Source organism: Mustela lutreola, chromosome 5, assembly GCF_030435805.1.
Source record: "Mustela lutreola isolate mMusLut2 chromosome 5, mMusLut2.pri, whole genome shotgun sequence".
In the NCBI taxonomy this organism is placed as follows: domain Eukaryota; kingdom Metazoa; phylum Chordata; class Mammalia; order Carnivora; family Mustelidae; genus Mustela; species Mustela lutreola.
The window spans coordinates 41185593-41469815 of NC_081294.1; the positions used below are offsets into that span (position 1 = coordinate 41185593).

The window sequence follows — 284223 nt, forward strand, 5'->3', positions numbered from 1 at the left end:
GTCAACTGTTGAGAGAGACACCCCTCATTTTGTGTCAATTACTGCCCTTTCTTTGCTTGCTTTACACTGTAATCCTAGGTCTGTGTGTTTATTTATGTATTGTCTCCTCCCTTGTGTTTCTGGCAGGCAAAGCTCCTGGCATGGATAGACACTGCATTCAAAGTTGTAGAATAAATGAATGAATGAATGAACTAGAAAACAGAAGAATACCTCAGTTGTTCCTCAAATAAATGTGTGCCCAAAAGTTTACACTTGCCCAAGTGATTTTGTTAAAACTACATAATCCAAAACTTTACTTTGATCCAAGAGCCTGATAATTAAGAGTTTATCTTCCCAGGTCTTTTTCGTAAGCATTACAGATACATGTATATGTGGTATCTCTATCTCTCTCCCACTTTGATTTAACTATTTTATATGATATGTATATTCTATATGGTCTCTATATTATATGATACATATGTACATTACCCCCCAAAAAATACTGATTATATTTTTCTGCGATTTTCTGATTTAACCACATGCCATGAATGTCTTTCCCTGCTACCACATGTAGGTCTGTCTTACGTTGTTAACAATTACATACTATTTTTCAAAAATAAAAATAAAAGTACTCACTCCTGGTGAGATACTCAAATAGTCGAGGGATGGCAAGCAGAAGCCATTGGATCACAAGTGCCTCTTCCCACCATTGCCACACCTCAGAGGCCAGAAGGATTTTGTGCCCAGATGAAGGCGAGTCAGGGGGTATTCCTGAATGGGCCGGGGGGCACAGGAGTGGGGTGGTGCGGGACAGGCTCCCGCAGAAGCAAGAAAAATGGGATGCAGCTGGATGGGCTGGAGAGGAAGGCAACTGGGAGGAAAAGCCGGGGAGACTAAGGCTGGGTTAGTCAGGGAGAGCACTGAGAGGGTCAGAAAATGGAGACAAGAGCTAGAAAGCACCCCCATCTGGGACCGGAAGTCAGGAGACAAGGGGGCTCTTGGAGCCGAAGAGAAGCATAAGGGAGGCAGCCCATTCACCCCTTGAAGAAGATGGAAAATCTGTCTCCCAATGGTTTTCCCACCTGGTTTTCCAACACCCAGGAGCATTTGCCTGTTTCCGAGTGAGACGTGTTTATCTCCCTTCTGGAGTCTCAAAGTTCAAAACAAACTTCCAAACAAAGGGACCCTCCGCTCTGCGGTTTTCAGCTTCATTCTCTTGCAAGGACAGAGCCAAGATTCTGCTTTCCTGATGACTTTCACAGCCAGTTCCACCGAACATCCCACCCCCAGCTTCCTTCTGCGTCTTTCCTGGCTGCCTCCAATTGTTGTGGACATCCTCATGGGTATAGTTTTTTTAGCTCCTTTTAACTATTTTCTTCCTATCTTTATAATTATGCAGGGAAAATAAGATAATTTTCCCAAAAGATGTAATTTGGGGCTTTTAGAGTGGACCAAAGTTCTCTCCCAAGAGCTGAATTCATCAGCATCAAGCTGTAGATATTATTACAAAGAACCTTAGATGAGAAGAAGCTATCTGTTAAGCTAGCTGCAGTTGGAAAATTCTGAGACATATTTTTATGGCCATCACCCTACGGAAAAACCCACCAGATTTACATAAATAGAAAATGACAAGACTGTCTCTGAGGGTAGGTGTAAGTGAGGGATGATATTAACAATCTGCACACATCATCTTCTTTTGCTAAGCCTTACACTAAGTATTTTAATACACACAATAATCCATGAGGCAGGTACCATATTATACCCATTCTACAGATGAAGAATTTGAGGCTCATAGAGTATCTCACCCAAGGTCACACAGACACTAACTGATGGAGCTGAGACTGAAAACCAGCCAGGCTGCAAATAGCTTCTGGGATCTTAACCAAGCCACCACTGGGTTTCCCTAATTCATGTTTTGCTAACTCAATTCTTGTCTACCACTCCTTCCCCAAGTAGGAGTTACACTCCAGGAGAGCAGATCCTTGTCTGTCCTGTTGTATCCCCAGCTGCCAGCACAGGACCTAGCCCAAAGTAGACCCTCATAAATGATTACTGAGTGAATGAATTAATGAATGAATTTTATGTTTTTATTGGACTATGTCCTGTAATCTGAAAAATTCTGAACACTGAGGTTTTGGGTGAGCTTAAATATGTTCATCCAACAGCCCTATTTCTTTTACCCATTTAACTTACTTGAGCTTTCTCCCAGAAGAAGAAATATCTCTTTCCAAGCATTAGAACCTAGCAAGTTACATGAAATGTAGGAATTGAGTAAGAAATCCCAATCTGAAAATGTAAAGAGAAAATGTAAATTTAAAGAGATCATTTGTTAATCACTTACAAAGCTGTTCTAGGCCCCTGCCTTTTTCAGTAGCCAAAGTGGTCTCTGAATCACCTGGGATACTTATTTAAAGGCAGAGCAAGGGCTCCTGGGTGGCTCAGTCGGTTAAGCATCTTCCTTCTGTTCAGGTCATGATCCCAGGGTCCTGGAATTGAGCCCCGCATTGGGCTTCCTGCTCAGCGGGGAGTCTGCTTCTCCCTCTCTCTCTGCTGCTGCTCCCCCTGCTCATGTGTGCTCTCTCTCTCACTCTATGTCAAATAAATAAATAAAGTGTTTAAGAAAAAAAAATGCAGAGCAAGAAAACCAAGAGCCTGGGAATCTACCTTGTGCAGTCATCTCCCTTGAAACAGAAACAAAACTTCAACGCCCACTGTGAGGAGGTGAAGGTTACTCCTGATCCACAAAAAAAAAAAAAAAAAAAAAACCCTAACAAGCTATCAAATTGTGTTTCAGAACCAGTGACCCTCCCCTGTATCAGAGGATTCCTGAAGCCTGTCACATTTAGGGGTCATGAGCCATAGCTATTTTTTGAACCCTGTATAAGGCAGAAACATTGTATTTATCTATAAGATATTCTTTCCCTGTTTTTAAGAAGGTGGTTACCTGCCATGGCCCTACCATACCACCTGTGCACTGAGTCACTCTCATATCTGCCACGACACACGGTGTGTCCAAAGGCAGGCAGCTGGGCCTCTGTGACCAACTGTTTCCCTGTCCGGACGTCAAGGGTGGGAGCGTTCACAACATTTTGATTCTACGCGTGCTCAAACCAGAGTCATTCTAAGGGCAGGGATCATGGAATCTCTCGGTCTTGGGTTGCTATACTCAGAAGTCATGCTTCTGTGACCGTGAATTAGGTTCCGAAGGAGAGAGGATAAGTAGTCAGGAGCCCCACCCCACTGAATTCATCGTGACCAAAAGATCAGAATATAGGTTTCTGTAATACATACCTACAAGAACTAATTACAAAAATAATAATACTTTGGACAAGAGTCAGTCAGCCGGACGAAAACTGGATGAACCAGTGAGGGTGAGTCATGAGGCCATACACCAGCCTTTGCCTCAGTTGGGGAAATAGCTCAAGGTGGGGATTCCTAGACTTTCCACTCTGAGGGCGACACGATACTAGATCCACAGAAGACCTGGGGCATTCTATCAGCAATTGTTTATTGATACCTACTGTGTGCAAGGCACTGTTCTAGGTATGGGGGGCCCTGTGGTGAACCCTACTGAGGAGACCCATACTTTCACTGAGCCAGCGTTCTAACTGGTTAAGGAAATGAGAAACGATTGTCCCCAGTGAAGCAATGATAAGGGGTATAAAGAGGGAGGTAACGATTCAAGTGAGGATGCTAAAGGAACCCCTAACGTCTCACCCACTTGGTCCAGCAGCCACCTTAGACACATGAGGAAAATGAGGCAGAGACAGCAATGACCTGCTCAAGACCAGAGTAAAGGGCCCTGTTCAAAAGTAGAGTTGGAAGAGAGAACTGGCTTCCTGCAAAGCCCATCCTTCCCTCACAGGCCCTCCCGCTGACGGCTTTATCTACCTAAAACTGTTTAGCCCAGAGACCCCAGCACCGAGGGAGGGGAAAGCAGCGCTCGAGCACCCTCTGGCCGGCCCCTGGGCACAAGGGACCCCTCCGTCCCGCCATCACACCCCAGGACCCCGGGAGAAGCCCGGCGGGGCGGGGCCTGGCCACGCGCCGGCGCGTCCAGCAGGTGGCGGCAGCGAGCGGCCGCGCCCCCCGCGCTGCCACCCCGCGAGCCCGCATCATGGATGTCGAGCTCTCCTATTTCGCTTTGCTCGCCTTGGAATTCGAGACTCCAGACGAGGACCAGGATTCATGAGCCGGTCGCAGGGGCCCAGGCAGGGGCCTCTGGCTCCCGACGCCGGCAGAGAGGTGGGTCCCGGGGGCGGTGGCTGCTCCCGAGGCCGGGCGGGGACGCGCTGCCCCCGCCCTGCCTCCCCGTGGTCCACACCCCCTTTGGGCTCCGGAGCCGCGGGGCTGGAGTAGTCGGGGGTGCGCTTGGGCCGGCGCTGCCAGCCCCGCTTCTGCCGGGCACCGGGGGCCGAGGGGCCGCGGGACCCGGTGCGCGTGTCCTCCCGCCGCCGCCGCCTTCTCCCTGCTCTCACCTGCGCCTGTTAGTCCACTTGCCTTCAAGGCCGGTGGCTGCAGCCCAGACTGCCGAGTGGACGGCAGAGGGAGAGAGAGCACCTGAGGATACAGAGCTGGCACTGGACTGCCTTTTCGCCCCCCAGGTGATGAGTGAGGTCGGAAGATCGCAAGATTTAAAAAGCAACCGGGTCCTCCGTATCGAATGAAAGACCCAGTGCAAAGGCATCACCATGAACACGAGCAGTAAGTGGGTCCTCCTCTCCTTTGCCATGGGAACAGGGTGGGGGCGGGAGGTGCAGGAGCCTGCGCTGGGGCTGCCTGGAAGGAGGAAGGAAGCCTGGCATCGGGGTGGACACATGGCCTCCAGACTCCTTCTTGGTCCTTTCTGTGCTCCCCAGAAGAGGGATGGGGGGGTCCGGCTTTTCATGACAATTTTGCTCATGTTTTATTGGCAACAACACTTGCCTCTGCAGGGAAGGCTGCTTGTCTCCTTCTAGCAATGTCTGGGAAGGCCTAGGAAGCACTAACGAACGTGGCCATTGTCTGACTGTGGGGGCTCTGAGGAGACCTCCCTGCACACAGCTGGAAAGCCGTGGACAGCCTGGCTTGTCCTGAAGCAGGGAGGAGGAGGCAGGCCAGCCCGGGCTGGTGGTGGGTGGGTGTGGGCAGGCAGTGGGCTGGAAGCGAGCAGTTTGATAAACAAATCATCAGGAAGCCACCTTTGGGTCTAGAGATTGTGAAATATCCTGATCTCATGCCTGCAGCCCCATGGGCCTGGGGCTGATTTCTCCACACACCTACAGGCTGTGTAGCCATCCTGAGAAGAAAGGAGAGGGACAAGCCCTTTGGCCAAGATCGCTAACAGGCCAGAGGCAGCAACTGCTGTGCAGAGACAGGACCAGACATTTTGCTGCTAGGCTGGGCCTTAGCTGCTGAGAAATGCAGGCAAAAATACAAGGAGGCCCCATTCGTTTCTCTTCAGTGTAGTCCCTTGGACCATGGGCACCCACTGTGACCACCACCCTGGAGAGGAGGTCTGGGTTCAAGTCTTCCCCCACCCCGCCCCCCTCTCCCGGCCTCCTCGTCAGCTCAGCTGGTCTGGGTCCTTTCAGTAGCAGGTGAGATGGTTGAAGCAGAGAACCCTAGGAACATTCCGTTCCCTGGGTCTGTGACTTTCCCATCACTCTCCTCTCTGGATCCCAGATTGCTGATCTGTAAAATGAGAACGGCTGGATCTAAATCTGTAAGTTTCTTCTTAAAAAGCTGGAGCTGAAAAGCAAGGCCAGAAAAATCAGCCCCTTCTGAGGCTGTGTCCAGACCAAAGCCACTGTTTCTTCAGCCTCCCTCCATTTCAAGGCTGTTGGCATGGAGGAGAGGAAAACAAAGCAAAGCCAGGGAGATGGAAATGAAATATATTTATTTACTATGTATTTGTATGACTCATCTCTCTGCTGTCTTCCTTTGTGTATTGCATAGCTCTGCTGAGCAAGGACGGCTGAACTCCCCCTGCCTCTTCCAGCCAGAGAATTTTGCCTCTTGGTTTTGACAGTCAGGAACAGTGCTTTGGCTTCATACCAGGCTCCAGAAAAAAGCCAAATTCCATAGACCTGGTCACCCAAGTGGGCGACATGTTTGCCTCTGACTGTTTTCAGAGAAGTAAAGATGTGAGCTGTCTGTCACTGTCTCTCACTGTCGCCAGGGGAAAGACATATTTATGGGAGTCCTTTCTCATCAAATGATAGGAGAGAAAGACGGCTCATCTATTTTTCAAGAAACTTAGAATTAAGTTCCCAAGCCGCTGGCCCTCTGCCCTTTTCTCTTGTCCCATTAGCAACACTGAATATTCCTGAAAAAAGGAAACAGCTTTTACTTTTTTTTTTTTTTTTTAAGAAATAACAACCAATAGAGTTGAATGCTGAGGACTAACAAAAATGTGATACCAGCTTCATATACTTTTTCTAAATAGGGAAAGTGTGTTTATTTTCTAGGAGTAGTGGAAAATAAACAGAGTAGAATGACGGGCAGCCACTGAGGGCCCTGTAAGAAGTGCCTCTCTATAAAAAAAAAAAAAAATTTAAATTTAAAAAAAAAAAAGTGCTTCTCTAAGGGCTACCCCAGGGAACACTTTGGCCACTCCAGCTCAGGGCTCAGGGGAGGGGCTCCATCATCCCTGCGGCCGCTCCAGCCCTGAGAGTCTGCGAGTAGAGAAGAGAAATCAGACTTCACATGAGTGAAGCCAAGGTCATAAGGTTACAGGCACTGGACATTGGCAGAAGCCCTTGAGGTGACCCGATGTCAACAAAAATGCTCTCTCCCCTTTGGAATGTAAATTCCTTACTTAACCCTTGTGCCTGAAACTGAACCTAAGAGATAGACTTACCCAGTTTTTCTCTCCCTTCCATGTTTTGGGTCCTCACCCTCTACCGGTCCCTGTGCCCAGCATCGCACCTGTATGATCTCCCCAACTGCTACCCTGACCCTGGGAGATGGCATGACTGCTCCAGTTTCATGGGGGATACCTTGTAGCTAATAACATTCACTAACGTCTTCAAGCCATGCGGTTAGCTTGGGGCTTATGAGAGGTGTTTGGACGCGTTGCGTTTTGACAGCGTGCGTCAGCATTCCTGATCGCTCGTTCGGATGGCCCCACTGAAGTGAGGTTAAAGTGGGATGAGAACAAAGGGCCGATCACTTCATCTGGGCAAGAGGAGTTCGAGGCCGAGGGCTTGGGGCAGCGGGTGAGAGCTGACAGAGCTCAGGCTCTGGGCTCAGCTGGTCCCAGGTTCTGGTCCTCGTGTTTTGCGTCTTAGCTGTGTGGTCTTCACCATGGTTGTCTCGCCTGCAAAGTGGAGATGATAGGACATACCTCATGTGGGATGGAGGGAAATAGTAACATGGCATTAACACGGCCAGAGTGTGGGGCCTGAGCCGTTCGCGGGCCTCGTATCAGCAATGGCGGTCAGGCCATTCTTGTCACCACCGTGGTCATTGTGGTGGTTGTCGTGGGCTCCGTGTCGTCAGCCAGCAGGTCCCTCAGCCTCTCTGATGTCACACCGCGGTCATGAATCGAGGCTACCAGAAGGTTTTTGAGGATTAAGTGGGATCAGGAGAAAATGCTTTGTACACGTATGTGAACTGTTTTTATTCATAAATGAGACACGCGTGGCTCAGATGGTAACACCGGGGGACCTTAGGGCTCTGTTAGCGATCTCTCAATGCACGTCTAGTGTCTTCCGAATCCCTTCCTCCAAAATCTAGCTGAGCTCCTGTACACTGCAGAGCAGGAATTTGAAAGAAGGGGTAATTCCGGGGAGGATGGAGTCAGGTGGTGGTACCGACGTGGCGGACTGCCCTTACCAGCCCTGCAGCCAGGGGGGCGTCCCCCTGAGGTACGCTGTGGCTTTCAGAGGCCCAGAGCTGAACAGCAGCCCATGCTCCAGGTTGGGGGGCCTCATGAGCACCATACACAGTTAGGCCAAGAACCATCCTCCTTTAGCTCATTGGCAGTTCCCGTCCTCTGATCCTTTCCTTGGTCTCTGTCATGGAAAGGTTACAGTTTTGGAGCGGACTGTTTTGCTAAAAAGAGCATCGAAGATTCCTAGCGCCCATGTCATGAGATAAGCAGACACCATCCTGGGGCTGTAAGAACCAGCGCTCGGGGGTATGGATTCCTGACTTCAAATGCAGGATCTGTGGTGGACTCTGTGATCTCAGACCAGACAGCTTACGTCGTTGAACCTGAACTTTATCATGTATAGGAGGCGAACAGTAATGCCAAAGGGCAGGGTTGTCAAGAGGTTGAGAGAAGTAACGTGAGAGGCTCGCTGGCCTCGGGTCCTGGGGGATGGAGTCGAATCTGAAGTTGAATTGGCCACGGAGCAAAGTTCTGGAATGACAGGATCGGAAGAACCAAACCCTCTGGTGGAAAATGAGCATGTTTTGCTGCTGTGGTAGCTAGCACTGACTAGGTCCTGTTCATAGGAAAGCCATAGCTTCCTGAAGGAAACCTCTGGGAAGATTATTAACCTGGTGTTGTATAGGGCATGGGTTGAAAAGTGCAAGACGGGAAGTTAGGATCCTAGCTGAGAGGCAATCACCCTAGTTCAGAAAAGTTCTGAGGGCCAGGATTTTGGTGGTGGTAAGAATAAAAGTCAGGGGAAAGAGCTTTTAGAAAATAAAATCTGCATGGCCTCAAAGCTGTTGGATTATAGAGGAGATTATAATATAATTAATGAGGAGGGAAGGTGTCTATTAGTTAGGGTCCTGGAAGGGAACACATGGGCAGTTTGAAGGTTAAATAGAAGTTAAAGTTAAATAGAGTTAAATAGAAAGAGTCTATGCGAGTGTGTGAGAAGGCTGTAGAGAAACAAACAAGAAGCCGGGATGGCCCAGTACTAGAAGGCTGGGAACTGCCTGACCGCCCTCTCCTCCCTTCCTTCATCTCCTACGATGCTCCCCATTGGCCCAATCCAACCAAGGACCAGAGGGCAGGGAATGCAGTTGATGGGCCCATAATATTCAGCCTCTCACAGTGCAGAGTACAGAAGGCAGTAGAGTGGGTGTGGAGACGCATGGGAGCTCAGAATTGAAGACGCCCAGCGTAAGGAGCGAGATGACCATCCTCTGCCAGGCCAGGAACTCCCAGAGTTCTTTACAAGAAGGATCCACTACAAACACTAACTTGGTAGGCTGCCCTCTAAAGCAATTTTACATTTGCAAAATTCAGATAAAATAGAGATGATTGGGCGCCTGGGTGGCTCAGTGGGTTAGGCCGCTGCCTTCGGCTCAGGTCATGATCTCAGGGTCCTGGGATCGAGTCCCGCATCGGGCTCTCTGCTCGTCAGGGAGCCTGCTTCCCTCTCTCTCTCTCTGCCTGCCTCTCCATCTACTTGTGATTTCTCTCTGTCGAATAAATAAATAAAATCTTTAAAAAAAAAAAAAATAGAGATGATTATATGCTTTATAAGGGTGGAGTTTTGCTTGTTTTTTTTTAAACCATGCTTCTCAAATGAATGAAGCAGTTGTCGACAAATGAATCTTGGAGGATAGGAGCAGGGTTGAGGAATAACATAAGGAACAATTTTAAAACCATCCGAAATGAGGGTGCCAGATGGCTGGGTCAGTTAAGCATCTGCCTTTGGCTTAGGTCATAATCCCAAGGTTCTGGGATGGAGACCCGCAGAGGGCTCCCTGCTCCACAGGGAGTCTGCTTCTCCTTTTTGCCTCTCCTCCCACTCATTGTCTCAATCTCTCTCTCTCAAATAAATGAATAAAAATCTGTAAAAAAAAAAAAAAATCCAAAATGAGTATAACACAGCTCTGAAAATCACAATGTGATTTCAAGAGTATTTGTAGTGCACAAAGGAAGTGATACCAATTCTGACCTCCAGCTTTCCTATCTGGCAAAGGCTTTATCTTGCTGAGATAACATCTGGCGTGGTGAATGGTCAGCCCCTGGCGGACCCCCAACAGTGGCCGGATACCAATTGTACTAGAACAGAAAACAACCCAAAGTGTGGAAGCACCTCTGACTTTTTGAATATTTCGCCAGTGAAATCTTTCTCCTTTAGTCCTCACGGGTACAGACTGGAACTTACCCTTTACTGGCTGTGTGTCCTTGAGCAAGTCGCTTACCTTCTCTGTACATCACTTCCTCCTCTGATCACAGGGGAGCTCATGATAGTTCCTGTCTCACAGAGCTATTGGAAAGAATACGTGAGCTAATAGCTCTGAATTGCTTTACAAGCCGCCGGGCCATGCAAATGTTTATAAAACAAATAAAAACAGCGTGTATCAGTTTGCTAGAGCTGCCATAACAAAGCAGCACAGATTGGGGGGCTTAAACCACAGAAGTGTATTGTCTCCCAGTTCTGGAGGCTGAAAGTCCAAAATCAGGGTGTTGGCAGGGTGGGGTCCTTCTGAGGGCCTTGGAAACAATCTTTTCTAGCCTCTGTCCTTGGTTGTGAATGGCCGTCTTCTACCTGTGTCCTTCCTTCTGTCTGTCTCTGTGTCCAAATTTCCCCTTTTGATAAGGACACCAGTCACGTTGGATTGGGGCCCATTCTAATGACCTCACTGTAACTTGCTTACCTTTATAAAGACCATTATCTCCAGACAAGTCACATTCTGGGGAACTGGGGGGTAAGGAGTCTAATATAGGAACACAATCCATAATGCAGTGTTTGTTACTTAAATGACTCATTAAGAAGATTTTTCTTTGGGTGGGTTTCCCCTGAATATCATCCACTCCCCAGGGCTCATGGAGGAGGCTGACCTCTGACCAGCGGGAATGGAGCCTCTCCTTGAGAACTGGAACCATAACGCTCACACGTAGGCGGTCCCCAAAAGGGAAGACCAGGGCAACTTAGTATTCCACACTCCGTCTGTCTGCAGCAAACGCAACTCCCACTCCACCCCCTCTCCAGGTCATTATGCACAACTGTAGCATCTCGGTGGTATAACAGAATTTATAGTCATGGTATTGGTTTTCAATTGACCTCGTTCCTGGGAATGTCCAACATGGGGAATAAGAATTGGATTGCTCATTTATTCACTCAACAAGTATTTACTGACCACCAACTCTGCACCAGGTGGGATGCTGGGGACATGGCAGTAAATCTAAAAGACAGTGGGGCTCTTGCCTTTGTGGGTCACACAGGCCCTGAAAGATGGGCCCCCTGGTGACTAGCATAATAGGACAGGTTTTATTTGCCCTACATGAGGTTTTCAGTCAATTTGAATTTTTAGCCAACAGTGAGAAATGGGGAAATTGAGATATAAAAATGAGAATTTCTAGCTTCTCTTAAAAAGCTGGACAGTGGGGGTACCTGGGTGGCCCAGTCTTTAAGCATGTGCCTTCAGCTCAGGTCATGATCTCAGGGTCCTGGGGTGGAGCCCTGCCTTGGGAACTCCCTGCTCAGCGGGGAGTCTGCTTCCCCCTCTCCCTCTGCCCGGACCCCTGCTCATCTCTCTCTCTCTCTCTCTCTCTCTCATAAATAAATAAATAAACAATCTTAAAAAGTGGGGGTTGGGCAGGGAAGATTTTGCATCCCAGCTCCCGTTTTCCTGCATGACGACAGCACTAGGACTGCCCGCTTTCCGTGGGGCATGTGCTGGTCTCCAGGCTGCCCACTTGCAACACTGTCCTCGTAAACTGCACAAGGACAGCTTTGTATTTTTATGTTCCCTTGCTGCTGGAGGCATTTTAATTTTTAACCCCCAGTCTAGTAGATGATCAATATAACGTCAAACATGGGGAAGAGTGTTTACCCCGAGATGCAGAAACTGCAACGTTATCTGCTCGTTTTTACTGGAGAAAGTTCTATCTAGACTTAGCCACTGATTAACAGCGCCATGCTATAAAAGTCCTCTTGAAGTGAGCAGAATCCTGCTGCATAAATAAGGATTTCCCCAGCTGACCCGTTCCCAGAAGGGTGATATCATATCCTGTCTGATACAGTTGGGCAAACATGCCTGCCCCCGTCTCCTAGAGGTCAGTTTTGTTTCCAGGGGAACCTAGTTGTAGGGGGTGGGGCATAGACCAAAGGAAGGCAATTCTGGATAACTGATCCCAGCCCAGGGTTACTTTTTCTAGACCAAAGGAAGCTACTGTGCCAGACTGAACTGTTCCAGGGATTGTTCTGACCTATGGGGCACACCTGGCCCATTTGAGGACAACTGGTCAGCGGCATTAGCTCTGGGTTGGAAAGGTCGGTGTATCCCAGCTAAGGAGTGATTCATGAAAGGTAATCACTGAACTTGACCCCAGACAGCATTGATCCCATTTGGCTCTTCAAGATTTCTCCTCTATCAGTATGAGGTTCTCCTCCTTGGGAAAGATAGGTACGAGTGAGTGGATAATGTCAACTTAATTTCCACAGCTGGGAGAAGATTTTTCTTCATTCCTCTGGAAGAAATAGAGAGGCAGATAATTCACAAAAAGCAAAGCACATTGCCTAGCCCACTGTAGGTGCTCAGAAGATATTTGATGAATCCATTTGGACGAAAAACCTGCTCTCTTTGTCTTTATGATAAAGGTCTCTCTACTGAGCTCTAGGTTCATCTTTCTGACCATCTGTTAAGTTGCCCACTTGGATATCCCAGGGTATTTCAAATCCAACCCATTCTCCCTAAAAGAAAAAAAGAGAAAAATGACTTCAACTCTATGGTCCCAGTTGATGGCTAGAAGAGTCACTGAAGGTAGTCATTAGAAAGTAGTCCTCGTCTCCTTCACGCTTTTGTGTTCAGTCTGTGTCCACCTCTGGTCACCCCCATGTCCCAACTGGACCTCTTCCACTCCTCTGTTCCCATTACTTCCCTTTGTTCATGACACCAGGCATGGCGGCCACTGGAGTAGAAGGTTGGGGGAGGGGAAACGTTGGTCTCAAGTTCAGTAGGAAGCAATGGAGCGATGCGGGTTGCTGGACAATGTAATTCTAGGTTGCGTGGACAGGCAAGGTCATAACATCGCTTCTCAGAACCCTGCTGAAGCTGCATCTAAAGTGTGGCATTCAGGCACCCTGGAGCGTGCCCAGGAAAGGGCAGCCAGAATAGTAGAGAAAGGGCATTAAAGGAGTAGTAGGGAGATGATGCAAGAGTCAGCCCCACACATTGGTTTTGTGTCCCCTAAAGAGTATGACCCCTTGACAATTTCACACAGCGCCGCTGGGATGTGCCCTGCCGCCCGGAAGTATCTAGCTTCTTTTCTATGTTTATCACCAGCCAGACAAGGGGTCTAGACAGACTGTACTTGGCAGTTCCCATTGCTCCTGGTGCTGTGGTTATGGCTGTGTGCTCCCGCAACCATCCCCACCCCCTCTCTTGGCAGAATTCCACTCTCTCCTGCCTGTATCACTTCCAGACCTTCTTCCTCGCATCTGCTTAATTTTGTGCAAAGCGCAGGTCTTTCTCCAAGGGCTGTTATCTCTTGCCCTCACCAGCACCAGCAGGGCCAATGAAACAAGTGCTTTGCGATAGTCTGTCTAATGACACAGTTGATCTATTTTAAGCACCTGAAGCACACTCCACCAAGTGAGAATCTTCCCACAGCAAGCTGCTCTCAGCCTGTAGGGGAAGAGGCAGCCCGAGGTCTTCTCCTGCTCTTTGAAATCTGGGGAAACAGCCCAGGGATCCGGACTCTGCCCATGCAAGGATGATCTAAGGCAACCGTAAAATTAGATATTTTTACGGTCAGCATGAGTTATTCTGGAAGGAGAATTGTCTGTGATGCCAGGATTATATGGGGCAAGCACCTCAATTGAAGAAAAATCCCTCCTTCAAGGGGACAGAGACAGAGCCTGGACCCATCACACATGGGGAGAAGGGACCTAGGGAGGCAGCATTTCAGGAACAAAAAGAAGCCCAATGCCCATCAGAGATTTCTTAGCCCCTGACCACTTTTTTAATCTCCTTCCTAATCAAGATATGTTCTTTTCCAGATACAGCCTGAGTGCAAATCTTTTATATATACAATTTAGTTAATCCTTGCAACAGTCCTCCCTGAGCCTTCCCTGTATTCTGTACCTAAGACAGGTCCCTGTGTTATGTTGGCTCTCGCCATCCTCCATGGAACTTACCACAGTCAGTAATTGCTTCATCTGTGAGCACGTTTCCTTTGTTTCTGTCTCTTACTGTCTTTTGACTGTAAACCACATGATGACCATATGACAAGCTTGTCTGTTTCATTCACTGCCCAGTCCTCCAAACTCATCACAGTGCTTGACCCAGAGGGACGAAGGCTTAAAATGGTTCACGTTTGTTGAGCATTTACTATGTACCAGACACAGTGTTAAGTTCTTTGCAGACACAAGCTCACTTAATCTTCATGAAGGTTGTGGGAGATAGGTAGTAATAGTACCCTCATTTTCTAAAGGAGGAAACTAAGGCTCCAGGACTAGGTCATTGGCCACAAAGTTAGTCAACACTTCTTATCATCTGGAAAAGGCAAATGAAAGCCACCATGATCTATCACCTCTCCCTTCTCAGAATGGCTAGGATCAAAAAGATAGGAGATAGCAAGTGTTGGCGAGGATGTGAAGGAAAAGGAACACTCATGCACTGTTGGTGGGAATGTGGATACGGGCAGCCACTGCGAAAAACAGTGTGGCGGTCCCTCAACAGTTAGAAATATCATCTGATCCAGTAATTCCAAAGAAAACAAAAACACCAATTTGAAAAGATCCATGAGCCCCTATGTGTATTGAAGCATGCTTTATAATAGCCAAGATGTGGAAGCAAACTAAGTGTCCACTGATAGATGAATGGATAACGAAGATATGGCATACACACACACACACACACATACACACACACATCTCTATATATGATGGCGTATTGCTCGGTCATAAAAAAGAATGTAATCTTGTCATTTGCAACAACATGGATCAACATACAGAGTATTATGTTAAATGAAACAAGTCAGACAGAGAAAGATAAATGCCATGTGGTTTCACTTATCTGTGGAATCTAAAAAACAAAAACAAACAACATTGAAAAAACAAAGACAAACAAACATTGAAAAAGCAGAAACAACCCCACAGATACCTCTGCTGGTTCCCAGAAAGGAGGGGGTTTGGGGGATGAGCGAAGTGGGTGAAGGGGAGTGGGAGGCGCTGGCTTCCCGTTATGCGATGGGTAGGTGACGGGGATGAAAGGCACAGCATGGGGAACATGGCCAATGACACGGTAACAACGGTGTGTGGGGACAGATGGGAGCTACCCTCGTGCTGCGTGCGTACAGTGTAAGGCATAGAGTTGTTGAGTCGCTATTGTACGCCTGAGACTGATGTAACAGTGTGTGTCAGCTACACTGTAGTTTAAAAAAAAAAAAGTAATGGAACCTTGAATGTATATGTGAATGGGTGGATTTAACGAGGAATATTTAATACTCCATTTTGCATGAAAGGGCACTGAGGTTCAAAGGCGAAGTCATCTGGCCACCCTCATACGAGCAGGAAGCTTCAGGCAGAAGTTCAAAACCATGTCCATGAGACTCTGAGCTCCTTTCACTCCTTCCTGCTCCCTTCTTTTTACCTTTTTTCCTCATTTTACACTGATGAACATCACAGTCCGTCTCCTGTTCGATGTCCCAGCACTGCTGTCCCCTTCACTGGGACCATGACACAAATCCGTGCTTTGGATTTGGCAGTGGACCAGGTGCCGTAGGACCGGAGTCACACCGGACAGAGAACGTGACCCCGGATTGCCTCCTTCTGGTGTGGCGGAGGAGTGGACACGAGATGTGGCTAAAATGCTGGAGAAGCCCATGAGTGTTGAGAGGGAAGGAGTGAAAGGGAAGCCAGGCCAAATTCCTCTGGAAGACCTGGGACCTTCTTTGTAGAGAGGACTTTGAGATGTGAATAAACTTTCGTTAGGCAGATCATAAGAGAAAGCTGGGGCATCCCAGATGGGCTTACTCAGTCCTTCTCCAGCAAGATTCCACAGTCCGCGTTGCACAACGCCTGCGTCCTGAGCCCTTGGCTAGAGTGAGGGTGAAATAAACAAATGCAGAGTATTCCGGGAAATATCAGGATGTCCAGTTGGTCTGTACTCTATAGAGCGTGACTAGGTGGCCAGTGAGGAAATATGGCTGGGCCGTTGGTGAGGATCAGATCTTGGAGAGTTTTAAAAGCTGTTCTGGAAGGTGTTTGTTACAGTCTATGGCCACTGAGAAGCTGTGAGAGGTTTTGAGCCAAGCAGTGATCCGACCAGAGCCGTGCATTATTTAGGACGATCTCCCTGGCAACACATACCTGATGGATGGGAGAGTCCAAGGACAGTGGGAGGCAGATTAAGGGCAGCGGTGTGGTGGGAGTGGCAGGGAGGGGAGGCACGGGGAGCAGGGAGGGTGGCACCGGTTCTATAGCCTGCGCTACGTTACTGTTCTTATACCCACAGGTGGACATGTTATCTGATTCTGATTTCTGGGACTGTGAACTGATACTTTGAAAACAAGGTTACTAACCAAATCGAGCTGCCTAGATAGTGTGTTCGATAAACCCTTGAGCTGTGGAGTCAGACAGCCTGGGTTCAAATTCCAGCCTGGCCACTCACTAGCTGTGCAGGTTTCAGTGCCTTGCTTTATCTCCAAAGTAGCATTTTTTTTCTCTCAAGATGGGAATATTGGGCAGTGGGTTAAAGCCTCTGCCTTTGGCTCAGGTCATGATCCCAGGGTCCTGGGATAGAGCTCCACATCGGACTCTCTGCTCAGCAAGGAGCCTGCTTCCTCCTCTCTCTGACTGCCTCTCTGCCTACTTGTGATCTCTGTCTGTCAAATAAATAAATAACATCTTTTTAAAAAGGGGGGGAGCGCCTGGGTGGCTCAGTGGGTTAAAGATGGGAATATTGGGGAAGCACTGAGTGAGGGAATGGATGTGTGATGCTGAATGCAGGGCCTGGCTCGTGAGAACACCCAGCAGTGGTTAATAACAGTATAGTAATGAAATACAAATACATTGACTGTGTTAGGGAAACTCCCTTTAAATAAGAAATTAATCAACACATAATTAATTGTGTTGTTACAACACAGTCACCTCTTGGTCATTCCATTGGGAAAGGGGAACGGAAGTATATATTGATATCCCATCATTCTGTTTAGCTGACATTTAAGGAGTACGTTCTTGTACGTCAGACTACATTCTAAACTGTCCATGGATTGTCTCTTTTCATCTTAGGCATGAGTCAGAAATAAAATTAATGTTGTAGAGGATAATCCTGACTGAGTAAGGAGCATGTCCTACTAGACCAGGGGTTGACACTTCTTCTGTAAAGGGCTGGGTGGTAAAAGATTTGGAGCTTTGTAGGTCCCACAGTCTCTGCAGCCTGAAAGGAGGCCCAGACAGTGTGTCATCAAATGGACAAGGCTTCAGCCCAGTCAAAACTGATTTACAAAAATAAAGATGGAGAATGATCTGACCCATGAGCCAGAGTTTGCTGCCCCCAATGCTACATGACCTCTACTGTCTCTTCCAGCTTTGACATTGCTCTCCAAAACGATGACACAGAAATGCCTAATCCTCAGTTAGTTCATCCTTTTAATTCCAAGAGGAATTTACTCCAAGTATGACAGACAAGATGCACTGGAAAGATAGACACAGAAAGGCCTGTACGCAGCTGTCTTCAGTCTTCATACTCCCTTCATACTCCTCTTCTCTATGGGCCACTAAACATCAGGCTGCCCAGGCTGCTCTGGGATCCGCTCAGTAATGGCTCTTGGGCTGCAGAGAATGACACTGGGGCAAGACACCCGGGTGATGTTCCATGTCCATGCTTCATGTCTAAAGCAGAGTCCCCTCCTGCTTTGCTCCCCATTCACATTTCCTACTCAAAGCCCACGTTCCCTTGTAATAAAATACAGCAGCTGATGGTCTGCTCAATTATCATCCCTTCTCTGATTCTTTCCCACCAATACCACGTAGTACTAAGAGACTGTCGTGTGTGGGGTTCTGCATCTCCCCCAAATGATCACCCATGACCTAGACTGGTTGGCCAGAGTTCTCATCTACTTTGGCCACAAGGATTGGTATCATGAGTTCCTGATATGAGACCCAAGAGAAGCCAACCAGAGTATTCCCTGAAATTGAATAAGGTGATGTTGGGAAGGAGAAGTGGTCATTTCATTGAGGTTGTGCAGCTGAGGAGATTCTGGGAGGGTCTAGGGATTCCAGTGGCCCTTCTTGTCCAATATGTGGAAGTAAGAAGCTGTCTGAAAAATAAAGAAAGTCATAGCTCTGACCCTGTAGCAAAGGCCCTGAATCTAGTCAAGACCTAAAGCCAGAGACTACCTACCATTCCCCCTCACAGACCCCGTCCTCACAAGAACCAACACATTTATTTTTTGCTCAAAGTAATTTCAGCTGGGTTTCCGTAAATTACAACCAAAAGGATCCTAACTAAGGCACCTCTTTTTTAACTGTTCTTCCCATTGGCAGCTACCCCCTACAATTATTCCCATCTGTCAAAATCCTAGTCATCTTTAGGCTACAAGACTCTTCCATTCCCCCTTCCTCTCATGTACTCTTGAAGTGATGTTACTCCCTCTTCTGAAGCCCCTGGCCCTTGATTTAAAAGGTCCTAAAGGTCATTTGCGCTAGGTCCACGTGGTTTATTTATGCGCATTTCCTAGCTTTCTTCTTAGATTATAAGCTCCTTGAGGACAGGAGCCATATGTCAGTAGGGTATATAGTATATTTGCTCCCTAACTACATGCCACAGACCAGTGGCGAGCCAGAGAAATCATGCCGGGGCTTGTAAACCCACGTGTGCTCTCAGCCTCGAATGCATAGCAGTCCGCCAAGTGCATGTGTTTGAGAAAATTCAATATGGCAAAAAGCAACTGTAACTATTACTTAACTGTGAGACTGATACAGAGAGGCTAGCAAATATTTCTGATATTAAGAACAAGTCCTCTGGGCTCCTGGGTGGCTCGGTCGGTTAAGCGTCTGGATGCATACGCGGATGGGCACGTATGTGAAAAACTTTTGAGTTTTACACTCAACATCTGTGCACTTCATGCAAGGCATGCCATGATAAAAAGTAAAACTAAAATAAAAGTAAAGGAGGGGCGCCTGGGTGGCTCCGTTGGTTGAGCGTCTGCCTTCGGTTCAGGTCATGATCCCAAGGTCCTGGGATCCAGCCCCGCATCACATCCAGGTCCCTGCTCAGCAGGACACCATCTTCTCCCTCTACCCCTCCCCCGTCATGCTTGCTCACTCCCTCTCTCTCTCTCTCTCTCAAATAAATAAAATCTTTTTTAGAATTAAAAAAATAAATAAAAGTAAAGGAATCCTCATATTTGACAAACTTGTCCATCACTCGTCAATATACAAACATTCATCTGTAATAGGTCAGGGACCTAAATAAATTGAATGCCAAAACTTTACAGCTTCCAGAAGAAAATAGAGGGGAATGAATATCTTATGACCTTGAGGTAGGCAATAACTTCTTATAGCAGTGAAAGCAGCCAAAATGGGCAAGCAATTCTAACAGACTCTTCACAAAAGAGCATATACACATGGTCAGTCAGCACACAAAACATGTTCAACATCATTACTCATCAAGGAACTGCAAATTAAAACCACCAATTGACACCCACTAAAATGGCTAAAATTCCTCATACCTTATTGGTGGGAATAGAAACTAGAACTGGGGAAAACTGTGACTTTCATAAAAACCCAACCTACGCCTACCTACCATTCAGCACCTCCACCCCCTGGGTATTCATGGGTGAGAGAGGAAGACATGTATCTGCAGAGAGGTTTGTGCAGGAATATTCCTGGCAGCTTGATTCGTACCATCCCAGAGCTGAAAACAACCCAAATGCTCATCTACAGGCAAATAGATAAGCAAATTGTGTTACATTTTACACAGTGGAATACTACGCACCAAAAAAAGTTAAAAAAAAAAAAAAAAAAAAACCAACAAGTGGTACAGGCCTCAGCACGAATGAATCTCAGAAGCCTTAGTCAAAAGCCGAGAAAAGGTAGCCAGGCATAAAAGAGCACATACTGTAGGATTCCATTATATGAACTTCAAGAACCTGCAAAACTAATCTGTGTGGGTAGAAATTATAATAGGGTTTGCCTCTGGTTGAGGGAAGAGTGACTGATTACAGATTATCAGAGGTGGTAGAAACCACCCTATCTTGATTGAGATGCTGTTTACACAGGTTTCTACGTTTGTCAAAACTCACTGTTTTTAAGATCCACATATTTCATTATTTATAATTCATACCCAATTTTCTATATATGCATATATATTTTATGCTCTATATTTCAGATATAAATAAATATGAGTATGTAATAGGTATATATGAGTATATAATAGGTATATAAATATATAGGTGTATAAATAAATAGATATAAATATAAATAGGTATATAAATATATAGGTGTATAATACTTATTATATATGTAAATATATAATTACATAAATACAACTTATACATATAAGTATATAGATAGCAAGAGGAGACCTTCTAAAAGATTCCTAAGCTTAGGAACAGAAGAACTGATGCCAAATCTCGGGTCTCCCACTAACTCTGTGATATCTGCTAGTGTCCTCATCAATTCAGTGGACCCATCCTATCAGGCTCGCTTACTTCAAAGAGCTGTTTCAACTATAATAACTTCTGGGAAATGTTTGGAAATCTTTTAATTGTGTATTTTAAGAGCCTTCTCTCATGTAGCCCTCTCCCTGGCCCTGATGTTCTAGCTACACTTGCCCCCTTGAACTTGCCTTGTGTTTTCTAGCCTCAGGACCTTTGCACATGCTGCTTCTCTACCCACATGGTTCTTCTCCCTGGTCTTCCATGGCTGTCTTCCTTGAATTCTTGCAGCATCATCAGAAATGTGTTATGTATCCCCATGCCGTACTCATTTCCTTCATTCTACTTGTCCTACTTTGTAGTTATTTGTTTATTTACTTACCATCTATCTTTCCCATACAAACTTTCCCATATCTTTCACATACAAACTTGGGGAGTTTGTGAACTCCCGATGAATAGGAAACATACTGGTTTTATTCACTGATGTATCCCGAGTCCTTAGCACGTAGAAATTACCCATCCACAGAAGATGACACAAACTTGTTGCCAAATAAATGACTATACCAACAAACATGAGCTTTAGTGTGCGGACTTTAAAATCTGTTTGTGCTGACTTGGGACTTGGAGCCAGCTCTTCCCTGGGGCTTGGTGGGTGCCAGAAGAGTGACACCAGAATAATGCTAGTGTCACTGTAGTGTGCTCATGTGGGAAAAGCTTTCTGTGTCAAAGAACTCGAGGAAACCTTAGGACATCTTGTCCTTAGGAAGGCTGAGACAGCCTCTCTTCTTAGTTATGCTTTATAGTCCATCTGTTGTGCTACAACTCAGGGTTCTGCACGCACCTTGTGTTCAGAAGAATCTGAACACAAATAAGCTAATGATCCAACATGCAGGGATTGTCCTCCAACTCTAAGAGGACAACGTGGAGTGTGTCCGCATCCCACACTCAGCACAGGGACCAGGAGAAAATGGAATGAATGCCTGTATCCATCTCCTTTTTTGGCACTTTTCAGACCTCTGGTTTTTCTCCTGGGTCTTTTAGGCCTAATCCCCTCGCTCTCTCTCCCACTAATAATCGAACCACTATCTTCTTTCAGTTTTCCAGATCAGAATGCCATTGCTGTTACTGAGACCATCTCTCTTCCTGGATTTAGCCCCAAGCTGAGCGGGACACCCCCCAAGCCCAGGGCACCTGAGCATCACGCATAGCTAATCTGCCTGTAGAAACTCTCTGCGACCTTCTGTTTTACAACTGGAATGCATTGGCTGGCCCAGATTATTTTGGCTTCTGTGATATCAGTGCTATGGGGAAATGCTTGTTAGCCAGTTACAAAGTCCACGTGAGTGTATGAACATAGAGAAAGCTCTGCTAAAAATGTAGGCATTTTGAAATCGGGAAGAAGTCCTCCCTCTGCCCCCCACCTACTTTCTCTGTAGCCAAAATTCTACTTTCTCTCTGCCTAAGTCCCTTGAAATCTGTATTCTTTTCAACAGATAATGTCAATAAGCCCTTTATGTGAGTGGGATTTGGGGCTTCTCTGTTTCTCATCTGAGAATCTGTCCTGTGCCAATGAGTTTGGGCCTCTGGCCCACATGTTAATTATTGTACCAGGGTTCCTGGAGTCGACTGGGGACAGAATGGCTTTTTGGCTAGAAGAGAGGTAGTCTGGTAGGATTTTTTTTTCCCCTTAAAGCATTAATCTAGCTTAGAGAGGCTGAGAGAGTGAAAATGCTTGTATGTTTCATTGATGTTTGCTCCTTCTTGTCTGAGCAACACATTTAACTGGGGTTTGAGAACCAAATGTGAATGAATCTCTAGGATTTCTTGAACTTATATTGATGATCATCATTTTTGCTGACGTTAATGCCAGGAAATTTTTAAAAAAGTATTATAAGATGCAAAAGGCGGGAAGGGAATCTAGCGGTGTGTGTGTGTGCGTGCGCGTGCTCCTGGGCATAAACACAGAAAAGAAACCTCACTGGACTAGGGTCAGAAGGCATGTGTAGAAGTCTGGGCACATCTCTCCAGTTCCCTAAGCCTCAAGTTTTTCATCCATAAAACAGGCTACATGACCCTCGCCTCTCCTAACTCCCATGTTGGGTGACTATCAAATGAAGCAGCGAATGAGAAAGCCTTTGAGTTAGCCTCTGTTTTGCTAGCTTCTTCCTTAGCTAGTCTTTGAAAGAGAAGCGAGCATATATTTGGCGTTTTTTTTATTATTATTATTGTTACTTTTGGTTGCTGGCCATGTTTCTTTTCATCATTAAAATTTAATACAATTCTGCACAGCAGTTGAGCACAAGGCAAATCGAGCTTTATTTGGGTTATAGGTAAATGGGGCAGGGTAAAAAGAGTCGGTCCATTGTGGGTCTAGTGTCCTTATGTACAACTGTCCTCATTGGAAATATTTCATCCCATTGTTAGACCACACATCCAATCGTGCATTTCGGTCTCTCATTCAGAAAGCACAGTCTCTGTAATTAAGTGATGATAAAAAGAGGACACAGGACAGTGAGCACAGGATAGAAGCTTTGCTCTTCTCTTTGTATCTGGAAGGACAGTGGGCAAGCCAGACCAAAAAGAAAGAGCGCTTTCATCATGCCCATGAAAGCAGGTGACTTGTTTTGGCCAACAGGCTCAGAATTTCACCCTTCAGCTCCTTTTACAATTCCCAGGTGAGTGGGTGACGCCCGGGTCTAGTTTGGGAAGGACATCCTGTGTCCATCTCTGTAGGCCTCACCTTTTACTGCACCCTCGCTTCAAGTTCTGACACTTTTCAGCTGCTCTTTGGACAATTTCTGCTGGTGACTAGGCTGACGAGGGCAGTGGGGCAAGAGTAGTGAAGACTTCTTCCTGCTGGAAGCCATCTGCCTCCAGACGCATTTTTCCAGGACCTGCCACCCGTTTGAATGTGGAAATGCCCCCTGGCATGTCCGTTTCCAACTGGAAAGTCTGGTGTGGAGAGAGCAGGATGCATTTGAGGAAAAGGAAAGCCAGCCAGGGTGGCTGTCAGGTGCTGCTGGAGGGGGCGAGGGGTCTGGGGTAAGATGGAAAGCTGGCAGGGACCAGGCCACACAGGGCCTTGCAGATCATGGCAAGGAGCCTGGCTTTATCCCAACAGCCAAGTGAAACCACTGAATGGCTTTAAATGCCATGGGTGGTGATGGGAGTCAAGGTTAAACATCGCCAGATTTGCATTTTGAAAACATCACTGTGGTTCCTGAGTAGAGAGTGAGTCAGGGAAAGGTCCAGTCTAGACCTACTAGCATCCTCCAGGCAAGAGATGTTAGGGCTCAGATGGTGCAAGGCATCTTCTCCTCCCAGGGCATTACATGGTCTTGATTCTCTGACAGCTTTTATACCCTTTAGACTATCTAAAATACTGCTTGCTTTGGAGCCTGAATTACTTTTCTAGGGCTACCATAACAAAACACTACACGTGAATGGCTTAAACAGAAGAAATTATTTTATGATAGTTCTGGAGGCTGGAAGTCTGAGATCAAGGGGTCATCAAGGTTAGTTTCTTCCGAGACCTCTCTCCTTGGCTTATCGATGACAGTCTTCTCCCTGTGTCTTCACTCAGTCTTCTCTTAGGCATGCTTACGTCCTGATCTCCTCTTCTTATAAGGACATCAAGTCATATTAGATGAGAGCTCACACTGATAATGTCATTTTTAACTTCATCATTTCTTTAAAGTCCCTGACTTCAGATACAGCCACATTCTGATACCCAATGTACTTTTATTTTGGGATTCCTTATAAAGGGTACTGAGATAAACTTTAGTGTTTCTAGTATTTGTCATTGTTTGCCCCCCTCCCAGGGCCTCCCACCCACACCCAGTAACCACATTGTGTATAAGAAGAGTTGTATAACCACTTGATGGATTCCATTTGGGTTTTGGTCTTCCACCAGAATATTGAACTTGACTATGTTGTGATTTCTGTTACAGTGTGGTTTAGCCACAGAAATTTCCTGTACTGGCTACAGGTTACTCCTTGGGAGCCAGTCTGTTGCATTTGCTTCTTTTGTGGGTTCCAGAAATACCTGTTGTAGGAAACAGCTGTCAAGTTTGTCCTGACCAGAAACGTAACTCCTCATCTCATTCCATGGGTCTGTCTAAACGTTTGTCCAGGGGACCCACAAGAATCCTCCAGACTGTAGCATTTCTCCTCAAGTAATTTCAAAGCTGCTGGGGGAAATAAAGCAAGCACAAAAGTGACGTGGTTATAGGGTAGAACATGGTCTGGGTCCGTGGTTCTCCCCACATCAGTAGCAGGAGCATCACGGGGAGATCTTGTTAGAAATGCAAATTCTCAGCCCCCAGCCCAGACCTATTCAATAGAAAATCCTGGGGGTGGGGCCCAGCAATCTGTTTTGACAAGACATTTAGGGATTCTGATGCAGGCTCAAGTTTGAGAACCACTGCTTAGTCATAAAAAGTACATGCCATGAGTTTTTAAAGAAGGGAGCTCATATTTAGAGGAGAGTGAGGGGAGAATCTGGAAATAGTTCTAAAAGTATGTTGCATACGAGATAGGCCTTGAGGAGTGGGTTGGATTTTTATATTTATATGTAGATGATCGTATTTACTACAATTGCCATCTGCATGTTTATGTATTTCTTTTACAAAAGTAATTAACAGCCTGGACTCTAACTGGAAAGATCTGCTAGCTGTCCCTTCCTTGCATTTTAACTGGCTCGCTTTGAATTGAAGCTTCCACCAACATATGCTCAGTTATAGAACTGGCAGTTACGATTGGAGGCATTTTGTTGGAGGATAATTTCCATTCCAAACATAGCTTGAATTGGAGGTGGAGATTCTACCTCTCTATCCTTGAGGTAAAATCAGGCCAAATGAGCCTTGAATCTCATAGTGGGTAGGGATCTTTTAAATCATCTAGTCTAAGACCCAGCCAGAGCGCCTCTGAGCTGGCCTAGAAAGATGGGCGGCATCAGGACACTGAGCACAGACACACACACTTCTGCTAGCCCGCTGAACAATTCTATATAGCAGGGCTGGGCAAATGAGGGCTCAAAAGTCAGCTCTGGCCCACTGCGTATCTTTGTAAATAAAGTATTATTGGAACACGGCCATGCCCATTCATTTACCTGTTGTCTCTGGCTTGCTTTTGCACTACAGTGGTGCAAAATTTTAATCCCCTTCTTAAGACTGTATCTGCAAGAACCCTTAGATTGCAAGTTCCAATTAGCTCAAGTTCAGCAGGAATCTGTTGGCTCCTGACCTTTGAGTGGCTGCTCACGAGATCCGAATGGACTGTGCTCTCTCTGTGAGCTGCTCCGGTCTGGTTGACTACACCCCCTATTGCCCCCCTGGTCAGCTTGACTCTCCTGCCAGTGCTGCCCATTTCCATTTCATTCCACCCAATCCATTCTCCTCTAAGTTCAGATCCTTTTCTTCTGGTGCAGCAGATCCTGCTACCGTAGTATGAGCACTAAACGTGGCACCAGAAGTCCTGAGTTCTGGTCCAAACTATGCTACTAAAAACAAAAACATGAGATAAGATGTCAAGATGCTGAAATGACTACCAGTGGGTAGGGTCAGGGGGATCGGGGAATGGCCCCTCCTTGAGATCGAGAAAAGATGTGTGGTAGGAAGGTCACGGAGGTCGTCTAGGTGAGAGAAGTTTATGGCTAGGATGGGGCTGGTAGAGATGGAGAGAAAAGGCTAAAGTGGGGAGCTCAGTAAGGGATCTATCTCTATGCCTTGATAATGGATGGACCATGTGAGTTTCAACAAACCCACGAATTTCAGGGTTCATCATGTGGAAGAATAGAGTCAGGTTTCAACAAATGACACCATCTGAAGCTGGCTCTGAGACCCCAAAGTGCATTCCTCAGAACACACTGGGAGAGAGAGGAAACCCCTTTGCTCATGTCTCTGCCCACACAACCACCACCGTTCATCTCTGCCTGGTGGGGGGTGGCTCTAATCACAGACCAGAAACAGCTCTTCCTAAAAGAAATGACAACTTGAGAAAAGAAAGGGGCTGAGTAAATTAAATGGATGTTTAATCTACTTGTATTAGGACATTATTTCATTGCCAGATGACTTAAACATTTGTGAAGATTGGCAAACACATCGGAAAAAATATACTTTGTAATGCTCAGAAGGATATTGGCATCAAGTCATCTGTGACAACACTTTTGATATGCACTACTATCAGATATCAAGATTTCTAAAATTCTCATCTTGATGCCAGAGAGTACATGTGTCTTCTAGTCATTAACCCAAGGGTTCTCAGCCTTTCATGAAGGAAAGACTCTTCAGAGGAGCTTGTTTTAAAATGTAAAGTCTGATTCAGCAGGTATGGGGGAAAGCCCAGGAATCTGCATTTTGACAATCCATAACAACCCCTCCCCCGGTGACTCTGAAGCAAGTGGTTAGCTGATCACTTTGAGAAACACTCAGACAGTAAAAAGCACCACCATGATGAAATTTGTTCCCATTTCACTTCCACCACTGACTTCCACTCTACAACCACCTTGTCTCACCCCACCTCTGCTCAGTTAACTTTTTCACCTCCAGAGTGGCTCCAGAAATTTTTTCCTGACTGCTTGGATGCTCCGTAGTATAGCCCTCTTGGCTACACAGAGTGTCCACAGCAATAAGTGACAGTGCCCCATCTAAAAGTAGCTTAAAGAGTGTAGCCATGTCTATTTCGTAGACTAGAAAAGCCAACGAGGAGCTGAACCAAGGCAGGTTGATTTGGAGGCTCAGCATCATCCTCAAGCACCTGGATTCTTTACAATTCCAGAATTCCTCAGAATCCATCATGGGCAGCAGGGCTGTGGTTCCAGCATCCAAAGTGAACAAAAACCTCCAAAGGCAGAGAAGAGCAAAAACAACCCTTCCCTTCTACCTGTCCTCCCTTTGTGTCTCCTTGGCAAGGAGTATATCACATGCCTTTGCCTAAGCCAGTCAGTTGGCAAAAGAATCTGTTTCCCCAATCAAGATTCCCTCCCCAGGTGAAGACTGGAAGACATGGCTGCTCAGGGAAGGTAAACAGAAGCAGGTTTCCTCCAGGAGAGAAAAGTTCTGTTAGCAGACAAAGAGAGGTATGGCTATGGAGCCAGCAACAGACTCCTCTTCCTCTCTTGGAGCGCTTTGCCTGCCATTTTCCAGGCTGGAGTGTGTCACATGAGGAGAGGGACCTGTCCACCTCATCTGTCCTTGTGTCTTCAGCTAGATGCTGTGAGTCGTGTTAGATCCATGAGGTCCAGCATGAAATGGTTCTGGAATGTGTTTAACTTAAATTGATAACAGATTATGATTTAAAAGGAAAACTGTGATTAATTAAGACATAAAGTAGTCAACTAAAAGTGACAAAATTACAACTCAAACTAACTCATATTTTTTTTAGAAAGGGACTGTGCTATATTTGTTCATATAATTTGGAAGTTCAAAAATGCCAGTGACTTCAGGCCCATATGGAGCCACAGACACAAGTGATGAGTTCAGCACCTGTTCATTCTCTTTTTCCATCTCTAGTAGGCTCTCCCAACATGGGAGTGGGGGGGGGGGGGGGTGGCCAAGATGGGCAAGATGGCAGCAGGAGCCCCAGACCACCTCCTCCCACCGTATCCACCCAGATGGCTCCTCCAAGAGCTCCTGTAGAAAAACCCCAGAGATGACATGGTCACGTGCCTGCCAAGCATGTGGAAGAGAATAGGGGTCCTCTGATTGGCCAGGCCCAGGCTGCTTTCCGAACCCGCGTTGGAAGAGGGTCAGCCCACCGGAACTCCACCGAGCGCGTGCCCCACGGGAAAAAGAAGTTGTGTTGCCAGAAGAAGCTGAGCAGATGCTGAGCAGGCAAAACAACAGATGTCCACTACACTTACGGATGGAAAAATCTGTTTGCAGGGCACTCTCCACGGGCCAAATGATAATTGAGAACTACTTGCTGATACACACAGAAAGCAAACATTTCCCCCTCATCCCCCAGATGAAACAGGTTCAGTTTTCAACCTGGGAACAATGGTTTATTTCCTGAAGGCAAAAAGCAGCTGTTGCCTGTTGATTTTGGGGTGGGGGGAGATCTTTATTTCTATAAAATCTTTTCTCTCCAGAGGAAGTGTAGTCTTCATCTTCCCTCCTAATTATCTGTTAGTCTTTTTATTCTCCTTCTTGGTTTTGTCTCACTTCTTGACTTCATCCCAGGTACCATGTGTTGACAGCCTACGGGCAAATACAAAATGGTGTCTCCTCCAGTTGTGTTCTTTGTCTTTCCTCCCCTTTTCCATTAGAAATAATTTGCTCGTGCCTGGGTGGCTCAGTCGGTTGAGGCAGGGACTCTTGATTTCCACTCAGGTCATAATCTCAGGGTCCCGGGATGGAGCCCCACCTTGGGCACTGCACTCAGTGGGGAGTCTGCTTGTGAATTCTCTCTCCCTCTCCCTCTGCCCCTCCCCCCACTAGTGTTTTTTTCTCTCTCTCTCTCATAAATGAATCTCTAAAAAAAAAAAAAAAAAAAAAAGAATTCTTAAAAATGTTACTCCGTTTTTGGACCTCTCTGATTCTCTTACCAAACTCTCCCTGAGACTGTAGCACTTAGGGACTATGTGTTACCACTATTCATTCATTTGGCAAGTATGAATGGAGCACTTATTAGTCCCAGGACTGGGTGGAACATTAAAAAGGTAATTAAAAGAAAATCTTCCCTCCTCCATCCTGGAATTTCCTTTGGAGTGGGAGGTGTATTTAGTTTAGTCTTACATTGCCACAATAGTTAGCTTCATTTTGTTATCATTACTGCTGCTACCATTATCATGATCATGTCATTACAACGGGCTCAGGCTTAGCACTTGCACTTCCTTGAAGAAAGGCATTATATCGGGGCACCTGGGTGGTTCAGTCGGTTAAGCATCTGCCTTTAGCTCAGGTGATGATCCCAGCATCCTGGGATGGAGCCCTGCATCAGGCTTTGTGCTCAGAGGGGAGTCTCCTTCTCCCTTTCCCTCTCCCCCGCTTATGCTCTGCCTCTCTCAAATAAATAAATAAAACGTGAAAAAGTAAAGAAAAGCACTATGTGTACACCACTTCTGTCCCATGCAGAATTTCTAAAAGGCAAATATATTATTCCCATTTTACAGATCGGGAAGCTAAGGCCAGTGACATGGCATTCAGCTCAATCTCATACAGCCTATGAGAGAAAATATGGATTTGAGCCCAGATTTGACAGGTTCCATAACTGGTTCTCTCTCCAGTTCCCAGAACCCACTCCATAAATTTCATGGATGGCAGTGAAAATTTGCTTTTGTTTTTCTGTGAGGGTTAAGGTTCTGATCCACAACCTTGGGTGTAGACTGAAGGATGTGGCCTTTGAGGGGCCTTGGGTCTTGTCATGAGGGGCCACTCTTCATCCTAATTCCTCTTGTGACATTGGCAGACATCTAGGAGGCTACAACCATTTGGCCCCAACCCTTTCATCCACAATTTCAAATGCATCTCTCTGACGGGCCGTGGGCCTTGGTCTCCTCAGTGGCAAAACTGTGAGGCTTTTTGTAGATGAGGATGTCTAATAGAGTTTTCTGCACTAATGAAAATGTTTTATTTCTGCGCTATCCAATATAATTGCCACTTGCCACATGCTGGCCGTCGAGGTCTTGAAATGTGGCTAGTGAGATTGAGACATGGGATTTTTAATTTTACTTAATTTTAATTTGAATAGCCACATATAAAGAATGACTACTGTATGGGGCAGGGCAAACCTAGAAGGATCTTTATCATTCTTTCCCCTTTTGATCTTATACGTATCATTGGGTTGCAGACAACATTTTTTAATGAAATGGCATGAGCTATTAAAGAGAATAGAAATAGAAAAAATATCAGGACACATCATGCCTACTAAAAAGAAGTTTTGTCTGGGAAACTTTTGTTTCACGTATTAGTGTCCTGGGTCATTCTGCAAAATTAGTTTCGCCTAGTGATTCATGGTCAAAAAACCTTGAAAACCTTTGCCTGTCCCTGAGTAATGTCACAGAGACCTTGAGAGTGACAGGCTTCTGTGGTGCTCCTTTATGCAGCCTGGGGCTCTGCAAGACCTCATTTTAGGAATATTCTATTCTTCCAGATCCTACAGGCATATGGTGAGCATGTGACTTCTCAGATGGTAATTGGACGTGACTTTGTGGTCATCTATCTGTCTGGATGCAGAAATCCCAAACTGGTGGCCCACGGGTAGAATATGCTCCCACAGACAAGCCTTTTGGGGACCTTAACGTGCCTTTGCAGGACAGAAATGCCCTGGGGCCCAGCAGCTTCCTCTTCCTTTAGGTGAGCCAGCCTCCTTAGTTTTGTCCCCTTGGATTGATTATACTAACATTACCTGCCTGGCCCCTGAAGGCATTTTGTGTCGCAACCTTGTTTAGTATGCATAGATTATTGGATCTGAAAGCAAAGTGAGAGATCCAAGAATGCAAGCCTTTTCCTTTGTAGGTAGGAAAACAGTGACCCAGGAATGGGGTGTGTCCTGCCTGAGGACTCCCACCTCCCTCTCTCAGGGAAGAGCCCAGGTTAACAGAAATCCTGGTAGGACAGAGGAGGGAAAGGAGGGGAGAAAGGGAAAAGGAAAGAGGGAGAGAGCAAGACAGAAGGAGGGAGGGAGGAGATGGGACACAGTGATACGATGTGAGCCATTCCGTCAGCCTGGGGAGAGGAGCACCTGACTGATAGCGCAGATTTCGGGTTGGGGGGTGCTCTTGGAGCAGTCATGCCTGCAGGTGAATGGACAGGGCAAAGGTCATCCAGGAGATTCCCTACAGAACATGGTGCAATGGAACAAGCACTCTGGACACCAAAGAGGGATCTCTGGGGGACCTCTGCCCTCTGAGTGCTGAGGCTGCTTGGAATGACTTTGAGAGTTTCCTAACTTGTGTCACTTGGCCGTCGTTCTGGCATCCTCTTAGGCAACCTGCCCAATCCGATCTGAAGCTAGAGCTTTTCCCTCCTAGTCCTGGTGTGGCCAGCATGGCAGGGACGCTGAGCAGGTTCAGCCCCTCTCTGCACCTCAGGGCTGTAAAGGTGTGCTTGTGTGGGAGAGGGAGCTGGGGGCCAGCTTGGAAAGAGAGGGTCATAAGTAGGTCTGTATCAGGCCCTCCACCTCTTCAATTATAGAAGCTTTATGGGCCCCAGGTGGGGACCATGACACCCGTGCCTTCAGGTGCCTGGCTGTGAGGGAGAGCAGTTGGCCGGGGGTGAGGCAGAAAGGAAGAAGTAGGAACCATGGTGTTCTGGAAGGCTCAGGAACAAACACCAGGCTGCCCAAGTAAAGCGTGTCTGGGAGCCCCATGCAGTGCAAGCATCTGCTGGTCTGGCGGCGGTCCCCAAATGCCCACCAGGTGACCGGATGTTTGCATTCTGTGCATGGTTTACGATGGAATCTGTACAACCTGGAGGCCATTTCAGCATTTCAAGGAAACGTTTGAAGCTTCCAAAAAAACCAAAAAGGAAAACGAAAAAGAAACCTCTAGATGAGATGTTTTCTGTGTGTCTTCCGCTAAAAACCCATAAGTCAAGGGGAGCCGGGGTGACAGCTGATGCTTCTTGCATTTCTCAATGGTGTCTCAGAGCCTGATGGCCTGCCAGCCTTGGGAAGCAAATATTGTATAAGTGTTCAAACCTCCGGCTCACAGGCCAAGGGACGGAGTCACTCAGAGCACAGACAATCACTGGCTTCCTGGAGTCCCTCTACTTCCAACATGGCATCCAGGACCTCAGAGGAAACCCAAATTGTGTTCCCAAAAAGCTGTAGAGATGCTGGAAAAGGTGTGTCAAGGCCCCAGTGCAAGGCAGCCCCATGCTGCCTGCTGGCGATGCTTGGGCAGGTCCCCCTCTTTCCCTCAGGATACACAGGGCAGAAGGAGGCCCAGCTGGAAATACCCCCTGGGAGGGAAAATCAAATCTCTTCTAGATCTACGGTGCCTGCCTCAACCCTAGCTCCAACCTTGACATGTGGTGGGACTTCAGGCAAATTAAGGAACCTCCCTGGGCCTCAGATTGCCCATAGATAGAAGAGGGATCCCATGGTATCTGTCTCCTGGGGCTGAGAGAATTCAGTGAGTTGGGAGGTATGAAGCCCAAGGGGCAGGGCACAAAGTAATTGCCCAATTTGTGTTCGTGTTGGGCTCCTCTTATAGCCCCTCAGTGTCCCTGACTGGGGACTTGGTAAAGGTAGTGAGGAAGAGAGTCAGCAGTGTGGCAAGAGACTTGGTGTTTGCTGACAGGAGGCAACCCCGGTGGGAAAAATGCCAGATTCACTAGGGAGTTTCCCCTTCTCCGTCAGGGCTCAACAGACCCTCAGTCATTCATACTGAGGTCTCTAGATTAGATTTTCAAAACTCATGGCCCCAGTGTAGCGAGATGATATTCTTGAAATATTAACTGGTATTTCCTTCAGCCGCCCTCTTCATCCTTCCCCCTCTATTCAGGGAGGGAGGCCTTAGGGCCAGGATGGGCAGCAGAAGGCAGAGACAAAAAGAGGTCGCTTCCTGGCTTTTGAGTTTCAAGTCTGTGCCCTCCAAACAGGAAGGATCCATTACAAAGCTAAATATTCTAGAGAAAGTATAAATTAGATAGGGCAGAAAGGGCTCCTTTACCCCCAGCTAACAAAACATGATTCCCTGGCCCAGAGGTGGGGAAGAGAATCTCAGGGAACGAAATGAGAACACAGATCTATTTGAGTCCTTAGAAAAGAGGCCCGTGCTGCCCCCGCTGGGCTGAGCCCTGGACCAGACCCCCCGGTGAAGAGGGGAACAGAGGTGCAGACTGCCTGCCACTTAGTTTCTGCTTATCTTGAAAGAGGAACCACGCTGACTTATAGAATTGAGGGCTTTTCTTATTTTGTTTTGTTTTTAATCGTACAGTGTTTTATTGACTTCAATCAGAAGTCTCTTCTTTTTTTTCTTATCTTTTTTTTTTTCTTTTTTTACAATCACAAGATGAACATAGAAATAAGGGGAAACCTAATTCTTTGACTCTGGATATGGGCCAGCTTTCTGAATTCACCAAATCAATAACAAGTATGCTGTTCCCATTTCAGTGAGGCACCACACTCTCACAGGAAGAATAACTTCCAGCCGCAGCTGCGGGTCAGGCCTCGCCCCTCCCTGCCCCTCCAGGGCCCTGGCTGTGCTAAGGGGCCCGGCTGGGTCTAGCAAGTCTGTCTGCTCGAGCCCTGCTGCCAGCCGCACTCCCTGACTGCGGAGCACGCTGCCGAGCCTGGCAGAGAAAGAGTCTGGGAAAGGGTTTCTGTGGCGGCGAAGGTTTGACAAGAGCGTCTTGGGGTCACAGGCTGTGTTACTGACGTTCCTGACCTGCTGACACCGGAAAGTGTGGCCAAGCCAGGCCACCTGGGCAGGAACCCGGGGATCCCCAGAGGGGTCCACCTCTGCCCGGCGCCAGCTGCCAGCACCTGCTGAGCTGCCCCTCCGGGGAGCCCCACACACACACCTGCCAGGCCGTCCGTCCTGAGCCACAGAAGTGGCTCCAGGTGGCCATCCCCTCACCCTGGGGGCAGCCATTACTGCTCCTTCATCCACAGACGCTCAGTCACTGCGCCCAGTTTCCTGGTCTGTACCCCACAAACATCATTCCTCAACCTGTGTGGAATTTATGTACCTATCTTAAGTCAGCCAGGTAATGGATGGATGATTACTGGGGAGGGATAGTAGATCCCTCGTAGCCTCCCCCAAGCCCATTCCCTCCCCAGAGGGAACCCCTCTTGGCCCTTCTGCGTGGCCGGCAATAGGGCTTCATGGTGAGAGCTGCCTAAGTTCAGGTCCTTCTGCCATTTACTAATGATATGGCTGTGGGTAAGTGACCTCAGCTCTTTGGGTCTCCGTTTCCCCATCTATAAAATAGGGATCATAATATCACCCCCCTCCCCGAATTATGAGAACTCAATGAGACAGCATATGTACACTGCTGAGCCCAGTTCCTGACAGAGTAGTCACTCCGCAAATACGCTCTCTTAACCTTCCGGACCTTTCCATGGGCATTAGACCCTGCTGTTTCTTCGTGCATGGCTTCATTCCGAGCTCCCTCCTCATTCTTCTGCATCTTGGACCTCGGAAGCATATTCTACTGTGAACTCCCTCCCCTACCTGTCTGTTCCCCTTGGGCCACGCTGCAGGTTGCGCTCTCTTTTATCCTGTTATCCTAGAACACCCTCAGACACTGACACGCGGCACGCCTAAGTTCTCTCCATCTCCCTCCGGGCCTCAGCCTTCTCATTTACTAAATGAAACCATGGGACTCATCTTACTCGCTCTTGTATTTACCCATCAAGTAGTTACTGAGCCTTTACAGACCTGGCACGGACAGTGCAGACAGGACACCGTGGTCCCTGCCCTCACGAGGCTCACAATCTCTGTATTAGGTGACCTCCCAGCCCAGGGAGCTCTGATGGGTTCCAGGGATTCGCACGATGAACATAGATGTCATGACACAATGAGATGATACATACGGGGCCCTTAGGGGTTACCAAAAGCAGCTCTCACGGTCTCCCTAGCAGAGCTTTCAGAAAACAAATCACCCATCTCTTCTAAGTATGCACACACAACTGACACGCCAACACATCCCCCTGGAAACAGCAGATGTGCCCAAAATACACCGCCCCAGGAAAACATAGATCATAGCCTCTGTTTCCCACAACAGGAAACACCCAATTCACACATTCCTCAGCAGGATACATCAAAAGCATGTCAGCCACCCACCTCTGCAGCCCACAGAAACCCATCAACAGAAAGCTCAGGGATGGGGGCAGAAAGAAGAGGTTGCTTTAAGAGGGGGAACCGGCTGCAGCTGGGGCTTCTCTTCCTGAGCGGCAGCAGGGAGGGACAACCAGAAAACCTTTGCCCAAGTTGGGCTGGCCCCAAAACGGATTTGACAATATTTGAGCCAAACCCGGGGCAAGTGGTAAGGGGCAATTCAGAAAGAATTCCTGCACTGAGTTGAGGTGGGGGTGCATGACTTCAGAGAGCCTTTAATATTAATTTTTGCTTACATTCGTTAAGCCCAAGCAGTGTCCCAAGCACTTTTATGTAACTGATGCGATTTAATACTCACAGCTGACCTGAGTTGTTCCCACTCTAGAGATGAGCAAACTGAGACAGGCGTCATCATGCACTTAACTTGTTCAAGGTCACACAGCCGGCAGGCAGCAGAGCTAGAATACCAACTCAGCCCCCTGACTCCAGCATCCGCACCCCGAACCCCTGCACCCGGTGCCTATCAACGCAGGGATCCCCTGTCACTGCCGCCTTTTCCCAGGAGACGGACGGGATCAGGGCTGCAGGCCCTGGTTCAACTCCAAAACCAAACTCAAGGTCATGTTGTAAAGGACCAGACTATTATCCACAGACCCCACCCTAACCTGTCAGGCAGACTGCTTTCTACCAGTGAAATGCCTGGATCCACAGTCGGGTCTCCTCCTCCGTGCTTAGGAAATACCTGTGAACACACTCAGGGTACTTTGGGCCCTAATGAAGCCGTGAGTTGCCGACGTGTGACAGCTGCGGCACCCAGCTGCTTCCCGGGGCCCGGGGCGGTTGTGAGCTCATTTTGGAGTTGGTTGATTCTCTCTACTTGATGTTGCACTGTTCAGGCAGAAGCCACACTGTTTCTATTACACTTCCAGCCATTTTTCACAGTGGTTTTGTTGTCTCCAAGACAACTTTGTCACTCTTTTAATTACGCCCCAGGACACCATAGGTGCTTCTACCTCCTAAAGACGAGTTTAAAGATGATGCGATTAGAATGGAGGCACGTCTCTTTCTACAAGGTCAGGCCACTCTCAGAGGGGGAAGGACCAACCGTGCAGGCACCACATCGGTGAGGGGAGCATAACTTAGGTCACGTTGTCTGTGAGAGGGGAAGCATGGCGTGACCGGCTCTTAAAAGAGAGTAATCTAATGGCAGCGCTGGGGAGTTGAAGAGTGAGACCGGATAATGGAGAGAAGGGAGTGTGTGGAGGGCGGAAGAGGCACAGAGAAGGACACACAGAGCCAGAACCAGCTTTTAATTGGAGGGGATTTCATAAATCATTTTGTCCCATCTCCTCAGTGACTACAGAGGGAGGGTGCGTCCAAGATGGTCAAAGCAGGTAACAGCGGAGAGAGAACCGGAACTCAGGCCGCCTGGGGCTCGTGGATGAGAAACTCCTGAGACAGGAACAACAGCCCCCCGGAGAGGAGGAGGAAAGCGGGTGCGGGAATTGGGTGATTGGGTGTCGAGCTTACTTCTAGCTCCTCTGACTCACGCGCTCTCTTTAACTTACCGGGAGGCCAGCTGCCCCTCCCCTTCTAATTTGTGGCTGTGCTCCCACACTTTTAAATTATCTCTGTCACACTTGGGAAGAGCTTTACTTGCAAATTTAGTTGTGGAATTAAGTTGTATTTTCTCTTAGAACTAAAGGTCTGCTGGGTGTCTATTTCAGACCCTTCACTTTCCTTTTTTTTAACCTGCACAAATAACATTTTTATTTTTATTTTTTTAATTTTATTTTTTCAGTGTTCCAAGATTCATTGTTTCTGCACCACACCCAGTGCTCCATGCAATATGAGTCCTCCATAATACCCACCACCAGGCTCACCTAACACCCCCCTCCTCCCCTCGAAAACCCTCAGTTTGTTTCTCAGAGTCCACAGACTCTCATGGTTCATCTCCCCCTCTGATTTCCCCCAATTCACTTTTCCTGTCCTTCTCCCAATGTCCTCCGTGTTATTCCTTACGGTCCACAAGTAAGCGAAACCCTATGATAATTGACTCTCTCTGCTTGACTTATTTTATTCAGCATAATCTCTTCCAGTCCTGTCCATGTTGATACAAAAGTTGGGTATTCATCCTTTCTGATGGAGGCATAATACTCCATTGTATATATGGACCACATCTTCTTCATCCATTTGTCCGTTGAAGGGCATCTTGGTTCTTTCCAGTTTGGTGACTGTGGCCATTGCTGCTATGAACATTGGGGTTCAGATGACCCTTCTTTTCATTGCATCTGTATCTTTGGGGTAAATACCCATTAGTGCAATTGCAACCAACCCTTCATTTTTCATCTCAAAGGTGCTGACTGGGCTGATTTTCTGTCTTAAGAAAGTATACTGATAGCCATTGCCAATTGACCTCTTTGCTTCTAGTCTTGGAAAAATTAAGATTGTTCAGTCTCGCAGTACCTGGAAAATTGTGACTTTTTAAAAAATTAATATTTATCGCATTGCTCGGAATCTTTTGTTTCTAGGTCAAATTCAGGATGGGTGAATGTGTGTGTAATTGGTTCGGATTGCAAGCTGCTTTTGAGTACAACTTTAAAACTCTTCAAGGATGAAAAGGAATAATTTAAGTCTGAGGTGGTATACCCGAATTAATTTGCACATGTTATTTTTATTTAAGTAGGGTTCCAGCAGAGTTCATTTCTTCTTTCCCCAGTCTCAGTGCCTGGTTTTCTCTTTATGGATTTATAAAGTTGAAATGTCCAGTAATGGTACCACTAGCCACATGTGGCTACTTAAATGTAAATTTATATTAATTAAAATGAGATAAAATTAAAAATTCAGTCCCTCAGTCACACTAGCCATTTTTCGAATGTTCAGCAGCCACATAGGGCTAGTAATTATTATTTTGGACAGTGTAAATATTGAACATTTCTGTACTCAGATATCTGTTGGACAGCACTCCTTACAGACTGGACATTGCCAATGTCCTTCCTATGTGCCCTTTCCTGGCCATGTTTTAGCAACATATCCCATGATCCAGGTCTCTAAACTTTATAACTTCATGGATTATTTCACAAGTCATCCGAGCTAAAGTCCTTTGAGGCTCATGTCTTCTCTAAAATGTTGCTGTCAAGGACAGGTAGTTCAAAATACAAGTACAAGTCAATCTGGAATTAGACATTAGTACATAAGACAAATGTTATAAATCATGTGACTAGCTTCTAGTTCTTTCTGAGATCAAAATTCGTGGAAATAATAACCAGCAGAAAATCAGCAATAAAATTCCAGTGCTTTGGGGGAGTGTGGGTAGAGATTGGTGGGAAGAAATGGCACCTTCCACACACACGGAGTATGGTTTGATTATGTCATTGACTTAATTACCCAAAGATACAAGATCTTGTTGGGAATGAGGTAGCTTTCAGGGCAAGAGCTGATATGGCACAGCTCAGCCTAACTTCCCCTGACCCCTAGAGCTCCTGTTGGCACTATCTAGAAAAGGAAAATCTTCACACGTCTGTAAACTCGAATCTTGCTACACTGCTGCCCTTTTATAATCACAGTTTACATCAGCAATCTGGAAGAACTCACACAAATGAGGCCTGCATTTCTATTTGTGGGACGATTTACAAACATCAGACGCTTGTGGGTTTCCAGCCATAGTCAGCAGCACCAAAAGAGCATCCTCATCCTGAGGAAAGCATCAGAGTTAGGGGTGGGGGGGTCATCACTAACTCTGCGCCCAGAAAACCCATTTTCCTAATCTGTCCCCTCCCCCAGATTTTACATCTTTTTATCTGAGTGGGTCAAAGACTGAGTCTTGGGGCATCTGGGTGGCTCAGTGGGTTAAGCCTCTGCCTTCAGCTCAGGCCATGATCCCAGGGTCCTGAGATCAAACCCCGAGTCGGGCTCTCTGCTCAGGGGGGAACCTGCTTCTCCCCCTGCCTCTCTGCCTACTTGTGATTTCTGTCTGTCAAATAAATAAATAAAATCTTCTGAAAAAAAAAAAAAAAAAAAAAAAGACTGAGTCTTGACTGAAAACCATGATCCCAAGTCAATTTCCCCCAGAAAATCAAATCAGGGGAAAATCTTATTGATCGTGGAAGTTGGTTCTCAAGCAATAAGGCAGGTTAAATTAGAAAAGGTAAATGAGAATTCGGGCAGTGATTCTGTGGGGGGGGCTTTTGGGTACTTTTCAGACTTCTCATTGCTGTCGGTGATGATTATCCTGTTAGTTCTTACTTGATTTTCAGACTCACAGTTTTGTTTCCCTCAACAACTGTTGAGGTACACTGTTCAGATACCTTTCTCGCGAACTGGTGGAAGAGGGGAGAGTGAAATATTTTCCAGGGGTGGTGTGCACAAAGCAAAGAAAGAAGAAGGGGAGATGGGATGAATGGTTATGGATCTTCTGGGGGTGGGGAAGGATTGCTCCGAGCTGTGGGGCAGGTATGACGGTCATGGTACCGGTGAACATTTGTGGAACACTTCATGCACTTTTTTAAATGCTTCGTGTGTATTAACCCATTTAGTGAATTAATTAATGATTTCGTTAACTAGCTAACTCACTACATTTTGTCTTAAATTTAAGACAGCAGAAAAGTTGAGTAAGGGGCAGGGACTCCTTGAGACAAAGATTCTGAGAAGGATATTATTCTCCCGCCTCAGACAGCAAAGTTGTCAGATGCAACACTTTCAGGGCTCAGTAACCAGCTTCTTGCCCTATAGCACAAGGAGGATTTGGGAGACCTGTAAGTGGAAGATAATTGAAAGTCCATGGTGCCTGGGTGGCCCAGTCAGTTAAGTGTCTGCCTTCGGCTCAAGTCATGATCTCAGGGTCTTGGGATCAAGTTCCATATCCTGCTTCTCCCTCTGCCCCTCATCCCACTCGTTCTCTCAATCTCTCTCTCTCTCCCAAATAAATAAAATCCTTAAAAAAAAAAAAAAGAAAGATAGATAGAAAAAGGAAATCCTGCTTTCCTGTTACTTGTCTTTAAAAGGAGGAAGGCAGCTAAGATCAGTTTTGGAGGCCATCTTTGAGAATCTGAAGAGAGCTGTAGCATAATGCACATAATACCAAATTTTATATTTAATTAGAAATATTAGATCCCAGGCATATCCATCCAGATACGCTGTAGTAACAAGGTCATGACAACAAAAATTACTCCCTGCTCACCATAGATGTTCGTCCTGGGTTAGTTTTGGATCTGCACTCTAGGGCTCAATCAGGGATCTGAGCTGATGCACCCGGCACACCATCTGGGATATCCCTGGTTGCTGGGTTATGGAAAAGGCAATATGGCAGATCACAAACTGGCTGGCTCCGGTTGAAAATGACACACATGATTTCCACTCACTTTTCATTGCCAAGCAAGACACCATGTGCCATCCTTCCTTGTGCCTAGAATAAATGATTCAAATTTCAGTGAACACCCATTAACCATGACCACACAAGGTCAAGAAGCCCCGAAGCAAGTATTTTGTAAATTCCTTTGCAGTTCAAGGTTCATGTGAGTCCAGATTAATTTATAATAAGCTTATTCAAAATTTAGTTAGTAAGCCTGCATGTCTAAATGGTAAACATCAATCCCCCTCCAATCAGGTGGTCATCTTTATAGTTAGGACAAGAGTGAGCTTTCTCCTAATAGAGTATGAGCAAAAGATTTGGGACTGTTGCTGCAACTTGGAGAATTGAGGAATTGAGAAGATCTCTCCCGATCTCCCCAGGGGCTTCTTACAAGAGAGAAGATCTGGTTCCTCATTGGCAAAGTTATCTCAGTAGCTTATACATAATGAGGTTGGACCTGAGAGCTGGCAGTATCCCTCCCAACCCTGAATTTTTTTATTCTAAGCAGGTGCCTACTAATATTAAATACCAGAGGCCAGATTTTAGAGTGGCCAAGCAAAGTATATCTCAGGGACAGGAGTTCTGGAAACATGGCCATGGAGAGTCTAGGCAAGATCATAGATCTATAAGGTAGTAGCTCTATTCAGTATCGTCAAGTGCCCAACCTCCGTGACCATAGGCCCTTCATAATCTCTACCAGATTTTTTTCTTAATTATATACTTTTGACATTTTCTCAGTGTTATGGAAAGTGCCACTCAGATGAGTCCTCTCACCAACCTCCTTCCAGCTAGAGTGCCACCCCTTTATGCCTCCTTTGTACAAAACCCATACTACCATTGACCACCCTCATTTTATAGATGTCAAAACTAGAGGCCCAGAGAGGGGAATGTCACTTGCTTTGCTCTAAGCCCGTTGGAGGTAGGGTCAGTCGCCCCTTTCTTTGAGACCCGTGTCAACTGCAAGAACCAAATTCTCTTGAGAAGTCTGGGACCTGAGAAGTCTGGCACCTTGAGAAGAAATTCTCTTGAGAAGTCCTGGTTTTGATCCAGAATCACCCAAGAACTGTTATTTCTGAATCATTTACCTTGAAATACTCTACTTCTTTTACTTTACTTTTAGTTCTTCTTTACTTTACTTTAGTACTTTACTTTGATTCTTCTATAAATTTGACCTCTATTATGGCAAGGAAAGCTTATGCTCACTCATAAGTCTTTGCCTGCTTAAGGAGATTCATGGACTCACATCTCCATGATGACTTAGCTTGGCATATGTGACCTGCTGATGTATTGAAGGTACTTGGCTAATTAACTGCACGTGTTCTGCTTTTTCTCCCAGTTAGGATTATGATAATGTCTTGTAACAGAGTTTGTAAAGGAGACAAGCCTTCTAGAAAGTGATCTCTTTGTTTCTTCCTACAGTTCCTTATCAACAGAATCCTTACAATCCCCGAGGCAGCTCCAATGTCATCCAGTGCTACCGCTGTGGAGACACCTGCAAAGGAGAAGTGGTCCGTGTCCACAACAACCACTTTCACATCAGATGCTTCACCTGCCAAGGTAGGAAGCCCAGGCTCCCAGCTCCCTTGTCAAATGGCAGGACATGCACGGGGGAGACAGAAAAAACACAGGCAGTTAAGCTACTTCTATAGCCCTAGAGAAACTCTCCTTGAGCCTTTATGAGAATTCTCCCTTGGGCAGTATGGAGGGAAGTGGGAGGGAAAATTCTAGACGTGGGGGAGGGAGGGAAGCTGGGGACCTCAGAATGGCAGTGCTGACCCAGAAGGAAAAAGGCAATCCTGCAAGTTTTACCTAAACATCTGGAAAGACTCCTGGCTCGTGCCTCTAAACCAATTTGAGAGTGAATGAAAGAGTGGGGCTCTGAGATGAGCCCCTCTTCTATGACCAGTCCTCAAACAGGGGAGAAGGTACATTATGACTTCACTGAGGTCTGTAATTTGGGAGCAGATGGATGTCGGGTTACCTCTTAAAAACTACAAGTTCCTAAACAAGCAGGATAACTAGCAGCAAGAAGAAAGTAGGACTCTGCTGAAAGAGCCCGGGAGCCCTCTGGCCTGGGCAGGGCAACCATCCCTCCGCCGTGGTCCCTGACAGATGCCTCTCCAGTGTCCACCTTGAACTCCTCATCCAGGCTTTCTCTTCCCCAGAGCAGCCATTTTGAGGTTGGATGGCCCCGTGGGTTTGGGAAATGTTTGAGCCCAAACCAGTAACTTGCACCTGCAGTTTCTAGATTTGTTCTCACGAAGTGTGATGAGTCCTTCATGTGTGCTGTTCCCTGGGGCTGGCGCTCACATATTTGCAGCCACGTCTCCCTGGCCCTGATGACCCTGTGGGTCCTCACCTTGAGCTTCATCTGAAATGATTCCAACTTGTATCATCTTGGAGTCTTCTTCCTTGATCCATTCTGGTCTGTCACTGTCATTCTTAAAGCATGGTGCCCAGAACAGACCACGGTTCTCAAAGTCTGGCAGACAGAGTAGGGACACTGTTTCTGTTAACACGATTGATGCTGAATTGACCTCCGGAGGAGTCGCTTCATGGCATTAACATATATTGGATTTAAGATCAATTGAAACCTCAGATCTTTTCATTTTAATAACTGTTTCCAACCTCAGTCTTATGTGTCTGAGATTGACTTCCCCTGCCACTGAGAAAAATTCTGGATTTCTTTCTCAGGATCTCAATAGACTCTGCATTGAGCAAATAAATGACATATTCATATGTCCTAATGTTTTTAGTGGAAGCATATATGGAATATATTTTAATTGATGTGATTTGAATTCCAGATTGAGGCTTGGCACACCACTTTAGTGTAAGCTGACTTGCAAAAGTGTCCTGGCGAGTGACCATTTCTACATCCCCAGAAGCTGGGGCAGGACAAAGGGTAAAAACAGTAAAATTGTTCTAAGGAGGCCTGAGCTAGGACTGTATGATCATATTCTTAAGAAATTCTATTAGTTACCCTTTGCTTAGACCAAAATTTAATAGTTTTAGGTAATTTTTTGTTTAGCTCATGATTCTCTGGGTTGGCAGGGCAGCTCTCCCAGGCTAAGCTGGCTCTCCTTGTCTCCACTCGCCTCATCATGATGCTATTGCTGGGTCAGCTGGCAGTGGTTTGCAGGCTGTCAGGCTGAGTGTCTGCATCTGGCTTCTCATCCTCCAGTAGCCTGGCTTGGACTCATTTGCATGGTGGTCTCAGAGTTCCAAGCATAACCAGGGAGCAAGCTTCGGAAAGCAAGACCTTTTTAAGCCTCAGCTTATGTCATACCTGCCAATGTCCCATTGGCCAAAATGAGTCAAGGGGCCGACCCAGGTTCAAGATCATGGAGAAATAAACCTTGCCCTTGGTGGGAGGATTTGCAGACTTCAAGGGTGTGAATACAGAGAAAGGAAGAATTTGGACATTTTGACAATCAACCACAAGGAGGTTGGAAAACATCTTTTCACGGAGATTTTAAGGGAAAAAAAATAGATTTACTTTTCTGACTGTTTTCAATGTCAACTTGCTTAGAAGTGAAAGAAATGAAAGAATTTTTTTTTCCAGCAGTAACAGTTATAGTTACCTTAAATAGCTTCATTTGAAAAAGTTAAAATCTCTATGACTATTTCTTACAGTTCTTTTACCATGCACTACTGTGCTGACATGAAATGAAAGAACCTGCAGAGGTAAAAAAAAAACAAAAGTAAAAGCAGAAATCCTCGTGTGCCTGCCAGCGCAAGATTTAATCCTGATGGTTTATGCTCAACCTTGGCAACCTTGAGCTTTTGCCTTGATGGCTGCATAGATGACGGAGACATAGGAAGTAGAGGCTAGAGCCTGGTCTAAGTAGGAATCTAATAGGAGACCTCTGAGTAAAGCTGAGATTTTCCCCTATGAAAATCTTACTTTCAATGTATGGATGGGTGAGAAATAAACTGGAGGAGGAGACCGCAAGGAACCTTTTCTGTACCAACTTTGGCACTGGGTAGAGCAGAATAAAACTTGTATCAAAATGTCTACCCATAATCCACCCTTAACATGGATTCACGTTCTATATTCATGCTATATATTTGGCATAAATATTTAAAAAGGTGAAACAGAATTTAAAAGAAAGTCATCTTATACTTGGCAAATGGCAGAAACAAGTGATATTCCTCTTTGGAGGAATTCAGCTTTACTCCAGGACTCAAAGAACTCCCACAGGTAACATTATTAGCCAGATGAGTAACTCACAGTCAAAAACACACAAATCATACTGGGGGTAGAACGCCACAAAAACAAAGAAGAGAAGAATCAGAACCTCAAAGACTTCATAAGTTGGCATTTTCTGACATTATATAATGACTACATACAATACATTTAAATAAGTAAGAAGAGCCATTTTAAAAAAAGAACAAGAACAGAAACATTATAGCAAGTAGCACAGCAGATTTGAAAAAGAAACAAAATTTTAGAAATAAAAATAAATAATATTTGAAATTTAAAAGTCAGTGTATGGATTATATAGCAGATTAGATGTTACTGAAGAAAGAATTAATGAACTGTAGGATTTAGCCAAGAAATAGATATATACATTTGGTTCAGAAATATAAGAAGGAGGTAAAAATAAAAGAGAAATTTATGCATGGAGAAAATAGTGGAAAGGTTTGACATATATTCAATCAGAGTTCTAGAGATATGTAATTGAATACATGAGTGGGAGGATATTTGGAGACATGACAGCTGTGAATGTTCTAGAACCACTCAAAGACACAAATCATTGGATCCAGAAACTTAATAAATCCCAGTAGAAAAATATAAAAGAACTCCACTTATATACATCATCAGAGTGAAACCGCAGATCACCAAAGACAAAAGACAATTTTAAGAACAGCCAGAGAGAAGAAATAGATCATCTGCCTATGAATGGTAAGTAGATTGACCGCTGACATGTTAGTAGCAACAAGGAAGCCAGAGACGAGTGGGGTAATAGCTGTATATACTAAAAGAAATAACTGTAAATTTAGAATTATGTGTTCAGCAAAAATATTTCTCAAGAACCAAACAAACCTATAGCTAACATCATATTTAATGGTGAAAGACTGCCTGCCTGCCTGCCTGCCTGCCTTCCTGTAAAGTCAAAAGTAGCAAAAGGATGTTTGCTCTTACTACTTCCATTCAACTCTGTACCATAGGCTTCTATTGGGTCAGTTACACAAGAAAATGAAGTGAAAGACATCCAGATTGAAAAAGTAAGAGGAAAGTTATTTCTATATGCACATGACATGATCTCATAAATAGCAAATCCTAAGGAATGCACTAAAAAGCTATTAGAAATAACAACTAAGTTCATCAGGGTTTGGGGATGAAATATCAATTGAATTTCTATACATTTACAATGAATGATCTGAAAATAAAATTAGAAATGATTTATTTGTAATAGCATCAAAAATAAAATACATAGGAATAAATTTAACAAAAGTATAAAATTTATACTCTGAAAAGAAATATTAAAGAAGATCTAAATAAATGAAATCTCGTGTTCATGGATCGGAAGTCTTAATATTGTCAAGATGGCAGTATTCTTCAGACTAACCCACAGATCTGATGCTCTCTTACTCAGCTCAGGTTTCCACAGTAAAATACTATAAGTTGAGTGGCTTAAACAGAAATTTATCTTGTCACAGTTCCAGAGGCCGGAAGTCCAAGATCAAGGTGCCAGCATGGTTGGGTTCTGGTGAGAGCTCCCTTCTTGGCTTGCAGATAGCCATCTTCTTTCTGTGCTCTCACATGTCAGAAAGAGAGAGAGAGAGATGGCAAGCTGGCTGGTGTCTCTTCTAAAAAGGGCACTAATCTCATAATAAGGGTCCCACCCTTATAACCTCATCTAAACCTAAGTATCTCTTCAAGGCTCCTACACAAATACCATGACACTGGGAGTTAGGGCTTCAAAATACAAATCTGGGGCAGAATAATATTCTGTTCATAGCGAATACAATGCCCATAAAAATCCCAGCTGACTTCCTTGAAGAAATTGACAAGCTGATTGTGAGATTAATATGGAATTGCAGAGGACATAGAATAGCCAAAACATTTCTGGGAAAAAAAAAAAAAAAAAGAACAAAGCTGGAGGACTCAAACTTCCCATTTTCAAAACTTACTACAAAGCTACAGTAGATAAGACAATATGGTATTAGCACATGAATAGACATATAGATCAATAGAATTGAGAGAGCAGAAATAAACCCTTAGGTTTATGGTCAGGTGATTGTCAGCAAAGCTACCAAGACAATTCTATGGGGAAACAAGAGTCTTCAACAAATGGTGCTAGGAAAACTGGACATACATATGCAAAAAAACAACCAAAAAACATGAAGTTGGACTCCTTCCTCACACCATACATAATAATTAGCTCAAAATAAGTAAAAAAACCTACCTGTAAGAGCAGAAACTATAAAACTTTCAGGAGAAAATACAAGAGTAAGTCTTTGTGACCTTGAGTTAGTCAAAGACTTCTTGGCGTGGATACCAGAAGTACAAACAACAGAAGACAAATAGATGAATTAGGTGTCATCAAAATTAAACACTTCCCTGTGCTTCAAATATACCATCAAGAATGTAAAAAGGCAACCCACTGAATGGGAAAGGAAATTTGCAAAACATACATCTGGTAAAGAACTTGTATCTAAACTATATAAAATATTCTTACAACTTACAAATAATCCGATTTTGAAATGGGCAAAGGATCCAAAGAGACTTTTCTCCAAAGAAGTTCTACACACGTCCAGCAAACACATGGGAAAAATGCTCGATATCATTAGCCATCTGAGAATGCACATCAAACCACAAGGAGGCACATGTCATACCCACAAGATCGGCCATCTTCAAAAAGACAGAATCCGGCAAGTGTTGTCAAGAATGTGGAGAAATTGGAACCCTCACCCGCTGCGGGTGGGAATGCAAAGTGCACAGCTGCTGTGGAAAACCGTCTTGCAGTTCCTCTAGGAGTTCAATGTAGAGTAACCCTATGACTTAACAATTTCAAAGTCATAAGATGTATGCTTAAGAGAAATGAAAACATATGTCCACGCAAACACTTGTGCATGACTGTTCACGGCACTATTATTCATCAAGTCAAAAATTGGAAACAAATCAAATATCCATCAACCAATGAACAGATAAATAAAATACAGTGGAATATTTTGTAGCAATACATCTGCATAGATGAACCCTGAAAACACAAATGGCCCATAAACATATAAGAAGATTCTCAATTTCATTAATAAGCAGGGAAGTGAAATTTAAAATCACAATAAGATGGGGAGCCTGGGTGACTCAGTCAGTTGAGCGGCTGACTCTTGATTTCAGCTTGGGTCACGGTCTCAGAGTCGTGAGATTGAGCCCCAAGTAGGGCTCGCACTAGGCATGGAGGCTGCTTGGGTTTCTCTCTTTCCCTCTCCCTCTTTCCCTACCTTCGCCCCCTGGCACCCTGCTTGTGCACATGCACACAAGTGTGCTCCCACTTGGAAGGAAGGAAGGAAGGAAAGGAGGGAGAGAGAGAGAGAAAGAAAAGAAGAAAAGGAAAGGGAAGGGGAGGGGAGGGGAGGGAGAAAAGAAAGAGTGTGTTTTTAAAAATTAATTAATTAATTACATAAAATCACAATAAGATGACATTTTACAGCCACTATGTCAACGCATATATTATCAGCTTCCAATGGTGATATGGATCGGTGGAAACTGCTGGTGGGAAAGCAAATGGGAAAAACTCTTTGGAAAACTACGAGGCTTCACCTCACAGGTACAAGAATGCCCAAAGCAGCATTTCCATAAAAGAAAAAAAAATTGCAAACAGCTCAAATGTCCTTCGGCAGTGGAGTAGATCGCTTGTGATACAGACCGTAGGATACAGCAGAAAAACCCAGTTACGGGCGTCGACCTGGACGCATCTCCAGCACATCATCCTCAAAGTACGAAGCAAGCGCAGAAGAATAAATGCAGTGGGGTTCCACGAACATAAAGTTCAAAAAAGGCAAAACTAAACAAGGCATTATTTGTGGATACATCAGAGGTGGTTAAAGTAGAAAGAAAAGCAAGAGAATAACAAACAACAGTTAGGGACAACATGGGGAAGGGAATGCTTTCGGGAGATGCAAACAGGCTTCCGAGGCACCGGGAATGTTCTGTTTCATCGAGTGGGAAGCGGGTAGCTGGGAGTGTATTTTATTCTTCTTCTTTAAACCGTGTTTGTATATTTACTCCTTTTTCTGTATGTATAATGTAGTTCACATTTAAACATTTAAATGTTAAATAGATCGCCCTCAGGAACCCTTCTAAAGCTTGGGTTTTGAAAACTCCATCTTGTTTGCAAAGTTGAAAACCAACAGAATCCTATGGGAAACCCGTGTACTCACAGGTCTCCGTGCGTTCTCAGTTTCTTCTTCATTTCACAAATGAGGCAGCTGAGCTTGAAAGAGGTAGGGTAACCTTTTCAAAGCCACACGGCACCTGAGTGGTAGAACAGAAACATGGACCCCGGTCCAGTGACCCGCAACACAGTCAGTCCATTTTCCCCTGAAATGCACTATGACTGTGGGCAAGGTCTCTTTCTGGGCATCTTTTAACAATGAGCACTCATTCTAGATTTTCTCAAAGTGATTCTAACTTCTCATATTCCGTCCCACTGTCAAACCCATTGATCTGCTTTTTTTTTTTTTTTTTCTCGTTAATAGACTTCACTTTTTTGATTCACAGAATAACGTCTGCCCTGAGTGTGTTCACTTCCGCAGCAGTTGCATGCTGCGGACCCTCTCCAAGGCCTTTCCTGTTATTTGGATGTCAGGCTCTGCTCAGCCTCAGACACATCTGTCGTGCTGTCCAGCTTGCCTTCCATCCCCGTGCTCCCCACTGTATTTCCAGGAACCCCCTGAGATTCTTATCAACCTTTACATCCTTTCTACCAAAAACTTCCTCCTGCAGCTCCTTGGGGGAAATGGAGGAACCGATTGTTCCAAGTTTTCTTACCGCCTCCTGGGTTTGTCCACTGGGAGAGGTGGCTCTAGGGGTGGAGCTGACGGGGGAAACAAAGGGGAGAAAAGAAGGAAAAAAACAGGAGCTGTTTCCAATGAGGTCGTAGGCCATGACCTCACTAATTCCACAGCCGTGAAGTCAATCGATCTGCCACCTGCACGCCCCAGAACGCCCTGTACTCTGGCCTGGCCTGCTCTTGAGGCATTGTTTGCTGTGATGAATTTTCACGAAGCCTGGTAGAAGATCAACCCTCCCGCCATCAACTACCACCACCCCCTGTGCGAATAGGCCCTGCTTCTCTGCAGGCAGGGGTGGGCTCCAGGGCCCGCCAGCCCCACCTCGTACTGAGTTTAAAATGTTTAGGACCCTGGTAGACCCCGAATGGAGCAATGCTTCTCCTAGACTCATGGCATGCTGGTGTCAGAAGAAAAGCTCAGGTCACTTTTTAATCCACCTTCTTCATTATACATGCATGTGAACAGGGACCAAGTTCATTGTCAGCCAGAGAGTTAGCGGCAGTGACAAACCCAGAGCCCAGGTGGTCCAGTTCACAGACTATCATGACTCCCACTGTGCTACACGGTCCTCCCAATGCTGTGACCTCTGGGGCTGCCCTCTGGCTCACTCATCCTGGCCCCATAGGCCTGCCTCTGGCCTGCAAGATGAACACACACTTGTGCCATGTGTCTCTCTTTAAACTGACTGCTTTTGCATGACAAGTTTCCCTATGAGCAAGGAGACAGTATTTGCTGGGATAGCCTCACCCAATCCAAGCCAGGTCCCCACAATTACAGGCTTGGAATTCTTATCTTATTGGTTTCCACACCATTGATCATGCCTCAGAAAGCTGATCCATGCTCACCAAGACCTCAGGAAACCAATGTATAAAATCAGAGTGCCCTTTTATTGATGGAGAGATGTCATTCTCTGTTATAGTAGTTTGCATTGCCCTGACCAGCTTCTTCTCTCCCAAAAGTCTACCTAGTAAGTCAAACTGTAAGTCACATAGTGAATACAGACTCAGAACAAGGGGGCTGGTCAAAGGGTTGGAATGGGCTCCCCAATGGCCTTCCCTTGATGGCTGGTCAGCCTCTTGTGGGCTGCCACCCCTGCTTTAGCCAGATCAATACATTCAGCAGTTCTGGTGGCCCTAAGAGCCATTTGATCTCTTGGAAGAAACTTTGCCTCTTTCTGTCTTTCCCATTAGGTGTGGATTTTGTAACTTAACCCTTGGAGGGAAATCTCACTTCCCACGTTTCTAAGTCCTTTGGAGGTAGGGAGTCCCACATGATTCGGTCGTTAAAGCACCTATAACTACCTCTACCTACTCCTCTGTTATCGGCCCTATGCATCTTTGTATTGTCCGCAAGGATATCCCATAAGACCTGGTGACATACGTTGTCTGTCTGTGCAAAAGCTAGCAATGCAATTAGTCATTTTTGCAACTGAGTGATGGGACATCCTTATAACCTTCTCTCTTCTTTTGGTTATGTCAGAGAGTTTCAAAATATTTTTTTAAGGTTTTAAAAAACTAGGAGAAAAACCATCCAGGGCTCCTCAATATCCCACAAAGCCTAAACTTCTTAAGCTGGACTCAGGCTCTCCTCCAACTGGCCTGTCAATGTCTTCCTGTTATTACTGCCCTTCACACCCTAAAAATACCATACCACCACACAGATATCACTTGCAACTTCCTGCTTGTGTGCTTTAGCTCATTTTCCACCTTCAGGGTTCAACTTAAGTGCCGCCTCCTCCAAGAAGCCTACCATGATCCCTCCCCCACAACTTTGCTCCCTTTTCCTCCCCACTCCTGGCACTTGCTACCCACTCCAGCCCATGGCCTGTTGTCCATGATGTATGTTCTATAAGGTCGTCTTTGGGCGTATACTGTTAGCTCTTCATGGTTCAGGGATTGTGTTTTATCATTCTTGCCTTGGAACAGACCAACTCTTTATGTCTATGGTGAGAGCAGATTATAAATTTCCAACCATTCATCCCATTTCCATCCTAAATTGTCTTCACCTTGCACATAATCATACACAGGGAAAGTACCCAGGGACATTTTTACTGATCTTATCCAATTCATGAGATAGTATGGCCTTGTGTGGGCCACGCAGCCCTAAACTTCCATCCATGCATGAGAGGGGGGTACGACGTCAGTGGTCTCATCTGAATCAGCTGGGGAGTGCACCAAAATGCAAATCCCTGGGGCCTTGCCCCCAGGGGGTCTGATTCAGGCCCAGGCATCAGCATCTTAGGGAGCCTGTGGTTGCTTCCAATGCAAAGGGTCTTCAGGACACACTTTAAGGAACACTAGCCCCCACAAGGTCCTATGTGCCACCATTTTGGGGCCACTTATGACCAAGTCACATGCCAGCCTTGTCCCCTGCGAGAACCTCATGCTGGTCAACCTTCCCTGGACTCACCCTGCCCTCGATCTTCTCCTTGTGCCCCGCAGTATGTGGCTGCGGCCTGGCCCAGTCGGGCTTCTTCTTCAAGAACCAGGAGTACATCTGCACCCAGGACTACCAGCAGCTCTACGGCACCCGCTGCGACAGCTGTAGGGACTTCATCACCGGCGAGGTCATCTCCGCCCTGGGCCGCACCTACCACCCCAAGTGTTTCGTGTGCAGCTTGTGCAGGTGAGCAGGTGGGGGAGGCCGGCCCCTCCACCTGGGCCCCGTGGCGATCTGGGGGCTCCCAGGGCTGGATGCTGGACACTTGGATTTCTAGACTGTCCTGGGCAGAAGGATGTGACAGCAGCCGCCGAATCCCGTCTGTCAAAGGTGATCTCCTGCGAAACACTAGTTTGCCTAGAGATCCAGACAGAGCGAGGACCTGAGCCCCCGCCCTCAGCCTCCCATTTCCCATCAGAAGTCCTCAGAGGAACTACCGAGTACCCTGAACCCATTCTGGAAATGGGGCAACTGGGCCAGCTCCTACCCCCTCAGCCACATGTAGTGTAGAGATATGTTTGTAGCCTTCCCCCATGACCCTGACAAGTGATGCCCTCTCTGTAAGCCTCAGCATTTTCATCAGTAAAACGGGCATCAAAACCACTGCCGCATTGTTGGCTTTTCTTGAAAAATGATGAGATGGTATTTGCAAAGACTGTAGCTCAGTAACGGGGATGTAATTGTGTCTGCTTTTGCTGTTCTTGTCATTATATGACAACCATCTAGCCTCTCAGGCAAGCTGGTAGGCGATGGGAAGTTCACCCTTCCCTCCCCCTCATGCCCTGGGCCCCGGTTCCTTGTTACCTCAGCAGACATGTGTGAAGGGTCTACCGTGTGCCAAGCACTGCATTAAGGAGATGCAAAAAATAAAGGAGGCCTCAGCCTTGCCCACAAATGCATTAAAATTTAATGGACTGTTCTGATTAAGTCATATGTAGAAACGTGGTTTGGAATAAATGTATGCTTTTTTTAATTAGGAAAGGAATTTATGGATTATTCTCCCCATAGAATAACTACCTGTTAGTTACCAGTTAGGGTTCCTGCTGAGACTAATGACACAGTGTACAAGAAAATAAAATCACCCAGTGGGATCCATTCATTCATCCATCTCCTAAAACCTGGGTGCTGGGTCCCAGAATCCCAGACCCACTCAAGGCTAGCACAGTAAGGTCCATATGTTGGGGTTTTTTTTGTTTTGGTTTTGGTTTTTTTTGAGGAATTTATTTAGTTATTTGACAGACAGAGAGAGAGAGGAAGGAGAAAGAGGCTCCCCACTGAGCAGGGAGCCCGATGTAGGACTCAATCCCAGGACCCCGAGATCATGACCTGAACCAAACGCAGTTGCTTAACCAACTGAGCCACCCAGGTCTCCCAGGTCCAGACAGTTTAGAGTGAAGTTTCTGTCAAGCCCCACACAGAGGCAGTGCCTCCCCCAGCATCATGCTGTGTCCTTTACCAGAAGTCAGTGTCTGGGCCTCGATGAGAACCCAGCTCCCCCAAATCACCCCAGCACTCCCTCCCATGCCCCACGTTGCAAATACAAGGGCAGGGGAGCCCCCGGAAGCCTATGTCCAGGGCTGCCCTCAAAGTCTGTGTAATGGGGTCTCCCAGACTTCATGCGTGAGAGCCCCTGAACAATGGACTCGACGTTGCCAGGGACTCGATGTACAGTTCATCTTTGTTAGTGAGGCAGGACACGGACAAGTTCAAGACCTCTGAACTCTGAAACCCAAACTGCACAATGGCAGAGGAGAGGAAGAGGTTATTGGTGGCTTTCTAAAGGTCCTGGCCAGTGAAAGGAAGACATTTTGGTGAATTTAGGAGTTGAATGAGTTCTTCTTGATATTGGGGGATAGAGGAGATTGGGATGGAAAAAGTCTTTCTGGGAAGAAGGGGAAACTCTGGGAGGAATTATTAACCAATTCGTTCACAGATGAGAAATGTGAGCTTCACGAAGTGTCACGATTGGCCTGGTGTTCGTCATACTAGTGGTCCAAGTGGGCCTCCAGTTCCAGTCGTGGTCCCAACTGAGTTGATTCAGCCAGTCTGGCACTGTGAACAGCACTTGAATTTACCTTGTCTAATAGAAGGCAGGCTGCGTGTGGTGCCAGCGAGCTTCGAACCCATCTTCTGTCAGCTCACCAATAGACATGGAATCCCTCAAAAGAAGAGGTGTTGAATTTCTCTTCTATCTCCCTTGCAGGAAGCCTTTCCCCATTGGAGACAAGGTGACCTTCAGCGGGAAGGAATGCGTGTGTCAAACATGCTCCCAGTCCATGACCAGCAGTAAGCCCATCAAGATCCGTGGACCAAGCCGTGAGTGCTCCCCCCAGGCACCTCCGTGTCTGCGGGCCATGCGTCCTAGGGCTCCCTGTCCCGGCTCCGGCATCCGTTCCTGCAGGCCTGGAGGGAAGTGGGGGAGGTTTCCACACTGGAGGACTCCTGAAGCCTGACCCAGTTGGCATTCAGCCCAGACTCACCAGCTTCCTTAAGCAGAAATGCAGGGAAAGCAGGCTGTTGACTAGAAACAGTGACAGCCTGTACCATGCTTGGCCACTTGGGTGGGGCTCTTCTGGGATGAGCTAGGCTCCCCATCTCATCTCCCTTCTGGATCTGTGTTCCTCAGGGCACCCGAACAGGGCTGAAGAAGCCACCAAGGGTTCTCAATTTCTATAAATGCCACTAAAAAGTATACACAGACACATCTTAAAAAGGAGAAATATGGGAGCAAACCACAAGGGATGGGCTAGTGTCTCTTAGAAAGTGTCCCAGGGAAACCTTCACTGCATAATGCTAAACATACAAATTTTTAGGCCCACTTTGGACTTCTTTTTTTTAATTTTCTTTAATCTTTTTTTTAAGATTTTATTTATTTACTTGACAGAGAGCAAGAGAGAGAGAGAGAGAGAGAGAGAGCATGAGCCGGGGCAGGGGGGCAGGGAGGGGCAGAGGGAAAAGCAGAAAAGCAGACTCCCTGCTGAGCAGGGAACCTGATGTGGGGCTCGCCCCCAGGCCTCTGAGATCATGACCTGAACTGAAGACAGACCTTAACCCACTGAGCCACCCAGGCAACCCCTCCGCACTTTGGACTTCTAAGAAAGGAACCTAGAAGTCTGCATTCTTAATAAGCTTCCTGGGTGATGCACATTTGCTGCTCCTAAGACTGAGAACCAGTGTTTAGAGATGAAGCGAACATCTATAACACCAAAGTGAATATAATATTTCATCACCAAACTGGAGATTTGGGGGAAAACTGAGGCTCAGGAGTACACTTCGGAACAGTCATTTGAATTCATGGAACATCCATTCCACTCAAGTGTATCTAGTGGTAAGATGTCTAAATCACTGGTCCCAGATGCCCTCGATGGGCTGCTGACAGCAGGTGCCCACCCACACAAGCCCCTGGATCCGGGGGCTTGCTGCAAGCCACACTGGGCTCAGGGGTTCTTTCCCATTACATGACAGCCCAACCGGCCCCACAGCAAAATCAATGAAAGTCCATTAACTGCCTGCATGCGGCCGCGGGCACCGAGAGAGTCAGCAGGCCGGGGCTGCATCCTTCCAAGGGGCTGAGACAGAACACCCTGAGTCAGCAGGGCTGGGCCCCAAGGGGCTCCATCAGAGCCTGCCATGGGAAACTGGGGAGAAAGACGATGGGAAGGCTTCCTCCTTCGCCATTCCTTCCTCCCAATCTAATCAGATCTGCTCGCAAAATACACAGAACACTTCCTTCGGTGTCCTTGGTGACATTCAAGAAGACTTTGCTGGTCTGAGCAGGTTCCCATCTCAAGGTGCCTGAGTGCACACACTGTTCTACTTCATGATTCCTTGAAAGCCTAGTGCAGGATGACAGCAGGGCTGGGATGGGGGGCCACGACCCTGTGACTGATGCTGTGAAGGCCCCCAGAGACCAGCAGGATGGCGTGTGAGGCAGTAGAGAGAGGCAGGCTGGGGCTGGGAGCCAGCTCTGTGGAAAGCAAATGTGTTAGTATCCAGGAGCCAGACTAGCATACGCCATGGTGTGTAATATGTTCTCTGAATATAAAGTGAGGATGCTGTGGACTTGGAGATTTAATCTGGAAAGCACACCAAAGAGAGAGTATGATTCCTGAATCTGTTACTTCTCTTGGCTCGTGCTGCGTTACTACACGCATCAGGGACCTCGGAGAGGTAGGACAGTTCCTTGGCTGAGTGTGGGAATCCTGTATGCGAGCGTGTCCTTGAGGAGAGGTGCTAAATGTCTCCACCATAATTCTGCAAGTCCAAAAACAGAGGAAGGTGAAGAAGAGTGAATAATGAGAAGCAAGTATGCATATAAGCAGTCTCCAGGTGGAGGGCCCAGGATCGTGGCTCATCTTGTTACTCACAAAGCAAAGACTGCAAAGTGTGGATCTATGGGGAATATGTTTCATGGAAGTGTTTTCTCCCGAAAGGTGGTCACCGTCCATGTTAAAGATAACTAGAGAGGTTGCTGGGAGGTGTGCTGAGTTCCCAAAGGAGAGACGGAACCAAAACCAGATTCAAAAGAGGACTGAGATGAAGAATGTATCATGGAAAAAGAAAAAAGAGGAAGAAAAAACCTGATGTATTTTTATCTATAGGGGTGTGACCTTTCACTCCTGGAGGGTGAATAAAGACGTTCTGGAACAGCAGGAGCAGTTATCTACTCAAAATAGATCAAGAAGAAGACTCGGGAACTATCAAGAGAAAAAATAACTTTTTATAAAAATAAATGTTTCCTCACCATCCTCACTAAGAGGAATCAACAGTGGGAACAATATCAGCTTCACGGTCACAACTGTCACCACCACCACCATCACCACTGTCACCATCACCAATGTCACCACCATCACTCCCAACACCAACACTACCATCACAGTTGTCACCACCACCACAACCATCAACATCACCACTGTCACCACCATCATTACCAACACCAACACCACCATCAACATCACAACTGTCAACACCACTACCACCATCCCCATCACCACCACCACCATCACAACTGTCACCACCATCACCACCAACACCAACACCACCATCATAATTGTCACCATCACTACCAACACCACCATTACCATCACAGCTGTCACCATCATCACCACCTCTACCATCACAACTGTCATCATCACCACCACCATCATCATCACAACTGTAATCACCATCACTACAAACCATCACCACTGTCACCATCACCATCACAACTGTCACTATCACCACCACCATCACCATCACAACTGTCACCACCATCACCACCACCACCATCACCATCACTCCCAACACCAACAGTACCATCACAATCAAGAGAAAAAATAACTTTTTATAAAAATAAGTGTTTCCTCACCATCCTCCATGGTGTCACGACCACCACCACCATCACCATTACATCTGTCACTGCCATTACCACCACCACCACCAATACCACCATCACCATCATCACCACTGCTAACACTGATTGACTATTACTATTGTCAGGCAATACATTAAGTTTTCTGTACATAATGTCTATACATAATATCTCATTATACTTCGATGAGGGAGAGAAAAGTAATTGTTTTATAGATGAGAAAACTGAGACCCAAAGAGTGTAAATGACTTTCCCAGAGTCACACAAATAGTAAGTAATGAAACCGGAATGTGGGACCAGGCATTCTGGCCATGGGGCCTCTTCCCTTCACACCCTGTACCAGAGATATGACTGGCTAACAGGGAAGGGTCATGTCTTCCTGGACTCATTATCTAAAGCAAGGAATGCTTTGACTTGCTATGACTCACAAAACCCACTCGTTTTCATTGATCTAGATGGAATGTATGACACAGTCAAGAAAAGCTAAAAATGACTGCCTGCAGTCTCTAGAGACCTCAGGAGACTGAGGGACTTGGGGGAACAGGTGGTGGACTCCCACTTTCTGCCAGCTGAAGGTTGTAATCTTGGAAGAGAGAGGAGCATATGAGGAGCGGACAGCTGGCTGCACAGCAACCACCTCGGGGCAGGGGGTCGCTCTCCTGACTGTGCCTGTTTGTTGTACCAGACTCACGGGCTCCCGACTGGCGCCTGAAGCTCCACCGGGGGTCAAGGCTCAGAGGAGGAGGAAGAAGAAGGAGAAAAGGGTCTTGATCAATCTGAGGACCCGAGGTATAACATGAAAAGGAAAACCACCTAGAGGAGGCATCCCAGAATCCTCAGGGAATCCACAGGCCTTTCCGGCAACAGGAAAATTCTCCTGGCCTCAGACCAGAGACAGGACCGAGCACAGAATATGGGTTAGAAACATAAGAACATCAAGTAAGGATGACAGCGACCATTCGTCGAGCTCGCGTGTTGAGTCCTTACAGGCCTGAAAGTAGCACATCTTCACACCAGTGCGGTAAGGGAGCCGGTCAGATGAGGAAGCCCGGGCTTTGAGGTCACACAACCAGTCCGTGAGGGGGCTGGGCTTGTGCCCTCAGGCCGCCTCTCACCATTCACTCTGTCCTCCTGGCCCAGCCTCTAACCACGCCCCCGCGCGGCCTCCTGAATTTTGACTCAAGGTACCGCGTCCATTGCAGACACATCACAGCAACTTAAGGAGATGGGACTCGGGACTAGAATGCGGCCACATAGGATGCGTATTCAAATGAGATCTATTGGAGAGGCGGGGCTTTGTGTTGTTGGCTCTAATACACCAAGTCCATGGAGTCAACAATGAAGTTGGTGGGAGAATGACCCCATCAAGCAAGGAAAAGTGAGGTGTAAGGAAGGAGGGAGAAGAGAGAAACTGCAGTTGTCTCTAAATATTTGAAGGCGATGTCAGGAGGCAAAGGAGGTAGTTCTTATTGCATAAAATAAGGGACATCAGAAAGAGTCAGGTCTCAGCTCCATATAAAGAAGGCAGTCATGGGGCCCCTGCGTGGCTCTGTCAGTTAAGGTCTGGCTCTTCTTTTCAGCTCAAGCCATGATTTCAGGGCTGTGAGCTCAAATCCCATACCCAGCATGGAACTTGCTTGGGATTCTCTCTCCCTTTCCCTCTAACCCTCCCCCACACCCACACATGCTCTCTCTCACTCTCTCTCTCTCTAAAAAAAAAAAAAAGGGCAGTCAGGACAAGAAATGACAAGTGTTGGTGAGGATGTGGATTGGTGCAGCTCGTGTGGGAAACAGTATGAAGGTTCCTAAAAAAAAAAAAACTAAAAGTAGGGGCGCCTGGGTGGCTCGGTGAGTTAAAGCCTCTGCCTTTGGCTCTGGTCAAGATCCCAGGGTCCTGGGATAGAGCCCCGCATTGGGCTCTCTGCTCAGTGGGGAGCCTGCTTCCCCCTCTCTCTCCCTCTGCCTGCCTCTCTGCCTACTTGTGATCTCTGTCTGTCAAATAAATAAATAAAATCTTAAAAAAAAAAAAGATATGTCATATAATCCAGTAATTCCACTGTTGGGCATTTTCCCAAAGAAAACAAAAATCCTAATTTAAAAAGACATAGGCACCCGTATGTTTATTGCAGTATTGTTTACAATAGCCAAGATATTGAAATGACCCAAATACCTATCAATTGATGAATGGATAAAGATGTGGCAGATATATACACTGGAATATTACTCAGTCAGGAATTATGCTAAGTGAAATAAGTCAGACAGAGAGAGAAAAATACTGCATGATTTCCCATATATGCAGAATCTCAAAAACAAAATAAATGAACAAACAAACCAAAAAAAAAAAAAAAAAAAAAACAGAAACAGGCCCACAAATACAGAGAACGGACTGATGGTTGCCAGAGGTGAAGGGGAGGAGGGATGGGCAAAAATGGGTGAAGGGGAGTGGGAGGCGCAGGCTTCCAGTTATGCGATGGGTAGGTGATGGGGATGAAAGGCACAGCATGGGGAACGTGGCCAGTGACACGGTAACAGTGGTGTCTGGGGGCAGATGGGAGCTACCCTTATGCTGAGTACAGTGTAAGGTGTAGAGTTTTGGAGTCACTATCGTATGCCTGAGACTGATGTAATAGTGTATGTCAGCGACACTTCAGTTAAAAAAAAAAGTCAAATAGGAAATTAAAAATGGAGTTACAAAACAAAACAAAAAAGAGTAAGCCTTTATAGGATACATATTTTTAAAAATGAAAATGAAAAAAAATAAAGAATGCACTTGTGACTATTTTGTCTGTCCAAAGACAAAGGAAGCTTCCTCCATAGGGGGTGAGCTTCCTACCCCTGGAGGCGGTTAAGCAGAGGACGGTGCCCGCCTGTCAAGAATGCTGTAGGTTCCTGCATTAGGTGGGACTGTGACTAAGGGTTCTGTGAACACTGTGCCCCTGTGGAATTATCTAAGTCTATCAAGGAGGCCCTGGACACAGGTTCAGTATGCAGGGTTCAGTCCTTGACCCCTGAGCCCTCAAGTTCTTCGGTGCTGAGCATGCACGAGTCATGTCTATAAAAGGAGAGGGGGTGCCTGATAATCTCTAAACGATTACATTCTAAAGGCTGCGATTATTGGGATGCAGGTGGGTAGACTTTTTCCGGAGGAGTGAGGAAGGAAAAGAAATCCCAAAGCTGTTCTCCCAGCCCCCATCTGAAGGCCTGGGGCTCAAAGCATTTTGCAATGGGAGCCCCTCCCGCCCAGCCTGTGCTAAGGGATGTTCAAAAGGTGCTAGGGAGGGGTGCCTGGGTGGCTCAGTGGTTAAACCACTACCTTTAGCCTGGGTCGTGATCCCAGGGTTCTAGGATCAAACCCTGCGTGGGAGAGCCTGCTTCTCCCTCTCCCTCTGCCTGTTGCTCTGCCTACTTGTACCCTTTCTCTGTCTGTCAAATAAATAATAAAGTGTTTTTTAAGAAAAGAAAGGCTAGGGAGCCAAGGGGCGGGAACCGTGGGAGCTGCCTCCTCCAAGCACTTCAGTGGGGCTCAGACCCTCCCCGCAGTCAGCTGGGCACACCCCCTTCCTCGATAGGCCCCTTCATCTTCTCTCCCAGGCCTGGCTCCCAGCTGGACACGAGGGCTTCTGGCCAGCCTCTCCCAACTTGATCTGCAGTTTCTCTTCTCCCCACCGCTCCGAAGTACGCATCTGTCTGGTGGTGCCAATAGAGAGGCTCGTCCTCTGGTAAACTTTGTCCCATGACCCTTACCCCCTCCAGAGTGGGCCTGCATTCCCAGCATCTCCCAAACACCTTGGATGCTGACTCCCTTTCCTGCCCCCGCAGACAGGGCTTGAGCAACAGGCAGAGGGCCAGCCGCCACGTTCTGGGGCCCTGGCGCACGTTCCAGGGTGATGAGGATGGGGAGTGAGAACAGCCCCTGGTCTTACCAGACTCTAACCCTTGGCGAAGGGAATGTTCCGCATACTATAAGCATGTTGGGGGAGGGGCAGGCACAGGAAACTCTGTCCTCCTGGGCCTACGAGGTCCTCTCCTTCATGCTCATCCAGCTCCTACTATGTGTTGAGCACAGCACAGAGAGTGCATTTACGCACAATACACAGACAGGGTCCTTGTCATGGAGCATCCGGTCCAAGAGCAGGAAAAAATTAGATACTGAGCTTATCCCCTGCAGCTGTGCTGCTCGACTTGACTCTGCTTGGAGACCTTCAGTAGGTCTGCAGGCTCCCAGGTGCTGCTGATGCGACCGGTGCCCAGGCCACAAACTAAGTGCACTTAGTTAGCTGTTTGAGGGCAGGCCAGACGCGGGACAGGGTCTCTCTGTGAGGGATGAAGAGCGGCCAGGATGACAGAGAGCTTTCTGGAGGAATCCTAGCATGTCTTTCTTTCTCCCTCACATCCAGTCCTCCTGTCCAGCAGCCCAGGCTCCGGGGTCCTTGCTTCCACCTGGTAGAGCTCGGGCAGGTGCCCGGGCCAAGCTGGGAGCTGCTATGGGAAGGCCAATTTTCAGGGAGGGGTTTCCATCCCCGGGACTGAGAGGACAGCAGAGGTCAGGGGCCCTGGGATGTTCTTCTCAGTGGCGTCCCCTTGTCTTTGCAGACTGCGCTGGGTGCAAGGAGGAGATCAAGCATGGCCAGTCACTCCTGGCGCTGGACAAGCAATGGCACGTCAGCTGCTTCAAGTGCCAGACCTGCAGCGTGATCCTTACCGGGGAGTACATCAGCAAGTGGGTGTCTCCCCCTCCCCCATCCCTGCCCGGCTTCCAGGACCCCTGCATTCCACCGGCCTGCCCCAGGGGACCTTCACCTGGATCTCCCGGGCCACCTCCTTCCACTTGGCCTCCAGCCACCACACTCCCACAGCCACAAAGAACAGCTCTCCAGCCTGCGGGCCCTTCCATGCCGCTTCCTCTCCCTGAGATGCTCTTCTTGCCGTGTTCGCTCCTCCCCTCCCTCTGGTCTCTGTCTGCAGCCATCCGCTTCCCCGGAGATCTCCTACGGTCCCCGCTGCCTCCGCTCCCCCAACCCCAGCCTTCCCGGGGTCTGTTCCCTTCACGCAGGCTCACACCGTTTGCAATCATACTCTCATCCATGTTAACTTCTGACAATGACGATAACCCTAGCTACCGTTCACCAAGGTTTTATGACGTACAAAGGATATGCTAATGGCCGTGGAAGGGTTATCACATTAAACCCCACAACTCCCCCCATGAGGCGTCTGCCCCCATTTCCCCATTTTAAAAACGATAAAAGCAGAGGCTTGAGGAAGTAAGTAACTTGCTCTGTGATGATATTTAATGTCATCCTCGCCTAGGCGGGGTGTGTCTTTTTTACTGCTGTTGCCTTTAGCACAATGCCCATCCCCTGGCCAACAATACAGTTGTTGAATGAATTGAATTGAGATGAGATACAGGGGACAAGGGAAGCTATCAGCAGAGAGGACCCCACCCCCAGGGGCCGCACTGGGTCCCACAGGAGGAGCCCCGCCCCACCCCCTTACCTCCAGACTCTAATGACCACATTCCCAAAATCAGGCACCGGAAAGAAGTTGATGGTCACAGCCCCTCACAGCGCTGATGTTGTCTGAGCCAGACACTGCTGGGGTACGGGCTGACCCACTGCCAGGATAGGGCAAGCACGTAAAACCGTAGCGTGTCTGGGTTTCTCCGTCAGGAGAGCTATTGTCTAACAAGGGAGATAAACTAGATACATAAAAAAATTACGGCACCAGGACTTAGGTGATGGGGAGCTCAAGAGTTTTGTTCTTTTAGACCCTTTGGATTATAAGCAACAGAAAACCCAGTTCAAACCCACTTAAGCAAAAATGAGTTTATTGGCTCAGAAATGGGAAGGCCAGAGGCCTGCTAACTTCCAGCACAGCTGAATTTAGGGGCTTAAAGATGTTACTGGTACTACGGCGGTCTCTCTCTCTCTCTCCCCCCTCCTACCCGCCCTCAGCTCTCCCTTCCTCTGTGTTGGATTTATTCTCAATAAGCCCTCTCCCAAGGGTATTAAAGAGGATCACCGGCATCTCAGGGCTTCATTCTACCAGCGTAGCAAGCCCAGCAGAGAGACAGAAGCCCCTTTCCCAAGGACCCTAGCAAGAGTCCTACGGTTGTCCCTGATGTGGCCACCCTTGGGTCATACTCCCATTCCTGACCAATCACTGGCCAGGAGGACGTGACTCCTAGAGCCAGAGAGTAGCCCTCTGTGACTCACAGTAACTGTGAGTGGAAGGGAAAACCAGGAGAGGCTATGGGCAGAAAGGGGACACTGCCAGACAGCACTGTCTGGGTCAGAGGTCCAAGTGACAGTCTCAGATTATTCTGAGAAAGAAAGGAGCACTTCTAACTAGCAAGGAGTGAAATCTGGAATCTGGGAGAGCTTCATGGAAGACAGCATTCTTTGAGCCAGACCTTGAAAACGAGGGTAAGATTTGAAAACACACAGAAGGAAAGCTTGTAGGCGGAATGCCCAGCCTGGGCAAGGGCGGGCTGGTGCCTGACACACCCATTGTGTCTGCCCGGAGCTCCGACGTGTGTGCAGGTGCACCATGGTCCCAGGCTGCAGAGGGGAGCTGAGGTCACGGCACTGAGAGCTTTGAAGGCCATGCTAGGAGGAGGTTGGCATCTCGCTCCGTGCCTGCCAATTAAGAAGTGCCCTTACTGAGTCTCCGGCCTGGAGTCCTTGAGTCTGTGAGCCTCAGCCAGAGGTGTGGGGTTCATGCAGAGCTCCTCTCAAGAAGGCCCAGCACTCCTAAGGCCTCTGCAGCCTGGCGCTGGGCTCCTCATCTGGCTGCTGGCGCGGTGGCAGGCACCAGAGAGACACCGCCTCCGGGTTTGATGCCTGGGTTAGCAGCCCGGCCTGGGTGATCTTGGCAAGGGACTTAACCCTTTGGAGTCTGTTTCCTCATTTATAAAAACAGGGATAGGAAGACCTACCTCACAGGCTGGTGCCAAGGCTGAGACAGAGACAGCAGCCTTATAAGTGTCTAGTGAATACGAATTGGACCATCTCCGTCTTTTTAGAATCAGGGCTATTTCAAATTCCCCAAGGTCTCCTGACCCCGGGTCCAAACAAGGCAGGATTGGCATGCATACACAAATTTTGCTGGCTCATTGTACCCACCTCCTGACCAATGACTTTCTCCCTGAGCCGAGTCACCCTCCCACACCCACGGAGGGCAGAGGATTGGCAGGGGTGGGAGGAGGCTTGTCTCGGGGGCCTTCAAACAACAGTCTGACCACTGGCCTTTGCAGGGCCCTCTCCTTCAGGAGAACACACGCTCCCTGCCTCTCGGGGTGGCCTCCAGCAATCCCATCATGGCAACAACTTAGAGATGAAACAAGGACATGTCTGTCCTTCGGGCGTCTCTGAGTCAGCCAGTTCTGTTACACCCAAAAGTGGGGGAAGCGTCCCTCTCTCTTCAGGGACGCGTTAGCACCACAGAACCGTGTCGTCAGATCCGGTCCTTAGAGTCAGGCAGGGCCCAGAGCTGGGGTGAGCTGTCTGATGCCCCCAGCTACCTCCACGTCCACCTTGAAGGCCCCTCTCTGCCATCGCGGGGGTCCTTCTGGCAGCCATTTGGTGTGTGGTCATGACAGGCCGGGCCCTGAGCCTGAGCGTGAGCCCCGGGGCATATGGCAGCCGTGTCCTTCAGGCCATATGACCACCTGGGGGCGGGGGAGGGGGGGAACAGAGTGCCTGGGTTTGAATCCAGCTTTAGGTCCTCTGAGTTGAGTTTTCTCATCAACACGATAGAGGGAGAGGGATAGTTCTGACCTCCCAGGGCCGTGACGATTCAATGAAATAATCTATGTAAAACCTCATCTGAGGGCCCGCCATACACCTGACCATCCATGTGAGTGGCTGTTAGTAGCAGGGGGCAGTGTAAGAATGACTCACAATAATCTTATTACTGCTTGATAAGCACATGGGAAGGGGTTAGGGTAGGTTCCTCTTATCTCCTGACCCGGAGCAGTCAGATGATTCACTACAGGCAAAATTTTTTTTTATCAGGTGAGGAGCCCTGAAGGCTATGCCCAAAATTTGACCCCATCGATGACCTCCTGGAAGGGGCTGGGAAGAGGGAGAAGACTTCTCCCTTTATGTCTTTATAAGGTGCCAAATGCAAATACTACCTATTCTACATAAAATAAAACATCATCCATTTTTACAATGCATTTTAAAAAGAGTCCTTGGAGATAAAGAGAAGAAAGTGGATGTGGAGAACTTATGGGAGAGAAATAGAAGGGGACTAGAAGAGAGATCTTCTAGTCTTCTAGATCTTCTAGATCTTCTTCTGCCTTCTAGAAGGCAGATTCCTGGGCCCCCTCCCAAGGGTTCTGATTCCATAGATCTGAGGGGTATCTGGGGAGTTTGCATTTTTAACAAGCTCCCCCAGTTTTTCTAATCTCGATCCAGTCATCACTGGCTGCAGGTCCAGGAACTTGCCTGTGACACCCCCCATGGACCACCCCCCCAGCCTCCTCTCCCTGTGTGCATTTCCTCTCGCAGGGATGGCGTTCCGTACTGCGAGTCCGACTACCATTCCCAGTTTGGCATCAAATGCGAGACTTGTGACCGGTACATCAGCGGCAGGGTCTTGGAGGTGAGTGGGTTCAAGTAACTGGGAAGGTGTTTGTGCGGGATGGCCTATGACTCCAAAAGGTCATCACTGAGGACGCCTCCTTCAGTAGCCTACCCCACCCCCGCTGCCATGACCTCAGCTGAGTTTACTCCCTGACTTGAATAGATAGTTTTGCCTCTCTGGGCACCCCCAAAATGAGAAGCTGGACAAAATTATTCCTGGATCCAAAAATGCTGTGCTGGGACTATCAGTGTCGTCTCTGGACTCAGACCCAAATAGATCACCACGGAGGGACAATTGTGGTTTTCTTCCCAGCCCTTCTAAAGGGTGGAAGCCATTTTTAAGTTTTAAGCATTTGGTAAGGTGCTGATCTAAGAACCAGCTTGTCTAGCGGTTGGCTCCTTAGCTGGTCCATTGCCATGACAACGGCTGTCCCCTGCCTCTGATGACCAGCTCGCTCTGCCTTTAACAGGAGATGCGCAGCTGAGCCCCTGCCCTGGACCCCTGTCTGCTGCCCTTCCAGGCCTTCCTTCCACACCCTGTGGGTCCAGAAAGCTTCCTATGCTTTGGGACCACCTATCTTGAGGAATTAAAAACAGGAAAGAGTTTGATACAACAGACGAACAATAGCCTAAGAGCAGGAACAATTGGGGTCGGATATTGACTCAAGGGCTAACTCGTGCTCAGGTTCACAGTGAGTGTCTTTGCCTCTCCAGGCCTCAGTGTTCCCTTCTGGCTGGCGGTGGCTGGGGGACGGCAGACTGGGACAGCTCTTGTGGGGGGGCTCATCAATCATGTTACAGCTGGCCAGTTGATGGCGGTCACCTGCAGTAAGCCCTGTGTTGAGAAGGATTCTGCAGTCACCTCTGGGCCCAGCAGGAGAGAGTGTCACAACCAGGGAAGGAGTTGCCCAGGAGATGCACTGAAGCTGAGCCCCAAGGACGAGAAGGAGACTGTCTGGTGATGCGCTAGGAAAAGAATAGAACTTGACCCCTTCAGGGAACAGAGAAAAAAGCCAGTGTGGCTGAATTATGTAAACTGAGGCTCAGGAAGGTTGGTCTAGCACACGGGGCTTACCCCATAGGGCTTTGCAGCCGTTTAGGAGTTGGATTTTGTAGTAAGTGCAATGAAAAGGTATTGGAGAGTTTTCAACCGAGGAGCAAAGGTGTTAAGATTGTAGGGATTCCGGGGTGCCTGGGTGGCTCAGTGTGTTAAAGCCTCTGCCTTCGGCTCAGGTCATGATCCCAGGGTCCTAGGATCGAGCCCCAAGTCGGGCTCTCTGCTCAGCAGGGAGCCTGCTTCCTCCTCTCTCTCTGCCTGCCTCTCTGCCTACTTGTGATCTCTATCTGTCAAATAAAATAAATAAAATCTTTAAAAAAAAAAAAACAAAAAAGATTGTAGGGATTCTGAATAAGATAAAGGCACAGAGCTGATAAACCATGAAAGCTTCCCAGGGAGCAGTAGGAGTGCGGAGTGGAGGAGAAAGCAAGCTACAGGAGCACAGCTAAGGTGTTGGCCCCGGTTTCCCAGGGCCCCATTCCAGGGTGAGGAGTTTGTTTGGAATTCACTGGGCAACAGAGTGTGTGGAAAGACTGAGCTGCTCCTCAGAGGGGGATGGTGTGATAGACAGAGGTTACCTTCGGAGGAAAGAACCCGGAAGTGGGAGACCGGCGAGGAGGCCATGACGCCGCGGGCAGGACTGGAGACCTGTAGTGGCAGCAGACAGAGAACTCACCTGCCTCCCGCGTGATGGCAGTGGGATTCCCACAGCTTTGCTCTGGGGCCACCAAGTAGACATGGGGTCTGAAGGAAAAGAAGTCAAAGGTTGTACCAGAGCATCAAGCCTGGATGGGAGGAAGCCTGGTGCTGCCCCCTGGGGAACTGGGGGTGGCCAGGAAAGGAGCTGATCTGGACAGAAACATCGAGTTCCATCGGAGACAAGTTGTGATTGAAATTCCAGGAAACCTTCGAGAAGGCGGTCAGAAATGTGGAGCAGCAGAGCTCAGGAACACAGCTCAGGCGTGGATGGCATAATCTCAGGCTAGGATTTGAGGAAGCGGCAGCACCAGGGGAGTCACCCAGGATTGAGAGGGAAACAGAGAGGAAGGGAGGGAGGAGTGAGCTGAAGGCACCCTGGGGAACAGGTGGCACAAGGAAGCCGAGGGGTTGTCAGAGAAAGAGGAAGAGCAGTCAGGGCTGTGGGGTGAGAATGGGGGCCAGGCCACAAGTGCTTCAGAAAGGAGGGCAAGGTCCACCAGCCTTGGCCAGATTCTGTGGAGCAGGTGAGGTCTATGTGGGCTGAGGAAAAGCCAGGAAGGGGGGAAGCCTTTCAGAAAGTTTCAAGTCTGCAGGATTAGAGAGGAGAGGCATCTACACCGTAGTGGGGGTAAAGGGTCTATGGGATGAGAGGTCATAAAAGAAGACTTTTTTTTAAGATTTTATTTATTTGAGAGAAAGAGAGAGAAAATGAGCAGCTCCCTGCTGAGCAGGGAGCCCCAGGCAGGACTTGGTGGAACTTGATCCTGGGACTCTGGGATCATGACCTGAGCCCAAGGCAGATGCCCAACAGACTGAGCCACCCAGGCGCCCCAAAGCAGACTCTTCTTTGGAAAAGGAGGAAATCTGGATTACATGCAGGGCTCCAGACGAGAATTCATCGTGGCATTTCCAGGTGGCTTTGAAACTATGTCTGCAGTGGCTGTCCTCTCCCTCATGTTATTGGGTTTAGCATCATGGGAGCCTCCTCTCGGGCTACTGTTGTAACCAGCTTTTGATTGATTCCATTTGTATGAGGCTCCATTAGCATCGTGGACTTATTGATTTTTTTTCCTTAGCGCTGGAAGAGACTTTTAGCTATCAGCTAGTTAACCCTCCTCGTTTTACAGATGAGAAAAGTGAGCCCTAAGACCTGTGATGTTATTCCAAGGTCATACACAGCGTTTCTGGTAAAGCAAAAACTAAAAATCTAGAACTCGAGATTCCTATATCCCAGGACACGTGCCCACAGCTCTCAGCCACTCAGGAGTTGGTCTTTGAGGTTCCATGATGTCATGAGATACATGGTTGGAATGAAACAGGTTTGGATTCCAATTTCACCACTTCTAGCCATGAAACCGGAAGCAAGTCACTTTCTCTGAGACTTAGAGTCTTTCTCTATCCTGTCAAATTCTACTGTCATTCAACTTCTCATGGATATGTTAGTGTGAAATAATAGAAAGTAAAGCTATTGGTCTCTGTCCCCAGTTCGTGGCACAGCACTCCTAAAATCTCTGCAATTTCCTAAGTGTTAAGAGCACTAGGAGCATCTATTGTTTTAAAATTAGTCTTTGACCCTGGTTCCTGATGCAGAGTTCCTAAATCTCCTGGAATTTCCTGGGTGGGTGGTGATAGGAGTGTCTTTTGTGAATGAGGTGGCTGGATGGGGTCCTGGAGAGATTCAAGATGGGAGCTGGTCACCAGGAAGACCAAGCCATGATTGGAAGCTTGGAACTTCCAGCCCCATCTCCCATCTTCCAGGAGGGGCAGGGGGAGGGGCTGGAGCCTGAGGTAAAGGGGGATCACGCCTATGTGATGAAGCCTCCGTAGCAGTCCCCAAAGGATGGGGTCTGGAGAGCTTCCGGGTGGCGGAACCTGTGGAGGTTCTGGGAGAGTGGTGGGTCAGGAGGGGACATGGAAGCTCCGAGCCTCTTCCCACACACCCTGTCCTACGAATCTCCTCCAGCTGGATGCTCATCTCTAACCTTTATTGTAGGTAAATGTGTTTCCCTGAGTTCCATGAGCTATTCTAGTGAATTATTGAACCCAGCTTGGGGGGCATGGGGACCCCAATTTATAGCCAGTTGGTCAGAAGCAACCTGGGTCTGACAACCTGGGACTTGGGTTGGCATCTGAAGAGGCAGATGCCTCTTGTGAGACTGAGGGCTTAACCTGTGGGGTCTGACGATCTTTCCAGGTAAATAGTTTCAGAACTGAAGTAAGCTGTAGGACACCCAGCTGATGTCTCAGAGAATTGCTTGGTGTGGAAATTCAGCCCCCAACACACATCTAGTGTCAGATGTCGTGTGAGCAGGGTAGTCATGTGAGAGTAAAGGACACATACAGGAGTATCTTTATAGGTAGTCAGAACCTTTTTGGTTGCAAGTGCAGAAATTATACTGAAATGGCTCAAGCCAAAACAGAAATTTATCAGCTCCCATAATAAAACACCCAGATGGAGGGCTTGCTTCAGGCCCAGCTGAATCCAGGACTCAGATGAATGCATTTGGAGTATCCTGCCATCCTGGCTCCACTTCATCCTGTGTTGGTTTTATTCTCAGGAAGGCTGTCCTTCATGATGGGAGAGCTGGACACCAGCTGCTTTAGGATATAAGCCTATCAGACAGCATCTCCAGGGAAAGGAGAGCTTCTCTTTTCTCATAGCTCAGCTTGGGACTGGTTCTCCCTGGACAATCTCAGAGGAATCGCCAAACCAATAGCTGTGACCATAGAATTGGAATATACTTATTGGTGGGGTCAGCCCTGCTTAACCACATGGACTGATGTGAGGAATATGTAGGACCACCTGGGTAAACCCTGGTGTTGTTTCTGGAAGAAGAGGAAAGAATATTGGCCAGGCAAAAAACACTTGCCCACTACAGGGTCCAGGGCATTTTTAGAGACACAACAGTACATAAGGAAATTTCATTTCCCCTTTCCCATTTCCTCCCTAGACCACCCCACCAGCCCTTCCTCAGTGACAGAGCTCAACATGCTGAATGACAGTCACACTCCCTCCTTCCTTGTCTGTGTCCTCTCCAAGGAGAGGACAGACTGCCCAGAACAGCCTCTCCTGACCTTGCTCTGATTCTCAGCCTCTCCGATATGCCCCGTTTTTCTGCACTATTTTCTTGATTTCTGTTTCTTAACAGATTGTCCCATCTTAACCTCACTGACTTGGTTCCCCTTAATCTGGTGCCAGCTGGTCTGGCAGCCTCCCTCCCAACTTGCTTCCAAGTTGTCACTGTGATAGTGCACAGCGTCTCTCGGCCTGGGTGGAGTGATGGGGCGCAACATTGAGGAAGATGCCAAGCTCGGTTTTGCCAAGGCGCTGTTGCCTCCCTGGAAAACAGGTCTATAATTGAAATGAAAAAGAGACACAAAGTAGGAAGAGGCTACTAATTAAACCGATTGTCCTTGTCATGGTAGGAGAGGTTCAGTCCCATGACATACCAGCTTGGGAAAATAGCAGGCTCCTCCCAGAGTTTGAACACAGTTTGCTTTGGTGATGATAAGGGCATTTCATCGTTGCTGGAAGCCACACAAACCAGAGCAAATAAGGAACACTGGAGATTTTTTTTTTTTCCTTTTTGAAAAGGAACTTGCTAAGTTTTTAGAATAAATCAAGTATTTTTCAGAATAGAGAAGCCCAGGCCTACCCATCAACCACCCCCTCAAAAAAGATTCAGAAATAAGCCTTTGGCGTTATTCAATTATAATTTTTGAACTGGAAAAGGAACCCATTAGCATCCCACCAGACTGGGAAGGGGCCTATAACAATTTTCCAATATCCATTAATTTTCTGCAGGCATATCCCACCCCCCCCAAATTAACCTTGCCCTAACATGCAGAATATACACTTGACTCTTAAACAACACGGGGTTAGGAGCACTGACCCCACACAGCTGAAAACCCACGTAGCCTTTTGACTCTCCAAAAACTTAACTACTAATAGCCTACTGTTGACTGGAAACCTCACCCATCACATACATCGATTAGCACGTATTTGTGTGAGGTATGTGTGGTATACAGTATTCTTAAAATAAAGTAAGCTAGGGAGAAGAAAATGCTATTAAGAAAATCACAAGGAAAAGAAAGTACAATTACAATGCTGTCTATAGAAAAATATAGTCACCTATAAATGGACCTATGCAGTTCAAATCCATGCTGTACAAGGGTCAGGTGTACCTTCAAAACAGGCCCCGCCTTCCCACCCCATCGCTGAGCTGAATTCCTCCATATGAAGAGTCTGGAACCACCACTGAAGGACCCCTACATGCCAAGTCCTCTGGGCTTGGATTGTAGTATCAGAACAGTCAGCATAGAAGCGAGTGCTACACGGGGGACCTGCACCCCAACACCCCCACCTCCATGACCTCTCTTCCTGGGGCCAGTATTTTTTTTTTTAAGATTTTATTTATTTATTTGACAGACAGAGATCACAAGTAGGCAGAGAGGCAGGCAGAGAGAGAGGAGGGAGCAGGTTCCCTGCTGAGCAGAGAGCCCGATGCGGAGCTTGATCCCAGGACCCTGGGATCATGACCTGAGTCAAAGGCAGAGGCTTTAACCCACTGAGCCACCCAGGCGCCCCTGGGGCCAGTATTGCTACCAGTTTCCAGTGACACCTAGAGATGTAACCTTTTCTGAGGCTCTTTCTTCCCCCATAGAAGAATTTGCACTGCTATGGTTGGAGGGGAGCGCCTGGGTGGCTCAGTGGGTTAAGCCTCTGCCTTCCGCTCAGGTCATGATCCCGGGGTCCTGGGATCGAGCCCTGCATCGGGCTCTCTGCTCAGCAGGGAGCCTGTTTCCTCCTCTCCCTCTGCCTGCCTCTCTGCCTACTTGTGATCTCTGTCTGTCAAATGGATAAATAAAATCTTAAAAAAAATTTTTTTAATAAAGTAGTTGGAGGAAAGGAAAGTGGGGATAGTCAAGGGGGCTCACCAAAACAAGGCTGGGGTGAGCTGGGGGATGGGGCAGAGACACTGGGGTGCAGCCATCACAGGCCTGGAGCCTCAGTGTCAGCAGGTCCTGCCTTTGTGGGGCCCATTATTTGTCCACTGAGCCCTAAAAGCCTGTCCTTCATGTGCCACTCTCAGAAGTTTTGCCATGTCTATGGACCTTACCTAATACTTCCTTACCTAATATTTTCATTGGCTTTAAGTTGGCTCACTTACAAATAATAAATAAATAAACAAACAAACATGCAATAGGAAAACCAAGATCGCTTCCTATAGTGCCAGTAACCAAAATAAATATATATATAATATATATGTATATATATATATCCTCTATTCTCTCTCTCTCTCTCTCACACACACATACACCCACACCCACACACACTCACACAGCTCTAACTGGATTCTACTGCTTATGGAGGTGCCAAGCCTCAAACCTATTCTCATTCTGAGAAAGGTAGGTTAGTAAGTTTCCGACAAATGCTAAAGACACAGTAGCACCAACTGGTACTCTCGATTCCGCTGACTCGGTTAGAAAAGCATATGACTTGATCTCAGGGTTGTGAATCCAAGCCCCATGTTGGGTGTCGAGATTGCCTAAGTAAATTCAATTTTTTAAAAAATGGAAGCATTGAAAAAGGATTGAAAAGAGGTCCTGTTCTTCATTGATCCAATGTAGGTCCCAGGTCCCTGTACCACTCAGTCACTCAGGTACAGCCAGTGATAAGGGCCCCATTCTTGGGGAAGTAATGAGATGTCCTCCAAACAAGATTGTTTCCTCATCTAGAAATGAGGAGGTGGGACCAGTGGACTCCAAGGGGTCCTTCCACTGCCAAAATAGAAGTGCGGGTGTCCGGGGAAGTCCCCTGAACTACCTTCGGGGTCCCACGCATAGAATCACCAAGCTTCCTGGGTGGGTGTTTAGATGGTTCTGGGCTCCTCTGGGTAGACTCCCAACCAACCTTAGAGTCACAAAGGCACCAACAATGCTAATGTGCCTAGGAGATGTTCAAATCCGACCTGCCCTGTGGACAGCAGCCCCAGCTCTGACCTCCTCTTTCCTCTCTCGATCTCCACAGGCAGGAGGGAAGCACTACCACCCTACGTGTGCCCGGTGTGTCCGCTGCCACCAGATGTTCACGGAAGGCGAGGAGATGTACCTCACAGGTAAGAAAACCAGACCTTCTGGAAGCCATCCCTGTCCAGCCATGTTTGTAAAGGAGAGACCATCTCCTTCATTTCGGTGTTATCTTTGTTTTTGGCTTGTCCTCAAGACTGCAATTAATTCGCCCCACTCTGGGTGGTTTGGGAGAGTTGCCCTTGTGGCTAATGTGAAGTGACATGTAATCTGCCTTCCGTCCCTGTGCGCCTCCACCCGCTGCTCAGCTGGCCTGCTTCCCGGGACTGTGCTCTGAGCAGACTCTCCTGGCTCTGCCTGGGGGGCGGGAGCGGGAGCAGAACCAGGCTGAAGGGTCAGAGAACCCCACAAAGATGGCTGTGTTGTGGGACATCTGCAGCATCACGGCCTCTCCCCCCTACCTCCCTCTCCTGCCCCGCACAACTCAGAGCACCACAGCAGACTGCCTGGGGCTTCCCGCAGACTCTCGGGGTACACCAAAAGGAATGGAAAGGAACCAGCAGTCTCCAAGAAGTAAAGAGGGACTGGTCCCCCTCTGCCCCCTTCCAAGGCCTAGCCTTCTGGCCCCAGGCTTCTTGCAAGTCGGCCTGTTAGTCCCCAGGCTCTGTTTTCTGCTCCAGCCTCAGCCCGGTCCATCCTCCCAGAATCTCGTAGTGTTCTCGGCAGATCCCTGTCTTCAGGGCCCCTTGCTGCCCACCACTGTAGGTACCCTCTCACCGAGGTCTTGGACTGCCTTTCCACTTCTAGCCCTGAATAAACCCAACACGTCGGCTGCGAGAGCCCACCTGCAAGTGCTTCTCTGTCCACTCAGCAACCATTTCCTGAGACGCTACCATGCACGGGCTCTGCCCCAGGGCCCCTAGCGAGTTCCAGCCCCAGCCCCTTGCAGCAGAAGGGGCCACAGTCAGGAATCCCACAGATAACCGACCATGGCGATAAGCTTCATGAAGAGGGGAGGTACGGGACTCTGAGAGCCCTAATGTGTGGAGTGGGCGTTGGGGAAGATGCCCTGAAGAAGGGCCAGGAGCTGGGACCCAAAGGATGTGGAGCTAAGAATCACCCCGTGAGGGGACAGAATCTGCCAGGCTCTAAGGCAGGTAAAGAAAGCACAGGTGTGGGGGCCATAGCGGGGGCGGGGGGTGAGGCCCAGTGGGGGGCAGAGGCAGACAGGGAGCCCATTCCAGGCTGCATCCTCATCCTCATTGCTGCGCTTTGCTCTCCTGCCTGCTGGCTCACTCCAGTCTCCCACGCCCTCCTCTGGAAGTCCTGCCATTCTAGGCTGAGGTGGGTCACTCTGGACTTCAGGACCCCCTCTGGTGCCCCCGACGCCGCCCACAACTTACACACTCCCTCCTTCCTGGTCCCTCCAGCTTCCGGTGGAGTCTGTTTGCTCCTGGAGCCTTCTCCAGGAGACTGTTTGCTCCTGACATGGACCCCACTAAGTCCTCACTCTACAGGGGGTCATTGTTGGCTGATGCGTGGGCTAGGAGAGCCCTTCCTCCACATTTCCCCTCAAAGCAGGACTAAGGCCAGGGAAGCAGTCACAGAGCGTGTGTCTTCCTGTCACGCTAGGCAGTGCATGCTTTGCCTAGAACAGGGTTTCTCAACCTTTGCACTGTTGACACTTTGGGCCAGTAAAGTCTTTGGCGTAGGGACTGTCCTAGGCCATGCACGGTGTTTAGAGGCACACCTGACCTCTACTCTCTCAATCCCAACAACATACTCCTTCCGGTTGTGACAACCCAAAATATCCCAGACATCTGCCCTGGGGAGGCAAAACTGTTCTCGGTTGAGAACCTCTGGCCCAAAGATAGTCAAGAGAATCTCATATCTTCTACTGGGAATGCTGGAGCAGGAATTCTTGGTTGGGTTGGACTAGGTGTCCATTTCTAAGATGCTATGAGCTTACAACTACCTACTTATATGTACAGTCAGAGAGGTAGCACAGATGGAAGGTCCCAGAGGTCACTCTAGACTAGTCGAACAGCCCTCGTTGTATAAATAGGAGCTATGAGGCGCAGAGGAGTGTAGAGCATGTAGGGGCAGACTGGCTTTATGATGCCCCCCCCAGGGGCTCTTCCCACCTCACCTCCTGGGACCCAGGCTCTGCCTGCTACTTAGGTCCCAACAAGGACTGGGCCTTCCTCTTCCATCAGTGCTGATCCCTAGTGCTTCCTGCTGCAGGACACTGGGTTACGTGCGGGGAGTCCCCCTGAGTCTCAGAATCCTGCATGATGTCTTTGTGCACCCCGACCACCAGGAATCTGGACTGTGCACTTAGTTTGGAAATTCTTTGCATGGTGTTCCTCTCCCCCTTTCCTGGTAAGCACATTTCCTAGTGTTGGAACTGCTCTCTCACTCACATCTCTAGAATCATCAACATCTTTTTCTACCTGCCCGAATTCCCAATCCTGATCTCCCCATTGAATGGCTGGCTGCACTGCTTACCAAGTTTTTGACCTTGGGCAGGTCTCTTCACACTGAACCTCAGTTACCTAGCCTGTAAAATAGGCTAATAACAGTCCCTATAACATATGGTAGGTTTGTGACACATGGAAAGTTCTTAGTTCTTTCATTCATTCAGTAAATATCTATTGAGCACTGCCTGTGTGTGCCCAGTGCTCCCTTAACAACTGGAGATGTAGCAGCGAGCAGGTCTGATAAGTTCACTGCCCTCACGGAGCTCACGTCCTCGTGTATCCAGAATCTCCAAGCCTTGCTTCTGGCCAGAACGTCACAGAATGCTGAAAGGGTTAAGTGATGAGGGGAACAGTTTGGTGATCATTCGAGAGAATGTGCAATCAAACCTACGAGAGAGAGAGGCCTGCGGGAGGTGGGAGATATTTTTGGTGATGAAGAAGGGCCTGTCACCCTCCTCCTTAATTATCTCCATTCCTACCCTCCTGGCTCCTAGGAGAGTGGGAGTAATTGCAGGGCGTTCAAGGACCTGCCTCAAGGGATGCTGTGTGATTGTACAGTGAGGGGGGCCAGGCCTTCCCATGCTGGAGTCATGCTGACTCTGGCTGTGGGAGTCTTAGGGGATGCTGCCACCTGGAGGTTCTGCTACCCCTGAGAGCCGGGCCTCTGATTGTCTTGGACATCCGCCCCGGGGGCCGTGGGAGGGGTAACTAGCCCTCAGAATGATATTCCCCAGAAATGGCAAGAAAACTCTCCGCATAGACAGCACAGAAGTGAAGAGAGCTGGGAGTCCTGGGTTCAAGGACCAACACGTCTGCAGATGGGCTGTGACCTTGAGAAATGACTTCCTTCTCTGGGTCTCTTCCCTCACCTGCAAAATGAGAATAATTGTTCTCCCTCGTTCATACATTCAAACCGGGGCCATGCTATGTGCCAGGCTCTCTGTGATGTGCTGGGAGCTCAGACATGAGCAAAGCAGCAGTGCCTGCTTCCTCGGGGGAGTGTGTTCTCAGGAGGGGAGTCTGACTTCAATCAAATAGAAGCATAGATATAACGACCAGCTGTGATAAATGCAGAGAAGGGAAAGTTTGGGAGCCATGGGAGTGTGCTTAGAAGGCTCCTGATCTAGTCTGGGAGGTCAGAGAAGGCTCTGCTGAAGCGGGGAAATTTCAAGCCAAGATCTTGGAAATGAGTAGGAGGTGGGAGGGTGAAGAGGGGAGGAACGATGGTGGAGGCGGGGGGAGCAGCAGGTGCAAAGGCCCGCTGTGGGAGGAAGCATCCTGTGGTAGAGAAACTGAGGCAGGCTCCCACACCCCCCCCACCCGCCTACAGAGAGCAGGTGTGCTCCACAAGGCCCTCATGAATATCAGAGACTGAATGCAAAAGTGCAAAGTGCCCCGTGCAGAAGCAACATACGAGACAGAAACAGAGAGCAAGGGAGCGAGCATTAGGAAGGTTGCAAAGTTTAAAAACCCAGTCTCGTCAGTTCTGGAGCGGCACACAACGAGGCATTGGCAGCGGGCCTCAGGAGGTTCTTCCGGTCAGTTTGTTTGTGTTTTAATTACGGTGTGATGGCTTTCTGATGAGCTCTAATTGGGAGAAGGCTGACGTCTGTTGAGGGGAGAACTTCTGGGGTCCCCCCGGAAACCAAAGCACGTTTTCTTCTATTTGTTTTAAGTTTTGTTGTGCATTCAGTCTTTTAACTGCTTCTGTAAAGATGCCAGATTTCTAAACTGTTTGTTGTCCAAACCCTTCATTTGGGTTTCACCAGGAAATCACGTCATTGATTTCGTGCAGCGGAATAATAGCCAAGATGCTACAGGTTCAGGCAAAACACACCAAAATCACAAAGCTTATAGCTGCTGGGTTGACGGGAGTTTTTCTAAACCCTAAATGTGGCTCATCAGATAGAATCTGGCTTTATTCTGAAAACATCTGGACCAGGGGAAAAGGAGAGATAGACTTTGTTCCTGTCCGTCTTTCTACGCTGCATACACCCCTGCTCTGAGGGTCTGAGAGAGAAGGACGCTGGGAACCCAGGAGCTCGCCTGCGGAGTTTTAAACGGGTCTCTGTTATCATTCGTATAGTGAACTACACAGGCAGGAAATCCTGACAAACCTGGCTCTGCTAAAGGAAGAAATGTAACAAATTGTAGGTCCTGCTAATAATAATAATGGCCCATCAGCTGATACTGGTGGAGTACTTAGTATGTGCCAAGCACCGTACTATAAGTTTTAAATGCAGTCTCCTGTTGTATCCTCCCAACAGCCCTGTGAGTTAAGAGCCATGAATATCCCCCACATAGAGAAGAAGAAGGTTAGAGAGGTTACGTCCCTGGGCCAAGGTTAGCTGGCCTATCTTCCTAGGCTTTGTTTAAGGCACTTTCTCCCATTTCTTTTCAGAATCCTTTTCTTTTTAAAGATTTTATTTATTTATTTATTTGAGAGAGAGAGAGAACGAGCAGAGGGAGGGACAGAGGGAGAAGGAGAGGAAGAGGAACAAGCAGACTCTCCCGAACTCAAACTCGGGGCTCAATCCCAAGACCCCGAGATCACGACCTGAGCTGAAGTCAGACCCTGAATTGACTGAGCCGCCCAGGAGCCCCCATTTTCAGAATTATTAACCTGTAGTTTGTAGTTGGCCTTCTGAATCCAATGAATCTCTTAGAAATTGCTTGCTGAAGTTTGCATGTAGGTATATTTCTTGAAGGAGAGGGTCTGTAGCTTTTCTCAAATTTTCAGAGCTGTCCAGGGCCCAACATCAAGTCACGAGTCCCAGTTCTGTGTTAACGCAAATCCAAAACAGAACCCTGAATGCTTGCTTTGGTAATTACCCCCAAACCTTCTCTTCTATAAGGTAGTCTATTTCAGATCACTTTTTTTTTAGTTCAGATGATAGAAGGTTCTGGCACCAGGAGGTGTGTATTTCTGGCACAGCTGGGGATGCCACTGACATATAGGAGGGCTTCTTTTTCCTCTGACAAGTACCTTAAAAGAGGTGCATGGAGCAAACAGATGTTCAGGGCAGGTGCCTCCCATTATTATGGCTTTGGAGAACACCAGCCCTCTGTCATATCTACGTGTCTCATCAAACCACACTTTAAAAGGCACCAACGTACTATTGGTTGCTATAAGCTAGTAGTTTAGCATTGTTACTTTAAATTGGATCTCTCTACTGACAGCTTAGCTTGTAGGAGTAATGCTTCAAAACTTTAAATCTCATGTTTCCCCAATCCTGCTACATAATTTTAGACTCTTCAAACATATCCTGTTACTGTACTAAATTGATACCTCCTAACGTCTGAATCTACTAAGCCTATTTCACTTGAAATAGACTACATTTTCATTTTGGATGAGCTGCGATTTTTTTTTTTAGACTTTTAGGGTTACCAAACATCTTGCAGCCTATAGAAAATATTATAGCGTAGTAGTTTGAAGTTGATATTTTAAAGTCTGTTTGCAACTTGCTTCTTCTCTCAGGTAACCTCAAACTCGAGACGATGTGGCTATTTTCTCGAGAGTTACATGTCACATCTACTTCTCCAGCCAATTTGTCCGTGTTGGTCAGAATTAGGTCCTGAGTAGCAATTTCCCTGGCGGCTTCCCCTATTTCCTGAGAAACAAAATTGCCCGCTGGGCAAGTCAAGAACTTGTCAGATACTCGGGTTTTCACTCAATGAGAAATTTTATTAGTCTGGACTTTTTAGGTGGCAGAAACAACATTAGGTAAAAGGGGATTGATCATCCCACAGAACTGAGAAACATCTAGAAGCAGCACGATGGGGTTTAGGAGCCCAGAGGGGTCGGCAGGTGGTTCTGCTCCTTGCTTCCTTCAGCGCGCGACCACCCAGTGTCCAGCCCTGCACCGGCTGCCTCGGTGTCAGGGAAGGAGGGCTCCGTGACCCCAGAGGGGCAGTATTCCATGCCAAGTTCAGCACAGAAGTCCCAGAGAGACTCTGTGGAGCCTGAGTCGGTCATATGTGCCTACCCAGGTCAGGGCGAGGACACCATGCTGGACAGAGCGAGACACCCCAATGTCCCCATCTGAAAACAGGGATAGCACTAGGCCCACCTCCCCAGGTTGTGGGATTAAGTGAGCCAACTGCAGGAGGAAGGCTTTGCACTGAGCCTGGCCCTTCCAGGTCCGCCCATCTGAGCTCATGTAAACATCCGGGAATGTAGAAATGGCCACGCCCCGTGACGCATGCGCTCAAAAATGCTGGCTATCGTCAACATTACCGTCCTTAGTAATAACGCTTAGCGTACGGCTTAGCCTGTATGGTCAGTAAACGTTAATTATCGTGGTGGGCCTTGACTTAAGTACCACTGTTCTAAGGTATGTAGCGTAAGGCCTGGCATAGGCGCTTTCTCAATGTTAGTTATAATACTAACAATAAGGAAGCTTAGTGGGTGACCCGTAGTAAGCACTCCTTGCAGTGCAATTGCCGGCCTCGCGCTCGTGATCAGCAGTTAGTATTTCCCGGGAGCCTCTGCACCTGGGTGCTGCCACACTCCTTCCTTCATCACGCCTCCTAGCCGGCATGCTAACCAGCTTCCTGGGAGCTGAGCACTTTCTCCCTCCAACTCTTTATTAAGCGTCAAGCCCACTTGATCCTCTCAGCGCGGAGACAAATGAGGCTTTTGCATGTCTCCTGAGCTGCCCTCATCCCTGGGCCCAAGCCCAGGCTCCCCGAGGGGTGTGCTGGCAGCCAAGCCCGGCTTCTGTTCACCAACTCCACCCACACAGCCAGCCCTGTGCTTGCGGCAGGCCCCTCAGTCCCCCGGGGCCAAGGTTCCCCGGAGTAGAAGAGTGAACTCTACACACCCTGCCCTCAGGTGTCTCCCGTACTCCTTTCCCCTTCCCCACACTGGATCCTGGCAAAGAGGGATTTTTGGTAGGGGAGGGTAGATGATGGTAATTACAACAGCTAACACTTGCATGGTACCCACGCTAACAGACCTTGTGCTATGTGCTCTAGGAACATGAACTCACTAAAGCTCACAACAGACAGGCAGATAGTGTTATCATTCCCATTTTATCAGTGGGGAGACTGAGGCACAGAGAAGTAACTGGCTTGCTCTAGACGAGGCAGGTAAGCAGTGACGTAACTGGCCTTCAGACCCCAGAAGAATATTATGACAAACAAGGCATAGATTGCCCAATACACGGTAAAAACTTACCAGGGCCCAAGATTATACTTGGGCTGTTATTGTGAGTCAGATTTGACAGAAAGGCTCACTTGTCTCCCTATTGCGGAGTTTGGGACCCTTCAGTAATAAGTGAAGAGTCAAGTATCCTGTGGTCTACAGAAGCCATCCACCTGCTGGGGGCAGGGAGTGGAGATTTTCAGGTTCGAGGTAAAATTCATGTATCATAAAAGTAACCATTTTCCAGTGTACAGTTCAGTAGCTTTTAGGATATTGACAAGGCTGTACAACGACCTCCTCTATCTAGTTACAAAACATTTTTACCCCAAAAGGAAACGCATACCCACTGAACACTTCCCATTCCCACTCCCGCTAGAGCCTGGCAACTACGAATGTGCCATCTGTCTCTATAGTTTACCTATTTGAGCAATTTCATGTAGACGGAATCCTACAGTACATAGGCTTTTATGTCTGGCTTCTTTCACTTAGCACAGCATTTTTTCTAAATCCATCCGTGTTGTCACACGTATCAGTGTTTCCTTCCTTTTTATGGCTGAATGCTATTCCACTGTGTGGATACAGCATGTCTGTGTGTCCAGACAGGGATTTTAAAAGAGCCATTCCATATGGTGAGTGCTGTGAAATGTGTAAACCTGGTGATCCACAGACCTGTACCCCTGGGGATAAAAATACATTATATATTTATTTTAAAAATTAAAAAATTAAAAAAAAAAAAGAGCCAGTCTGAGTCACAGAGGTTGTCCCGCTGACATACAGGCAGAACTTTGAGAAACCTCATCCTGCAACGGTCAAGAGAAGTCCGGGGAAGAAAGCTGCTGTGAGAGTACATCCTGGCTTGGATCCGGGCTTGAAAATCTAACCGCCTACTGAAATGGAAGAGAAGTGCCAGGAGGCAGACAGCAGGGAGGGTCACTGACCACCTGCCAGGTCGAAAAGCATTCAGATACCGAAAAACAAAAAAAACACTGTGCTAGGCAAATAGAACCTTTGGGTGAGCTGGGTTCCTTCACTGCTCTGTTCATAAGCCTGACTGGGTGGTCTGGAAGACTATGGGACCAGGTCTGGCTTGGGCCTTAAAATCTCCACTAATGCAGGGAAAAAAAAAAGAAGTTTGGCAAATTGCATTTCAATGTCCCGCAGAGAGACGGGTGGGTTCCCAAACGTTAAGTAACCCAAAAGAATAACCCAAATGTGCGGTGTGCCATCACCGGTTGGAGAGACAAGGCTGATGTTTCCTGTTCTGGGGATTAGGAAGAGCCTTACCATCGGCTGAGGGACAGCTTTGGAGATTCCAATCTTGGCCTCTGAGTCAGCTCACAAGGAAATAGCTAATCCCTCCACTCCGTAACTTCTACGCGAGGTTTGAACTGCAGGACCTGTACTGTCTGGGACAGTGTCTGAGGACAAGGGTATGACTCATGGAACCAGGAGTCTAACCAGCAAAAGGTGTTAACTTCCTACAAGAAGTCAAGACATTCCTCTGTCTTATACAACTGGTTCTTTATCCCATCACATTCCAAAGGAACAGAGTTGGAGTGTCAAGGAGTACTCAGCCCTATGGTTCTCCACTTTGGAATCCTAAATTCCTGGGGAGCTTGTCACAGATTATCAGGCCCCACCCCCAGGAGCTGACTTCAGGGGCCTCCCGGGAGCCCAGGAATCTGCATTTTACCAGGCTTCTGGACAACTGGGCCACAGCTCCCTCTTGGGCAAACCCCAGTCTAGTGAGTATTCTGATAGAAACTCACTCTGGAATTGTAGCTGTCAAATCAGAGTCTAAATTGTACTGTTTGTCTAAATCTTGGAGCCCAGTTTGGAGAACTTAACTGGCCTAAAACAGAATAATATGTTTCTTTTGTTTTATTAATTCACTCCATGAGTATTTAATGAGACTCTGCAGTCCCTGCAGCTGTTTCTACAGATAAGACAGATGTGAATCCCGCTCCTGGTAGAACTTACATTCCAATCTACTTCACTGGATAGGAGCAAATAATTCATTTTTTCTATACAGCGAAATCTGTGAAGATGAAAACACAGACTCCCCAAGGGATGGGAGGGAAAGTAAACATCCACTAGGGTAACTACCTCATTATATGTCTCCTCTATAATATCCTTGCTGAGCATGTACCCACCCAATGTGTACTTACATACTTCTAGGGACAGGGAACTCACACTCAGAATGGACCCATTCAGTCCTCAGACAATGGATTTTCTTTCCCTGAAACTTCTGCCCTTGGTCCTTGTTCTACGTTACAAGACGTGCAGAACAAGTTCATTGCTCTTCCCTTAGAGAGGCATTAAAATACTCAAAACTCTTTTCCACCATTCTTCTAAGTCTTCTCTTCTCCACAAGGAAGACCCTGCCTTATGGCCTAATTTTGGGTCCCCTCTCTGTCCTGGTTACCATCATCTTCGGGGTGCCTTTCATCCTGTGTCTCATTTTAAAACACAGAGGTGGGGGCACCTGAGTGGCTCAGTCTGTTAAGCATCTGACTCGGTTTCAGCTTGGGTCATGATCTCATGGTCGTGAGATAGAGCCCCACATCAGGCTCCATGCTAGTGCAGAGTCTGCCTGAGACTCTCTCTCTCTCTCTCAAATTAATAAATAAAATACTAAAATAATAATAATAATAAAATAAAATAGAGAGGTGGAATCCAACCAGTCATTCATTTATGTCTTTATGAAACACACATGAGCCAGGTGCTGTTTTAAGCCCTGGGGAGAAAGCCCATGGTAGAGAGTAATGGCCTTCTTCACTCAGGATGCTGTCTTTCTGTCTGTATCACGTCATTGAGCTCAGCCAACCACCACTTCCTAGGGGTCTTCATGAACAGATCACTTTTCATACTGTAATTTACCTAAGTCTGTTGCTCACAACCAACAAATATCTTCCCTCTTTAGATGCTATCTCGCCAACTCCCAAACTTCTGATTCCTTTCCATCTCTAATATTTCCTTTCTCCCTTTTGATTCTCCCCTTTCACTTCTTCTATAAACCAGCTTTCCTATGAGATGAATACTTAAGTCATTTGTGGCTCAGCTCTATTTCAGAACAGATTATGTGAGCGACGTGGAGAGACCATTGAGTCTAACCTCCTCTCTTAACTCATCATTGCCCCCCGCTTAAGGACTTCTGCCCGACCTTTTCCCTTCATATGCCTCTTTCCCTTCATCTCACCACCTTCTGAGACATCCGTATCCCCCTCACCCATTTCCTGCAGTGACCTGTGACATAGGCTTCCTGCCGGAGCCCCAGGGGTAAACAGCTCCTAGTGGATTCCACAGTATCCCGGACCGGAAATGCTCTCTTGAATAACTCCCCAAAGCAAGCATCCCCACCCACCACTGGCAGCAGACACACCCTGTGATGACCAGGCTTGGTTGAGCCACAGACCGGGAGTCCCTCTACTGGGCTCCAGGAGCCATTGCACCTTACGTTAGCAAGAATTAAACGGCTATTGAATTACTAAGAACCCATGAGAAAAATCAGCAAACGAAACTGAAAGATCCTGATCTATCTCATAAATGACAAACTGGGCCTAGAATGAAAAGCTTGGAGATGAAAACAATCTCCAGCACCATCCAAATCCCACCTCATTGTTATATTCCGATGAAGAAACCGGAAGGGAAGAGAGAACGTGTTAGGAGCCAAGCAGAGACAAGAATCCAAGCTGAGAAACAAGATCCCAGGATCCTTACCTCAGGCCTATCCTCTCTCCATTTGGGGGGCTAATTTTTCAACTTCACACCACCCGCCTGTCGCTTGGCCAGCATTCCAGTCCTGGGGGTTCCAGGCAACAAACCATAATGGAAAGCATATCCTAAAAACAAAGTCAGACAAACAAATGCCATCTGGGTGCCCAGGAATCCAGCTATTTGCTGGCCCCCTTCCTTTCTGGGCTGGTGATAAGAGCAATGGCACCAGAGGGATAATATGTTCCTACTTTTCCTTCTAATCCACGACACCTGTTTCTTCTTTGGGGAATGTGTAATATTTGGGGCTTCTTCTCAACATGTGACAAGCCACCTGTTGTTCATGCCTTTCCAAATTGGCCTCTCGAGTTTGGGGCTGGCCAACTGGACAGCCCCCCACACAATAAAATGCAGGCATTTGCAATATACTAAATTTGCAGAGTCTGGGGCCTCTAAGGAATTAGCAGCCATCCTCCAAAGCCAACTCCTCGTCACGGCCCCACCCCCCCACTTCCGGCGATAGCTCTCAGACCCTGTCCGACGTCTTTGAAGACAAAGGAAGGTTGGAGGTCACCATGGTCGGCGCTTTATTTCACCTCCACTGCCATTCATTCATTCAACGACTATTCACCGAGCACCTGCTGTGTGTCACTCACTGCCAATCATGCACTCACCCTTTCACCCTGCAAACATGGATGGGGCCTCTGCCGAGAGCCAGATCCCATGCTGCCTGCTGCAGGAGGGCCAGCAATGAATAAAACTCAGCCCTGCCCGGAAGCGCTTCTAATTTAGTTAGGGCCCTGAATGCACAGGCCACTGTGATTTGAGGTCGTGTGTGTTAGGAAAGATACCAGGAACTATGGACCGAAACGAAGAGAGAAGTCAGTCCCAGCTGGCAGGTAAGAAAGTTTGCAAGAAGATGCTGTGTGAGACCTGGACCTTGAGGCATGGGTAGGATTTGGACAGGTGGAAAGAGTGGGAGTGGCTGATCGATGGAGCTGCAAAAAGCCTGGTTCCCCAGGGGGTCCTCCTGCCTGCTGCGTAGGGGAGGTGTGCTGCCAACAAAATAAAGGGAGGTGAGGGGTGGCAAGAGAACTCAAGGGGTGAAAGGTCTGAACCTTTGTTATTTTGTTGGTCCCCTTAGGTTCTGAGGTTTGGCACCCCATCTGCAAACAGGCAGCCCGGGCAGAGAAGAAGTTAAAGGTAAGCAAGCTGGTAGAAATACCAGACCACACTTCCTGCCTCTGGTTGGGGGCACTGTACTTTAGAGGGGATCTTTCCTTAATACGCACCCTCCCAGATGCATGCCTATATCACTAGATTTCCTTCATGGGAACACCTGCCTCATGGCGCATTTGAGAGGATAAAGACATGGGATGTGAGAGCACTTTGAAAACTGTCAAATTGTGAGGTTTTAGCATTTCTGGGGCCAGGCCTTCGACTTAGCGTTGCTCATCAGGACGGTGGCCTTGTTGAAGCCAGCGTGGAGACGTGCTGGGGGTTTTCCCCAGCCTCAGGTCATGTATTAGGAAGAATAGAGTTGACAGGGCGCCTGGGGGGCTCAGTGGGTTAAGCCGCTGCCTTCGGCTCAGGTCATGATCTCAGGGTCCTGGGATCGAGTTCCGCATCGGGCTCTCTGCTCAGCAGGGAGCCTGTTTCCTCCTCTCTCTCTCTCTCTCTCTGCCTGCCTCTCTGCCTACTTGTGATCTCTCTCTGTCAAATAAATAAATAAAATCTTAAAAAAAAAAAAAAAAAAAGAATAGAGTTGACAGTGGGAACTGACAGTTTGTAAAGCATCTTCACAGCCACTTTGCTTCCTTTAACCCTGTGGATCAGATGGCACAAGGCATTGTATGTTCTCTTTGCTGGTATGAAAGTCACAGTCTAACAAGGGTGGTGGTTTGCCCATAGTAACGCAGCAGGCAGAAACACAGCCAGTGTCCCCAGGCACGCGCCAGGCCACCTGCGGTCCTATGTCCCTCTGAATTACTGTGCTCTGACTAGTCCCAGGAAGTCCTGTGAATTCGGGGTTCTTGATCCAAGGACCGTAGGGAGGAACCCAGCTCCTGAGTCCTTGATGCTGTGGGGCAGAAAGCCGGGTGCATGCTGGGGGACAGGCACTTGATGACATCAGAAGTGCCTCTACCTTTTGCACTTTTTGCACATCAATAGATGTGCAAATTATACATCAATAGATGTATAATTGATGTATAATTGGGTCTCAGCCGTATGTTTTTTCCCCCTGTTTCTTCCAAATCCTCTCCATTTAAGATGTAAAAAGACCTAACTGCCCTTTCCTTCCTCAATTTCCTTCCTACCTTTTTGGTGGCATTTCTCAAATTCCGTTATCTTTCTATAACCCCGATGCTTTTGCTACATCCGTGCACCACCTGTATCATTACAGACTTAATATTCTTCCTGAAATCAACCCACCACTCTTCACTTAAAGGAGCTTATTTTAATGTAAATCTTGATATCGCCAAGTGGAAACCCAGTATTACTTACTCTAAATAGAAGGTAACCATAAAATACCTCCCATGAAAATAAAATGTTTTTTAAAAACAAATCTTAGAAATTCCAGCTGGATGGTGTTGCCTCTACTCTCTTTGTTTAAAAAAAAAAAAAAGGGAAATGAACAACAGTGGAGACAGTTGCTGAAATACATCAGCACTAAGTTAAGACCTCCTCCTTGATGTGCGGGAGATGAATGAAATACAATTTTACATTTTACTCTCTCATTCTGCAACTCAGTATCATCAAATGCTCCCCCTAAATTCATCTTGCCAGAGTCACCACCCATTCAGGAGGCAGTTTGGGAGACGCTGCTGTAAAGCCCCAGGTAGAATGCTTCCATTCTAAACTGTGGCCTGAGACATCTGGCAGGCAATGTCGCAGTCCCTCAGACCAGCCCCTTCATGTTACAGATCTCGAATCTGGGATCTCTGAAATCACATAGTTCATTCACTAGGGACTCTTAGTTCCCCATCTGTTTTTGTTTGTTTGTTTGTTTGTTTTTTAATTTTTAATGATTATTCCATAATTTTTTTATGTTATGTTCATCCCCATACAGTACATCATTAGTATTTGATGTAGTGACTACATCATAGCCCCTCCTTCTGCCGAGGGAGCCATTAACACCTCATTGTCTTTGTTCAGGGAAAGATTTTTTTAAGCTTATCACTAAGGCTGATGTCAGTTTGCAATGGATACACTGTGAAGAATCAGTACTTTCTGCAAATTACAGGAAGTTGAACGTGCTTGTACATTTCACATAAACAAACTCCTAAGGAATGAGTCCCAACCAATTTTATTCAGTTAAAGTAAATACAATATTGGCAGGATAACCCCAAATGAAAAGTTTCATGAATAAATACTTACCTAAAAGGTCAATTACAAATATGTTTAAAAAAAAATACACAAATCCAAATTCTGTCCAGCAGCCTGAAGTCCTGCACATTTCCCATTTCATGCACACTCAGACATTGATTACAAAGGCAGAAAATAAAGAGAAAGTACAGAAAGCTGGCAAGTGTATTTAACCGCGTTGTTGCTGTTCCCTAAAGAGCAGCCTTCTTCCTCCCTGCCCGTCCTCCCCTCCCCACTGGTGGGAGATGAGGCTTCTCACTCCTTCTATATCATCTCTCCCACAGCATAGGCGGACGTCCGAAACTTCCATCTCACCCCCCGGATCCAGCATTGGGTCACCCAACCGAGTCATCTGCGTACGTATCGCTTTTCAGCCCCCCAGAGGTCTTTGTTATCCGCAGGTCTGGTAATCTAAAGAGTTTCTAAGGATAGCCGAAGACAGCTGTCGGGTTTTCATCCAACTAACATCTCGTGTGCACCTGTCATGTGCTAGAGACTCTGTGCTAGGTCCCGAGACACAGCAGGGCACAGGGAGGGCCTTGCCGGCATGGAGCACAGAGCCTAGTAAACACAGTGTTATGGGGGATAAGGTCAACTTCAGCTGGAGCACAGGAAAGTCAAAGACAGAAGAGCCCTTGGTGAGCTCTAAAACCACCACAGTGGGCCTCCTTCCCCACTGCTTAAGTGAGCTAAGAGTGGGACAAAAATCTGGGGTCAGAGTGGCATGCAGAGTGGGGAGTAGGGGGAGATATGGCTGTGTGATAAGGAGGCAAGCACAAGCAGGCATCTGTACCCCCCATCCTCAGAGACACTGAAACAGAGACACTCATCATTGCAGAGACATGGAAGAAAGGACAAGAGTGGAGGTAGATGATGTCAGAGGTCCTTTGGCTATAATCATTCATTCATTCATTCATTCATTCAACAAATGTGTGCTAAGTGTCTCCTCTGGGCTAAATTCTGGCTTCTGTGCTGGAAAACCGTGGTGAACCGCACCAACCTGATGCCCATCCTCATGACCTTGAATATATAACCCCAAGGAGAAGCAGTCGCAGTTCTGGTATGTGCTAGGAAGGAAAAGTACAAGGTGCTCTAATGATGCTGCAGAGGGACAGAGGGACAGAAGGACAGGCCATCTAGGGCCACCTGGAAAAAGAGGAAGAAACATTTAAGTTCAGACCTGACAGAGAAACAGAAGTAACTTAAAGCAGGTGAGGGAGGCAGGGCCAGAGAGGACAGAGACGAGCCAAGGAGATGGGCCATCTGACTGTGGACTGTTCCAGCCTTCCCCAAGCCCCCAAGTTGGAAGGGCCAAGAAGACCAAAGCTGGGGAGAGAGGATGGAGGGAGAAGAATGGTCTAGAGCAGGAAGACGGCTCCTGATTAAAAGTTTTAGATACAGTCCCCAAACCAGCCAGCTCTGGGTGGGCCCTGGCCACCATCGCTCCATTATTATTTTACCCCAAATCCACATCTAGTTTCCTCCTTGATCCCTGGATAATGCTCACTAATGGAGCTGTTTCCTTTCCTTTCTTCCTCTGTTCAAATGAAAATCAGACATAAGAGTTATCACTGACAGCAACTTCCATGTGGTCAATACTGCCTTGCGGCTCCCACAGAAGAAAATCTCTTTGATCACAGGCCGTCCTCATTGAAGATTCCTGTCCAGAACAAGACAGATGATTATCGCTCCCCCTCCCGAGCCGGTGCTATGAATGGGGCCAGACACAGCAGGATTAATGAGCTAGATTTCAGGGTCTACACAGTGGAGAAGGTTATTAACAAACTGATCGTGTCTCCAGGAGAGTTACTAGGATATGCAAACTTGGGAGATATAGATAGATGATGATAGATAGATAGATAGATAGATATGGCAGGTCTCTAAGATCAGCTCCATAGAGACGAACAAGGGCAGCCGGGCACACCTGCCACTGGGCCGTCCATCTGGGGCTCGCACACCAAGCTCAGCGACCCGCGCATGCGGGCAGAGGCATGCGTCTCCCCTCTCATACTCTCCTTTCTTGCCTGTTATAACGCCTCACCTTCAGCCGCTCTGGGGAATGACCCCACAGGTCACGGGGGCCGTATTTTAAATCAAACCATTCTAAAGGTGGCTTCCCAACTCAGGGAAGAAACCAACCGACCACTTTCGGGGCACGCAATAACAGGCAAAGAGAGAGAGTGTGTGTGTGTGTGTGTGTCTGATTTTCATAAATGCTGAGGTTTGGTGTTAAAATAGAATCATCAGTGAATGAGGTGGGGGGCAGGTCTCTCAGACTTTGCCCCACCCCCCACTGATGGCTAGAACCATCTTCGGGAGGTCTGACCTCGACCAGTTCCACGTGTTCTCTTCCTTCCTGCCTGCCTAATTATGTCAGGAAGCCTCTGTCCAGTCATTATGCCTCCAAACCTGAGGCTCATTTACAACCCCATGAACACAGTGGCTATAAGAGGAAATATAAATATAGTATTTGAGAGGTTTGGACTGAAGCGCCTGAGATGACTATTGATGGGTCAAGACAAGTTTGCAAGATGCTAAGAGCTCTCAAGGTCAAGATCTAACATCCCACGACAAAAGGCAGCAAGGGGACCATCCTAATAAAGCTCCCTTGACCCACACACCCCCAAATTGGCACAGACATGATGTCTAACCCAGGCAGGCTCTGGCAGAAATGAGATAGCACCCTTCTAAGGGTTTTACTGAAGATGGTTTTGTGAGGCAACCACTTACAGAGGTGTAGGTAGGGTTAGGGGACCCACAAGACATCGTGTGGCATCCAGAGTCTACAAAAGCAGGAGCTGTCACCACCCTAGGCCTAAAGAGAATGTCCAGTGAAAGCCGGAGCTGTGAAAGGCAGCCCCGGATGGGAGCTATGCCCACCGTGGCTGCTGACGGCAGGACAGTGTAAGGGGACATTGTCTCTCTCTATCACTCCCAGTATGCAGGTGCTCCCCACTGGCCCAGCCCAGCAGAAAGCCAGGGAGCCTCTGAAGCAGTCCATGGGGCCTCAGAGCCCAAATCAGGGAGAGGAGGAATGGATGGTGGATCTAGGAGCAACGGAGAATGAGCATCACAGTGTCTAAACAACAGGGGGCTGGGACAGGGACAGAATGGTGGAAGGACCTTGGAATATGTTTCGAATAGCAATGCTTGTAAGGGCTTTATGAAAGTTACTCTCTCTACAGTAGTTTTGGACTTGAGACTCACCTGAGCCCCCAGGCACTGGAAGAATGTTATTTGGATAAATACAGTTGCCTTGGAGTCTCTGTCTAGTGGCCTCTCAATTTCTCTCACATCAAGATCTTGAAAGTCACAGCAGTGGGGACAGATCCTGGCTGACCACAGCAGAAGCCAGGCACAGCAGGAGCAGCTGTAGGGTGCCGACATGGAAAGGACAGGGCTTCGGGAGCCCTGAGAAGTGGTCTGCCCCATGCAAGGGAAACTGTCTCTTAATCCATGCTATTCTAGAGGACTGGGCTCAGCCAAGGTCAGGTAACAGCTAGAGGCTTGTCTCAATTAGATATAGGGTCTGCTTTCTGAGGGCAGCCCTCTGCCAGCTGTAGACAGTGAGCTCCCCACCCTGTAAAGCCAACAGAGGCAGCTGGGAAGGCAAGTCCTAAGGCTAGACGGGCTGGGCTTGAATTCTGATTTTGCTACTTATTAGTTATGTAACCATGGACAAGTTCATTGACTTCTCTGTGCCTGTTTCCTTATTCAGAAAAGAAAATGGTATTAGTGCCTGCTAGTGGCACTGTGAGTTGTATGAGCTAAGGGAGTTAAGCCCTACCAGGGACTTCAGAGTCTGGCTCATCATAAGTGCTCACCAAACATGAGCTCAGGTTTCACTCTCTGTCTTCACCATCACCTTCAAGGAGCTGTGAGTGAGGATGTCCTCCCTGCATGGGTTCGGAAGGCAGTCCCCACCAAGGCTGGGTAGGTTCAGACAGATTCAGACCTACTGGCTAAGGGGCACCAAGCCCAGAACCGTCTGAGCTTCACCTGGAAAACAGTAATAACATTGACACGGACCTCACCAGAGCCATCAGGACACTTGGAGGAGATAATTCCTGCAAAGTGCAGGATCTCACACATAAAATGCACTCAACCAGTGTGAGCCCCCTTGGAAAGGAGGGCCTCTAAGACCTGCCGGGTTCTAATATTCTGTGCCTCTTCCATCCTAATATTCTGTTTTTAGTGGAAACTGGAGAAGCTTGTTTCCCCTGTGCCTGGTTTTTGTTTCCTCTCCTTTCCCTCTTATCTCTCTGCCTCTTTCCTGTACCTCTCCTCCTCCCCAGGCTAAAGTGGATAATGAGATCCTTAATTACAAAGACCTGGCAGCTCTCCCCAAGGTTAAGTCCATCTACGAGGTACAACGCCCCGACCTCATTTCCTACGAGCCTCATTCCAGATACACGTCCGACGAGATGCTGGAGAGATGTGGCTATGGAGAGGTATGGCGTCTCGCCCCTCTCTCCGGGGCGGTTGGAGGAGAGAAGGCCCACACGGTCCCCATCACTCCATCACACACACTTTGGCCTCCACAGTGTCAGCCCCTGCACTCTTTTAAACAGGAAGTTAGAGTCATCATTTAAAAATCGAGTGATTTCATCCAAAAATCTGGCTTTTCTTAAAAAATCAGAGCAGGTGTCTTTCCATTATTTGGAGTGGGGGGAAGAGCGCCTCCTATAGGCAGGAAATGGGCTCCCCATTTCTCCCTAGTTGCCACCACCCCGAGAACCCCAGCATTGAAGCCACAAACCTGTGACTGCTTATCCCTTGAATTACTGTTTGTCTCCTAGTGGAGTAATTTTATACGTGGCCCCCGGCTTTCATCCCTGACAGGCTCAGTGGCCACTTAGGTTTATAATCCCTGGTGCGTAGGTTCTCTGGGTTTTGCACCTGGCCTTAAGCCCCTATGCTCAAAGCAAGAGATGCTTTTTAAGAACTCAGCAGTTCTGAGTTCTTCTGGGTTGTCAAAAGCCACCTTTTGAAAGAACTACGTGGTTGATGGACAAGAGAAAGTGTTCTTTGGAGAAGGCAGGTGACCATTACCCTGAAGGTCCTGGCAGGCTATATCACAGGTGAGTCCTCACCCCATTCAGGGCCCCGGAGCAGAGATTGATGAGAGAGGAGCCCTGGCCTGGGGAGCAGGGACCTGGGTTCTTTTCCCCACTCCACTGCTGTCCCCTTCCTTTCTAAAGGAGTTAGCATTCTCTTGGTTGGAGAGCCCAAGGCTGAGAGTCCCGGGGCTCTGGCCCCTGAAATAGACCAGGGAGGGGGGACCAGCTAGAGACTGATGTCCCTGAAGCCAGAAATGGCACAGTGGGCCCACAGGCCAAAGCCAACTCCCAGATTTGTTTTGTTTCACTATCTTTTCTTTCAAAAATGTAAATTTTTGTAAATCTTTTCTTTCAAAAATGTAAATTAGTTGCCAACATTTAAACATGCAGAGATTTCACATAAGAACCTGCATTTCTCACTTGTCTTGGAAACGGAAAGAGTGGGGTTAACATGGGGGGCTGAGCAGCCACTGCCCTCTGCAGACGGGATGCTCCACCTCCAGCCCACCACACCGCCCACTGGCCCAACTCCCACGTGGAAGGCAGCAGCCCAGACCTTGGTTGGCCCAACCTTTGTGTCCCCAGCCCTGCACGTTGTCCTCATGAACCACAGAGTAGTCACGAACTGGTAGACAGGACAGGATCACGAAATGGGTTTGTGATAGATAATATGAGTTTGTGATAGATAATCCTGGGTCCAAGTGGAGACCCCACCACATTGTACCCAAGAGTCCCCAAGACACCCCATTCCCTCTCTGGGCTTCGGTTTCCCTTTGGTACATGAAGGGTGTGATTTCAGGTCTCCCTGCTACGTGTCAGCACTGCTGGTGTTCCAGCACACTCAGCGCGACTGCTGTCTGGGGAGGGAGGCCCCAAGCAGCTGCTGGCCCATCTCCGCTCGGCTGCCTAACCCCTCTTCCTCTCTCCCTCCTCTCTCTCCTCTGCTCCTTTCACGATGGCCTTCCAACTCTTCGCTTCTTAAGTCGCTGGGAACATTATCTCCCTACTCCCAGGTAACTGGATTAGTTTGGGGAGGGCTTTTCTATACTTGGGTCCCTTTAGGCAGACCGAGCAGACCCCCAGTTTCACTGCTCCCACCCAGCACCCCAGGGTGCTCCTGACCAGGTCACAGACAGCAGAATTAGGAGCATAACCTGGAGGAAGTAGCTGTAACATAAACAAACGGTAGAGGAAGTGCCTTTTCTACCCAAAGGGATCCTCCCTGGCGCTCCTGGAATCCTTGACCCACGGGTTCTATTCAAGAGACTCGGAGTGATGGGCGAAGGCCCCAAAACTTGTCTGCAGCTTTCCTCGGGCTATGTGTGTAACCCAGGGAGGGGGCCTTGGTATTCGGAAAGGCAGCACCATGAATTTTGGATCCTCAGCCCCCCTGAATCCTGGATTCCACATCACTGTCCCACCTGCCTGCTAGACACTTGGGCCACAGGCTTGCTTAATTGCCGGCCTGGCTCATGGCCCACTTCCTCTCCCAGGACATCTACGAGAACCTGGACCTCCGACAGAGAAGGGCCTCCAGCCCAGGATACATCGACTCTCCCACCTACAGCCGGCAGGGCATGTCCCCCACCTTTTCCCGCTCGCCTCACCACTACTACCGCTCCGGTAAGGAAGGGGGAAGCCCCCAAAGGAACAAGAGGAACCAGGGGGACCATGCAGTGGCTGACTGTTGCCCACAGCAGAGACAGCCCAGGGCTTCCCCCAGGATCTCCATCACAGCTCGGCCCTTTGGAGGCCGGTGACCACCCAGATGACCAGCCAGGCCTAACTGACATGCCCCTGGCCGGGGGAGAGAAGGGGCACCTGGAGTTGAGAAGCAGCAGGAAGGTGGGCGGTAAGCAGCCAGGAGAGGAGAGTGGCGGACAGCCCAGCAGCCCTGGCTGGAAGAAGCCTCCTCTGTCCTTGTCCCTTGGTCTGTCCCATCCAGAGGGCTGGAGGACTGGGCACAGGCCCAGCCTTAGCCCATTTGGTCAGGTCCTCCACAGCCACATGGAGGTCAGGGGTGAAGCAGGTGTTTGGGTGGAGGAAAGAAGCAATTGAAGGGGGTAGGGGAGCCAAGGGGTCCAAAGGCACCTTCCTGAAGCCCAGTGGAGTAAACGCTTATGGCCCACGAGCACTGACTTTTGGGGTGAGGCCAAAAAAGAAGGTCGAGCTTGTATCCGCAGACATGGTGCATGAGAGCACAGCCCCTCCCTGCCATCCCTGCTGTCATCACGTCACTGCTGCCTTAACTGCCACCGCGGTAATGCCTGTTTTCTCTGTGCCTCTGTTCTCTCTGGGGACCACTGCCTGCGCGCTCCAGGGCCCGAGAGTGGCCGGAGCTCTCCATACCATAGCCAGTTAGATGTGAGGTCCTCCACTCCGACCTCTTACCAGGCTCCCAAGCACTTTCACATCCCAGGTAGGCTGTCAGCCCGCAATTCCCGGCATGGGTGCATGCTAAATGGGGTCGCCGGGTGCCGGCACCGGCAGCGAGGAGAAGCCAGTTCCTGGGACCCTCCCTAACCAGTCTCCCACACTAACCCTCCCCTCGGTCCCCACGCCCATGGGCTTTAGTCTACCCACTTGACACAGCCAGCCCTGACCAAGCCTGCCAGGAAGCAGCCAGAGAAGGGCCTTGAATGTCTGAAAGCCTTGATGGGACGCAGCAGTAACCATGCTGAAAGTCACGTACTTTTGCATCAAAACTCTTGGGACAAAATCCCCATTCCCCCACTTGGAAGCCTGCGACCTTGGGCCAGTTCCTTAAATTCCCTGAGGCTTTCTGTTCTCTCTGTATAGCCCAGCACTGTTCTGGGTCCTGAGGCTGCAAATGTCCTCAGACTAGCCCAGATCCCTGCCTTCATGGTGTTTACACATGGGGAGAAAGTTAATAAATGAGTACACAAACAAGTAAAAGGGTAATTTCAGGTAAATGATGTGGGCAGTAAATATAACAAAACAAGGCATGTGATAGAGTGATTGGGGTGGGGAGGCTGGGCTAGGCAGGGTGGTCAGGAAGGGCTTCTTGGAGGAGGTGACATTGAGGCGGAAAGATGAGAAGGAGCCAGCCATGTGAAGATCCTGGGAAAACATCCTGGACAGAGGGCATATCAAGGGCAAAGGCCCTGGAACACTGAGCTGGTAGCAATCCAGCATGGCTGGAAGTGGTGAGCAGGAGGGCTGGTGATAGGAGAGAAGGGAAAGGCAGGAGCTCAGTGACACTGTAGATGGTCTGGACAAGGTCTCACCCTGAGTTCACTAGAGCTGGGTCTGGAACCTGGTCTTCCAACTCTGAGCTCAGAATTTCACTCCCCACTCACTTTTCCCCAGGATCGCATCCTGCTGTTTCATCCGTACCTTTCTCAACTGCCCCAGAAAGGTCCCATCCTGTCTGTTTTTGAGGGAGGGGGCGGCGGATCATGCGGAATGGGCGGCTGCAGCATTCTGGGGACTTCCTTGTGGAATGAGGCGTGGCTGCTGGGTGGAAGCAGGGGGCACCTTCGTGCATGGGGTCCTGCTGAGCGCGTACCTCCTCGTGCATGCATGCCCACCATTCACGCCCGAGTCCCTTCCTCATCACAGTTAGAAGCCATCCATTCCTCTCCCCTCACCTTTCTTAGAACCTCACGTGTTGAGGTGGGAAGTTGAGTTTTGGAAGAGCGTGTCCACCAAGGAAAATAGTGGACCCTCGGGAAAGATGGGGACAGCCTCTCTTTCTGAGATCAGCTGACCAACTCCTGTCTCCTTCCTCTTCTCTCTCTCTCTCTCTCTCTCTCTCTCTCTCTCTCTGTTCCTCTCTGTCTCCTCCCCATCGTCAATTCCTTGCCTGCCTGGCAGCTGGAGAAAGTAACATCTACCGGAAACCCCCGATCTACAAACGGCATGGTACGGTCTGGGCAGAGAGGGCGTGGCCAGACAGGGGGCGGGGCCATTAGCCACCTGTGCGGATGGTCAGCTGGGGTCACCAAGAGGGACGCCTGCAAGGCTGCAATTATGTCTCTCTTGGGGGCTCTGCCCCAATCACTTGAGGTGACACTGGAGAGGCGTTTGGTGTCACTTCAAAGGAGCAAGGAAGGCCTCGTGTCCCCTAAATGTTTCCCCACCTCCTTTCCAACTGCCCTTCCTGCTGTCTGGTGTCCTAAATTCCAGGTGCAGAGCAACACGTGTCAAATGCGCGGACCACTGGGAGCACTCCCAGGCGTGGCTGCTCAAACTTTGATGGTCGTTGGAATCATGTGGGATGCGTACAGGTTCCTGCGCCCCAGCCCAGACCTACTGAATCGCAATTTTGTGTTTGTAACAGTTTCTCCGTGTGATTCCAAAGCCCGCCCCGGCTTGGAAACCGCTGCTTTAAGCTATTCTCAGTCACAGTGTCCTGAGAATAAATGAAGGCTTGGGAAGGAGACATGGATAAGAAAGGAGTGGGGCTTCGATAAGGGTGCCTTCATTCTTCCATTCATTCATTCAATGTTTCGTCGAGAATGGTCTATCAACCCCCTGTACCTGAGAGACTTAAAAAGCAGGTGCCCTGGCCCCTGCTCTGCCCTAGACTTTCATATTAGAAATACTGGGAGTGTGAGCTAGGAATCTACACGGGAACTGGCCTCATTCATGATTCCTACCTGCACTCCATATGAGAAGCACCAAGTCAGGCAGCACCAAGACCCCTGGTTCCTTCTTGCAAAGGCACTTACTGAGCCTCAGCAGACAAAGCACACCCCTTGCCTCTGGGATGCAGAGAGGCGGGGGCTACCCTGTGTTGCCCTCCCTGCAGGTTACCTGGGCAACCAAGGGGAGCACACAATGGGAGAAGCACAGAAACACGGGTGGAAACAGTCCAGGACTGGGATCTGAGCTCACTGAGCTGATTTGGTGGGGGTGGGGGGGAGTTCTACCAATATAAATGATGGCTCTGGCTTAAGACCTGACAATTTAGACAAACGTCCTCAGTTTCAGAGGGGCCCAGGCTGGGCTCCAGGTGAGTCTGTGAGCACATGCATATCTCTGTGTGGCTGTGGGGTACAAGCCATGCACCCCGAGGGGTCACAGAAAGGTACTGACCCTGACAAAGCCAATTTGTCCCGGAGAAGCCCCCCAGGTCTGCTACGCCTCAGGAATGTGTGTGAATTCTCCAGATGGGCTCTGAGGGGCAGCACCGGAGCGGGCTCAGGACAAGTTTGGAGTGGGGGTAGACTGCATGGATCAGTGGGCACATGAAAAGGCTGAATGGCATCCATTGGGGTGGGCAGAACCACCCAAGACCCCGGTCTAAGAGAATCTGCAAGCTCTAGAAGTTTTGGAAGCCCAGTGCTGCAGGGGAAGGGTGCAGAGGCAGGAGCTGGCAAAGGGCCAAACCCAGACCCCTCTGCTGCTCTGGCAGTACAGGGTGTGGGACTGTCACTTCTCTCCTGAGAAACGTCAGGGGCCTGCTTGTTTCCCCAGCCCTCTCTCAGCCCTAGTCATCCTCTTGCCTGGCTTTGGGCAGGGCTAAAGTCGCTGCCCTGTCAAGATTGTGTCTGCACTAGGCCTGATGGTCCATGTGGTGGAAGCTTGAAGCTGGGTGGCACCGGATCCAGCAGGCCGGTTCAGACACTTACAGATAAGGAAACTGAGGCCGAGAAGGGTGGGATGTGTCCAGTGTTACAACCAAGTTCAGTGGCAGAGCAGGGGCCAGAACCCAGCACTGCTGATTCCCTGTCCAATGCTCCTTTCTTTGGGACGTATTGTCTCCCTAGGCAAGGTCTGGCATTTCAGTGTGAGGAGAAAGTTGAGAGGCCACATGGCTCTCCTTGGCAGTTTCCACCCTAGGTACTGCTCAAATCCCAGACAAGGCAGGCTTTTAGAGGCTGAGGAAGCTAAGGGCCCAGGATCACCTGGGACCCATCCCATCTTACTTAGAGGAGCCATGGCCCTAATGTTCATTGGGAACAGACCTGGGAGTCCATGGGATGTGGTAGCAGGAGCCCTGAGCTGGGGTCTCATTCAAGTCTCGTCTACTTGCTGTGTGGGCTTCAGCAAGCCCCTACCCCTCTCTGGCAACCAGAGTCCCAGCTGTAACATGGGGGGCTGGGCCTCGGGGCTTTTCCAGCCCTGATGCTCTGAGGCCCCAAAGTGTCCTCACCCCCCTGCGCCACAGCTTGGCCGGGACAGTTAAACAGTGTTCAGCATGCTTTTCTAGGACACTCTGCTTCCCTGAAGCTCTTCCCTTGTTTCCTTTGCAGGTGATCTGTCAATAGCAACCAAGAGCAAAACGAGTGAAGACGTCAGCCAGGCCTCCAAGTACAGTCCGGCCTACTCCCCGGACCCCTACTATGCTGCAGAGTCCGAGTACTGGACCTACCATGGGTCCCCCAAAGGTAACGTGCCCCACAGAGGAGCCTGGACCCGAGCCTTGTCACCCACGCCAGGGACACAGGGTTAGGACGGCAGCCCCCTCCTTCCACGATCATTGATTTATTCATTCATTTAGCAAACATGTACTGAGGGCCAGCCTTGGGCTCTAGGGAATCACTCGAAAGCAAAATAGACCAGGTCCCTGCCCTTGTGGAGGAGATCTAGGTTCCAGCTGGAGAGGGAGGTAAGGTGCAGGAAGGAGGTGACACACGAGAGGTGGGAGACGATGGCAGGGGCGTGCTGTCTAGCCTGCAATGTGCCGAAAGCTTCTCAAAGTAGAGACTCAGCTGTCCCAGGAAGAGTGGTGCAGAGGTGGGCCAGCAGAGGACAGAATCACACCTGCAAAGCCCCCAGGTGGGAGGGCAGCTTCCCCTGGAGGAAGGAAAGACTGTCAGCTTAACAGGGGGCCAGAGAGAGGGGGAAGCAGGTGAGGGATAAGGGGCCAGATCCCACGAGGCTTCGTGCCCTAAAGCAAGGATTTGGGTCTCTCTCCTGAACAGTAGGAAGCCACTGAAGGTGACAGGGTCAGGTGTGGGGGTTTAAGACCTCTCTTTGGCCATGGGGTGGAAAGCGGTTTGGAAGATAGAAAAGGCAATTTGTATGAATGGAAGACTTTCTTAGACACCCTGCTGGGGTCTTCATGGTCCTTGGGAGGCCATCCCACCCAGTTGGGCATCTCAGAGCTGTTTCTTTCAAGCACAGGGAGTGCATTTCCATCAAGCTCCTTTTTGATTCAGCACAAAACCCGTCCTAAATGAATGTTCATTCTGAGCAAATCTTCACAGGAGCTCAGAGACAGCTCCTTCCTTGCCCTCAGAAGAGTCTGCATTGGGAAAAGGAGCTAAGACACAAGCACAGCTACCCCCGAGGTAGACAGTCTGTCCCTGGGGTGGCTCCTTTCTCAGCCTGGCCCTGCCCCAGTCATGGCAAGATGAGCTCCAGCCCATCTAGGCTTCTGTCTTACCTAGGACAAAAAGAGGACGTCTCTATCCCACCAGCAGCAGCCAGAGGCCCAACATCGAAACTCATGAGCCATGTTGGGGCAATCAGTTTCACCTGCTCCTCACACCCAAGAATGCGAAGGGCTGCTGGGCCCCTCCATACAGGCAACCCAGGCAGAGGGGTGGTTCCCCAAAGTACACTCATTCAGGGCCACTCGGCTAGAAGGGAAGCCCCCACCTGTAGAGGCTCAGCGTCCCTCTGTGCCCTCTATCGGGGGCAGGCTGAATGAGGAGCACAAACAGGAGCTGATCCTAGCTGTCCTTTGGCAGCGGCCCGAGCCAGAAGGTTCTCATCTGGAGGAGAGGAGGAGGACTTTGACCGCAGCATGCACAAGGTAAGCAAGCTTCACCTGGACGAGATGAGGGTCTGATGATCACTTGCTGGTGACTGAAACCAAATTCAAACCCACTTACGGTAGAAAAAAGAAACATGTAGCTTTGCATAACCAGAAAGTCAAACAGTAGGAGGAGTTTCAGGTATGGCTGGATCCAGCTGCTCAGCAAACTGCCTTAGGAAAGCTGTCTCTCTCTTCTCCTGGGCTGGCTCACTGCTTCGTTGGCCTCACGCAGGCTCTCCATGCTGGCAAGTGGCTGCCGGCAGCTTTCGTGCACTGCTGGTTAGGAGTGGAAAGTGGTATGGTTTGGAGGGTCCTCAGAAAGTTAAACACAGAACTACCCTATGACCCAGCCATTGCCCTCCTGGGGATTTACCTGGAAGAACTGAAAACCAGGCCTCAAACAAGCACATGTCCTTGATCTCCCCAGAGGCACTAGTCACACAGGCCAAAAGGGGGAAGCGCTTAAATGTCCATCCGCCCACAAATGGAGACGCAAAATGCAGTACATCCGTATAATGGACTGTTAGCCAGGCATAAAAAGGAATGAAGGATGGGTACAGGCCACAGTGTGGACAAACCTTGAAGACATTATGTTGAGGGAGAGAAGTCAGACACAAAAGACCACATATGGGATGATTCCATTTATATGAGATGCATGCACAGAATAGGCAAAGCCACAGAGCCAGACATAGACTGGTGACTACCAAGGCCTGGGAGGGGAGGGAGAGAGGGAATGACAGTTTACTGGGTCCAGGGTTAATTTGGGGGGGCGGGTGGCTTAAAACTGTTTGGAACTAGACAGAGATGATGTTTGCACCAAATGCAACTGAAGTGTTTAGTCCAAAGTGGTTAATTGTATCTGATGTGAATTTCACTTCAATAAAAAATGTTTTTAAAAAGATGTGTGCTAGGAACAACAGCTAGAGTCCCAAGGAAGACCCCCCCAGGCACTGCTGGAACCTTCTGCCCCCCTGCCATGAGGCACTCAGGCTTTGGGTGCCCTCCACCAGACCCACCTCCCCTCCCCAGCCCACAGGACCACTTGTGGAAGAGAGGCGAAGTCCCAAAGGAAGCTGTGAGGCCATAGGGAGGGAAGGACGCTGGGAAGGCAAGAATGACAGAGGTTCCCCGGAATCTGGCCACCCAGCCTTTGTCCTTAGCCTGTTCTGTTTCATGTTCTCTGCTTCCTTCCCACTTCCTCTTGTTCCTCCCGCATGTCCAGCTCCAGAGCGGAATCGGCCGCCTCATTCTGAAGGAGGAAATGAAGGCCCGGTCCAGCTCCTACGCGGATCCCTGGACCCCACCCCGGAGCTCCACCAGCAGCCGGGAGGCCCTGCACACGGCTGGCTATGAGATGTCCCTCAATGGCTGTAAGCTCCACCCTGGAAGTCTGCCGGGCTGGGGGCACTTCCTCTCAACTCCCTCAAAGAGTCTGAACTCCTATGGCCTTGCTTGGGTCTAGCATATGGACTTGGTGAGGTGCTATATGGGGCACTAAGTAAGACCATATTCTGCCAAGAGCAGGCACTTGTTTCTTTGGGGCATCTGAAAGCTGTGACTTGAAGTCAGGTTCGGTGCAAAGGAAAATGTCTTCTAATTGTCTGAATGGCTCAAAGATATAAGGGACTGGCTCCTGAGGTAGTGAGCCCCTCATCACAGGAAGTAAACAAGCAGAAGCTTGGTACAAGAACTCTGCCCAGAGATCCTCTCATTTGAAAACGTCTCCCTGTTTCTGGACAAACACACGCTTCCCTCCTTTTCTTAACCCTGTGAGAGTCAGTCCTGCTGGGAAATCCTATCTCAACTCCATGAGATAGATAATCCTTATTACTCTTGGTCCTCACAAAGACTGGCAAGTAGAGGGATTATTATCACCCACTTTATAGACGAGAGACCGGAGTTTACTACTTGTCCGGGGTCAAAATCTGGTAAATGACAGAGCCAGGATCAGGTCCAAGTCAGAGGGACTCCAAGGCCATAAGCATTTCCCTCTTTACTGTACTGCATCTTGACTTGAGCTGAGACGGAAGAAGATGGTGATGGTAAAGAAAACAAAGCCAGTTTCACTGAGGGTTTTGTATGTTGTCGAACACTGTGCTAATACCTCATGGTGCTATGTGTCTTACATTCTTTTCAATAACCCTATAAAGGAGACACCATCCCTCTCTGTTTTACTATGAGAAAAACCAAATCATGATTAAGTTATGTATAGAAGTTATGGCAGAGCCAGGCTAAATTGATGAGCCTGTTTCCCTGTTTGACCACTGAGGCATGCTGTTTTCAGTCCCTGGCTCTGGGCTCTGTGCAGTGCACCAAGGCAGCTCAAAGTCCAGTTCTGTTCAATGGCATCTGTATAGCAAATACCAGAGAGCACCTGCTTGCTTTGCACCAGGTGCTCGAGACAGGGGAGAGAGGATGCAGTACAGGTGCGGCAACTGGAAACTGACCAGTGAGAAAGGTGGTAGTGAAGGAGGCTCCTCCTCTCCACCAGCTAGGGTAGCCCAGCAATGGGAGCCACGTCTGTTTGTCCCCATGAACTTTCCACCATGTCCATCTGTCCCCCTGAAAGCTGATCTCTGGCTTTTTTCTCTTGCAGCCCCTCGATCCCACTACCTTGCTGACAGCGGTACGTTCCGCCTGCCCTACCTACAGCCTCTCACGTCCTGTGACAGCCAGAGCCGAGCTGGTTGCAGGTCCCCTGTAGCTGAGATGTCCCAACACAGTCCTGATCTCATATGGTCCACTCCATTGTGTTTGTCAGATCTGGGCCTCCATCTTTGGCCCTGGAGCCAGGGTTGCCATACCCAATAGATCCCAGAGAGAAAGAACATGTATCTCTTCCACCCACCTGACAGTCTGCCTGTTTGGGCTCTGAGACCAACTCCAAATCCAGGGCCTTTGTCGAGCCACCTGTGGCCAGGACACAGGGGTTCATCACAGGACTATAGATATGTACAGTGTGAGGCCAGGAGACTGTAGGCATGGGCTTTGGGCGGGCCTGGAGTTCTGCCCCAGCGAGGCATCCCTGAGATGGTCAGTTGTTTGTAGAGCAGGGGGAAGAGCCTGTGGACTCTGCCCCTTCTAACTTCCCACAGAGTCGGGGAACAGTACTGGCCATGTGCAGCTGGACGGCCTCCGGGAAAGGGACCCCTGGCTTGGGACTCCTGGGAATTGTTTGGCTATTTCTTTTCAGACCCCCTCATCTCCAAATCTGCCTCCCTGCCTGCCTACCGAAGGAACGGGCTGCACAGGGTAAGAGAGGCTGTGCTGAGACGTCGCTCCCAAGATGTTGGCAATGCCGGCATTAGCTCCACACGCTCAGAGCCTAGACATGACTTTGGCTCACGCAACAGATATTTGTTGAAAGCTTTCATATTCTCCGGGTACTTGGAATACATCAGTGACCCCTGCCCCTTGGAGCTTCTATTCTTGTAGAGAGAAACAAAAAGGAGGTAGTAAATAGTATGCAAGTCACACTAGAGAGACTGTAGAAGATAATAATGTGCTAAGGAAAGAAAAAAGAAAGAAAGCAGGATAAGGATTGGCAGTTTTGGGCAGGGGGCAACTTAAAATTTTATTTATTTATTTATTTTTAAAGATTTTATTTATTTATTGGAGTGAGAGCATGCAGGAGCAGGGAGGAGGGGCAGAGGGAAAGGAAGAAACAGGCTCCCTGTTGAGCAGAGAGCCTGATGCAGGGCTCGATCCCAGGACCCTGAAATCATGACCTGAGCCGAAGGCAGATGCTTAACCGACTTAGCCACCCAGGGGGCCCTTGTGATTTTAAATGGAGCTGCCAGGGCAGTTTTCATAGGAAAAGTGGTACTAGAGTAGCAAAAGAAAGCATGAAATGTAGTTCACCAAGAAATGACTATTTATTGAGTCCCAAATGCGTGCCAGCCCTAGGCACCAGGGATGTGGCCGCGAGTAAGTTCACCCTGACTTGAGACCGAGGCTGCTCTGAGCAGGACCACATCCCATCCATCCCGGGGCCATATGCAGGAGGTGGGGGAGTGCTTCAGGGAGGCAGCTGTGAGCTTGCTCAGGCCAGCCCTGGCTCTGTCTCCCCTGCAGACACCCAGCGCAGACCTCTTCCATTATGACAGCATGAACGCCGTCAACTGGGGCATGCGAGGTGAGTGCCAGCCTCTCCTGGGACTCGCAGCAGCTTTGGGCGCCCTGCTCATAACTGTGGCTTGACCTTCCACCAATAGTCACTACAGATTCTGGCCCCCATGCTGGGCTCCGTCCAAACCCCCCGAGTTCCCACACTCCCTTTCACTTCCCATTCCCTCCCTTTTCCCCTCCTCTTCCCTCATCCTCTCGAGTCCCTGGCCTTGGGTGATCTCCAGGCCATCTGTCCCATCTGGGTTCCCAGAGCCATTGCAGAGTCGTACTGCCGAGCTAGAGTTGCCTGCCAGCCCCGGGTGGAGGGAAACACTCAGAGCCAAATGCACATTGTTCCCGGCAAACGTTCCATGAGCTTCATGCTCTCTGCCAGTGACACTCCCCTGCCGGCCTCCCCGCCAGCTCCTACAAGCAGGCTCAGGCAGGAGGACAAGCTTACATCAAAACACGGGGGGACTCCTCTAGAGGATGGAAGACCTTGCCCAAGTGCTTCACAATCTCAGAGTCTTTTTATTTCTATTCTAATTACCTCAAAAGTCATTTTTGTTCTAAAACCCTGTATCTGGCTCAGCCCAACCCCTCTCTCCAGCCATCCGCTGTGCTCCTACCAGGCGTGATTCAGGGTGAATTCGACAAGGAACCTCTAAGACCAAGACTAGTGTTGTGATGCAAAGCAAAAAGCCAATGTATTTCCATTTTGTGTGTCTCTCTTTTCTCTCTGCAGAGTACAAGGTAAAGGAGACACAGAGACACTGGGGGTCCCACCACAGATGCTGCTACACTGGGACCCAGCAGGAAGATGTCAGCACTATCTACTCAGGGAAGGGATATCAAATAAATAACCTCAAGGTTTCTCTTCAGGCCAGCATTTCCAGCCCCTCTTTGGCCTCCCTTCCCTGAATTCTGCCCTATCTTTCTTGCCCACTAAAATCAGACAATTCCCAGTGGGCCTCATAGACTTTCTGGAGGCTTGCCAGTCATCAGACATTAGACATTTACAATTATGAGGCCTTATGCCACGTTAATGTCAAATACCACCAAGCTCATTCCTGGCAGTATTACGGGACTCGGGTTTTCCCTTTGGAGAGAGGGTGCCTTGAGGTCGCCAGGCAACCCCAAGGAGAACAGACACAGCCCTTCCTTCAGACTTTCATTTCTGGCCCTCTCTGGGGAAGGGAGGATGCCCAGACACAAAATGTGGCTGGAGGGACCAGCCCACCGCCTTCAGCCAGCCTGGTGCCCCACCCCCACCCCATCCTCTCTCCTCAGATCTACCCTTATGAACTGCTGCTGGTGACCACGAGAGGAAGAAATCGGCTGCCCAAGGATGTGGACCGGACGCGTTTAGAGGTGAGTCTAGAAAACTCAGCAGGAACCTTTGGGTTTGAAGGGATTCTAGAAGTTACCTGATGTAACCCAGCTCGGGAGGTCCAGCAGAATGAAGAGCTTTAAGGTCATGTAGCTTGTGGAAAAGAGCAGAGATGCCAACCTGGTGTCTTTAGCCTAAGACTAAACATTGCTGTGCTGCCTTCTCAATTCAATTAGCGTCTGTGGCACACAGCTATGTCCTGTCCTACCTGATGCATCTATAGATATAAGACAAGAGCTGGTTTTGGTCCCTGCCCATGGGGGCCTGCAGGCTGGTGGATAAGAAAAACACAGCCCTGGTTTCCTGCAGAATGGTACAGAAAGCTGGTGCTCCTTGTGGGGATCATGGGGTAGTCAGCACTGTATACAAGATAAAAGCATAAGATAATCTCACAGCAGAGCCCAGTCCAGCCCTGGTCCTGCCATCCCTAGGCAGTCAGATGAGCCCAGTAACAACCTCTCCAAACCGTAATTCTTTCCTCTGTGGAGAGGGGCAGTTGTGTTCCTTCAAGCTGCCAGTGAAGTAAATGAGACACTAGCCACAGAGCCCTTGGTACAGAGTCTTGTGGTCTCCTGGGTGCACAGACTTCGAAGGAGCAGGTTTGGGGTGGAGAGGGGAAGGAGAGCATCATGATGAGCAGGACAGCATCAATCAAGCACAGAGGGAGGGCTGAACATGGCATGGGGCTTTCCAGCAGTCCACTCCACTTGGCCTGGAGTTCCAGGCCCTGGGCCCCTGATCCTAGAGCACACTCTGCCCTTTCTACCGTGCCTCTCCCTGCCTGTCCCTCTCTTAGAAGACCCTTCCCAACTTGCCAGCCTCCTCATTCCTCAGGGCCCCCCTGCAGAGATGCCTGTGTCCCAGAGCCCCCCAGACCTTCTTCCCAGGAAGCGTCCCTCACCCCTCCTCCAGCCTCGCTCAGCCCTGTCTTGGGAGTGGAGATCAAGCACCTCTTGTCCTTCCTTTGTATCAGATCACTGGGCTATCCACTTCCTCTGTGTGACAAAGATGGTCAGTCCTCTACCATGAGGCCTGAACCAGGGGAAGTACTGGAAAATGTTAAGTTGAATGCAGGTTTCTAAGAGAGGAGGTTCAGCACCCCTTGGGATGAGCATATCAACCACCGTTCACCTGGCTGCTAAGAATTTGTCCAGAATAAAGGGTTGGGGCTGAGGGAAGGGAATGTAAGCAAGCCAGGAAGCTCTGTGAGTCCTTCCAGGTCTAGCATGCTGGGTTAGCAGCCTAGCAAGTGGGTGATTATCCCCACATTTATAACAAGGGTCTCCCTCACCGTCTAGCAGTGAGAAGCTGCCGGTGCTGAAGGGGACAGCTCCCAGGGCAGCTCAGTGGAACCTGCATTGAGGGATGGAAACCTGTTTGTTTGATCCTGGAGGACCAATCGCCCTCTTACATCCTCCAGGACTCCCAGAAGCTCTGGCCAGGGAAGGGTAACATCCCCTAAGAATCAGAAGCCTCCTAAAAATACCAGTACTGCGCCTCAGCCTAGACCAGTGAAACTGCAATCTGGGGAAGGAGCTCAGGCACTGACTGGTATTTTTCAGAAGCTCCCAGGGATGTCTAACAGGGAGCCTGAGCTGAGACCACACGCCTACAAACACTGCTCAAGGACGGGACTGAAGAGCTCCTCAGGGAGCTAAGAGTGTAGATTGTCTTCACCCAAAAGATATGGATTAGAAGCCTGTTATATAGACCAGGTCCTGTTCTAGGTGCTTGCAGAACATCAGCGAATAAAGTAAGGTGCCTTCTCACTTGAGAAGACAGACCCCAAATGACACAAATCTTCTAGAACATGGAACCTAGTAGGGCTGAGGGGAGAAGTAAAAGGAGAGCAGAGAATTGGAGGTTAGATGGAGAGGTAAGTGGCCGTGTCAAATCAGGTCGTCAGAGCAGATCTCCCTGCCTGACCAAACAAAGACTCAAAATAGGAAAGGGAGTTAGCCATGCTTATATAAGGAGGAAGAGCACCCCAGGCAGAGGGAACAGCCACTGTGAAGGCCCTAGCAAGTGGTGAGTGTGGCTGGGTCAGTGAGCACAGGGAAGAGGTTGAGGGGGGAAATGAAATCAAAGGAAATGAGGACCAGACTCCACCATGGGACAGATACATAAGATCGTTACAGGGGTGAGAGTGAACAGCCTCTGAGTGCTTCCCGAATCTGGGCCATTGTCCATGACCCGCACTATCTCATTCACCCTCGATGTATCCAGGAGGTAGGTGCTAGGATGTTCCCACTTTCCGGAAGGGGAAATCAAGGCTCAGTGGGGTAAAGTAACTTATCCAAGGTCACACACCCATATTTGCCTGGCTTTAAAGCCTGTGTACTTCACCTTTATGCTTTCAAGTCTGTGTAGAATGTCAAAGGGAAAGTGCTGGCATTGGGTGCTTTAAACTCACAAGAGAAAGGAGGATCCAGGTGGCCCTTCACAGAGGGAGAGCAGAAGTGCCCCGGCCTCCTCCAGGGTGAGGACACCATCCAAAGGTTGAGTCAGCCATTCCTTGGCAACAAAACTCATGAAAAAGATTTTTGGGCACAGCAGAGAAAATGACCTAGAGAATCAATAGTAACCCCATCACCCTCCAATAAAAAAAAGAACAGATGAGACTAACTGACAGTTCCCCTCAGTCTTTACGGTGGAAGGAGCCGAGAACAGAACTTGCCCGTGTCCACAGCATTTCTCAGCCCTCGCTTGAGAGCGAGACAAATACAGACACGGCCACAGCGTGAATGAAGGAAGGCACTGTCTGGCCTGGCAGGGGCTGAAGGGGTCCAACAACCAAATGTGATATGTAGATGCTGTTTGAAGCCTTATTCAAACAGCCAAATCATAAAAAGACATTTTTGAGACAATGAAAGGCATTTTATTATGAGCAGGTATTAGGTAATTGTGAGGAATTATTGTCAGTTGTTTTTAAGTTTGCTCATGCCCTCATGTCTACCTAAGAAAATATCCAGTAAGGTCTGCTATCTCTGGGGGAGACATGTAGGACACTAGAGAGGCAGGAATCCACACAATGTCTAAAGTGTGCTTTGAAATACTTCAGCAAAATACAAAAGGTGAAGGAAATGTGACAGACTCTTGGTAACTACTGAATCTGGGTAATGGGCATGGGTGTACACTGTGCTATTTTCTCCTCTTTGAGTATTTTTGAAATTTTTCATAATAGAAAGATTTACTTATGAATTTTTAATGGGATTGGCCAAGGGGGCAAACAGAGTGCACTGTGTTTGCAAGCCGAAGGCCTGGCCTTTGGTCTCAGCTCTGCTACTCACCCAGGCCCCTTTCTTCCCTCCCTCTTGGTTAAGTTAGTCATTTTAACTCTTTGACTTTTGGTTTTCTCATCTTTTTTTTTAAGGATTTTATTTATTTATTTGACAGAGATTACAAATAGGCAGAGAGGCAGGCATAGAGTGAGGGGGAAGCAAGCCCTCTGCTGAGCAGAGAGCCCCATGTGGGGCTCGATCCCAGAACCCTGAGATCATGACCTAAGTCAAAGGCAGAGGCTTTAACGCACTGAGCCACCCAGGCACTCCGGTTTTCTCATCTTTTAATTAGATAGAAATAATGTCCGATTTTCAGAAGGGTTGGAAAGTTTAACTGAGAAAATGGGGGCAACCATACAGTCATGGGCATGGCAGAAAAGCAATGCAAGGAATTGCTGGTGTTATTAAACGCTCTCAGGTATTGAAAAACTAGCTCAAAGCCTCCAGCAACCAAGGATATCTATCAAAAGTATCAAAGTTACCTTTGCTTCAAGATCCGGAAATGTGACCAAAATATTAGTTCACACAGGTGAGAGAATTGGCTCATTATGGTGTGGCCATATACCTAATTCTCAGGAAATCTCCTTCAATATTCAATGAGCTAACGTGATTGCTACCAACAGATCATCTCAGGGATTCCCGTAGGTTTTCAGGGAGGATATATACCCTATATATCTCTCTTCAAACAGAATTTAAATTTTTATTTTGAAGAATTTCAGACCTCCAGAAAAGTTGCAAGAAGAGTGAAATGAACATCCTTCTACCCTTGGCCTAAATGCGAATTGTTAACATTTTGCCACATTTCAGGTGCCATATATTTCTAACTGGGAGAGCTTTTGACAATGTATCAACCTTAAAGACTGTTTGAAAGGGCAGGAGGAAGAACAGGCAGAAAGGAGGGGGGAAACCTGCCAAGGAAGGCAGAACGATGTTTCATTATATGGTATATTTGTTTTCATGTAAGATAGATATGAAAGGACATTTCAGTGGGTAGAAAGTAGGAACAGCAGGTTTTTTTTTTTCATTGACTGGAAAAAGGAAGGAATAACCTTCCAGCTCATTTGTAAAAAATAGTAACAAGAGGAAGTACACCCTAAAATCGTGGCCACACCCCCTTTTACTCCCAAAGTTAGGATGTGGACCGGTGAGGTCCGCCAGGATGCATCGAGAGGCACTTAGGTGAAGCCAAATTCCCACCTAAGTCCGGGCAGGGGAGGCCCCCATAGACCAGCTACAGAGGCCCCTCCCGGGAAACATCTTTGCACACAGTCTCGCATTCACCAACTACTCATCCCACGCGTTCGCGGGTCTGTGCCAAGCACGGCACAGCCAGAGGAAACACCCAAGGTCCCCTTCTGCCAGCACCTGCCCCCAGTCTCCACCTGTCGTCCTCACGCTGTTCCCTCTCTGTGCCCTCCCACCTCTCTTCAGCGCCACCTGTCGCAGGAGGAGTTCTACCAGGTCTTCGGCATGACCATCTCGGAGTTTGACCGGCTGGCCCTCTGGAAGAGGAATGAACTGAAGAAGCAAGCCCGGCTGTTCTAGGCAGAGGCTCTATAAATATATATGCATTTATATAAAGATACATGTAAAATCTCTATACTGAAGCTCGGTATAATCCTCTCTTGTGTAATGGGACACACTGCCAGCCATGAGACTTGCTTTTCTGTACTGTCAGGCAAGCCCACGTCATCGAGATATTTTTATGCTCCTTACTTTCTCTTTTCTAAGTGCTCTGGGGTTCGGGAAGGGATTTGAGGAGACTCCCATCCTTTTACTGGGGATCCTTTTTATACTGAAACATCTGTCCTAACCTGAGTCCCCCAAGGTCCAACTCTCTTTCCTAAAGGAGGTGCCTGAAGAAGTCTCTCTTCTCTCTGCTTCTCGGCTCTCTCCCCAGTCTCCAGGGTGGATGCTGACCAGGCAGTTTCCACACCTTACTGGCCCCAGAGGGGCCCTCCCACGGGAGGATCCACAGTGATCTCCCAAAGTCACCGAGCACCATGGAGAGCCCGTGAAGAATTCTCCCATCTCCCCCATTTAGGAGTTCGGTGCTCTCTGGGGGTGATGCCCTTAGCTGTGTGGGCCTTGGATCTACTCACTACAGCAGCAAACGAAGTGGTTCGGGCCTGGGCTTCTCTGCAGCTTCTCAGTCCTCCTCCTCCTGCCCTTGGCCCTAACTTCAACCCAAGTCACATGGTAGGAGGAGAAAAGTCATTTCCCTTCCCTCCAACACCTCCAACTGGTCCCTTTGCCTGGCCCTGATGTGGAGATGAGAGGGAAGGCGTGGGAGCCGGCCACAGGAGCCGGAGCAGGGCACCTGTTGGAACTGGAGCTGCAGGACCTTTTGCAACCCTCCTCTCACCCTCACTGCCCCCAGCACCTCCTAACCCTTCCCCCCTTCAGAGGAGAGGCCCATTATTACGCCTTACTACGATCTATGTGCCTGACAACTCAACACACCACAGGGCTAACTTTCCCATCACAGTTCCAACAGAACAGCTAGACAACCTCTAACTCCCCTCCAAACATAATACAGGCCATGTCCCAAAGAAAGCCGCCTGGTCTACATCTGCAGGCCCCTGGGCTAGAAGGGCAACCGAAGCTGTCCCTCACCAGTCAGTCATTGGCTCCCACTACAAAGTTGGCCATGTTTCCTAGGGGAAGCCTTTGGAAGAATGGCTGCTTATGGAATTCCAAAATGAAGCATTTGCCAACAGTGCGCATGACCACCCTGGATTTCCCCAGCGGCTGCCTTTCCTGCCCTCTGGCCTTCTTGAACAGCGATGAAAGCTTGACTTTAACTTCTCTCCTCCCTTCCCCCAAACCTTTGAACCCCGGCCCCCAGTTGGCTATGTGTGGTGGGGTCTGTTCCTCCCTGGAGATGCCTTGATGTAGATCATGTTGAGGTCACGGAGGGAAGACGAAGAAGTGGAAATAACCATTATGACTCTCAAGAGGCTGGTGTCGTGACCTGGCAAATAGAGAACTGACTCCAATCCAGCGAACCCTCACTGAGCCCCTGCTAACGCTGAGCACCTGCTGTATCCTGAGCACCGAGGGGGGAGGGAGGTGGGGACACTGAGATGATCAGCACGGGATCTGGACTGGGGGGCACGCCTGCTAGCACTGGGTGTCGTCGGACATGGACTCGCATGTGATGGACGTAAGGCAGGAAGTGATGGAGATGGCATGAGAACGTGTTTGTGGGATTACCGAGAGGGCAGATGCAAGTTGGTGCAGACCAAGGAACTTTCTGGAAGAGATTGCATTTGAGCGACATTCAGGAAGGATCTCTGTAAACTGAGAAGAGACTGTAACTTGAAAGGGTGACAGGGTGAGGGGTCAGAAGGGGGTCTAATATTCTCTCACTTAAAACATCAACCCTCTCTGCAACTCTCCTTTTGGCCAGTGTCTTTCAACTGTCCTGACCCTTTAGAAATGTCCCCAGCCAGACGCAATCATTGAAACTGCCTCATTATCACCGGTTGAGAACTTGGCAAGATGAAGGGCTTTTGTTATTGTTGTTGGGTATTTTTGTTTCCCATAAAAGCACATAATTCCAACCCAGACCCGTGTCCTTCTGTTGTTTCTGGTATGAGTGGAAATGCGTGATATGGGAAGAGGCTGAACCATGCACATTTTCCAGAATAAAAAAGTCTAGGGAGCAGCTCTCTCTTGGCCTCAGTTTCTCCTTCTGTAAATTAAGAAAATGTGACAAGGTAAGCATCACCCAGAGTGTGTCCTGCAGAACGCAGGGTTCTGCAAGACCGTGGAGGACATGCCAACAAATATGGCTGTGATCCAGAAACTCACCAGAATAACAGCAGTTTGCTACTAAGTACTGACAGTGTGCCGAGCTCTCCACTGAAGACTTGGCACCCATCGTGTCATGTCAGCATCTGTAACAACCAAGAGGGAGGAAATAAGAATAATTCTTTGTATCTCACGGATGAGGAAACAGCTTTCAGGAGAACTTATAATTACCATGATGGAGCCAGAAGCCAACTCTAGCCTGTATGGGCTTAGAGAGACCAGCTTAGCCCCTCTTAGCAGTCAGCTGCAAGGAGCACCTTCTTAAGAGTGATTAAACAAAGAGAGTTCATATTGTCCTGCACAACTGGGAATCCAAGTGAAGGGCTAATCAATTCAGGAGTTCAGGGATGCCATTGGGGGCCCAGGCTCTCCATATCTCTCCATTCCCCCATCCTTGGCTTTTGTCCCAAGATGGGACACCTCATGTTTGCAAAAATGGTGCCATGGCTCCAGGCATTGTGTCTTCACACCACAGCAAAATGCAGGAAAGAAATTTCCCTTTATGGATCTCTTTTGACCAGTAAACTATCCCAGAAGACCTCAGTAGACTTCTCAGGTCGTACCAGCGCAGCTAGAGAACAGGTTCATGCCCTTGCTTGCACAGAAGGCTGGGAAGTTGTGTATTTGGCATTTTGAGCCTTGATAGTGGGTGGCAAGTGCTGTGCAGAGAAAGAAAAGAGACGGGAAGACAAGGAAGGGCCTCTGGATAAGTGAATCACAGTGTCCCTGCCACAGTCACTGTCCCTGTCCTTAGAGACCCACAATGTACATTGCCAAAATGTCCCACAAAGCTCTATAGTAGCTTTGTTTAATCCAAAGTTTCACAAACTCATTGGACATAACTCTAAGAAATGTGAGACTTACTCTATTTCTACTGTATGTCCTATTTCTATCCTAAGATAAACACTTATCTTCTGACATCTTTGAAGATGAGATGTGGCTTAAAAGTATCTCCTTTCCTGACCTCCCATCATATGAATCTTCTAAGAATTATCCCCAACATGGCCCCTCCACCCAGGTGGCTCAAATATATAAAAGGACACTAAAGAATGCTCCTTTGCTCCCTGCCTACACACACACCCAGCAAATACTTACTGAGCCTCTGGTGGGGGAGGCAGGAGCACTGAAGATTCACCAGGGTGTAAGGCAGTATGTGCTCTGGCCTAGAGGAGGGAGCAGACTGTAGGTAAGCAACAGCAAAGAAGATGACACAGAAAGATAACAGCTGCACAGACAACAAATGGAGCACCAGAGAGGGGAGCAGAAAGGACAGGCTTCACATACTCACTGAAGGATGAAAACGAAGTATGGAAGGGAAAAGTACGGGTGGGGGCACTCTGAGCACAGAGAGAGCATGTGCAAAGGCACTGTGGTTGGTGAGAGTTTGGTGTATTTGAGGAACTGAATCCTCCAGAGAAGACAGGGAGGAGTGAGTGAAGGGGAGAATGAGACTGGAATAAGGGAGGAGGGGAGGGGAGCCTGGTTGGCTCAGTTAAGTCGGGGGTGGGGGAGAGGAGAAGTAGTGAGGAGGGAGGCAGGGTCCAGAACATGCAGGGAGACTGAATGCCTCTCATTCATTCAGGCTTTGTGGACATTGTCTGGATTGCACTGTGGTTGCTAACCCCCCAGATGCAGGAAAAATTGCCCTGAGCCTTGTTCCTTTGGCTGTGATCCCGAACCAGCTGCCGTGGAGTCCCCTTGGGAGTTTGTGAGAAATGCTGAATCTCAGGCCGCAACCCTGACTTACTCGATCCACATCTGTATTGTACTAAGACTGCTGGGTGATTCACACACATAGTGAGGTTAGGGAAGTGCTGCTCTAAACCCTCCTCCTTTTATGGACAAGTTGCCAACACCTTGGAGCCAGCCTTCCTGAAGTTGGAGAAGGGAACCTTTTCGCCCTGCACATGACCTTTTTGAACCACTGGGGGGCAACCTCACATTAATAAAGCAGAACATAAGGGGGAGAGTGCAGAAATCACAGAATGTGAGAGCTTAAAGTCAATACAATGGCCGCTCTTCGCAGCCGCGGAAGCAGGCTCCCTGAGCATCTGAGCAGAGGAGAACAAGCAGCCAGCTCGCCTGCACTGGGGCCCGTCATCCTCACCAGGCCCCTGGAGCAGAAACGTGGGGCTAGCTGCGGAAGGGGTCAGCAGCTGCTGCTGGCCACTGAACAGAGCCACACATGGAGAAGAAGGGCTTGAAGTTCAAGGAAGGGAAAGCCTTCTTGCTAAAATCCATAGCAATGAACTTCACAGAACCATGCCAACTCCGTGAATACCCCATGTGGAATTAAGTTGCTTCATTAAATGCTTCATTTCACATCAAACTTCAAGGTGCTCAAAATCTTGCCTCCACAATGACAAATACCTACTTATATACTGAGCCAAGAGCTGCTGCCAACCCATGCAAGAGCCCTGGAGTGAGACTTTCAATAAATAAAACCCTGAAGCTATGAAGACGAGGGCCAGCCTCTCATTATCCCCAACCCCAGGAACCCACACCCTCTTCACCTGCCCTGATCCAAGATAGTGGGCAAAGGAACACAGACGGGAGAGAGTAAAGGCTTGCCGTCTCTCTCTCTCTCTCTCTCTCTCTCTCTCTCTCTCTCACACACACACACACACACTCACACGGTTAGTCCTCAGGGCAAATTAAGGCCAAGTGTGCAGAAGAATTAGGTCAAAAGTAAGGGGACATCTATGCCCATGACCAAAAGTGTTTCCCAAATTTTGGTTGCTCAAACACAACCTTCTCAGCTGTCATCAGATTCTGGTCTTAATGGCTATTTGCCTGATATTTTTCTTTCCATTGACTCATACCTGATATCTCTATTTTAAAGCAATATCAGGGAAAGTATGGATTTATAAGGACCAGGGATGCGCTTTTAACACAAATGCAAATCAATTGGTAACTCCTCAGATATGGTGGCCTGTGTAACACCAAAATCCATCCCACATTTCCAGCAAGAGTCTGAATTCTGTACTTTGGGAATTTCTCTGACAGAAGTGGGAGGGGAGAAGCTTTGTATTCCCTCAGTGTCTTCAGGCTGACTGGGCTTTAAGGAGCGGAAGGGAAAACAATCAGAAGATGCTGCACAGAGAAGAAACCACAAGCTACTTTGACAATCAAGCAGGGTCTGACTGACCCCTGCCCACCTCAGAGAGCCAGACAAGACTCTCGTACCGCTGGCTGCTTCCCAGGGGTTGGGCAGGTAGGAGGTCCCCGGACCTTGAAAAGTGTTCATTGGATAGAGTTCCTTCCCTGCCACCCCAGGCTGTAGAGCCTTTGTTTTTGTGGGTGCCATGATGAGCTTCAGCAGGGACATCATATCTCCCTGAGTGCTACTCCCAGCCTCCCCATTTACTGTGCGTGGGTTGTGAGCTACCCTGTGTCACCCCAAAATTCCTATGTTGAAGCCTTAACACTCAGTACCTCAAAATGTGTCTGTATTTAGAAGGAGAGCCTTTATGTGAGGTGCCTAGGGCAGCCCCTACTCCAACTAGCCTGGTAACCCTATAAGAACAGGAGATTGGGACACACAGAGACACCAGGTGACAGAAAGCCCATGTGAAGAAGCAGCAGGAGGGTGGCCTTGGAGGACACCTTGAACTTGGGCTTCCAGCCTCCAGATCTGTGAGAAAATAAATTTCCATGGTTTAAGCCCCTCTCCCCCCGTCCCCCCCCCCCGCCCTTCCTCCAGTCTGTGGGATTTTTTGGACAGCCCTAGCACACTAATATACCACGTGAAATCAGCTTGCAAAATAGGAATGAAAAACCCTACCCCTGGGTAGGGTTCATGGCAACATTGTGCCGGGGTGGACTTACTTCACAGGACGGTAAGGGTGGAATGGTGTACTTCAGGTTCAGTACCTGACTGCGAGGCAAGGGGCCTCCTGACCGCTGGGCATCTGTCGCTTTCCTACATCAGGTTGTTTACCCGGGCTACAGTGCCCCCTCTGGCCAGTTCTGGAACTGCAGGAAAAGAGGACTGACTCACCAACGCACTCTGTCCCTCTAAGGACTGGCAGGCCTTCAGCAGCGTGACCTCCTCTGCCACAGACTGGGACAGACCACCTGAAGGTGAAGATGAAGCAGAGGAAGGACAAGTCAGGAGCTGGAGACAAAGTGGAGACTGCTCTGTTTGCCAGCCTCATCCCTTACGCTCCCCAGTTACCCTCTGAGTGAATGAATTCCTTTTTTGGTTTAAGCTGGCTTGAGGTGTGATTCTGTCACTTGCCACCAGAGCAGTTGTGACCAGTACGCCGGCTCCTAGAGGAAATTAACCCTCACAGGGGAGTCTCAAGTGAAGTCTCCCACACCTTCTTGTGGATAAAGAATGTATTGTCCGTCTAACTCAGAGACAGGGTCTTTACTCACCTGGACCAAGAGAAACTGTCCTGAGCAATTTGTCCTTTGAACAAAATAGCACACTGTTTACCTTTTTAAAAATATACACACAAAATTCTACTGTGTGTAACAGTAGCTGGAAGCTCTGTTAGCCTTCTATTTAAGAATACAAGGTGTTGGGGTAGTTGGGTGGCTCAGTGGGTTAGAGCCTCTGCCTTCAGCTCAGGTCATGATCCCAGAGTCCTGGGATCGAGCCCCGAATTGGGCTCTCTGCTCAGCGGGGAGCCTGCATCCCCCTCTCTCTCTGCCTGCCAAACAAATTAAAAAAAAAAAAAAAAAAAAAAAAAAAGAATACGAGGTGTTCTTGCAGGGAAGGCAAAAAATCTGGCAGAATCTATCTTTTCCAATGTTTTGATTTACATTAGACCCCCTGCAGGGGGCAGCCTGGGCATGTGGCTGTGATTTCAGTATCCCCTCGATTTCCAGCAGCATCTGACCACCTCTGCAGAGGAAACCCATGTTGATTACAAGAATAACTCACACTGACAATGGGGCAGGCACCGGATTGGGCCCCTGACTTATCTCATTTAAGCTTCTGGCTACTTCTTTTACCCTCCTGTTACAGATGAGGAAATTGAGCTCTAGATAAGTAACTCTCTCAAGGTTTCACAACTGTACATCGCAAAGCCTGAACCCGAACTCAGGGATGTCTCACCCTGAAGCCCATGATTTGGCCACTGTACAACAAATCCCTCCCTCAACAGAGTGAGAGCTGAATTTGGAGGACACTTCTCTGGGCCAGGCCAGGCACCAAGCACGTTACGTACACAGTCGCACTGCAGGTTCACAAGCCCCATGAGGAAGCTATTGTTAGCCCCCAACTTTTCGATGAGCCATGAGGGTTCAGAGAGGTTGAAGATTGTGTCTTGGATCTTGCTCTTCCCCAGTGTGTCCTACAAATGGCAGAGAATGACATTATGGAGGCAGGAATGTGGCTCCCGTGACATCACGTCTGGAGTCCTGGGCACCACCCCTGGACCTGCCTCTTGGGCCTTGTGTGCTTTGGGTTGTAGTTTCCGTAACTGACCAACGAAGAGACCATCTCAGCTAACATTTCCGGTTCCTCTCTGCTCTAAAGTTTTTCTGGATTTCCAGGATTCAGAAATTCCCTTTGGACTTCTGCAGCCTGGTCTCATCTTGCAGCATGGATATGAAGATGGGGCACACAGGGCAGCCTTTCAGAATAGAGGCAGCCCCTGCGGCAGTGTTAGGGGCTGGGCCTTACCTTGGGCTGTCGGGGTGGACGCACCCAGCTGGAAGACTCCCTGGAAGTCTTCGTGAAGCCATACTCTGCCTCGAGGTTCCACAAAGGTAGCTGTGGGCGCCATGAAGACCAGCTCACAATGTTTTCAAGCAACTGTAATTCATTACCAACCTTTTTAAATCAAGAGATTTTACACTAAAATCTGGATTTCTGGGTTTTCCAGAAAGGTTTAAAAGGGTGGCCTCTTGGGACCCATGTTCCTGCTGGCCACACCGGCCCACACAGCTGGCTATTGGCCCTTCTGAAAGCACAACAGGGCTCTCCTTGGCCATGGACCCAGCGCTCCCCCGACCCCTCACACATGCCTGTCCCCGGGCTGGCCTTTCAGGCTTTTCAGGATGGGAACCTCACAAATGGAGCCGAGAGAGCTCTTGTTTTTAAGAAAGGACCTGGAGAGAGGGGACAGGTTTCACGCAGCCTTTGGGCATAAAAACAAAAGCTCTTTTCCTCCAAACATAGCCAGAGCACTGGGCTCTGTTCACCACTGAAGCCGAACCTGGTGGCCCGGGTACAGGTAGGAAACCGGTTCCAGGGAACGGGAACCAGAATGTGTGACGGAAGGAGGGATTTTTAGCCATGAAACTCCTTCTCTTTCTCGCAACAGCCACCACCCAGATCTCTATCTGCTTTCCGGGGCCCGGGGTGGACCAGCAGACATGTGTCATTTCCCTGGGTAGGGGCCATAATGGCAACATTGTGCCGAGTGGAACAAGAGAAGTTTTCATCCAGCCACCAGCCCTGGGCAGACACTCGAGCAGGGGGCTCTGTGGCTCACTCTGCACAAAGGAGCTGGGGAGAGGGGCCCCAGGCCCAGGAGAAGCTCAGTGGGCTGGGCTGCCTGCCTCCAGCAGCACGCAGTAAGGCAGGGACGCAGAGACCAAGGGCTTGCAGAACACCTCACTGCGATCTCATCTCCCCCTGCAAATAAGTGAGCAAACAAACACTCCCAGAGGATCAAAAGCACCCTCCAGGACGTGTGCATTCAAGGAAGCCCAGGAGCCCTTGAGCAATTACTCACGGACTCACTTGCCAGTACTTACTATCACTCACTAGGTGCCGAGAACTGCACTAGACTGTAGGCGTTTAGTGGGAAATAAAACACAGCACCCATCCTCGTGCTGCTTGCAATCTGGGGGACCAGGAAGAGGCAAAGAGAGAAGCAAGAAGGAAATGAAACATTGGTGACCCAACCAAAGAACTGAGATGCACAGAGCAACAGAGTCGGTTTAAGAACCCAGGTCTGAACACCCGACCTGTGGTTTTTCTGACTCTTCCCAGGGTCTCCTGAGCTGCTTCTCTGTAATGAAAAAGGGGGTCCGTGAAGAAGGCACCCAGAACACCAAAATAAGGAACTTGTGTCTACACTGAGGGCAGAGGGGGCCAACACATCTTTTTACAGGGGATCTGATTGGAGTCGTGGAACATTCACTTTGGTATCCGTGGTGCAAACAGACCTAGAGGCAAGGTGACAGGGTAGAAGGTGAGAGTATGTTTCTTTTGCTGGGACGCAGAATCTTTAGCCTCCAAATTTTTCATTCCCAGGTCTTCCCAGCTCCACCTGATAAGCTGAGAATGAGACTGGGGAGTATCATTTGTTTTCATAAGACTGGGAGCATGGGGGAGTTGAAAGCTTTCTTCCTGCTATTGTTCCCAGGATCAAATTTGATATCTTTTTACAGAGCCCGGAGCTCTCCACACAGAACGCTTTAGACAGCACCAGACAAATCTAGTACAGAGAGAAAAAAAAAATCCTCTCTGAGGGTCGCAGTCATGCAGAGACATGGGAAGGGAAGGAGGAAACAGAGCATCTACAACCTCCGTCCCAGTCCTTCACCGGCACTTACCACCCCACACCCCCCAATCACGACAAACCAAACGGCTTTGCAGGCACGTCCTGCTATCTTCCATCTCTGTGGCTCTGCTCCTACTGTTTGCTCTGCCTGTCATGTAATCCCCCACTGTGGGCTCACCCAAATATCAGCCATCCAGCGCTGCCTCCATAATTAGCAAGAAGTCCTCACCTTGTCTTGATGAACTTGAAGAGCACTTTATCTCTCCTCTGGCCCTTTTCACATAATAATCTGTTGCTCATTCATTTTGTACATATTTATCTCCTCTACGGGACTGTAGATTCCTTGAGGATAGAGCCCCTTCCTACTTCGTGTTAATTCTCCCTAAAAGAACTTGCCCAGAAAGCAACACATATTCCTAAGTGAACTGATGAAACGTGGTGTTGTTTTTATGGTGATGACAGACCCCATTAAATTAAAGGGACAGAGAAAAAAATTGTCCCTTTAATTTAATGGGGTCTGTCATCACCTTTTAAAAACAACACCACGTTTCATCAGTTCACTTAGGAATATATATATATATATATATATATATATATATATAGTCATTCCTTGCCCAGGGAACCCAAAACAGGGTTTCTCATTCCATCATCCTGACTGCAACCAAGCTGTAGTCAACTTAGTCAACAGTGCCACCCAGTGGGCATTATGAGTAATTATCTAAACCAGAACCACCCGCCTCCACAGACCATTCTTTTCCTTACTCCTTAGCAGAACTGCACATGAACTGTGTTCCTCCACCTATACATTTTCTCCAGTTCACAGCTCAGTTAATCCTACTCCATAAATTATTCCACAGATCCATATAAGTTATCCTTATCTCTTTTTACTTTTCTGTCCCAATTCTCTGAGGAACCTCCAAGGTCCTTGAAAGTGTCTGAAATTTCTTTTAAAAATCTACCAGACTCCATCTCTCTTGCCAATTGTTATATTTTATATTATTTTATTCTTTCAAGTGAAATATTATGTTTTTAAAAGTATTAATGGGCTGGCCTAGGAACTTAACTGCCATTTACAGCCTTGTTTTCAAGGGTTTCAGAGTTCCAACAGTGAACTTAGGGAACTTAATCCACTTGTAAATTGTTGGTTGTCTGCTTTAGAATTTAAACTGACCTTTTCAAATTGGAAAAGTAGGCAGGAACAAAGAGGAACTTGGAAAATAATAATGGCTCACATTTTTATAGCTATTTATGGTTTATAAAGTGGGTTTGTATCATCATTTCATCTGCCCTCTCAACAGCCCTACGAGGTCAATAAGAGGTCTCCCCAAGCACAAATGAGCAAGCCAGGCTTACGCACTTTATAGAGCAAGACCTCACACACAAGTTTTCAGACTCAAATCCTATTGTTTTCTTCAGTACACCACATTTCCTCTGCATGTTCACACATACACACTACAGACAACACACACAATTTCTTGAAGACAGCATTAATTACAACTTGCCCATAAAAGCCATGGAGAAAAGACACCCAGGCCAGGAAGTTGCAGGATTCTCTTTCCCAAGCTGTTCCTCCTCTGTCTGCCTCTGCAAAGGCATTCCCAATGCCAGGATGTTCTAAGTCAAAGGAGTTCCCTAATCAAAACTGAAAACAGAAGACTTGGCTCATCTTGGGGAGGAAGGTTGTCTAGGAGGACAACTGGGCTTGGACTTCACATTATAAAAGGTCTTCAATTTAGACATTTGATATAGTCTGTAAATGAGTTGTACCTGCTTTCACAGAGATAACACTAATAGGATGAAAGAAGTCGACATTCTTCATACACACTTAAACTTAAATCCCACTCCTGGCCCAGCCACACTGGCCACAGCAGTATTTATTCTATATGCTCCAATAATTTTTGGAAAGAGCAAACTTATATTGCACTAGCATACAAAAGTATGCTGAACGCATTCACTTCCACACCGCTGTACCTCTCCGTTTTGGTATTTCTTCACTGTTAATACACAAAAGTTCCAGAAGTTGGAAATATCCCAAGCTCTGCCCACCTTTTAATCGTCTCTGTCCTTGTCTTTGGCGATCTTCCTTTTTGCAGATCTTTATTATTCCGCTCTTCTCTCACACCATTATTGACGCTGCACCCGCCTAGCGCCCTGTCCACTATCAGCACTAGAAAGTGCTCAAGCAAGACCTGTCGAGTAGAGACCATAAACCCAGAGTCAGGAAATGAGGGGCAGCTGCAAGGAGAGGTTTTGATTCCCCTGGGGGTGGAGGGACGGGGGACAAGTTCTAACAGTCTGGGCAGTCTGCGGATGGAATGGGATGGAAGGTGCGACAGTAAGCCCCCCCATCCGCAGCCCAGCTCTAGCAGAGCGCAAGACCGCGCGGGCCGGGCAGGGGTGGGCCGCTCCGGAGAGAGAGCTCGTGAACCTGGCAGTGGGTCCCCGGCCCACCGCGGGAGGGGCGCGGGGGCGTGCGCGAGGCAGGGCGTGGCGTGGGTGTGTGCGGGACCCGGGACACCGGCCGGCCCCCCGCCCAGGGAGCGAGGCGTGCTCCGGGTCTATTCCGGGAGCGGCGTGAGGGCGGGCGCGGGCGGGCGCGGGCGGGGGGGCGCCGGGCGGGCATCCTGTCTGGGGGAGGGGACGTGCGCGGAGGGCGCTCCCGCGGGGCCGGACCGGAGAGCGCAGCGCCGGCCGCTACCAGCCCCAACCGAGCAGCTGCGCCCTGCTCGGCGCGCCCGGGGACCGCCGCCGGCGCCATGGACCGAGGCCGGGGTAAGAGGAGCCGCGGCAGCCGCATTGGCTGCCGCGCGGGGCGGGGAGGAGAACGGCAATCCAGGGGCCCGAGGGGAGGAGGAGGTGGTAGAGGGGTGGGGGGCGGAGGAGGGGTCGGAGCCGGCGCGGGGTCGGGGGTGGGAGGCCCGGGGCAGAGTGGACAGGTGCCTCCTTCCGCCGGGGCAGCACGGGTGTAGATAAGTCCCTCGCGTCCCGGGTCGGAGTGGCATCCTGTGTGTAAGACCAGTTTCCTACACTCAGAGTCAACTCCATGAGAGAATGCCCCCACGGGATTCCTGAGGACAGCGAGCTCCTCCCACCCCATTCCCCTCTGGAAGGGTAAGATGGGGTTGGCAGGTACACTCCCAAAACCCCCCCACCGTGCCCCCCCCCCCACCAAGAGACGCCCCTGGAGACCGGAGTTTACGGCTGCCTAAGGCATTGAGAGCAGGGACAGGCGAGCCTGCCTCTGTGCGCGTGGGTATCTAAGCCCGGGCTCTGCCTTTGCCAGGCTGTGTGACCTTCACCCAATCCTTCTACCTCTCTGGACTAGTGACAAAGTTACATTGTGGTCTCTGCAAGGCCCCTTCTGGCTCCCACCCTTTTTCAGGAATTGAGTGTGTTTGATAAAAGTTTCAGAGATTGGAGAGAGCGTGTGTACATTGACGTGAGAAAAGTTAGCAGCCCTTGAGGGGTGCCCTGCCCAAGAAAAGGCCTAGACTCTTCAAAGACATGTGTCTGCGAAGTAGTGGCCTGCTTGGATATGGGGGCAGTGTCGAACGCTGGGGATCAGAACGCCAGGGTTCCAGCCACCCACCTCTGCCAGGCTGAGCGATCACAGTAGGGAATGCGCTTGGTAAACTGGTCAATGCTGTGCCGACATGAGAAGCATTATTATTATTGTTGTTGTTATTATTATTAATGGAAAATTCCTCTACCTCCTTAATAATCTCACACCTTTCATCCATCTGTTTGTTTTCTGTGCTGAGGCCCCCAAGGCAGGGAGTGGGGGGCGGGAAGAGTGACCGGGTGGGTGTGGAAGCGGTTAGGAGAGCACTGGGGTCAGGGATGAGTGCGTGAGGTTTCCTGATAAGCTGGCCTGCACTCCCAGTACAGGACAGCCAGTCTTAAGGACTTCCCAGGGGCTCTAGGAAACCCCAGCAGCTTCCAGTTCAAGATGCTGGGGAAAACCTTTCCACCCACCTGCTCTCAGCACAAAATACCGCTACACCTCCTTTCATGCTTGGAAGGGCATGCAGGAAATGGGCGGGGCTTCTGATCCGCGTTTTGGAGACAGAGATTGTGATCCCAAAAGCAGTGCTCACCTGTTAGCCGACTCCTGGATAGGTTTACAGAGAGTATACACACTCACCAGGGAGGAAAAGTAGAGAGAAGAGGCACCTCTAATGTCCCTCAGCCCTCCCTTCCCACCTCCCACGTGGTACATCTAAACCAAAGAGCCCCCACCCCCACCCTGGAGATAGAGAAAGTTGTCACATATCACCCTGTCTGGTCCCCAGTACAAAAATCCCTATCTAGTCTGCTCAGAATTGTGGGAGGACTATGTCATCCTTAGACTGACCAAGGGTGACAATAATTCAGTTAGCTTTAAATGCTTAGTAACTGACACCTCACTTAAGAAGGCTATCTCCAGAGCACTACTGCTAGGAAACTGGACTTCCTGGGGCTCTGTTAGTACTCAGAATGTTCTAGAACTCTCTCCCATGCTGCAGGCTCTCCCCACCTACTCTCCTTCTCCTTCGCAACTCTTATCTCATTATGCTGTTACTCTAAGAGTTAGTTCTCCCGCTGTATGCTTTGTGCCTACCTTCCCTGCCCAGATGGAAGCTTCTGGAAGGCAGGGAGTGGATCTCTCTTCCTGCTCCTGTAAGGACATCAGTCCTATCAGGCCCACCCCTTATGATCTCATTTTGCCTTAATTACCTCCCTAAAGGCCCTGTCTCCAAATACAGTCATATTGGAAGGTTGGGGCTTCAACATATGGATTTGGGGGGGGGGGGGGGAGTAGAGGGGGATACACTCCTGTCCAGAGCAGCAAGGTTAGGTCATTGACATGAACTTGCCCAATCACTTGCTGTGTAAGGGACAGAGCTAGGTTTGAACCAAAGTCGATCTTCAGCTTACTGCTGATTGCCTCCACGGTGGCAGGTGACCTGCCCAAGCCCTGGAGCCAGGCTTGGATGCCACATCTTCCTGCCAGCTCCAGGGGCCTCTTCCACACCTCACCTGTGCTGCTCAGATCTTCAGCAGCCATGACAACACAAAAGCTCAGCACCAAAGTCAACCGCCTTGAGAATGAAAACAAACCTGGGAATTAGGATTTCTCTACTAACACAATGTGTGTCTTTCTGTGAGTAGAGCAAGATTTGTAGGACACCAGAACAGAGAAACCGCTTATAATGAAATCTCTTCCAGTAGGAATTCCCGATTCATGAACATCATACAAAGAGAATCATAGACTGATGTCCATAGACACCACCTTCCACAGGACAAATTAACTAACTCTCTGTCTTCATAGGAGGCTAAAAAAAAATATATGGATACTGATAATAGCTATTTCTTGGGGTTGTTGTAAATATTAAATGCATGGAAGATACTTCAACCAATGCCTCGCATGTTGGACCCACTCAATAAATGCTATTGTAATTACAGTCTTTTTTCATTAGACTCTGCATAATAAAATTGCTTTATAAAGCTTCACTTGGTCCTTCCACAAGCTAGTCTGACTCTGATGACAGAGTTTTGAGTCCCTACTCTGTTTTAAGAACTGAGCTAGACAGTTTTGTGCACATCAAGGACAGGGCCTGTGTCATAACCTACTCTGTGTCCTGGAGCTCCTTTGTGCTGCTTATCTCTTGAAAATCCATCTCTGACCTTCAGTAATTGCACCACCATCCAACTGACATCTCTGAGTGACTGATAAAATATTAATACACATGCCAATGTCTCCACTTGCCCTTATTTATCCTATTTATTCCTGCCTACTGACTGGCTGTTTCTTTATGTAAGTTTGCCTCTGCAAACTTCCCAGTCTTCTCAAGTCATTCTCTCTTTGAAGACTTTGGTCTAATATTTTCCTGATTTTGTCATATGCCTTCTTAATGTCCAAGGTGTTGTCTGATCTGCCTGCCTCATGGAAGTCACTGATTTCCCCCAAGGTTCCTTTCCTTTCCACTTCACAACTAGTTCTTTTTCATCAAGCTGAATTCAACCCAAGATGGGAATTTCTTTTGCAGTCTGTATTCTTTGGGAGAGCAGGTTGTCTTCTGGGCAACTCAAGGAATAATCTGAAACTCTGCCTTTCATTAAATGAGATTTTTATTGTTCAAGAGATGGTAGAAGAACCCATTCTATCATTCCACTGTTGGACCAGCTTTGAGATATATATTAGGAAAGCCACATCTTCCTTATCCAGCTTTCATGGGCCAAGCAACCTGTAGCTGCTCCTAGAATGAGCTCTCCACGGTGACTCACCACCCAACTTCCACCACCAAGGCCATGAATTGCCGTTCAGACTTACCTCTTCCCTGACATGCAAGTTCATTGTCTACTCCTGTCCATTACCGGCCTTCTGAAAGGAATACTCAACCATATTCATCTTTTCCATCCAAATAGGTTTTGCGACATCCTCTTTGTCAGCCTGGAGACTCAGTAAAGCTGAAATGGTTCAGAGAATGGATAAATGTGGGTTTGAGGTGTTTTGGTTTGTTAAGTAGGTTCCATGCTCAATGTGGGGCTTGAACTCATGACCTTGGGATCAAGAGTTGCATGCTCTACCAACTGAACAACCAGATGCCCCAAGGGTTTGAGTTTGCGCTGCAACTTTCAAGCTGTATGATCTTGTATGAGTTAGATAAATTAATTTCTCTGACCTTCAATTTCATTTCATTTGCAGTGTCATAGGGAAGGGTAATACATGTAGGCTAGCTCTTAAGAAACATTCAGGAGGGATAGCTATTATATTTATCAAATACAGTTGCTTGGATTTCAGCCACTCTTGGCAATGGGTGTATGTGGTCCCATGGGGCCATGAGATTTGAACTTACTCTCTTCCATGTAGTGGCTTCTGCTATCATTGGGCACTGCTTCCATGTCCTTATCCACTCAGCCTCCATGGTGTTTGGCTTCTCCATTGTAGTCAAGGTTTTTTCTGCCTCTCCCTCAAATATCAGTTTCAAACCCCCCTTCTCACATGGGTGAGAACCCTGCCAAGTAAGTTCCTCCCTCCCTAACCTCTGCCAGAAGCCTATCATTACTCCATTCTGATCTTTGCTTGGGAAAAACAATCCTGTGTTTGGATACCATCCGCTTCTCATACTTCTCTTACCCTTCTAAAAAAAAAACATGCAACTGAACAAAAAATTAAACTCCCTGCCCACGCGCACGCATGCACACACGCCCTCAACCCCTAAGTGTTTTCCTCCTTCCTTTCCCGGCCAAACTTCTCAAGTACACAGTCAGCATGTCAGCCTCCAGCCCCGTCCCCCACACCCTGTGCGCTGCCTGCCCTCTCCCTTCCAATCACACCTTCTGCAGAAAGACCGCTCTTCTGGGTCACAAATCGTTCCATGTTGTTTCATCTGAGTCCCATCCCCTGGACTTCTCTGTAGTGTTATTGACCCACTATGGACTCCTCTCAATGTATTCTGCTACTTGGTGGAGATGAAGAAAGCATGCATTTTGGAATCAAATAAGTCTCCATTAAATAACCACTGCTCCAACCCTCCTAGTGTCTCTTGCGTCTCCTCCTGTCCCTCAATCCCACTGCTATCAGTGCTCACAGCCTCTGGACTTCTCCACCCCTCAGGCAAGTTAACCAACTAAGCCTTGTCACCTCAGTCTGCAAAGCTGGAAGAATGACACCCAGAACTGGGAAACTGGACCGTGGTATTATTTGCACAGTGCCCAGCACCCGGCCCATGGCAGGTGCTCACGAATTGCTATTCTCCGTGTTGCCCTCTGGCTCACTTGCTTTTTCTTCTTTAAAGACCCTTGCCCCTCCCTCCCCACACTCTCAGCTCTCTCCCTATACTCCCTTGTGTAGAGAGCCACACCTCCTCCCGGGTGATGCTCAGGGTCCGTCTTCAGCCATGAGTTGGGTCCAATCCTGCATTATTTACCTCCTGCCTATGGTGCATTTCCATCCAGAAGTCATCTCGACCTCCAAGTGACCCGGTTTTGAACTCCTCTTATTCACCACCAAATCAGATCACCTTTCCTGTTTCTCTTTTTCTGTTAACAACACAACCACGTGAGGAGATATTGGAGGAAATGGGGCTGTTTGTGAACAAGACCGAATTTGAAAGGGGGACACAGGATCAGTCCGGTAGAAGAGATAATAGAACCACCCTCCAGAAGGCTGTACAGGAGCTCAAAGAGAGGCTGGTTTGGGCTTGATCTAGGAGAAGCACATAAATGAGAATTATCCGCTACGAGAACTGAAGTTGGCCAGGGACATAGGAAGCAGAGGCTGAGTGGCCACAGATCAGGGAATCACAGAATGCTTCCTATGGGGACCATAGTAACATATAAACTAAGAACAGCCGTCACCAGGACGCCTGGGTGGCTCAGTTGGTTAAGCAGCTGCCTTCAGCTCAGGTCATGATCCCAGCGTCCTGGGATTGAGTCCCACATCGGGCTCCTTGCTCGGCAGGGAGCCTGCTTCTCCCTCTGCCTCTGCCTGCCATTCTGTCTGCCTGTGCTCGCTCTCTCTGACAAATAAATAAAATCTTAAAAAAAAAAAAAAAAAAAAAGAACAGCTGTCACCTAATATTCAAGTGACTTCTCTAGGCATGGCCCCTTTGTGAACTGTAGAGAATGGGACTTCCGCCTGAAGTATCCACCTTTTATTTAAACCACACTTTGTCAAGGCACCTGGGTGGCTCAGTGTGTTAAGCCTCTGCCTTCAGCTCAGGTCATGATCTCAGGGTCCTGGGATCGAACCCCGCATTGGGCTCTCTGCTCAGCAGGGAGCCTGCTTCCCCCTCTCTCTCTGCCTGCCTCTCTACGTACTTGTGATCTTTGTCTGTCAAATAAGTAAATAAAGTCTTTTAAAAATAAAAAAATTAATAAAGAATAAACTGCACTTTATCATAACTTTTAATGGGTCTTATAAATTACACTCAAGGATTGAATTCAGAAAGGAGAGGACCTGATGCCATTAAAGACAGTCATTTAAACTATAGATCGGGTCACGTTTCAACCCTTCAGTGGATTCTCAGTGTTTTTAAGATATAAACGAAAATCTCCATGACGGTCCTCAGGATGCTGCCGTGTCTGTCACCTGCTTGCTTTGTGCCCTGTCCGTCTCTGGCTGCGGGGTCTCCACACACTGGGCTTTGTAGCTCTGCCTGCTCAGTCCTGCTCATCCTTTGCTGTCTGCTCAAACCTGACTTCCTCAAGGCCATCTATCCCAATCTCCCAGGCAGGGGCCCTCCTTCCTCCTTGGCTGCTATTTTCATAATTAGAATCAGTCATGGGATTGAATTAGCTGTGAACGTGAGCTCTGTGGGGGCAGGGCCCCTCTTACCCGTGTTCACAGCTCTTCCCCTAGCACCCAGAGTTCATGCTTGGCACATAGTAAATGCTCAAAAAGCCTCTGTTGAGATGCTGAGTAAATGAATGAAAAAATACAAAATTTATAACATAGAAGTTGGATATGACCACTTTCAACTCCAGGATTCTCCATTTCAATGAGTCTCACCTTAGGGACGCAGAAACGGAGGCTTCATCGTTACTCATTGCTTCCTTTGCTTTCATCCTTCATCCAAGAAGATCTTAAATCCTGTTGACTCTTCTTGAAAAATGTCTATGGCTTCTTCTCCTCCACCCCATGAGAGCTTCCTGTTTCTGCTCTCACCTTCTCCAGCCTGCCCCGAGGACCGCTCTCGGTTTGTCTGACCCCAGCTGGGATCAGAATCCCCTCCCGTGGGGCCCACTGAAAATAAGCCCCCAGAGATCTGATCAGTGGGTCTGGAGTGAGGCTTGGGTTTGTGTGAGTTTGCACAGCTCCCAGCTGAGTCTGATGAGCTCACTGTTTTAAGCAGTGACCTGCTTTTATCATGACCCTTGACCCTGCCCAAACACCTGCCAGGATTCCCTGCTGCTGTCTCAAACACAGTCTTGTGTACTTTTCAGCCAAGTGGGACTCTAGGGTCTGGATCTTTTATCCAAAGTAGTCTTCTGAAATGTCTCATTTTATCTTTAAAACGCCAAGCAATTTTTCTATTGTAGTCCATAATAAATCTGAATACACCCCCCCACACCCAACAACAACAAGTCTGTGCCCAGTGGACTTTTAGGCATGCCAGTGTTCACCTTGGGGCCTCTTGTTCCCTACCCACCCTGCCCTCTGCTGTGGGCTCTCAGGGTGTGTAAGCTCTAGCCCGAGGAGATCCATCTCCAATAAATGGCTCAGCACACAGTTTAGAGTAGACATGAGTCTGGCCATGGAAGCAGGATCCCACAGCCTCGCCTTGGCTCAGCCACTCACTCGGCAACACGAGAACATATATTTTTACAACACTTAAAACTTTTAGAAGAATTTCTACATTTACCGGTTGTGTCCGCTGCAGCACAGTGTTGGGATGGTGAGCACGGCGAAGGCTTCGTTCAGAGCCTGTGCAGCCTTTTGTAACCATACCCACTCTCTCTCCACAGTCATACACTCGGGGGTTGCCATGGACAAGAAGGAACCTGTGTCATAGGGATATTCAGACAAAAATGACCACTAAACGCCTTTCTCTGCGAACCCCTGCAGCCTGAGTTTCTCTTCTGTGGTTTCTCTCAACCCTGGTAAAAGCCCTGTGGAGTGGACAGCTGAGTCCCCATCGGACAGATGCAAACACTGGGTCTCAGAAAGATGTCTCTGCTGTCCCCCCACCCCCGTCCAAAAAGAGACCAGCTCAGCATCACCCCATTGTGCAAACATCTCTGTCACATCCCCTTCCACCTCCTCTCTGACTTGGGGTGACCGCTGCCCTCCTCAGTCTTGGCTTTTAGAAGATTTTATTGCACTAACTGAAATGCCCCTTCTAGTTATCTGCGAGTCCTGTGGTCTGGGACGGTCTTGTCTTCTCGTGGCCAGTGTTTCACACAGAACGAATGTTCAGTAGAAGAGCCCACTGAGCATTCACTGGGAGTCGGGGCATCTACATTTGACAAGGGGTCCTCTCATGCTCGCACTACCGCGAGTTTGATGTATTTTAGCCTTTCTGTACAGCAAACATGTCGTTTGTTTCATTGTTTCATTTGGATGGAAAATTCCATCCCAAACTGCTGCCTATGGCTATGGTTAAGACTATCTGTACCGCATGTAGCTAGGGCATGTGTGTGAATTATAAAAATATGAATATGATTTTGTATTACAAGTTTACAGCAGGAACGAGTGGGTGGCTCCGTCGGTTGAGCGTCTGTCTTCTGCTCAGGTCATAATCCCAGGGTCCTGGGATCGAGCCCCACATCAGGCTCCCTGCTCAGTAGTGAACCTGCTTCTCTCTTTCCTTCTGCTGCTCCCTCTGCTTGTGATCTCTTTCTGTGTCAAATAAATAAATAAATTCTTTTAAAAAAGAAAAACAAAAACAAGTTTATGGCAAAATGTAGATCTGCAGTAGGCCATTAAGTGTGTTCCCAAGAAGGAACGTGGCTCATGTCAGTGTGCGAACGCGTGGACAATGTTTGGTATATTTGTGATTCTTATCTTTTTTGAGCAGTGCCATCTCACCTGCCAAGGGAATTCAGTAAGAATGTGTATCGTAACTTTGCCCTCTGTTGGATTTTAAAGTTATTTCCCGTAATTTACTTTTGCTAGATAACTGCAAGTTTATTGCACATATTTTTAAGTATCCCCATTTTACAGATGAAGAAACTGAGCCTTAGAAAGGTCCTTCTATTTACGCAGCCCTGCCCACCTCCAAACCTCAGTTTTTCACTGAATGCTGGAGGGTCATCCCCAAGTCAGTTATAAGGAGGACTTGCTAGGTAAGCTACTAGGATTTACTAGGTCCGGATTTCAAGGCCGGGGCAGAGAGGGTGCTGAGAACTGGGGGAGAGAAAGGGAGCACCTTCCGTCAGTGAGTGATATGGCCGGGCAGCTGGCATAAGATCTTATCTCTTACCCTTTCCCCTCCTCCCACTGTGGCCCTCAGAGTTCTAGTGTTCAGGATTCAAGAAGCTCTCATCCTCCTGGAACGAAGAAAGAGGCCCCAGGCAGGACTTGTCCTCCATCTAAAATTCCATTTGGGGAATCCCAGCCTCACCCCAGATGAGGGTGGAGGTACAGAGCCCGTCCGGCGTGATTCTCCTCCCCGGAGCAGCTGTCGGGCCGCAGTGGGGACAGAATGTGGCACCACATTGCAGTCATTCCAGCTCTGGGGAATTTGTCGACAGCCCGCTCGGTGGCTTTTTATAGCCCTCTTAGAGCCTTGGGGAAAACTGATCTTCTGAGAGACAGAAGTGGGGCACGTGTCTTTTCTAGGCACCATGCCCTCAAACGGGTAGCCCGCAGTTGAAATCGGGCTAAGAGTCACAGGTACATGAGCTGTGTGGGGCCGTGGAAGCACGTCCGCTGTCTGGGAGACAGGGATCCCAAGCAAACCCAGTTCCTAGAACCCCCTCCATAGGCTTCAGTTTCTTCGTCTTTCTGGTCGAAGTATTAGTATTATGAGGCAGGGATCTGTGCACCTTGGCCTGCGAGCCAAATCCAGCCCATCACCAGCTTTTGTAAATAAAGTTTTATTGGAACACAGACACACTCATTCCTTATGCATTGTCTATGACTTTCTCACTACAAGAACAGAGTGGAGTACTTGTAACAGAGGTCATATGTGGTCGGTAAAGCCTAAAATACATACTATTTTGTCCTTCATAGAAAAAGTTTGCCAACCCTTGGATTAGACTACAAAGAGTTTGGGAGTATCGACGCAGAGCACTGTGCTAAAAAGGATTCTGACGGTGTCCAGACTAAGAAAGGAAGCTCTATCCTTTAGACCATACAAGAGTATGTATTCAAGAGTAGTGTTGGAAGGACCCCAGAAGGCCATTTACTCATGTTTTTCAAAGTACTTTTGGTCCCAGAATCCTTCTGCAAATAAAATGTTAAGCAATAGAACTGTTCAGAGTGAAGTGGGAGTGAGAACGCAGTAAGTCCATTCCAGCCCTCCTACGCCCAAGGCAGCCCTGAAGGAAGCTCCACAGTTCCCGTAACTCCATTAGAAGACCACCTATCTTACGCTATGACTCTTGTTTTACATCTGGGGAAACTGAGGTTCAAGGGGCAGTGTCTTGCCTCAGGTTCTATGATGGGCTCCAACGGGCTTTCCATGGGACCACCAGCATGGTCGTGAGGTATCTGCAAGCTCAGACGAAATCTCTGCTGGGAAGAAATCATGTCCATTGGCTTTGGGGGCCTCAGAGCTGCCATTAGCGCATGGGTGGCCATGCTGTACCCGCACTGACCCAGCATCCCACAGTGCTAAACAGCACTGCAAGGGGGCCAAGATACTTGCGGATAACCTGCCATGTCTCACAGTAGTTAAGCAAGGCTTGGGAGCTTTTTTTTCTGATAATACCAGAGCCAAAAAAAAATAAAATGAGAATTGAATTGGACCATATTTAGAAAAAAAAAAAATTAACTGATACTGAGATACTTTTTTTTTTAAAAATAGAACATGTCTCACAACTGATATATCAATTAGTTCATTTTTCTGTTTTTCCTCCCAAAAGCTGTTATTAGGCAGATAAAACATCTTTAAATCGATGCCATCTTAGAATGGAGAAATTATGATAATTTATACGGCAGCTTTCTTTTGAAGATGGAATCAGATATATTCGTTTGTAGAATAAATATTTATTCTTCCTGCCCATTCTTGTTGAAGGGTTTGCTGAGAGCAGATGCAGCTGATATGAAACCAAGGGGGATTTTTTTTAGCTCCACTTGAACCCAGAAGAAAACTGATCTAGGAGTGTGCTGGGAAGCCAGAAAGACAGATCGCGTTTCCTCATGGCCAGCAACCAGGTGCAGCTCTGAGGGGTGGCCGAGGGGAAGCTCAGAGTCCCTGTACCCGAGTCTCCCAGCAAGGCCCCCATGCCTGTGACATGTCCATTCCCATGCCCATTCCCTGTCCATCAGGGAATACAGAGCATTGAAGGGGCATTTTCTAGCCAGGAACCTCAGATACCCTGGGGAGGCAGCATCTAGGTAGAGAAAGAGCCAGAGTGAAAAGAAGAAAGCCCCAGAAGTGCGCTCAGTGTGCAGCGGGGTGGGCGTGCCTACAGCCCAGAAGATCAGGTAGAGGTCTTCCTTCGATAGAGTAGGGCTTTATCCTCCAGGTCCCCAGCTGGACGTGTGCCAGTCCCTGAGAAGCCGGGTTGCTGGGATTTGTAACTAATGACAGAGGCAGCATAATGGGAGAGCTCCATGCACTGGCTGTGGTTTCAAGTTGCCCAGGGTTTGAATCCTAGCTCCCCTCATCCACTTAATCCCCCAGGGTCTCAGTTTCCTCAACTAAAAATGGAGATCACAATCTCCTGTCTCCCTAAGGGGTCATTGGCTTCATGCAAGGAAGGCACTCAGCACACAGCACACAGGAAGCATTTAGTTAAAGAAAATAATAATAATAAAATAATGCCTAGTACTTAAAATACAGGTTTGTAAATGATCACTTCTCTTAAAGAATGAGGTTGGGATCCAAGTTCCCCCTGTAGCCGTTCTCCCTCTAGATTCTGCCTATCCTGGGAAGGGATGAAACGACAGAGGAATCGGGGATTAGCCATAGGGAGCACATGGGAAGGTCTTCGGGCATCTATGTCACATCTATGTCACAGAGGAAACTGGTGTCGGGGGCCCTGGGGAGCTGTCAATCGGGCAGGTGTGAGCAGGAGGGGGTCCTCGAAAGTGTTGCCATTGGGGGAAATCGTTAGAGGCAGCAGTGAGCTCACGTGACAGTAGGAAGGTTGAGTCTGGAAGGAGGTGACCAGTTCGGAGCGGCACACAAACAGCAGACTGGGAAACATTAGCTCACCTCTGTGTTTCGGTTAAGAACAGAGAAACTTAAAACTTCAGAGTCTATCCATTTTCAAATAGAGTTAGTTGTGTAGATCTGATGTGGAAACAGACATGTTTGTCTCGAGCTCTCTGCAATTCAAGTCCCCCATCCCCAGGACCTTCTGTCATCACTTTTTTGGAGTCTTGCCCTAGCCCTGGGGACAGGAATCCGCCTGGGGGTCCCCCAGGGCCTGCCCCAGGATGGCTGCACTCCTCCCTGCAGCCTGGAGTCCTGGGCACCTGGTGGGCATCATTCCAGAGCTGGCAGTGGGAGGTTTCTGCAGGCAAGGAGGGGAAGGGGAGGAGGGAAGGAGCGAGAGAGGAAGGGAGGGAACGGCTAGGCTGAACTCCCTTTCCACTTACCACAACCTCTGAGGGGAGCACTCTCATGACCTCTGTGTCACAGATGACAAAACTAAGGTGACATCTCCTACATTGGGTCTCTAAGCTAGGAAAGGCAAATCCCAGGCGTTACTCTGGGTGCCCGTGTCTCACCTCCCCATTGTACTGACTTTTTCCACCTCCCTGGGAAAGAGCTGTCCCCTGGGGCTCCGCCCCTCTTGGAAGGGACATCTGCCTCTCTTCTTAGTTCAGATTTCCTTAAGTTGGTGTGGTCTTGAGCTACCGCGCAGCTCTATCCTCCAGTGCCCCCGGTACCCCCAGGGGACAAGTTTGCTCCCCCTCTTTGCCTCCCTCACCCCCTCCATGAGCCCTTCTGCTCCTGGAGACCGTTGTCCTAGGTAGGATTTACCTGGTCTTCTCCCTAGTCCGTGGTCCTTCTCTGAGTTCTGGGTTGTCAGTCAATCTGTCCCCAGTGCACCTGCTGTGTACCCTTTACTGTGCTAGGCACTGGACACCAGAGGCAGACACTAAATCAGACCACACAGTATTTGGCAGCAGTTAGAGGAGAACAAGCCATGCAGAGGAAATACCATGAACAAAGAGCTGGAGTGGGCTGTCAGATAGTGAAAATAGGTAAGACATAGTAAAAAGTGACTTAAAAAAAAACAAACCATCAAACATAACAAAGATAAGTACAGCGTATGTTCCTAAGAGTTCAGCCTGAGGCATTTACTGATGATTTTCTGGTTCTTTTATCACACTGAGGTTTCTGTGAGCTCATTGTCAACCTAATCCTTTGCATTTCTGAATGGGAGCACTGTTCTTCCGACTCATCTCCTGAGTCCTGCAGAGGCTGTGTGGTTCGTTGGGGGAGAGGCGGAACGGATGATATATATACGAATAATCACACTTCACTGATCTGCAAAGCTTCAGTGGAGCACTGAAGGGCAGCCACCATCACTCCTCTTTAATCTTAAGGAAATTGAGGCCCAGAGACATGCAGCAACTAGTCCAAGGTCACACAGCCATTAAGTGTGGAGCTGGGACTTGAGCCCTGAGCTTTTGGCTCTAGAGCCAGTGTATTTTCCTCTACACTAAAACACGGTGGAATGAGAAACCGGAATGTTTCAAACTTGGCACGTGGGACCTCCAGAAATTCCGTTAGTCTCTCTAGGCCTCAGTTTCTTGTCAGTAGAATGGGGATAAGAAGAGCTCCTTTGGAGCTACTGCAAAGATTAGGTGAAGTATAGTAGGCACAGAGTGGCGGCCACAGAGACTATTCCAGTAATGGACTGTCGTAGAACACAATGAGTGACCACAATGAGTGACCACAATGATAGACAGCGATGTGGGTGGATCTTGGCAGGATAATAGTAAAGAAAAAGTCACAAAGATTACCTATAGCATTGTATGCCCTCTTAATAAAGTTAGAAACAACTATAGGTTTTTAAAAAGTTTTTGTGGCTATGTCTAGTTGCAATGGCACTATATATAAGGGAAAACAGGGTGTGACAAACAGCATTCAGGATGGCCGTTAGGCTGGGTTTCAGCGCCAAGAAGCACGGGATCGTAGTTAGATGTAAGATATCATCTGAACCCCGGCTTTTGCTTTGAATGGCAGATTTGTGGGTCCTTACTACATTAGCAAAAATAACTGATCATATAAACAAATAAGTAAATACAAGTGGAGAATGTCTGAAAGAGTGAAGACAGTGTCTCCTGAAGCAAGGGTCAGGATTAACTCAATTCTTATCCACCCGAAGTTCTACTTATTGTTTTTTTTTTAAGATTTTATCTACTTATTTTAGAGGCCAGGGGAGCATGCATGAATGGGAGAAGGGAGAAAGGGAGAGAATCTTTAAGAAGACTTTCTACCCAGCATGAAGCCCAGAGCCTGATGGTGGGCTCTATTTGGGGCCTGATCCCACAACCCATGAGATCGTGACTCGAGCAGAAACCAAGAGTCGGATGCCGGACTGAGCCACCCAGGCGCCCCCTGAAGTTCTATCCTGGGTGGCTCAGTGGGTTAGGCCGCTGCCTTCAGCTCAGGTCATGGTCTCAGGGTCCTGGGATCAAGCCCCGTATCAGGCTGTCTGCTCCACGGGGAGCCTGCTTCCCTATCTCTCTGCCTGCCTCTCTGCCTACTTGTGATCTCTCTCTCTGTCAAATAAATAAATAAATTAAATATTTTAAAAAAAGAAAAGAAAAGAAATCAAAGTGTCAGGCACGGTGCCCAGCTCATGGGAAGCATTCAATAAATGCTCACTGTCATTCTTGGATATCTTTATTATTATCTGCACACACTTACCCAGATGTCTTCAGTGTCTGCCCCAGGGTATTGGTGGGATGGGTCCTCAAACTCAAACTTCTCAGAAGCAGAAAGCCCTGTTCCATCTAGACCTCGGGCCCGGAACCTGTGAATGCAGTGGGGAAAGTCCTGAGGCGCTCACTGCTGGTTCTAGCAAGCTTTGGGGGTAAAGCACCCCCGTTAGAAGAAGAAGGCCAGAAGCTCTTATAATGCAGCAATTGGGAGCTTATGCTCTAGAGTTAAGTCTAGGTTTGAATCTGGGTTCTGCTGGCTGTGTGCCTTTAGGCAAATGACTGGGCATCTCTGAGCTTCACGAGTCAGGTGTAAAACAGTATCTACCTCACAGCATCATTATGAGAATTAAGTGAGGTCATCTAGACAAAATGCTTAGCACAACATCTGGAACATCACTTAACAGCTTAAAAAATACTACCTGCTTTTATCATTGGGTATCCCGGGCCACTCTCTGGACTGCTTCTGCCCCACTCTGGTGAAGGACATGGTGCAGACTGCCTTGGACGGAAGCAGCCGCCATCTTGTGCAGGGGACGAGCATGTGTGGGTCACAGTTTTCCACTTCCTCCTGGAACCATTTCCTTTGTGAGCTAAACAGGGAGGAATCTGCAGACAAAGGAACAATTCTGGGAGAGCCCAGTCCCACAGCCAAAAGCTATTTCCTCGGAAGTCAGTGGCTTGCCCCACCCCCTCCTGTCTGGAAATGGCTTCCCTGGTGGCCCAGGGCTGGGACACCAGATGCCCAGAGTGAGGGTGCTGCTGGTGGATGGGGGAGCCTGGGCAGAGCGGCTGCTAGAAAAGCCATTTAAGATTCGGAGGTTCCCTGAGCCTGTCACCCTGGCCTGAATCCTACCAAGAGAGTCCCATAAAAGGCCCCTATGACCTGCTTCCCAACTAACCTGTGACCTCCCTGACCTCTGGCCTCCCTGTCTTCCTGAAATAACAGATCAGAGAAGTGTGCTCCCCTAACATCCCTAATAATGATCCACGGTTTAAAACCCTTTCTCTCCTCACACGAACTGACACCTGGACCTCCTGAGCCCCTCCTTACAGAGCGGAAGTGGATGCTCGGACGGTTGAGTGACTTACCCCAAATTCCTCCCTAGCAGATGCGTGGCCCCAAACGAGTTCTCTCATACGAACCCCCAAGTCCTCCCCCTCTCTCTTCCCTCCTCCCTCCCTTAGGATTCTGCGCTTCTGGCTTGTGGAGTCAAACCTGTACTATTCTCTTCAGCATAAAGGATATTGTGTTTCCTGCACCAGCTGTAATGAACATGCACAAAGCCCTCCAAGGTGACCCTCCCTGGCCCTCCTTCACTCAGGGGCTATATTTAACTCCTGGAAAGCAGTCCGCGCCAAGACATTGGCTTTGCAGCTGGGTTTCTCTGCTGCTCCTTTTTCATTCTTTTCCAGCCCACATGACCCATGGTCTTCCCCAAACACTCTGGGACAACAGGAAGTGTTTGTTTTAGTGACCAATAATGCTGGTCCAACCAGCGCAGTTCCCTCTGCCATTGTGCCCACTATTTGGCTTTCACCTGGGCTCCAAGAGAAGGGCTTATGAATTCAGAGGAAGTGAGGTGTCCCTGTGGCCCCCAATAGGTAGATTTGGAGCAACTTGGAAGAGACTGTAGGCAGGAGAAGGAGAGATGTCTGCACCCACAAATTAAGGGAGAATTCTGTAGGCATTTGGTGTGCATTTAGCCCAGAGCTGGGCAGCCAGAAGTACTGCCATGAGGGACCTCTGGGGCGGGCATCCCTGAGGAGCTCCTCCTTGTTCTTCCCACTCTGGAATCTGGAGTTCCCACACCTGCAAAATGGGGCTAGCCCATCTTATCATAAGAATTAAATTGTGTGAATAATACAAGTAAATCGTTTAAAGCAGAGGGTAACACAGAATAACAATGCAAGAGTAATATAAACAGAGAGTAATATAAACATTTATTGAGAACCTACTATGTGCCAGGCACCATAGTAGGCACATTTCCATGCATTAGGGCTCGTTCCCACAGATGAGGTACATAGGTTCATAGGTCTCTGGTGATGTACATGAGACACATGTAGTAATTTAAGTGTCCCAAAGGTGCACAGCGAGGCCGTGGGGGGTGGGGTGGAGGAGATAGGACTTGAACTTAAGTAGTTTGGGTCGCTTAATATATGTTAGTCATTATTATTTCCCAATTCCTACGTTAGGATTAAAATCCACCAACTACAAAATGTGCATCACTGAATCTGTTGGCAGCCGTATTCACACAAGGGATATAAGCTCAACCAAATAGGGTTTGGGGAGTTTAGCCAAGTAGGAAAATGAACCTCTGCTTTCTTCTGCTCCCGGGACTATTATTACCTGCTTTTTTTTTTCTTTTTTTAAGCATCTTTTTATGATGCCGACCCACTATTAAAGACACGGTTTTTCAATCACATTAACTACTAGACTAGCAACTCTTAAGTTTGCATCAAGAATTCATTGATTCCACAAATAACTTAAGCATGTACTCTGTGTCAGGTACTAGCAAAAGCTGGTGCTATTCCTGCCCTTAAGGCATTCAGGCTCAAGTTGTGGGAGCTGATGTTAATTGAAGAAATGCATACTTAAATGTAACATTTCACCATGGCACATACCAGAGAGAGAGTGATGCTATCATACTATAAAATAGGGGGACAGATGTGGTGGAGAAGACAGGGGAAACTCCCCTGAAGCAGTCACGAGTGAGCAGAGAGTGGAGAAGGGCATCACTGGTTGGCAGGAGAAGGGAGTTCTGACAAGCAGAAGGAACAGCGTATGCACAGGCCCTGGATTAAGAGGCTGAGAAAAGGAGCATGAAGGCACAACCTAGAGGAAAGTTTTTCTGGAAAGACCTGCAGAACTGGAAGTCCACAGGAAAGGGTTTCTCTTCCTTCCCTTCCCCCTACCCAAACATTGAAGTCACACCTGCTAAGTAGACTGCTTGCCTTTTCAGGGTGCCTTGCCTCCCCACCCCCACAGTGGAGTCAGACCTCATGAATGTGCTAGCTTATTGTAGCACTGGATACAGAAAGTCATCTCTCAGATCATGACCAAAAATTTTTAAAGTAACACATTGGTCCCTTCTCCAGCTCAGGAGCTGGAAATTGGGTTATTTTGCTGTTTGGAAAATGAGAAAGAAAATTTGAGTAAACAAATAAAACAGGTATGCCCTTTGTAAACACCACATACTGACAACTTTCCTGTTTTCCATTTTTGAATCATGCTTGTTGCATGTTCTCTGACTTTGAAGACAAAGAAGGATAAGTTATCTTTGTCCTAGAGAGGCTTGTCAAAAAAGGAGATGGGGGAAAGAGAAATTGTATTTCCTCCCACTGCTTTGCATTTAATGGCGTTGTAACTTGCAAGCTGTTTCCAAGCATTTTTGTAAATTCCATAGTCTGAAAATTGCCCAGGAATGAGATCAAAAGTCAGGGCGCCCACTAGGTCATTGCCAAAACAGGGGTTATTATTCCTGTGGTTTGCAGAAGGTTAATTATTCACTTCTCTTTTGTTTCGGAAATTAGACTCTTTTACCTTTGAGATCTCTATATAATTCCAGCCTTTGCCATAGAACACTTACCAGCTATGATAAAGACCTTTGGATTGAAAACTTCATTCATAATGCATGGGGGTACAGTCCTGGGAGCAAGCAACAGTGCTTTCTGCCTGTGGCTTATTTTCTGCTCTGCACCATCTCATTTTGATTTAAATGAAGTGGTGAGGGTGGAGGAGTGGAGAGAAAATTGATCTTAGTTGGGTACTCACCAATAACAAGTAAACACTTAGTGGTCTAATCTTAAATATTTTAAAATAGTTCCTGATTTTATTTGGCAATTTTTTTTGAAACCTAATGAACAATTATCACCCATCTTGGGTTTCCGAGTCTGTCTGTCCACTTAGTGAAAGATTGAAGTTTTATAAACAATGATTAAACCATTTCTTCCTGTTGTTTTTTTTTTCCCCCTCGCTGGAATTCACTGTACCTCCCTAAGGCTCAGCTAAACCAAACAAGATCAATGAAATGTATTCGTGGTTCTAAATAAACTTTAGACACAAAAGATAATGCTGTCCTGATGCCCTAGTCTGTCCTCAGAAAGCAGGCAAGACCTGGACCAGGAGTGAAGATGGGAGGGGGCCGGTTAGGAATTGGTGAAGGAGATTCTTCTGACTAGGGACCCTCCAAATGAAAGATGTCCCCTCATCTGGAATGGGGGGTGTTCTTAAGGTAGGTAGGAGCCCCCTGAGGAAAGGGGCTCCAGCCCTTCCTACTGCCACAGCTACCCTAAGCTCAGTGTCAGGCTCAGAGCTATGAACTGTCATTGTGGCAAGGCTTGCAGAGTCCCCGTGTCCTCTTGTCCCCGGACACCCCCTTCTTCCCCTCCCTTGTGCCCCAGCACCCGAAACTCTCTGGAAGTCACACGTAAATGGCCAGGCACCTGTCCAGAGCACTGAGCCCCCGTGCATGGCTTCCTTTCATCTTTACAATGACTGCGTGAAGCAGTTACTGTGATGACCCCCGGGGTCTGCAGATAGAGAACTGGAAGCTTGGACGAGTTAGGAAATTTCCCCGGGGGGCCACCACTGGAAAGCAGCCAAGCGAGGAGGGGCCAGATGGTGCACGGCCCGTGCTCTCGCTCACTCTTTGATGACTCCGCCAAGTCGCAAGCTTTGTGTGACTTTAACACTAGGGACTTTGATTTTCATTTCATTGTGGTGCCCTACCTAAGTCAAAGAACCTCTCGGACCTCCACTTGTCACGTCTTTAAAATTAGAAGGTTGGACTAGGTCATCAAAATGCCACGTTGGCTAAACAAATGCTTATCCGACAGCTACTGTGACCGAGACACGGTCCCTGTCCTGATGGAGCTTGGTACCCAACTACGGCAGATCTGTGGCCAGACAGCACCTGAGCAGTGCTCGGGAGCCAACACAGTTCAGAGGCGGTCAGGAGATAGCAGCCCTCGCGGCAGCAGGGCCCCGACTGAGTGCAGGCTCCAGGCACCAAAGACCGAGCACTGCACACACTCAGTTGCCTCGCTTGGCAGGGGTCGGTCGGCACTTGGCCTCGCCTTGCCGTCAGGGTGACAGACAGAAGGCCAGGGCGCGGAGCTCCCCAGCGTGCCATCTTGCTGTCGCTTGGAAGCAGTAGCTGGAGAATTGCAGGGTGCCGGGTCTGACCGCAAGGGCCCATGCACGGTGCTCCTCTCCGCCAGACTCCCTGCTCTGGCTAGTTATAATCTGTGGGAGCTCCTGTTCCCACCTGGACTTGCGGTTTTTCTTTCCTTTTTTTTTTTTTTTTTTTTTTTAAAGATTTTAGTTATTTATTTGACAGAGAGAGATCACAAATAGAGAGGCAGGCAGAGAGAGAGAGGGAAGCAGGCTCCTTGCTGAGCAGAGAGCCCGATGCAGGACTCGATCCCAGGACCCAGAGATCATGACCTGAGCCGAAGGCAGCGGCTTATCCCACTGAGCTACCCAGGCACCCTGGACTTGCAGTTTTTCTAAGGTGAGGTCTGATGATAACTTGGGAGCAAAGGAGAAACACCTTCCCATGTTCCTTGGGTTCACAAACGTGCCTTGCAGTGTGGGTTTTCTGGCAGAGTAGCTTTCATGGGTTGAACCTCGGAACCACCTGGAGTGCTTATTAAAATGCAGGTTCTGGGGCGCCCAGGTGGCTCAGCTGGTTAAGCGGCTGCCTTGGGCTCAGGTCGTGATCCCGGAGTCCTGGGATCGAGTCCCACATCCTGAGCAGAGAGCCTGCTTTTCCCTCTGCCTCCCACTCCCTCTGCCTGCGCTCTCGCTTTCTCGCTCTCTGGTAAAAAAAGAAATAAGATCTTTTAAATAAAAAGAATAGATAATAAAATGAAATAAAATGCAGCTTCTTGGTTCTCAGTAGAGGGTCTGCAGAACCAGAAAGCCCAGGGAGGAGATCCAAGAATCAGCCTTTCCAGCAACGCCCCTGGGAGAGTCTCCTTCTTGCTAAAATTTGAGGCTGCTGTCCTGGCCGTCTGTTTGAGGCCTGGCAGAACCCCTCACCATATGCACTATGCACATACGATTTCTCTCCACATTCAATTCTGCCATCACTTAAATCCCTGTGGTTTCAGTTCTCTGGCACTAAAGACGAAGCTGCCACGGAAGGCACTGCCACAGTCGTTGCCCCTGAAAGCCAGTTTTTGGAAGGAGAGCTCGGGACTGCCTTTGAAGAGCCGAGCACCCGCTGAAAACCCTTTTGTGCCCAGGAGGTATAAGGGGCTCCCTGGGATGAGATCCTGCTGTTGAAGCCAGGTAGATGATTTGAGAAGCTTGTTTTGCTTCTCTGAGATCTCGAGAGTGAGGGCTCTGAAGTACACAAACAGGCCCAGAGCAAAGAGATGGACTGAGCAAGAATTTCAGCCCCCCAGTAAGGGTTATGGTCCCCAGGTCGGGAACCCAAATGAAGTCATGGCCCAGAGCCCTCAGCAGGAGGGTTTTGAGGGGCTACTTGCCTCTTCCCTGCCCCAGCCTGGCCTCCACTGCTGTGAGCCCACGTTTTCTGATGGAAGATTCCAGCACAGGATGTACACTGTGACGTTGGACAGACCCGGGCTCCAGGGCTGCCCTTACCAATTACTAGCAGCGTGGCCTCGATTCTCCGAGCCTCTGTTCCCTCCCTCGTTGGGGCACAGAGCCCCACACTACGTCCCTCCTTGTGCAGCTTATGAGGCTGAAATGAGAAGGTGAGCCTTAAGTGCCCAGCACACAGTCACTGCTCTGCCTTGGGGAAGGGTTCTCGCCCATTTGCCCGCTGCAGGCTGAGACGCCGCCTGTGGCTCACGCTCCCTCCGCCAACCAACTCTGGAAATGCTGGGGGACTGTCCCTCAGCCACCTGCTCCTTGCCAGGTCCTTTCAGGCTACAGAAGCTGCCACAGGTCCTGGGCAGCTCCTCACTGCCCATAGGCTTCTCCCAGGTTCACTCAGTTTCCTCCTTCTCCTTTGCTCTATTTGGACTTTTGTGATCACGTCTCCATTCAACAAGAACACTTAGAAGTCAGGGTCCCATGTTAAGAATCCCATTAACAATCAGGGAAAAGAATTTAAAGAGCCGTTAACAAAGCTTAGGTATTAAAACTCCCCCACCTTTCCGTGCAGAGAACTCACTCGGAACCTAATTGTTCTTACTTTGGAAACAATTGCAACAAACCTCAAATTAGTAGCAGGAGAGCTTTTAGAAGCAGGAATCTAAGCTTTGGCACATAAGCTTTGGCTGATAAGAGCAGGAAGAAATCGTCGGGTCCCCAGAGTGAGATGAGAGGCAGAAAGGGCGGGAGGGAGTTGGGGAGAGAGGGAGGGAGGAGTGGACACAGGGGCAAGACTTAGCAATCCAAGGTCATTCATTGAAGGGCCACGATTCTCAGAAAGGTGTGATTGGGGATGCTTCCTGGGAGTCCGCAAGGTCAAACCTACTTTTCTATGATACTCAGACGCAGTATGCCTTTTTTCACTCCCATTCTCTCGAGGTTTACTGTGGAGTTTTCCAGAGGTTGTGTTGTGTGATGACACAGTAGCTCTGAAGGCTAATGGGATATGTGCTGGTGTGTTCTTGTGGTTTAAAATTTCCTCAGCCTTAATTGTGAATACAGTCGATATTGGTAACTGTAAGGCACATAGGACAAAAGTTCTCTGGCGCCTTGATAATTTCCTAACGTGCAAAGGAATCCCAAAGCCAAAAAGTTTCAGAGGGATAGTCACTGTATCCCATAGCCTTGACTTTCCCACGTAATATCAGAGCAATGTCATGAATTTTCAAATAGGAACTATGGCTGCAGGCCATGAGAAAGCTACCATGGTCCCCCGTGGTGCCTTCCTGGGAGTGTTTACCATGGCCTCCCTCATGAGTAATTAGGGGTGTGGGGGGGGGGAGCATACCCACTGAAACAATCTTACTCATTTTCTCAATCCCCTGAGTGGCACACAATTAGCGCTCAGTCAATATCTTAGAACTGAGTTAACCGACTTTCAGTGTGTCTGCTGAAGGTGCCCGAGAAGTCTGTGATTCCATTTGTAAAGATTTCCTTTGCCACAGCTAAAATCTACCTAAGATGTTCTTCAGATTTTAAGTGGTTTCCTACTTTGAGGAAGGAAATCTTCCCATCAGAAGCCTTGCTCAGGGGGCACTGCCAGGGCTGGGGCCGTGGAGAGAGCAGGGCCTCTGGGTCCCTTGCACTTGGGCTGCAAAGCAAGTGGCGCCCCCTGGCGTTGTGCGACTCCACAGCTCTAGGAATCACGTGTGTGACCATCCCGCAGCCTCTCTTGGTCTTGGTCCTCTTCTGGAACAAAGGTACCCCAGCAGGACCTGCTTACAGATGAGACAGGGCAGTCACATCCCCTATCTCAGTGCCCAGCAGCAGAGAGGAGCTCACACAGTGGCCGCTGACAGCATCAGCTCTTAGCTCCTTTCTAGCAGGTTTAAGGTGATGACGGAATGCTACAGAGAGATGGCCACATCCCATTTTTTCCAACAACTGCCACTATCTGTGTGTACAATTCTAGTTTTTAAAAATCCTGGCGTAGTCATCCACTCATGCTCTCTCTCATGAAACACATATGGAGAGCCGGCACTGAGCAGACCCCAGACTAGATGCCGAGGAAGCTGAGATTCCTAGGGCGGTCTGCCCTATCTAGAGCCTCCCAGCCTGCTGGGGAAGCAGACAGCTCTAGAGACCCACCCAGCATAGACCAGCATGCTAAACACTGACAACGGCAACAGCTGAGTTGGCGTGAGATTTACTCTCTATAGGGCAAGGCACTCCTCATGCATAACCTAATTATCTTCCCAGGAACGCTCTAAGACAAGTGCTATTATTACTCCTGCATAGAGGAAGAAACTGAGTCACAGGCTAAGTACCTTTCGCAGGTCTCACCATAATGAATGGAGTCTAAACTTGAACCCAGCAGATTGGCTCCAGCAGTTATTCACGAGGTTATAGCCCCTCTAACACACCCAGACCCTATAACTGTAAGTCGGAGTCTGGTTGTTTCTTTAGGAGGGTCCAGGGTGGAGAGAAGCCCATGGGGCTGGGAGCCCAGAGACTATAAGCCAGAGGCCTGGCTCTTCGGTGACCTCTGTGTGACTGCAAGCAAGACACCGCTCTTCTCTGAGCCTTGGTTTCTTCTTCTAAAAAGGAGGTGTGCTCGTGGGACCGATCTCAAAACTCGTTGGTATGGTTGTATGCAGTCCTGCAAGGCAGTCTAGTGCCATGGTTAGAAGGGAGGGAGCTAAGGCCAGATGAAGTGTCATTGGCTGTGTGACCCTGGAGGAGTTACTTAACCACTCTGAGCCATAAAATGCTCAATAGTAAATTTAAATGCAATTATAAGTATGGAAGGCCTAGTACAGCTCATGAGAATTGTTCAACACGCTTAGCTTTTAGTATTCTGCACAAGTGACTAGCAAGTCACAAAGCAGGACAGTACTACTACTGTACAAAGCTGGTCTAAGGCGAACCAAGTCCCAAGTTACTGTTAGGGACAGGGACACATCAATGACATCATGGTTGCGGTATGCTCTGGTCTTAAAGGACTGTGTGTTGTGGGGCTTGCCACTCGGTGTGGTCTCAACCAGCGACGTCAGCGTCAGCCCGGAGCTCGCTGGCAGTGCAGAATCTCGGGTCCTGTCCCAGACCTGAGCCCGCCTCTGCATTTTGATGAGCTCCCCAGGTAATTCCTCTATACCCTGAAGTTTGAAAAACACTGGTAAAGCACTGAAAGACTGGTGACAACGGTTTGGGGCCTGGGATGGGAAGGGTTAATGTTTAGTTTGGCTCCCACCAAGGCACCGGAAACAGAAGGTTCCAGAGATTGAAGCATATGAACTGATGGGACAGGAAGGCTCCCTTCCTGCCTGTGTCCTGGATGGCCAGGGGCTCCAGCCCGGGACCTGCACTGAGCCCCGAGCTGCAGCGAGGAAGGAGACCTGGGCCTGGACAGCCGAGGGCATGCTGGGACAAGGGCAGGCCGAGAGCCTCTATTCAGCTTACCTGGGCTCACCAGGCCCAAGCTGGGAGCATGTGTCCTCAGGCCAAGGCCGTAGGAGGTCTGAGGGAGAGTGGGAGGCGCAGCGGAACATCATGGTTAATTGAGCAGGGCTCTCCCTTGGGAGGTGAGTGGACAGCCCGGGGACAGCTGTGGGAGGGCTTCTGAGGTCTCCCTGTCACACCCGCCCTGCCTTTGGCCTGGGCTGCCCTGGCCTCTGGTGGATGAGGGCAGAGCTGGGATCCTGACCACAAGCCTCCCTCCCCCGTGCTTCCTTCTAGTGCTGGAGCAGCTGCTGCCTGAGCTCACGGGGCTGCTCAGCCTCCTGGACCATGAGTACCTCAGTGACACCGCCCTGGAGAAGAAGATGGCTGTGGCCTCCATCCTGCAGAGCCTGCAGCCCCTCCCAGGTCAGCCACCGACCCTCTGCCCCCAGCTCCTCAAGAACCTTCAGGAACTCCCCAGGACCAAAGCCTCACAGCGTGCCACCAAACACTTTCAGGGCCTGACCGGTGTCCTCAGCCACTTTGTTCCTTCTCCATCCTGGCTCTTCATACCCCTCCCAACTTGACCCACTAATGCTCATGTACACAACACAGCTGCCACACACACTCACACACACACCATGCTCACTCGTGTGCACAACACAGTCTCACCGACACAGGACACCCATAGCAAATATGCTGTCCCGTGACACATGCCCCACACGCACCAGCAGCACGCTCTCCCCGACGCAGTTCACGCGATATACGACACACAGCACACCCAGGTACACCTCGTGTACCCCACGTACTCTCATGCACGACACTCACACACAGCACACACATTGCACACACACCCTCCGCGAGCTGTACCTGGCCCTGTGGCTTCCCTCATGCCCCTCCAGGAACCCCATGGCTTCTCTGCCCCACCGTCGCTCTGCAGCAAGGGCTCCCCATCCACTCCTGCCTGTGCTCAATGCCCCAGGTCAGCCCCGCACTCAGTAAACTCTGACAAGCCCTAGTGTACCCATACAGTGTTGTGGGGGTCTGAGGGTTGAGGGCATGGGCATCACTCCTGGGTGACTCTCTGAGCCTGTCCTCCAGGGACAAAACAGGCTGATGTCATCGGCAGGCCTCACAGGACTGTGGGAGGGTGGGAGGGGCGGTGGTCTGCCAGCCATGCTTGGCCCTGGCCCTGCCCCTGGCCCTCCCCAGAGCAGCCTTACGTTCTGTTTTCTGTACCGTGCTCTGAGCATCCTTTCCTTTGGAGAAGGAGACGCTCAGGAAAGAGCTAAAAATCAGAACAAAGTTTGAAAACCAGGGAACTCATTTAGGTTGTGCACGTGCTTTGTCAAAGGGGCCGAGTCCTGAGTGGGCTTGTGTCCCGGTGGCGGGAGGGGGGGACCCGGCCGTCCTCAGAGTGGGCAGCAGCAGACCACAGCCCCCTCACCGCAGCTGGGCTCTCCCACTCCTCACAGCCAAGGAAGTCTCCTACCTGTATGTGAACACAGCAGACCTCCACTCTGGGCCCAGCTTCGTGGAGTCCCTCTTTGAAGAGTTCGGTAAGCGGCCGTCTCCCAACCCCAGCCAGGAGCTGTCCTCTCCCTGCGTGTGCGAGCCCCCTGGCCCCGTCTCCGGAAGGGTCCTCGGATTGGGTGGGAGTCTGACTCTTAACGTCGCAGCACTGAGTCACAGTGGGCAAGTCCCTTGGCCTCTCTGGGCCCTGCCCAGTCTGAAAATCCAGTCAGAATCTCTATGGTCACCGGAAGTCATCCCCAGGATTTTAAGAAAGATAGGGAGGAACGCATAGGCCACAGAAGACGCTGTTGCTCTGCTGCTCAGAGCCGCTGGTGGTGGCCGCCTGAACTCTGGGCTGAGCCTCCCTGCCCCCCAGCAGAAAGGAGAGCTGCCAGGGGGCATGGGAGCAGCCACGCCGGGCTGTGGGCAGGACGTGTCCCAGCCCTGCTCCCTCCCAAGGGAAGATAGCACTATTCCTCTTTGAGAAAGTTGCAGGTCAGGTGAACGTTTCAGGGATGGAGAGACTGAGGGAAGACACAGGGCCTTCATGACCTACTTCTTGAAAATCCCCAAAGCACCACACCAGATACCATCTCTTTTGGTCCTCTTGGTAACCTTGGCAGACAGACAAGGCAAGGGATTATTGAGACCGGTGTACAGAGGAGAAGACCAAGTCTCAGAGTGATGGGGTCGCTTGCCGAGGGTTTCTAACGAAGGAGGTGATAGAGGCCTCCAGACCCCAGGTCCAGGCTTCCTCCCATTCTACTGAGCTCATCCCTGGCTTCCTCTGCCCCCATGGCCTGGCCCTTGGTAGACTGTGACCTGAGCGACCTCCGGGACATGCCAGAGGATGATGGGGAGCCCTGCAAAGGAGCCAGCCCTGAGCCAGCCAAGAGCCCGTCTCTGAGACACGTGAGTCATGGCCTGGGTTCCCAAACCCTCTGGCCCTCTGTCCCTCTGAAGTGGCCAGGAAAGCTCTCCGGCCAATGCCTAGGACCCCCCGGCTGTGCAGGACCCTGTTCTAAGGGGAGAAACGGGCGGTGGGAACATTTCAGTGACCCATGGTGTGCTCACCACGCCCACACTGAACAGGGATAATGTGGTAAACGGCCCTGTCCCTTCAGGCACAGAGGACACCCCCCCCCCCAACTTCTGACTGCCATAATAAACGTGGAGTGAGTGTAGGGAAAGTTCTGGGTTAGGGCTTGGTGGCCTCTGCCCTCCTCCTGCTGCCATGTGGTCTTAGATGAGCCACCTCCCCTTTCTGAGCCTGTTTTTCACTTGCAAAATAAAGTTTTGGTTCATACCTGGGGTTCCCTGCCTTCGTCCTTGGAACTAAGGCAAGGGGCTCATAATCACATTGAACACTGCGTTGACTGCATAACTCACTATCCTCATCGCCATCCAATGGTACCAACTGTTGACCCCTCACTGCGTCCTTTTCATGCTCACAATAACTGAACAAGGTTGGCACCGTTGGTATCCCCATTTTACAGATAAGGCTTAGCGTGAGTAAACATGTCAGTGCCCACAACTTGTGAGCTACAGAGCTTAATCCCGGTGAAGTGGGGGTGCCCTGGCCTCAGGGCCTAAGCTCTTAACCATGAGGCCGTGCCACCTCACTGAGTATTGTGTCTTCCACATGCTTGTCGTGCTTCCTCACAGGTGTGCAGACATGTTTGCAGAGCACTGCCGAACTCTGGCGGTTTTTTATCATTCCACATGGGCTTACTTCATCAAAAGCCTAATGACATCTGTGTGACCTTCCACAAAACTTTTAGAACCTCTCAAGAAGTCCTGATGCTGAAATGAGTCGGACAAGAAATAGAGGACCAGGTGGCCTCTCAGGGTTCCCACCTCTGCCCTCTGCCCCTCTGTCGGAAGTTCCTGCTTCACATCTGCATCCCCCCTCCACCTCCTTGGGGCTCCCGCCTCTCTCTGCCCCAGCCTCCTCTCCATCACCCCACCGACTCCGTCCGCTCTCCTGGCCTTCCTGGTCTTACCTGCCTCCTTTGTCCCCCTTCAGTCAGCCGACCTGCCTCCACCGCTTCCCCAACGGCCCCCACCAGAGGACTACTATGAAGAGGCCCTACCCCTGGGACCAGGCAAGTCCCCTGAGTACATCAGCTCCCACAGTAAGTTTCTGGTCTCCCCACCCCCTACAAACTGGGACTCCTCTCCTAAAGCTCCCGTGTGTCCTGCCAGGGCTGGAGCTCCAAGCCCAGCACCTGCCTAGTCCTCCATACAACCGGGGTAAAAGCTGCCTGAGCCCCCAGCCTCTCTAAGGGGAGGAGGCCAGTGGTCCTAGTCCCAGTGATCAGGGACTTGGTTACAGCCCCAGTTCTGTCCAGCCTTGGACATTCCCCTTCCCTATCCTGAAAATAAGAAGGGGGCTGGATAACATGCATGTAATCGTGCAGGGACGGAGGTCCACAGCCGGGCACTGTGTCCCAGTTCCAAGAACTGAAGCCGGGGCTCGCTATGTGCTCCTCCTTGGTGTACCCCATGAGCTGGTTCATACTTCAGCCCCACCATGTCTTGGGGGCAGATTGAGTTATTAAGTTAACTTGGAGGATAAAAAAGCATGTGACCGAAATCAAAAGGTCTCCGAATAGAATGTGGGCACCCCAGGGAATTCACGAATTGATAAAGGAACAAGGACTAGAAGCCTTCCTGACATTTAGCTCAACACTCCTTTCTAAAATTTCTATATGAATGTTTTGGAGTTCTAATATTTATAATCTAATAATAGCATAAGCCTGTAAGCAGTCTATCCACACACATATAATGGACCCATGCATACATGGAAGTACATTACATGGTTACTTTTTTACTGGTAGGTGAACACAATAAAATGAAATAATTTAGAGGGCACTGGTACAAATGGCCTCTGAAAAATCTCTTAAATCAGCCACAACAGTCATCTTTCCATGGGTTTCCTCCAGCCCGGAAATGAATGGCTGTTTCTTTGCGGATCAGCTAATCCACTGGCTGGGATGGAGCAAGCCAACAATACATACCAAGAAACTATACTACGGTTTTTGGATGACCCAACATTTGTAGTTGAACTTCTAGAATGTAATGTTTATGTGGTGTTCCACTCTCACTCAGTAGCACAGTGGATTATACTCCAACTGCAAAAAAAAAAAAAAAAAAAAAAGAAAGAAAGAAAGAAACGGGTCTGTCTGTGCTGATCAGAACTGAATTCCAAGATACCTTCATTAATCAAAACCTCAAACACAGAATACTACCTATTATAGGATTCCATTTGTTCCTGAATGGGGGACGCATGCACTTACGCATGCATTTTAGCAATTTTGCTAGGATGTGCAAGGACCCGTGAACAGTATTCCCCTGTGGGAAATGAATAGACACCTGGGGGAAGGGAACATAATATTTTCCCATTCATCCTCTTTTATACTGATCGTGCTTATCACCATGGGCCTATTTTTTTATTGTAACAAAATATACGTAACATAAATGGACCATTTCAACTACTTTAAAGTGTCCAATCAGGTGCATTTAGTAGTACACTCACCGTGTTGGGCAGCATCAGCTCTACCTCGTTCCCAAACATTGCCTCACTCAGGGAGGAAAGCAAGTACCCATTAAGCAGTCACTCTCATTGTCCTTTTCCCCTGAGCCCTTGGCAACCACCAATCTGCTTTTTGTCTCGGTGGATTGGCCAATTTTGAATCTTTTATATAAATAGAACCGTACAATGTGTGGCCTCTGGTGCCTGGCTTATTTCCCCTTAGTATACTGTTTTTGAGCTTAACCCGCATCACCACGTGAATCGGTACTCCTCTCCTTTCTATGGGCATGTCGTGTTCCATTGTACGGATAGTTGTTCAGTCCTTTGTCAGTTGGTGGATATTTGGGTTTTTTCCACCTGGGGCTACTGTGGCATGTTATTTTTAGGATGAATCAACTAGTGAAAACAAAGTGGAAGGGTGGGCTTAGACCAGGTGGTCAGTGGTTCTCTTTGGCCTTGAAAGTCTTGCAGTCTGTGTTGCTGCAAGAGGCTATTTGGATCCGAAGCAGGTGACTTTGTTCTATTTTATCCACTTGAGGACAGGAGAGGAAGGTGAGGACAAAGTGCTGAAGTTCAGATCAAGGCCCTCCACTGAGCGAGGTTCCTCCACCTTCCCCAGGAGCTCACACTCCTTTCCACTGGGGCAGCGGGGATCCTGGGGCAGGAGGGAAGGGCGGGCCTCAGGAAGGGCCAGGGAGCTTGACCAGGGAGAGGGTGCCAAGCCTGTCGGGGAATATCCTTCCTCTGACACAGTGACCAGCCCTGCCAGGTGTTCAAGTGTGCTGCCTGCGTGTCCCCTCCCTCTTTCCCATTGCGCCCCGCCCGCCCCCCTCCATCTCACAGGATGTCGCCGGCATCTGAGGCCGCAGAGGACCTGCTGGGAAAGGCAGGCTCTGATCATCACTAGGGAGATAGCACTAGGTCTCCCAGTTGCTGGGAATTTGAGTGCTGCTGTCCTCAGGAAACAGATGGATGGCAGGGGCCGGGAGCCCAGAGCAGCACTTTGAAGAACAGTGTGGTGTGAGAGCCAGTTGGACTGCATGAAGGAAGTCTTCCTGGAAGAGGGGATGTGCATCTATTCCCTAAGCTGACAACCTCAGTTCTCATGCAGCCTTTGGCCCTAGCAAACAGTATATGGCCCCAGCATCCCCATCTGTAAAATGGGCCTCATACCTACCTCCCTGCATTGTAGGAGTCAAAGGAAATGGTAATAATCATGACATCTGGCATCTGTCTAGTGCTTTTTATGTGCCAGGCATTGTGCCAAGAGCTTGTATGCATTGTATCACTAGTCCAAAGTGGGAACTGCTCCCCTTACTGTAAGGTGAAGAACCTGAAATGCAGAGAAACTGAGACTTTTATGACCAATAAATGGTGGTGACAGATTCATCTCAAATCTGGTCAAACCCAAAGCACATGCCTTTAACCCACCGATCTTCAGAGTGTGCCCCAGGGACCATCTGCATCAAAATAACCTTAACTGTTTAAAAAAAAAATCTGATTTCTTGGCGTTCCATATAGTTTCTATTTGTACAGATTTTTAATGTCCTATTAAGTAGGTCTTTTTTTTAAGATTTTATTTATTTATCAGAGAGAGAGAGGGAGAGAGAGCGAGCATAGGCAGACAGAATGGCAGGCAGAGGCAGAGGGAGAAGCAGGCTCCCTGCTGAGCAAGGAGCCCGATATGGGACTCGATCCCAGGACACTGGGATCATGACCTGAGCCGAAGGCAGCTGCTTAACCAACTGAGCCACCCAGGCATCCCTTATTAAGTAGGTTTTTTTTAAATGTCAATTGATCAGTTCGGTCCCCACCGGTGAATCAGAATCTCTAGGGAGATAGCCCAGGGATCTGCATTTTAAAGAGACCCCAAGTAAATCTGAGAGAATACAATGCCACATAGCCCCTCCCCTGCACTGTGCTCCCCCCTGAGTGGGAATGTGCTGGGAACATTCCATGGAACATTCCAGCTGTTGTGTTCACTATTGTATGCGCTTCCATTACCTCCTCTAGTCCAGTTCCTGCCCATAGTCACAAAGGTTTGGGAGAATCACTGTCACAAGAGAGAGCATATGTATAAGGAAGGGAGCAGAAGGACCGAGGTGGCAGAAGATGAGGGGGTGCTGAGCCCAGACAGCTAGAGCAACGTAGAGGGAGAGGGCTGTGACCAAGACACACACACACACACACACACACACACACATACACACACACACCAGTGCTGTGGGATCACTGAGGAGATGCTGACCATTCTTTGTCTGAGAAGGTCAGAAGAAGGATCTTTGAGTTAGGTATTGAAGGATGAGTAGGAGTTCTCTAGCAGAAGCTAAGAGAGCACACAGAATAGCATGAACACAGCCCTTAGAGGTGTGACAGGGCCCAAAAGGGCAGCTCCTGGTGATAGTAGCACAGAGAGCTTGTGGGGCGCTAGAGCAGATGACATACAGAGAGGAGGCCCCTTATCCTGGCAAGGGAGCTGTACTCTATCTTCCCCAAGGAGGGGCAGGGTGTCTGGAGTCTTCCCCTGAAGCCTGCCTGTCTTTCTCCAAGGTGCCGCTCCTTCCACCAACCCCACAGATGGCTGCAGCCCAGCCCACTCCATCATGGATGGCTACTACGAGGATGCAGACAGCAGCTACCCCGCGACCAGGATGAATGGGGAGCTAAAGAACTCCTGTAAGTACTGGGAAGTTGTTCAGAATGGCCCTAACCTCAGAGAACAGGCCTTGACCTGACCGTTGGCATGCACGTGCACACCAGCCCCTCTGGGTCACCACAGAGGCCCCAAGCCCTTGTACTCAGTGATTCCAGGGTTCAGTGGAAAGACCACCAGCATGGGAGTCAAGAGCCCTGGATCTAGCCCTTGCCCTGACCCTTGGTGACTGACCTTGAATGAGTCTTATTCTCTTCGAGCCTCCAGTTGCCTTCAGTATAAAATAGGCATTTGCTGGGTGCTATGAGAGTCACCTGAAACTAAGGACATGACGATGACGGGGTATGACAGTAGCTGATGTTAGCGGAGCGCTCACTGAGTGCCAGATACTGGGCTGAATGCCCTGTGGTCACTGATCCTAATAGCCTGATGAGGGAGATAGTGTCATTGACCGTGACTGTCTCTCTGATAAGAAAACTGAAACTCGGAGAAGTCACCGAGGTCACAAAGCCACCGGTAAATCTGTACAACACAGTGCCCATGTAGGGGTGTAGAGATCACCACGATCACACTTCATGTCCACCCCCTCCTGGTCCCCGAATCCCAGGGCAAGGGCGCCTACAGAAAGGTAAGAAGGTGCCTCCCAGGCAAGAACGCAGTAACGGGTCCTTTCCTGTGGCTCCCGCAGACAATGACTCGGACCCGATGAGCAGCTCCTACGAGTCCTATGACGAGGAGGAGGAGGAAGGCAAAGGGCCGCAGCCCACACACCAGTGGCCCTCAGAGGAAGCCTCCATGCACCTGGTGAGGGACTGCAGGATATGCGCCTTCCTGCTGCGGAAAAAGCGCTTCGGGCAGTGGGCCAAGCAGCTGACCGTCATCAAGGAGGACCAGCTCCTGGTGAGTGGCCGCGGAAGTGTGCCTCTAGGCCTCACATGGACTGCGCGTGTGTGTGTGACTGTCTGTGTGTGTGTGTGTGTGTGTGTGTGTGTGTACAGGTGTGTCTGCCTTTTCCTCTGGGCTTGCTTTGTGCACACAGGCTCAGTACTTCTGAGATCAGGGCTCTCCCACTGGAGCAGAATGAAAACACACACACACACACACTCAAAGACCTGATACAGACTTTGCCAAGTTTTTGTTTCACCGGGAATGAATTTTTAATCTGTTTAAAACAATGTTTATTGTCTTCATTATGCAACTAAATGTGTTTATGTATAAATCTAGAGAAAAACGTAATGAAATGATTTTTAAAGCCACCCAAAATCCCATTGACCAATAGCCAACCATTGGTAAGTTTAATATCCAGGTTTCCACTCTCATTTTTTCCATGTGCTTGCCTTTTCTAAAACTGAACCCGTGAAACATTTACTATAGAACTTGTTTTCTTAGATTTTTTTTTGCCTTTTCTAAAACTGAACCTGTGAAACACTTACTATAGAACTTGGTTTCTTAGATTTTTTTCTCATCACCATAATTTCATAGAAGAAAAATGTACCTTTAATTCCAGAGTAGGAATATAGATATTTAAAAAAAAAAAAAAAAACTAATAGTTCTTTACCCCCAAATCCATAGAGAAGCCTTGTCCAGCCTATAACCATTTGAAACATGATTTTTTTTCTCATCCTGGAGCAGTGAAAAGCTCACCCCAGGCCAGAACCACTCCAAAGGTCATGACTTACTTCTTCCCACTCCTTATGCCATTTTTTCTTCTTGGCATATTGCATTGGTTAGGATCTCCAACACAATGTAAATAGAAGCGGTGAGAGCAGGCGTCCTTCTCACAGTCCAAAGCTCAAAGGAAAGCTGCAGTAATTCACTATTAAGGCTGATGTTTGCTGTGGGCGGTTTGTAGAAGCTCCTTATCACATTAAGGCAGTCCCCTCTATATGTCTATTTTGCTAAGAGTTTATATTACAAACAGGTGGAAAATTTTACCAAATGCCTTTTCTGTTTTTATTGACATATGTGGCTTTTCTCCTTATTTTCTATTAATATGATGAATTATATAGGGTTGGTTTTTGAAGGCTGATGCATTCTTGAAATCCTAGAATAAGCCCTATTCGGTCTTGATACAATATGCTTTCGTATGTGTCTGGATTCTATTTGCTGGTGGGTTTTTTAAGGGCTTTTGCAACCATATTGAGATCAGCCTATGATTTTCCCTTTTTGTAATGTCATTGTCAGGTCCTGGTATCAAGATTACCTTGATGCTGGTTTCATAATAAGAATTGGAAAGTGAGAATCATTATTGATAAATAACTGACTTCCTAAGCCCAGCACTCCATCTCTGCTAGGATTCTCTCTGCTGCATTCCTGCTAGGTAACTCATTAGTAGCAGGGAGCTGGTTCCCTTCCGAGCCAGGTTGTTTCTTCTCTGGTTCTTTAGACTAGAATGGTCTTCCTAGGATTGTGCTAAATTCTGTCTCTTCCTAATAGATGGCTGTGCCCCTCGCTGGCTCTTGAGATCTAAAGTGTGTCCAAAGGCTCCCCCCTTCCAGGCTTCTCTTCTCTGGGGTGAATAACCACAGCCCCTGTCTTCATGCAGTGCCCACAGTTGGGCTGGGTGTGGGGGGATAGGTCGAGCTCTCCCAAGCCTTTGCGGGAAGGCATCTCCCTCCCCTGCCCTCCAGTCCAGAAGGGTGACCCCTTCTCTTCCTGTCCAGTGTTACAAAAGCTCCAAGGACCGGCAGCCGCATCTGAGGCTGGCGTTGGATGTCTGCAGCGTCACCTACGTGCCCAAGGACAGCCGGCACAAGAGGCACGAGCTGCGTTTCTCCCAGGGGGCTACCGAAGTCTTGGTGCTGGCCCTGCAGAGCCGGGAGCAAGCCGAGGAGTGGCTGAAGGTACATGGCACCTGCCCTTCCTTCACCCCCTTCCCCAGGCCTAGCTTTCAGCCAGGTGAGCTCCAGTGCCTGGAAAAACAGGCCTTGCTGGGGGTTGGGGGGGTGGCGATCAGAGTCCTGTGCACAGCTACGACTGACCTGTGGAGGTGGGCTTCAGACATCTCCAGGAGACAGACCTCAGGCTGGAGTACTGCCTTCCTTCTAGTGCTCTGAAGCCTCTTTCTAACATCCTTACTGTGGGCTTGTCCAGCCTGGAATATGCCTCCTGGAATGGGGAGCTTAATATCTTCAAAGGAAACACATTTTATCGTTAGATAAGCTAATCCTTTAAAAAAAATAAAAAAGGAAAATCCCTTCTTGTCTCAGGTGAAGTGTGTATCCTTGTAACACCCAGCTGTGGTCCAGCTTCCACATCTTGCCTCTGACTGCAGAGCAGTGAGTTACCGTGTGCTGAGCACGTATCTTGTGCCACGCATCGTGCTAAGAGAGTTATATACTTGACCTCATTTACTCTTGGCAGTGGGACTGTTATCGTTCCCCTTCTACAGATGAGGAAGCTGAGGCCCAGGAATCTTCTGTGACTTGCCAAATGTCACCCGACAAAGTCGCTGGGGGCAAGATTAGGAGCTACCAAGGAAATCTACTCCAAAGGCCATAGGCAGGGTGGCACAGTGATGACAAGGGAGGACTTTGGTGGCATAGACTTGAGTTCAGGTCTCAGGCCTAAATGGCACTTACTGGCTAGGTGACCTTCTGCAAATGACTTTGCCTACCTTTGCCTCAGTTTCCTCTTCCATAAAATGGTTCTTGTAAAGATTCTGGAGACCATTTGATATAGTGCCTGCCAGACAGTAAAACCTCAGTAAGTGGATAAGTGATCATCTTGCGGTAGAGGTGGGGCTGCCCTCCCCAGTCCCTTACCTCCAGCCGGCCAGGGCCAGCTGTGTCCCTGCACCCTGTCCCGCTCCCCCACTGACACCTTTCTCCCTCCTCCTCTGATCTTCCTGCTGGAACAAAGGAACCAGACCCCTCCTTCCCTCGCCATCCTCCCTTCCTTCCTGTGATAACCAGCTCTCGCCTTGGGAGGCTTAGTGCTCTTTATCTCTGTCTCAGGAGGGGAAGGAAGGGAGAGAACCTGCCTGCTGGGGGAGCCTCTGCCCTCCAAGGGCCGGGTGAGTCAGAAGAAGGAGCTCTAGACCGGAGCCTGAGACTGGAGTCAAGCCTGGACTGGAGACTGTTGACATCTGATATGGGGGGAGGGGGAGTCGTTAACCCAGAGGTTCAGGGCAGCCAACCATGGCTTCAGTTCTCAGAGCCCCATTATCCTGGTCTGTGACGTAGAGATCACAGTCGTCTCAGCACCTCGAGGCCGCTGTGGGGATACAGCAGGGCAATCCCTGTAAAACTGCAGGCGGGTGAGCAACAGGGATGGCTGCCATTATTCATGGTCTGGGTGCTTCTGTGGTGTGAGCGCGCGCCCAGAGTCTCCGCGTCCACGTCTTTGAAACGGTGGGGGTAGCCCGGTGGTCTGCAGGCTGTTGCCAAGGTTCCACACTGTCCCAGAAGCCCGTCTCTTGTGCTTGCACGGGGCGTCTTGAGTCACATGGCCCTTTACACCCATGATTTCACCGGTCCTCAGGCACCCCAAGGACGAAAGCAGAGGATAGTATTATCCCCATGTGACACACAGGGAAACCAAGGCCCACAGGGGGAATGTGGCTTTCACAAGACCATGCAACTGATCAGCAACGGAGCCCAGTCTAGAAGCCGTGCCTCTTGCTCCCCAGCCCCCTTCTCTTTTCAAGGGGCAGATGCAGGAGAAAGCCTATTCAAACCCCGATGTGCAGGAGGCCACATCAACCCCTCTCTTCTGCTCAGGGATCCCATCCCTGCTTCTTGATGGCCCTGACCACAGACTTCGTTCTTCCTTCTGCCTCCACAGTAGCCCTGCCCCCCTGCTCACAGCCATGCCCCCTCTCCGCAGGTCATCCGAGAGGTGAGCAGGCCTGCCGGGGCAACGGAGGGCACAGACGTGCCCAGATCCCCCGTCCTCCTGTGCAAGCTGGACCTAGACAAGGTACATCCATCTCCTCCAGGTCTCCTCTGTGCTGGGCGGCAGAGACTCTGCCCCAGGGAATCCACAGGTGGGTGGTGAAGCCAGGCACCGGCCTCATGCAAGCTGTGAGCGCCCCCCGTGGAGCTGGCACGAGAGCAGCCGTGAATTAATGCGTGCGGGACTGAATGAATGCCCGCATACAAGGCACAGTGTGAGCCGGAGGAGGGAGTAAGTAACCCTTCCAGGACAGGAGGAGGGCACCGTTGAATGGAGCCATGAAAAGCAAATTGGAAACCATCAGAGGAGTGTGCTGCACTGGGACCGGAGTGACGTGGTCCTTGCTCAGGCAGCCGGAAATCCTATGTGCTGGTCCCCTTCGCTTTGCCAGGTGTAGCTGGGTGACCAAGGGACTCAGCCCCAAACCTACACACATGTAATAAAGGTTAGTGTTTCTAGAATAAGACTGTGTGGCCGGCATTGTCCTGTAGGCTTCACACGTATTACCTACTTTTATTCCTATGATGACTCTTCAACGAATTCCATTGTCAGGTGAGGAAGCTGGGACAGAGCGGCTAACCCCGAGTCCCATCGTCCGTATGAAGGAGGGCAAGAATATATACCCAGACACCTGGCTCTTGATGACTTTGCCATCCCATCTCTCAAGGGGGTAGGGGCGAGCTGAGCTCTGCTTGGCAAGTGGTTCCTGAGCCCAGAGTACCAGGCGTTGTGCTGGGCACGCAGGCGCAATGCCAACAGAAGCACCGTGCCCCGCCTCCCGCTGGGGGGCGCTGCGTGCGCTCTAGGAGTGGAAAGTACCAGGTACCCGGGGAGCCACTGTCAGGGGTCAGCTCTTGTCCCAGGCATCTGGGAAGGTTCTCTGAGAGAGGGTATTCATGATGAGGGCGAATAACTCGTAAGGAAGGGGAGGACAAGGGAGCAGGCCCCGGAGCAGGGGGAAAGCACAGAATGGAAGGTGGCCAGTGTAGCTGGATTCAGACAGAAAGGGGCTCCCTGGCCTATTAGAGTGGCCCTTTCCATGACCTTTCTGGCAGCCCTGAAGGGGACAGGGGTTCATGCTGGCTGGAGGGGCAGTGGGGGAGGGGGAGGGAAGATGGCACCTGTATTAAGCTTTGAAGAACAGGTGAGACTGCATGGGGGCAGAGGTGGGCCAAGGGGCAGAGGCTGCAAGGCAGCAGCAGAAGCAAAGGCATGGGGTCAACAGAGAGTCACTGGGAGAGGACGGGTAGAGGGCTCTCCTGCCAGGCAGAGGCTGGGGAAGATCAACCCTACCTTCACTTGGCCCTTGCCATTTGTAGGGACTGAAGGAACGCAACCTGGACAGTGTGCACGTGTGTGCATGTGGACAGTGTCTACCTGTGTGCACCTGCACACACCTGCAGGCCATGCCGTGGTGCAGGCCCAGGTGTGTGTGGAGGACGGGGAGGCGAGCCTGTGCAGAGGACACTTCCTACACTCAGTGTCCTGGGGAGGGTTGCTCAAAGGTTGAGGGTGGGATTTTGGAAGTGAGTGGGATTGGGAGCGGTGGGTCTCCATGGACTCCTGTATGCGAAGCCCATTCCAGTGGGTTCAGAGTGTGTTTCGTATCTGTGCTCTGGCTTGACGAAAAGCTTGCCATTCCTATACTGCTGCAGGACGGATAGAACCATACGTTGTCTCACAATTTACAGGGGAGATCATTTATACTAACAGATCTATCCCAATTCGGACAGTGGCCATGTTTCCAGCCTTTGGAAATTGAGGGGAGCCCAAGGCCTCTCCTGTCTCTCCAGGCCCCCAAATGTTATGCTTAGAGCAAAGCATCCTTGAGCCTGGTCCGGGAAGTCCTTGGCAGGAATGGTGGAGAGCCCTCAGAGCTCCGTTCTTCTACTGTTCAAGTGGGTTGGTGGCATTTTAAGCCTGTCCCAAGTCTGACTGGCACCGTTTAGCTTTTAAAGCGAGGTGGCAGCACAGCCCGCAGGTGTGGTAGAGGAGACCATCTGTTGGCTCCCTGGGAAAGGGTGTGATTGAAGTGAGAAGACCAAGCTTCAACGAGAGGAAAGGATGTTCCTGCATTCCCGCGACTAACAGGTGGTACCAGGGACAGAGTCTTCTCCAAGGTCCATCTGACCCTGCCCTACCACCTCCACAGTACCTGGTAGGCACTTAACTGACCTTGTCTGAATGAGCGAATGAACAAACAGACAGATGAGCGATGGGTCCAGAGGTGGTGGACAAGTAAAGCTGCTTTGGCTGCCGTGGAGTTGCTGTCATGACGCATGTCCGCGTCTTCACTGCCCTCTTTACCGAGTCAGGGATATGACGACCCCTCCGTTGTCACCACTCACACTTCCCGGTCACCAGGTCTGGCCATAACTATTCTGAACACGCCAACTCATCCCTTTTTTCTACATCTTGTCGTCTTAGCTCCTCCCTTAACCACGTCTCACCTTGCCGAGGATGACACTCTTTAATGTGGTTCTTTTGCTGACAGTCTGTCCCTACGGAGGTCACCTAAACCCAACTTAAGCATGACATTAGGATCCCACCTAAATATCTCCCCAGACCCTGTCACCTACTGAATATGGGAAATCCTAGGAACTTATTACAGCACGTTACAACAAGGTGCCTGGCTCCCCAAACGGACAGTAAGAGATTCGAAGGCACAGCTGCCCTAAGTCAGCGTGTCCTCCCCAGACCTGGAGTAGAGTCAGACCCTGGAGAGGTGCTGACAAACATTTGTTAGGTGATCATTGTGTGCAGAGGTTGGGGGGATTGAACCAACAAAGGGCGACTTCTGAGTGTGCCCTCTGACAAGAGGCTGTCTGTGTTCCTCCCCAGAAACTGTCCCAAGAGAAGCAAACTTCAGACTCGGACAGCCTGGGCATGGGTGACAACTGTTCTACTCTGGGCCGCAGGGAGGCCTGCGACCAAGGTAGGAGCCTCTGGGGGCTCAGGCTGGAGAATGTCAGAGCTGGGAGGGCCTTGCCAGGGGACACGGTGCAGAGCAGGTCCCAAGGGCTCTGGAGATCTGGGGAAGGTCACCTAGCCTCTTCAGACCTGCAGCAGCCGTCAGGCCCCAGGTGCAGGCTGAACGGGCCGTGGGGAAGGCTGGGGTAGGTGGGTCTGGGACGTGGGGCTCCCTCCCTTCACCTCACCCATCTCCATGGCAACAGGCAAAGTGAAGAAGAGCAGTCTGGCAGAGCTGAAGGGCTCCGTGAGCAGGGCTGCCGGCCGCAAGATCACCCGCATCATCAGCTTCTCCAAGAAGAAGCCACTGGCTGACGACCCGCAGATGCCCTGCTCCGAGGAGGAGGTCCCATGCTGCGGTGGGTCCTGGGCACCGGCAGGAGGACAGTCACACCCTGGTGCTGTGGGCCCCTGGGCTAAGCAGGAAAACCCTCTAGGCCTCTTCACCTTGCTCCCAGGGCAGAGGAGAGAATCCCACCCAACCCCCACTCCATCAACAATCCATGCCTTTCCATCACTTGTCTCCGGTGAGGCCCTAACACTCAGGAAAAGGAGAAGTCACCTGACTCCTCTCTGCGTTCCCTGTGACCTCAGCTCCAGTCACTGCCCATCTGCGGGCCCCAGTTTCTTCCACTGTGATGAGAGGAGAGCCTCTTATCTCCTCTCAGCACATAACAGGCCAGGTGTGTAAGTTACAACCCAGTCTCATAGGGGAAATTTCTCGGATAAAAATATTTAAGTACCAACAGAGGCAATCAGTGTGAGTTAAACATGGTTATAAATGCCTTCAATGGAAGTTTAATATGGCTTAGAAGGGACGATATATTATTCTGTTCTCGTTAATGTAGTGTTCTGCATACTGGACTCCAATAGAAAATTCTATATTTGGGGTATGTAGTAATGTTCCCTTAAACCAGAAAAAATATTATAAAACCACATGGCTATAAAGAATTATTTTGTAACCAGTGAATCAGGGCATGTCGTAGGAAAAAATATTTAAGTCTAAAAATGTTGAGAGTGAATTCTAAACCCATTGGTCATCAGCCTTGCTCATTTTAGAATTCTTTCTCTTGGCGAGATGCTTTTGTTCCCGCCTGCTGCCACCAGGTGTCAGCATCACCCATTATTTTCTGCCTCACTAATCGGTTCAGTATTTGGGGAGGAGGAAAGGCAAAAGGGATAGTGTCTTCTTTGGCTGACCTCTACAGTAGTCTCCTGCCCTTTTCACCAAGCTGGGTGTGGTAATAGACTTGTAGCAATATAGGAGTGTGCTGGTCGTCCCCATTTTAGATAAGGAAATGAAACTCAGGGAGAAGAGGGTGCCAGAGGCCGCAGGCCCAGACAGAGTGAGCTGATCCAGGACCCAGAAGGCCTCTTTCCAGCTGGAGAATGAGGGTTGTCCAGGCCCTTGTCCCTAAGGTGTAGACTCATGCAGTTTCATAGTCCCTACCTTGGGTTTCCCCAGGGCCGGGCTGTCAGGAGGTCACCCCGATGGTCTCCCCCTCCCAGGCTACCTGAACGTGTTGGTGAACCAGGGCTGGAAGGAACGCTGGTGCCGCCTGAAATGCAACACTTTGTACTTCCACAAGGATCACACAGACCTAAGGACCCACGTGAATGCCATTGCTCTCCGCGGCTGTGAGGTGGCCCCAGGCTTTGGGCCCAGACATCCATTTGCTTTCAGGATTCTGCGCAACCGGCAGGAGGTTGCCATCTTGGAGGTGAGAGGAGAGAATCCAGGGGGTTCCTGGTAGTGTTGGCTGAGGAGCTTTGGCCTGAGTGTGGGCTTTTGTCTTGGGGACCCTGCTAATGGACATTACAGGGCCTGAAGAAAAGGGAAAGTAAGCCCACGGGCTGCCAAGTGACCAAGAATGACTACCAGTTAAAAAAAAAAAAAAAAAAACAGGACACCCACTTAAATTTGAATTTCATATAAACGACAATGGTTTTAATGCAAGTATATCCCATGCGATATTTGGGATATACCTATACTGAAAAAGTATGCATTGTTTATCTGAAAGTTGAATTTAACAGAGCATTCTGCATTTTTATTAGTTCGATCTGGCAACCCTAGAACCAAAGTTTGTTTACTCTCCCTTGTCTTAAAATACCAAGCCCAAAAGGCATCTAGTCTGATCTAACCTAGATCTGAATCGGAACCCCCCGAAAACCTTTCCACCAGTGGCCAGCAGGTACTGTACAAATGCGGGTTTGGCTGAAGTGAACAGGTAGCCTGAGGTCCTAACATCAGCCGGTGCTTCTCTCCCGCAGGCAAACTGCTCCGAGGACATGGGCCGATGGCTTGGGCTGTTGCTGGTGGAGATGGGCTCCAAAGTCACTCCCGAGGCGCTGCACTATGACTACGTGGATGTGGAGACCTTAACCAGCATCGTCAGTGCTGGGCGCAACTCCTTCCTGTGAGGGCCAGCACCCCGCAGCCCCCCCCCCCCCCGCAGCCTCTCAGAGCCCTGGGCGCTGGGAGGGAAGGGAGGAGGAGCTGAGGAGGGCTCTTCTTCCTTGGGAAGTCAGAGGGGGGTGCCTTCCTCCTCCAGCAGGCAGGCATGAGCTGGCTAACGGGGGGAGCCCCGGGTAGGAGGTGGGGTGGGTGCTGGGCAGACAGTGAGCAAAAGAGCAGAGAAGCCAGGCTGTGGTCATGACAGGGCTCGGCTTTCATGCCTGGGAACCTCAGGGTCTCACACCCTTGGCCATCGGGGCTGGTACATGGCCTGTAAGAGCCGGGTTCAAGTCATGACTCTCACGACCAACAGCTTGGGGCAGCCCTTGCCAGCTTGAATTCTGAGTTCTCACTTATGGAATGGAGGTGATGAGTCACTCACCTCTTGGTTGCTGCAAGAATCATGCACCTCCTGCCTCTGAGGCCCTGAGCATAGCAATGGCCCCAAGCTGCCTGGCTCATCACAGAATCAAAGGAGGGTAGACAGACAGCTCTGTAAGCCACAAAGTGTCATCATCACCGCCATCATCATGACACCTCGTATTTTCTAGATATGCAAGATCCTGCCAGGATCAGTGGCCTGAGCCCCGTGTGTACGATGATGTCCCTTATGAAAAGATACAGGTGCGCTCCCTTGGGAGGGCTGGGAACGTGGCAAAGGCCACTGATTAGCTCTTTCTCTTTCTTTCTCTCTCTCTGCCACTACTTCTTTTTTCCTGTACTCAGAGATAATTCTCATTGAACCATCTGCTGGAAGGGGAGGGAGGTCCCTTCTTATCATAGATCATGGCTCAGTACGGAATCCTCTGACAGAGGAGGCAGAGTGGTACAGCAAAGAGTCCCAGCTCAGGAAGAAGATAGGATTTGATGACCGCAAAGCACTATGCTGGTCCAAGCAAGGTGTTGGGCTCTCCACCGGCTCACTGCTCTGTGAACTGATGCTGCTGACTCAGGGGTGCCTGGGTGGGCGGGGCGGGGGGCTGGCCACAAACTGGGTGGCCACTCCCAAAGACCTTCACTTGGTGGCATCCACAGTCTGGCCTTCAGCTCCCAGGACAGAGTCTCCCCATTTGCTCACTAAATCAAGGAGATGCCAGTGTGGCCTCGGTAGCCATCACATGAACAGACTGCTTCTGGCAGCGTGTCCCATGTCTTTTCCTCCCATGGGAGAGCAAGACAGCCACCTTCTGATCAGACACTGGTGGGTGGGTCAGGCCTCACAGCTGGGGGAGAAAGAGGGAATTAAGCTGTCAAGGAAAGTAGACATTTCTACACGCCAGTCCCCCTGCCTTGGACACAGCTGGATGACCCCTAACTCTCACCTCTAAGGCTCCCTTTTCTACAAAGTTCTCCAGCCATCCTTCTTCTGCTTATATGGTCTTTCTTCAGATTCAGATGAATCAGCGGATGCAGCCTGAGATCTTTCTCAGCTGCATAGATTAGTAGCCAGACAGCTTAGTACCTGATGGCATGAACTTTGGATTTGGGGCTGAATCTGGGTGACCTTGGCCTTCACCTCACTAATCCTCATTTCCTGGCTTCAGATGAATACTATAAAACCTACCTGGTTGGATGACTGTGAGAACCAAATGAAATACTGTATAGAAAGACTTTAGCAGCACATAGACATCAGAAGGTCTCACACTGAGTAAAGTACTACTGTTATCAATATCATTATTATGTTACATTATATTCCACTCATGATTCCCTGAGCTCTGACCAGATTCTGAGTGCCCATAATATTCTACATGCACAAATGTATAACTCATTTAGTGGTGCCTGCATGGCTCAATCAGTTAAGCATCAGCCTTTAGCTCAGGTCCTGATCTCAGGGTCCTGGGATCAAGCCCCAGGTCTGGCTCCTCACTCAGCAGAGTCTGCTTTTCCCTCACCCTTTGGCCCTCGCCCTGTTCACACACTCTCCTCTCTCTCTCTCTCTTAAATAAATAAAATCTTTTTTAAAATGCAGAGCCAGTTTATTAGGTTATATAACGTCCACCATTGGCCTTCTGATCTTAATTGGGAACTCTACATTTAGTGATTTCAGAAAATGTGAAGGATACTTCCAAATGACGTGAAGACAGAAGTGTCTATGATGAATCAAATATGCTCACCCAGAGCCCCCTGAGTCTTCCAGATTTTCCTCTCACCAGATATTCCAGTTTAGGGGTGCCTTCTGCGGCCCTCCACCCAATCGCGTGATACATACTAGTAGAAGAAATCTAGAAACTGCTGAGTGTGGCCCCAGTCTAAAAATGTAAGGCCACGATCTCAGAGGTCCTGCAGGGCTCAGCCCCTCCACTCAGAGCAGAATACCCCTGCCTGGGTATTTTGAGGGCTCTGAGCCTAACTGCTCTTCACCTCCTTTCTCCATCTCCCCCAGGACGAGGAGCCCAAGCGTCCCGCGGGCACCCAGGTGAAACGCCATGCCTCCTCCTGCAGCGAGAAGTCCCATCGAGTGGATCCACAGGTCAAAGTCAAGCGCCATGCCTCCAGTGAGTTTTGGGTGGGAGCAAGGAAGGGAATGAAACCATCCACGGGGTCAGGGATCTCCAATCAGATTCCCCCAGGCAGCAGACATGTGAATTAATGAGCGAAGTGAGATATTAAGAAAACACTCTACTGTAAGAAAAATGACAGCACAAGCCACGTGATAGAGGGCAGTGGCCTCCAGAGGGCAGGCAAGAGGGGATGGGGCGGGGGAAAAAGACTGCAGGAATCTGGAGCTCGCAAGCTCCATCTAGAGGGCACGCTGCTACTCAGCTCCAGCCAGAGGCTTCCACACAGTGGGGCAGCCCAGCCCAGCTTCAAAGATCATTCAAGAACAGAAACCTGGGTGCCTGGGTGGCTCATTGGTTTAAGCCACTGCCCTTGGCTCAGATCATGATCTCAGGGTCCTGGGATCAAGTCCTACATTGGGCTCTCTGCTTGGCCTGACACAGGCCTGCTTCCCTGTCTCTCTGCCTACTTATGATCTCTGTCTTGTCAAATAAATAAAAAATATTTAAAAAAAAACCAAACCTTGCCTTCCTAGGAAATCTACTGACTTCTTAATATCAGCAACTAATTTTCAAAAATTTTAACACTAAGTAAGGCCAAATGTGTTTTTATGCTGCAATGTTGCATATATATGAATACACACATATATATATAAAATTCATCCTCAAGTTCTGTCTGTTCCGAAGTCTAAAAATATTTACAAATTCTGATCTGGGGGAGTATATGGAGAAAGGAACCCCTCCCAATTCCCTCAGGGCAGCTGCCATGAAAGGCACGGCTCACCTCCGTGTCCCAGCCCACACTCTCCCAACACCCCATAGATGAGCTGCGTGAATTTTGCCCGATTGCCACACTGCACAATAAAGGCTAAGTATGCCAGACTCTGGTCAGTTCTGTTTGACTTCCAGCACTAATCTCTGCTCCTGTGTGATTCACAAGCCAGCCAGCTTCCTGGAGGACAACATATTCCAAGAACCTTTTCAGTTACTGCTTTATAGTGCTTCCCCCTGCCCCTGAACAGAGTCAAGTTCTATTCCTTGCTTTTTTTTTTTTTTAAAGATTTTATTTATTTAGGGCGCCTGGGTGGCTCAGTGGGTTAAGCCGCTGCCTTCGGCTCAGGTCATGATCTCAGGGTCCTGGGATCGAGTCCCGCATCGGGCTCTCTGCCCATCAGGGAGCCTGCTTCCTCCTCTCTCTCTCTGCCTACTTGTAATCTCTATCAAATAAATAAATAAAATCTTAAAAAAAAAAAAAAAAACCTCAAAAAAAAAAAAGATTTTATTTATTTATTTGACAGAAATCACAAGTAGATGGAGAGGCAGGCAAGAGAGAGAGAGAGAGAGGGAAGCAGGCTCCCTGCTGAGCAGAGAGCCCGATGCGGGACTCGATCCCAGGACCCTGAGATCGAGCTGAAGGCAGCGGCTTAACCCACTGAGCCACCCAGGCGCCCTATTCCTTGCTTTTTGAAGATTCATTTTTAAAATACTTTTCTTTATTAGATCTCCACTTTAGTAATGTAGATTATCTCTTCTGGGGGTCAGAAGACCTGCATTCTGTTCCCCCACTTGATCATTAAATTACTAACTAACTTTGGAAAAGTCCCTTCTTTGTGGTTGTGTCACATTCCTTACACTATGCTCTCTTTGGCACTGGAAGTACAGGCCTTTATGGAATGCCCATTTTCAAATGGAAAAGTAGGGTTGCCTGGGTGGCTCAGTCCGTTAAATGTCTGACTCTTGATTTTGGTTCAGGTTGTGTTCTCAGGATCCGAGATCAAGCCCCACGTAGGGCACCGCACTGAGCCTGGAGTCTACTTATGATTCTCTCTCCCTCTCTGCCCACACCCCCCACTTATGTTCATGCTCACTCTCTCTCCAAAAAATAAAAATAAAAATAATAAAATAAAATAAAATGGAAAAGTAAATTGAAATAACCACATAAGATTAAAGAAATCATAAAACATTCAAACAACAACAAAGATCACAAAACATGTATTCTTTCCTCAAATGAAATGTTATATTGAGTGATATAAAAAAGAGATATAAAATACTGGAAATGACAGATGGTGGTCGGGGGTTTTAAAGTCCTTATCTGATACAACATAACACTGACAACACTTTGCTGTTTTATGCATTTATTTTTAGCTTACCAGGCTATAAAATCCAAACATCTGGGAAAAAATTCCCCTGGGATGCCACTGGGTACCTGGGAGGTTGGGGGAACTATGGGTCCCCTTCTGTGCCCTCCATGCTTTGTTTGTGATCAGGCTCGAACTGCAGGGTAGTTGACACAGGAATTGATCTTTGCATGTGTCACCGGGTGGCCATTGAAGTCCCTACAAGAGCTAGAGAGACAAGACCCCAATTATCAGTAAACCAAGGGAATCATTCCTAATTCCACACCCCACCAGCTTAAAATGACTGTGAATGACTGTCTGAAACAAAAACATAAATAAATAAAAATTTCCCTGTAACACTGGACTATGGCATAACCCCCCCCACACACAGCAGTAATGCATGGCATGGAGCCCGGAGTAGACACACATGGGCTCAAACTGGGCTCTGCCATCATTAGCGTTGAGATCCAACCTCTCTGTGCCTCAGTTTCCCCAGCAACAAAACAGAGCTAACCATAGCAAAGTTTTATGAAGACTAAGTGCATATAATGGCATATAGGCATGTAAATGGCCTAGCATATAGTACAAGCTTGATAAATTTTTGCCAAAATTATCTATAATCGTCCACCATAATGTGGAGCCTGGAATGGATTCCTGGGCTCCTCTCTCCCTCCACCCATTTTCCAAGAATAAAATGGGCAATGCCTGAGTTTAGCCCAAGGTCTTGATTCTCTGCGGCCCTGAGTTATATATCCTGGGATCCAGCTGTGCGTTAGCTCTCTGCTGAGCGGGGAGCCTGCTTCTCCTTCTTGCTCTCCCTCTGTGCTCTCTCTCTCTCAAGTAAATGGATAAAATCTTTAAAAACAAAACAAAAACTTACCACAATGCTAAAGAGGTAAATTTGATCAGTGTCCGCATTTACAAACGAGGAAACCAAGGCCTGGGGTGAGGCACAGAAACACCACTAATCACTGTTGCCCGATGTCACCCAACCAGCAAAAGGTAAAAGAGGATACAAACCTTGGTCGGCCTCATTCCAAAGCCCTTGTTCCTAGTCCCCATGCTCTGCTGCCTCCCTTTTGCTCCTGTTTCCTTGGAGAATTTATACAGTAAGGATATAGATCTGAGTGTTCCCATTTTATAGATGGAGAAGTTGAGGCTGAGAAAGACGCTAAGGCCGTGCAAGTACTTTTACAAGAGATCAGAAGTGGGGGGCCTTCACCTGCCTTTTATCTCTGCAGGTGCCAATCAATACAAGTACGGCAAGAACCGAGCTGAGGAAGATGCCCGGAGGTACCTGGTAGAAAAAGAGAAGCTGGAAAAAGAGAAGGAGACAATCCGGACAGAGCTGATGGCACTGAGGCAGGAGAAGAGGGAGCTGAAGGAAGCCATCCGGAATAATCCAGGTACCTACATGGGCGTGTCCTGGGCACTCAAGTTGGGGGGGAGGGGAGCACGGGCTCAGCCCTGACACTTCCCATGGCAGAGGTCAGCTGCTTCTCCAGGACAGTGTGCTTCTCCACCCCATCTTCCTCCTCCTCCTCCTCTTCCTCAACTTCATTGTCATCATCCTTCCTGAGTAATTAAAGTGCTGTCACTCTAGTAACTGCTCTTGGGTAAGGGGAAGAAAAGGCATCACAAAAACGTGTACACTTAATGTAGTAAAATTCAATCTGATTTTAGAAATGTTAAAATGTGGAAAACAGAGTGTGCCTTAGAATCAAGGAAATAAGAGACATCATTTTGAACCTCCCATTAAGTCACTCATTCACAGAAGTGCTGAGCACACAACCATGTGAGACACTGGTCCTGGTGCTGGGAATGATGAACAGAGACATCCTCTTCCAATATCCATGGCCATGACCTCTGCAGGCCCAGCCTGCTCCGAGTTCCTCTCACCCCACCTTCTGCTCTTTCCTCTGAGTTCTCTCTATAGCTGGAGTTTGGCACACTTTCAGCTTGAGGTTTGCCCACATGCTTGAAGGAACAGAGGCCTTGTCCTTTATAAAATACATCCAAGGTAACACAGCCCTGTGAGAATCTAATGGAACCTATGGATCCTTTTCCCAAGGGGAAAAAAAACCCCACAATTCACAATATTGTGGACAGTTTCAGCAGCCAGGGCTCGTGTGCCCTCAGAGCTCACCCACAGAGTGCCTAGGAATCCATGAACCTAACAGAGAACTTCTAGATTAAAAGATAAGGCTTCTTCTGTGTAGCCAAGAACCAGAATCTGTGGGAGGGAAGCATAAGAAGGCAGTTTGGTCTCAATATACAGAACTTTCTAAGAGTCAAAACAGGGTTTGGAACAGGCTATCTTCCTTTTCCTGCTCAACTTTTTTATATAGCACATCACTTTGTAACATTTGATTATTTATTATGTTTATCATTTTTATTGTTTCTCTCTCTCTCTCTCTCTCTCTCTCTCTCACACACACACACACACACACACACACACACAAATATGAGCTCTATAAGATAAAGGATCTTGGCCTGTTTTGTTCACTGATCTATCCCAAGGATCCAGAACAGCACCCAGTACAAAGCAAGGGCTTAGCACCCAATAAGTATTTACTGGATAGATGAATGAATGAATAAATCAATGAATGAAAGAGAGAAAGAAACTAACTTTTAAACCTGGTAAGACCCAACACACCTCTTGTGCATGAAAACATACTAATATAGGTTTGTTCATTTAGATTGAAAAGCAACAAAATCCCAGTAGGAGCCCATGGTCGATGTAAAACCCTGTATTATAACTCAGTTACAAGTAAGAGAAACCAAAGTCAAATTGGCTTAGAAATGAAAAGGAGGGCACCGGGATGGCTCAGCCAGTTGAGGTCCTTAATTTCAGCTCTTAATTTCAGCTCTTAATTTCAGCTCTTAATTTCAGCTCAGGTCCTGATTTCAGGGCTATGAGATTGAGCCCAGAGCTCTGCCTAGCATTGGGCTTCACGTGCAGCAGGGCATCTGCTTCTCTCCCTCTCCCTTTACCCCCTCCCCCTGCTCCCTCTCTCTCTAAAATAAATAAACCTTTTAAAAAAGGAAAAAAGCAATTCCAAAAAAAAAAGAAATGAGAGGAAAAACATAGGGGTGCCTGGCTTGCTCAGTTAGTAGAACATAGGGTCATGAGTTCAAGCCCTTATTGGGTTTAGACCTTACTTTAAAAAAAAGAAAAGAAAAAAAAATTTAATAGGAAAACTGAGCAATCAGGTATAGCAAGTTCCAGGAATTGGAACGATGTCACCAGGAAGTAGAATTCTGTCTTCTGCCATCCTCTGTGTTGGCTTCATTCTCTGCCCCTCGTGGTGGCATAATGGCTACACAGCTCTAGCCCTCACCTAATCCTTCCAACCACCCCTGCAGAGAAAACTTCTCTTCCCAATGGACCCCACAGAAGCCTCAGGATTCACTCTGATTGGACCAACTTTAATCTCTAAAACCAACCACTGTGACCAGAAAATGGAGACAGGATTATGGGCTAGGTCTAAGTCATGTACCAACGCCTTGAACTTAAAGTGAGGTCAGCTCCATCCAAACTAAAGGGAATTGGAGGAGAAAGGTGGTTTCCCAGGGGAAAATCAGGGTTCTGGATCCAGAAGGTGGGAAAACAGATACAGGGCAGGTAAAAATGACACAACCCAGCCTGGAGCTGGAATCCCAGGCCCCAAGTCCTTCTCTGAATTGGGACTGAGGGCTTGGAAAAGCCCCCTGAGAGGGACGGACTAGAACCTGAGGTCCTGTCGTATTCCCTGAGGCTTCAGGCCAGGCTCAGCTGTTTCTCTGCCATGTCTCTGGACACAGGAACGAAGTTAAAGGCTCTGGAGGAGGCCGTGGCTGCCCTGGAAGCTCAGTGTCGGGCAAAGGAGGAGCGCCGGATCGACCTGGAGCTACGGCTTGTGGCTGTGAAGGAGCGACTACAGCAGTCCCTGGCAGGGGGCCCGACGCTGGGACTCTCCGTGAGCAGCAAGAACAAGAGTGGGGTGAGTCCACGCCCATCTGGGCCAGGGTAGCTGCTTCTAAATCCCCTCATGTGCTATAGATCTTCATGGTTACTCTTTGCGGGTAGAAATGATGGTCGTTTACAGATGAGCAAGTAGATGCCCAAAGAGGAGAGGGAACATGCCAGAAGACAGCCTGCCAAAGAGCAGCTGGCACTGCTAGGGAGGGGACTGTCAGAGCAAGCTCTGGCCTTTATTGTCTCCCCCAAAGCCCTGCCATTTGACTTTTTATCCTGAATGTGGTCCTAGAAGTAGCCTTTGTGTTACTGGTAAGTGTAACTACGGTATGTTGAATAACAAGTGTGTGTTGAACAATAACTGTGTTGTAGGTCAACAACTGTACTGTAGGTCAGTACAGCCTTTAACTCCTGTTATCTTATCCGACCTTCACGGCAGTCCCAGGAGGTGGGACACTAGATGTGTTGGCGCCACTGAACGGACAAGGAAACGGAGGTCAGAGGTGCTGAGGGACTTACACCAGGTCACTCAGTTAAGTAAGTGGGAGGCAGGATTCGCAACGCTGGAAGACTGACTCCAGAGCCCGGCCTTAGCCATAGTGCTTGTGCCCTGTCTTAGGGTCCTCAGTGTACCATGTGGTCCTCTGGGCTTTGCACAGCCATGATCTCCAGGGCTCTAAGCACCCCTGCAAGGTAGATCCTCTCGCCCCGAATGAGAGCTCCTCAGGGAGAACTTGGCTGACCTCCATCTCCATCTGAATGTCTCAACCTCAGCACTACTGATATTTGGGGCCGATAATTCTTTTTATAGGGGACTGCCAGGTACATGTAGGATGTTTATCAGCATTGCAAGCTTCTGCCTGCTAGATGCCAGTAGTTCCACACCCACCTGACAACCAGAAATGCCTCCAGAAATTGCCAGATGTCCCCTGAAAAGGCAAAATCGCCCCTATTTGGGAACAACTGGTCTAAATTGCGAAGAGTCCAATGTGTTATTCTTTCTCATAGCACTTAGCCACAATTTCTGTATACGTGTGTGTGTGTGTGTGTGTGTGTCTTTTTGTGTCCTTCCTGGTCTAATATCTATCTCCCGCACTGGGTTGTATAGTTTTATTAAAAATGGACTATGCCTGTTTTATCATTACAACCTTAGCCCTTCTACAGAGTCCGCAAAATAGGAGTGCAACAAATGTTTGCTGAATGAATAAAACTCAATGCCTGCTTTCAGAAAAGAACAGGGAGATTCAGACAGATGAAATAGCTTGTCGGATAAGTTTTGAGTTGCCACCGCCTGATCAGACCACACCCCACGTCTCCTAGCCAGTCTCCTAGCCAGGCTGTTCCTTCTGCCCGTGTGCTTCCTCTCCTTGGGGCTTTCCAACCTCATTTACAGATGAAGAGCTTAAGAAAACAAAGGCAAACCCACAGAGGGCTGGAGGAAGAGCTAGAAGTGGTTTCACTCATCCCAGCTGCTTCTTCCCACCAATATGCCCTGAAATTCACATTCCAGATAGCTCTTCCCAAGACTCCTGAACCTTTCTGAAGGCCTTTGGAGAGAAGGAGATGTCTTCTCTAAATTCCCTGCAGACTTAGCCGTTAATATGCCACACTTAAAGAACTACATCCAGTAATGTACTGCGCAACTATCTGGAAAAGTTAAGGGGTGAGGGCACTGTAGAAGAGAAGGAATATGGGAGAGATGAAGAGAGAGGGCGGTAGGGTTTGAATCCCAGCTCTCCCACTCACCAACTATGTGACCTTGAGCAGTGACTTGACCTTCCCATTTGGCTCATCTGTAAAACAGGGTGACTAATAATGGTACCTACTTCATAGACTTGGAAAGTCTAAATGAGCTAATCCATGCAAAGCCTGGTGCATAATGAGGGCTCCGTAATTTTAGAGGTCATTACTTTCATTTCAAGGCCCTCAAGGGGCCTTCCTCCCCTCACCCTGTTTGGTGCTGGCCTAACAGCACCTTCTATTTGCATTCTTTGGAGGGCAAGCCAGGTGTGGGAAGCCAGCATTAGGCCTCACCTATGTAACGATTTTTCCTCATCAACAGGAAACTGCAAATAAACCCCAGAACAACGCCCCAGAGCAACCTCTCCCTGTCAACTGTGTTTCTGAGCTGAGGAAGAGAAGCCCATCCATCGTAACCTCCAACCAAGGAAGGGTGCTACAGAAAGCCAAGGTATTGCAATAGCTCAGCAAATCAAAATTCAGAGATCTGGCAACCCCCTTCCTACAGAACTCCACCGAGAGGTTCTTGGCCCCACCTCTTCCGGTTCTAGGTCCCAGGCTCGCTCCGTGATACTGGCCCACAGTCCAGTCCTCTCAGGGCCAGCTGTGTTCCAGAACTTTGAGGATTTTAGAAAGTTAATATGGTACATATACTGTGTATGATGAAAAACCCCAGCAAGTTCTCAGGAAGCACTGTGAAAGCAAACATGTTAAGTATTCTACAAGAAGTCACATGAATATTCACACCATGTGGAGTAGATTATAAACAGCCTCACATCAGCTCAGGTCAGGTTTTGCACCAATTGTGTTTGTGTCGAAATGCCTGATTCAAAAAATTGGTTTTAGGGTTTTCTGGATTGCAGAATTGGGAATAAGAAATTGTGGACTTGAGGGGCACCTGAGTGGCTCAGCCGGCTCAGCTGAAGGATCTGCCTTCAGCTCAGGTCATGATCCCAGGGTTCTTTCAAGCTCCATGCTCAGCCGGGAAACCTGTTTCTCTCTCTCCCCTTGCTCCTCCCCCCTGCTCATGCTCTCTCTCTCTTTCTCTCTCAAATGAATAAATAAAATCTTAAAAGGAAAGAAGGAAGGAAGAAAGAAAGGAAGGAAGGAGAAAAGAAATTATAGACTTGAGAAACTAACACCTGAGCATAAGGACATGAGATTAGAGAAGTAAACAGCCAGAGGCTAGATCACCTAGACTAGACATCAGCAAACTGTAAAGGTAAATATTTGTGAGCTTGTGGACCACAGAGCTTCTTTCAGAATGACTCAGCTCTGCCACTGCAGCAGGAAAGTAGACAACCTGTAAACAAATGATGGAATGACTGTGTCCCAATAAAACTTTATTTATGGGCACTGAGATTTGCATTTCATAAAATTTTCACATGTCAAGAAACAAATTTTTTTTTAAGATTTTATTTATTTATTTGTCAAAGCAGGGGCAACTGCGGGCAGAGGGAGAAGCAGGCTCCCTGCCGAGCAAGGAGGCCGATGCAGGACTCGATGCCGGGACCTTGGTTGGGATCATGACCTGAGCCAAAGGCAGACATTTAACTGACTAAGCCACCCAAGCTCCCCCAAAATTATTATTCTTTTGATTTGTTTTCAAACATTTAGAAATGTAAAAACCATTAGTTTTTGATGAACACGTTCTTAGTTGAAAACACACAGTGGGCCAGATGGGCCTGTGGGCCAATTTGTTTCTCTCTGATCCTTGTAGGACATCGGAAGAACTGTAAATTTTGTTCTAACATACTGGAAAGTCATTGGAAAGTTTTGAGCAAAAAATTTGTGGATATGAATTACATTTTTATTTTTTTTTTTTTAATTTATTTTTTTTTTTAATTTTTTTTTAAAGATTTTATTTATTTATTTGACAGAGAGAAATCACAAGTACACTGAGAGGCAGGCAGAGAGAGAGAGAGAAGGAAGCAGGCTCCCCGCTGAGCAGAGAGCCCGACGCGGGACTCGATCCCAGGACCCTGAGATCACGACCCGAGCCGAAGGCAGCGGCCCAACCCACTGAGCCACCCAGGCGCCCCTGAATTACATTTTTAAAAGACCATTCTGGGAACACCTGGGTGGCTCAGTTGGTTAAGCGTCTGCCTTTGGCTCAGGTCATGATCCCAGAGTCCTGGCATCATGTCCTGCAATGGGCTCCTTGCTCAGCAGGGAGCCTTATTTCTCCTTCTGCCTGCTGCTCCCACTGCTTGTGCTCTGTCTCTCTCTGACAAAATCTTTTTAAAAAAATTTTTAATAAAAAATAAATATTTAAATAATAAAACATAAAATAAATAAAAAATAAAAAGATATTCTGGGGGTGCCTGGGTGGCTCATTTGATTAAGTGTCAGACTCTTGATTTTGGCTCAGGTCATGATCTCAGGGTCATGATCTCAGGGTTGTGAGGTCGAGCCCTGCATCGGACTCCACACTGGACATGAAGCCTACTTAAGATTCTCTCCCTCCCTCTGCCCCTGCCTCACACGTGCTCTCTCTTTAAAAAAACAAAAGCACACAAAACAAAACAAAACCATTCTGGAACAATGTTGAGAACTGATATGAAGACAGAGGAGACCAGTTAGGAGTCATCCAGATGAGAGATGAAAAAGGCGTAGTAGGGTGATTTGAAGTGGCTGGCTTTGGAGGTAGAGCCAAAGGATTTGCTGATGGGGATGTAAAGGATAAGGAGAAAGGAACCAAGGATGACTCAAAGTCGTTTCCCTGAGCAGCTGCGGTTTAGATGGTGAAGACTGTGAGAAGAGCAGCAGGCTGGGAGTGGGGAAACCTCCCAGCAAGAATGTTCTTCCAACCCTCCCATGTAACCCTGGTTTACACCATCACCTCCAGAGCTGGCAGGAAACCCTATGAATCACTTGTGGGTAAAAAGCCACTTTACCCATCACTTGTGGGTAAAAAAGCCACTTCAGTATCCCTCCCAGATGAAGTCCTGCATGGCTCCAGGGGAAACAAGAGAGCCCAGTGGGCCGCCTGCGTTCACCCTTCCTTACCAAACTGCTTTGTCTTTTCTTTCATCAGTCTCCTACCTCACCCCACCCCAGCATTAGAGCCAAGCATAGACTGGCTTCAGTTTCCTTGTCTGAGAAAGACAAACTTTGTGACATTTGAGCCCCCATAAAACTCCCCACTCCCCAGAGTGCAGAAAGGACTTACCCATGGCTACCGAAGGAGGGTGAGACTAGGAACCGTGGCTCTCTGGCCAGTGGAGATCTTTATGTAATCGGGTGCAGTGGAATGTTTTTATCCTGTAAGTCACACTAGAATGTTCAGCAACCTGATTTGTCTTATCTTTCTGGACTTCAGGAATGGGAAATGAAGAAGACCTAGAAGGAGGATGAAGATTTCATTCCAAAGGAAATACAAGATTGTATTGGAAACACTTTTTTCACAAGGAGATGCCAGGACACTGGAAGTAGCCCCCACTGGAAGTAGCCTCTCCAGGGCACCCAGAAGACCAGCTTTTACATGATTTGCATGATGACAGGGGAAACGGGGAGGGAAGAAATGGAAGGGAGGAAGGACATGGAGGGCGTCCTTTTAACTTCCCAGAGGGTGGAAAACAGGGATGGAGGGAGTCAGAAATCTGCACCACTGTAAAGGTTTTGTTAAATGTCTTTGCCCTCATTTCTGAAGAAATGAAAGCCCACGTGAATAAGCCATTCCATCCCATTCTAGCATCCCACTCCCAGGCTATAGGGCAAAGGAAGACAGTGCTGAAGCATCAGTAGGTAGTACAGTACAAAGAGCCAAGCTTTGATCATCTGATCACACTTGTGCCAAGTGGATTCATGTGGGGCATCACTGACAACCTCTGGGCAACATAAAGAGGCTGAAAAATCAATAGAATCTCCCTGCCTGCGTGAACGTGAACAAAAGCTACAGACAACACACAAATTCTGCAGTCATTCCTTCTGTGCTTCAGAGCTGGGTGGGTGCGGCTACCAGAACCCTGCATTTGAGGTGCTTTCAAATTAGAGGTCTGCTATGCAGCAGGCGAGGGGAGGCTCAGCCGGGGACTTGTTTTCAGCCCACAGTGATAGTGACAGGAACATGGATTCCTAATGTCCACAGTATGGTGCAGGAATTGTAGGGTGGGGTCATTTGTAGCCAGTAAAGTCCTTTACCTATTTCATTTGACACTCGGGCTCCAGGAGCTAGGGCTAGAGAACCAAGTGACGCTCTGTATGTCTTTATCCTGAGTTTGCACTTAAAGGCTCTCCAGTCTGCACTTCTGTACCTGCTGTCAAGGAAAACTATCACGGAGAATCAAAGGATGGTGGCTCATTTCTGCCGGGAGTGCTTTTTACTAACACTTGATACTTTTATAGGGGAGCAGGACTTCAAGTCTTGGGCAGTCTCCTTACTCTGCCATTCACTGCTTTCTCAACACTGTAGACACTTTTTAGTTTTTTAGGTCTTTATATCTCCTTCCAAAAAAAGATAAAACCAGTTAACTGTTAAGAGCTCAAAGGCTAGCTCCAGAGAGAGAAACACAGACACACACACACACACACACACACACACACACACACAATAACCTTTGGACACTTTACCCTACCTACGGTTTTACATACTTCTGCCTTATCCAAACTTTACCACTCTTTAAGGTAGCTGAGGACCAGAGCAGGGAAAATAGCCTGACCAAAATCACCTAGCTGGTCCGTGGCAGAGGAAGAGACTTAGGGCCTGTGAGCCTGGATCCAGAGTTGGATTTGAGCCTCACCTCTGCCACTGCCCAGCTGGTTAAGTCTGGGAAAGTCACCTGACCTCTCATTCTTTTCTTTATCTACAAAACCCAGGTTAACAGTTCCATTTCCTCCCCCCACCCCCAAGACTATTGGGGAAATTCAGTGAGATAGCACAGGGGAAGCATCTTGCACCGTCTGAGAAAGAGGAAATGCTCAGTCAATAGTGGCCCTTATTATTAGCTAGATAAGAAACGTCTGACTAAAAACCCTGTGTTCTTTCCACTGAAGAAATGATGTTTATATGATAATCACAGCCATCAAAAAGCTAAAAAGCAACTAATCCATAACTGACAGTTTTCATCCAGATTCCACTTATCTTCAATGAAAAAGGAGCTCACATAATCTACATTGTTAATGTTCTTTTTTTAAAAATGTGGATCCTGGAACGACACCCAACACCCCAACTCTGTCCTCGGTGTGTATTCTTTCTCATGCGGTTATTCTGCAGTTGAGCATTTTTCCCCACTGAAAGACCTTGGGAATACTGGAGAGGGGGTACAGTGAGCACTCCACGAATCAGGTACTGCGTTAGCCAAAGTTCACAGGCACGCAACCTGTGCAGTCACAAAGATTAGTGGGGCCCTGACCTTGGTTTAGGGCTCTGCTATTAACCCTCTTAGTAATTTTTGAACAAGGGGCATCACATTTCCCTTTTGCCCTTTAAATTGCATAGCCAGTCCTGGTGCTAACTGCTAATCACTTTCCCAGACATTTTCCCTAAAACTCTGTGACACAGGCTCTATTACCCAGTTTTTAGTTTGGGAAACTGAAGTCCAGGGCGGTTATGTAACTTGCACGACCCAAAGTGGTTATGTAACTCACACGACCCAGTTAGTAGGTGATGGAGCCAGCCGCCCTTCCTCTTAGTCCAAAGTTCCATTTCATCCACATCTTACCCCACCACCCGTCTTGCACTGCAGCATTCAGAAGAACACTAGCACTTCATAAACAGACTAATGAAAGATGTACATATGCAGCACATTTGGTATAGACTATTTAGCTAAGAGAAGTGCAAACAAAATGGCTAAAGCATAGATGCCAGTCCTCATCTGTTAAAATGCCTTGTTTGTTTTGTTTTCAAGGTATAGACTCATGGGTCTAGGGGGATTTGAAGCTCCATCCTTTCCGACACTGCCAAGTGTTGGGACTATTGGGATTTCTGGTGTCCCTGAATCCTCAGTGGGGGACCCTGAGCAGATGTACCAACCTCTCTGAGCCTCACTTTTCATATATGTAAAAGTGGATCATAATCCCTCCTTAACCCATGTTGCTCTTCTCCCGAGGCCAAAAGAAAACATCAGGTGTTGGTTACAACACATTTGGACTGGGCCTTGGATAGAATTAAAAGATGCAAAAGTCTCCAGCTCTGGCCTCAGGGAACTCACAGACAAGTAGAGAGAAAACCTGACCCAAATAGCTACAGTGTAAGTAAGCCATGCTACAGTGAGGATTTAGAATGAGAACACACTTCCCATTTCTTTAAAAAAATATATTTATTTATTTATTTATTTATTTATTTATTTTTAACCTTAGGGAGGAACTAGTCTGGCAATTCCAAGTGCCCTCAACCCCAATCGTCAATCTACCCTCACTTCCTGACAGATTTCCACACTAAATCTCTCTACAATTCATCCACTTCATCCTATCTCCACTGACATCAACCATTAATTCATTCAACATATATTCGTTAAGGACCTACTATGGATACCTACCTACTGTACTAGATGTCAGAAATAACCACTGTGAACAAGACAGACACCCTCTTGCTCAAACTCTAGTTGGGAGAACAAAAAGAAAACAAAACAAAATACAAATATGGAAATAGAAATTGCAGGACACACCTAAAATAGTAGCTACTTTAGGTAGGGTGTTACAAAGATCTTCAAGGGGTCTCCAGGACAGAGTACAGTCCTCCCCTTGCGTGGACTAGTACGACAGCCTGTCTCCCTGCCTCTTTGCAGGAGTCAAAGCGACCCGTTAAACATGTAAAGGTTTTGTAACATGTTCGCATTGCAATCAGTAAGACTCACGTTCATGGAGCAAAAAAATTGGGGTACTACATTAGGAAACTGTTCCATCGTTCATTGGCAATAACCGACTAATCTCTGCCCTAATGGAGCTCACATAGTGAGAAAACACACATTTAAAAAAAAATAGCGAAGTCAGAAAACAAGGGAACTGGAACAAAAAAGCAGGTAAAAAAGTAATGGCGGAGTCGGGCTTTAAGTTTTTTCAAACCCCTCGCGGGACCCGTTCCGCTCATTGTGTTGTGTTGCCGGCCCCCGTTCCCTCCAATAGGTCGGCGCCTTACTCGAAATACACTCTCCCGCTTGACTGGGATTTTGCAGATGCTGTTTACCTCTACCTGAACTACTTTCCTCCTCCTTTCATCTACTCATTCTTCAGCTTTCTGTCAATTGTCTCCTCTGCGAAAACTGCCGACACTCGGCCACAACGTATTCTAGGCTTCCGCGGCACCGCGGCCCTAGTTAAACACCGGTCATATTTTGACTTTAAGTCGCGTCTGCATTCACTTATTGTTTACGATTTCACGTAACCTACTTGAGGGTACAGCTGCGATCCCCTCTGGTGCCCGCGGATTTCGTGGAGCCTAACTCCCGCCACAGGAACCCGCCCGGCGCACCCAACTCGCTGGGGACCGGAAGTGTCGCATTTCGTCGGGGACACCGGATAGGCACGAGCACCGCGCGCGCCAGGGACAACCGGAAGTGTGGCGTACAGGTTCGGGGTCCTGGAATGGGAGCGCCCGCGAAGGCTGCCGGGAAGCGTGGTATCTCGCGCATCTCGTCATTTGGAGCAATTGCGCGTGCGCTGCCTCCGTCCGCTGAGATCGGGAATATGGCCGCGCGGTCCGTATGGGCGGTCCGGCGGCTGGTGCAACGCCTTCTGGCCTCGAGTGCCGCGTCCGAAGGCAGGTGAGCGAGGCAGGCCGCGGGTCGCGGGTTGAGGGTAGTGCGAGACAAGCAAGCTGGAAGGGCGGTTGTGGGCTGGAGGGCGCGAGATGACTCACCAGACCTCTCAGCTGTCCCGATTCGGCACTCACGGCCCCATTTTACAGATAAGGAAACTGAGGCACACAGCTGCGTTTCCTTGCCAGGCCACGAAAGAGCCGAGATCACGTTCCTTGGAGGTGGGAACTCTTGAGCCCCGAGCATCGACTGAATTGGGGATGTACCTCTCCGGGCCCCTTTTCCTCCGTCTGGGGTGTCTGCAGTTAACATTGAATTCTCCCCGCCGACTCCCTGAGTGACCCTAGGCCAGTTCCTTCCACATTATCTCGGCTTCACTTTACCTCTCGGTAAAAGGAGGGCGGTCGACTTGGTCTCCAAACGGCTCTTCCACCTGAGTCTGTGAAGTTGCATTTGCTGCTCTTCACCATCGGCTACGGCACCTTTTTTTGTTTACTTATCATGCCGACTGTAGAACTTTATGGGTAGTTCTTTTTTTTCTCCGGTTCAATCGAGAAAACTGAGGTTTAAGAAAGTTCAGTAACTTTTCCAAATTCAGGGCTCTAGAATCGGCTCTTTTAATTAGTGAACAACGTTAATTATCCTCAGGGCGACTCCGTGTTTGACTGTGTGTTCCTCAGAAAGAATAAAAATGAGTGAACTGTGGGGTGGGTAAGGTTGGACTTCTGAAGTGTAAATTAAGCTGCGGGAATCTGGGAATCTCGCAAAACTGTTTGCCACCTTTTATACACACTTGACCTAGCACCCTACCCTAGCACCTGGGTGCAAGATTGAATTCTGTTGAATTCTGGGTTTCGGGCTTAAAAGTCTTTTTGGCAGTTTGTGGTGTAGGGAAGTGACTAGAAGAAAAAAGTTAGCTTCTGATAAAATTTCCCCTCACTCCAGTTCTGGAGCAGAAGGAATTGAAGGGATCAGCCTCAACTCTCCGCTTCAGACTTGGGCTTTGGCCGTTTTCTCTTTAAACTGGCCCTTGGTAGTATTATGACCTACTTTCAGTTGAATAAATGTAGTTTGTTCGTTGAGGAGGAAGGAGGTATTTCACCCTGTGTGATTTGCCCCAAATCTATGGTGACCATATTTTGTGAACCAGAAATGTGGAACCTTTTACAGTCTGAAACCAGATTGTAATAACTGCGTTCAGGGCTGGCCTGGAAAGTCTAGGACATAAAAGTCATCTTGCCGATAGCTCTCTACTGACTGTTCCCTCTCCCTTGCAAAAAGCAAACATTTTTTACCCCTTTTAAATCTTTGCATGGATGTCACCTCAATGACTGCTCTTCGATGTATGCCGGTTCATATGAGTAAATTATTTGTTTTAAAGACCTTTTGTACTCACAGATTGATTTTGTTGATTTTACTTCAAGTTATGAGAATCCAGAAAGAGTAATGGAAACTTCCTTGAAGGAGTGAGATCTGCTACAATCCAAGATTTGTAAAGTAGGCCCTGCTCTAAAGTTCTTCCTTTGTAAACAACTATACGTCAGACATTTGAGCTGTATGAAATTCTGGATTACAAACATGTTTGAATACAAAGATCCATTTTATTCACCTGTTTATAGTTCATAGCCTGGAACGTATAGTGTTTTATAAGTGTTTAACCGACTTGATTTTACACAGACGTGAGTTCCCAAGTCAGGATTTCTCTTAACACAGGTGCTCTTTCATAAGAGCCTAACTTAGGAGCTTGTGGTCAAGAAAGCTTTAGAATTCTAGGCCTGACTCCAGTTTGACACAGTCCCTTTACTGGGCTTCATTTTCCCCATGTGTAAAATGAAGGATTGAATCAGAAATATATGGCTTTGTGTTTTGATTTCCCACTTCTGATATTGCCCTGCTGGTTCTGGGCATAAGAACTCGGTTTTCTCTTGCTGACTTTTGTGTCCCCACTTCTAGCTATTTCTGCTGCCTTGTGTTCAGTATCCTGATTCAACACAATACTGATTGTGTGGTCCTATGCCAGTCATAAGCCTCTCTGAGCTTCAGTTTTCTCATTTATAAAATTGAGATGATAGGGAAGCCTGGGCGGCTCAGTTGGTTAAGTGTCTGCCTACCGGTCAGGTCATGATCTCAGGGTCCTGGCGTCCCGCTCCTTCTCCCTCTCCCTCTGCCCCTTCCCACCACTCGTGTTCTGTCTCAAATAAATCAATAAAATCTTTAAAAGAAAAATTGATAATATAATTTCTCTCACACACTGTGAGATGAAAAGATCATTTACATAAAACCTGACAGTGGTGTCTGACACTTAGTAACTTTATATTTTATAAGTGTTGGTGGTGTTACTGTGACCGCGAGCAGTTTGGCTCTGTGTGATGGCATTTCTTCATGTGCCCCCTCCCTCTCACTTTAGGGGATGGCCGCGTCCTTTCAGCACTGCCACCCAGAGAACTGCTGGTGAGGCCTGCAGTTCTGAGGACCCTCCCGATGAGCTTGGGCCCTCTCTTGCAGAACGAGCCTTAAAGCTTAAAGCTGTGAAACTGGAGAAGGAAGTCCAGGACTTAACAGTGAGTAGATTTTGTCTGTTCCTCACATCCCCTCTCTGGTTGATATATCCACACAGTTTTTGTGTCCGGTTTTTTTTTTTTTTTTAATTAAATTTCCTCTCGTGGGCTCTTTACCTCTCACCCCATCTCTACTCTCCTGCTAGGTATTATTAGGCAAAGTAGTCTATCATCGTTAAAAACATGCTGTCACAGTACTTACATACCTAATGTTGTGGTAGCTTCAGAGGAGGCCCAGGGCCTGGCATGTAGTAAAAGCTCTGTAGATATTTGTTGAATGAGTGTGTCTCTTATCACTGTTCTCTGCTAGTCAGACTACATCTGGCATACTCTGCCTACCAGGGTTGACAGACACGTGTTGAGGGCGGTAATTAGTTAGTTCCAAAGCAAGACTACCCAGAATGGTAAGGAGGTAGGAAAGCATGTCTTGTGAAGGCAATTAAAGGAATCAAGGATTATAAGAATGAAAGAGGAAAAGATTAAAGGAGCTAAACTAACTGCCTTCAAATAGAAGACACACTTTTAAAACTTATTGTTTGTTGTCCTGGAGTTCAGTTCAATGGAAGAAAGAGGGTGGCATTATTGGCTGCCTGTGAAAAAGGAAGCTTTCTCTCAAGATAATGAGCTTGAAAACACCTTGTTAAGTCTTCAGAGTAGGAAGCTAAATGACAGCCTATCGGGGTTGCTCTACAAAGTAGGTTCCTGCTTTGATGCGGGATTTCTAGTAGCTGATCTAAGATTCCTGCGGCTCCTCATTTTTCCTTTTTTTTTTTTTTTTTTTTTTATAAAAACCTATTACAAGGTTGAAGTTTGTAAAGTAAGGAAAAATGTTTCTTGGGAATGTGGGTGGCTCAGTTGGTTAAGCAACTGCCTTCAGCTCAGGTCATGATCCTGGAGTTCCAGGATCCAGTGTCTCATCGGGCTCCCTGCTCAGCGGGGAGTCTCCTTCTCCCTCTGACCCTTCCCCCTCTCATGAGTGTTTTCTCTCTCTCTCTCTCTCTCTCTCTCTCTCATTCTTTCTCAAATAAATAAATAAAATCTTTTTAGAAAAAATTCTTTTCCACTAGCAAGCATGTATTTTCTGATCATTTTGACTTTGCTTTTGGTGTCAGATGAGATACCAGAGAGCGGTAGCCGATGGTGAAAACATAAGGCGGCGAACCCAGAGATGTGTAGAAGATGCCAAGATATTTGGTGAGAGATTTATTCATGATAAAAATTAAACTACCTTTTAGTTTGGGGCATCTGGGTGGCTCATTTGGTTAAGCATGAGACTCTTGATTTTGGCTCTGGTCATGATCTTCATTGGGAGGTTGAGCCCCATGTTGGGATCTGCACTGGGCATGGTGCCTGCTTGGGATTCTCTCTTTCCCTCTGCCCCTCCCCTCCTTTTGTGCAGGTGTGTTCTCTCTCTTTCTCTCAAGAAAAAAAAAAATACCTTTTAGTTTAAGGATACTGACAGTATCCTTACAAACTGAACATAGTAAAAAACACATCTAGGTCCTAAACCAATCCTACTCTGCCCTTCCACTCTTGCCATATGTCTTGTGAGATTTTTATTGGGAATGTTGCCAAGTGAACTATTTACTAAAATAATACTTGCCTTTGTTTTGACCAAAACTTTTGTTACTTAATTTTTCAAGCACGTACACTTAACATTCTAGTGCTTACGCAGCCAATTCTGTTTAACTCATTAAAAAACAAGTGAATCATTAAGATGTTCAGAGGAAAATCCAAAGAGCGAGACGCATGGGCAATCAGGAATACTAAAATTTGCTTCGTAGAGCAAACTAGTATGTAACCATAGTGCAGTAATCAACTGTGTCTCCACCAGACAGTTTTCACTACTGTGGACAAAAATCACTTGCATTACTAACAGTGTTTACAACTTAATAAGTTAGCAAATAACTCAAAGACAAAGCCCCAGACTATATGGGAACAGGTAATTCTGGAAGTTGTACTAGATCATATCTGTTTTTTCAATGATGACTGAATAATCTTCTTGGTCTTTCAATCTTTGAAGTCTTTCAGGCTGGCTTAGTCAGTGGACCATGAAACTTGATCTCTAGTTAAGTGTTTGAGCCACACGTTGGGTGTAGAGATTACTTAAAAATAAAATCTTAAATATATATATACATTTGAAGTCCACACATTTAAAAAAAATAATAAAAAATAAAGTCTTTCACAGATATTTCTCTGAACACACAACAACTCGTTCCAAATGTCTTCATGTAAATGTTAGTAATAGATTGAAGGGTAGAAGGCAGATCTGTGATTACTCGCCTTACTCACAGTTTCGTTAAGAGGATTATACTTTCATTGCACATAGAATGAAGGGGCTTCAGTAGCCCTTGGATTGTATGTAGTCCAGTCTTCTTTTACAAATGAGCTGGAAAAAGTTAATTGGTGACAGATAGAGACGTAAGTCCGTTAGCTCCTGACCCCCAGTCTATTATTCTTTCCCCCATGTCACACTAGTCCCTGTTCTCTGGATTTTATCTGCTGTTTGTGCATAGAATTCACTTCAGGGGCGCCTGGGTGGCTCAGTGGGTTAAGCCGCTGCCTTCGGCTCAGGTCATGATCTCAGAGTCCTGGGATCGAGTCCCGCATCGGGCTCTCTGCTCGGCGGAGAGCCTGCTTCCCCCTCTCTCTCTCTGCCTGCCTCTCCATCTACTTGTGATTTCTCTCTGTCAAATGAATAAATAAAAATCAAAAAAAAAAAAAAGAATTCACTTCATTCCTGTCCTGTCCAGCCCCAGTGCTTTGGCGTAGCCTTCTGCTTTGCATTCAGTGCTAGAGATACCACGTTTCAGGGCTACAATATCAGCTAAGTACTGACCCCCAAATTGTATTACTGATGTTTCATCCAAGTTTTAATGTCTTATTTCCAACCGTCAGGACAGAGCTTTGCAAACTACAGCCTATGTGTAAGTCCATAAATAGCTTTGAATTTTATTATTAAAAATTTGTAGAAATTGGAGTGCCTGGGTGGCTCAGTGGGTTAAAGCCTCTGCCTTTGGCCCGGTCATGATCCCAGGGTCCTGGGATCCAGCCCCAAATCCGGCACTCTGCTCAGCGCGGGAAGCCTGCTTCATCCTCTCTCTCTGCCTGCCTCTCTGCCTACTTATGATCTCTGTCAAGTAAATAAATAAATAAATCTTTAAATTAATTAAGTAAGTAAGTAAAAATAAAAATTTGTAGAAATAATCACCTGCATAAGATCCTTGATTTTTGCCTCATCTCACAAAACCTAAAATATTTACTATATGGCTCTTAATAGGAAAAGTTTGCTAACCTTTGAGCTACAAGGAATTGTGTAGCAAGTAAACCAGCTTGGTACCTGGGAAAGACTTTCCTGCTTGAGGGGAGCAGGGTAAATTGGCTTATTAGAAGTCAGGCTTTGATGGGTTATATCACTTATATCAGTTCCCTCAAGAATTGATAAGGTTCCCAGGAACAGAATACTAGCTAAGCTCAAAAATAATTTGATAATTTAATTTATTCATTTAGAGAGCAAAATGTGTCTAGCAGTATGCCACTTAAGTCATTTGCTTGAGTCATTTCTTTTTAGTGGCCAGTAATACTTTGAAAAATTGAAGATTGGTCAGGGAGCATGGGGTTAGAAAAAAAAACAGAAAGCTTTTATTATTTAATTAATATGTAATATAGCATGATGACTCTCCTTCCAGGGAAGGTTTTGTCTCAGTAACTCATCTACTCTTAAACAGGTCATAAAGATTCTCCCCCACCCCCACTCCCAAGAAATGGCTCAGACACCTACTTCCTATTGAAGTAACAGTAATTAGAATAGAATCAGAGACTGAACCACTCACTATACAAACAAGAGAACCTGAGCTTCTTTTTACCCAAATTCATACAACTTGACTGGACAGAAGTCAGGGTTCTTTGTACCATGGCAATGTACAAGTCTGCCCAGAAGCCTGCCGCTTTCAAAATTCTGTTGGAGTATATGTCTTCTTTTAGTAGCCAGGAGAATCTGCCTTTAGTACTCCCTGGTTGATCTTTATGAGACATTCTTGTCTCTTGGGTGGAGTTTTGATCTAATCAGTATACTTCTCAAGCCTGAGGCAAATCTTTTCTACTTTTTCAGCTGATTACATTAATAGCCATTAATATTTATGGCCACCATCCCCAGTAGAGGTGGGGAAGGTATCTCGTGGAACTTCGTTCACACCAGGTCTGGTTCCCTGGAGATGCCTGCTGGTTTTGCTCTTTCTTCTCCTTGACCTCCTCTCCCACACCAGATCTCTCCCACATTATACCAGCATTCCTTCACTTGGTTCTTCTGTTTCTTCTGATATCTTCTCTTCCTGCCCATCTGTCATGCCCTGGCACCCCAAATCCATTATGTACATTATTATTAGACTAATTTGAATCCTATTACACTTGTTTGCTCAAGATGCTATAAATGGACTCTGTCACCCAGAAGTTAAAGATAGAATTCCTACCTCTGTCAGTTGTTCCTTCCAGAATCTAGGCAGCCAGTCTAGGAAATTTCTTCTCTGTCATCTCTTTTATTGCCTCCCTGTGGATGATCTTCCTTTTTACCTCTGAATACAGTTAAGGTGGCTCCCTATTTTGATGCATAGCCTTAAAACTGTCCTTGGATTGGGGTGCCCAGAATCAGTTAAGTGACTGACTTCGGCTCAGGTCATGATCCCGTGGTCCTGGGATCAGACCCCACATCAGGCTTCCTGCTTAGCAGGGAGTCTGCTTCTCCTTCTCCCTCTGTCCCTCATCCCACTCATGGGTGCACTCCCCCCCCACCATGAATAAATAAAATCTTTTTTTAAAAACTGTCCCTGGATTAAAACCAGATGAACAAAGTCCTTCATCGTTCACTAGTTCCCACCAGGGCTTTGCTGTTACCATCGATATCTATAATGATGACATTCTTAACATTTCTGTAAGAACAATCAAGATGCTACATTGGGAGTAATGAGATTACTCAACAATTGAGTTTACTTTTAGAACAGTTCATAAAACTAAAAAGATTTTAGAAGTTTTGTGGCCCATCTCCAGCAAGTATATGTATGTACATATATGTGTAACTTTGGAGCAGGCAGTTGGAGACTCACCTCCTCTATGGAGCATATTACTTCCCTACCCCGGTTGAACCAGTCCTCAAGAATAAACCTTCCTGAATCTCCCTTAGCATGGTGTTCTCAACTAACTTCTGTATTACTGCCCCCTACCCCATGAAATACCAATATCTTATCCCTATTGAGAGTGCATGTCTTAGCAAAATTAAGACATACAAGAATTTTCAAAACTGTACATAAGTCAGTACTAAAAGTGAATAGCCATAAAAATACAAGAAACAATGATCCCGTTTTTTTTGTTGTTTTTTTTTTTTTTAAGATTTTATGTATTTATTAGAGAGGGAGAATGAGAGCAAGCATGAGAAGGGGGAAGGTCAGAGGGAGAAGCAGACCCCCAGCTGAGCAGGGAGCCCAATGTGGGACCCAATCCTGGACCCAGCTTAGGATCATGACCTAAGCTGATGGCAGTTGCTCAACCAGCTGAACCACCCAGGCACCTAATGATTGAGTTTTTAAAGCACGGGTTTCTGACATCCTGCATTCAGCCTTACCTAGTCCTTAGGTTCTAACCGTCTTCCCCTTTTCCTAATAGGCTTCCCAGTCATATGCCTTCCAAGAGAAACCCTGATTTGTCAGTTGGATTAAGGTGGTAATCATTGATGACGATCCCTGGGTCCTGTGCGTCAGTCTTCCCACTTCCTGGGGTATCCAGTATACTCGCCACTCCCCTAGGCATTCCCCATACTCCTCCCCTAGGAGCAAAGTGATTTTTCTTCACAAACAATAAAAGTGTCTGGTTTCTCTAGGAATTCAGAGTTTCTGTAAGGACTTGGTAGAAGTGGCAGACATTTTGGAGAAGACTACAGAGTACATTTCTGAAGAAACAGAGTCTGGGGACCAGAAGCTCACTTTGGAGAAGATCTTCCGAGGGTTATCACTTTTAGAAGCAAAGCTGAAAAGTGTATTTGCCAAACATGGCCTAGAGAAGATGACACCCATTGGTGACAAATATGACCCTCATGAGCATGAACTCATCTGTCATGTGCCAGCAGGTGTTGGGGTACAGCCTGGCACCGTGGCATTAGTAAGGCAAGATGGCTACAAGCTTCACGGCCGAACCATTAGACTTGCCAGGGTGGAAGTGGCAGTGGAGTCTCAGAGAAGACTATGAATGGGCCATGAAGAACTGAATGTTCTCCCAGAGTACAGCCACCTGTGTTTCCTTTATTTATTAAACTAGGTTCGTATTGTACATGAGGTACTTCATGTAATCTGTTTTGGATTTAGTCATATTGGCTTTATTTCTAAGATACTCTGCTGATGAATGTGACCTATTTGGTCTCATCAGAAGTCTTGCCATTGGGCATTTGAACAATGTGACAAGTGATCCTATGGCCTTTGTCCAAATATGTTTAAGAAAATTATTTTAAAATTGGTACTCTGATGACTGTCAATTGAAAATCTTTTTAAAAGTGGAAATGAGTATATGTTTATGTATTTTCAACTGAATGTTTCTTTCTAATGGTCCCTACAACAGGAATCTTGTATTTCATGGGGAAAGGAGATGGTAGGGATTGGTTCAACATCTGGGTACTTAGATGATAAAGCTTTAGGTTACATGAATTTAGATCATTTGGGTTGGTTTTTATACACCTAGATTTTTAGGACTTCCCCTTTTTACTATTTTCCTTTTAGCCATCTTTTGTCCTTGTAGCCCCCGCCAGGTATATTCACACTCATTGACCCATTTACAAGGGCTAATTAAGGCCCAGGCAAGACTTGGAAGGCAGGGAGTATCAAGAAATTCAAGATACCAGGTTCCTTTCAAGCAAATATGACCAAGAAACCTTGTGCTTTCCTGGGTTACCTTACAATTATTTTCAGCCTCCCTAGGTATATAATCATTTCAGGGAAACCAAGGCAGCACCAATAGCTAGTGACCCAAATCAGTCTGTGTAGGTAATTTACCTACAGCTTTTCTCTCCACTAGCCCCTAAATCTTCCACTTTGTCAAATTTGCCATCATCCTTTATTAGATTATGCAGGGGTTCAGGGCAAAAATGTTAGGTTCCTACGATTTCTCATTTCATTTAGTTAATGCTGATTTTTTTTTTTTAATTTGGTACTCACAAATCACTACCTCTCATGCTGATAAGCTTTATTTTCCAGTTTTTGTATCTGCCTTATATTACATATATTAACATCTAGCTGTTTATTTGTTTATATGTTTATTTTTTATTTTTTTCAGTCTTGCTTATGGCTGGTGTTCTGTAAAGATTTGTTCAATAAAGGAGCAAGTGAATGACCTATCAATCGAACTTTAGAAAGGAGGTCAGTTACGGAGATTTTAATGTTAGAAGAGGCCTTAGTGATGAGCTCATCTCCCCCCTTTCAGCTTCTTAAGCATGAAGACGTTTTTTTAGGACCGGACTCAAAATGTCTGAAACTAGTAAACTACATTTCAGTGAGAACTTGAATAAGGAACAACTAGATATTATCTTTAATCATTTAAGATCCAGCAGTTCTGTAATGAACATGCAAATGTGTCCCCAGCGGACAAAGATTATTAGACATCCAGCTTGCATAGGTAGGTTCAGGCTTTTTAAATTAGTTATCCATAAAGTAGATCCGTTTCTACTGGAATTTTATGACCCCATTCTGTGGAGTGTTACAAGTTACCCTCTTAGACATCATAGATAGTTCCAGCACACTCCACATATGTATCAATAAAACCATCCCCCAGTGGGCCCTGCCATCTCCACCAGAATTAGATACTCAAAAAAAAAAAAAAAAAGTGCTATTAAGAAGCAAACGAAACACTGGTGGTAAGATTTTAAAACCAAAACCTCTTTGGACTTTCCAGTAAGTGCATACTGTAAATTTAATGTGCAGTCAGATTTCACAATAGGAATTTGTCTTTTTTTTGCCTTCATTCCTTTGAGATTGACAGATGGTGACAACAAGAAAAGGAGCCAATTACCTATGTGTTACTTGAATTACTAGCTGTCGTCATCAGTGAATTAGAACAACCATAGTTTTAGGTATGAAATGTTCGAGTACTTGAAGAGTCTTCTAATATTCCTTGCAACCTCCTGTTTTAGAAAGTAGATTAAGAATAATTTTATGTTTTTATTATTCAGTAGTTATGCAGACTTAAAAGTGTAAATTTAGAAGATGGAGCTATAATGATAAGAATCTCAAAAGTTAGGCTTTTGAGAGCCAGAGCAGCATAACAGAGAATAGGCTGTGGAGGCATAGACTTGAACATAAATCCCAGCCCAGTCACCTGTGTGATCTGGGGCCCCAGTCATTTCACCCTTCTGAGCCTACTTCCTTGTTTGTACAATGATTATAATTCCCTCACAATATTGTGAGGATTAAATGAAATGTGTAAATTGTCTACTACAGTAGGCCCTCAAATATTTATTTTTATTACTTTCTATTATACATGTTATTTTGCCTATGTTTTTAATAGCTGTCTAAAGTCTAGGCATAGGGGAAAACTGTTTAAGTGGTGCTTCTATTAAAAAAAAAAAAAAAAGAAAAATTGTAATTTAATCTATCAGTGACTTATTTTCCTTCCAGCTTCTGGTTTTTTTCTGTGTGTGTGTGTTGTTGTTGTTTCAACTGTAATGCAAGAAATCCACACTTTCAGACTGGAGGAGCAAGAAAATTGTGTCTGCTCTTCATTACTTTAATCTTGTTGGTAAAGTGAAATGTTGTAGGCCTGCAGATATGTAAGGAAGCTTTGGCTCACTTGATGAGGGGATCCTGGTGTTTTAATACATGGATTCTACAAACCTTTCACAGATTTTCTTCACTGTCATAAGGGAATTAGTTTGATACTGATAAGTTAATTGGTGCTCTTTCATGGCAAAGGATCTGATAAGTGAAGAAAGGTTCTTGTACACTAAAGCAAATCAAATAGGGAAGACTAAGGATGAAATAGAATATTCAGAAGCAACTTCAATAAAACCTGAATTGACATAACTAGTTCCTGTGTTTAGTGTTTTTGTCTGCCTGTATATTGACATTATTGTCACTTCATTGACTCCTGACCCATCTTGTCAACACTCAGCAGAGGTACCTTGAGATCTCACAGCAGCCCAGCCAAATGGATGTGGTGTAGACGTTCATTCTACACCTTGTCTGTTCTCCTACCTCCTTGGCCTTGCTTCATTCTGATACTTACGTATTTCTTAGATCTGGACTTATATTTTTGCCTTCCTCTCTGGCATTGCCTTATTTTCTTACACTTGTTTCTTCGTTCTAGTTGTCTTGTCTGCTTCAGTCACGTCACTTGAACTCCTGGATTTCTGATCCTCTCAGCCAGATCACTGACATGTGGCCTTACACAGATCTTCAGCTTCCGTGAGTCCGTGTCAAGCTCTGCCTGGCTTTGTCTATACATCTGCTTAACTGGCTGCCAAATACCCAGCCTCCTGGAGCCTCCCTCTTTGGAGCCAGCCTTTTCAGCAGTTCGGCCTTGGATTTCATTACTCTTCTAATCTTGTCTCAATATCCTGGCTCCCCAATCCATTGCTTCCCATATTCCCAGTGCTAGGAAGTATATTCTTACTTCTATCCGCTCAGACCATCCACATGGTCAAGTTTGCTGTGGAGGTTTCAAACATTGCTCCAAATCTCCTTGAATCTGGACTTTGTGGTTGACCAATAGAATGTAGTAGAAGTGACTGCTGGTTTCCAGACCCAAACTATCCTATCTCTGGATGCTCACCCTTACAACAACTCAGCCTTCAATTGACAGCAAACTGAAACAGCCTGTGGAGTGGAACTAGGCCCTAGCTGAGATTTCAACTGATAGCCAACACCATCTTGCCAGCCTCTCAAGTCATTTAGAAATTGGATCCTCCAGCCCCTAGTGGAACAGCCCCCATCCAACACCATATGGAACAGAAATGAGTTGATCTCACAGAGCCGTGCCCAAAGCCCAGATTTATGGGCAAAGTAAATGATTGTTACTTGTAGCCACTAAGTTTTGAGGTGGTTTGTTATGCAGCAATAGGTAACTAATAGAGTCACCCAGCTTCACTCCTGGTCTCCTAGTGTCAACATTACCACTACCTGAATGATAGACATGTTTTATTGGGAAAATGATTTTTCTCTGTTCCTATGCTTCTGCACCAGTGGGTTGGTTCAGTAATAAATATGTGAGGCCTTTTGTTTGGGGGGAGAAAAGGAGGAATTTTAGAGTTAATACAATTTACCCTTCAAAAAGCTACAAGAATCAGATTAAGTCAGCGCATAAGAGAACTTGGCACAAAGTAATTGATGAATGCTTATATAACAAAAAAATTTAAGGAATTATCTTGAGTCAAGGGAATGAACTTAAGGAGTTTTACATTCTGACATAAACATTACCAAAAAGATTATTTTTTAAGATCATAAGAAATGCATAGTTTGTCTACTACTTTACTAGCAACCAGCTTGGCCCTTCTGTGACTCAGAGCTGACTTGGAATCTCAGCTACATGCTCTTTTACTAGCGTCTGAATCCTTTCAGTTTCTTCTCTTAGCCATCATCTGACCAAATTAAATATGGGTGTTCCTTATTTATCCTGAAGCTCATGCCCAGCTTTATTTTCTGCCAGAGGAATCTGTCCTTCGCCGTGTAATGAACTAACCGCACTGAGCTGCTCTTCTTTTCTGAGGGTGAAAATGGGAGCTTACTCTTCCCTTCCTACCTCTCCTCCCTGAGAAGAGACTGGATGAAACCCTTCTCTTTTGGTTAAGTAGAAGGCAGAGACACAAAGTGCTTGTAGAATCTGCAAGTACACGTCGGTGACAACAGTCTCGAAAGCAGCTGGCCTTGCTTCCACGCGCGCGCAGGGGAGAGCCTCGCCCCCACGCCTGCACACGCTTGGTCAGCAATCTGCTGCGCTTGCAGATCCTGCCGGACGGTATCAAGTCTCTGATCTCACGTGACTGTCAAAACCACCCAGAAAGGGAGCAGGAGAGAAGGGAAACCGAAGCAGACACGGAGACGACCCGTTAGAGAGCTAGGAAACCGCAGGGGGTGGACTGGGACCGAGGACGCCCGCCTCTCCCGTCGATCTCCCCTCGGCGCGGCCCTGGTCCTGATGCTGAGCACCCGGAGCGCGCACACCTGCGCGGGGGCAGGACGAGCCAGCCAATGGAGAACTCGCGTCCAGGAGGCGGGACGGGGAAGCCTCGACCGACCCAGCCTGCCCGAGAGGGATGCAGCTAATGAACGCCTCGTGCTGGAGAGAGACGGCGGCTCGACCAATGAGAGGCGGAGGCCCGCCGGGCTGAAGGTGGAACAGCCAGTGGGGCGCCGGGGCGGGGCGGCGAGACCAGCGCCAACCCGCCAGCGCCGAGCGCCGGCGTGCTGTCCGGATCGCCGCCCGCCATGGCCCGCGCTGCCTGGCTCCTCGCCGCGCTGGCCGCGCTCCTGGCCGCCGCCGCCACAGGCGGAGACGCCCGGCCCAGCAAAATCGGTGCGGGAAGGACGGGGTGGGGGGATGCGCGGGGGAGGGCTGTGAGGGAAAAGGGATCGTAGCCGGCAGCTACCGGGTGGGGGAAGGGGAAGGAAGCTGGGCGAGGGAGGGGTCTTCGGGAGAGGAACGGGCTGGAGAAGAGGCGAGGGACTGAGACTGGGCGAGGAAGGGGACCGGTGGGAGGCAAGGTGCTGATGCCGGACGGCATGGGCTTGTGGCGACGGCTGCCTGGGGCGGAAAAGAGGCTTGGGACCGAACTGGCCACTGATCTCACCAGAAGGGCCAGGAGCATTGAGCATCTGCGGTGGACCTGGCTCTTTGCCAGGTGCCCCGATGGCTGACAGAGAGGCCCGGGACTGGGTGATGTCATTCATAAAGGTTTATTGAGGGCCGTCTGTGAAGCAGGCACAGTGCTCCATAGTTCCTGTCTGGAGGCGAGACTGCACAATACAGGGAAGTCAGTGGTAAGGCTGAGAAGGTACCCCGATGGGAAGAGCACTTCGTCCATCTTCCAGGCTCCGGGAGGGCTCTGGAGGGCTTCCTAGAAGGAACATCTAAGCCAAAACCTCAGAGAGAATAGGAGAGAGAAAGCAGGAATGTCTGCTGGAGATCAATTTGCTGAATGACAGTGGAGAACTTTTAACAGCAGTCATCTTGGGTTTTATTAAAATATTTTATTTACAGAATTTTCAGATGTACAGCAGAGTTGAAAGAACTGGATACACAGTGGTCAACTGTGTACTCACCACCTAGATTCTGCCCTTAGCAAACTGCTCCTGTACTTGCATTATTACATAACTATCTTCCCCTCCCTCCATGAATTCAACTTACATCTTAATGCCTTTCAAAATAAACTGCAGGCATCAGGACATTTGCTAAATACTTCTTCCTGCATCTCATTGACGAGAGCTCCATATTTGTTTGCTCTTTCTATTGACAATTGTCAATTTTAACTCGACAGGGCTCTTAACGATATTCCAGTCCCTCACATATAAAATTCCCAGAGGCAGAGATGCTAGTCTTCTAGCATCTGTCGAGGGACAGAGTCCCCACTCCACTAAGTTGCCCTCTCTGCCCCCTTATTGGCAGGGAAACCTGTCCCTTGAAAGCACCACAGACTTATTGGGCTAGTACAGTGCTAAGGCTTCTTTGGATTACAAAACTGCAGCTCAGCCCATAAAGGGTTAAGACAGATGAGCCTGCCAGAAATCAGTTTGGGACTGAGAGTCTAGGGTTTTCAGGGGAGAGAGAATCCTGAGAGCTAGAGCAGACAGAGAAGACCTCAGGGAGAAGGTGGATTTTGACTCCGAAGGATGGGGAAGTTAGGCACCCTCTGTCTGGAAAGGCAGGGCACTCCTTTCATCTCCCAAAAAATGGGGAACCAGGCAAGACATTTCACACTAGCCCCTGGGAAGGGGCAGGGCCTCCTCCCAGCACTCCTGTTTCCAGCAGTACATGGCTGGTTGCCTGCCAGGTCCCTGCCTACCTGGCCCAGTGGTCACCCGGGGCAGGACACTTGGCAATGCCAAGATGCTTGGTAGCTTTTCTGATTGTCCTCATCTTGGTGGTTTGGATTCTACACATGAGATTGTGGAGCTTTCCTGTGAGGATGGCTTCACCCCCAGACTGCTGCAGGGTCAAATCTGAATACCTCTGTGTGACATTGGACTCTTTACCCCCACCCCCACAGTTCCACACACCACCCTGTTCGTGCTGTTCTCTCCAGGGAGAATGTGCTTCTGCTGCCAGGCAAAGCCGATCGTCCTCCAGGGCCCTGGTCAGACGTTACTTCCCCTGCGAGGCCTGTGTCTCCATGTGCTCATGCACAATACGTTGCTTCCTCCTCAGGATTCCCAGGAACCCTGTTGTCGCACGGGTCACACGTTGTCATAGCTTGCAGTGCTCGAATCTGTCTGCCCACTCCCTGCCTGAGCTCAGGAGGACAAAAGCCATGCTTGATTTTCTTGGGCCCTACCGTGTCTTATCATGGACCAGGGAGTGGGTGTCGGTTTGTGGGCATTGAATGCGCTGCTTCTCAATGAGGTGAGCTCTTCTGCTTCCCCAGAGCCCTGTGGGCAGCTTTGAGGCCTCATGATATTAGTTCCTCTGAAAAATGGATATCTTGGGGCTCTGTCACAGACAGGAAGGATGCGCACTGGTTGAAAAAGGTTAAGGGCACTCTTAGAAATGGCTTTGTAAACACTGAAAAGGAGGAAGTGTTTGGTTTTTTTTTTGTTTGTTTGTTTGTTTTTTGTTTTGTTTTTCCAAGATGCAACAAATACTTAGCTTTACTGCCTGCCAGGGTCTGGGGGGCCTAGGGAGCTGCTCTCAGTCCTTAAATGGACCAGTGAAGGATAGTGTGCAAGAATAAGGCCCTGGGGAAGGAGCATGTGCTGGAGGAATATGTGGGAGTGACACCTGACTTGTCTTAGGTGAGTGAGGCAAGCAAAACTTTAATTGCATGCGGCGGCCCTAGAAGCAGCGAGGCAAAAGGTGACAGCGTTCCCAAAAAAGGAAGCAACATAGGCCAAAACACAAGTGTGAGAGAGCAAAGTCATGGGCTCCACAGCCAAAGAAGTCGAGGCAAATAAGGGGGAGAGGTGGAGGTGGGGCAGGGAGTGCCCAAGTAAATGGAGGCCAGATCAAAAAGACCTTTGCCTTCTTGACAGGACCTAGGCGGTCTGTCATGGGTCCAACAGGGATCTGGGAAGGAAAAATCAACGCCAAATTTACCTCCTTTTCTATTTAAACAGACTGCCAGATGGGAGGAAGGCTGGGTCCCAAATTGTGGGAGGTGTGGCTGTCCAGTTCAGTAGCTCCATAGCTGCCCTGCTGTCTTGGCACAGTGCTGTTATGAGTATCTAGATTAGGCTGTCTGGACAGTGGTGCCTGGTAACCCACAGAGCCCACATTGCCAGTGAAACATTTTACCAGTGACTTGGATGAGAGCACCCACGGCTTATAAACCAAGTTTACAAATAGCAGGAAAGCAGGAGGCACAGTGAAGACAGTAGATGATGAGATCCCCAAAGACATCAAAGCTGAAACTTTAGAACAAGAGTCCAAACCGGCATAGGGTGCCCTGCACAGTAGTGAGAGGCCCGTCCCAGGGTACATTCCAGTCTTGGCAAACAGCAAATGTAGAAGTGATTAAAGTGTCAGGTGGTAGGTTGCCCTAGACCAAGGGTTGGCGGACTTCTTCAGTAAAGGGCCAGGGAGTAAACACCTGAGGCTTTGCAGGCCATAGGGTCTCTGTGGCAAGTACTCTTCTCTGCCACCGTAGTGTGAAAGCAGCCATAAGTAGGCTCCAGAAGGAGGGTGTCCCAGTAGAACTCTGTTTGCAAAAACAGTTGTGGCCTAGAATTGGCCCGCAGGCTATAGTTTGCTGACCCCTGGATTAAGGAGTCCTTTCCAAACACTGATCTTGCCTAACAGTACCTGCAGTGACCAGGTTTTCACCAATTCAGAATGAAATAAAAATAGGGACAATGTAGTGAGTTTGTATAAAACTAAATGTATTCTCTTTACATGATCATCCAGAATGTTGAGATTCTTTCCTGCTAACGTGTCTTTTTCATTATAAAATGAGCGTTACAGTAGGTGACAATTTTCAGGTTGTCCTTTGCTCTCTGCAAATAGCTTTACTAAAAAACCAGCCTGCAGATTTCCTTTTTGAGAGGTGATAAGTAGATGAAATGCAGGGGCCTGGGAACCACCTCCCAGGGGGTGTCAGCGTGGGACCTGCGGCCTTACCACCCCCTGCACTGTCTCTCCCCTCTCTGCCGCCCTGGCCTGCTGACAGCCGTGGTTGGGGCCGGAATCGGGGGCTCCGCCGTAGCCCATTTCCTCCAGCAACACTTCGGGCCCCGGGTACAGATCGACGTATTTGAGAAGGGGACTGTGGGTGGCCGCCTGGCCACCATCTCCGTCAACAAGCAGCACTATGAGAGTGGGGCCGCCTCCTTCCACTCCCTGAGCCTGCACATGCAGGACTTCGTCAAGCAGCTGGGTGAGTGCGTTGCACCAAAGTCCTCTCCCCCCACCCCACCCCCCGTGTGTCTTGCCCAGGGCTGGTGGCAACCACTGGGCTTTTCCCAGATGGCCCTGGAGGTCAGGGCCAGAGGGTCATGTAGCCCCATCTCCTCGTTTTACAGATGGAGCATCTGAGACCAGAGAGGGGAAGGAACTTGCCTGAGGTTACACAGTGAGTTAGTTGCAGAGCGGGGATTAGAACCCAAGCCAGTTTCTTTCCCTTTTGACTTGCTGCCTCTCGGTAGCCATAATTATAATGTCTTCCATGTGCTGTGTGCTTGCCAGGTACCTGGCATCCTTCCAGGTGGGATGTAGGCATTCCGTCCTCCCTACCCAGCCACCCTCCTGTAAGGCAGGTGTTAGGTCTCCTGAGGAAAGGAAGGCTCAGAGGGTTTCCACACCTTTGCTGCGGCCCCACAAGGAGTAAGAGCCGAATTCAACCCCAGCAGTCAACCCTGTTTGACACACAAGCTCTGCTTCTCAGAAGGGACCAGGTGTACTAAAGAGAGCTAAGTGGCAAACACACACAGTTACTCATCACAGCGTTGCTGGAGGTAGCAGATGGTTGAAAACATCCCACCTGCCCCGCCCCCCACTGGGATCTGAGAGTAAATACTGTTGAAGTGCACAGCAGCCAGACTGGGGAAGTCCTTCAGGCCTAGTGTAGAGCACTTGCAGAGACACAGCGTATCAGTAGGATGCAGAGCTGCAGATAGTATGTGGGGGCGGAGGAGGAGTGACTCCTGGCTATACCCATCCTTAGGAGTGTTGGCAGAAAATCTCTGGAAGGATGCCGAAGGAATGTGGCCTCCGCAATGGGGAACTTGGTGGCTCAGGGACAGGAATGGGGGGGAAGAAACAGAAGCCTGTGACTTGGGGCAGGTCCTAGAAGCTAAGCCTCGGTTTCTACATCTTTAACTGGGGGCTGCTGTCACCTGTTCTGCCTCTTCCCAGGCTGAGAAAGGATGAAGCGAGATGCTGAAGTCCCGGTGCTCTGTAGGCTGTCGCGTGTGGACGGTTGAAAAGAGCCGGGACTCTGCCCAGATGGTCTTGGAGCTGGGGCTTGCCATCCAAGAGCCAGCAGTCAGTCCCTGGCCATTCCAGGATGACAGCTGAATTCCCTGCACTTGTGACTGAGTGCATCCCTGTTCAAAAAAACCACTGTAAACTGGTACATTACTTTAAATCTCACATCTTTATCAACTAGCCTTCTCTGGGCATGTGTTGACTGTTCCAAACAAGCAGCACAGAGGAGCAGACCGTAGAGGCTGGCTCTTCCCTTTAACGGAGCCAGTCCATTTGCATCCTTCAGGAGGACCCTAAATGTCGCTCAGGCACTGCTAGATCTCCTGGGGGTGAGGGGCGCTCTGAGAGGGATCTGAGGGGCTCCTGCCTGTCCCCTCAGGCCTGAGGCACCGGCGAGAGGTGGTGGGCAGGAGCGCCATCTTCAGCGGGGAGCACTTCGTGCTGGAGGAGACAGACTGGTACCTGCTGAACCTCTTCCGCCTCTGGTGGCACTACGGCATCAGCTTCCTGCGGCTGCAGATGTGGGTGGAGGAGGTCATGGAGAAGTTCATGAGGTACGCCAGGCGGGGCTTGCAAACGCCACCACCTACAAGGACACCCCCGGCGTGTGCGGAAGTGGAGGCAGCTGGTGGGAGAGGAGAGCGGGCAGTGGGCTGCCCCGAAGAGCAGGGCCCTGTCTGAAGGGGGTGGCTAGCACTCTGCCCTGTGGGAATGCCGATCTCCTGTGGCTAGGTCTTCCGGTTTTCTAGAAGATGCCAGAAATCCAGAGTGATGTGTGAAATCTCCTGGTTTTTCAGTATATGTAACCAATTCATCTTAGAAATAAGCCAAATGAAGCACATCTAGAGGCCTTTTACAGCGGCAGGCTGTGCCCTTCTAAGCCCAACTGACCCCCGGTTTTCCCATGTAGAACAAACTCCTTTTTCACCACTTCCCTCCTCCTTGGGCCCTAGCCTCCTCCCCGACTCCTTCATATGATGAGGACAAGTGGTCCGATGTCACTGTGTCTGCTTCTCACCGTTCACCCACTCGCCACCTGGCACGCCAGCTCTCCCCTGAGGGGCCTCCTTGCTTCCTGGCCCAGAGGCAGACATTCAGGATGGCCTCCCGGCCTCCTTGTGCTTTGCCCCCCTTCTCACCTCCACACCTATGCCCTTCATGGCATCCCTACCTGTTACTTACCAGGAATCCCCCAGACGTAATGTCCTTACCCTTCTGACGTCTTTCCCCCTTGTCCATTTTACTCAAACCTACAATGCTGATTTTCTTTCATGGAGAGGAACTCCATCTGGATGTCCCATTATGACCAGACTCAGCACGTTGACAAAGCAGCCCAGGTAGAGGCAGCATTTCAAAGTCTAGTGCCTCCAGAACTCCATCAGCTAGTCAGTCCCTGAGACTGGGGCTGCTGTGGAGGGGCGAGACGGGAGCCCGCTGGGGTGCAGGGGAGCCCTGTCGGATGAGGCTGGGAGGGAGGCCAGGCTGGGCTAGCACCAAACATGACAACACTGGTGTATGAGGCCAGTCCCACCGGGTCCACCATGGCCCTAGAAGCCAGCGCAGAGCACATGCTGCTGAAGCGAGCAGTGTGACAGTGGGGGTGGACTGTGGCCCCCTGCCTGGCAGTCCCCTGTGGGTGAGAAGAGGACTGTACCCTCAGGCAGGACAGTTCAGACACCTTAATTGTCCTTTAGCAGCGCCGTGGGGAAACCAGGTCTAGTGGGGCTCCAGACAGTTTGCCCTGCCCCCCTGCACTGTCCCTATAGTTGGGGGAGGCCCACCAGCGTCAGCAGACAGGCCAAGAAACCAGCCTCCTCTCTCACCCTCCTTGTGGAAAGGCAGGGCGGCCCTGCTGGGCCGCCCAGGTGGTGGGAGCCAGGGCTGGCTGGTCAGCTGGCACACGGGCTCCAGCTCTGCGTGTCTTCCAGGATCTATAAGTACCAGGCCCATGGTTACGCTTTCTCGGGCGTGGAGGAGCTGCTCTACTCGCTGGGGGAGTCTGCCTTCGTCAACATGACCCAGCGCTCCGTGGCCGAGTCCCTGCTCCAAGTGGGCGTCACTCAGCGCTTTATCGACGATGTCGTCTCCGCTGTCCTGCGGGCCAGCTATGGCCAGTCTGCAGCAATGCCTGCCTTCGCTGGTGAGCCTCTGCCCTTGGCCTGCCTCCTGCCCTTCCCTGGCCCACAGCACCCAGGATGGGTTGCCACCCCCACCCCCACTCCCCGCCAGTGTCAACCCCACACCCACCGGGCTCAGTACAGCTGTCTAAGCACATTCCTGCCTCAACCCTCTTTGATTCTGGCATGGGCCCTCCAGGCTGCCAGGAAATGATGTTCACTCCATTTCTCAGATGGTGGAAGCAAAGCTCAGCTCTTAGTTCCAGTGTGTTTCCACCGCTCCTGCTGGGGCTGGTTTCAGGACCTGGCCTGCTGGGGCCAGCGGGCGTGTACATAACCTGCCACCCTCCAGCTCAGGCCAGGGCCCTTCTCTCCTCCCCGCCTCCTAACGTGGAAGGTGCAAGCTCAGTCCTTGATCCGCGTCTCAACCACTCCCACTTCCACCCACCAACTCCCAAGCACGCCTTCCAGCCCAGACCTCCCTTCAGGACTGCAGACTCACGTGTCCAGTGCTCCCCTTACGTCTCCACTGGTGGGCCTGGTGGTGGCCACCAAGGTGGCCAAACCTGAGCTCTTGACCTTCCCCTCAAGCCCGCCTCTCTGAGAGTCTTCCACAGCTCCTTCCATTGCCCCAGCCAAAACCCGGACGGGCGCCTTCTCTGATATCCATCACATACGATATCCATCACTTACCATATCTCATCTGCAAAGGAAGGAAGGAGGGAAGGGAGGGAAGGAGGGAAAGAAAGAGGAGAGGAAGGAAAGGAAACAAAAAAGGGAAGCAAAGGAATCTGCTTTGCCTTCCACTTAGAGCCAGAATCTGACCGCTTCCCAGCATTGCTTCCTCCCTGGTCCAAGCTCAGCACCCCTCACCCAGATTACTGCAGGTCTCCTGCCAGGCCCCCCTGCCCCACTCCTCATCCCCTTCCCCCTGCAGGCTATTCTTTTTTTTTTTTTTTAAAGATTTTATTTATTTATTTGACAGATCACAAATAGGCAGAGAGACAGAGAGAGAGATGAGGAGAAGCAGGCTCCCTGCTGAGCAGACAGCCCCATCCCCTGCAGGCTATTCTTAACACATCAGCTGGTTGAGCCTTTTAAAACAAAGACACATCAGATCAGACCTAGGTTGACCTACGTTGTAAGGTCTATAAGGGCTCCCACTTGCCTTCAGATAAAAGCCAAGAGTCGTTCCAGTGGCCTGCAAGGCCACCATGGTCCAGGTCCCACCACCTCCCTGCTCCCTACCCCCAGCCCAGCCACTCTGGACCCCTTTGCATGTCTCCTGCATTCCAGATGCACTCCTACCTTGGAGCTTCTGGGCAGCCATTCCTCCACCCGGAACATTCTTCCCTGAGACACAGTCCTGGTAAACTCTTATTCCCTAAAATGTCTTTATGCAAATGTTCCTTTTCATTGCCGCTGTCCCATCACCCAGCTTTCAGTCCCATGGACACCTCCTCCCACCCCCTGCAGTGCCAGTCCCCTACCCGGCGGCATCATTTACTTCTTTCGTCTCTTCCCCCTAGAATGTCAGCTTCCCAAGGGCAAGAAGCTCTGTCTCCTTTGCTCACCGACGTACCCCCAACCCTTAGAAAAGGGCCTGGACCCGTGGAGGCACTCAGCCCATTTTTGTTGAGTAAATGAATGAAAAGGTGTATATTTGACAAGCATCTTCCTAGTGTCCAGGATGCTATCCCTCTTGCTGCTGGCGTGGCTGGCTCCCTTCCAGCCATGAGGTCCCGCCAGGTGTCCCCTCAGCGAGGCTCTCCTGCTCACTCTTCCAGTAGCTTGTGTGTATCCTTGAAAATACAATTCATATACCACACAATTGACCCATTGGTATTTTTAAAGATTTTATCTTTAAGTAATCCCTATACCCAACAACCCAGCGCAGAGCTCGAACTCACAACCCTGAGACCACAAGTCGCACCTTCCACTGACTGAGTCAGCCAGGTGCCCCCAATTCACCGATGTAAAGTGAATTTGAGTTGTGCATCCATTACCACAATCAATTTTAGAGTATTCTCAATGCCTCCAGAATCCTACATACCTGTGGCCATCACCTCCTGGACAACCCGCCGCCTTCTAGCCCTGGGCAACCATAAATCCACTCTGCTCCTAGGGATTTGCCACTTCTGGGCAGTCTGTACAAACAGAATCTTACCATCTGTGATCTTTTATACATGGTCCTGGCACTGAGCGTGTTTTCAGTTGATAGCCTTGTGAATTTTTGCTGTATTTGTGCATATGTTGTCTCTCCATGCCCGCGTTGGGGGATTCTTGGCCTGACGGGGGGAGGCCCAGCAGGTAGGATGGTGCTGGACTCTGCAGCCTCACAGCCCAGTGATTCTGAGAACCCACTGGCCACTCTCCCCCCTCCCAGGAGCCATGTCACTAGCTGGGGCCCAGGGCAGCCTGTGGTCTGTGGAGGGAGGCAACAAGCTGGTTTGCTCTGGCCTGCTGAAGCTCACCAAGGCCAACGTGATCCACGCCACAGTGACCTCTGTGACCCTGCAAAATACGGGTGAGTGAGCAGAGCAGCGTGCATGGCCACTCTGTTTCCTAGACCAGGGGTGCTTCCACCAGCCTGTCCCTAAACCCTGCTCTGGGAAAGGCCGCCGACTGGTTCCAAAAAACCGGTGGGAAGCTCCAGCACTGCCAAGTGACACCAGAGGGCACTGTCGTCCCGATTCTAATGTCAGGGTCTCAGAAGGCTGAGACTCCCCTCCAGCCAGCCCCATTCATTTAACTTTGAGCCTCAGCCTTGCCCCAGTCCCTCCAGCGACTGAGCCGCAGAGCTAGAGCAAAAGCTCCAGACTCCTGACTCCCAGTCCAGTGCTTCCTCTGCAGCCACACCAGTGTGGAAAGCCCAGGACCCAGCATCCGGAGGGTCCTGCTACACCCAAAGCCTCGTACTCTCAACTCTGGGCCCCAGGTGGACATCAATGGGTAGTGGCGAGAAGTAAATTGACTTTTGTGCTCTATTATCTCTCCTTCCAGAAGGGAAACCCTTGTACTATGTGGAGTACGAGAACGAGGTGGGCAACGGGTCTGACTTCTATGACATAGTGGTCATCGCCACGCCCCTGCACCTGGATAACAGCAGCAGCTCCATCACCTTTGAGGGCTTTGACCCACCCATCGATGCTGCCCAGGGCTCTTTCCAGCCCACCGTGGTCTCCTTGGTCCACGGCTACCTCAACTCTTCCTACTTCGGTTTCCCCGACCCCAAGCTCTTCCCCTTCGCCAGCATCCTCACCACAGACTACCCCAACTTCTTCTGCGCCCTGGACAACATCTGTCCGGTCAACATCTCGGCCAACTTCCGGCGGAAGCAGCCCCAGGAGGCCGCCGTCTGGCGTGTCCAGTCCCCCAAGCCCCTCCTCCGGTCCCAGCTGAAGACCCTCTTCCGCTCCTACTACTCGGTGCAGACCGCCGAGTGGCGGGCCCACCCCGTGTATGGCTCCCCCGGCACCCTCCCACGCTTCGCCCTCCACGACCAGCTCTTCCACCTCAATGCCCTGGAGTGGGCGGCCAGCTCGGTGGAGGTGATGGCGGTGGCTGCCAAGAACGTGGCCCTGCTGGCCTACAACCGCTGGTACCAGGACCTGGACAAGATCGACCAAAAGGACCTGATGCACAAGGTGAAAACCGAGCTGTGAGGGGTCCGGGGAGAGCCGGGGAGCGCCCGACCCCCACGGAAGACGGTTCACCTCCACAGCAGCCCAGGCTGGGCAGGCTGTGCTGGCCACCAGGCCTCGTGTGGCAAGCCGCTGCCCCTGCCGGCCTGGTCCCTGCAGCCCACTCTCTGCCTTTCTCTCTTAAGGACTTTCACAGTGTTTGCTTCTTGTTAAGGGGAGACTAAGAGAGGGAAGGAAATTCAAGCCTGTGTATTCATTTTATTTATTTTTTTTTTTTAAGAAGAAATAAAAATCCATCTCTCCAGCTGCTTCTAATTTGGTTTCCTAAGGGGAAGATGGGAGTGACTGGGGAGGATATAAGGGGCAGAGAATGCCAAGTCACATTTCTGTATTGCTTCTCATTGCCTACTCCCAAAATGTATGTGAGGCAGCACCTACAATGAAACCGGGGTGCCTGGATGGCTCAGTTGGTTGAGCGGCTGGCTCTTGTTTTCAGCTCAGGTCATGATTCAGGGTCCTGGGATCAAAGCCCTGCCTCAGGCTCTGGGCTCTGTGTTCAGCAGGGAGTCTGCGTAAGATTCTCTCTTGCCCCTCTCCCTGCTTGTTCTCTCTTTCTTTCTCTTGCCTCGTCTCTCTCGAATAACTAAATCTTTAATAAAAACCAAGACATGTACCAGATGGTTACAAATAAAGTAGAAGACCAGAAAACATAAGACATGGTAATAGCTCCTATTTCCTGTGTGCTTGCTAGATATGAGGTACCTAGTTAAATACTAGGATACTAGGTACTAGGTACCTAGACACCACCTCTCAACAAGCCTCTTAACAACACTGAGTATTAGGAGAGATGACTGTGGTAGGACCCAAGGAAGAGATGGTTACTGAGATATTCACCTCAGTGAAACTGTTAGTATACCTCTGAGCTTCCTGGCAACAAGGGGGAAAAGGGGAATACACCAGGCCATGGGGGGAAAAAAGCTTTTCCTTGGCACCTGGAAGAGTTGACCATTCTGTCTGTTATGCAAGGGTTGAAGAGTAACACAGTGGATCTTTCTTGCAAGAATACAAGTTCCCGGGGCGCCTGGGTGGCTCGGTGGATTAAGCCACTGCCTTTGGCTCAGGTCATGATCTCGGGGTCCTGGGATCGAGTCCCACATCAGACTCTGCTCGGCGGAGAGCCTGCTTCCTCCTCTCTCTCTCTCTGCCTGCCTCTCTGCCTACTTGTGATTTTTCTCTGTCAAATAAATAAATTCTTTAAAAAAAAAAAATACAAGTTCCCAGATGGGGGAGGGCAGCCCTACCTTACCCACAAACATTCACCCCAACAGAAGAAAGAATGAAAAGCTGTCAGAAGGAGTTCTGAGATGAAGCTGAGTCTGATGCCCAGCTCCCACCCAGACCTGCTAATCTGGCTCTGGGGGAGGGCCCAGAAACCGTGAGGACACGACACAGCCAAACAGCACTGATACTGTGCTTTCCTAACAGGAATGGCTCCCAAGGTCATCCTGCAAACTTCCCTCTTTCTGTAAAGATGGTGACAACAGCACAGCATGAGGAAATTACTCACCCAAGGTCTCTTGGTGAGTTCAGGGGGCTTAAATCTGGAGTGTCTCCCTAAAAATAATTAAATTCAGGGGCACCTGGGTGGCTCAGTGGGTTAAAGCCTCTGCCTTCAGCTCAGGTCATGATCCCAGGGTCCTGGAATAAAGCCCCGCATTGGGCTCTCTGCTCGCCAGGGAGCCTGCTTTCCTTCCTCTCTCTCTGCCTGCCTCTGCCTGCTTGTGATCTCTCTGTCAAATAAATAAATAAAATATTTTTTAAAAATAATAATTAAATTCAGGAATGCCTGGGTGGCTCAGTCAGTTAAGCCTCTGACTCTTGGTTTCAGCTCAGGTCTTGCTCTCAGCGTCATGGGATCTCACCCTGCCCGGGACTCTGTGCTCTATGTGCTCTGCTTGAGATTCTTTCCTCCTCCCTCTCCCTCCCCTTCTGCCCCCCCCCCTTGCTGGTGTGCTGGTTCCTGCACATACTCTCTCGCTCTTTTGAAAATAAATAAATTATAAATAAAATCTTTAAAAAATATTTTTTTTAAAATTCAGCGTGGACCAAAATACCCTGCACCCCCAAACTGGCCTCGAAGTTGTTTTTGCTGCTCTGGGATGATAGTGGTGGAAGTGAAGAATGCCTTTGAAGCGCACCCAGTACTTACCCGTCGGTTATTATAGGATTTACAAAGCCGGCACATCGGTGAGAATGCTTTGGCTTGCAGTAGTAAAAAAAAAACAGCCTTATGCTGACCTAAGCAATAGAAAGGTCTTACTGGTAATGAGAGTCCAGGCACAGGGCAAGCGTCAGCTCTGTGCCGTGCCAGACCCATTTCTTCTCTCGTGGTCAAGGATGGCTGCCAACAGCACCCAGGGCAAGAGGTCTCTCAAACCCACTCTGCACCAGCGGGGGGTCCCGGCTGACCAAATTAGAATTCGAGGTGACCAAGCAAACACCCCGCGTGCTGATTGGCTTACTGCTCTGCTACACGGCTCGTGAGCTCGGCAGGACACAGGGGAAGAAATGAAGTCCATTGGCTTAGAACAGTCAAGTCCCTCTCCCGGAGCAGAGTGGGGTCTCATCCAAACTACCAATCTGGAGAAGTGGAAAGGTGTTAGAGAGACCAACCACATGCAGGATGGGGCTGTGCCCTCGCCCTCTCCTCAAGGCCAGTGGAATCAATATGTAACGACATCCGTTCATGGTTTGTGTTTAAAATGAAGATGCCGCGGGCTGTCATGTTGTCTTTGATGAGCGTTGGTATTGGGCCAGAGAGAGCCAAGGCCAATTTCAAACTGGTCCCTGATAACCATCCCTCCCTTGCATTCCTAAGGCTGTGCGTACAGAAGAGGCAAACGAGGACAGTTCCACCTGATCCCCAGTCCTCAGCGGGGGCTTTGTTTGGCTCCACGCCCCAGCCTCAATGCCGTAGAGCAGGCTCGTCCTTCAGGAACTTCCTTTGTCTGGGTAGACAGGCCTAAACAGCTCAGAACCAACGCGGGCCAAAATGCCCACACTTCTTGCTGGACCGCTTCCCCAAGCCCCCACCTGGGAGCTGGATCTCACCCCCTCTGTGCCTGCAAGGAAAATCCAGAGATTCCTGAAGACAGCAGAAGGGAGCATGGGGACAGGCAGGAAACCTTGGCCCCAGGGCCCAGCCTAGCCTTCTCAGACCAGGACAGGAAGCCCCAAGGACCCACTGCCCTCTGGGAGAAGAGAAAGCAGTTACTGGGACATAGAGAGCCCTATAATCTGCCAAACAAGGAAGGAAGGAGGCCACCCTCGTCCACAATAGTCATGGAGTGGTGTGGTGGACATTTAAAACTCTTCGCAGGGACTCCACTCTCAGAGCAGGTGACCTGAGTGAAACTTCAACACTTGGAGGTAGGGGAGGTTGTGGAGGGTAGAGTTGGGGACGACTAAGGATTGGCAGGGGCAGAGAGGAATGCCTTTAGCTCTTGATCCACCTTTGAAGGAGCAACAGAAGCTGGGGCAGATCTTGAGCTCCCCCTAGAGGCCTCCATGCGTGAGTGCATGCATGCATTCATTCACCAAGCCCTGCAGCCGGTTTAGCACTGGACCCAGAGCTAGTGCTGGAGATGCCTCGCTGAAGGAGGCAGATACGGCTCCTATTCTCATGGAAGGGGCGGTTTCTCGCCAGGCAGTGCAAAACATAAAACACACATAGACTCAAACCCAAGGAGGTTCCTGGGCACAATATAGACCCAGTGCTTTCCCTGGACCTCCAAAGGTCCTGAGCAATTTGCTGCTACCCTTTAGACCAGGGGGGCTGAGAAGGACCAGCTGTTAGTCCAGGCTCACGAGGCCAAGTTCCTAAGCTGCAGAATGGTAACATTGGAAAAGACCCCAAAGATCCTAAATCCCATCTGCTCATTTCACAGACGAGAATACTGAAGCCCAGAGAGAGGAAAAGGCAGCATCCGTATAAAACTAACCAGCGTTTATTGAGGATGTCTGTGTGTCTGATGGCCTGGTAGTAGGACAGTCTGTTCCGCCAAGATGAGGAGTTTCCCGGCCCAATCCCTATGCCCCAGGGAACCCAGGGTATCCCAGGACTAGAGCCACTTTCCTGCAGCTTAGCTCTTCCCACGCCCTCACCCCACAGCCAGGCTTGAAGGCTATGTCCTAAGGCCCAGAGAGCAGGCTGTGGGGGCCTCAGCGATGAACCACCCCGGGGAGGAGGAACGGCTGCTGAGGGCATCAGCCCGGGGTTGGCACATGAAGTCTATTTTCCATGTGTCTGGAACCAGGCCAAAGCTTCCTGGGGTAATTTTAACCAGTATCCACTCTAGAACAATACCAAAAAAGGTAAGTTGCTTACCACCCCAGGCAGGCGCATACCTAATAATTGCCCTTTCATGAATTCGACTCTGAAAGCATTCAGAGCGAAAACTGCAGGTAGAGGAGCCAAGCAAAGTATCCTCATGTTGGCTGTTGGCCCTCTTATTGAAATTACCCCTGAAGTGCCGGCTATTCTTACCCTCAGAAAATAGCCTCAGCCCCTCAGCTGTCTTGGGGGTAGGGAAGGTATTTTTAGACCCTAGAACAGCTGATTTAGGCTCGCTGTGGGGACTAAGAGGTCGGGGGAGGATTGAATTGCAAGGAGCTAATGGGGGGAGCAGGGAGTTATCCAGGGGGCAGGAACAAACAGGGGCTTTACAACAAGTCAGTCCAGTGCCTTTTTGATCAGCAGAGTGTCTTGATCTAAGCCAATGGTTCTCACCTGAGAGTTGATGGGGGGAGGGGATGGGCAAGACGGTGGTGGGCATTAAGGAAAGCACTTGTTATGATGGGCACTGGGTGTGTATGAAAGTGATGGATCACGAAATTCTACTCCTGACGCCAATATTGCACTGTATGTTAACTAGAATTTAAATTAAAAAAAAAAAAAACAGTAGTTCTCAAAGTGTAACAAACAATATCAGTGTCATCTGGGAATCACTGCATTGGAAATGCCAAATTTCTGGGGCGCCTGGTGGCTCCGTCGGTGAAGCATCTGCCTTCTGCCCAGGTCATGATCTTGGAGTCCTAGGAACAAACCTCACCAAGTTGGGGTGGGGAGTGGTTCCTGCTCAGCAGGGAGTCTGCTTCTCCTTCTCCCACTGCCCTTCCAGGCCACTCGTGCTCTCTCTCTCTCTCTCAAATAAATAAATAAAATCTTTTAAAAAAAAAAACGAAAGAAAGAAAGAACCAAGTTTTAGCTCCCACCTGGAAAATACTGAGAGCCACAGCATGTGGGGCCTAGCACTCTGTGTTTTAAGGAGCCCTTCAAATGATTCTGGTGCTAGCTAAGGTTTGAGAAGCACTGAGATCAGCAAACCATCTAGCCAGATCTCCTTTCTTCCTGGAGGAAAGAATGATCTACACTGGTGCTTCTCGATTCTCCCTTTGCTCAAAGCGAGTGAGCCCAGCTGGGAAAAATGCCATGTCCACGTGGAAGTTTCAGGGGGTGGCTGGCCCAGGTGAAAAACCCCCACTCTTCAGCAACCCAGAGGCTCTGCTCTTTTCTGGGTCTAAGGCTGTCCTGCAGAGAATCTTGGAGCTGAAAGAGACCTTAGAGGTCACTTAGTCCAACCAGACCTGAAATTTGCTGCACAGTATCCACAGAGCCTCAGCATTAGCTGGGCCCTACCAGAAACTGGGAGCCCGCTGCTTCCTAAGAGCTTGTTTGCAATTGTCCTTGACTGACTTGGGGAGAGCTAGGGCTTACTCACTCCTATATAGGTTTAGACCAATGTAGAAATGAATGTGATAATTTTAAAATAACCCATCTCAGTGCTGTAGAACTCTGGATGATGGGATATCCTCCTTCACATTGGTCTAAAGTCTACCACCCCGCCGCCTCCCATCCCCACCCTGGTTTCGACTTCGGAGCCATAAGGAGCAAATCCAAGATCTTGCTTAATGAAAGACAGTGTTTACTGCTCACGGGCCTCACTTGGAGTGGAAGCACCAGGAGGGCGGTCTCTGGCTCCCCGCAGCCTCTGGTTCAGAAGATGCAGGTGCAGCCCACGGCGATGGTCTCCATGACCGCACGCTGGCGGCACGGCCCAGTGCGGGGCGGCAGCGGGCAGAGGCGGCGGCGCACGGGCACCTGGCTGAACACGGGCACGCTCACCATGCTGCGGTCCTCCTGCATGGTGAAGGGGTTCACGCAGCCCAGGCACAGGCATTGCGCCTCCGGCAGGTCTGCGGGAATGCGGCTCGGGTCATGGTTGATGCTGCAGGAAGGCAGGAGAGAGCCCCGAGTGGCAGGTGTTCAGGACAGGGCACCCATCCCCCACATCCCTACCTTTCCTAACCTGGGTGTTGATCCCTGCAGCAAGAATGTGCTCTGCTGGAGGATGGGCAGTGATTAACTCTGGGTTCCGGGTGAGAAAACTGAAGATCTTGGAAGGCAAGCCAGCCCCAAGGTTATCCAGACTCAAGGGCACCAGTCAGTCACCCAGTTCCCTTCTCTCATCCCCAAGTTGCCCATCTCTGCACTAGATTGTACTGTGGGATCACAAGGAAGCTAAAGCTTTCTGTGTCTCATGCCTCCTCCCCATCATGTGTTTATATTCTTGGGAAATTTCATCCACAGGAAATGATATAGGAACATATTGATGTCTAATCCTCTCCAGAAGAGGAGTCAGGAGGCCCGGGTTCTATGCTGACTGCATTTCTCTTCATTCAAGACCTACTTTCACACACCCACCACGTGAGTGACTCTGTCCTAGACATGAGGTGTTCACTGATGGACAACACACCGCTTCCCTCGTAGAGCTGACAGTATGGGGGCTTGCTTTGTGACCACGCCTTCCTTGTGCCTCAGCTTTCTCATCTGCTAAATGGGTGAGAGGGAGTCTGTGGACCTGGAACATCTGTAGCACCCAGGAGCTTATTAGAAATGCAAAATCTCGGGGCATCTGGGTGGCTCAGTGGGTTGAGCCTCTGCCTTCAGCCCAGGTCGTGATCTCAGGGTCCTGGGACCGAGCCCCATATCGGGCTCTCTGCTTGGTGGGGAAACTGCTTCCCCCTCCTTCTGTCTGCCTCTCTGCCTCTCTCTCTCTATCTGTCCAATAAATAAAAAAAGAAATGCAAAATCTCAGGGCGCCTGGGTGGCTCAGTGGTTGAGTGTCTGCCTTTGGCTCAGGTCATGATCCCAGAGTCCTGGGATCGAGCCTCACATTGGGCTCCTGCTCAGCAGAGAGTCTGCTTCTCCCTCTCCCTCTGCCTGCTGCTCCCCCTGCTTGTGCTCTCTCTGTGCCAAATAAATAAATTAAATCTTGAAAAAAAATACAAAATCTCATCTCTATCACAGATCTCCTGAGTCAGAACCTGCATTTTTATAAGCTCCCCCTACCCCGCAAAAAAATCAAGGGCACAGTAAAGTTTGAAGCCCAGCTTTGCAGGATTTTAATGGACCTTCCCGATTGCCATATTCCAGATACGGTAGCCACTAGCCACATGTGGCTACTTAAATTTAACTCAATCAAAATTAGTCAACTATACTTAAATAAAATAAATGAAATAAGCAAAATGAGTTCCTCAGTTGCAGTAGCTACATCTCAAGTGCTCCACAGTTACATGAAGCTGGTGCCTACCATATTAGATTGTCCACCATCACAGAAAGTTCTATTGAACATGCCCTTCTTGGGTCTCGGGACCTAAGGTGTGCAGCTAAAAAATATTTGGCCTGGGGGCACCTGGATGGCTCAGTTGATTAAGCATCAGACTCTTGGTTTTGGCTCAGGTCATGATCTCAGGGTTGTGAGATCGAGCCCCACGTTAGGCTCCACAGCAGAGTCTGCTTGAGTGTCTCTTCCCTCTCCCTCAGTCCCTCTCCCTGCTCATGCATACACACTCTCTGTCTCAAATAAATCTTTAAAAATATATATATATTTGGCCTGATTTGTGAGTGAGGACCCTTACAGGTTAGTCTATTTCTTCATTATTCACTCAACACACGTACATTTGGCCCCTTCTACATGCCAGAGTCTGGGCTTAGAAGGAGAGCTACAGCCAAGGTGAGATACTGGCCCCATCATGCAGGCATAGCAGGTCTTAACTCACAAACCTAACCACACACCCTAATCACGAGAAGATATATAAAATATTGTTTTCTGGGCCTCTTCCTTGTTGAGTGGGCCACGAGCATCCTTACAAGACTCTGATGGAGGCCCTGGGAAGATGCCAGGCGGACATGACACCCAGGCAGACACAGCAACTCAGTGCCGCCTGCAAGACCTGTAACTGGGAGGAAGTGAGAGCCTGGCCGGTGCCTTAGCAGGGACATGAACCATGATCCCTGGGCTCTGCCTCCATAGCTCATTTAATAACAAGCCTATAAAACCTATGAGGTGCGACTCTTCACTATGGGAAAGAAACTGAGGGTCAATGGATGGGAGTTGGTGGGGGATGGGGTAGCCGGGTGATAGGCATTAAGGACGGCCGGTGATGTCTCGAGCCCTGGGTGTTACGTGCAGCCAATGAATCACTGAGCGCTACCTCTGAAATGAATGATGAACTATATGTTGGCTAATTGTATTTCGATTTTTTGAAATGGAAAAAAAAACCCAATACCTATGACTATAAACCCGTATCACCACCACTTGCACTGAGGAACCTGGAGCTCAGAGAGGCTAAGCTTGCCCTAAGCCACGCAGCCAGTGAGAAGCAGAGCTGGGATTCAAACCAGGCATTCAGGTCTCTGAATCCAAGGTCTGCGTGCAACAGTGATGGGGACAGTGGGGTGTACAGTTCGCCCCCAGTTGCCCAGCCCGGCCTACCTGTAGCCCCAGGGTGACAGGCTCCTCTTGTTGGACAGCCACAGCTGCAGGTTGACCTCACACTTCCTTCTGGCCGGCTCAGAGCTGTTCCTCAGCTGGGCCACCATCTCCCTGAGGTTCCTCTCGTATTCCTCCATGCGGGCATATGGCTTCGCCTGGGACACCAGGTCCAGTGGCACCTGGTGAGGCCCTGGAGCCAGGGTTCCAGGCCGCCCTGGCCCCTTCCTCTTGCCTTTGGGGTTCCTGGGCTGGCCCAGTCCCAGGAAGATGGAGAGGGTGAGAAGGAGCAGCTGGGGAAGAAGGCCACATGTCAAAGGTGGGAGATCCAGGTGTCACTCTGGGCCAAGACTCAAGGCCCAGGAAGGAGAGAGCGAAGAGAGGCTCTGTGGGGACCACCCTCTCCTGCCATGCCTGGCCTGGTCCCGCCAGGCCATGACACGTGTACCACACACGTGTGTATGTACCACAGTCATCAGTAACTCCTGCCTGTAGTACCTCTTAAACATCTCCCCACACTCCCACTTCTCTGTCTGGGCAACTATCCTCACTTCCCTCAAAAGCCTCCTGCCTGGGCTCCCCACATCCTCCCTGGCTCCTTCAATCCAGTCTCCATACCATGGCCAAGGATAGATGTTTGAAAGGCAAATGTGATCATGTCACCCTCCAGCTTAACCGTTCACCCTCAGGGTAACGACACCCCGACTCTGCCCCACGGTCTGACCGCTGCTGAGCTCTGCCTCCTCAGATTGCCCCCGACCTCCTCTCACACCTGTGCTCTGGTCTTCTCTGGCCTTCTCTGAAACCCTTTTTCCCACCATGCTCCTTCCTGCCACAGGGACTTTGCACCAGCTTCTACCTGCAGAGTCCTGCCTCCCCTCACCTTCTAAATACTCCTACCCCTCGTGTCTCAGCCCAGTGTCATGCCCTTAGGGATGCATCAGTAAACTTTCTTGGGCTCCCAACACCACACGCACCTTGTGTGACTATAGATTTACAGTTTGTGTGTGGGTATGGCTCTTTTATACGTCCATCCCGACTAAGCACAGACTTCGTGTGGGCAGATATTGCAGCAGTTTCCACATAGTGGCTCACCGCCATGACTGGGTCAGTGAACGGCTATCCCCACCCCAGCCCGTCTGTAGCTCCCAGTCTGGGACCGGGAGCACACAGTGGACAAGGAACAATCCCCTAATCTCTTGGGGCTTGTTTTGATGATAAGGAGGCGGGCTGCTTGTGGCTAGAGGTCAGGGCCACCTGCTTCATCTGGTGGCAATGGATTGGCCCTGCAAGGCCTTTCTGGGGAGCAGGCACGTAGGTGAGGTTTGAAGCATGAGAGTGAGGCAGATGTGGGCAGAGGGAGTCTAAATATCTCGGGGCGGGGCCGTGTAAAAGGAGGTTTGAGTCAGTGAAGAGCTGTGCTCGGGACACCACGAGGCTGAAATAGAGGGTGCAGAGGAAGGAAGGGGACGAAGGTGGGGAGACAGGCGGGTCCCGGCTGAGGCTCCTTGTGGGGCGCCATGACCCCTATGCTCCCCTCCTTTGTGCCCAACCCTCTGCCTGCAGCCCACCATCCACACCTCACCCACCTGCATCCAACATCACCGACCATCGTCCCCCTCTTCCCACAGAACTGGGATTGTCAGGAAAGGCTCTGGCTTGCTCGAGAGAAGCCCCGGGGGGCCTGACAGAAGCCAGACTCCTCAGCAGGCCCGGGAGACAAGGACCAGAACTTGAATGGGGCTCGGTGCTCGCCAGAAAGGAGGAACTTTCCAAAGGGTTTCATCTGGTCTCTGAATCTAAGCAGGCTCCTCTACCTGCCCTGAGTCACTCACGTCACCACCTGCAGGGCCCACACCTGAACTACCCAGGCTCCCCAGCAAGTCTGGACCCTGGGAAACAAGTTTCAGCAGAGCCCCTTCTGGCAGCACGCTGCCTGGTGCCAGAGACTCAGGGCGCTAAATTCTTCCCTTTTGGTCCTGGATTCCAGTGCAGAAAATTGTCTCCTTAACCGCTGATTTTCTCATCTGAGCGTCTCACGTGGCGTTCTGAAACTCTGGCTCTCCACTCAGAGAAACCGCCCCCCCACCACCGAACAAAATCAAAGTCCGCCTTCCTGGGAGCCAGAAACAAAAAGGACTTGCCCAAGGTCACACAGCAGGGGATCTCAGGACCCCAGCGGGGGTGGGGGGGGGCAGGACACAGACACCCTTTGGAAAAACCCCCGATAACAGAGCTGGCCAGGGTCTCCCCTGATGGCTTTGGCCTGAAAGGGCCTCACTGTGAATGAGCTGAGCCCAGGTCAGGAGCCCGAGCTGTAGGCCATGGCTGCGGGCTCTGAGACCAGTCTCTGTTTCTTTCTCACCCTGGGGGAGACGGCAGAGAGAGAAGTTGCCTCCGCAGATTCCAAGCCAAACAGAGGCAGCCATTAATCAATAGGAAAGAAGTTAACGAAACAGTCAGGCCCTAAAGTGGGGTGGGGGTGGGGTGGGGTGGGGAAGCGCCACGTACCAGGCTGTGCGGCCAGTCCATCCCCGCGAGGCTGGTCTGCAGCTGCCGCCGGCCTGGAACCCCAGGTGCCTCCGCCAAGAGAATGGCAGCAGCAGGATGGAGTGAAGCAATTATAGCTCGTCAGGGGGCTGCTGGGGGTGGCTGGGTGGGCTCGTCATCAGCTGGGAGCCTCGGGCCTCCAGCTGGCTGGGCCTGGCGCAGGGGCAGGCGGCGGCGAGGGGCATGGGGGCGGGCCAGGAGCCGGGCCGAGGTGCCCAGGGGCTGTTGACTGAGGGGACAATGCCCTGTGTGTCTGGCGGGGCTCTGGCGGGTGGCACCTCCGCCTGTGGCCTGCGGCTAGCCACCCGGCCAGCACCCACAGGGCCAGCTAAGACAATCAGCTTCGTTTGCTTTGGGGATGGCGAGGGGGTGAGGGCGGAGGAGGGACGGGCTGTCCGTTGGTCAGGAGAGCAAATGTTCTCGAGTGTGCCGGCCAGGAGCGGGACATAAGCCCCATCTCCCAGGAAAATAGCCTCAGGCACCCCGGGCTCAGCCAGCCTCAGGTGAGTTTCGTGGCACCCCCCACCTTGGGGGTTGGAGTCCCACCCACTTAGTTCGCGGGCAGGGAAACTGAGGCCAGAGCAAGGAAGGAACCTGTCTGGGATGATGCAATGGGTTAGAGATGACAGAACTGGGATTCATACCTGGTCCCGGTGCAGGGCTCTATCCCCCACCCCATGCTGTTTGTCTTGGGATATTTTCTGCAGGGTTCCGGCCTGCCGCGGACATGTTTCTGAATGGGTGCTCTCATGCAGGCCGAGTTGCAGATCGTGGGGACTTCTGGCTGATTGTTCGGGCCTTCCCAACGTAGTGCTCCCCACCCCGTGGAGAGGGTCTTCACCCCAGGGGCCTGTGCCTGTGTGGCTGTCTGTGACTTTGACTCTTCTCGGTTTCCTTCTCTGGAAAATGGGAGTCATGCCCAGGAATCAACAGTGGCCTGGCCCCTTTCTTCCTGAAATGTCTCCGAGTCTTCCTTTCCACCTCTCTAGAATGGTAGGGTCATCGTAGTGGCCACTGCTCGGGGCTGTTAAAAGGGGTAAAGGAAATACGCCGTGTTGAACAGCTGCCACGCTACCTGGCATGTAGTAAGTGCTCAGTAAATACTTAGCTGTTAATGATGAAAACGATGATGATGAAATAATCATAAAATTGTTACTATAAACCTTAGCTGTTCTAATTAGCATCAGTTCTCACTGCTCAGCCAACTCTCCTTCCTTACCCCTCGGGCCTACCCTCCTAAGAGAGCTCTGGGCTTCTCAGGCTCTGGCCACAATGTGGTGAGCTCAGGTGACCCCAAGGTCTACAAGGCCTGGAATCCCACGCTGAACTGACCAGCCCCGCGGGTCGAGGTCTCTCACCTCAAGCGAACAGCCCAGCCCTACGACAGGAGCGAGCCGGTCCACCCAGGGAGGCAGACGGGGGTTGGGAGGGAGCACACAGAGGACGGGGAAGGACACCGTGAGCAAACATCTAGGACGGCCCCGTCCTGCTGAGGGCCACTCCTGGCCATTTACAGGAATCGGCTGAGGAGGAGAACACAGAGTGCGACGAGCTCCCGAATGTCACAAGATTAATCTGTCCGGGGCAGGTTTCCACAGCATAACTGAGAAACCGGCTGGGGCTGGAGCTCTTCGAGAGATACCACCATATTTGGTCAAATACTAGACAGGCCTCTATTCTATCACTGGAAACTCTGGAGGGAGGGGGACTCTGAAAATACCTCCTCAGGCAGCAAGGGCCCCCACTCCCATCCCTGGCAGCCCCAGCCCCACCACCACTGTCCTCGGAACAAGCGTGAGAGGCCAGGGATGGGGCAGCCTCCTTGATCCCCCTCTGCTGCTGCTGGAAGGGGGGGTCCAACCGGCACACAGCTGGGGGGACCCCACCCCCACTTGGGCACCCACAAAATGTGAAATTAAAAGGCAGGGACCTGGCTGCCTGGGGGTTCCTCTGTTTCCCAGGACCCCTGAAACCACCACACCCTCCTACCTGCTGGCCCACACACACCCTCGCCTCTATAGCCCCAAGTCAGGACTTAGCTTCCCGGCTTCCAGCTTCAGGGCTTGTCCATATAGATTCTAGGCTCCCAGCCTCAGAGCTCTGACGATGCAGGCCCCGGGGAATCCACACCTAACAAGGGGCCAGTCTGGGAGCTAGAGGAGTCCTTACCCGTCCTCTTCTGGTTCCCCTACCCCACCACCACTTTAGCACAGGAGACAGAGGCCCAGGAGGGGTAGGCCTCATGCAGGCCCACAGGCCTGTTGGTGCCAGAGCCGGGAGAGGCTGGGTAGAGCACACCTTAGTCTCCTAACTCTTACTGTTCTTCCCCAAAGTTTACACCTACAGCTCCGGGCCAGGCTGGGACTCCAGAGAGGAGGGGGGGGAGACTCCTCCCAGTGGGGAGGTGGATCTGTGAGGTACCCAGACAGGTGCTTGGGGAGTCATGGATGGGCCCAGTGACCATCACTGGGTGTCCCATTCCTGGGCCATCTCGGGCCTGGAAGGCAGTCCTTTCCTCCAGCCTAGGTTTCTAGAAACCACTGAAGGTCATCTGTGGTCAGGGATGTCCTAAGTGTGAATCCTGGCCCACCATGCTGGCTGACCGCTGCAGAACTCAACCCAGGCCTGAGGGGGAGGCGTAAGAACTTGGGCTTCAGGGCCTTCTGCCCCACAGCAAAGCTGGGGTCGTCAGCACTAATAAATGAGGGAAGGGGCAGATGCACTGGAGAGGCAGAGGCAGTGGGCTGGCTAGCTCAGAGCCACCAGAGCCCTCGGCGGCAGGCCTACCATGAGCAGTGCCGTTCTCGCCACCAGGGGGCGCCACCAGAAAGCCAGACAGCCCTGCAGAGCGCAGCAAGCCCAAGGGAACTTTGAGCTGCCCTTCCCCCCTTTCCCTGGAATGGGCCCTGGAGCTGCAAATGAGGGGACCAGGTGGTGAGGCATGGGTCCCGTGCCTGCTCTTGACTGCCTGAGTGACCCTACTGTTAGGGTCCAGCTCCAGGGACAGCTCTCACGTCAGAGCAGGAACGGCACAGCTACCAAGAGTGAGAGGGTGTGATGGGGGCCGGGCGCCTCTGTCTGCTTCCTGAGTGATTCCTTGCACATGGAGCATCTCCCAGGTGCTAGGCCCTAGGCACCGTCAACTAGATATCGTAATTTTGAGAAAAGAACAATGAGTAATAATAACAGCTACTGCTTAATATCTACTCGTTGACTGCCGGCACTGTGCTAAGTCCTTCACATGCACTGTCTCATTAAACTCTCCCAGGCACCCTGGAGTGAGGTCCTAATTTTATTCTTCATCTATGAATGGGGAAACTGAGGCTCAGGGAACCCAAAGTCACGGAGTCAAAGCAAGTCTGTCTGATTTCTGTCCATGCTGTCCCCTGCTGTGAGGGAAGGAGAGGAGGGGCGATGCCTCACCTGTCACCGAGAAAGGGCTATGCTTGCCTAAGCCTCACACTGACATCCTCAAACGACCCGGACCGTGAGTGCTGGGGAGGTCACTGAGCCCAGGCCCAAACCAGAGTCCTCTAGGGATCTGAGAACTCCCAGGCTGTGAGCACGGCACCTAGCAATTTTCCTGGCAACTAGTGAATGCCTGGTAGGCATTCACAAGATATTAGACACCTTGACGCAAACCACTGTCTGTACTATGGAGTGTTACTGCTGGAATGGAGAATGGGAGGCCAGAGCAGCAGGGACCTGGAGGACAAGGGATTGTCCAGGACTAAGGGTTCAGACTCTAGAGATTGACAGACCTGAGTTTTTGAGTATCACCTCTCCCAAGCCACAGCTCTGTGACCTTGGGACAGTCACTTGACTTCTCTGAGCCCTAGTTTCTTCAGCACAGTGGAGAAAATAACTTGGCCTGGCTAGCACGTTGTGAGGCTCCAAAGAGATAATGCATGTGAAAGCAGTTAGCAGAGCGCCTGACAAAAGTAAATGCTCGATTAAAGGGGCTGCAGTTGTCACCGTTCTTGTGAAAACACATTTTGATTTGGGCCTTTAAGGATGCTTCTGGAATGTTCTTAGGTGGGGAGGACGTTGTGAGGTGGGAACAAGGATAGAATGTGCAGAAGAACGCAATGGCCCCGTTTCCAGTGGGCCCACCCTGGAGCCAGGAGGACCTGGGGGATGCAGTTAAAGACTTGCCTGAGTGGGCCCAGTAAGGTCTGGGGAGGCGGGAGACTAAGAGGCGCCTCCGCTCCAAGATGGAGGGGGGCTGTGGCCAGGACGCATCCTCCACAGGAGGTCTTGGCTCTCCTGCCATGCGGCCCACCCCGCCCGCCACCCTCCTGGGTAGGAGTCTTTCTCCCAGGCCCATATTTGCACAAATGCCTGCCTCACTGCTCACTCCAGAGCCCCAGCCAAGAGGCACTATTTTAAGCTCCCTGGACGGGAACACTGTTGGTGGGAACAGACCCAGCCAGCAAGCTCCCAGTTCTCAAAAAAGGGAAAGGCCTGGGTGAACAGGCGGCCCCTGAGATGCGCTGAGGGGCAGCCACGTCCTCAGGATCCTCTGCCCAGGCCAGGTGCCAATGCTTCCTCCCCTGCTGGGGGCAGTCAAGGGAATGGGAGTTGGGGCAGGACTCTAAGAGGTGGGCTTGTGCTCTGGGACTGGGTGTCTGCCCAGCAGCCAGCCTTGAAGACACCAAGTTCACATTTCCAAATTACAGATGAACTCTACTCCGACCCCGGACCTCGTCTCTTGTTAGCGCTCGGCACCCACAGACCCTCGAGCTGGGGGATGTCTTGTGTAGCTCCTACCTGCGTAGGATCTCCGTTTAAAACATCTTAGCAGGACACCTTCGTAGCAGCAAGATGATTTCTCTCTGAGGACGCACATCATATTCTCTAAAGCTCTCATGGTTGAAAATAATAATTATAATTATGAAAGTTTTCTCTTTCATTATGCGGCAGTCGCCTCCTACAATGCAATATGGTGTAGTGGGAGATGGCTGCCTTCAGAAATGGTCGGACGCTCACCCGGCCCCTCAGATGTGGCCACATCCTCTCCACCTAACATCAGAAAGACCCAGTAACTTTCTAGGGTGGTTTCAGTGGATTCATCATAAAAATTATGATTTGCCGGGATGTCTGGGTGGCTCAGTCAGTTAAGTGGCTGCCTTCAGCTCAGGTCATGATCTCAGGGTCCTAGGATCAAGCCCCACATCAGGCTCCTTGCTGGGATCCTGCTTCTCCCTCTCCCCCTGCCTGCCACTCTATTTGTGCGCTCTCTCTCTCTCTCACACACACTTTCTCATATAAATAAAATAAATTTTAAAATAAATATTTTAAAAAATTATGATTTTCCTGGCCTACAATTGTTACTTAATATTTGGCGAATTTTGGCTGTTTTTATTGTCATTTGGTTGGTTTTGTGTGTGCCTATGTCTTGTGTATGGTATTTTTGTGGGTGTGTATGCTATATTTGCTTTTTGATGGTGAAAAAGCAGTATAGACTAATATTTAAAGCATGGGCTTTGAACCAGAGTGACCTGAACCCCTAGCCCTGGTACACAACAGCTGGGTTCCCTTGGGCAAGTGATTTAACTTCTCTGAGCCTGTGTGTGTCCTCCTGGAAAGGAGGGGGGTTAACAAGATAATGCAGGTAACGTACCTGGCACAGCGTCGTGCTCAGTGAACTGCCCCGCTATCATTCTGTTGTATATTCTGTTATTCTTTGTTCTTGCTTCGTCCATTTCACAAAGAACAATTCTGGTCAGCTCTTCTAGAACTTTTTAACTGTCAGAGTCCCAGTCATAAAATGAACTTCCCTGGGAAAAAGTGAGCTCCCCATCGGCAGAGTTGTTTTTAGTAGAGGGCCAAAGACCCGTTGGGAGTGGTATGAGGGAGATTTAAGAAGAGGAGAAGGTGGGGGGGTGCTTGGCTGGCTTAGTCAGTAGACTGTGCAACTCTTGATCTCATGGTCATAAGCCCCAGCCCCACACTGGGGCAAGGAGTCTACTTAAAAAAAAATAAAATAAAAAGTGGAAAGGCCTGGGCTTGTTGATTTTTAGAAGTTCCCCTCCAGCCCTGAGAGGTCTGAGTCTCCTATGTCCAAGGCCCCGGGTTCCCAGGTGGGGTTGTCCTGCCTGCCTCCGCTTGTCCAGACCTGGAACAGGAAGGAGCCCGAAGAGGCCTGTGAGAAATATGGACTAAACAGCCTGTCCCCGGGGCAGACAGAGGCGCCGGGCCCCCTGCCCACCAGCACATCCTCCCCTCACGTCCCAGGGGATGTTTATCCTTTTGGTCAGAGTTTATAGGACGTCTGGACTTACAAGATCCAGAGTCCTGACTTTTCCCTGAAAGCTGTCAGGCCCTCCTCCTGCGGGTTGGGGCTGTGTCTGTTTTGGGTGGGAGGCCCCATCCTCCAACAGAAGCAGGAAAAGCATACAGCATGAGAAATGTTCTCTTCAGACCCCCAGGACCCAGAGCTGGTAGCGGAAGAAGGCTTGGGGGGAGGTGGGAAAGAGGTTGGTGTCTCCTGGCTGTTTATACAAGAGGAATCCTCCAGGGGACGCAGGGTGGAGAGGGGAATTCCTTCATAGCTTAAGGTCAAAGGCCTGCTCCCCAAACACAGCTGAAAGACATGGTACTTATCAGAGTCTGTCTCACATACTGGCTTCTGTCACTGGCTCAAAGAGCCATGTTTTCATTGTGTTTGTTTTGGTGTCTGTGTGAGTGCGACTTTGTAGATGGGCTCTTACATGTGCGTGTTCTGGAGTCATCAAGTGGGAGCCCCCTGCAGACTGCGAATGTGGCCTACTCACCCACATGCTTCTCAGGGCCTGATTCAGGAGCCTGAGGGCAGCTGTGACCAGGGCAGGACTTACGGAGGCACAAGAGGAACTCCGAGAGCTCCCCAGTACCCACCACTTTGGGGAACAGGCGGTGAGGCCTGTCCCACTGCCCTTCAGCAAGCAAGGAGCCTTACTGGCTGTAGCCAAGGCCTCTGTCCCCAGCCTGCCTCCCCACCCAGAAACCAGCCTCAGAAATGTACAGGCTCCTAGGGCTCCTGCAGAAGGAGGTCTGAACCTCCCGTCTGTGTGGTAGGAACCTATTCCTGAGGATAATGAGAAACTGCCCCAGGTGGGAGTTTGAATATTGTGCCCAGGATGCTCTAGAAGTTTCTATGAGCTGTGACCTTACGGTAGGGGCTGTAAGGAGCCTTGAGAGTCTTTGAAGAGGGTCCACTCCCTTCTTGACAAATACGTAATGTGGCAGACACCGTGCTCAGCACTGGGCATATAGCGCTGAACAGCCAAGATGGTTCCTGAGCTCATGTTCTGAAAGAGGATGGTGGATACAACAATACTGAGATTTCAGGACCAGGCTAAGGGACTGTGTCTGGGTGCCCCTCCTCTCAGTCTCCTATACCTCCTGCATCTGCGAGCATGGCTGGAGCCCATGACCTCAGCTCTCAGAGCATGTGGAAGAAGGTACAAGGTCTCCAGAATGTAACATCTTGCCAAATTTCTGTTGAAAGTTCGGTTCTCATAAAAATTGTATTTGTGAGGGAAGAAGAAATGGCTGGTGGGGAATCCAACCACGTCCAAAGTCTGGTTCCCAGGAAAGAAGTCTTCCTAACTGTTCTAATGTTAGAAGAGAATGTCAAGGGGCATCTGGCTGGCTCAATCAGAAGAGAGTGCGACTCTTGATCTCAGGGTCATGAGTTCGAGTCCCATGTTGGGTATTAGAGCTTACTAGAAAAATAAGTAAACTTTAAAAAAAATGTTTTTAAGACAAATTATTAACATAAACCCAAGGCCAGGTTTCTGGCCCCAGGAGGTGGTGGTGATGCAGCCTTAGGATCCAGTCAGAAGCTGCCGATAATTGCCTGGTGGTAAGAGTGATAGCTTTTGTGTGTAAATAGTACTCTCCAGTTTACAAAGCCCTTTATATCCTTGACTTTATTTATTCCCTTATATCAACCCCATGTTAATATAAAGATTTTTATAGAAGAGGAAACTGAGGCCCAGGGAAGGGAAGCATAGAGAAAAAAGGCAGAGCTTAGGATGAAGGCCTGGATCCCCAAGGCCACTTTTGACCACCAGCCTAACCTTTGCCCCAGTTTAGGGCATGAGCTTTGGAACAAGGCTGCGGTTAGAGGTGGGCCCCCCAGGTCAGTAGGAGTATACACAGAGCACCAAAGTCCACCCAAATTCTCTCTGACGTGGCCAGGCTGTGCTCTGTGAAGAAGCCTACCTTGAAGGGAGATGTGTCTGGTGAGAGGGCTTAGTGCCAGGCGGACATGTTTTCTGAGTCAGCTCTGGAGAGAATTCTAGGGTGGGGCTGACCCCAGTCTCTCTCTCTCCCAGTAGGGCGCTCTTGGAAAAACTGGAATTGTTTGGCTCCTCAGTCTGGTGATTACATAGCTATGTCCACAGTGTTTGTCTTCCATATTGGGATTCCATTGCATTCTATCCCATTATCTCAACCCCAGGCCTAGCTCTGACACTATCTTTCCAGAATTCCCTACAAACCTTTGCATGTTTTAGACTGTTTCTTCAAACCTCAGGATCAGCAGGATTTTTACAGTCCTTTTGCTGGCTTCTCAAGGATACTCCTAGCAAATGTTCCCAAGTCTCTTATTAGGCTTTGCTTGATTTAAATGTCAAACCCCTGCCCCGCTCCCTCCATCTGCTGATGGCAAATTTGTTCTTTGAGAACATACAGAACAAAGCTGCTCCTTCTGCCCTATGACAAGCAGTGTCAGTCAGGATGTGCCACATTGTGCTACAGTAACAAGCAACCCTCAGACCTTGGAGGCTCACTCCAGCAAAGGTGTCCTTCTCGCCTCTGTCACAAGTTCCACGTAGGCTGTCAGAGTGTGCTCTGCTCTTCAGAATCTCTCAGTGACCCAGAGCAATGGATGCTTCCACAAGTACCCCAACAGGATCAGAGGTTTGGAGGCCATGCATTGACAGGAGTCAAGAATAGGTTCTGGAGTCTTTGCAACCATTTATTTTCTTCCAGCACATTCTTTCCTAAGTGTCAGTTTCTTTTCTTTTCTTTTCTTTTTTTTTTTTTTTTTTTGAGATTTTATTTATTTATTTGACAGAGAAAGAGCACAAGCAGGGGGAAGGGCAGGCAGAGGAAGAAACAGGCTCCCCGCTGAGCAGGGAACCCGACTGGGGGTCCATTCAAGGACCCTGGGATCATGACCTGAGCCAGAGGAAGACGCTTAACCAGCTGAGCCACCCAGGTGCCCCTAAGTGTCAGTTTCTTATCTGTAAAATAAAGACAATGATAAAACTCCTACCTCACAGATTTGCTGTGAGGTTAACTGAGAGGATGGATGTAAGCCCCAGCACGGAGTCTGGTTCATGGCAAGAACTCCAAGAATGTCAGCTGTTATGACGTTACCATAATAAGTTGTTAACTTACTAGTGGCTACCATCTCCAGACAGTGCAACCCCTGTTCTTTCCACTGTTCCCCATCTTGGCCAGTGTGAATTCCTTGGAAGAGTTGAAGAGTTCTTTTTCCTTCCACAGGTCATTTTCACATTTTTTGTCATGCATTTCACTTCCTGAGGGAGGAGCTTGAGGGTTCAAAGCTGAGGCAGAAAAGGTATATCTACAAGTCTTGCCAATCCCAAACTAGATTTATTCTCTTCCCAAGGTTCATTATACCAAGACCTTTTGGAAAGTCCAGAGAAGGGAGGTCAAATTTGCTTCAGATAAAACCCAATGGTGGAGAGACATGGAAATCAAACCGTAGACTATCCAAGTTAGAAGAGATGTAGAATAAGCAAGTCTCGTCAGCTCCTCCTCATTTTATAGATGGGGAAACACAAGTTCAGAGACGGAAGAAGACTGACACAAGGTCACACAGCCATTCAGTGTCAGAGTTGAGTTCTGAACCCACTGCCCTGAGTCCCAGTCTTGGGCCTTTCCACACACCACAGAACAGGACGAGGGGACAACATTCCTCACTGCTGGGATGGAGGGGTGGTGAGCGTAGAATCTCCTTGGAATTACGGCTTGTCCTCATTTCATGGAGTTGTGCTCCAGCAGAGCTGTGAAGTTAACTTTATAAACATTACCTTATTAAGGCTTCTTGAAAACCCAAAGTCACAGCTCCTCTGGGTCATGGGACTTGCGTTGAGCATCCAGTGAACAAACAAAGGGTAACGTTACATTTTTCACTTCGTTTAGGAAACCTGGCTTCTAATTATAGGATTTGTTTAACAGTCCTGAATGGTTTACGAAGGCTTGGATCAGCCTCCGCCCGGAGGAGTGTCAGCCGGGGAGACAGAGGCAGGGTGGAGGCCAGGAGGCAGGGAGAGGCCTCAGTGGCAGAGGGAGAGATGACAAGCAAGGTCAATTTAAGCCAAGGCCTAAGGGCATTAATTTTTCCCTAATCCCCCCAGCCAGGTTGCTCCCAGTTGAAAATTATCTCCAATAACCATTACCATAACCCTTTCATACAGGGACTACGAATATGAATGAGCTCAAGCGCAAGCAGGTGGAACAGGGGTCCCATTACTGTTGGGTGCTCTGTCAAACTGAACCCCTGCAACAGCAGGTCATTCTTAGCACTCTTAGCCGGGGGACAAGGGCTAGAGGCTGGCTCGAGCTCCTTGCTTATATGAATAAATAACCTTTCAGTAAGTTATTTTTTTAAATAAATCTTTATAAATTCGGTAAAATACTATTATATGAATATATTTATTCCCTTAACACAGATAGAAATTAGCAAAGATAGAGGTAAAAGAGAAGTCCCTCATGTTATATTTAACTAATAATATAATATAATATAATATGTAACTAGGTCCCTCTGATTAAGCTCACCATCTAAGGAGGCAAGGGGGTTATCGAAGGAGGCTCTGGGGGTGGGGAAAAGGAAAGTCCCCCCACCACTAATGCAGCCCAAGTCGGGGTACAGGGATCTTGCCATGCTGCTCCCAGGCCAAGACACGAAATGTCCAGCCCACCTACCATATAGACACACTTTCCTCCTCACTCAGGCCTCCATTGCAAGCGCAGCCCACCAAGCAGGAAAACCCCCAAACTCTCACCTTGCCCAAATGTCTCAGTGCCTCAGTTCTGAGTTAGCATACGTGCTCATGCGCGTGCATGTGTGTGAGCGTGCACACACACACACCCCTTTCTAAGTCCCCTGGACAGCCCAGGCCTGTGCTTTCTTAAAGCTAGATTCATGGTTGGGTGCCTGGGTGGCTCAGTGGGTTAAGCCACTGCCTTTGGCTCAGGTCATGATCTCAGGGTCCTGGGATGGAGTCCCGTGTCGGGCTCTCTGCTCAGCAGGGAGCCTGCTTCCTCCTCTCTCTCTGTGCCCGCCTCTCTGCCTACTTGTGATCTCTATCTGTCAAATAAAATAAATAAAATCTTACCAAAAAAGCTAGGTTCATGGTTTCCACCATGGAGAGTCATTCAAAGCTCAGGGAAAATATTAGAGTCTTCTATTTTTACTTCTCTCTCCTCTCATTTCTGTTTTTTATTTCTAAGAGAATATGATATATTCGTAAAATAGTAATTCACAGAATTTATAGATATTTATCTTTAAAAAACAACTTACTTGAGGTGCACCTGGGCGGCTCTGTCAGTTAAGCACCCAACTCTTGATTTCAGCTCAGGTCACGATCTCAGGGTCATGAGATTGAGCCCGGCATCGGGCTTCCAGCTCAGCAGGGAGTCTGCTTCACATTCTCTCTCCCCCTCTCCCTCTGCCATTCTCCCTGTGCTCTCTCACTTGCTGTCTCTTTCTCTCTCTGAAATAAGTAAATAAATCTTTGAAAAATGACTTATAAAATAAAATACATTTATTTTTTTTAAAACTATTGTTTACTTCTAGGGTATTATGATAAAAAATGTTGAGTTGCCCTGGACCCAGACCTGGAACTTAGTGCTCCTCAACTCTGGGTAGAGTAAGGGGACCCCCAGCCTCCAGGATTTTGACTCCTGCTTGCTCTTCTGAGTTGGGAAACAAAAGTACCTCTCATTCTTTCCGATTTTTCCACATTCTGAGCAGCTTAAACATTTAGACACACGAAGATAGCAAGTAAATAGTAAATTCATCCTTTTTAAAAAGATTTTATTTATTTATTTATTTGACAGAGAGAGATCACAAGTAGGCAGAGGTGGGCAGAGAGAGAGGGGGAAGCAGGCTCCTCATTGAGCAGAGAGCCCGATGCAGGGCTCGATCCCAGGACCCTGAGATCATGACCTGAGCTGAAGGAAGAGGCTTAACCCACTGAGCTACCCAGGCACCACTAAATTCATTATTAAACTATAGTAAATCCTGGATTCAAACCCAGGTCCAATGGGTTCCAGAGCTGTGCTGGTTTCCAAACACTGTGGTGTGACAGAGTTGAGTGACATAGAGTTGTCCCTACTTCCAGCCCCTCACTCAGTACTTTTGCACAGAATAACCATCAGACACATTTACAGAACACTTAACAGCATGACCCAGCCCTGTGGAACTTGCTGTTGGTCATATGGGGTCAACAGCATGAAAGGCGCAGAGGGCCAGTCCACCGTCTATGTCTCCTAATGTCCCCTTAGTCAGCCCACCACCTCTGGGGTCCTGTTGGTGTGGGAGAGCTCAGGCTTTGCTTCTTCACACATCCCCTCCTGGAGGCAGGAAGTTCCCTGACGCAATGCTGGGGGGCAGGAAGCACCTCCTTGGGAAGCTGCTCTCTAGACCCCAGGTTTACTCCTCTGCAAAGTGGGGCAAAAAGTCCCACCTGTCTGCCTGCCTTGGGGATCTTTGGGAGGATCCACAGAGTACAGGACAGAGTCGAGGGCAGGGGCTGTTGGGGGCAGGTGGTCTGGTAAAAAATAGTGCTGGGGAAGGAGTGTTGTTCCAATGGTCTCAGACCCCAGCGAGCTGGGTCCAGCATCTCTACTGCCCAAGTCAAAAGATGAGCTGGTGATGGACCAGCAGCAGGGAAGCACCCCCACCACCACCACCATCACCAAACACTTCAGGAGTACCTCCTTTCTCATGTACCCCAGAAACCAAGGTCAAATTGCTTACTCATGCCCTTTCAAAACAGGAAGGCAAGGGAAGGAGACACTGCAGTTCTAGCGGACTGAGAACAACAGGGAGACAGGGGGACACCACCCAGTCTTAGAGGTGCTGAGAACGTCAGTCACTGGGCGCATCAGCCAAGTCCATGTCCACTGTCACTTTTCTTTTTTCTTTGTATAGATTTTATTTATTTATTTGATAGAAGGAGAGCACAAGTAGGCAGAGCAGCAGACCAAGGAGCAGGCAGAGGGAGAGGAGAAGCAGGCTCCCTGCTGAGCAGAGAGCCCAATGTGGGGCTCGATCCCAGGACCCTGGGATCATGACCTGAGCCAAAGGCAGACACTTAACTGACTGAACCACCCAGGCACCACAGTGTCACTTCTCTTTAATGTCCAGATCCAGTGGCTTCAGCTCCCTCCCCACATTTCTGGCAGGTGTAGGGAATTCTCCCTCCTCCACTGAGTGTTAGGGGCACTTAAGTTCCTCCCAAATTAGTTCTCACTTGGCACACCTGCTTCTCCAAGGCACTGGCTCCTAACTTTAGCTCCTGTCCACACACACACACAGACGCACGCACGCACACACCGGCGCCCAGTCCTTCGTCACCTGAGCACCATTCCTGGAAATGCAAGGCTGCAACGGTAAGCAGGCCTTTCACTGAACTGTTGAGGGGGGGGGGGGGCAACTGACAGGGTTCACACACCTCACCCCTGGCTTTTCAAGCCCCTGTGTCACTGTCATTACCCCAGGGACTTCTCACCGGTCCTGTCTCTCCTCGGGTTCCAGATTTCACCCCCTTGGGAGCTGGCCCTGAGCTCCTCCCCAGGGTCCCATACTCCCCTACCCCCACCCCAGGCTATCTGCAGGAAGGACAGACCAGTTACCGCTTCGATGGGGGGCATGGGGGACTCGAGCAATATGTGGGAACCACCAACACATAAGACCTTGGCTCAACCACAGCTCCTCTAGGCCTTCTTGTGACAGAGAATCCCCCCCACCATGCAAAAACACCCCGCGTACCAGGACAGGCTTTGCAGCATTGTTGATGCTATCAAAGGACTGCAAACCTTCAAAAGGCTCAGCCCTACATTCACACAGGACTAATGGCCTGCAGCAGGGCCCATCCACGAAGTGCCCCTCTCCAGCCATTGAAAAAACAAGGCAGCCCTCTCCGAAACGATAGGCTGCAGTATCCGAGATACGCGATTAAGGAAAGGAAGGCAGGTGCCCAGCAGTGTGAATAGTGTGCTCCTATGTGTATACAACATGCCAGGGCTGGGATGCATGTGTGGCGGGGGAGCTTGCTAGCATCTGCATAGACCATTGCCACCACGATGAGCAAAACCCAGTAACAGATTTGCTCTGGGGAGGGAAGCTGGGGGGTGGGGTGAGAAGGTGGGCTTGGGAAGGTACCTAGAGCTTTCCGATGGTCACGATGGTCACGACGTGCAGATATCCCCTATTCAAACACTAAATACTGGTTACTGCGGATGTGTGTCCTTTCACCCCCTCTCTCGCCTCTGGGCTGGGCCCCAGGGGTGTGGCCTTCAGGAAGCTAGGGAAGCCACCTGAAGTGAGTCAGGCCTCACCCAGCAGAGGGAGGAGCAGCCCCAACCAGCACAAGTCATTCTTTCCCCCTTCCCTACCTCCATAGTAAATTGTCCAAGCCCTTTACTGTGCGAAGAGAAAACCTGAGGCCCAGCTTGGGAAAGTCGTGTGGCCAGTGCCACCCAGTAAGTCAGCCTCCGTGCAGTTCTGAACCCAGCCCCAGTGCCTTTGTTCATGCTGTTCCTTCTGTTCCAAATGCCCTTTCCTGTTTTCAATCTTCCAGTCCGACGGCCTGCTTCCGAGAAGCTCCCCAGATTCCCAGACCAGCTATGACCTTCAAGCGTGCCTTGTGCACAGTCCTGTCCAAATTCCCTGTCTTCTCCATTGGCCAGTGTGAGCTTCTTGAGAGCCCCAGGCTTGGCCCAGTGCGAAGCCCAGCATGGGATTTTAGTGCTGATGACCTGGATGAATGAGTAAAAGCCCATAAGAATGCTTTCATTCATCCCTCTTCTGAAATCCTCCCGTGCTTCACCGAGACCTCTCCTATCACTCAGCAGCATGTCCTCTACAGCATCATTATTTCTGGGCACATTCGCAGCACCCGCCTGTTGCCAGCACACCATGAAAGTGCACGTACAAGTTGTGTCTTCTTTCCACAATGTCAGCTTTATTCAGTCATAAAGCAAGGTTAGCACAATGATAAGCAGGTTAGGATTCCAAACTCAGTGACATTCCACTATGTGTTTAACTTGGCTTTTTACACGTTACACAAAACAAAACACGATCCAAAGTCTCGCAACAGACAAGATGCAACAAGGAAGTTAACGAACCGAATGGGAAGTCAGCCTGTGAGTGCACGGCAGGGATGAGGCCTCCATCTGCCCAGGGCAGCTCTCCGCGCGTGCTGCTTACTATGTCTGAGCAGTGGAGGATCTCGGGTCTGCTCAGACCTCAACTGGGCAGAGCCCTTGGCGGCAGCTGCTTTTTTGATGTGGTCAGATGTGAAAGGGTCAGCATCTTGAACGTCTAATGGTTAGCTGCAAAAATTCTTCCTTTTTAAAAGGATTCAATCAGTGTTGAGCCTTTGCAGACCTCCCCTGGTTCTGAGGGTCAGAGGTTCGGAGTGTGGTCAGCCTGTGCTGGTTTTGGCATATCCGGTTTTAGCTACAACGCCTTTGGCTGCTTGGGTCACTGCTTGAAGTAAGTGACTCCATCTTGCTCTGTACTCCACCTTTCTTGCTCGATTCCTCCCTTCCTCCCTTTTCCAGGATCCATCCTCAGAATGAGAGAGTTTCCAGGAATATTGTTTGAGTCCCCGGATCCAGCCATGCCTAAAGCTGATCTATCTGTGGATTTTTAGTCACATGCACCAATGAATTCCTGTTTGTTTTGAAGCCACTAGAGTTGAGTTTTTTTCATCCCTCGCCATAAAAGAGTGTTGTGTGAGAACACCCTCAACTGTACCACACATGGTCTGGTTCCCTTTCCACAACATTTTGGATACAATAGTTACCTATATTTGCATGAGAACAGAAAGCACCAGACACAGACCCAGACCCTGAGGCTAGGAATGGAACAGAGCAGTCCCACACACCACAGTCCCTCCTCTAAAGCTCTGGGGACCCTGCTGAAGTTCTGCCAGGTGGGCAGATAGTAATGACCCTGCTTACAAGTGGAGAAACTGGGGTCCGAGTCGCCCAGCGAGTTAGTGGCACGGCTTGGAGGAGAACTTGACCTCCTGCCTCCACTGCCTTCTAGATCATTTACCCGTCATCAAAGGAGAATGTTGGGCTTGGCCTGCGCACACACACAATAACCAGGGCCCAAAAAGGAAAAATAGTGGTGGCGGGAAATCGGTCATGGTTGAGAATAGAGACAATTATCTTTGTTTAAAAATCTCAGGATAGAAAGAATAAAGAAGCAAATTTGAGTGGGATAGTCCTGTAGCATAAAGAATTACCAGTGTATGGCCCGAGATTCTAGAGTGTGGTGATGACTGTGAACCCTGCAGTGTTTGTTGGGTGAATTGTGGATGGTGGTAGGTTTTGGTTAGCTCTGGCTGTCACCCAACAAGTCAGTAAGGCCAGGGTCTGACTCCCATCTCCTGGTTTCTAAAGATAGTACTGTTTTCAGTACCCCAGGTTCATGGGCTCAGTGATGTGAATTTTGCCAGTTGCAAAATGACCAGGACTGAGAATTCAGGTGGAGGATCTTGGATTTAGGTGGGGGATATGGTGGGCTGGCCAAGCAGCATTCCAACCTACCCCCAGAGTACCTTCATTAATGCAGAACCTAATAGGCTGAAACAGTTCCCAGACCTCCTAAAGTTCTAGATGAATGTCCTATCTCTGCTTCTTCATTGTAGCTGAAGCCAAGTTCCACTCTATGGGTTTTCCACAGCAATTTTCTATCACGGATGCGCTGAGCTCTGACCCCCCCAAATCCATAGGTTTGAGTTTTAACCCCCAATGTGGCAGAATTTGACCTTCTCTGGCAATTGTGGATGTAATTAGTTAAGATGAGGTCATACTGGAGTAGAGTGAACCTTAATCCAATTCGACTGGTGTCCTTATGAAAAGGTGGAATTTGGAGACAGACACCCACAGGGAGAATGTCACGTGAACATAAAGGCAGACAGTGGGCTGATGCATCTCAAGCCAAGGAACATGAAAGACAGCCAGCAAACCACCAGAACCTCTAAGAGAAGCCGGGAACAGATTGTCCCTTTCAGCCTCCAGAAGGAGCCAGCCCTGCCAGCACCTTGCTCTTGGACTTCTAGCCTCCCAGGCTTGGAGACAGTACGCTGTAGAGCCACTACAATATGTATTGTAGAGCCACCCGGCTCTAGTGCTTTCTTACGGCAGCCCTAAGAAAAGAATACAGGCATTGCACCCAATAGGCCCGTGGATCTGTCTCTTGCTTCAACAGTATTTGGACAGAACAAACCCAAGTGTGCCGCTTCTTCAGCCTCCTACCACCCTCCAACCTCTTTTCCAGCCACAATCTTTGGGACCATCTTCACAGTCATCCTCTGCCTCTGGGACCAGCCAACACTGTATTTCGAGCTTAACTCCTTATTGCCAATGAGCCATGAGCTTCCCAGAATGTTCCACTAAGACGGGGGCCTCCATCAACTGCTGGGTCAACATGCACCTGCAGGCCTCCTACACCCACCTCTCTCTGGGCTTCGGCTTCGAACCCTGACGATGTGGCTCTGGACACGGGCCACTACTTCCATGAGCTGGCCTAGAAAAAGTACAAGGTCACCAAGCTCTTGAAGATACAAAGTCAGCTCACTGGCTGTGCCCTCTTCTGGGACCTGCAGGAGACTTTCCAACATGCAAGGACACCACGGTGGCCCGCATGGTCCTGGAAAAGAACCTGACACAGGCCCTTCCGGAGCTGCATGCCATGGGCTCTGCTTCAAAAACCACCATTTCTGTGACCCGAAGAACCACCTCCCGGGTGGGGAGGTGAAACTCCTCAGGAAGATGGTGACCACCTGACCCACCTGTGCAGGCTGACCGGCCCCCCAGGAGCTGCCCTTTCGGAGCTTGGCACTTCCAATAGCAGCAGGAGGGACAGCCCTGTGGTGTCGTCAGCTGAGTCCTTTTTCCAGGGCCTGCCGGAAGCTTCTTCAGCCTTCCTAACTGCAGGAGCACCTAATTCCCTGTGGTGAGTTCCTTTCTGCTGGAATGAGCAGGAGTGGTTTCCCTGACTCATCCTAATCTCCTGGGTGACTCACACCCTGTTCAATTTTTGATTTTGCCCAGTCGGCATTTGTTAAGTTGTAACACAAAATACATTGGTGAAGGCTTGTGCGCCTTTTTTTTTAAACTGAAGTATCGCTGACATACAACGGGACATTAGTTCAAGCGTCCAACAGTGATTCAGCTGCGCCCACCTCGGGAGGAGCTACTGTCTGTCCCCGCACATCGCACACCACTGCTAGAATGCCATAGGCTCACTCCCTCTGCTGTGCCTTTTGTCCCCATGACTTATTCACTCCCTGACTGGAAGCCTGTATCTCCCACTCCTCTTGGCCCATTTAGCTCACCCTCCCCCCCACCCTGCCCAGCTAGCAGCCATCCGTTTGTTCTCTAGACTTATGAGTCTGTTTCCCCTGTTTGTTTATTCGTTTGTTTTGCTTTTTTTAGATTCCATGCTTGGGGGAAATCATATGGCTTTTGTCTTTCTCAGACTGGCTTATTTCACTTAGCATGCTACCTTCTAGGTCCCTGCCTGTTGTTGCAAATGACAAGCTCTCATTCTTCTTTTATGGCCGAGTAATACTCCATTGTGTAAATGTACCACTTCTTTATTCATTCATCTATGGAGGGACCCTTGGGTTGCTTCTGTATCTTGGCTCTTGTAGCTAATGCTGCCCTAAACATAGGGGTGCATGTATCTTTTCCAATTAGTGTTTTCTTTTTCTTTGGATAAATACCAGTAGTGGAATTACTCAATCGAATGGTATTTCTATTTTTAATTTTTTGCAGGATATCCATGTTGTATGCCTTTTAAAAAGTGATAATTCCTCTTTTTTCTGATAGGGAAAAACAATAAATGCTCAGTATAAATCAGGGAAATCTTAAACACAGAAAACAATAATGAAGTAAGGCAAAATCACTCAAATTCCTACATTCTCTCAGACATTAACCATGCCTTTTCACACACACGTGCAATCACATGCACACTCACACATGTTATGGAGGGGTTCCTTTGCGTGGTTCAAGGTCTGATTGATCGGTGTGACCCAACTGATCCCAAGGGTTCAAATGTCCAAGACCCAAAGGATGTAACGGCAGGAGATCAGATGAGCAGCAGAGCTGATCTCCCCCAAGGCTCTCACCACCTTCTTCACATGTGTCCAGGGGGCTCCAAGTCCTTACAGGTGTCTCGGGCAGGTATGCAGACTGGGGTAGAAAGACATGAATATCCAGCAGGAGCTGGTGTCGGTGAGTCATATCTAAGTTGTGCATCAAGTCCACACTCCCAAAGCAGCCACAAAGGTAGAAGCTGATGTTCTCCCAGACCAGGGAAGGGCTCCAAGCCAAGGACCCAGGGCCCATCAACACAAGTCTCTCCCACATCCCGTCAACATTCATGTGCCATGAATGCCAGAGGGTTTGCAGAATGGCTGGGGGGTTGCAGAGGTTTGGAAGGATTGTGCAACATGGCCATTCCCTCCCCACAACTGTTTTTCCCAGGTGATCCAAACAAGAGGTTGGGTATTTCCTTCTCCTAGGACAATGGGAATCTTACCCTCCTTCCTCTCCCAGAGACATGCTTCTCAGGCACTCCTCAGTGACTTTCTGTCCGAGGTCTGTCCTCAGAGACGGACAAAACACAAATTTAGCCTCCAGCGGGCACCTTGCTACATTCACTCTTATCCCCAACAATGGACACATCATTTATTTTATTCTGGTAAAATATGTATAGCATAAAACTGGCCATTTGAACCATTTTTCAGTAAATAATTAAATACATTCATGGTGTTGTACAACGATCACCACTACCCATTTCCAGAACTTTTCTCATCATCCCAAGCAGAGAATCTACACCCGTTATGCAGTAAATCCGCATTGCCCTCTGGCGGGCTCCAGGCAACCACGATTCTACTTTCCGTCTCAATGAATTTGTCTATTCTAGGAATCTCATGGAAGTGGAGTCACACCACATTTGTCCTTTTGGATCTGAGCTATTTCACATAGCATAATGTGTTCAAGGTTCATCCATGCTGCTGCAAGTACCAGAATTTTGTTCTTTTTAACCGCTGAATAATACTCCATTGTGTGTATGTGCCATGTTTTAGTCATCCTTTCATCCACTGGTGGACATGTGGGTTGTTTTCACATTTTGGCTGTTATGAATAATGCCGCTGTGAACATCAATGCACATGTATGGAAGTATCTAGGGGCTATTATCATTATTATTATTGCCAAACTAACAGGTGTGAAGTGATATCCCATTGTAGTACATAATTTTACTAAAATGGGATTATACCATATATTTTCTTCTGTGCCAGGATTTTTAACCTCAGTAATACCCTGGGGACAGCTGTCTATGAAATGATGTTTTTGAGAAATTGACTTAATTACAATTCTAAGCATTTCTTCACTAACTAGTACTTTCCTCTCAGAATCAAACTCAATCAATGGCACAAAAGTCTTATGCTCACCAAAGAAAACATCTGAACCTTGATTTTGAACTCAGAGGTTATGGCCCTTTTCAATCCATGATTATCTCCTAACCAATCACCTCTGAGATGTGCCTTTTGGGTCAGATGAACATGAAGTCAGGACTGAGGGGGGGGATGAAGAAAGGTTGGGGGGTCAGAGGCTCTCCGGGATGGAAGAGACTTGCCATCCAGTCTCTGCTTCCATTCTCCTAGTGACAGAGAACTCATCCCTTTACCAAGACAGCTTATTAGCCCATTCTATCCTTGGGTACTTCCACTGACTTAAAAAGTCCTTTCTATGTAGATACAAACCCAATCTCCCCGAAGCTCCCCATTGTAGCACCTCAATCTCATCCTTGGTCACCTGTAGAGATAAGGCAGCTCTTCCAATTCCCATGAGTCTCCGGTCTAAGTCTAAACCCTTCACTATCCTGGCTGGGATTCCCCTCACCCCTAGCTGCATCCCCCACTCTGAGGACAGCAAACTCACCAAGCACACTCTCACACCCACCTCCTAACAAGAAGCCCCCTTCCCCTCCCAGGACGCCTTACTCACATACACCAAACCCGAGTCTCGTTGACCTGTTTCCTCTGGGAGTGCAGGGATTTCAAGACTGCTTTCCACAGTCTGGAAAGAAAAGCCACTTCACAGAGTGGTTAATACACTTAAAGCACTCATAACTCCCAAGAGAGTGTATGTTAGGAAATAGAAACAGGCTTCAAAATGTCTGAGACAGATTTATAGGGATTGAGTCACCAACGGCTGCCTTTAGTTAGCCTTCTAAAATATTGCGGTGCTGGGACACCTCCTGTCCTAGGATCTGTCTCCAGGTCACTTCAATTCCTTGTCCTGACCCCTGGTGATGGACTTCCTAGTAACAGGGCCTGCTGGCTCACAGGCAGCCAACTCCCTGCTCAGCCAGGCCCGGGGTTCTCGGGTTTTGAAATGGTGGGTCTCTCTGCCTCTTACACTGGTAGTTTTACTGTTTTTCTTTCCTGTCTTGAAAAAAAAAATCTTTGATCCTTATACAGTAGCAGGATGAACAGAAGTATAACTTGAGTTTCACAGTCTTCAAAGAGGATTTTCCCTAATTTTGATAGTTCTATTGGGCTGCTTTTAGCTTTACCCTGGGATCTGTTGGTGGTGCTTTGGAGCGCTGAACTCAAACAGTGAGCAGGGTGGGGAGGGAGGGTCACAAGCCCTTCCCTGTCCGAGATCTTCCCTGTCCAGGGATGGGCTCGTGAATGGAACCCGTGTGCTTGGTTCGGGAAGGAAAGGGATGACATCAAAGTGATGGCGGGTCTGCCATGTGTTGGGTCTGGCATCATAACCCTTAATAAATAGTATCTAAGATCTACTGAGCCCTCACTCACAGGCTGGCAACTGGCCTAACCCCTTCCTAGCAGGGTATCGTTTTGTCTTCACACCAACCCTGGGAGGTAGGGAGGGACTGTTTCCTGCTCCATTCTACAAAGGAGGAAAGCAAAGTTCACAGATAGGAATAAGTTTCCCAGGCCCACCCCCAACCACCCTCTCCAGAAACAGCAAAGGTGGTGCTGAGCATAGTCTAAGTCTGATTCCAGAGCCTGGCCTGTCCTGTTCCCTAGGCCTGCAGGTGCCCCCCTCCTCCACCTGACCCCCATGGCAACACCACAAGGCAGGCTTGACCCATTTCACAGAGGAGGAAAGGGAGGTTCAGAGCAGCAGTTAGAAAACTGTGCCCAGACCTCCCAGCTAGGACGTGGCAAAGCCGGCAGCAGGTGCACAGGCCTCCTGACATGAAGCGAATTCTTCCCTCGGAAGGAACGAGGCAGGGGTGAAGATTTTCCTACCAGATTAGGAGCCTTTGAAGGTCACGGCTAGCGTCGGGTTCAGCACCCCACCCACCTCAGGGACACTCAGCCACCCCCCACGGGGTGGCACAAGGCCATGTGGAGGAGACGGGATGGGTACAGGCCAGGGGTCTGGGAGACTGAAGGAGAATGTGAACAGAGGTAGTTGGGGTCCAGCCGGCCTGGCCACGGACGGGAAAGCTCTGAGCAACAAAGGCAGGGACGAGGTGGCAGTGCTCAACACGGGGCACAGCTGGCCACTGGCAGGAGGCCTCCACGGGCCTCAGAGAAGCTCTTTTCATGTTATGATGGCCGCCGCCCCTTGGAGGACAGTTGTCTTGCCATTCTCCAAGGGCACTGTGGGCTGCCTACACCAAGAAATGTATAAAATCAGCCTGCAAGGCAACGAGCGAGGCGAGTGGTAGAGGGTACCGCAGTGAGCAGCGAAGCCTCTCCCAGAGGTGACTTTAAGCTGAGACCAGATGCTGGAGAAGGAGTCAGCTATGGGAAATTCTGGGGAGAGGGCGTTTTTGGCAGAAAGAACTGCAAGTGCAAAGACCCCGGGCAGGAAAAATGCTAAGGAATCTACGGGAAGCATAATGAGAAAGGGGCCGTAGGGTGAGAGATGGGACATTTCTCACCACTGGGACAGTGCCCCAGCGGGGAGAGCCAGATCCAAGGTCCTACACCATCATGGCCTCCTGTGTGATGGGACAGGCAGGCCCTTTCAGTCTGGGGCCCTGGGCCTCCTTTGCACAATGATGAAGGTTTGGTCTATCAGGGTGCCAGCTTTCCCGAGAGGCAATTTAATTCCTCATGGTCTCCCGTCCCCTGCCATTCCCACCAGACCACAGGACTTCAGGAGCTAGTGTCTTCCCCACTGGGGGTTCCCAGAAAGTCTCAGAACTTCTTCTCCTGTCCTGGGACACTAGGGTTGGGAAAGAGGAAGGAAATTCTCACACACAGCAAACTCCCAGGGAGTTTGCTCATGTTCCCAGGCTGACAACTGGCAACCCTCAGAACTCCGTCCCCCTTCCTCCTCCTCCTCCTCCTCCTCCTCCTCCTCCTCTCCCTCTCTGTCTCCCTCTCTCCCCCCGCCCCCCTTCTCTGGCTTAATGACTTCCACATGGGCCTCTGGCAGCTGGAGCCAAGCCTCCCAGCATTGTCTGAAATCTCCAAATTTAGAAGAAATATGAAAATTGTCAACCACTCCTTCCTTAGGGGGTAAAAGCAACATTCGGCACCGGGGGCAGGTCAAGGCGAGGCGGTCACGTGGCGGGCGCTCGGGCCAATGGGGGGCCCCGGGAGGACTCAGCACCCGCCTCACCCCAACACCAGGCTGGCCTCTTCAGCTCATATAAGGTAAAAGACAGAGGGGCGTCTGCGGCCAAGGAGCAACAAGCAAGGAGCTAAGAGGAGGGGGGCCCCGTGCCAGCCGTTTAAAAATGCCCCGTGGCAATGAGGGGTGCCAGAGGCCCGGTCAAGTTAGTTGAGAAGCTATGACACCCCACAACAATCCCCTAAATGGGCTGGCCCCCGCATCCAGGCTGCAAGGAGCCACACCTGGAACAGATCCCCGGAGAGGTAAGAACCAGTGGCAGACACGGGGTCTGCAAATGTGGGGGGGCATCTGGGGCATCTTCCCCAGGGGGATGCAATATCCAGGGGTCTGGTCCTTGCTCTCTTGCTAACATGCACTGTGCTTCCACCTTTCTGGGCCTCAGTTTCCCCATCTGTACAGGGGCTGGACTGGATGATTTCTAAGTGCCCATCCCGCCCTGACCTGCAGTCCCGTTGGCCGGGAGGACTCCTGGTGGCTGTGATTACATGGCGGTGGAGGCGGAGGGAGCGGTGGGTGGTAATGTCCCACCGTCCCCAGCTTCACAGCCATGCCCGGGTCTGTGCCCCGTCTCCCGGCTTCTGCAGAGACACTGCTTCTTCCCTTTTCTGTGAGGTTTGATTTCACAGCTCTGAGAGCCTGGGGCTTCTGGCAAGGAAAACTGTTTTCAAATAATGGTTTCAAGAAGCAAAGCGGGAGGCAAAGCTATGTCAGCTCAGCCTCTGGCAGACAGGCAGAAGGCAGGAAGGTGAGGGTGCTGGCCGCGGGACGGGGACGTGGGCTCCAGTCCCGCTTGGCCTCTCGCTGCCTGGCCTTGCGGCCTTGGAGAGGCACCCGAGCCTCTCTGGGCCATCTGTATCATGAAACCTTTGGACAACAAGGTCTCCATGCAGGATGTGGCTTCTTGAGTCCTTCTGGAGCCTAAGAGACAGCTGGTGGCAGGAAGTTTCCCCCAGAGTCCCTGAGCTGAGTCTGCCCTTTGACCAGAGACTTAGAGCCCAACCAGATGCCTGAAGCCCACGGAAGCTCTTGGAGGCTGAGCCTCAAGTGACAGAAAGGAGCTAAATGTTCTCTGACTAGGGCCTTGGCCAGGGAAGAACCAGCCCAGAGGTCTGAGGCCTCAAGATGAGCCTGTCCCACCTCTGACCCTGCCACAGCCTCTGGTGGGGAAGGGACCGATCAGGGAGTGCAGGACCTCAGAGTGGGATGAAGAGAGACGGACAGCAGAGGTTTCAGGAGGGGTGATGCGGTGTGGTGGGGGCCTCCGAGGCCGGCAGGAGACGTGGGAGGCAGGCTGTGTGGGGGCAGAGGCCTGGGATCCACACTGGGAGGCATGCAGGCAACACAGCTCTTGTGAATATGCTCTGGCCACATCTAGGGCCCAGAGTGGACACAATCCTCCAGCACCAGCCCACCCAACACCCTCACCTGCCCCACTCTGGTCACATAAGGCCTGAGGCCATAATGGTCCAAAAAGACTCTGGAATCCAAACACCAGGGTCCAGTTCTGGCTTGTTTATCTACCAGACAAGTGGCCTTGGGCAAGTCACTTGCCATCTCTGAGCCTTAGCTTCCTCCTCTATAAAATGGGTCTGGTCTTGGTTCTAGCATCACTTGGTTGTCATGGAGAGTGAGGGACATAGGCATGCAAGGGCAGGGTAAATAGGGTGGGTGTTTGGCTACCGCCAGACTACTCCTCCTGAGGGGCAAGATGACCTTAGCCATGTTTAGAGGAAAGTGGGAATGAGACCCAGACAGAGAGTGCTCAGAGTTGCTAAAGGGAGAATGGGGTCTGGAAAGAGACAGGAGGCATGAGTTCAAAGGTCAGAGGTGAAGGGACACAAAGTGGAATCAGCTTGAGATGCCTACGAGGCTCGGTGAGGTCTCCTTTCCCGCATTTATAGCACATGGTGTGGGCAATGTGTCCCTCAGTGTGGCGTCTGAACCACAGTACCCTCATTCACTGACAGGGAGTCAGAGTGGGGTCCCAGAAATCTGCATTTTCATTTCCAGCTCCCAGGAGAATTCCCACACAGACTTAGTTTTGGGAATGCTAGGCTGTCGAGCAGCCTGGGTCCTTCCCAGACATAGCTGAAGCAACTGCATCCCTGATCAGAGAGCACTGCTCTGGGTCCCTCAGAGAGCGGATGCCTCGGCTGGGATGGAAGCAGCCGCTCCGCCAGGCCCTGTGCACCACGGTGGTACAGAGAGCATTCTCTCGCGATTATCCCTTTCTGGGCAATCCCGAAGGCCTTTACGGAAATTCCTTCACTTAGTCATCACAACGACCCTGTGACATGGGTGTAATCATGATCCCCATGGTACAGGTGAGGGAACCAAGGTGAACTGGCTTGACTAATGTCACACTGTCTTGTGCCAGCTGCCTCGGGCAACCCCCCCTCCGCCCCCGCTCTCTCTCCAGGGCTCTCCCACCCCCTGCCCTGCCCCTCAACCACTCCATCCCAGAACTGCCTGCAGACCCTCCAACATTACTCGTGAACGTACACAGAAGATTTCCTGGGAGCCAGGTATCAGGCTGAAGGGCTGGTGGTCTCATTCCATCTTCCTAGGATTACAGAGAGGCAGGAATCCGCATCGTTCCCCTATCCCTAATTTACAGAGAATTTCCTGAGGTCACACGATGAAAACGTGATAGAGGGGATTTGAACCCAGTCTGCAACTCCAGAATGTTTGCTCTTAGCCGGCCCAGCCCAGCCCCTCTGAGAGCAGTGACGAGGAACCCCACTTCAGAGAGGAGACAAGGCTAAGAGCGTGACCTCGCCGGAAGTTGTACCCCCATGTTGTATTAGTTCAAAGCCACTGCTCTCTCTTCAGTCCCGCTGCTGCCGAAGGAAGGAAAGGACCTTGCTTGTCGCTGGTCTCTAAGAACCACCCTGCAGCTCTTTGAGCAAAATCAGCCCTTACCCAGACTGGCCAGTTGTGGGGAATTGCTGGTATGCATAGCCCTGAGGAGTAGAAAGTTCAGGCCCAGAGCTACAATGGACCCTTGGGGCTGTATCTGATTCCCCATGTGAGCCTCAAGGAGCTATGGAGATGGTCGCTGAGGTCCTCCCCACTGGGCTACACCTGGGTCCTGCCTCAGTCACAGCTTTCCAAGAGAACAGTCTCCAGGGCGCAGGCCCATGGGATCATGCAAAAACCGTGATAAAGGCTTTTCCGGATTATTGTCATTATGACTATTTTTGTCTATATCTCCTGGGGCCCAGGAACCCGAGTTTCTCTGGAATTGATACCTAGAGAGCTTGCTGGGTTCCAGGGTAACTGCCTGTCAGTTTATTTTCCAAAGTGGCTAAACCAAGTTATACTCTTACCGGCTGCATCTGAGTGTCCCCGTCTTTGGCCACACGTAACATTGTCAGATTCCTTCAAGTATATACGTCAACATGTTTTATTTTGTCTCTTTCCAATTTGTATAATAAAGAATGACAGGAGGGTGCCTGGCTGGTCCAGTCAGTCAGGCATGCAACTCTTGATCTCAGGGTTGTGAGTTCAAGCCCCGTGTTGGGCCTAGAGATTACTTAAAAAAAAAAAAAAAAAAGGTAAGATGGGTATCTAGAAATGCACACAGCATGCCCCAAGTGGCAAAACATCCAGAAGGCTCTGGGGGCAGGAGCGGGCACTGCCTGTGTGGCCTATCCCCAGCCTGAGAGTACACAATATGTCCCAAGCAGAGGCCGCCAGCCAGATCATCCACTGGAATTCAGGGGAAAGAGCCCATGGTGGCTGCCGTATCCTGACGGCCTGTCTAGACAGGCCCCATGGGCCTTCACCACGCATGCAAGAGCCCACAGAGACGGCCCCCACCCTGTTGCAAAAGAGGCTTGTGGACAGCCAGGCTTCTCCACCAGAAACCTTGTGTCCAGTTCAGAACATGCCTTCGTGCACAGCACCAGTCTCCCATTCTCATGGCCCATGAAGACCGACTCATCCAGCCCCCTTTTTGTCCAGATGAGGAAACTGAGGCCGACCCCTGAGCCAGCGGGCTTTCAGAGGTCCGGTGAAACTCTGCGCCTAGGGAAAGAGGGGACCAGGGTGGCAGGCCAGAGAGTTGCCAGAGCAGAGCTAAGACACAAGAGGCTGGTGGTTGAATTCTAGATGATCCTCATAGCACCTGTGATGTCGGACATACTGAGAATGCCTGAGTCGTCAGGGATTGGGGTTGTCTGGATTGAATGGGTTAAGACTCCTGAGACCCTCAGAATAGGGGCTAGCACAGGAAGTGCTCCACAACCACTAGTTGCTAAAACATGATAACTGGGGTCCCCCGTCAGCCACAGGGGACAAGTCTTGAGACCCCCAGTGGACGCCTGAAACCACACTTAGGACTGGGTCCTAGGCGTACCATGCTTTTCCCCATCCACGCAAACCGATAATAGGGTTTCATTTACACATGCGTCCCAGTAAGACATCAACAATAACTAATAATATAATAGAACAATTACAACAATCCACTGTGATAAAACTTATAGGAATGTGGTCTGTCTCTCAAAATCCCCTACTGACCTGCACTCATTTTCCATGTGATGCTTCCTGGGAGAGAAAGTGCCTGTGTCACCATGTCGGCACCGTGACATAGCGTTGGGCCACCCCTGACTTTCTGAAGCTAATGCAGAAGGTGGGTCATCTGCTTCTGGGCAACAGCCGTCCATGAGAACCAGAGCTGGGGAGAAGCAGGGACTGCTGTACTACAGGCAGCTTCTTCGGGAGGGAAGGAGGTGCCGTAGTGAGCTTCCACTCTTCTTTCCTCCAGGAGGATAAGTTACCCTTGTCCCCTCAAAAATAACAATTGCCATATACCAAGTCTTCCCAAGGGTTGGGCCCTTTGCCCAGTGCTGTCTGAGGTAAGTACCATCCCCTCTCTGGGGACCCAGAGGCTGAGAGATTTAGTCGTTTGTGCAAAGTCACAGAGCTTGTTAGAGAACAAGCCAGAGCTCAAACCCAGGTGTGGCTGACCCCGGAACCCATGCCCTTACTTACACCCCAGCACGGGCCCAGGGACTCTGTGAGCGAGAACTGGTCCTCGTTCCTAATGGTCTAATAGGACCGACTCTTAGCATTTAGAAAGGGCACAGTTGGAAGCCTGGTGCCTCCTTCTTGACTAAGTATTGTTATGGTAAGGGGATAGATAGAGCCTTCCCTCCCCACACTTGCTCAAAAATGTAACCTCAATCAAACAGTACTTCTTGCCAATGAGCGCCCCTTAGTCTGGGCTGAGTGCCTTTGGGGGCCCCATCAGTCCTGGGTGCCCCCGACCCAGCACAGCCCATCAGAGATTTGAGGAGGGGGCAGTAAGCTAGACCAAGGCTGGAAGAAGCAGCCTCCCCCGACTCCTCGTCAAGTGCCCAATAACGGCCACAAGCCTAGGTTCCCTCCTGAATGGCCCACCTCTGCCCCACGCCATGCTCCAAGGCAGATGGAAAAGCCCCAAACTGGAAAATATACTGTGAGTTTAACAGGGACACAGCTCAGCTGCACTAGCTGCCGCCCCATACCATCCTCCTCCTCGTCCTCATTCAGGCAAACGGGGAAGGAGGCAAAGTATCCCAGAGGGAGGCTGGCATCGCAGGATGGCATCAGAGTGGCCATGGCACCCACCCCCCAGCTGGTCTACCAGGGTCAGAGGGCACTTACCAGTCTTCCCAGAGACTGCCAGACCTCGAGCACATGACCCAACAACCTCATGGAGTCCCAGGGTGTCCGCTGAGATAAGCTCGAACAAGATGGGGAGAAAGGGAAAAACTCAGGCTAAGACTCTGACCCCAGTTCTGCAGCCAACACACTCGGGTAAGTTCCTCTGTCCCTGTGGGCCTGTCGGGCTGTGATGGTCCATGATTTGGGATGGAAGGGAGAGAGTTCGGGTCATCCCACGTGTGACGGTGGTTCCCCAGACTCTCAGGGCAAGAAAATCTGGGGTGGAGGCAGTCAGAGCAACAGAGGTGTGCTTTGGATAGAGAGAGAAGAAAGCAGAAGGCTTTTCAGGTAGAGAGTTCTGTGTACAAAGGTGTGGAGGCGGGACTGGAAGGACATTTCAGAACAGCAAACGATCCTGTTTGGCTGGAACAGGGTAGGTTTAGCAGCTCAGTGAGGTTTGAGGCTGGCAAAGTAGGGGAAGATTTGGCCCTGGAGTGACTTGAATAGCCTGCAACCAAGCTCCATAGACTGGTGGAAGTCCCCGCTGGCGCCTGTCTCTGGGAGGGAGGCCCTTTCTTTACTTAGCCTGTTTATCCCTGGGCCTCCATACCACCAGGCCAAGAGCCCCAGTGCAGGGGAGAGACCTGGGGACTTGGGACTGGTGACTCTGAGATGTCAAATCACGGGACAGGAGACCTCGGGGTGGGGTCAAGAGGGATAGGAAGCCCAAGGACTGTAGTCACCATCTGTTAACCTCAGAAGAGTTTTCTAGGGAACAGGATCTTGTTCCTTGTAGCCCTAAAGGACGGGTCATGCAGCCCCAGAGAGGCTGATGGCAGTGGGATATTAGGAAGGAGTCTCCAATCCTGTGTTGAAAGAAAGATAAGGTGATTGGGAAGCAGTGAGCTCCCCATCACCAGAGTTATACAAGCTTAGCACAGATACTGTGGAGACAAATCAAACATTAGAGGAGTCGGGGCCTCATGGCCTTTCCCACCACCAGCCTGGGTCTTCGCATCACAGCCCTAGCTGTCTTGGGACAATCCTTAAGGACTGAGTTCCCCTGCCATTGGGATGTCAGATTCCCAGCTAGGGATTACATCAGTTCTGCCCTGACTTCACAAGGGCCCTCGGGGGACCCTCCTCCCTCCCACTTCCTTTCACCCCACTGCTGTGTTTTGCCCTTCCCAGGGAGCGCCAGCACTGACCAGGGAGACCTGGAGCCTGGTTGTAAGACTGGATCCCTGGGGGACACTCAGCCGATGGCCTTCCACCCGAGCAGGAGTGAGGCAGAGGGGGCCGGGGTCCTTGGGAGTTCTGTTCACACGCCCCAGAGAGTCTACATGGAAATTCCAGGAGGGTCACAGGAAAACTTCCAATTTAGAACAAGATGCTTTATTTTTGGTCCCCCTTTCTTTCCTGTCCCTCCTCTTCCCCAGCAGTGGGTGGGGGTGTCGCGGGAGGCTGGGAGAGGAAAGCAAGCCTCTTCTTTGGGCTGAGTCACAGAAAGAATGAGTGTGGAGAGACGGGGTGTGGGCAGACGGGAAGAGGAACCATACAGGGCCTGGGGAGGTAGACGGCCATGAGGGAAAGAGTCAAGGGGATAGCCAGGCCCAGGCGGTGTCCTGGGCAGTGAGCACGAGGGATGCCTGGACACTCAAGACCAGAGCTCCGTGAACTATGGGTTCAAGCTGGGGTCAGAGAATCAGCCTGGGTTCCCAGAATAGACAGAAGGTCTCCGGATGGGGGCTCCCAGGAGTCTCAGGCTCTGGGTCCCCATCTCAAGGGACTATAAAGCTACAGAGCAGTACTAAACCCATCTCATTCTCCCTGGTGATCTGGGTAGGTGTTTAGTAACCATTCCTGGCATGGAATTTTAAACTCCTCCTGTCATAATCCTGTTAGAGCCAAAAGGCACCTTCAAGAACATCAGGTCCCGTCCTCAGGTGATAGATGCAAACAAAACCTTGAGGCCGATGGCAGGGAGGGCCTGGCCCAAGATTACACTGCCCGAGTGGCTGCCCAGCCCTGTACATCCTTCCCTGCCTCTTCCCTGCCTCTCTCCAGAGATAGACACGATGGTATGGTCCTCAAAGCCAAGGAAAGGGATCAGGGGAGAGGGAGGTGCCCCGCCAGGATATAACTATCTCCAAAAAGTAGGTAAAGGGTGATGGTGTGTTTGAGCTCTGGCAGCTTTGCCCAGGAAGGCCCTTTTGCTGGCCAGAGAGAATCCCCCAAACTGTTGGCTGCTGCAGAGGGAGGCCTCCTGCAGAGGAAAGAGCCCAAGGCTGGGAGGGGAAGCCCTGGGTTCTATTCTTGGCTCTGCCCCAACCCTCCACATAACCTTGAGCATGACCATGAGCCTGAGGCCTTTCCTAGTCTTAATGTGTCTGGGGAAGGGCTGGCCCCAACCAGTTTAAACAGTCAGAGGATCCATTCGTGATCTACCTCAGTCTCCAGTGAGGCCTCGTCTCTGTCTCCGTCCATCTGAGCTTTGGCCCCAGCGGAGGAAAGTAGGTCAGGCCCAGGAAGAAAACAACAGCCTACAGATTCCCCTCTACCTGGGACAGCGTATTCTATGCCCAAGCTCTGCCATCCAGCCTTGTAATTCCCAGAGAGGCCAAAAGCTAAGAAGGCCCTTCAGATTACTCCAGTGAGAAGACCTGAGACCAGAGCGGTTCAGCAGATCACTCAAGGTCACACAGCAAACTGTGTGCAAACAGGGAAGTGGGTCTTGGGTCTCCTGATGCCCAGGCCAGTGCTCTCTCCACTAACCACACTGCCTGTTAGAATAATGGGCTTGTGAGCCTGGGATCTATTTACCTTGACACCTCAATTGGGACACCACAGGGAACCTACAGTCTCTTATCTTCTCTGGGATACAGTTTCTTCTAAAAACAGGGAGATGGGGTAGACCAGATATCTATGAGCCCTTCCACCCCCATCACTAGGGCTACACCAGGACCCCGGGCTTTCCAGGGCAATCACCTCAGCCCTTGCTTCACAGGGGATGGAGCTACCCAGGCCAGGACATCCTACCAAATCACAACCCCCACCCAGACTGTCCCACTCCAGACCCCAGGGCTGGGCTTTGTCCAGAACTACAGGCTCTGGCCCAGCTCCCCCTCTGAGGATCTGAATTTTTCTTACCATAAAAGGGCAAGCGTGCCTCTCTCCCGTTCCCTGCTGCCAGCCCCGCTGGGGGAAAGGCTGAGCTATTTTTAGAAAACTCAAGGGTTTGCTCCTGAACTCAAGATGGAGTCTGTCTGAGCCTTTAGCTGGAGAGCCCCTTCCCCATCTCCTCCGCCCACCTTCTCTCCCTCCTCCCTTCTCCCCGCCCCTCACCCCCTCTTCCCTCCCTGCTTCTCTCCCTCTTGCCCTCACTCTGGGTCAATCTCCCCTCCTTTATTCTCCCCTTCTCCTCTCTCTTCCTCCCTCTCACTTCGCTCTTCTCCCCAGTATCAGAGCCAGCTCCCCTCCCCCAACTCCCTCCTCCAGATCTTGCTTTGGGAGGATGGAGAAAGTAAGACATCTGCACCCCCATCCCCTTCTTAAACACTATTTACAACATAAATTCCAAACATCCGCCATCTGGTTCTAGGAAGGGCCAAAAGATATTTAGAAAAGGAAGTCATGATTATTCCATCTTCAAAGCCAAAGGAACTTAAAGGCCCCCTCTCTCCCGCCTTCCTCCCAGGGCCCCTTTGCTAAGATCTAACTGATTAGACTCCCTCGGTGAGTAGAAAGGGTCAGTCCCAGCTGGGCCTTTGCTTGAGTCCCTTTGAGCTGGTTGCTTCTCCTCTCCGAACCTCAGTTTCCCTGTCTGAGCAATGGGTGCGTGACTAGAGAGCCTGCAGCACTAACGTCCTAAGACTGAGTCCTGCTGCAGAAAACCCACCTGGTCCAGGTCCCTGGGGCCTGCTCTGGGCTGAGCCGTGGGGTGGGAAAGGGGGAAAGGGAGAGGCAACTGCGCCAGTCTCCACCCTGAGGCTCCTTCTCTCTCATTCCATAAGATCATGGAACATCGATGCAGAGTTTCCTTCATGCTGACACTAACCCTGAAGGGATGGCCTGGTCGAGCCTTCCCCCTACCTATCTATCCGTGGAGCCCAGACCCTTCCCACCACATCACAGTGAGGCCCAGAGAGGGGAAGGCACTTGTCTACAATCACACACAATCACTTGTCTACAATTACAGGTGACCTGGTGTCTAACCTGCTGCTTTTTCCAGCACATTCCAGAAGAAACCAGCATTGGTATTATCCAAAAAGCATCACTCAGTCTCAGCAAACTGGGACCCTGGAGGTTCCAGTTCTTTGGGAAGTAGACAGGACAGAAGGGAAAACTATTCCCTTTGTTAGGTTTCTTTGTGTGTGTGTTTTTTTAAACAGACAGCATGCTAGGGGGAAGTACTGTGGACAACAGGCACAACAAAGACCAAAATGAGAAGTCTCCTTGCTTCTGGAGATGCACAGCCTTGCCAGGACCCACACGCCTCCATCTACACTGAAAAATGCTTTCTCTGCTCACAACCGCCTTTCCGTAAAAAAGAACACAGGCCTGACACAATGCCATGAGACACTGACTCAGGTTGTCCTTCTGTAAAAAAGGTAGCAGGAATAGTCGGTCTCACAGGGGAGCCGTGGAAATGTGTGTTGGGCTTGCCACATGACCTTGAAGGCATGTTGTAACCTCTGCTGGCCTCAGTCTCTTCATCTGTAAAATGGGAATGACAATGGTAGCTAACTCCTGAGGGACTGTGCAAAATCCTCTGTACAAGAAAGTACTTGGCAAGTGTTTAGCACCTTGAAAGCTATTGTTATGATTACAGCATGTCCCAGTGTAAGTCACGATATGATGGCTATTGTCACTGTCACTACATGTCCCTGTTTTTGGTCTCACTGAAAGGTCAGGGTGTAGGAGAGACATGGGGATCCTCTGCCTGCACCACCCCTGCCCCAGAGTCTGAGCATCTCGAGGCAGCCCTGATCTTCTGGGCCAGGCAGATGGGGCCCCCTTTCCTCTCCCTGTCCTCCTTTTCCTCCAGGACTCTCCATTCAGCCTCCAACTGCATTCCCAGGGTTGGCTCAAAAGTCCCCAGCAGCCGCCTTCCCTGGGGAGGAAGTAGGGAGCGTGTGAGGCTAGTGAACTTAGCTGGGGTGTCGAGGGGGTGGGAGGGCGTCCTGGGAACAGAGGCCCAGAGAAGCCACATAACAGAGGGGCCATGGAACGGGGCCCCACACGGTAGCTCCCACCCCCAGCTTCCACATCTTCTCTGGATGCCTCTCTGGACCTTTGCCCTCATCCTTCCTGCTTTCCTTTCTCCCGTGCCTATGTCTCGCTGCGGGCCCAGCCCTGGGCTCATAATGGAAATCGCAGCCACGTAAGTGGGCTCACGGTGTGCCACCCACTGAACTTACGCTTGACGTTGACTTTATCTGACGTTCACAGACAAGCCTGAGGTTGGGGCCCAAGTTCAGAGAGGTGAAGCCACCGGCTCTCAACCACACAGCTTGAAAGAGCTGGGGGCGAGATTCAGGGCAGATCCGCCTGGCTCTGGGGCCTGTCTTCTCTGCTCTTTGCAAGTAAATGGCAGAAACCCCAGGACCCTTGAGCCCAAGGAGAGCACGGGCTGTAGGACATGCACACGCATAAGGGAGCCAAGGAAGGGGAGCTGAGGGCAGGGAGCCCTCTCCCGAGGGAGCCGATATGGGCACAGGTTCGTGAGCCTGCACGGAGCCCTGACCTTAGCCCTCTCCCACTGTGGTGCCATCTGGCTCGCAGATGTGGCCCATTCCCAGGCCCTTGTGTTCCCTGGAAATGAGCAAGGCCAGCAGAGGGCACAGCGGCTTTTGCAATGACCGTAACGATGTGAGTTTTGTTTCAGGGTCAACCAGCCGGCTGCCCCTCTGGCTCCAGAGACAGCTGGAGGGAGCATGAGCAGCCCCAGGGTCAAGCTTGCCTCTGGTTCTCACTAGCAGTGACGAGCCTGGGCACGTTGCAGGGCGTCTCGGAAGCCCAGTTAAGCGGGGAAGTTAGTCCTACCTCTGGCCATGGTTGCGAGCACACCTGCGGTTATGGAAGGAGGCCTTTGCAGGGTGAGAGCCTCGTGCAGCTCGAAGTGGTCACAGGTGGCCCCAGGGCTGTCCTTTCGGCCTTGGCCATGGTATTAACCCCAAGTTTTGACCTGTCCCTAATTGGCTCCTTTCTGACGTGTGAGGCTGGAGGTGGAGTCATTTGTCAAAGGCCTGCCGGGAAACTTCCTTCCAGAACCCTCTTTCATGATGGGGCCTTAGTGTGCAGGGAAGGGAAAGTGGCCCCTCTTGCTCTCAGGGCTTCTTGCCCCTCACAAGACACCCACTGAAAACCAGGCAAGCAAAGTGGCACCGTGGCTGCCTAGGGCCCGGGGAGCAGGCTCTTTGGGGCCTGGAAGTTCCCAGCACTTTCAGCCTGCGGCTTCTGAGGACCCAACTTAAGGCCAGGCCCATCCTCAGGTCCTTGGGGCCCGGAGGCCCAGTCAGGACCCCCAAAGGGTAGGCTTTGGCCAGAGGGCACCCCAGCATCCTTCTAAAAGGCCATCAGTGTCTTTGTTTCTCACAGGCAAGGCGCTGGCTGGAGGGAGCCACTGCTACGACCCTGCGGAGAGGGCCCTCCTGAGGACCAGAGAGGAGGGCAGCAGCAGGGGTCCCCAAGAACAGAGCTGTGAGTGTCTCCCCCGCCCCCACCCTGCGCCCACACCCCCTCTACAGCCCCACCCCTGCCGCTGGAGGCCCAGGCAGGAGCCCTGCCTCTTAGGACACACTCCCTATCCCAGCCCTCAGAATGACCGAGAAACCAGGTCTTGGGAATGGGAAGACTTGAAGGAAGGCCCCTGCTGGTGGAGGGGGTGCTGGCAATTCAAGGTGGCTAGGCGTGGGTTGTGGGTGAAAAGAAATGGAATCAAAGAAGGGAAAACAAACCAGGAGGCAAAAGTCCACCCCATCCCAGGCTCCCAACCAACTAGCAAGGCAAAGCCTGTGTGCTACAGAGAACAGATTTGGGGGCCATATGGAGAATGACAGCAAGTATCCCTGGGAAGGAGTAGATAGGGCCAGGCTCTAGGACCAGGTGAACCCAAGGTCGGTCAGCCTGGTGATAACAGAACCAGCTCCCAGAGGTTAGGAAGGGTCCAGGAGCTCAGGCTAGAGCCTGGGGTGTGTAGCGCTGGGCAACAGTGAGGCTCAAGAAACCAGAGCAGTAGCCCCCCCCACAACAATCCATCACATTCTTCTACACTTGCCAGTTTCAGACCTTGGCACGTGGAGCAGGCAGGGTGAGGTACAGTCTCCGTAGGATAGGTAGAGAAACTGAGGCACGGGGAAGTAAGTGAAGAAACTCTCACAGACAGTCAGTTGCAGTGAGGGGTTCCGGCACCAGATCTCCTGAGGGTGGAAAGACTGGACAACAGGATCTGGGAGTAGGAGGAGGACACATGGCTCTGGCAAGAAGCTGACCCTGTAGGACAGGTGAAGAGGCCCAGGCCTGGCTTACATAATGCAGCACACCTGTTCACCTCGGCACGGCCCATACCTGCGAGCAAGCGGGTGCTCCAAGCACAGCGCGCACACGCGGCACTCCCTCCCTAGCCAGCGCGCCTCAGAGCCTGGGTCTAAACAAATTAGATTAAGAGGGCTGCAGGCACCTTGCCGCCATCCCCCACCCCCTGCCCCCACTGTCCAGCCCCGACACTGAGCAGGCGTGCGAGCTGCCAGCTGCGGTCTCTCGGCCACGCTGACAGCCCGGCCTCAGCCCCGGAGACCTGCCCCCAGGCCCCAGGAAGAGGGCCTCGGGTCGGACAGGATGCCAGGATGATGGATGAGCTAGCTCAAGAGCATACAGGATGTCGGTGCTTGTGCAAGGCTCGTTTCTGAGCTGTTCCCAGCAACCCACCCCTACCTCCCCTCCCGCAGCCCCTCCCGAGATCTTGGCCGCCAGGGCCCAGAGCCCAGGCCCTGAGCAGATCCACCCTCCTCCCTCAGCCCTGCAGCTGGGCAAGAGAGAATGGCTCAGGTTGGGAGACACTGGCCTGGGGATGAGATAAGGCAGGCACTTCACAGAGAAAAGGGACTTATGAACAGACAATGCCAATTATAAAAGAGACATCTCCGTGCTTTCCCATCCATTGTTTTGCTCAATCCTCAGAGTGGATGTGGCAGTTGGGAGATGATGCCCATAGCACAGTTCTGACTACTGAGGTCTGCTATTAAATGATTCCACGACTTCCCTTTCCTGAGCTGAGTCTGCTGTCCAGCCCTGTGTGAGGTGCGGGGGACACCAAAACAGGACAGCCTCCTTCGGGCCGGGGCCCTGGGCACTGGGGCCCCCTGGTCTCCTATGACACATGTAAGCGTCTGAGTGTTATCACTTAGAGCAGCCTCAGCAATCAGCCCATCAGAACACAGACCCCAAAGTTCAAACCCTGACTTGCTCCCTTTCTAGCTGGATAGCTGTGGTCCAGCTGGCCTCTCCAAGCCTGTTTTCCCTTCTGTGAGATGGAGTACAAAACTCCCCCTTCGTGGGGCTGACTGTGAGGATTAATGAGTATTTTTCCATACCCCCTTTCGACACGGGGAGAAACAGAGGTAGAAGTGGGAGAGGGCTTGGCCAAGGTCACACAGTGAGTTGGGGATGAAGTCAGGACCAGGTTGAGACCCCCCCCGCCCCCCCTCCCCCATCCTCCCATATAAATCCTCCCCACTGGCCCCACCCCAAGTAACCCAGAGGCCAGGCCAGACTATATAGGCGACTCTGGGGACATGTCCTGGGATCCACCCAACACCTTCAGCCCTGCCCTGACCTCTGCAGCACCAGAGTCCCAGGTGACCAGCCGTGGCCCCCAGCCCTCAGTGGTGGTGGAGGTGGGGAAGCACAGGGACGGGCTCCCAGCCCAGAGCGGCCTGGCCATATAAGGGAAGAAGCCAAGGAGGCCTCCTCACTCAGGTCTGGCGAGAAAACCCAGACAGCCACTGTTTATTTTCTTCTTCCCAGCCTCCCGGAGCTTCCCAGGAAGGCAGAGGTTCCCCCGTCTCGGCTTCACGATATTTCCTGAAGACAGTGGAGAGAAGGGAGGGCAAATTGGCCCATTCTCTGGGAGCAACCCCCCCAGCCTGCCACCAGCCAGCACCAGGTAAGAATCTGCCCTATAAGAGACCAAGGCCACCTGTTCGACCATCTCCTTTGACAGAGGGGATATGGAGCCACAGAGAGGGGAAGTACCTGGGAGAAGTGACCACACCAGCTGGTGATAGAGCTCAGGTCTCCCAAGTGGCCCCCCATCTCCTGACTGGGGACCAGGAGCCTCTCGTGGGGCAAGTGGAATAGGAGGGCTACCGACCAAGAAGACCAGGGGTCAGGGCCAGCACTGTCTGCCTGCTGGGCACGTAAGAAAGACTCAAAGAAAGAGTTCCCAGGGCAAAGAGAGCCAAGAGGGCACCCTTCCTGCATCTCTGCCTCCCCTCCCAACCCACCAGCTCCTCCTCCGGGAAGCCCTCCCAGTTTCCCCCTGGGACAGGAAACTCTTTGTCCTCTAAGACCTTGGCAGTCCTTTCTCAGGCTCTCTCTTGTGCCACTTGGGTCTGCCCCCTATTGACCTTGCGAGGGATGTTTTCCTTCCATCTCAGCCTGATTGCGTTCCTCCAGGGCAAGGACCCAGTCGGGTTCAGTCCCACCTCCCCTTGGCAGGTAGAAGATGCCCTAAGTTGGCTGAATGTCCCAGTGAAATATTTAGACCCTGTCCCAAACCCAAAGGATTGCTGACGTGGCTGGGGGAGGAGACATTCAGCATAGAGGTTAAAATGAGGGCGCCAAGGGTGGCTGTTCTGAGTTAGGAACCCAGCTCAGCTCCTAACTCCATGGCCTTGGAAAATTCCCTTCCCACAGAGACTTGGAGACACGGGATTAGCACAATTAAAACAGTCAATAAATGACTGTTTTTATAACAGTCAACATCCCCAGATTTTTCTAGATACAAGGGAACAGGACGGTGCAGCCTATAGCCAGAGGAGAGGGAGGTAAATAATATTCTCCCGGTCAAAGTTTGCTCATGGAGCCCCTCTCCCTGCATCAGAGTTTCTCCCACTGGACCGTGGGGTTGCCTCCCCCATCTACTTCCCATCGTCATAACCAGGAGAGGCGCCATCTTTGCTACAACATTGGGAGCCTAGTGGGGTATGCAGGAAACAGCCCTCAACTCCCCTGCTTCAAACCGGGCTGTGACAGTGGCACCATCTCCCCTCCACCTCGATCCTCCACGTGGAGGTGACAACACTGCCCCAGCAGCCTCCCTGGCTGAGCTGAAGGCTAAACGCAGCGGGGCACGGTTTCCCCAACCGCCACCTCTCAGACACCGGCTTCGGTATTTTTCCCCTCTCTGCAAATGGTCTTAGTATCTGTACATTTAACAACTTTTTTTTTTTTTTTAAGATTTTATTTACTTATTTGACACAGAGAGAGAGAGAGATCACAAGTAGGCAGAGAGGCAGGCAGAGAGAGGGGGAAGCAGGCTCCCCGCTGAGCAGAGAGCCCAATGCAGGGCTCGATCCCAGGATCCTGGGATCATGACCTGAGCCAAAGGCAGAGGCTTTAACCCACCAAGCCACCCAGGCACCCCAGTACCTGTACATTTAAGATGAGTCATTTGTACTGCCCGTGAAAACCTGTAACACTGCCCATCATGAGGAGATGAAGGTTAGAGGAAACAGAGCGAAAATGGAACGGTATTAACCCACTTCCCCTGGTCCAGGGCCTTGGAAGTCCCTGAGCCTGAGGCCTAAGGCCTGAGAGGAAGAAGCAGGAGCGAGCAAAGTGTCAGAGATAGGAAAGCACCAAACAGGCTTTGTCCCCAGGGTAAACGGAAAAGCAAACTGACAGGTAGTAACTCGGATCACTGTCTTCCACAGGCAGTGAGTGCGGAGCCCCACCCCACGTACCCCACAGAGCTGTTCCCTCTCCGTGACCCCGTCTGCCTGTGCTGGAGATGGGGGAGGCCAAAGTCAGGCTGAGAAAGGCTTTGGAGACCGTTGTGCACCAAGGAATGCAGGACTAGCTTTATCAGCTCTGTTCCTGGTCATGAAAGTTCACTTTGTTGGGACGACCCCCAACCCCAGCTTCTTACTGAAACCTCCGAGTGGGGCAGGCTGAGCATTTTTTCTCACGGGGCTGTTGGTGGGGGGCATCCGAGAGTGGAGTGGACAGGCTGTGGGCCTGGTGGGTCCCGACTAGAACCACTCTCCAGACAGATGCAGTTTGGAAAGATTTCCTACAAGAGAATTCCATATTAGAGAAAGGCATTTCTTTGGCTGGGATTACCTCAGGAAGGGGCTGTCTCGCTCAGGGGGCACATGGGGACTGACCTGCCCCAAATGGCAGACCTGAAAGAGAGACACTCTTCGGATCAAGGCCAGATTTCAGATTTCTGGTAGAGGCCTAAGAGACACTTTCTTTTTAAGGGGGTGTTTTTTTTGGTTTTGTTTTTTGTTTTTTGTTTTTGCTTTCTTCCAGCCCTAGGGAAAGTCTACACACCCCTCCTTGGGCCTTCAGATATCTTTGAAAGTATCTGTCATCTGTTATCAAGGCCATAGCAGTAGACACCCAGCAAAGCAGGAAGGTCCTCCGGGGGGTGCCCTGGGAGCTTGGTGGGGCGGGAGGAGCAGAGGGAGTTCTGCTCACTCACTCAGAGGTTCCCACACAAGCCAGGTCTCAAGAGGAAAATGAATTATCTACATGGACCATTCAGTCATCCACCAAAAGGCATTCCCTTGGGCCCATTACCATGTACAAAGACCTCAGCAAGCCCCAAGGATACCCCCAAATTAACAAATGTGGGCGCTATCCCCAGGGAAATGCATACTAGCCAAGACAGGCCTGGATACGGCTGGAAGCTGCTTTCAGGGGTGAGCACAGCCAGCAGCCGGGTCCCTTCCCTCCCAGGGGGGTCATGCAGCCCACAGGTGTAGTGCAGGATTAGAAAGAGAGCCCAGCATGCATGAGGACATGGACCAGGGTGTCCCGATGTCTGAGGAAGTCAAGGAGGGCTTCCCAGAAAAAGTGACCTTTTGAGTAGACACTGAGCTCACAAAGAGACGGGCAGGGGGCACAAGGGGGAACAGCACAGCCCCTGAGAGCCCAGAGGCAGGGGTACGGGGGAAGAGGAAGAGGCATCGGGGTTTTTGGTGAGAGTTTCAGAAATGAACCAGAAGGAGGAGGAGCACTTTCACGATCTTATTTACGCATGGAAGAGAAATGACCATACTTACATTTGAAAACTCACTCTGGAAGGGTGTCTGGGAAGTTGGGGAGGGGAGAGTGGAAGCAGGGAGAACAGGTAGGAGGCCAAGGCTAATGTTTGATGGTGTAAACTATCAAGCACTGTGAACGTGATGTTTGGCTCGAGTGTACAGAGCATAAAGGTGGGGCACGGGGTCACCATATTGGGTGAGTCCATTTATTGGAATGTCTAGAACAGGCTGCTCTTGAGACAGAAAGCGGTCTGCCCAGAGCCAAGGGTGGTGGGGGTGAGGGGCGGATGGGAGATGGGAGGGGCTGAATGATAAGAGGTCTCTGGCTGGGGTGATGAAGTGTTCTCAAACTGATTGTGGCGGTGTTCGCACAAGTGGTGAATGTATGAAAAACTGTCTCATTGTACACTTTGAGGGGGGTGGTTACCTCTCCATAAAGCAAAAGAAAAGAAACGGAAGGTGGAGGGCTGGTCCCAGAGGGCTGGGAAGCCAAACTGAGCATGAGAGGGAGACACTGTGGGGACAGTCACAGCAGTCTTGGGAAGAATGGGGCTGCGGCCCCGCTGACACCCCATCTCCTGCCTAGGGTGGAACCCCGCCGCCAGCAGCTCCCGGCTCTGAGCCGCGCCCTGTCTCCCAGCCTGAGGTGCAGTGCTGCATCTCTGGTCAGTTGGGAGTCTGAGATGAAGCACTGTAGCTCGGGAAGGGAGAAGTTGGTCTGCCACCATCACCCTGGATGTGGTAAGTGGTGACGCTGCTTGGGGATATCGGGAAGGATAGAAGCGTTTCCAGTTTCTGTGCCACCGCTGGCCGCTCATGCCGAGGAAGTTTCTGGACTCAAGGCTGACCCATGCCATGATTGGCTTCATGATTCTGACCGAATCCTGACTCCTCTGGGCACCCCAGTGGGTCCATCTGTAACTGAGGTGTTGGGGGACTCTGCGGGGGCCGGTACGCGACACCCTGCCTCTGCTTTCTCTTTCCGAGCCCATGGTGGACCCTGTCCATCAGTCATGGCATCCTTTCTAGAAGAGTTCAGAGGCGCCTCTGGAATCCTCCTCGACACTAAGTCGTGGAGAGCTGCTGTTAATGATTCAGAACTGAAAGCCATTCGTCATTTGTGGATTGGACAATTCCTAAAAACACTTGCGTCCCTAAAGACAAAAGTCCTGAGCTTTGAGTCAGGCTCCTCATTCTTCGGTTGCTTAATCTTGGCTCCAGGTTATTGCCTGAGCCAGTCCTGACATTACACAAATGACCGGCCTGTCTCAGAGGCTTCCGACAAGCAAGGAATAGCAGAGAATCACCAGGCTAAGTGCCATCTTCTTTAACCTCCCTATGAGCTTGGGAGGTGGCCAGTGTTATTGACCCATTTTACAGATGAGGAGACTGAGGCTCAGTTAAGCCATTCTCCCAAAGCTATTATGGTTGTGTCAGCCAGGGTTATAGCCCAACCTGCCTGCTTTCAGGTTTGTGTTCTTACCCAGTCCAGTGCATATGATTTTAGAACTGGGGAGGGGGGAGAGCGGGAAGAGAACATACTAAAGAAATCTGGTCTTCTCCTTTCATCTTGGGTCGCTTTTCACAAAGACCGATCTAGGGAGTTTCCACTAATCCCATGGACGGCCTTACTCCTATCCCTCGTCCCAGACTGCATCTGTCACACCTTATCCGGGAGGTCCTTTCCTCTCCCATTTGACAGCTGAGGAAAGCTGAGACTAGAGACTTGCTGGAGATCCCCAGGGAGGAATCTGCTGGATACTGCGAACTGATCTGCCCAGGGTTTAGACTCAAACCCTCCCTCTGGCTGGTGACTCCAGAACATACACAGTCCCGGCAGTCATGGGAGGGATACGGGGGGCTGGGATGCCACCAGATGGTTTCTGGTCAACAACACGGCCTCTGACTACAGGAAAGGTACTTTCCAGGGCACTTGAAGTTCCAGTCAGTGCTCCTGCTGGAGCAATCAGACGGTCTTGCACCCCGTGGCGTCCACACTGACTCCTGCAGATGGGGCTGGGCACAGAAGAAGACTGTCGCCAGTCCTTAGGGACTCGGCAGTGCCTTGGTGCTGAAGGCCCCTCTCTCACCTTGTCCTCACGGTCCAGTTTTCCCAGGAATCCCTTAGATGCTAAGATGGGGATTCCTGGAAATACTGTTCTTGAGGTCATGGTTTAGCAGCTGGATTCACCTGCCCCCCACCTGAGCTGTCCCCGTGGGACCTCCGCTCAAGCTTGGGATGAGGCTCAAACAGAGGCCATGCACTGGAGGTAAGAGGGCTTGCACACGGTGTTCTTGACCTTTAAGCTGCTTTTTCTTTCCATTTTGTCCATTTCGTAACATTCCTATGAGACTGGATGAGGGAACCTCACCACGGCTGTACTCTTGGGAAATCTGTGCAGGCACTCAGAAGAGGCGTGGTTGAACCAGGTCACCATAAAGTATGTGCTTCCTCCTGTCCCCACCCCTGTCCCTCACCCCACTTCCCAGCATGCCTTGCGATGGGGGACAGTATATGGTATCTACATTATTGATAAACTAATAAACACACACGAGTTTATTTTAGTAGTTTATTAAAGCAGTTAGATAAACTAAAACCCATAAGTCTTAGCTCAATTTGCAAAGCAACCACAGAAAAATGAAAATAACTTTTTTCATCAAAGCCCCAAGACAAAAAAAGCTCAGAGCGCCCTCTTGTGGTGACACCTGCCTCTACTTCCTTCCCGGAGCCCCGCAGCCTCTCTGACACACACAGCACACACACACACACCCCATTCCCCTTGCCCCGGGCACTTTGCGCCCGTGAACGCGGTCTCCCACCCACCATCTCATTACCTATGATGCCTCCATCACTTAGAGTTCAGTCCGGCTTCTACAGCCTGGCTCTGTCCTCACAGCTGTCAGTGTGGTTGGTGAGGCTGAGAGGTGACTTGACCACCTCAGGGTCACCCAGGCAACCAAAGGCAGAGCCAGAATTGATTCCAAGTTCAGCGGCCTGTGGCAATTCCTTAGCCAAAAGCAAAAACTACAAAACAAACAAACAAACAAACTATCTGAATAGACACAAGGAGTGCTGACAACTCGATGCCACAGGCCGAGGTCCTGCCGTTGAACTAGACCTTCTCGAAAACCCTTCCTAGTGCTTTCATGGAGCTGGTAGGCGGCTCCGCCTTCATGGTAGGCGGGTGCCACGGCCCCAGAATGCTCACCTGCGGGTCTGCTCCCCATACTCTGAAGGACAAGACGGCTCTCACATGGGGCTCTAGCTGTCCTCCTAACAGACCATACTGAGGACCTTAATGAAGGATGAGGTCCCTGCCTCCTCCTTCTATATACAGTGGAGCTGGCCTGACCACGAAGACAGCTGACTTGCTCTCCATAAATAATATTAACAATAATAATAATAATAATAATGGCGTCCATTTGTTCAGCGTTTACAATTTCCCAGGCACTATGTTAGACATTTCCCAGGCACCATCTCATTCAGTCCTCACCACAGCCCAGCAAGGGAGCTGCCATCATTCACTCCACTTCAAAGACGAGGAAGCCAAGGCACAGAGAGGTTCAGAGACTTGCCAGGTCACCCACCTAATAATAAGCTGGAATCACATCAAGTCTGTGTTTATGATTTAACCTGAGGCCTTCATGCCCTCCCTCCCATGGGCCTGGCACCAGCACAGGCTGGAGGAGCCCCTGCGCACCTGCCCTCCTCTTCTGTGGAGCCGGATGTCCCTGTGGCCGCTTGAGAGCCGCAGGGAGGAGGTGGGAGAAGCAGGCCGAGGACGAGCCCCTGTTGCTGTGCACTCCACTCCCCTCATCCCTACCATACACCCCCAGTTTGTTCACTTTAGAAACAGGACCCAGTCAGATGCTCACTGGCCTTGTCCTTGGGGCAGGTCCTTCTAGAACTCGCACAGCACCCCCTGAGGAACTTATCGCCAAGCAGTCTTACCTGCAGGCAGTCTGCCTGGGGCTTCCCGTGGGGGAGAGGGTAAAACAATCCCTCACTGAGACCCAAGTGGTCCATCCTGTGCCCTGTGGTTCTAATAAAGTGATGGACCTTTGCCTTGTGTCCTGTTTCTTCCTGGGAACATTGGGGAAGGGGGAGGAGAACCCAACAGCCTGTTTTAGTTTGTTTGGCCCGTTGCCAAAGTACCACAGACCGGGGGCTTAAACCGGAGACGTACATTTTCCTACACTTCTGGAGGCCAGAAGTCTAAAATCAAGGTGTCAGCAAGGTTGAGAACTCTCTCTCTTTCTCTGGCTTGTAAATGGCTGTGTTCTCTCTGTGTTCTCACTCGGTTTTGTGTCTGTGGCCTAAACCTCCTCCTCTTGTGAGCCAGTCCTATAGGATCAGGGATCGCCCAATGACCTCATGTAACCTTGGTTACCTCTAAGGACTCTCTCTCCAAACACAACCATACTCTGAGTTACTGGGAGTTAGGATTTCAACATGAATTGGGTGAGGGAGGACACAATTCAGCCCAGAACGAAACCCCAGCTGAGATAATCCCCAAGTGCCTTCACTTTGCCAGCCATTTCCAGGGGCCAGCAGAGATACCAATCAGGACCCGCATCAGGGCAGTCAGAAGCCCCAGGAAGCTTTCATGCCACGTCTAGGAACACCCGGCTATGGCCAGTTAGGGAAGGAAAGAGTCCCATGAGGTAAGATCCATTGGGGTGGGACCAAGGCATCAGCCGAGGAGCCTAGCCATGCGGCAACCTGTCCCCTTGAGTCCCAAAGGTGTGACTGAGCAGGTCAAATAGGAAATCACACCCCATAGAAGTGTTAGTGTTCAGAGTGAACTCCGGACTCCAGCTGTACTGGGCATCATCGCCAACACTTGGCGTCGTTCTAAATGCAGTCGCTTCCCCTTTAGCACAATCCTCCAAGCTCTGCTACATTTGGAGGGGAAAACAAGTCCAACCACCTGGCAAACAACCAGTTACCTGACAATTCCCAGACGCACACGGCCTCTTCATGTCTCTCCTTTGCCCTCCAGCACAGGCTGGGAGGAGCGCCTGCACGTCTGCCCTCCTCTTCTGAGGAGCCGGATGTCCCTGTGGCCACTTGAGAGCCATAGGGAGTTGGGGGGAGAGGCAGGCCGAGGGTGAGCCCCTGTCGCTGTGCACTCCACTCTCCCCATCCCTACCCCCAGTTTGTTCACTTTGAAACAGGACCCAGTCAGATGCTCACTGGCCTTGTCCTTGGGGTGGGTCCTTCTAGAACTCCCACAGCACCCCCTGGGGAACTTATCGCCAGCTAAGGTGGGCCTTCCTGACAGGGTTGCACACTGTGGGCTGAGGTGGCCAGGCGCTGGGGGTGCGTAGGAGTAACAGCAAGTATCCAACAGAAGGACGACCCTCTCTGTTCACCTCAGTGAACTCTGCCGGCCTTCCCTGGGAGACCCCGTATGTGCATCGGGCGCGGGGTCTACAGCAGCCAACAAGGCAACCAGAGGACTCCCATGTTGTGAGTCTCCCATGTTGAGACTCCACCACACACACACAGAAGCATGAGATCCCGCCTTCTCTCGCCGAAGGTCAGTGCTGAGACCACTTCTGAACACTACCCTCAAGCAGCAACAGCTTTTAACGCATCCCTAAATGCCACAGGCCTCCATCCTGTGAGGAGACGGAATTGGCACCCCTGGGAACAAGTCTGGTGACATATCCCAAGGACTATAAGCTCAGGCTCTTCTGGCAGGACAGTGTACACCTCCTTTTCCTGCTGGGAAGCCTGGACCTGGTCCCTCCTGGAGGAGAGGCTGAGGGGACATGACTGGGGCAAGAGAGAGACGGTGCCCCCTCGTGGCCTACCCTGGAAAGACAGGCCTCCTTGCTTAGAAGGACTTCTGTTACTAATTCTCACTGACCATTAGCTCAATTATCAGTGACACATTTACGTCGGATTTTGCATTTCAAAATGCACTTTCCATTCCATGACCTCATTTGATCCTTGCAATGAGGTGCATGTTGTCATCTCACTTTCACAGAGGCCCAAAGAGTTTAAGCAATACTTATTAAAAGAGTACTATTACTAACAATAATAAGAATAATAGTGCCTGGTTTATTGAGCCCTTACTCTGTGCGGGTCCCTGTGAATTTGTTTTATACTGTGTTGTCACATCTGTGAGTTTGTGATGGTCCCTTACAGTACAGTCACAGAACAGGTTTCAAGCATTAGACATGTGTACAGAGCCCCATAGCCAGGAAAGAGCTCGGTCAGGACCTGGGACCCTCTAGCACCTGCCCCACAGCCAGGCCAATCATTTCTTATATAACCTTGGAGAGAGGAGTGTCCAATCTGGTCTTCCAGCTCCCAGCTGCCTCACGGTGAGAAGAAAGCGCTGGGAGACTTTGCCCACCAGGACTGACCCTGCTACAGATCCCAACATGCTATTGGTTCCAAGGGCATCCTGTTGACTTTTTTTTTTTTTTTAGATTATTTATTTATTTATTTGACAGAGAAAGATCACAAGTAGGCAGAGAGGCAGGCAGAGAGAGAGAAGCAGTCTCCCCGCTGAGCAGAGAGCCCAATGCGGGGCTCGATCCCAGGACCCCGAGATCATGACCTGAGTCGAAGGCAGCGGCTTACCCCACTGAGCCACCGGGGCGCCCCATCATCCTGTTGACCCTGAAGCCAAGAGCCCTTCTTGTAGCACCATATCATCTGCCTTCTGGTGTGCCCTGAAGAAAATGACCTTTGGCTCCACAAAGAGAGATTTTACATCCTGCTTGGAGAAGGGATCCCTGGCTCCCTGAGAGCTGCTTCTCTCCTATGGAGACAACAGAAAGTCACCCCGAAATTGCTGCAGGAGGTGATCGGATGATCAAGACAAAGGAAGTGAAATGGAATGCTCTGGTCCCAAATGAAAGGGCTTGAAAGAAAGCTGCTGACCCTGAGGGAGACTGAAGGAGCTTGAGGAACCCCAGAGGAGGACAGTCTGGGCTGCAGGGGATAACACACCCCAGCAGTCCTGTGATCCTGGCTGGCAGCCTATACAGGCCAAGGTCATTGCTGTGAAAAGAGCACCTAGGCCTGTCTCTGCATTTCAGATCCAGACAGTCCCTCTCAGGGTCATGGGACCAGGCACAGTGGACACCAACTTATGGAATATAGGGATGTCACTAAGGTGGCTCACTCTGGGATATGCAGGGGCATGTCCGTTGCACTCCAGCTTGTGGAAGGCTAGAAGGAACCACAGCGACATTAATTTAGAGACTTTCCCCTCTGACTCAAGCCATCTGCCACTCCTGCATCCCAGAACTGTGTGTTTCCTTGGCCTGCTCATCCCAGAACAATTTCTGACAAAAGGGTATACACATCTGCTTGCATACCTCCAGTGTCAAGAACCTCATTACTTTAACAGTCAGCCCTAAGTCAGCTTTGACTGTCAGAAGGGCCTTCCCTTGTTGGGGAGAAATTCTTATTTCTCCAAGCTTCTTCACTGCCTACAGAGATTCACAAACAATGGAGCTGGCTTCCTTGGGCTTCTATCCTCTAGACTAAACATGCCCAGGGCTCCCAGTGGACCTTGGCAGCTGAATTTAACTTTGTTTTTCTTCCTGCACAATCAAGCCCTGACTTTAAGACCCCCTTCACATCTTTGGGATCAGGACCCCTTCAAGAATCTAATAAAAGCTGTCAAACCATCTCCATGGAAAATAATGCACACCCACACAAAATATTAAGTATTATGTTAGGGGTTCCATGGACTCTAAGAACCCTTTCCTTAATGTCATAGTTTCTAGAAAGTGGTTGGCCTTCAGGGTTAATATATGTATTTCACAAATGTTTAGGGAGGGCCTACTATGTGGCAAGCATCGCTCCAGGGGCCCAGAATGGAAGTGTGAACACACCAAATCACAGCTCCAAGAACTTCCCGTCTAGAGCAGAAGATAGACAAAAACAAGAAAGCCAACACAGTCAATTTTATATTGTGACAAATTCAAGGAAGAAAATGAAATGGAGTGGTATAATAAGAAGTGGCAGGATGAGGACTGCCAAAGAGGGCGTGGGGGGCGGGGCATGACATTTGAATAGAGGTCAGATGACACTGGGGACAGAAGGGCCTAGGGGTTAGGCAGGGGCAAGGATGGGTGTGAAGACCCTGAGGCAGAACAAGGTGGGATCTTCACACCTGGAGACCAGGAAGGCTGCAGCCTGGAGGGGAGGGGGGGCGTGAGATGGGGTTCAAGGGGCATGGTGGGGGTGTGGCCACTGCACCTAAATGCAGTGAGTGACACAGCCAGATACATTATGAAAGGTCACTCTTAAATGCTTAAATGGGGAGGTGGGGAGAGGGATCAAAATGCATTCCCCTTTCCCACTTCCTTTTTCTTTTTTTTTTTTTAAGCACTAGATTCAGAGTCACGTGTTCCACGGACAGAGCCGGCCAGGCGCCCCTCCCCTTTCACAGAGTTCTGTCTTTATGAAGAAATCCTAGGAAAATAGAAAAGAAACTAGGAACAGGGGTTACCTAGAAAAGCAAAGCAAGACCCCCCCCAGCATTTACATTTTATACTATTGTAACCACAGGTGTGTATCACCTGGCTTCCTGCAGTGACAGGTGGCAGCAAACCAGGAGGCCCACTGCAATGGAAGTGTCCTCCCGCCTTGTTCCAGAGGCCAGAAATCTGAAATAAAGGCTACAGCAGAGCCCCGATCCATCTGAAGACACTAGAGAAGCTCCTGTTCCTTGCTTCTTCTGTCTTCTGGTGGTTTTCTTGGCCAGAGGCCACATCACTCCAATCTCTGCCCAATATTGCCTCCTCCTCTTTCTCTGTCCAATCTCCGCTGCACATGCTTGTCTCTTGTCAGGGTATTTATCACTGAATCAGGGCCCATCCGGAAAACTCAGGATAAGTTCTTCATCTCAAGATCCTTAACTTGGGGGTGACTGGGTGGCTCAGTCAGTCAGCTGTCTGTCTTTGGCTCAGGTCACAATCCCAGAGTCCCGAGATCGAGCCCTGCATCTGGCTCCCTGTTCAACAGAAGTCTGCTTCTCCCTCTGCCTGCTGCTCCCCCTGCTTGTGCTCATTCTCTCTGTCAAATACAAAATTTTAAAAATCTTTAAAAAAAAAAAAAAAAAAGATCCTAACTTAATTACATCTGCAAAACCCCTTTTTTTGAATAAGTTCCTATTCACAGATTTTTTTTTTAAGATTTTATTTGTTTATTTGAAAGAGAGTATACAGGTAAAGTAAGGGGCAGAGGGAGAGGGAGAACCAGGCTCCCCTCAGAGCAAGGAGCCTGATGCAGGGCTCCATGCAGGGCTCAATCCCAGGACCTGGGATCATGACCCGATCCGAAGGCAGATGCTTAACCAACTGAGCCCACCAGGCGCCCCATGTTTACAGATTCTAAGAACAGATCTGAACGTAGCTTTTGTGATACCACCATTCCATTCATCACAATACCTATTCGAAAAGATCAGAGTCGACTTTAAATCTCGGTTCTGGCTCTGGGGTGGCTACTGGACTGTCAGATGTCAGGGTGGAGACAGCAGGAGAGGAAGGAGGTGGGGAGAGATGGGTATGTGTGGGAGCAAAGGCCCATAGGACTGCAGAGGGATCTGAGGTGGGAGGGGAGGGAAGGTCAGAGAGCAGCATTCCCCCCACCCACCCTCCTGGGGATGGCTTGAGCAAATAGGCAGACTTTGTTGCCTTCACTGAAGCAGAGAGGACATGGGAGCTCCAGGGAGGTGGGAAATAAGACATGGAAGGGAGAAGTTTCAGACTTTTCACGAGAGAAGACACCATATAGGTCACTGGATGGACCATGGTGAGGGCTACAAAAGCCTTTAAGGGAAGGGAAGCCTCAGGCGGACAGAGGACAGGCCCAGGCTACACAGACCCCATCACCTCCCTCTTTCTGAAAGCTCAGCATCTACTCGTGCAAGCCTGGGCTGCAGCCACGTCCCACAGGCGGCTGTGACTCAGCCTGGGAATGTAGGTTTCTCTTGTCCTACACTTACGCAAACAGTTCTTTTCATCTAAATGCAAGACTTCCCATCTCCAGTGTAAATTTCATGTAAATTTCGGGATCCCTGTGACTAATCTTTCCACATAATCCTGCCTCCCAAACCAGACAGGGCAGTATATGCACAGTGTGATTCCATTTTTGTGGGAGGGAGCAACAACTCTCTTTATGTGTGTATAGAATGATCGCAAGCCCTCACTGACGTATTTTACCGAGCACAGCTTTGTTTCACTGGTGTCTGTAATCATTGTTCTACCTCCTCATTTATGCCTGCTTGTGGACCACGGGGCATATTAAAAGTGCAAGGAGATGGGGCGCCTGGGTGGCTCAGTGCGTTAAAGCCTCTACCTTTGGCTCAGGTCATGATCCCAGGGTTCTGGGATGGAGCCCCACATTGGGCTCTCTGCTCAGCAGGGAGCCTGCTTCCTCCTCTCTCTCTCTCTCTCTGCCTGCCTCTCCCCCAACTTGAGATCTCTGTCTGTCAAATAAATAAATAAAATCTTAAAAAAAAAAAAAAAGTGCAAGGAGATCCCTCCAAAGCTGTTAATACTGGTTGGGTCTGAGGAGGGTGTAGGAGGGAGTACATATTATATATTCTGCTTTGCTTTCAATCCTCTTCAAGGAACATGCTCCTTTAATTACAAAATATGCATCTAGTCATCAAAAATCTGGAAGAACATCCATGGAAATGTCAACAGCGGTTACATCTGGGGCACATGAATCTGGGAAACTGTCTACCTCCTACATGATACAGTTTGGTGGTGTTTGAACTTCACACAGTGAGCAGAGACTGCTTTTGTAAGCAGAAAGAGCAATTAAGACTTAACAAAAAGAGAAGCATAACGAGGAAGAGGGGACTCAGCAGCTCTTGTGGGATCCCCAGCAGCTTCAGCAGGGGCCCTGCCTAACTTCACAAGCCCATGTTCCTCCTGTACCCCTCCACCCCCACTGCACACATCCTCACTGGAGAGCCTTGCCTGGCCCCGGCACCATTCATCCTCCCTTTCCCCTTCACAGCCTTCAAACCAGGCACTGATGACCCCGGTCCATTGGATCCTCACCTACCATTAGCAGCTCTGCCATTTCTAGGGAGTCCCTTCCCCTGCTAGCTCATGTTTAATCCTCCCACTGATACCGTGAGGTCGATATTCTCATGCCCATTGTCCAGATGGGGCAACTGAGGCCCAGCAAAACTCAGCGCCTTTGCTCAAAGCCACAGAGTGAGAGCGATTGTCTGTGGGCCCCAGTTCCCAGGCCAGCCTCACCAAGGCTGCATCGGGTTCAAGCTCACGTCGGGAACCTGAGTCTCAGGACCTAAAATAGACCTGTTGAATCTCAATTAGACACACGAAAGAGCAGGTGTGTTCCTGTTTACTAAAGAACCCACACACTCCAGGCTCGGTCACCGCCAGGCAAATTGAGACCAGACAGAGCCTTGCCAGGCACTGCTCAGGTCCCGGAAGGAGCCTGAAGTGAGAGCAGAACAGAAGGCCATTGGGCCCAGATGGAGAAGGGTGGGAAAAAGCAATAGGAAAGGCAGCAGACAGCCCATGGGCTCACAGGACAGGAGCAGGCAAACCCTATCGTCTAGGAGAGTGGGAAGGCCATGGGCTGGGGCAGGATGCTGCATAGGACTTTGAGCAAATCACTTAGTACCTCTGGGCCTCAGTTCTTTCATCTGGAAAATGGGCATTGTAGCAGCAGAACCTTCGACCATCGTTGTGAGGACGAAGTGAGGAATCCTTGTGATGCAAACAGCATGACACCTGGACATAAATACTGCTCAAAAACGCTTCTTGCTGTTGGTGAGCGAACTGATTTGCTTGAACCTATTCAGTTCCTTTTGGTGAACATTTACTAAGAGCCTGCTCTGAGCCAGACCCTGGGGATACAGAGATAAGATGGACATAGTTCCTATTCTCACTTACCTTACCAGCCATCAGAGGAGGCTGGCCTTCCAGAAAGAAGCCCACCCTTCCAGGGGACTTACAATGTGGAAGAATGATGGTGGGGGTGGAGTTAGACAGATGATACGGGTCCTCGAATGCCAGACTAAACCATCTGGGCCTTCTCTTGTCTGCCTGGGAGCCATAGACCATAGAAGGTCTTCGAGCAGGGGAGTGGCCGACCCTGCCACCTCATTTGGAAATGGAGTCTTGGCGCCTGCTGCCTGCTTCTGAGCTGTTGAGGCAGGTACAGTGAGGGGAGAGGGTGGGACACGAGGCCTCCCCTGGGGCTGGAGGGAGAGCTGCAGGTGGACTGGGTGAGGCCACACAGAGCAGTAGGGGAGGTGTTCAGTTCTGGAGAAAGCAGCAGGGGAGGCATCAGTCCAGACTCAGGCGAAGGCGGAGCTACGGAGTCTACTTGGGGAGGGGCCGATCACTAGAGCAGTATCTCAAGTAATTTCGTTTTCTTTCTGCTTTTGTGTGTGTTCCCCTCTTCTACACTAAGTAATTAGAGGAGAGGGGGCAAGCTATCACTGTCTGGGAGCCCCAGGGCTGGAATCAGGTGGCCTCTATCACCCAAGGGCAGGGGAGCAGCTCGGGGCCACCGGAGAGAACTAGCCGGACTAGGGATGAGCTCCAGGGGCCAGGGAAAGAGTCTGGGCAGCCTGGACCCTGGGAAACTCAGTGCCCTCAGTGTCCCCGAGGGACAGTGACACCATGGTGGAGGCAGGGGGTGGAGTGGAGGTGTCTGGGCCACCCCTCCACCCTTTCTGGCTCCAGGTGTGTCTGTGTCCCTGTCATCTCCCCACCCCCAGGCATGGGCCAGCTCAGCACAATCTTGCAGGGTGCCTGGCAGAGTGACCAGCGAGGCAGGCCGCGTTCCAGGCCCTGGCCGCCTGCCCCCTCAGCTTCCATTAGCCCAGCTGCCCCAATTTGGGGACAGCCTATTTCTCCTGGGGCAGCCCAGTCAAATGGGAAAGTCTGGCTCATGCGAAGCAGGAAAAGGCCAAGACTTGCTCCACCGTGAAGCTGAGGCGGAAGCCCTGCCCCCATCACATGGAGGGTTCAGGATGAATCCCGCATATGCCACTAGCTAACTGAGTTCTCCTTTCTGGGCCTCAGTTTGTTCTTTGACTCCTGACCCAATCTATGCATTCATTGCCTCGATATCCGCCCCCCTACCCCCAACGTGGGGCATCTACTGAGTGTCGCAGGTGCCATCCAGGAGACAGTGAACCAGATCCCAGGACTTGGGGAGTGTCCGGCCTGCCTACCCTCTCTGTGCGCCCCGGGGCGCTGGGGACACGGGGTGGGGGGTCGGGGCGGGCAGAGCTGCCTTTTGCATGAGGATGGGGGCTTCCCGCAGCATCTGCCGCCACAGACGGCCAGAAGAGGGCGACAGAGAGCGGGCTCCGAGCCAAAGGGAGTCGGTGACCTTGGCAATCTGCGAAGGCGGAGGCCTGGGGATTTTCAGCTTCACTGCTGTCAGGAAAAAGTTTCACAAGTGCCTCCTGCACAGCAGCATGTTCTTGGTTCCGGGCCGGCGGCCCACACCCCCACACTCTGCCCTCCCAGGGCAGCCTTCGGGTGGGCAGTCCAGGGGCGAGGCAGAAATGCCCAGCTGGGACCACACCCGGGAGGGGCCAATGGAAAGGCCAGGGAGGGCAGCCCCGCCTGGTCACCCGTGGGCGGGGTGACCGTGCCTCCTGGGGCTTGCGCTCGCCCCGGGAGCACCGGCACCCTGCAGGTCTTTGCTTCCTTTTCTTAAGATCCTGCGGGTGCTGTGAGAGGACAGACTCAACAGGCACACACACTCCCGTTCTCATGCCCATGCCTGCACACTCAGACACACTGACACACATTCTCACAGCTCAGATGTGCACCCAGGAGCGCATCCAGGTACACACTAACACACGCTTCCTGATCACACTTTCACACGAACACACCCACACACGTGAATGCACACCCAGCTTGCACTCTCACCAGCACGTTCATACTCACACTGGTATATACACTCAGCTCTCACATTCACTCTCAAACACACACAAACACACACCCGTGTTCACACAGCTCCCACAAGTGCCCACGTTCACAACTCACCTGTATTAAGTCACACACACGTTCACAACACGTTGGGCCCTGCCCAGCAATGAGCAGGTGGCACAGGCGGGGGGGGGGGGCGTTCTGTGAGCTAGTCCCCACTCTCAGGCATCTATGACCCACTGCTTCCTCCAGTCCACTTCCTGAAAGTTTGGTTTAGGTTAAAAATCCTGCCCCCAGAAAGGAGGGTAGGAGCCTCAAAATCATTACCCTTGCTGCTTCTCCAGGCCCCGGGCCTTCTAACCTTGTAAGGACCCAAAGATCTGTAGTTGCCCTGGGCCCAGCCTGCCTCGGGGGAGACGTTTCCACTGCACTGTCTCTCTCCACCCACTTGTCCCTACTCCGTGCCAGCTCAGCCAGCACCGCCTGGGCTGCCAGGACCACCAGGCTCTGCTGAAGGCTGCTGGGCTGGAGGACTTTGGAACAACTTCATCCCAAAGGATGTCAGTCATTCACCAACGCGTGGGCTCCCGGATCGAAATGTGGCTTTGAGCTTTCTCTTCCTCGAGGTGAGTTCCCTGCCACCCAGACTCTGCAGGGCTGAAGCAAGTGCCGCCCCTCATTGTGCTAGATTCTCAGTCCTCATGCTCTGCTCTTCTGACCCTCGGTCCCGGCACATCCCAACAGCATTTCTCAATGAGCGGATAAGTTCCTGGAACTCAAATAAGCTACCCAGTGACACATCCAGACATTCCAAAGTTGCTCAAGGTGGGGGAGATCAGTCAGCTCTTGCTGTAGAACAAACCAACTCAGAACTTAGAGGCTTAAGGGGTGCATGGGTGGCTCAGTCCTTTAGGATCTGGATTCTTGGTTTCAGCCCAGGTCATGATCTCATGGGTCATGGGATCAAGCCTGGAGACCAGCTCTACACTCAGCAGAGAGTCTGCTTGAAGATTCTCTCCCTCTGCCCCTCACCCTACTTGTGCAAGCATGAGCCCACACTCTCTCAAATAAATACATAAATCTTAAAACAAAACAGAACAAAACTTAGTAGCTTAAAACAGCAATTCAGTATTTCTCATGATTCTGTGGGTTGGCCAGGCTCATTTGGGTAGTTTTTCTGCTCCACATGGTGCTGGCCCTCAGGTAGCTGGCTTCAGCTGCTTCCAGCTGGGCTGGCTTCAGGCATGGCTGGATCCAAAGGCCCAGGTAATGTGATCAGGAAATTGGCACACTTTGCCCCCTGTGCTCTGTGTGGCTGGGAGTAGGATGTCCAACATGGCTTCCCTCACATGCTTGGTGCTTTCCGTGTGGTGACTGGAATTATCCAGAGGCTGTGCTGGCCTTTTCTCTCATATGCTCCCTCCAGTAGCATGGCCACACTTCTTTCCATGGCACCTCAGGGTCTGAGAGAGCAAAAGCAGAAGCTGCAAACCTTTTAAGACCCAAGGTTGGAACGAGCCCAGGGTCCCTGAAGCCCCATTCTGCTGGTCAAAGCAAGTCATACAGCAAGCCAAGCTTCACAAATGAAGGGAAGGAAAAACAGACTTCACTGCACAGTGGGAGGACTGTCATGCACGCACAGAGGTGAGAAGAGTCCCTGGCAACCGCTTTTGCAGACACCACCACCCCAGCGGGCATGTGCATTAAGGTCCCAACATGTTTCCTGGGAAAGAAACGGAGCAGCAAGTGTATCACACCAGGGATGATTTTGCATTCCTCAGCAAAATTCTTATCTCCCCTTCCAGGGAGAATTACATCTCAGTTAGTGTATTATGGGGGACTCTTCCATCAGCAGTTGATGGGGACCGAGCTCCAACTGTCTTGAGCCAAAAAGATAACATTGACGCATATGCTGGGAAATTCTGGGATGGCTGGATCCAGAAGCTCAGACCATGTCATCGGGCACATGTCACACTTTCCATCCCTGTTCTGCCATCGTCAGTGTTGGCCTTTTTGCCCTATTCTCAAGCAAGCTCATTCTACAGGGTGCAAAGATGCTCACCAGCAAATTGAAGAAGAAGAAGGAGGAGGAGAGTTTTTTTTAAAGAGGGTGATGCCTGGTGTGTTCAGTCAGTGGAACATACAACTCTTGTGAGTTCAAGCTCCACGTTGGGGACAGAGCTTACTCAAAAATCAATTAAGTAAGTAAGTAAAATAAAATAAAATAAAAATGCTCACCATCAAAAAAAAAAATGGTTACCATCAACTTCAGATATACATCTTGTTTTGTACCTTGCATGGGAAAAAATGATATCCCCCACCCCTCTACCCCTCAGTAATTTCAGCAGTAGCCCCATTTCAGAAGCCAGGCTTCCCCAAGAGCCAATCCAGGAAACAATCATCGTGACTCTATTTGGCAGGCCTGGGTATGGAGCCCTCCCCCTAAGAGGAGAAGGGGTGGAATTAGCCCAACCAGAAGAACTTGAAAGCCAAAGAAAAGCAAGTGATGTTACCATAGGACAAGGAGTCATACTGCTGAGAGCGCAAACACAACAGAGGGCCACTTTGTTAGCAGAGAAAGAAAACCACAGGAGCTCAGCTGGAGATAAGTATTTTCCTGATTCTGAATTCCAGAATGGATGTCCTTGTAAGAGTTCAATCCAGAACATTTGCCAGCATAGCAGACAACAGCTTCACCTCCATTTTTGCATAGATGTGGAAATATCCTTCAAGTGTGCTTTTCATAGGTTCCCAACCTATGAAAGTCAATGACAGAACATTTCATTGCCCCAGGGAAAGGCAATGTTGTAGATTGCTGAGCTCACAGATTCCCAGTGAGAAGCTTCCAAATATCAGGGTGGCGTTCAATCATGCTGAAGAACAGAGAGGCTGTCCCCTCTCACATCAGGCAACCCTGCAAGCCTTCCCCGGCTTCCCTCGGCAATCTCGGTGTGTCCCATGCCACTCAGATACCCACTTTAGATCAAGAGCAAGGGTTCAGGGGTTCCTGGGTGGCTCGGTCATTAAGCATCTGCTTTCAGCTCAGGTCGTGACTCCAGGGTCCTGGGTTCAGGCCCCGCATTGGGCTCCCTGCTCAGGAGAGAGCTTGGCTCTGCCTCCTCCATCTGCAGCTCCCCTGCTTGTGTTCCCTCTCTTGCTGTGTCTCTTTCTGTCAAATAAATAAAATCTTAACAAAGAAAAAAGAGAGAGAGAGAGAGAGCAAGGGTTCAGACCTTGCCACAGTGATAGAGGGTCAAGAACCACAAACTACTGAACTTTTAGAGCAGAAAGAGATCAGAAATATCATGCTAATTTTTCCATTCTCCCCTTCCACAAAGACGGACTTACTAGCTTGAATGGTAGCTACCTACATGAAGACGACATTTCCTATCCTCCTTTGCCACTAGGCATGGCCATGTGACTTAGTCCTGGCCAACGGGATGCAGTATCACCTGGGAGCTTCTGAGGATCTTCGTTTACCCTTTCCATCTTTGTCCCTTCATCTTTCTTTTCTTTTTTTTTTTAATTTATTTTTTTTTTTAAATAATCTCTACACACAATGTAGGGCTCAAACTCACGATTCCAAGACCAAGATTCTCACGCTCCACCAACTGAGCCAGCCAAGTGCCCCGTCCTTTCATCTGTCTGACTCTGTCCTATCTTCCATCTTCCTGGAATGTGGGTATGATGGCCACCATTTTGTCCTATGAGGGATAGGGCCATTCCATAGGGAAGGTGGATGTGAACCAGAAAGATTTAGAGAGCCACTAAGAAGCCCCGGACCACCCATCTTGGTACTTTTTTGGAGGGATAATAAGCATCCATGTTGTGGAAGCCATTATTGTTTTGTACTTACGTTTCCTGTAGTCAAATCTAATCCTCGTCGATGACGTTATCTCTTCAGACTTTCCCATGTCACTTACCACCATCCCCCAAATATACGGAATTCTCTCTGAAGCGTTGCTTAAAGGATAATTGTATAGCTCACACAACTGCTACGTCTCACGGTCATTTCCTCTTTCTGGAGTAGAATTCTTAGGAATGTGCTAGAAAATTCTTACTCATCTTCATTCATCCCATCTGCATTCCACCAAGTTCTCTCCCTCAGAAAGGCCAGCCAGTGTCCTGCTGATGGTGCTCAAGGGCTCCCAGAACTTCTGTCCTCCAGTTCTCTTCCTTCCTCACAGGGCCTGCCCACTTTCAGCGCATTCCTCATGCCATTTCCCAGAGCCCCATGGGAAAAGATGCCCATGTCCACAGTGCCCAGGCACACAGGTGAGGCTTTGGGTTTGCAAGGTGCTTTCGATCCTATGATGCAGTATATTTTAGATCAGTGCAGCTGGAGATACTTGGAATTTGTGATAAGAAGTTCTAACATTTGCTGAGCAGCTTATACACTTGATAGTAGCAGCCATACTAGGGATAGTAATAATAATATCCCCTTTACAGAAATTTAAAGGAATACCTAAAATGTAACATGAAAATGCAAAGTACAACGAGGAGCAAGATGGGGGACCTGGCTGACTCAGTCAGTGAAGTGTGTGAGTCTCGATTTCAGGGCGGCGAGTTCAAGCCCCCAAGTTCAAGTTGGGTGTAGAGATTACCTGAAAATAAAAGTTTAAAAAAAAAAAAAAAAGAGCAGGGGTGCCTGGCTGGCTCAGCAGGTTAAGCCTCTGCCTTTGGCTCAGGTCATGATCTCAGGGTCCTGGAATCGATCCCCACATCGGGCTGTCTGCTAAGCAGGGAGCCTGCTTTTTTCTCTCTCTCTCTGCCTGCCTCTCTGCCTCCTTGTGATCTCTGTCTGTCAAATAAATAAGTAAAATCTTAAAAAAAAAAAAAAAAAAGAGCAGAAGAATAAAGAAAGAGGACATGGTCGTAAATTATAATGAGACCAGTAGATATCAATCATCTAGGCCCTGAGTACACCCAGATGCTTTGCTGACCATTATTGAAGGTCTATTCTTCACAAGGTCGTGAAATAAACAGGGGGCGCTAAGTGACTACGTTCTCACATGTCTCTTGCCAGTTAAATATTATTTTTGCTAATTTGCAGATGACGACAATTAACCTCAGGGAGGTTAAGGGCCCTTTCTAAGGTCTCTTGGGCGCTCATGGTGGAGTCAGCTTCTTGACCCCGTGCTCCCCACCCAGTGTTTTGTCCTCATTCCTTCAGGCAGACCTGGGACACGCCTCCCTGCCCCTTTCTTGGTGACACTGGCACGAGCTCTTCCCTATCTCAGCTGAAAAGTCACCTCCCGGGTGAGGACTCCCCTGACTCCTGATCTCTTCCCTCTCGGAGAGTTCATTCATAGGAAGTCTCTTCAGCACACGTCACGGTTTAGAATGAGGCGTTTGTCCAACACCCATCCGGCTGCCCAGTGAGGCCAGGGATTGTCTCTGTGTCGGTCGCGGCTGGGTCAGCTGCACCTAGAACAGGGCCCAGCACATCCCGACACTGAAATCGGGGTGAATGGACCATAGCCGGCGCCTGTGGCCATGCGGTTACCCCACCTTCCAGGAGACCACATGGAGGCTCTGAGTCCTGAGACGGAAGGGTCCCTGCAACCTAGAAAAGGGGAAACTGAGGCCAGAGAAGGCAAGGGACTTGTCAGGGCCCCTCAGTGGCTAGACACAGAGCTGGGGGGACAGCAGGATCCTGGTTCCGGGCCGAGGACCTGACACCAGTGGGCAGCCCCAGCTGGGTCGGGCTTGTATCTGTGAAGGGAGGGAGTAAGGCGGAAAGCCCCCAAAGCGGCTGCTAGGAGGGGCTCCCTAAAACAATGTGGCCAACCCAGGAAGGAGGCGGAGAGGCCTGCCGGCCTGGCTGGGAAGGAATCCAGCAGGGGCCCTGCTCGGTTTCCTCCCAGCACCGGGGGAAGTAAACACATTCCTAGGCTGTGCAGGCACTGGCCGGCCCGCACCACCCCACCAGCTGCCGAGGCCTCAGGTCCCTGGCTAGTGGCCTGTTGTGTGGTACGGAAGGGAGGGCTCAGGGAGGGTAAGTGACTCACCCAGGGTCGGAGCAGTAAGCAGCGGCTAATACCCTTTGCCGGCTGCCTCCTGCCCCGGAGCACAGAGGTGAAAAGGACGTAGTGTATTTCTCCCTTCCGCAGTCCTGGATGGGGCTGCTCAGAGGCCTGGGGACAGCTGGGCTAGCTCTCGGCCCAGGGCTGGGGGGTTCTCTGAGGATCAGCATCTTGTCTCCTCCACCGGTGAGGACTGTGACAAGGGTACTGGAGCCCCCTTGCAAGGCAGGAATGGCCTGTAGGGAGCACCTGGCCCTGCCTCCCTACTGTTCAGATGAGGAAAGCAAGGCCCAGAGGGCAGGGCCCAGCTGCAAAGAGGGACTTAGCAAAGACTAGAACCCAGGTCCTGTGGACAATGGCTTCTGTGCGTTTGTGTGTGTGTGTGTGTGTGTGTGCGCGCGCGCGCGCGCGCGCATGCATGTCCCTGCTACCTCCTGTCCTCTTCAGCCCTCCCCCGACCCCCTTCTCCACTCAGCCCTGTCTGGCCCTCCATGCACACTGTTTCTTCTGCCCAGAATTCCCTCCTCAACCTTTCTGGAGCAGGCAAACTCCTACCTGTCTTTCAAAGCTTTCCAATCTCACAGACCAGTCAGCCTGGGGACAGGGTGGGTCCTGCAGCTGCCGAGCTGGGGGACCAGTGCCAGGCCGACAATCACAGCAGCGGGGAATCCTGGCTCTTGGCAGCAGGTGGGACTAATTCACAGGAGTGGGAAGACGGGATGGGTTGGGTGTGAGCCCTGTGAGAAAAGTCTGAGTGCCTCCCCCAAAGTGCCTAGGATCTGGACTGGGAGAGCCCGTTCTGATCTGCCTCTCCCTGGGCCCTGGGACCTGCACGATCATCTTCCGCCCCTCAGGGAGATATCATCAAGACACTAAGTCCTGGGTCTAGAGCTAGAAGCACAGGGCAGTTTTCAACTCTTGTGCCCACTCCAGCTGATTAATAGTGGCTACGTGGGGTGCTGGGTTAAGGAGGATTCAGAGGGAGGGAGTCTGGTAGTAGACCTAACACTTATTTGATACAGGTAGGCTGGGTGTCTCTGAGGACCCTCCATGTCCTGCTGAAGATAACCCCGTGATCTGAATCGGGAAGTCCCCAAGACAAGCAACAGGGTTGGCTCTCCCCCAACCCCCCGGCCGCACCCCCCACCCCACTGCAAGCCTCTGATCACCACACACAGGAGAGTGCCCCGCATCTCAGAGGAGATGAGGGCCCTTAAATGAGTGGGCCTCTGGCTACGGGCATCAGCCCTTTATCCTCTGTTGACCCCAGATAAACATTCTTTCCAGCTTGTTCCAGCCACTGCTTTTCTTCCC

At 49.6% G+C, this 284223-nt stretch overlaps 5 protein-coding genes and 1 long non-coding RNA gene across 12 annotated transcripts; 4 read left to right on the forward strand and 2 right to left on the reverse strand.

The window, feature by feature from the left end:
- Positions 1-4583: 4583 nt before the first annotated feature.
- On the forward strand, positions 4584-113587 carry ABLIM3 (actin binding LIM protein family member 3). Of its 3 annotated transcripts, XM_059173996.1 has the most exons (23): positions 4584-4683; positions 41980-42117; positions 52023-52206; positions 54224-54336; positions 61964-62090; positions 65881-65974; positions 73743-73830; positions 86226-86284; positions 88732-88803; positions 92743-92898; positions 94491-94520; positions 95001-95130; positions 95828-95926; positions 97345-97392; positions 99729-99863; positions 101172-101236; positions 102462-102609; positions 103836-103865; positions 104433-104491; positions 105314-105374; positions 106092-106099; positions 106637-106717; positions 111449-113587. In XM_059173996.1, the coding sequence occupies exons 1-23, from the start codon at positions 4671-4673 to the stop codon at positions 111560-111562; spliced, it is 2052 nt and encodes a 683-aa protein (XP_059029979.1). In that variant the 5' UTR covers positions 4584-4670; the 3' UTR covers positions 111563-113587. The 3 variants fall into 3 exon arrangements, with proteins under 3 accessions (XP_059029979.1, XP_059029976.1, XP_059029978.1); XM_059173993.1 differs by lacking the exons at positions 103836-103865; positions 106637-106717; positions 111449-113587 and having other exon boundaries at positions 106092-106441; XM_059173995.1 differs by lacking the exons at positions 92743-92898; positions 94491-94520; positions 106637-106717; positions 111449-113587 and having other exon boundaries at positions 106092-106433.
- Positions 113588-113605: 18 nt separating this feature from the next.
- Positions 113606-123889, reverse strand: LOC131831750 (uncharacterized). Its single transcript, XR_009353788.1, has 5 exons — positions 123346-123889; positions 119469-119558; positions 117834-117910; positions 113834-113919; positions 113606-113714 (listed from the first exon to the last, which is right to left on the reverse strand). It is a non-coding gene; the product is annotated as an uncharacterized LOC131831750 (long non-coding RNA).
- Positions 123840-182313, forward strand: AFAP1L1 (actin filament associated protein 1 like 1). 3 transcript variants are annotated; one of them, XM_059173991.1, is made up of 19 exons: positions 123840-124071; positions 149103-149231; positions 150281-150364; positions 151135-151232; positions 152347-152455; positions 156406-156531; positions 157197-157408; positions 159172-159351; positions 161336-161428; positions 164246-164339; positions 164581-164733; positions 165884-166095; positions 166646-166791; positions 167381-167453; positions 169213-169324; positions 172686-172850; positions 175249-175427; positions 177465-177593; positions 180465-182313. In XM_059173991.1, the coding sequence occupies exons 1-19, from the start codon at positions 124056-124058 to the stop codon at positions 180486-180488; spliced, it is 2334 nt and encodes a 777-aa protein (XP_059029974.1). In that variant the 5' UTR covers positions 123840-124055; the 3' UTR covers positions 180489-182313. The 3 variants fall into 3 exon arrangements, with proteins under 3 accessions (XP_059029974.1, XP_059029973.1, XP_059029975.1); XM_059173990.1 differs by lacking the exon at positions 123840-124071 and adding an exon at positions 148581-148948; XM_059173992.1 differs by lacking the exon at positions 123840-124071 and adding an exon at positions 148621-148948 and having other exon boundaries at positions 150258-150364.
- A 2353-nt stretch (positions 182314-184666) lies between these two features.
- GRPEL2 (GrpE like 2, mitochondrial) lies at positions 184667-196453 on the forward strand. The gene is made up of 4 exons (XM_059173999.1): positions 184667-184845; positions 187247-187400; positions 188510-188591; positions 193267-196453. Exons 1-4 carry the CDS (start codon positions 184667-184669, stop codon positions 193629-193631), a joined length of 780 nt encoding a protein of 259 aa, XP_059029982.1. The 3' UTR covers positions 193632-196453.
- Positions 196454-198751: 2298 nt separating this feature from the next.
- PCYOX1L (prenylcysteine oxidase 1 like) lies at positions 198752-210061 on the forward strand. 2 transcript variants are annotated; one of them, XM_059173997.1, is made up of 6 exons: positions 198752-198938; positions 202741-202947; positions 204376-204550; positions 205925-206136; positions 208500-208640; positions 209117-210061. In XM_059173997.1, the coding sequence occupies exons 1-6, from the start codon at positions 198851-198853 to the stop codon at positions 209776-209778; spliced, it is 1485 nt and encodes a 494-aa protein (XP_059029980.1). In that variant the 5' UTR covers positions 198752-198850; the 3' UTR covers positions 209779-210061. The 2 variants fall into 2 exon arrangements, with proteins under 2 accessions (XP_059029980.1, XP_059029981.1); XM_059173998.1 differs by lacking the exon at positions 198752-198938 and adding an exon at positions 201234-201370.
- Positions 210062-215728: 5667 nt separating this feature from the next.
- IL17B (interleukin 17B) lies at positions 215729-222284 on the reverse strand. Of its 2 annotated transcripts, none has more exons than XM_059173450.1 (3): positions 221786-222284; positions 218595-218884; positions 215729-216044 (listed from the first exon to the last, which is right to left on the reverse strand). In XM_059173450.1, exons 1-3 carry the CDS (start codon positions 222056-222058, stop codon positions 215813-215815), a joined length of 795 nt encoding a protein of 264 aa, XP_059029433.1. In that variant the 5' UTR covers positions 222059-222284; the 3' UTR covers positions 215729-215812. The 2 variants fall into 2 exon arrangements, with proteins under 2 accessions (XP_059029433.1, XP_059029434.1); XM_059173451.1 differs by lacking the exon at positions 221786-222284 and adding an exon at positions 221103-221443.
- Positions 222285-284223: the final 61939 nt, after the last annotated feature.

Excerpts from the sequence above, each read along its gene's own strand:
- ABLIM3 (XM_059173996.1), top strand. Across the intron at positions 54,337-61,963 it reads CAAGATCCGTGGACCAAGCC|ACTGCGCTGGGTGCAAGGAG; the intron begins GTGAGTGCTCCC and ends TTGTCTTTGCAG. Across the intron at positions 94,521-95,000 it reads CATTATCTCCCTACTCCCAG|GACATCTACGAGAACCTGGA; the intron begins GTAACTGGATTA and ends TTCCTCTCCCAG.
- AFAP1L1 (XM_059173990.1), top strand. The coding sequence starts at position 148,702 with ATGGCCAGGGGCTCCAGCCCGGGACCTGCACTGAGCCCCGAGCTGCAG. Across the intron at positions 148,949-149,102 it reads GCAGGGCTCTCCCTTGGGAG|TGCTGGAGCAGCTGCTGCCT; the intron begins GTGAGTGGACAG and ends GCTTCCTTCTAG. Across the intron at positions 150,365-151,134 it reads GTCCCTCTTTGAAGAGTTCG|ACTGTGACCTGAGCGACCTC; the intron begins GTAAGCGGCCGT and ends GGCCCTTGGTAG.
- GRPEL2 (XM_059173999.1), top strand. The coding sequence starts at position 184,667 with ATGGGAGCGCCCGCGAAGGCTGCCGGGAAGCGTGGTATCTCGCGCATC. Across the intron at positions 184,846-187,246 it reads AGTGCCGCGTCCGAAGGCAG|GGGATGGCCGCGTCCTTTCA; the intron begins GTGAGCGAGGCA and ends CTCTCACTTTAG. Across the intron at positions 188,592-193,266 it reads AGAAGATGCCAAGATATTTG|GAATTCAGAGTTTCTGTAAG; the intron begins GTGAGAGATTTA and ends TGGTTTCTCTAG.
- PCYOX1L (XM_059173997.1), top strand. The coding sequence starts at position 198,851 with ATGGCCCGCGCTGCCTGGCTCCTCGCCGCGCTGGCCGCGCTCCTGGCC. Across the intron at positions 204,551-205,924 it reads GTCATGGAGAAGTTCATGAG|GATCTATAAGTACCAGGCCC; the intron begins GTACGCCAGGCG and ends CGTGTCTTCCAG. Across the intron at positions 208,641-209,116 it reads TGTGACCCTGCAAAATACGG|AAGGGAAACCCTTGTACTAT; the intron begins GTGAGTGAGCAG and ends CTCTCCTTCCAG.
- IL17B (XM_059173450.1), bottom strand. The coding sequence starts at position 222,058 with ATGACTCCCATTTTCCAGAGAAGGAAACCGAGAAGAGTCAAAGTCACA. Across the intron at positions 218,885-221,785 it reads GAGCCCTGCACCGGGACCAG|CTGCTCCTTCTCACCCTCTC; the intron begins GTATGAATCCCA and ends CTTCTTCCCCAG. Across the intron at positions 216,045-218,594 it reads CTGTCACCCTGGGGCTACAG|CATCAACCATGACCCGAGCC; the intron begins GTAGGCCGGGCT and ends GCCTTCCTGCAG.